We start from the raw sequence: 288,358 nt of genomic DNA, 5'->3' as shown, positions 1-288,358 counted from the left end.
CAGAGCCGTTCATCTGGAAGTTGCTGCCTCATTAGACAATGATGCATGTATAAATGCTATAAGGCGTTTTATCAGCAGAAGAGGACAGGTGACACATTTGACATCCGAAAATGGCACCAACTTTGTTGGTGCACAAAGAGAACTGAAGGAAGCCTTGGCAGCATTGGATCAGGACAAGATTCAAGAAGCCTTGTCACAGGTTGAGGTACATTGGAGTTTTAACCCACCAAAAGGCTCACATCATGGTGGTGTGTGGGAACGCACGATCCGTTCAGTGAGAAAGGTTCTCAGCTCAGTACTACATCAACAACAGTTGGATGATGATGGACTTGGGGAGAAATTATGATCCGTCTCTAACGAAAGTAAAAATTTCTAGTGCACAGTGGAGACAACCCATAGAAGCACTGATTTGATCTCATTTCAGAGAAAAATAGAACAGGTTAGATGCACCTAATGAGTAAAATTACTAACAAACTCAGGAATCTGTTTCTTTGCTTCACTGTTCTGGTGCTGAGAATATCACTAATGCGGATCAAAGGAGATACACAGATGAATGCACCTCATATTTATTATTTGGAGACTACATTTACTGCAGCTGGCAGAGGCAGAGATTTTTTCTATTGATACACGGAATTTACAGAATCACTTTAAATTTTAATAGGGGAAGACTGCAGGAGGGAGTGGTAAAATACTGGAGGTCCCCAGCAAAAACAAGAAACTTTATGAAACCCGCTGGTTTTCCATCAGGCAGTCACGGGGCAGCTCCAACGACCCAGTGGCTGAGCTGAGTCAATGTTATCGAGCTCAGTCCGGCTCGGCAGAGGGTGAACGAGCCGAGGCGGCATCGTGCTCTGCTTAAGAAGAAGTGTTATTTTCCCGCTTCAGAAGAAGCGTCCAACGTGTTTTTACGCTTTCTCCGAGACATGTCACATCTCTAAGTTGTTAGCGCCGCGCACTGACACATCAATAGTGCAGCATAGCCTGCTGGAGGTTTTAAGGGTTCAGATGAAACACCCGACCTCTCAGGCTGCTCACACATCGATCTTAAGTTGTCGCTGTTGCGCTCACGCGGTAATACAGTATTAGATGCGGTTAAAGTCAGACATGAAAAAATAAATAAATTTTACATGAATAAGTGATGCTTAGCCTGGTGGGGGGAGGAAAACCTGTCCTAATAAGCACTGGAGGAAACCCTGTCAAGATCGTCAACACTCGTTTATCTTAATGCTATTGAAACATGTAAACCAAAAAGCATTATATCCACTGCTACCTTTCTGATTTTAAACTCAGTAACTTATGCTGTAACCAAGGGCGGAAATCCCATTTCAATTTTGGGGGGGACAATAAACAGTAAAACTTCAGAGAGTAATTTTTGGGGGGGGGGGCTCATGAAAAAAAAATGCTCTCTACATACAACACTATAGAGCTGAGGAAAATAATCAAATAATCGATGCATCGAGATGCGGACATAAACGATTCTGCATCGTAGAAGAGTATGCCATAATCGATTATAGTGGAATGTAGTTTTGTTTTTTAATGGCGGCACCAGAGCAGCATCCAAATCTGTCAAGAGTGAGTGTCCTCCACATTTACCAGGTGGTTCTGCCTTAATGTGGTACTGCAGGGCTGAGCGCTAGAGTTGTAACCTGAGACCGAACCGGAACCGAATCAGTCCGACCGGTTCTGTTGGATTTGGGCCGTGAATTAAGTTAATTGAGCAGGTTGTTGCGCGGTGAGCTCCGCTCGCTCGCACAGCAACTGAGAGAGAGAGAGAGAGAGAGAGAGAGAGAGAGAGAGAGAGAGAGAGAGAGGAGGACGCTCCTCCAAACCGATGCTCCAAACACAGGTTATTATTTTCAGAATTTCATTATTATTTCTCCTGGAAGCGCTCAGACTGCTTGTTGTAATGTAGGGAGATCCGGTCTTGGGGAGGGGGCGGGGTCAATGACGGTGGCTGCAGCGTAATAATCTGTCTCTTATTTAGGGACACGGAGAAGTTAAAAGTAGAGAGAAATAGAAGATAGAAGTTCTTGTTCCACTTTATTCTTTTGTTTCATGGTGATAAACTGATGTTAAATTCAGCTTGAAGAGAAACTGGGAGGAAGCTTTGGTTCATTTTAAGTTACAGGAGATCTTGTTTGTAGAGCCCTGCACTGAAGCCCTAGGCCCTCGGGTCGGCCCGGCCCGACAGCCCTCGGGCCGGGCTTTGGGCCAACGACTGTGCAATTACCTCGGACACGGGCCGGGCCGGGTGCCTTTATTTTTAATCGAATTCATTTAAAAAAACTGAAAAACAAACGTAGCAGTAGAGCCCTGCGCGGGACTGTTTTCTTCATCCCGCTCCTGCCCGCTCCCGCTGAATTTCTGACCATTACCGCCCGCACCTGCAGCGTGCATGTCTACTCCCGCCCGCAACCGCAAAACTCGGAGAAATTATTACCTCACAATAAAAGAGATGTATTGAGTTTTCGTCCTCTCTGGTCCTGGAGAAAACATGTCACAACCCGCGGCTCTTCCATCCATTCGATGTGGCTCTCTGTGCTTGTAAATTAATGAATGGATATTTAAATAAAATGCTTTATATTTTACTGAATTAATTTTATATCTGTAAGTCAATTCTATGTAAAGATTGTCTGCGTAAACCTGAACAGGTCCAACCCAGTCTTACTGTGAGACCGGGTTGACGGGTCACGCTTGTACGTAATCATAGGCGCTGCCTGAGCTGAAGAGATTCTGGGATTCTCCTCCTGGATGTGTCGCCACATTGGAGACAGTAACAAGCACTATTCAGCCAAAGTTTCATAATCAGGGAACATTTTCTAAGTGACAAGTCTCTCTGAGCGACAGGGTTAGGAAAACACTCGCTTCAGTGGGAGGAATCTTCCTGCATGCACTCTGGTTCTGCGATGCGCTCCAAACCTCTCTCCACAACTTCAGCTCCATGTGCACATATGCGCTGACAGCGAGCTACGCTGAGCAGCTCAGATGTTCAGATGGAAATCTTTTCTTGGGTGATTTAGCTACATCTGCGATGTGTGTAACGAATAAAATGTCAGTTCGTCTGCATGCGTCGGGGTAATTCTTTCTATTCTGGAACTATCCGGTCAACTCAAGCCCTGCTTTTGACTGTTGTTTTCTTGTGAAAATTGTTGGAAAGAGATCAAATTTAACTTGATTAACACCAGAGCCAGTGCGCCGTCATCTCCGTGACAGTAAACGAGGGAAAAACAAATTGATCGGATCCTGCACGTCTTTTAACACATTGGTCGGGATTGACGCACTTTGTTTTCATTTAGCTGGTTAAAAAAAACACGTTCTCAGGCCGGGCCAGAGAATCCTGAAAATCTTTTTGGGCCGGGTCGGGCTGGGGCTCCACCCCCTCGGGCTGGGCCGGACACGGGCTCAGATTTTAGGCCCGTGCACTGCTCTACTTTTTTCCTATCTGCTCCTCCAGAGACAGCATGGACATGAGGGTTACACAGGACATGTTAGTGGAAAGGTTTGTAGTTAGCTGGTTAGCGAAAGAGATCCATCAGCTGGGTAATTTAATCCTAATCCAGCCCAGCCTTCTGCTGGTGTTATTATCAGACAGAATAAAACACACATCTGAAATATTATTGGAAGTGTAGAATTTGTTTTATGTTTTATTATTTTCTGCATCAAACATAACTTGATTCATTCTCCAACATTTCAGAAATGAACCACTGGGTTCAAATAAAATAAACTACGTCAAACATTTCATTTGGTGTTATTTCTGACACCCTTCAACTGTGGCATAAATATTTGACTCTAGAGCTTCTAGGAGACATTAAACACTCATATATGAACCCATTATGTATTTTATTATTACATTATGTGTCCTGTAGCTTTTGAGTACTTTTTCAGATTTTGTGAGCTTTTGAAAAGCTCGTTCTCAGCCTGATTGTTGTGTGACGGGGTGAGTACTCCCTCTTCTCCACAACATCTTTGTAAGACTGTCATTCCAGGAGAGGGCACTCACCAGCTGCGGGGCATTACCGATCAGCGGCAGCTGCAGATCCTCTAATCAACCGCAGCAGAGCTCTATTTAAGAGGAGAGGGAACCACTTCACATCGCTGGATGATTAACTACTCACGGTAGAATCTTGCCACTCAGTTCTAGGTTTTGCTTTGTCTATTCTCAGACATTCGTGTTGTCGCAGTTTTGGATTTTTCTGGTTTTTTGTGCTTGGATTTTGGTGTTTGGACTCAAGTTTGTTTCATCTTCAGGATACTTGGAATCATTGAACCACTGATGGATGTACCTACCTGGAAGTCACCATAACCCGCCTGGATTACACACTCAAGGTTCACCTCTCCTCCTTCTTCACTTGCCCTCTGCCGCCATCATCTGGCTCCCTCTCCTGGACGCACCCCGTCACACCGTCTGCCCTCCCTGCTGGCTTTTGGACTCTTGCCGACTACTTCACACTTGGATATCTCCAGGACACTTTTAGTTAGGGTTAATAAATCATTGTTTGAACTTTCTGCCTTTGTCCTGTGATGGTTCTTCATGTCGTGGGTTAAACACCTTCCCAGGAACATGACAAAATCATCCAGCCAAAACGCTAACCCCACGGAATCATCACTCACTGATTTCAGTTCTAGGTTAACTCAGCAGGAACAGGCCCTGCCGGTCTTATTGGAACACCTCCAGATTGTTAACCAACGATCTCAACAGCTGGAGGCCATGATCCGTCAACTTCAACAGGGCTTGATCCAGCTCCAGGCTCAGGACCCCTCTCAGGAGAGAGCCACCACCTCCCAAGGAAACCTCGCCGTTCCTGAGCTCAATACTGAAGGGGCCGCGGCCGTGGAACCCGCCTCTTACCACACCGCCCCTGCGCCTCCTGCTCAGACGTACAGTGGAGAGTTCGAGGAGTGCCACAGTTTTCTCCTCCAGTGTCGGTTGGCGTTTGCACGGTCTTCTGGAGCCTTCCACACTGATGTAAGTCGCATTTCTTATATTGTTGGACTGCTACGAGGAAAAGCATTAAGGTGGGCAGAAGCTAAAAGCCACAACCCTGCCTTTTTGGCAGGCCCCTTGGACGTTTTCCTGGCCGAATTTAAGTTGACTTTTGGCTCTGACATATCCCCCATGGACATAAGCAGGAGGCTGTGGACACTGTCACAGGGGCAGAGGACGGTGGCAGAGATCCTGGATTTTCGTACCCTGGCGGCTCGATCCGCCTGGAACGAGGAGGCCCTCATCGCCGCCTTTACGGAGGCTCTAAACAGCCGCATCAGGAACCAGCTCGCCATGTGCCCGGAACCTCAGTCCCTGGAGGGGCTGATCAAGCTGGCCATCTCCCTCGACAAGAGGCACCGGGAGCTTCACGTGCCCACACCCACACCGGCAACTGGGTCAGTAAGTCATTCCTCGGAGAGTCTCCCCCCGGAGGAACCCATGCAATTAGGAAAGACCAAACTCAGCAAGGAGGAACGTGAACATCGCATGAGGTCAGGTCTTTGCATGTACTGTGGGGGGTCTGGGCATTTTGCCAAAGCCTGCCCGGTTCTGGTAAAAGGGTGTGCCCACCGGTAATGTTGGGACTACTGGTGGGCAGTCAGAACTCTAAGGGGTCCCGTAGTGTGTTACCTTGTATGTTGTACGCTAATGCTAAACAGTTTCCGGTTGATGCTTTATTGGATTCAGGTTGTGAACAATCTATGATTGACACAGAACGAGTACGTCAGTGGGGAATTCCCACGACCCGGCTCTCCACTCCACTCGCGGTGGCGGCTCTGGATGGACGAAGCTTAACCACCATCACGCATCGGACTGTCCCGGTAAAACTCAGGGTGTCGGGAAATCATGTGGAGGAAATAGAGTTTTTTGTTTTTCCCTCCCTACAGACTACAGTAGTGCTCGGTCAACCTTGGCTCCTCCGCCACAATCCCCAGGTGAACTGGGAGACGGGAAGAGTGGAGGGGTGGAGCCCGAGATGCTCCCAGTCCTGCCTCGGAGCAGCCCCTCCTAACATCAGCGCTTCCAGATCGCCATCAGCCGAGAAGATTGACCTGTCTAATGTACCCCAGGAGTATCACGACCTCGCACAGGTATTTAGTAAGGACAGAGCTACTTCTCTTCCTCCACACAGGCCTTTTGACTGTAGCATAGAGCTGCTGCCTGGGGCTCCTCTTCCCAGCAGTCGTCTGTACCACCTCTCCAGACCTGAGCAGGAGAGCATGGAGACCTACATACAGGAATCCCTGGCCGCTGGACTCATTCGACCCTCTTCCTCTCCCCTGGGCGCGGGGTTTTTCTTCGTCCCAAAGAAGGAAGGTACCCTCAGACCTTGCATAGACTATAGAGGACTAAACCAGATCACTGTAAAGAATAAATACCCGTTTCCTCTACTCAGCTCAACCTTCGAACCTGTGCAGAACGCACGGGTGTTTAGCCGTCTGGATCTTAGAAACGCGTACCACCTGGTGCGCATCAGGCAAGGGGATGAGTGGAAGACGGCTTTTAAGACTCCTATTGGACATTATGAGTATTTGGTTATGCCTTTTGGGTTGACTAACGCCCCTGCTGTATTCCAGGTGCTTGTGAACTCTGTGTTGGGCGATTTCCTGAATAAGTTTGTAACAGTTTATTTAGATGACATTTTGATTTTTTCAGAGGACTCTGCACAGCATGTGGAACATGTTAGAGCGGTTCTCCAGCGGTTGTTGGAGAATCGCTTATATGTCAAAGCAGTGTGTTTCATGTCCCACAGGTCAAGTTCCTCGGGTTCATCGTGGAACACGGGAGGCTCAGAGCGGATCCGGAGAAGGTCCGCGGGGTCACGGAGTGGCCCACCCCCTCATCCAGGAAACAGCTGCGGCGCTTCCTGGGATTTGCGAACTTTTACCGGCGCTTCATTAAGGGATACAGCCAGGTAGCCGCACCGCTAACTAACTTAACGTCTGTGAAACACCCATTTGTCTGGTCCCCAGAAGCCGAGGCTGCTTTCCAGGAACTTAAGAGGTGCTTCACCGCCGCTCCAGTCCTCCACAGACCCGATCCCCAGAGGCAGTTTGTGCTAGAGGTGGATGCATCTGAGACCGGGGTGGGGGCGGTCCTCTCACAGGAAGCGCCCGAGGACAATAAACTGCACCCGTGTGCCTTTTTCTCCAGGCGGCTGTCCCCGACGGAAAGCCGTTACGACGTGGGAGACCTGGAGCTGCTCGCGGTGAAACTCGCCTTCGAGGAATGGAGGCATTGGCTGGAAGGAGCGGAACAGCCGTTCCTAATATGGACAGACCACAAGAACTTAATCTATCTGAAAGAAGCCAAACGTCTTAACCCCCGCCAATACAGGTGGTCGTTGTTTTTCTCACGCTTTAATTTTCAGATTTCTTATAGCCCTGGATCAAAGAACACTAAACCCGATGCCTTATCTGGACTGTATGCACCAGACCAAGAACCCGAGCCCGAACCCATCCTTCCTTCGTCGTGTGTGGTAGGTGGGATCACCTGGGAGATCCGGGACAAGGTTTTGGAGGCACTCAAAACCGAGCCCGGACCAGGGGGACCCCCAGGGAGGCTATTCGTTCCTCAGGCGCTTAGGGGGCAGGTTATACATTGGGCACACACAGGAAGGTTTTCCATTCATCCAGGTGTGGGACGCACTATAGCTCTGATACGACGGACCTTCTGGTGGCCCTCCATGTATATAGACATTAAGAACTATATTTCAGCTTGTCATGTGTGCGCTCAGCAGAAGGGAGACCACCGAGCCCCAGCTGGGCTCCTCTGTCCCCTTCCTAATCCGTCACCTCCCTGGTCGCATATAGCGCTTGATTTTGTTGTAGGTCTTCCAGAATCTCAGGGCTTCACATGTATCATGTCTGTGGTCGACAGGTTTTCTAAAGCATGTCATTTGGTGCCTCTTAAAGGCCTTCCCTCCTCCACTGTTACTGCTAAACTCCTTGTGAAGCATGTTTTTAGGCTGCATGGTATTCCCACGGAGATTCTGTCTGACCGGGGTCCCCAATTCGTGGCTCGGGTCTGGAAGGAGTTCGCAGAAGCTCTGGGCGCCAAGGTCGCCCTCACCTCCGGCCACCATCCTCAGACTAATGGGCAGTGTGAGCGGTTAAACCAAGAGCTGGGCGCCATGCTGCGTTGTGTCTGCTCCTCCCAGCCCAACACCTGGAGCACACATTTAGCATGGATCGAGTATGCTCACAACTGCCATGTATCCACCTCCACCGGTCAGTCACCATTTGAGGCGTCTCTGGGTTACCAACCCTCACTGTTTCCACAGCAGTCCTCGGCTTCAGTCTCCATCCCGCAGTTTCTCAGGGGGGCCAGACGGGCATGGATTTCTACCCGGGCGGCTTTGGAGCGCACTGCCGCCAGGAACAAGCAGCTGGCAGACCAACACCGGCACCCCGCCCCGCTGTACTCTCCTGGTCAGGATGTTTGGCTGTCTTCCCGGGACATCCCGCTAAAGGCCTCCTCTAGGAAGCTCACTCCTAGGTTCATCGGCCCCTTCAGGGTCCTGGACATGCCTACTCCCACCACGGTTCGGCTGGCCCTCCCCAGGAATATGAAGGTACACCCCGTATTTCACATTTCCTTGGTTAAACCCGTTGGTTCCAGTCCTCTTTGCCCTGCTCCTGCGCCTCCGCCACCGGCCCGGCTCTACAAGGGGGGACTGGTCTACTCAGTCCGGCGGATCCTCGACTCCCGACCCCGTGGTCGTGGGGTCCAGTACCTGGTCGACTGGGAGGGGTACGGCCCAGAGGAACGCTCCTGGGTCCCGCGCTCCTTCATCGTGGACCATTCCCTCATTCAGGACTACGAGGAGTCGGTTGCTAGGACGCCAGGTGGCGTCCGTTGAGGAGGGGGCATTGTTGTGTGACGGGGTGAGTACTCCCTCTTCTCCACAACATCTTTGTAAGACTGTCATTCCAGGAGAGGGCACTCACCAGCTGCGGGGCATTACCGATCAGCGGCAGCTGCAGATCCTCTAATCAACCGCAGCAGAGCTCTATTTAAGAGGAGAGGGAACCACTTCACATCGCTGGATGATTAACTACTCACGGTAGAATCTTGCCACTCAGTTCTAGGTTTTGCTTTGTCTATTCTCAGACATTCGTGTTGTCGCAGTTTTGGATTTTTCTGGTTTTTTGTGCTTGGATTTTGGTGTTTGGACTCAAGTTTGTTTCATCTTCAGGATACTTGGAATCATTGAACCACTGATGGATGTACCTACCTGGAAGTCACCATAACCCGCCTGGATTACACACTCAAGGTTCACCTCTCCTCCTTCTTCACTTGCCCTCTGCCGCCATCATCTGGCTCCCTCTCCTGGACGCACCCCGTCACACCGTCTGCCCTCCCTGCTGGCTTTTGGACTCTTGCCGACTACTTCACACTTGGATATCTCCAGGACACTTTTAGTTAGGGTTAATAAATCATTGTTTGAACTTTCTGCCTTTGTCCTGTGATGGTTCTTCATGTCGTGGGTTAAACACCTTCCCAGGAACATGACACTGAGGCGTGGTGTTGAACAAGGAAACAGATTGTTTTACTTTGTTAAATCTTCTTAAATGTAGGGCTGCAACAAACGATTATTTGGATAATCGATTAATCGGATGGGGTCTCGACACGATTAATCGATTAATCGGATTACATGGGGAAATTTTTAAAAACTGCTAGGGAAACGTTATTTCTCTCCTTCCTTCACTTTATTTAACACAACATTATTAGAAAACAGTTCAATAGCAGAAAAACAACATGCCATCACCTAAATTGTCTTATAAGGTGTATAGACAGTAGGGCTGTCGCGGTAACCGCAAAAATGAAATATCGCGATATGAAGAAGCCCACCGCGCTGCATCATGGGCCACCGCGATTACTGAACTTGGTTCAACTCAATGATGCATGTTGAGAAGGATGGCTGCACTGGTATCAAAACGAAACGTTACTTCGCTCCTGTGGGAGCGCTTTGGTTTTCAGTACGTCAGCTGCTGCGCAGCCAGAGTCCTTGGCCGAGACAGAGCTGCCACCAGCGGCAAATAAATAAATAAATAAACGCTCGGAGACCTGCTGAAGTCCCGGACAAGCACTGCTTCTGCAGCCGTCCCAAAGAGAGTTTGAGCCGAGCTGGAGCTCACTCGCTACCTGCAGGAGGAATGCATCCACCCTAAAGAAAACCCCCGTGACATGGTGGAGCAACAAACGGGAGATTCCCTTTACTCGCCAGAGTCGCACGCAAGTACGTGTGTGTTAGTGCAACGAGCGCACCATCCGAGAGGCTTTTCAGTGTTGCTGCAAATGTTGCCGCCCCTCTCAGATCCTCTCTCAAACCGTAGTTAACATGCTGGTTTTCCTTGTAGGTAACAAGGACGTGACCGAGCTATAAATCACCGTCATTCGTGTGTGTGAAAGTGAAATGATAGTGCGCCCGCCCCCCGGCGCGCGCGTGCGCGCCCGGTACATGTAATTTTTTATGCTTGATTTTAAACAACTAAACAAAATGGGGACTTGTTTCTTATTTGTTAGATGCTGCAGCCAAATTTGCATTTAAAAGTTTAACCTCCTGAATTTTGTTGTTTTTAAGTTCAGTCGGACTCCGACTGTCGGAGAAACAAGCGTTACTGCGATCTGCGTTGTTACTGCCCTTTGATCTGCATTCAGTAAAGTGTTATTAAAGAAGGCACGGCAATTTTTTAACCTTTTTTAAATGTGTAAACATTATGTTTAGATAGTACTGCAATAAAAAAGTGCTGCAATAATATCGCACACCGCAATATTAAGCCACCCTGAATCACCGCAGGGGGAATTCCTCAACCGCGACAGCCCTAATAGACAGAGACCCTAAGCTACATCTATCTGTGACCTAAAATGCTTGGTCCAAGTTAAACAGCTTAAGGGCAATTCTCATCTGTTTTGTTTGATCTCATCTGTTGACATTTATTTTAAATGTAATTAAACATTGGCTGTGAATTAATCAAAATTGATCACTATTTCCAAAAATGACTGAAAAAATACCAAATAAAACAAAAGTAAATGAATGCCATCCTCCTTGCGATGATGCCCTGGGCAACTGCCATAAAGTCACATCAAGAAATGCTGCTGATCATTCCAATGATCCCAAATAGACTCACATTAGGCCACATGAAAGCAACTGAACCCAAAAATATATTAACCAGTATATAACTGCACTCTCACACAACACGCCTGCAGCAACAGTTAGGACTCCTCCCTCCCTTTTAAAAGCGTTTTTGCTTCCGAGGACATTGTGGTTGTAAAACCACATGCTTGTAGTCTGGCCCCGGTGTGATCAACCAGTTTCTGCGGGAATGTGACGGCGGAACCAGGGCCAGATTAACACTTTGTTGTACCCTGGGCAACAATATTCAAGGGCTCCATCATCACGACCCAAGGATCACCATAATGTGGTCACATACATAATATTTTACTGTAATATGCAGTAAATATACTCAATACTTGAATGCCTGACAACACGTAACCCGCCCAGAGTAACCTTTGACCCACCTCGTATGGACTGACCAATGAGGAGAGGGTCTTAACTTGAGGCCCTCTCTTCATTGGTCAGTCTGCATGAGACTGACTCTCAACTGACGTTCAAAGTCGTAGGCAGCGAAGCGTCTCTGTGCAGCGCAAAAGCCCGGATGGACAGTTTGTTTAATGTAGGGTGATCATATTTCCATTTCCAAACAAGAGGACAGGGGATCTGTGCCTATGACGTCACACTATGGCAACGCCACACAAACCATGTTGGGACCCATTTTTTGTAAGAACTAAATTAATATCAGATTCTGCCAATAAAAGGGCTCTAAAACAATTCATACCGTAAATCCTCTAATACAGGCCCGGGCCTGTATTTGACCCAAGCTCATCAAGCTCCAGGCCTTTATTGGAAGGAGGGCCAGTATTAGAGGCAGGCCTCTATTTCTATTTGAGCAAAATGAACTAATGGTTCGCTGGAGTTTTTGTCAATTAAAATTGCGCCCACATTTTCAAAGTTAAACACATTTCTTTTAACAACGGTAGTTCCTGCTTCAGCCCTCTCCCCCCTCCCCCTGTGTAGCAGCCGCAAACTCACTGATGCGCCTGCAGCCTCTCGGAGTTCCTGCTGCTCTAAACATTAAAATAATTATTTCATTTTCTGTTCCTCACTTCTGATGACCTTCAATGGTGTCTGTTTGTTGCAACAGCAGGTACAAAAACTAACTTGTTTTTATTTGACTATTTTTCCCTCCTGTCTGTTTATTATCTTCCTGCATCTCCTCTCAATCCTAAAGAAAAACTGCTATCTGGGTTCATATATATTCACCTCATGAGTTACCTTTGAACTGCAGTTCTAAAAGATCTACCGACCGCTAAAACAGCGGAGCGCTTGCTGTTTGGCGGCTGTATCAGTGATCAGTGCGTCGGAGGACAAGGTGATGCGCGCAGCGCCCCGCTCCACAGCATGCAGCGAAACACATCAGGCGCAAATAAAAGACAGAAAACATTAAAGGAAATGAACTGACATGAACGATCGCGTGTTAAATTAGTTTTTGAGGTGGCGACACCTGATTGTTACTGTGGCCGTGCTCAGGAGGCAGATCTACCGACCGCGAAAACAGCTGAGCGCTCCCTGCTGTGATCTGTGCGTCAGAGGACAAGTTGATGCGCCCCGCTCCACAGCAGCGATACACATCAGGCGCAAATAAAAGACAGAAAACATTAAAGGAAATGAACCGACATGAACGATCGCGTGTCAGTACCTACGGTCTGGCACTTTTTACCCCCAAAAAGAGAATGTGATCATACGATAATTCAATAGGGAGCGTGGTTTCACAGACGCGGAAGTGATAGCGTCGGTGCTCTAGGAAACCCCCGAGCGTTCGAGCGTCAACGAAGTGACACGGAAATGCCGGGCTTTCCAGAAGTAAGTAAGATAACTTACTATGAGCTGATAGTTCGTTGGATTGATCGGTAGGTTGGAAACTCTGATCGTGAATCTGAAGAAACGATGACTGAGTGGTGAGCTGGAAAGGCGACTTCCGTTTATAGCCGCGGTTTGTGACGTAGGTGCGACGTGAAGGGAATCCCCGCGAGGTGCATGCTGGGAGTCCCTACTTCGCGGATTTTCACCTATCGCGGCCAGGTCTGGAACGCATCTACCGCGATAAACGAGGGATTACTGTAGTTCATACACCCCCTACTGCTGCTCTCCAGAGTGTTCTGCAGCATAATCAGCACGTTCTCTTTGAACTTGATAGTGTAATGACCTGGCTGGGGTTGTAAGCCAGGTGCATTCTGGGTATTGTGTTATATGTGTTTCCTATCGTTCTGCTAGTTCCTATGTGCTGATTTGCGTGTTGTGTGAGTGTTATGTAAGCCACAGGGAAGGTGATGTGTGTTCTGTGGAGCGGGTTGAATTAGCATGGTTAACTGACACCGTGACTCTGTGTGGTAGGAGCGTGATAGAGGATCGTGTCTGTAGCGTAACAAAGCATTGAAGAAAAAGCCTAAAATAGGTCTGCGTGAACTTCTACTGCCTCCTGCTGGTTGATTTGGGGACTACAACCCTGCCGCTGGGACGCTCGTACTTACTTGTTACCACATTCCATCCGGCCACAATAAGAGACCGGCCATTATTTGCCTCCACTAACTCCGACACCGGCCAGAATTGGAGACCCGGCCTGTAATTGAATACCGGCCTGTATTAGAGGATTTACGGTATGTAAATATTTTGCATATTTAATGCAAAATCTCATTTTTATGCTTTAGTGCTGCAACAAGGTTTTATTAATAATAAATTATTATACCTTTTGTTTTACTACAGCATCGGTAAGCTTCCTGTGCACAGATTATTAAGGATGCTTGTTTCAACTGTGAGATTAGACGATAGGATCAATGAAAAAATAAGTTGTCACACACTCCATGGAAACTTTCAGAGAATCCACAAATAGTGGCTTTCAAATGGTTTTGTTACTTTTTGCAAGTTTAGAAAAGAAGCAGATGAGACAGCGTGTCTGATAATTTAGTTTTTCATCTGATAATATTAGAACATGTCAGTAATGTCTGAGGGGCTTTTATAAACACTGTATAACTAACACTCCTGGAGAGGGTATGAATTACACAGAGGCTTCTGGGGAGCCCAGTTATGATGGGGGGGGGGGGGGGATTTTTGCCTTGGCCCCCAAAATGTATTGAAACTGCCCTGGGTGTGTGACTGAGTTTTGAAGGTGATCTGAATTGTATCAGATGTATAAATATTACATGTGTATAACTTATTGTTTTATACAGGTAGAAACGTGTAGTGGAGATAAATCTACCTACATTTTACTTTTCAACACTTTGTTTTGTTTTCTTGTTTTTATTTAACTATTTTCCTGTCCTGTCTGTCTCTCATCTTCCTGCATCTCCTCATAATTCTCCAGAAAATCTGTTGCCTGGATTCTTACCTTTTCACCACATCAGTTACTTTTGAGCAGATCGGAGGGATCTCCTGACCCTTGAGCGTGTTTTCGATGCTGCGTGAGGTGACATCACCACAGCACAGGTGATGAGCTCCGCAGTAGCGCGCTTCAGGCACAAATAAGACAGAAAATAGAGAACATGTGCAGACAAGAACGATCGTGTGCCAATTAAAGTTTTTTGGTTGCGCCACTTTGAGAATGGACCGTGCGCTGGAAGCAGCTGCCTGGATCGCTGCGCAACAATGCGGAACCGGTTCGCAGCAGCGCAAGTCTGCAGGCTCTCCCTCGCGCTGATCTGCCGGTACCGGCTCTCCCTCGCGCTGATCTGCGGCTCTCCCTCGCGCTGATCTGCCGGCTCTCCCTCGCGCTGATCTGCGGCTCTCCCTCGCGCTGATCTGCCGGCTCTCCCTCGCGCTGATCTGCCGGCTCTCCCTCGCACTGATCTACGGCTCTCCCTCGCGCTGATCTGACTTGCTCTGGTCTGCGCGCAACGGCGGGCGGGAAGGGGCGCTTTTGGAAGAGTTGTGCGACACAACGAATCGATGACGCAGTTCGTTGCCAACGCTTTTAGTAATCGATTTTCATCGAATTTATCGATTCGTTGTTGCAGCCCTACTTAAATGTTTAAAATGTTTTGTCCTAACCTGTTGTGAATGGAGAGCTTTTGGGGGATGGCAAGTTGTGTCAGTTACATTTTTGATAAAAAAAATAAAAATAAAAAGCAATTATCTGACATCTTCTATTTATTGATGAAAATAAATCAATATGAATTAATCGTGATGCATCGGGATAACGAATCGAATTGAACTGTTGACCCAATAATCATAATCGAATCGAATCGGGAGAGAAGTGAAGATTCACACCTCTACAACACTGAATGTCCTCATAAGAGACTGACCTGTGACTCTGTGCCTGTGTCTGACAGGCTCTGGCTGCCTGTGCTCAAGTGACTGGACTTTGCCTAATGAAACCATTTAGAAACAATTTCATAGGCATTTCATTTCTTTCTTATAGATGTCTTTATCAAAATGCAAGTTTCTACTTACTTGACGTTCTGGAGCATTAAAAAATGACCTGATGTCTGCTGTTTTTCATTTCTCTGCCATTTCAACTGACCTGGTCTGCTGACAGTTGGACAGCAACACACACACAGATGAGATATTGTCATTAGAACGGAGCTGGAGGATATTGATCAACAATAATATCTTGCCAATTTTGTACATCTCCATAAGCATCCTTTCTTTTTGTTTTCATTTCAATAACAAGACTGTGGCCTAAAACGGAATAAGCAATTCAGAATAAAGATTTAAAAGTAGATCGTTAATAGCTGAAGCAACATGTCCTGAAATGACACGGCTATTAGCTGACCATCAGCTACACATGTGGATGGATGCAAAGCATTAATTTTAAATACTAAAACATATCTAACTTTTTCACAACAAAGAGAGAGAACATAAAATGTCAAATTAAAATTTTATTAAATCACATAACATGAAAGATACTAAAATCCAAATAGTTCCATATTGATTTTAATATATTTTAAATTTTCCTTCTACATATGGCTAGAAAAAAATAACAAACTTCAAATCAGCTTTCACAAGTATGACTGAAATCTCTTTAATAAATCATAGAAATGTTTGTAGGCTATTAGAGAATAACTGTAATATTTAATAACTTTATGTAAGTCCTACTGAATGAAAAGATACACAAAATCTAAAAATATATTCTTGAAATATTTGTTTCATTTTAATAATAAAAATTAAAAACATTTACTTTACAAATACACTAAACATATACATACTCTAGTTTTAGTTTCAGTTTAATCGATCTGTCACTTTTCTCAGTTTTCATAGCGTTATTGGGTCTGTGTGGCCAACGGGATCTTTTGCTCTGTTTTACACTGAGAGCTTTGAGCAACGTGCCTCCAACACACATTTGCTGCAACCAGTTTACGCACCTGCACTTTGACATATTGTAAACAACTGCAGAGCCTGGGGAAGACGGGATAAGAGCGGTTAAAAGCTGTGGTATTCCATACATCGGACCAGTTAGTTTTGATTCTACCTTATTCATCTGCTAAATAGGATGAAACGCGGACATTTTCATCGATCTATAAATGCTCCGCAGATTCCAGGGGCAGACCGTGAAAGCGTACGTGTCTGGAGAAAGAAAGGAACTTTTGATCACCTTAGTGAATGGAATAATAATAGTGGAATAATCCTGGAATGACCAGAGAACATGAAGTGACAACTTTTTTTTACTGTGGTGGCGGTGGTCTGTCAAAGGGATCTCCGACCGGTGATCAAAATCTAAAGATAATCGGTGTCTATGTTTGACATTTATGACCACATCTGACATACATATTTAAGTTTGTAGAACAAGCGTGTGATAAATGACTTACTGCTGGAAACCGCTGGCTTTTTGATTCCCGCCTCCTGTGAGCCGGCGGGCTGCTGTGAAGCTGTGAGCGGGGCAGAGCCGGCAGCCCCGCCCGTTGGAAACAGCGTGTGTGGACCGACTAGGGTTGTCACGGTTATCGGTGTAGCGGTAAACCCCGGTAAAAAAGTTGACAATAATAATAACCGTTTTGTTTTTAAAAATATATTATCTCGGTGGATTACCATGGCTTCAGTGTAGGCGCGGTGACCCTTACGGTGTAGGCGCGGTGACCCTTCCCACCCACCGTATCATCTGCTGAAGTTGCCGGCGGTACATGCGCACTTTGTTGTTTACAACCAAAACTTTCTTGAAGCTAGGGTTGTCACGGTAACCGGTATAGCGGTAAACCCCGGTAAAAAAGTTGACAATAAAAATAACCGTCCAGTTTTTAAAAAACTTAATTATTTCGGTGGGTTTACCGTGGCCGCGGTTTCGGCGAGGTGACCCTTATCAGCCACCGTCGCTTCAGCTGAAGTTCCCGCGGCGCGCACTTTTTAGTTTGCAACGGCACCAAAACTTTGAAGCTGAAATAATGGCCGAAGGAGGAGACGGCAGCGCCCAGGACATCCATCAGCCCTCAGAGAAGACTAAATCAGAAGTTTGGGCATATTTTGGATTTCTGAAAAATGCTGAGGGACAGTTAATAGAAGACTGCTATCCCGTTTGCAGAACGTGCAGGAAACAAGTGTCTGCAAAAGGCAGCAACACTTCGAATCTAATGGCACATCTGCGTGACCATCACCCACGTCTCTACAGCCAGTGCAAGGTAAGTTAAAATTAGCATTTTAGCTTAAATGCATGACGTGAGGACTTTTGGTTGAGAGAGAATGCAACGAGTCACTTAGGGCTGTAGCGAAGCCTCGACGAAGTCGACGGCTCGATTCTAAAAATTTGTCGACGTCCGATCCGGAAGTCGACGCACCGCTCCCACTTGTTGCATCCCCAGGAGTTTGTAAATAGAGGAGGAATCTGCCTGTTTTTCCTCTAGTTCGCCCTCTTCTCCGCCTTCACTAACATCTCCGCCAAATACCGAAGACCCGGAACAACGTCCGTCCACTACTAGATTATTTTCCTGTTTTGCCCCTTCGTCTCCCAGCAACAGACAACAACTTCCGGGGTCAGATGCGCTGCTTCGTCTCTACCGCAGATGTAGAACATCACCGGGAGCGTTTCTCCCTTCATGAAGGAGCTTCTTTCAGACATGAGGAGAGCTGTTTTGGTGGTAGCAGTCTCTCCTCCATGCTGGTCTGTTTGCTGCTGGGTGTTTTTGGTTTATTTAAACTTGGTAACTTGAACTTAATGTTGGTAAAGCTACTGTTAGCATCTTCGCTAACAGCTTCTTGCGTTGGGATAAGCTGTTACGTTTTGGTTTAGAGTTCATCTTTTTTGTGGTGTAGATCTCCCTTTCATTACGTTTAGAGTGTTGTGGGTTTTCGGTTTAGTGTAAAATATCACCTGAGTTTGGTTTAACCCGTAAGACCACTCGCCTCACGCACATAAGTGACCAAAACAAAGCAGCATGGAGACACTCCATCTTCTACCACCTCTCAGACAGCAGCCTGCACTCCCAAGTTCTACACGTCACCAGAACATAACCAACCAACACAATAAAAGCAGTGTTATACAAAATGGAAGGCCTGTAGTGTTTATTCTCTTACAGTAAGAATTTATCAATTTTTTTGAGGAATTTATTTGAGATTTTCTGGTTTTTGTTAATTGTGCAATAGAAAAATAATCATTAGATTAATTTTCTAAATAGTCATTAGAATAGTCGACTATTCGATAAAATAATCGTCAGAATAATCGTTTTAAAAATAATCGTTTACCCCCAGCCCTAGAGTCACTATATACTGCAGCCGCAGCGTCCTCTGCCAGCATTTAAACCGTGTCACGGACACCCTGTTGCTGCATGAAGCATCTTATTTGTTGATGATGAAGAGAAATATACAATTAGTTCCTTGTCATTGATTTGTTTACTTATTCAATGCCATTTATACTTGAACATTTGGATTTGATTACATAGTGTAGTAGTTATTTTAGTCATTTGTTTAAAGTGGCCATTTATTTTAAATACATATTTTTTAAGGTTGACTTGTACAGTGCTCAAGTCAAGTGTGGACTGGAGTTTTAGATTTTCATTTTGATAATGAAGAAAACAAGTATATGAGAAAACAAGTGGTGTTTCTTTGATTTGTTTACATATTGTTTATGTTTTGAATGTTTGGATTTGTATAATTTAAACCTGCACAGACTATTGTAACATGTTCCAGAAAAAGAAGCTATTTGTTCCTTTACTTGTGAAAAGTTGCACTTTTGCTAAGGCTTTGTGTTATTTTAGGTTTAATAAACACTGTTAAACTATTTCAGTTTGTGTAGAACAGGACTATCAATGCTTTCTGAACATATGCAACACCGTTTAAAAAATACCGCGATAATACCGAAAACCGTGATAATTTTGGTCACAATAACCGCGAGGTTCATACCGTGACAACCCTACTTGAAGCTAAAGCTGAAACAATGGCCAAAGGAGGAGATGGCAGCACTCAGAACATTTATTATCCCTCAAAGAAGACAAAGTGGGAAGTACGGGCGTTTTTTGGATATTTGAAGCATACCGAGGGACAGTTGATAGAAGACGGCTATCCTGTTTGCAGCATGTGCAGAAAAAGTGTCTGTGAAAGGCTGACACATCAGCGTGACCATCACCCACAACTCTACAGTCAACGCAAGGCAAGCTAACTTTAGCGTTTTAGCTAAAATAAGTGATCCGAGGATTTGGGTTGAGGGAGAATGCAACGAGTCGCTATATAAAGCAGCCGCAGCGCCTGCTACCAGCATATAAACCGTGTCGCGGACACCCCCATGTTGAAATGACTCTGCGCATTACGGGGCTCCAAGGGGCAGATAAGAGTTGGTCTCTCTCCGAGAATAATTACGAATTTAACAATGATTACTGCCTGATGACATTTTCCCAAATCTGCAAAGCTCACTAGAAGAACACAAACCGAGGATATTTTCCTGATATAGGGTTTATTACTCACAGAAGGATAAAAAAAAGTATCTGATCAGAAGGCTACTTGAGTACTGAGTATCATCTGGTCAAATATTTTTAAAATGATGACATCAAACAGACAAAAAATAAGAAGTTATGGGCAAATATTGGTATTTTAAAGACTAAAGGGGAAATATATAAACAAATAAACATAATTACAAAATAACACATTTTAGGCTAAATTTAGACACAAACTGAGGACAATATTTTCCTGATATACAGGGTTTATTTAGTTGTCTGAATATGTAACACAGTTAAAAAAAATACCGCGATAATACCGAAAACCGTGACAATTTTGGCCACAATAACCGTGAGGTTAAATTTTCACACTGTGACAACCCTATTCAACACCAAGCCCCCACAATGCGGCTCTAAAATTGGTCCCAACCCGGAAGTACCAAAAATTGCAGTTCCACCCTCATCCGCTGGGGGCTGGTATCAGAAGCGAGCAAATCCAGATTGACTCCCATGTTAAAAATGCCAATTTCACAGCAGAAATAAACATGTTTACAGCCTGGTACCAAAACATATTTTTTGTTTAAATGATCTAGTTAACACTCATGACAACTCTGAGGGGGGTGCATTTTTTTCTCACTCTTCTGTTTAAGCGTATTAAAAGCCTAAAATTCTGTATAATTAATGAGCATCCGACCCACGTGACCACAGAGCTAGCTCCGTGGAAAGGCCTCAGTAGAGCCTCGGCCTGGCTTGGAAACTGCTCCGGGATTTTGAGTCTCTGTGTTTGTGTATTCTTTTTTTTGGATATTATTGTGCAATTGTTGGACAAAATGACTTGCTGTGGAATTAATTGCACTAATTTAGCGTCCAAGGAGTCTCCACTTCATTTTTTTCCGGTAAGTAAAATTATATTCATGTATTTTAGGTCACTGCCGAGCTGAGCTTAGATTTTAACAAGTACTGTTGAACCATGAAATTTAAATATAATAGGGTAAAACCCAGTGCATTTAACATAATGCTGCACTTTAGAAAATGGGTTGAAATATAACATGTTGGTGGAGCTGGGTTCCGACTATCGGCTTGTGGAGCTCTCGGGAGACCGATGTTTTCCACCCGGAATGCCGGCTGTTTCTCCCCGCAGCCCGGTCCATCTCAGTCTGATCGCGACTTCTGTTAGCTGCGCGGGCTGATGGCTGGTTCTCCCAGCAGCTCGGCGCATCGCTGTCTGATCGCGGCTTCTGTGTGCTGCGGCGGGCTGACGGCTGGTTCTCCCAGCAGCTCTGCGCATCTGTCTGATCACGGCTTCTGTGTGCTGCGGCGGGCTGACGGCTTGTGGAGCTCTGGGATGGAAACCTTTCCACCCGGTTCTCTCCAGCGGCAGCTCTGCGCAGCGGCGCTTGTCTGCTGTGCAGCTGCCGGCTTGTGGAGGTCTCCGAGACCTCTGTGTTCCACCCGGTTTTACCCAGCGGTCAGCCCGGCGTATCTCTGACTCAGAAGCTCTGGTGTTGTGCACAGTTAACTCCGGTTGTAGCTAGGTTGCTACCTCCGTTAGCTTAGCTCCCACCTCCGCATTAGCTTTGGGTTAGCTTCAGGTTAGCTTGTAGCTAGTTCGACCGGGTGTCGTCAGTTGATCCCAGCCTTACAGCCCCACCCTCAGCTCCTCCTCTCTTCCCTTTTATGGAATTGTCTGGGCTTGACGGAACCTGTGACACGGTCAAAATGGCGGTGGTGGCCACCTCCCATTTTAGCACAAAAACTTATTATTGGAGTCTATGGAAACCCATTGTCCATATATTAATGTCGATGTTCAACACCCACACTTTTCCAGCTGTTTTGCTCACCTCCACACCAGTCTGGTTTCTCTACGTCGCACTGACTCTGTTTCCCTCAACTCCTTCCCCTCCCTCTTCTGTTTCTCCTTGAAACCCGAGGAGAAACAGGAGAGGAAGGGAGGGAAGAGCTCGACTGAACTGACATTAGCTGTACAAAGTCTGAGTTCGATAAAGTGAAGAACAACAATTTGCAGAGGTTTATAACAGGCGCGGCGCCCGGTTTTCATTTTTGGGTGGGTCACGGTAATTTTGGATGGACCTTAATAAGCAGTGAAGTGAAGCAGGCAGGTCGCGCTAGAAAATTTTGTTTAAAAAGATGTCATAATTTTTTTTCCCCGTCATTTTTATTTCTAAAATATAAAGTAGAAACGCACAATTTAATTTTCATTCATTTTTCATTAATAGGCACCGGTAGTTTTAACGGTTATTCATGGGGTAAAATCTCCGACATTTTTGAAAAAAAAAAATCCATCTTCCAGTAAAAGCAAAGCATGCAGCCCACCTCTCCAAATGCGTACAATGTGCATCACAGCCGCTAGGCGCGCACCGTCAGCTACGTCAGCCCAGACAAGAGAAGAGAAAATAGAGAAAAAATAGAGGATAATTCTGTCTGGATGTGGATGGAGATTACATTTTACAGCAGCCTGATCATCATTTAAATACAAAAACCATCACCTGTCTTCTAGTCCACGCTATCAGCATTATTTTCATTGGTGTGTGAGTTTGCGTGTGTGTGTGTGTGTGTGTGTGTGTGTGTGTGTGTGTGTTTTCCACTTCAAACACTGGTCTAATCAACCAGACCAGCGTGTCCAGTAACATATTAATGTTACAATGAAACAATTTCACTTCAGTAGGAACATTTCACCTGCCGTGGCCCGACCGCTTCTGCTCCACATAAAGTTTGTGCGTGATCAAATGTCTGTACAGGTGCTTTCTGAGCTGAAGAGGCTATTCTGCCTCAGACAGACTGGATGTGTCATGCGTTTCCATATTGGAGACGGGAACAAGCGCAATTCAGCCAAAGTTTCATAATCAGCGAACATTTTTCCAGGGGACACATCCCTCAGAGAGACAGGGTTTCCAGACCGCTTTAGTGGGAGGAAATCTTACCGCATGCGCTGTGGTTCTGCGCTGCGAACCCCTCTACAGATCTTCAGCTCACTGTCCACCGTGTGCTTTGCGAGCTTTTCTGAGCACAGTATCCAGTATAAAGCTCTGATGCTCTGATGGGAATCTTTTCTTGATGGATTTTGTTACCTCCGCGATGTGTGTAACGATTAAAATGTCAGCTCATCTGTGTGCATCGGGGTAATTCTTTCAAAACAACCAACATCCTTGAGTTTATCCATCAAAATAAACAGTCAAATGGAAATATCTATAACCCTGCCATTTAACTGTTTTGCCTTCTTGTGAAGATTGTTGCAAAGAGAAACAATTAAACTTGATTAAACCCAGAGCCGTGAGCACTGCGCTGTACTTCCTGACTGTAAATGAGGGGGAAACGATTTAATCGGATCCTTTTCTTTTCAACATGGTTTAATGTAAAGTTTCATTCAGTACAAACTTTAGTTACACTAATCTAACGAGACAGAGCCTGGATTTGTATTCTGAACAGTTTAAACATGTTTAAAACGGAGACATGCGTGACGCATCTAAAATTCGCACCAGCTCCGCTATTATGGAAATTAAACTAACAAGACGAATAACATGAAATTATTTTAGGCACAGACAACATCCCCCACACTTTTGAAAATCTTGCAACGCGTCTGCACAAGAGGCACCATTTCTGAGCAGCATGGCCACCAAGCTTTTTGCCATCTGCTTTTACCTCACATGGTTTATTGTTGGCATCACTGCCTTTATAGGGGAAATGTGATATTATCCTGTTTATGTGGTTATACGTGAACTGTTTCTCAATCTTTACTAAGAGCTTCATATATACAGCAAGATCAACAGAAACAATCCCTTCAAACAGATCGTGACCCAGACATGGAGGGAGGCCTGGCTGGAAAACATGAAAATACTTCAGCTGATTGAACAAAGAGTCAAACTTTACCTCATATGCCATTTCCCCCTCTGCCACACAGTTTTTGTAGGTCTCTACTAGGGTTGTCACGGTAACCGGTGTAGCGATAACCCCAGGTAAAAAAGTTGACAATAATAATAACCGTCTTGTTTTTAAAAAATATATTATCTCAGTGGATTACCGTGGCTGCGGTGTAGGCGCGGTGACCCTTACTATCCACCGTATCATCTGCTGAAGCTGCCGGCGGCACATGCGCACTTTGTTTACAACCAAAACTTTATTGAAGCTAAAGCTGAAATAATGGTCAAAGGAGGAGATGGCAGCACTCAGGACATTTATTATCCCTCAGAGAAGATAAAGTGGGAAGTAGGGTTGTCACGGTAACCGGTATAGCGGTAAACCCCGGTAAAAAAGTTGACAATAAAAATAACCGCCCAGTTTTTAAAAAACTATATTATCTCGGTGGGTTTACCGTGGCCGCGGTTTCGGCGCGATGACCCTTACCAGCCACCGTCGCTTCAGCTGAAGTTCCCGCGGCGCGCACACGCACTTTTTAGTTTGCAACGGCACCAAAACTTTGAAGCTGAAATAATGGCCGAAGGAGGAGACGGCAGCGCCCAGGACATCCATCCGCCCTCAAAGAAGACTAAATCGGAAGTATGGGCATATTTGGGATTTCTGAAAAATGCTGAGGGACAGTTAATAGAAGACTGCTATCCCGTTTGCAGAACGTGCAGGAAACAAGTGTCTGCAAAAGGTAACACTTCGAATCTAATGGCACATCTGTGTGACGATCACCCACGTCTCTACAGCCAGTGCAAGGTAAGTTAACATTAGCATTTTAGCTGAAATGCATGACGTGAGGACTTTTGGCTGAGGGAGAATGCAACGAGTCACTATATCAGGGTATATACAGCAATCCTTAAGTAAAATTTAGTACTTTTTAATACTTTTTTTACTACCTTCAGAATTTTTTTAAAACCATCACAACACTAAATTGCAAGTGTTAATCAGCGACCTATTTACACATATTTTAACATATATAACATACAAAAAGAATAGACTTAGAGACTCACTGATGTTGACAACGTATTGCACATATTTATTTTACTTAGAAAATAAGCCAGGCACTTCTTTTCAGCGGTTCAGACAGTTGACCACGAGGCCTGTAATGATGCACAACGACCACTGAATATGACGTCATCATTATGTGACCGGATATGCTAAAGTAGGGCTGCTCGAATATGGCAAAAACAATAATCACGATTATTGTGACTGAAATTGAGTTCTCGATTATTTAAGACGATTTTTCAATTTATGTAGATTTTTATTTTTTTATTTTTATTCAGTCATAAAACTGCTCAGGGCACAATCAGGGCAAAAATAAACAAGAAACAAGATGATCACTAAAATAACTCCTGATTCCCAGTATAAAAAGACCAATATACTTATAGCTCATAGTTTATGACCCAGGGGCTATAGACCTTGGTTTAACTCATTTAAGTCTAACCAGTACAGACCCAAATACCAATATCTTGCAAATACTGACAGCAAGAATTATACTGTGGCATTTATAACAAATACATGCAAATTGCTGTTCACTAAATGTTGCATAACATTTATTGAGTCGTGTCAAGGTGCTGTAGGAGAGTGCACTAGCACCATGCCCTCAGAGAGATTAGTTATTATTTATCAGCGTGAGGAACTTATTTCTACCTTATTTATAAACTATTTATTTACAAGTCCATCAGTTAATGTAATAATTGTCCCAACCACAGCTGCACCCCCCACCCCCAACCCGGTCTCATAGCAATCAGGGGCAGCTGCACGTGTGTTTAGCACGCCGCACGCGCACATTTAGCCGTTTTTATCGGCTCAGGAGTCCGCAGGTACGGTGTGTGTCACTCACTCTGGTTAATCCAACAGGGAGCCGGCCCTGAGAGCTGTCTTTAGCGACCGACACATCACTGCATCATTCCCTTTCCTAATGTCCTGAAGAACGGTCCGGAGCGCAGGCGGAGTGTTTAGCTAACCTGCAGGAAATTTCGACGACAGTTATCCAGAAAGTAGCTAAGGGTTACCAGAGATGTTTCTGAGGTGTTCGCTAGGTACTTTTAAGATTTAAAAAGTCAAGAAGGGGGTCTGAGAAGCTGTTAGAAATAGCGTCAAAGTCGCCAAGTTCACTTGGCAACACTGGGAGGAGCGTTTCATTTGCAACTCAAGGCAGCGCAAGTGGGAGGAGCAAATAATCGGCTTGTTTTGTTTTTATAATCGTTCAAAACATTTCATTCGGAATATATTTCTATGTCGATGTTCAGAATACGACATCTGATAGTCTGAAAAAAATAATACCTAATTTGGAAAAAATAATACCTCTGAGACCAAATTTAACACTTTTAATGGCCTTAAATTTGACTATTTTTATTTATCACTTTTTAATACTTTTTAAAACCCCGCGGACACCCTGCTATATACTGTAGCCGCAGCGCCCTCTGCCAGCATTTAAACCGTGTCACGGACACCCTGTTGCTGGATGAAGCATCTTATTTGTTGATGATGAAGAGAAATATACAATTAGTTCCTTGTCATTGATTTGTTTACTTATTCAATGCCATTTATACTTGAACATTTGGATTTGATTACATAGTGTAGTAGTTATTTTAGTAATTTGTTTAAAGTGGCTATTTATTTTAAATACATATTTTTTAAGGTTGACTTGTACAGCGCTCAAGTCAAGTGTGGACTGGAGTTTTAGATTTTCATTTTGATAATGAAGAAAACAAGTATATGAGAAAACAAGTGGTGTTTCTTTGATTTGTTTACATATTGTTTATGTTTTGAATGTTTGGATTTGTATAATTTAAACCTGCACTGACTACTGTAACATGTTCCAGAAAAATAAGCTATTTGTTCCTTTACTTGTGAAAAGTTGCACTTTTGCTAAGGCTTTGTGTTATTTTAGGTTTAATAAACACTGTTAAACATTTTCAAAACTATTTCAGTTTGTGTAGAACAGGACTATCAATGCTTTCTGAACATATGCAACACCGTTTAAAAAATACCGCGATAATACCGAAAACCGTGATAATTTTGGTCACAATAACCGTGAGGTTAAATTTTCATACCGTGACAACCCTAGTGGGAAGTACGGGCATTTTTTGGACATTTGAAGAATGCCGAGGGACAGTTTATAGAAGACGGCTATCCTGTTTGCAGCACGTGCAGAAAAAGTGTCTGTGAAAGGCAGCAACGCATCAAATCTCATGACACATCTACGTGACCATCACCCACAACTCTACAGTCAACGCAAGGCAAGTTAACGTTAGCGTTTTAGCTAAAATGCGTGATCCGAGGATTTGGGTTGAGGGAGAATGCAACGAGTCACTATATGAAGCAGCAGCAGTGCCGCTACCTGCATTTAAAACCGTGTCACGGACACCCCCATGTTGAAATGACGCTATGCATTACGGGGCTCCCAGGGGCTGATAAGAGTTGATCTCTCTCCGAGAATAATTTTGAATTTAACAATGATTACTGCCTGATGACATTTTCCCAAATCACTAAAATTTCTCAACAATTGAAAACACCTTGTTTTGTATTTGCAGACTAACTTTTACGTTGTGGTTTTAATAGACAATACATGTTTACTGATAGCATTCATGTGTTTACAATAACGTTTGTGGGGGGGACAACTTTGTGTCCCCCATGGGATCTCCACCTATGAACTTCACCTTGCCCTGCCCTGCCTATGTGTGTGTTTAACTTTATAAACCATCTTGTATTAGTATGTATGCGTGGATCATGTGTGTTCGTATACTGTAACTGGAATGTGAGGACTGGGTGAGTGTAAACCATAAAAACCTTACATGTCGTGTCGTCCCTCTGCTGCCACTGCCCTGGAGAGGAGTTAGGGCAAACTGTAGGCACCTGGAGAGCCGATTCCTCCCTCATCATCCCACCAGATGAAGAGGGAGTTGGAACTGGAACCCCCTGGGTTCCCTGGTGACCCTGCAGGTCAATGGCCTGCCGCAATGATGTCCACAGGGTCATGACATGCTGGAAGTGTGTGTAGAAGAGGGAGAGGAAGAAGAAGAACAGTTTACAAAATGCAATTATTGACTCAACAGTGACGTAATGGCTCCAGAAGTGTTTTTCTCCATGTAACTGACTCATTAACCTTTGTAAATTTCTTAACGTATGACATTTGAAACACCACACTTACATGATCAGCTACACTCAAACCCATTTGCTATACATGTGTTACTGTGGTATTTGTTGAGATTTCCATTACCTGGTAATTGGTCAGGTCAGGCAGAGGTACAGGTTATTGGGGAGGATGAACCTTCTCCTCACCGGGGGGATGGCTGGGGGTGGGGGAAGCCCTCTTCCAGGGGTCTGGGCTTCATCCTCTGATGAGGCCCGGTCCTGGACATATACTTGGCCTTTGGAAATGAACACACAATACAAATTTTTTTTGGAATTAAACATTTATTTTAAGTTAATATAGAATAGAATAGATTAGAATAGAATACTTTGTCAATTTCTTCGAATGTGCTTGCCATACAGGGAACTGAAATTACGTTTCACACTGTCCCATGCGTAGACATTAGCATAAAGTGCAATAACAATAACAAAAAAAAAACATCCCTAACAATAAGATAATATTAAACAGGTAAATATCGCTAATAATATACAAAACATATAGCAGCAGGTGTGTGCAATTGCAATGCATAAGTACTTGTTTACAATCAGAAATGTTTACCCCGTTCTTGGTTCAACCACTATTTCCTTTTTGTATAATGTGCATGTATGTGTGTGTGTGTGTGTGTGTGTGTGTGTGTTTGTAGGGTCCAGTCTGTCATCCTATACTCCCCATCCTATACTCCTATGACTCTGAAAATGTCCTCATGATCCTGAAACGCTGGTTAAAACAAATTATTTTCAACCTCTTATAAAACAAACGTGTCTGTTGATGATTATGCCCACTACAATACTGAAGCACCTGCATACTTGCTACCGATTTGATAACTTTCTGTAATATTTTGATATTTAAGTTGAAAACATGAACTGCTGTAACACAAATTTCAAATGTTCTAGAGTTATGTCTTGGTGAAGCACCAATGAAAAACGTTTTTCTTGAAATATTTGTGTAAATAAAAACATTCAAGAGCATATTTTAGCCAAGAAAGCTCATTAGCAAATTCTAGTTTAAGGCTTCTATAGGAGAACAACAAGCAGACATGTTTCAAACTTTTATTAAAGTGCTCTGATCCTGGATCTGGGAAGGTTCTGGAGTGGCTGGTCTGAGGATCTGGAGAGTGATGATGGAGAAGCAAGACAGAACATCTTCAGAAGCTCCTGTAAGGCAAGTATAACAGTAGTAAAAAAAACAACAACAAAACAAACAAACTAACAAAAAAAAACAATAGTAAATACTGAAAGTGGATGAACTTAAGAAGAATGGAGTTTTGGACAGAAAGAGCACTGATGTTCCAGCTGGACTCACGAACCACGAAACAAGGACAGACTGACACGTGGCACCATCTAGTGGCCACACTTTTAAGTAATCATCAGGTCTGACAAACAGCGTTTCAGCCTTTTGCAGGTAGACAGAAAAAAATAATAATGTTGACACATTGTTGATAATATTACTATATTTCAAGGCTTTTTCAATACAGTGAAATTAGTTGAAACAGAGCAGAGTTGTATTAGAGAACAGTAGTCTGCACAGCCCGACAAATCTGGGATGAATTAGTGCTGCCTCAACCTCCTCTTCTTTCTTTGGGTCACTGGAGTTTAAATTAAGTGGATGAGAAACCCATGGAGAGGGCTCTGCATAAATGAGAGTAAAGTTGAATTTTAAACTCGTGTAAACTGTCACAAATAAGTGGCGTTCAATGTCCGTACCAAACGCCGTTTTTTACGCCACCCACACAGGGGACGCGTCTGGGATTAGGGTGACGTAAAAAACGGAGTTCAATGTCCGGAGAAAACGTCGTTTTTTACGGGCGTTCTACGAGACCGTTTAGAACGGCGTCAAATACGGCGTTCTGGCAGAGTTTTCGCCGTATTTTACGACGTCTTGACACATCAAACAGGGGTTTTTTCGCCAATTCTTAACTAGACGGGTTGGAAAAGTGGCGTGTTTTGGCGGTTTTGGCTTTCCATATTCTGATAATTTTGGGTCGCAGCTGCTCGCAGCGCTGCTTCAACAGTGCATACCCTCACGAGGGACGAGCAAAATATTAAACACTCCAGAAGTTTGTGCGAGCTCACGATTGCTGATCGGTAGCTGGTCACGTGGTGCCTCGCTAGAGTGGAAAATCGGCTCAAAAAAGTGAAAAAGTCGCACAGTGTACGCCCGGCTTTAGAGAGACCTGAATGAGAAATATTAATACAATCGGAGAAACTCCTCCAAATGTCTGAATTGCCTTGCTTTGGTTTTTGTGTTATAAAGACCTTGTTTCAGCTTCTTTTCAACATCAGTTGCCGACTCCATCATACTCATCCCGATCCAGCCGACCGTTCCCGCCCGCAGCAAAATTCACACCGCCCTCCCCCTCAAGATTTGTGTTTGGTCCCGCGGGACCAAATCCCGATGCCGCCCGGTACCGTTACAGTCTGCTGCAGTAGCAGCGAACCGCGTGACCCTTTGGCGAAGCCACTCGGTGGTATATAGATGCTGGTTCCGTTAGCTGTAGGTTAGCCACAGTTAGCATCTGTACCATCATCTAAACAGCGGCACAGCCACTTTCTACTAGCAGAAACCAAGCCAACCCGGAACATGGCCGAATATTCGGTGCATTCCTGGTATACACATTTTGCTAAAACAAACAATACAGACCTAAAACAAAACTATAGCTAACAAAAAGGTAGGATTCAAGAAGAAATGGTACTCACCTCTGTCGTGATGCTGGAGAAATGAACAAATTAGTCTTGATTCCCGGTCTTCGATCACTATTTTCCCCGGCAGTTGATGAGTTTTATGGCTTGCCAAAAATAACCCCATAGCACACCTGCAGAAGTCACAGACGCTGTCCCGCTCTCGTCTGGCTACCCAGAATATGCCATAATCGCCAGCCATAATTTTCTAATATGGCAAACCATATTTATGCCACGGTTTAAACACTCGCTGACATAATTAAACCAAAACACTTTTTCGAAGATTTTTATACCAGAAGGATGCCAAAATGCCCAATTTTTGCCAAAATAAAAACAAAATGTTTGCTATCTGGGAAGTCAGTAAAAACTTACCACAGTGATGACGAGAACCGTGGCTGGTTAAACCAAGTTGAAGAAGTCAAAATGGCGCCGGGTAACTGAAATTCTGGACCGGACCATTCCACAGTCCCACAGTCTGGCGACTGAGATGTTTGTTTTTCCCTTACTTAGACTTTTTTTCTTACAGTATTTGCACTTAACCAGTTTTACGCTCGAAAGACTAACAAATTATTTTAAAAAATATCACAAAACACTGCTCATTGTTTAATTTATGTATATTAACTCTCTATCAAATGGCCTCACCCGTGGCCATGCCCGCCAAAGTCCCAAGTGAGCAAAAGTCCCCAGGTTTTTCTCAGCCTGGAGCCTGTATATGTACAGTCTATGGCCTGGAGGTGGAATGTGTACGAAAGGAATCCACAGAGCCAGGTCTTACTGCTTCAAGCCATGGAGGAGGCTTGTAGAGATGTGGCCTTTGAGGCCTGTCAGGGCTTCATGAGGCACTCGAGGTGGTACTTCCAGAGCTGTTTGGGGGGGGGGGACTGTAAAAATAAATTGTTTTGTCTCAAAATTTGTGTGATGTCTAGTGTTTGTCTCAGAGAAAAGTGGGCACTGTCATAAAGTGGGCACTGTCATACATTCAGTGTATAATTCAATGTGTTCCATTTAGACAATTGTGTTTTCAGTTTTGCTCTTCAGTGTTCTTTCCATGCTTGGTAGTGTTAACCCAAAGGCTACTTGTGTTTAAGCAATGAATGGTATGTGTGTGTCATGTGAAAATGGGGCTGTGTTTACCTAATGAAAACACGTGTTCCATTTTGGGAACATGTTACGATATGTGATGGCAGAGTTTTGTTGCAAAGGGAAGCCACGGTTTAGGAATTTATGTGTTATGTTTGGGGTTTTGTGTGTGCAGTTTTGAAAGAAACATACAGTTTTTAAAAACGAGTTTTAGCAGCCGAAAAAAAACTGTAACATTGACACATGCTGGATCTCAGGTCTGCTTTATTCAGCTTCTATCAGGAGAAGCTCCTCTCTGCAGCAGCAGCTGTCACTGGCATTGTTGCAGCTATCCTCAGGGCCACCAGCATATCAGGGTAAACTTCCTTCAGTCTGATGTTAGCTGATAGGACTTCTGTGGACTAACTCCACCTTCATCTTCCAGACAGGTAATGAAACACCAGATTCTCAGAAACAGAAAAACATCTAAAAATATTCCAAAATAATGAAACTATCCTAAATGTCATTGAGTCTCATGCGTTAGTGCTGCACAAACAGTACAATATTAAGAAATAAGCTTAGTTTGTAAAGCATCCCTAGGGTGCTAACCAATGATGTCTTGATATCATCATTATTGTAACACTTCTTTACCTCTATCCTTGTGGCGTTTCCCTTTTCTTTTCTTGTTTCCTCCCCTGGGCACATGATAATTTAGGGTTTTTTGACATGTTGAGCAACCTGATTCATCAGAAATGACCCTAACCCAAGTAGCAGGTAAAGGCTAAGTAGATGGAGGAGGGGGTCGCTGTGTGCGCCAGGTTTGCCTCATAGGAAAGTTACCTACAAAACATAAAATACCTCTTTGGTATCGTGGCATGGTACAGATCAAACTACAAACTAATTTTTTTAACAACCCATTAAGAAACTGCCTTAAGCGCTTAGAGACTGTCTGCAAATATAAACTCAACTGCAGGTCATGCAGCCAGATCATTGCAAACAATTTAAATATTACTGTTTGATTTGCATGACTTTCAGAGGTAAATTTTGAGTATGTATAGAATGTGCATTTCATCATTCATACATTTAATTACCGTTAGTTAGGTGGTTAGTTAGTTAGTCAGTTAGTCAGTCAGTCAGTTAGTTGTATATATTTTTTATTCTGAAATCTTTGCACCCTGACCAGCAGATGGCACCCCAGGCTTGTGTCAAAGCCAGCCTCGATATATCTGCCCTATTTTGCCCAGCAGCAGCTGTTTCTCTTCTAGAATAAAGAAAAAAAACAAAAGGGGGGGGGGGGGTCCTGATATGTGCATCATTTAAACAGATGATGAGAGATGTGTTCTAACTTGCAAAAGGGATATTCCACCCAAAATTGAAAATTTGTCTGTTGACACATAATATATGTACAGTATATGGTTATAAGAAGGAGGGAGATTAAACAAGAGGAGTGAGGATTTAACCAAAAAGATAAATTTGACTAATTAAGGAGTAGATAAAGTAATTAAACATAAAACAACAACCAGGGAGGAGTCTCCACTGCACAGGAGAGAGCCGATCCAAGCTGTATAGAGAAGCTACACACCAAGTCCAGGTGCACCTATTTGTTTTTAACAAGATCTGCAACAGAAAATAAAAAACACAGAATGAAACACAAATAAAAACCAAAGTGATGGTGGGGGTGTCACAACAGACACTAAGATGGGGGCAACAAGTGTGCTTACAGCTCTTCTTCGGGCTGTGCCCAGGTGGAGTCCTTGCGTGAAAAACACCAGACGCTCGCCAATGTGACCCACCTCTAGGCCTGGCTTCAGACAGGGGCAGAGGCGATCCCAGTGCAGGCGAGGGAACACTGTTTTTGGGCTGTGCTTTGTCTGATCCCTAACCTAGGACCTGTTTGCCATGGGTGACCAAGCACCTTCCACAACCTGATCAGCAGACCAAGGTTCTGAACACAACCACAAAGAACATGATGAGAACAAGATCTCAAGTGTTTTCCAGGTACTGCAATTACCTGCTATGCTTAGACTGTCGCTCACAACTGCACATGATGTTTTGACCCGATTAACAGTGCTGCAGCAAAATATCAGACAGCACTTAATTTTTAAAAATTTTTTAAATAATTAAGAAAATACTCTTACAATTGTGGTGGACCAGAATAATCTCCGGTGTGTGTTTATCCTCCAAAAATATGTGAATAAAAAATAAATATAAAAATAAACTTTGTTAGAGTTTTTAATGGAGAAAATCGTCCTGGACGACTGGGCCACAGTGGGAACGTTCTGAATCAGCTCCATGGTTCCTTGTACTGGTTTAGGACATCTGTTAAACTGGGTGAAGGTAGAAGGTAGCATGTCAACAGGCAGACGGTAAAGTAACAAGGGTCATAGGGAAATATTTGTTTTTTCGGGTGGCCATGTTGAATGGATAATATGATGATTGCATTTTGAGTCATATTAAAAGGTATCCTGACACACTCAAAAGCAAAAACATAATTACATGCACACACACCTTTTGGTACTATACTGGCTGTACTTTTATTTATTACTAAGGTTAAAGGTTAGTCCTTTTATTATATTTAAATTGTTAGTGTACTGGAGAGAGCTCTAATCTGGGCCCAAATATTCATGAATGCACAACAAGCTGGTTATCTGGTAAACTGTAAAATTCATGGGAGTTAAAACCAGTTCTTTCTAAATGGGACTATTAAATGACAAATGACCTTCACTCACATGGTGCTTTTCTAGTCAGGGTGCTTTATGCTGGTCCTTCTGTTCACACACTGATGGTGATGAGCTACATTGTAGCCACAGCTGCTTTGGGCTCACTGATAGAGGCGAGGCTGCTGTTCACAGGCACCACTGGTCCTAAAGATAACAACTGACATGGATGGAGCCTGGGTTTTAACCAGCAACCCACCAATTACAGGACCAATCCCTGAGCCACCACCACCATGCCGCCCCATGTTCAAGGTCACGTTGGTATGTTTCCTTGGGCTGGGCAGGTTTTCTGTTTTATTAAAATGAGAGAAAAGCAGCAGAATGTGTCCAGAAAAATGCTCTCAAATGCTTTAAAGCTCATTGTTACTCCAAGCAAATTTGACGAATTGTTCTTAAAAAAATACTTCCTTAGATCACATGTCCAACAAGCTCCTAAAGCCTGTCAATTAAAATAAAATGATTGAAAATTAAAGCAGCATCTTGATTACAAAACTACAATTTATAAAAGTATAAATTAAACATCTAAACATTTTAAATCTGAATATTTTTGACTCAGCCAGACAAAGATTGATGCTTCAAATGAAAAAAAGATAATAATAATAAATCAATCAACTAAGCTGAAATTTAAATATTTTGTCCATCTGATCGCAGAGGAAAACATGAGGTTGAAAAAAGAGAAAAGGAATTGTGTTATGTTTATCATGAATCTTTTTTTTATATTCAAAACTGTCTTCTGTAAACCAAATACTGACCAAGCAAGCTCTAAATGTTCTTCAGGGATCACCTGAATCTGAGTTTGTGCTTCTAACTTGACTCTACGTCTCTAATATAAACCAGATTTATTCTAATAAAATGTGATTGTGTGTGTTAATCCAGTAAGAATCTAGTAAAAAAAATTTTTTTTTGAGAAGACAGAGTGATGCTGTTTATGTTTATAGAGAAGATATTGAGTGAAACGTGATGTGGGGAGTGGGAGTGAGAAAGAGAGGGAGAGGAGATGAGATGAGAGGAGAGGAGAAGTCTGCTAAAAACCTGCAGACCTGAGAAAACCTCTCAGTGGGAGAGCTGTGAGTGGAACCAACACACGTGGAGTGTTTGCGCAGGGTTTTTCATAGATCCACATTTTAAACATGGAGCATGAGCAGAGTCAGACTTCCTTTGAGTGATTAGAAGCTGGATGGTTCTGGGAATGTAGGCACTATGGAGAGGCTTTCCTGTCATTCTGTTTGGGTTTTTCTGAGAGGAATCTTCTTACTGGTGAGTCAAACAAATTCAAGTCATTGTAGCGGTTTCTTAAAGGACTTCTCCATTTTTCACTAAAACATTTTATTTTAGTTTTATTTGCAACAAGGTTTCAAAATTCTAACATTTTTAAAGCATTCTGACCAGTTTCAGGACTGAAAAATAGATTTTAAAGCTGATATTTAAGACTGAACTCAAAGTGGTGCTTACCGGTAATTTCTTCTTTCTTTTGTTTGTTTTCTCAGGGAAAAACAATACACAATATATACAAGTAAATGTTAAGAAATATGGTGGACAAAGGGCCAAAACCCCTCAAGGGGCGCATTATGTGGCAAACTACAAATAAGCTTCAATATCTGACAATGTAGAAAGTTCAAATTTTTTAAATTTGAAATATGGGCTTTGCAGTATTAGCTTGTAGGAGACACGGCAACCCCACACTCACTGATAGTAAACAGTAGTTAAAGAGGGACTGCACACCATCAGAAAATGAAACTCCACCCCTAGTCAAGATTTTAAAAATGCCATGAAAGTGGGTGTTGACAGGAGGCAGAGTAGCATGGCCAGGTGTGGGGAATTTCCATTCTGGGAGGGAGGGGGAGTGGGAGGAGACTGTACAGATGACGTGAAATTGTACCAATCACAAGTTTAAAATGCAGTAGGTGCTGTTCTGCCACAGGGGGCAGCACTAAGACGTTTTATACCTAGAGTCTAGATTTAACCAAGTTTACACAAGCATGTCAAAAAATGCACAGAAACAGAAAGATTGTATTTGTAAAGACCCAATTATACAGTTTATTAGCAAAAAAAAGTTATTTTGGGGTTTAGTTACTCTTTTAAGTGCCTTCTTTTATTTTGAAAGGAGAAAAACTGACAATCCCCACAGCCAGCTGGGTATGGAATATGTTTCAGTTCCAAAATGACTGAAACATTAGACTCTTCTGGGATTTTCTCTGTAAAATTCTCTCTATATTCTTACATACTGCACCTTCAAATGCTTACCATACACCTGGGTAGCCTAGTGGAAACTTTTATGCTGCAGTCCCTGATTGCAAATTGCTCGCCAGACCCGAAAGTTTAGAGATTTGAATATTTGTGTGTTGTTGTTTGAAGCTTTGAGAATTTATGTGAGAAGTGCATGTAAACCTGAAAATTGTGTGCTGTGTTTTGACAGCAAGGTAATGTGAAACTGACATCAGAGTGTAAAGGAGGAAAATCAGAGTTCTAATATGATAAGGAAATCTTAAGTAGTGATAAAATGAGTCAAGTGGTTGGGAACAGAAGGTTGTTAAAATTGTGCCTCATTTTTGCATTTTGAGTTTTAGCAGTCGGAAAAAACTGTAACAACGCAACATCATGACAGTTTGGTTTTTCCAAGTATGTTTTCGTTGCCCTATCACCCCCAGTCCTCTCTTTTATAAATAGTAGTCTAACCTGTGGGATTAAATCTCAGAAACACAAATATATTTTGTCATGTTTTGTGACGACTGAAGCTAAGAATGAAATTCACGTAAAAAAGAAACACTTCTGTAAAAATATTCAAATATGAAGGTTGGTTTGATCATGTTTTTGTGCACCAAGATGCAAGGCGACTTTTATCAGAAAATATAACTACACAAGAGATACAGAGTCAACAGAACAATTTTTATGCAGATTTGTGCCGCACCAAGGCTAATTCCCAAAGAACATCCTCTTTGCATAACACACAAAAAAATTTCATTTTTCTGTTTTTTTTTACCATAAACCTGGGATTTAAGGGGTTAAACCTCAGAAACACACTCATATTTTATTTAGTTTTGTGAGAACTGAAGCCAAGGATGAAATTCATGTGAAAAATGTGATTTGTGAAATATTTTATCATTTTAATGGGACTCTAGTCTCTATGCAGCAATCAATTTCCCTCTGGGATTAATAAAGTATTTTTGAATTGAATTGAACTGAATGCACGTTTTGTGCACCATGGAGAAAGGAGTGATTTTTTTTTCTGGAAATCTGACACTATAAAAAAATAAAGAGCAAATAACAACATTTTTATGCACATTTGTGACAATTAAGGCTCTGACAATTCACTCCCAAAACAAGACCTTTGGACATAACACAAGAAATAATTTCCTTTTTTTAGTTTTTCAAAAACTTTTTACATTCCAGGTGCTTAACCTTGTATTAAAGGGGTTATATCACAGAAATACACAAAACTTCATTATGATTTTAAGGACTGAAGCTAAGGATGAAACTTGGTCTCCAGAGCCCGTTTTTGTGCAGTGCACCAAGATAAAAAGGTGTTGCAAAAGTTAAAGGGTGTGACAAGGGTTAAAATGTTGTTTCTTAAACAAAAAATAAAAAAGCAAATGTCATGTAAATATACAGTATATATAAAATATATAAAACAGAGTTAACGCACAAGTTGCTGCTTTAATAGGTTTATTCATTTTTTGTTTATGTATTTTTTCCCTCCTTTTAGGTTACTTTGCATTCTTAATCATGCACAAGTATGCTGGAAACCTGTAATGCTGCAAAGATTTTTGGAATTAGCTTGGGTTTCTATTTGTTGTGCATGTTTTAACTGAATGCTGCAAACAAACGCTTGTATTATTTTTTAATAACAAGGCATTTATAAAACAAACAATTACACACATTTTCAAACATTGAAAGTGCTCATCAAAGCCCCATTCTAAAACCGAAAATTAGAAATAGTGTTTTTGCAAAAATATGAGCAAGAATTAATTTGTCAAGCAAGCACATAAATGCTTTATTCCTTCCCTTTAAACAAACCATAAGACCAACAACCCTTTCATGGATAAACAGCTAAACATATTACATATTTTACAGAATTGTATAAGTATATACAAAACATAGTGGTTATATTTTTTTCCACACACTCCTCTTAAGTTATATCTGCAACTAAATATTAGACACAAATAAAGTAGCAAAAACACAAACACCCAGCCGCGTGGCCGGAAACAGCCAAGATGAGCATCGGTTTACCTCACCGAGATGCTTCCTTTGCATTTTTAAGTTTTTCTTCGTAAATGATCTCCTCTAACATCCTGCGTCTTTTCGCCACGTTTCAGGGCAAAATGCTATATATTCTTTTCAGCCATATAGGTCTCATTTTTGTCAATAAAAAAGATTTTCTGCCAACCTGCATTTTCCATATTTTCACAGTTTCTTATGACTTGCAAATGGCAAAACTGAACTGGAAGAACATGACTTACTGTAGTATGAGTTTGAAGTACTCTTGACACCATGAGCAGCTCGTCCCATAGCTGAATCTTTGCCACCATAGCTGTCAGACCGGTTCCATCAGACCAGCCCTGGACTCTGTCTCTGGGCTGGATAGGGGTGTAAGATCTGGTTGCAGAGGCACAGTTTCCCCTGAGTCTTCCACTTCCCCACCAACACAACCCTGAGACACACCAGCCAGTCTGAAGACATTTGTCCCTGCAGTGAACCCTGACAGCTTCTGCGCCAGGGCTCGAGATGCCTTTCTGAGCCCCCCTGCCCTTTTCCGTCTGGCTGATGCCGAAGCAATATGCTTGGTGCCAGCAAGTTCAGTCAGAAAGCCCAGACTCTGGGATGGAAGACTGTAAACGTGAAGTCCACAAAAAAGACACGGGAGTGGACGGAAACCATCTGGTGGTTCAGGGGGGAGGGATTCAAACTGCACCAGCATGAACCTCTCACCAGCCCGGCCCTGTAAATAGTCTGCAAGAATGCAGCTCAGCGAAGCTCCGAAAACATCCACTCGGCGTGAAGATGGAGGGTAGCTTCTTCCTAACACTTCCCCCGCATCTCTGTTCACCACCCCGTCATTGCTGAGGGCTCCCCACTCTTCAGCCCGGGTCCAGGTGGCCTTGGTTAGGACTAACACCACTTTACCCCCCTGTCTTTGCAGCTGGTCCAGTCGGGAATGGAGCCATGGCACAGGGCCCAAGGCACTTAGCTCAGTCTGGCTCCAGAGGTCCAGCGACACAGTGAAGCCCAGGGCCTGAAGAGATGAGCCCAGGTGACACAGCATGCCTGGAAGACGCCTGTCATCATCAGACGGGTACAGCAGGACCACATGGCCTCCACCCACAGCACCTGCACAAAACAAAATATTCAATTATGGCTTCTGTGATCAAAACATCAGCCACACCACAGCAGGGAATGGGGTTGTGATGACACAAAAGATAAAACAAATACAATTTTAAGAAAGCTTTGTTTCAGCTGTCAACAACAACAAGAAGAACAATATGTTTTTTATGTGTTACACTTTCCACGCCGTCCAGGACTCTGTAAAATGTCAAATATGTCATTTTCAAAACTGATGGATTTTTCTTGAGGCTTTCTGCTGACTCAGTCACATAAATCTGATTAAGTTTTTCAACTTAATGAAAAACGTTTACCTGCATATTGTTGGATCTAAAACTATCTACAAAAAAAAAACTTTAATAAACAAAATAAAATACCTTCATATCTGACTCAAGGGACTGATTCAGAACAAGAACATTTTATTTTACTTTCTTAAGAAAAACCCAAAACAACGCACAGCAAAATGCAAACTTCCACCAACAGAAAAACAAAAATGAGAAACAAGTAGACATTTGTACTTTTCTACTGATGAATGAACTAAATAATGAACTGTGTCCACAGAATTGTACCTTTTACATCATCTTCTTTCAACCACTTCCAAACGTAGCCTGGAGAGAAAGGCAGAATTTGCAATAAGATGCTTTAATAGAGAAAGTTTAGAAAGATCAAAGGAGAGGCTCACCTTTTAGGACACCTTGTACTAAATAGGCTCCAAGTATGGCCAAACATATCAGCATTAATCCGATGAGAAGTGGCAGGATCCATCTCACTCGAGATGCTGGAAAAACTAAATATGAAGCTTTTATTATGTTTCTATGGAAATAACATCATTAAAATATACATATACATTAAAGTATACATCAAATACTTCCATTCTTAAGATAAGAAACATTAAATAGTTTTAGTTGGATTTAGTTTTGCAGAAAACAAGAATAAATCTTACCTGTAAAAGGACACTGTGGCTCTGAGAACGACTCCATCCCATTTATTTTGAACTAAAGGTGTTTACAAGAGTTTGTTAGTTCAGTCTGTGTGGAAAGCAGAATCTCATTATACTTGTTTTAGATAACTAATGAATGTTACCTGCACACAAAGCAGGTGATGCTTCGACACACTGAACTCTCCTGCTTGCTAAAATTTAAATAATTAAATAAAAGAAAAAAGATCCAACGTTAATGATGATCAAATAATGGCACCTAAGGGGTGATCACTATAAATGTGTTCATCATATTTTTACATATTTTAAAAATTATACTGAAAGAAACACACGCTCTTCTGAAACTGGATCAGATCCAAACATATTTAAGCCGCTTTTTTCATCGTCATCATGAGAATAAAGAGCTCAGGTTAACAAAATTAAACCAAAAACATCCCTTAAGGTTTGACTCTTAGCATCAAAGATGCTCCAGTTACCCAGTGTCTGCTGCTTGACTTTGTCCAGCTGTTTTCCAGTTTCTGTGTGGAGCCCATCACCTCCTCACACTGGGCTCCTGTACCGTCCTTCTTGCACAGACGCACCTCTCCCTGCAGCATGCAGACAGAAGTTACATTCCAGGTGAGCACATTCCCGTTCTTCCTCATCCCAGGCTCTGCCAGCGTCACTGACACGTTGTGCTGCATTTTTTCAAAGGCGTCTGCAAAAGAGAAATGATAATAACAGAAAAACAATATGTTCTAATTGTTAAGCAAACAAGCTCAACATACATCTACAATAGCGTCACGGATTTCCTTTTACCTTTGTGATGTTTGAAAGGACAGTATCTTCCTCTCTTGTCTTCTCCATCCCACCAAGCCTGCGCAAAAGCATTTTGTATTAGAAATAAATCTTTTAAAAGTCTTTTTTCTTGTAAGTCGTTTTGTCAGTTACCTGGAAGCATAAGCACGGTGCCACAAAAACTTGTGAAATGTTGATTTCACTTTCTCCTTCGGCCTGCACAAACATTACAAACTGTTGTAAAAAATCTGCAAACAAGATAGCTTTTGCACGCAAACACACACATATCACATCTGGTTCTATTTAAATAAAGAAAACTTTCAAAATGGCCTTCCCAAAGCTCCATCATCAAAATGATAAAATAACAGTTGAGCCCATGCAAAACCAACCAGTTAAGTTCTTGTTTATAACAACAACTGATGTGTAATGTGAACAGAATGTAAAACCAATAATCTGACTGTAACTCCATGCTGTGTGGATGCTTGCCAGGATAGTAAAGCAGTGACTGACCCATGTGTAATGCTCTCCAGATATTCCATCCCAATCCACCAGACAGGAGCCTTTCTGATGTTTGACGTTTTCTATTTTCAGCCAGACTTTGTTCTCATGTTCAATCACAGCACGGAGATAGGGAACTAAAACAGACGAGTTACAATTAATCATTTTAAAAATAATTCCTCATGTGCCAGAGCAGAAAGAAAGGTTAAAGGAGAAAACGAGGAGACTTTTAACATACAGATATTATTGCAGACAGCATTTTAGTTAAACGTAGAAAGTATGATGATAAACAAAAACACACATGCTGCAAAAACTTTAACAACTTACCAACACATTTTGTTATGGTCCCCCCTGATTCTGATTTGCAAACTGAAAAGACGAGAAATGAATTAATGCTTATTGACACAATTCAACTGTCATCTGATTTGCCTCAGATTCAAATCCTTCAACTCACCTTCTTTATAATCTGGTATTGTAATGTTTTGAATGCGATAGCTCTTTAGAATTGTGTGCACAACGAGTGGTGTGCCAAATTCCAATATACTTCCTTTTACTAACAACACTACCTGTGGGGAAAAGGTTAACAGTCAGTGAAATCACATGATCTGGATGAGAAAATCACAAAACATTGATGTTAATAAAAGGCAGCGTTGACATGACGTTTGGTGTTTTTCTGAGTCAAGTCCATGCTTCTAATTAGACCCTGTGACAATTTTCTGTCATCTAGACAGACAGACAGACAGACATCTCTATCTATCATCTATCTATCTATCTATCTATCTATCTATCTATCTATCTATCTATCTATCTATCTATCTATCTATCTATCTATCTATCTATCTATCTATCTATCTATCTATCTATCTATCTATCTATCTATCTATCTATCTATCTATCTATCTATCTATCTATCTATCTATCTATCTATCTATCTATCTATCCATCCATCCATCCATCCATCCATCCATCCATCCATCCATCCATCCAACCATCCATCCATCCATCCAATCATCCATATATATATATAAAATTGACTCTGCATCAAGCTGACCGCCAAGGAGCAAGTCAGAATAAACGGTCAGCTGAGCATGGAAAATGCACAGATTACTCAGATATGAACCCAATTAACCTACCAGGTCTAGACTAGGCCAGCCCAGATGTGAATGCAACAGTCATCTAGTAACACACTACAATGTCATGAATTAATATCCTGCAGCATTGGAAAGGTCTCCATGCTTCAGCCAGCACATGTTCTGCCCTGTTTAGTCTGCCATAGCCATCTGGATGATCCAGAAGATAATAAGGCTTTTGAAAATCTAATCAAGATACAACTCATCAGAACTTTCTGCTGATTAGTTAAAAAATAAACATACCACTTGACATGTTGGTGACATTTAGGGCTGTAGAAAGACATTTAGAATCAAAACACTGGTGGTATATATGCATGCTCTGTATTTCTATTTGATACTGATTGTTTAGTTGCATCAATGTGAAATCCAAACACATCATTGTACAGGAGGTTCCTATAAGTACAGTTTGCATCCACCAGAGGGCAGAATGAAGATGCTACTTTGCTTTTAACATGTCTGGTAAACATGATTTAATGGTTAATACTGTTGGTCTGACTCTGCATGCAGACGCCATGCTCTCGTCTACTGACAAGATTGGACTTGCAACATTCAGTATCAGTTGATCCACATGACTAGGAAAAAGTACAAGGAAACTTCACAGAATGAGGTGGACGTATAATAAAATGACTAAGTCATTGTCATATCTGCTTTCAAAGACAACAAATGAGCTACATCCATTCTGTCGAAGCAGCTAAGTGTGATTAACAGGAGAGAACAAGGAAACTCAGATGTCTCATTCATAGGGCCGTCATTTTCTGAGGTTGTGTGTGTGTGTGTGTGAAAAGCATTAGCCTCTCAGATCAATCAATCAGTCAGTCAATCAAATTTTATTTGTATAGCGCCTTCAACTGCCTTTATAGAAGCCCAAGGCGCTGAACATAACATAAACACAACAAAAGAGCAAAGAGACTGACTAAAATAACAAAACAGATATGATAAAAGACTGAAATTCTAAAAATCCCTATTACATAAAAGCCAAACGACAAAAATAAGTCTTCAAATGACTTAAAGACCTGCAGTGATGGGGACTGTTTGACAACAAGTGGGAGCTCGTGTTGGAGCTAGGACAGAAAATGCCTCTTGTTTTCAGCACGATCATTGTTGATCATTGTTAGGTTATTTCAGCCCAGCTGTTTCACCACATTGCTGAACTTTAAGCTTTGTCAGAAAGAATGTCCTCCGGTTCTGCTACAGTTCTTTCAGTCAGACTGAGATCTGATCTTTACAAGTAAATTTTTTTTGATGTTCTGCTTTATCTCTGCTGCTGTGATTGGTGTCATTGTCCTGATGCATGACCCAATTCCAGCCGGTTAAACAGAGTCTAACATTTAACTCCAGAATACGTTACTAACCACCCATGATCCCATTTATTGCCCAATGGTGTGTTTTAGCTTCATTATAATAATTTAATACCTTACTTTGATCATACCAATCTCAGAGAACAAAGTTCCAGACATTTTGTGGTTTTAATTTGATGTTGACAACCTTAGAATCACTATGTTTTTCTTACCTGACAGAATACTTTCTTCTTTGTAACCGTCATCATCACCCTAACCCTAACTCATTTCATCAATACATTTGTAATAGTCTCTGGTAGGAATAAATGCCTTGTAAGTCGTACTCAGGGTACAAAAAGCCCTGGTGCGCCTGTTTCAGGATCTAGAAGACTACCAGATTAGAGTAGAGCTTCAGATGACAGGATTTGGAGTCTTATTTCCTGATATTTGGGCATCTCACCTCTGATTGGCTAACAGAAATATGGCTCTACTACTGACTGTTTACTTTGCAACATAGATGTTTTATCTCCACAAATTACATAAGCCAGGACGATGCTGTGTGGTGGAGTTGCTAATGCTAACGATTAGCTTCTATCAGCCGAGATGTTTTCTGCTGTTTCATGGACGCTGAACCAAGAAGAGTCTTCGCTTCAATTAGAACTAATACAGGAGACATTTGCAGGAGACTATTTTCATGTTCAGCCGGCACAGTGACAGATTATAATCAGAAAATAATCATTAAAAAAATTTCAGTGTTCCACACCTTTAACTTTGCTTATTGATGCTTTTAGAATCTGATTTAATCTGAACTTGAGGTAAAACTGCTCATCCTTAAATAGTTAAAAAAAAATTCATTAACCCATGTGGCTTCGCATGGGTGACATTTTCACACACACACACACACACACACACACACACACACACACACACACACACACACACACACACACACACACACACACACACACACACACACAAATTATTTAGTGAAAGCATTTTTATGCATTTTGGCTCTGTTTTTGTTAAATAAATATTAACTCTAGATCATTCTTCTATGAGAGATTTTATTTGCCCAACATTCTGCTCTGATAATAATATTTAGTTATTATTTCCTGCTAAACTTCAGAGATCAAGAAGGATGTATTTTTCTCTGACAGTAAATGAGGTCATATCTTTCCATGTAGCCAGGATTACCTCATAATGGGAATGTTTGGAATGTTGCCCTGAACCAGTGTAGCTCCGGTTGAAGGTCAGTGCCTTCCAGATCCCCGTGGAACCCGGAACGAAGAGACCCACTTTTATAAGAGCTGAAATCACAGAGGAAAGTGAAGGTAAACTCAGGCGTGTGGAGCACTTTAATCAATTCATTTGCAGTGGTCTCTTCAGGAATTAATGTCTTGTAATTCATACTCTTGAGGAAAAAACTTCCGGTGCGTCAGTATCAGGAACTAGCAGAATGCCAGATCAGAGGAGAGTTTCAGACGACAGGATTATATTTTTTCCTGATATTTGGGCATCTCACCTCTGATTGGATAACATCAACACAACTCTACCAATCACTTGCAAACATTGATATTTTATCTCCACAAATAACATGAGCGTGGAGTTCTGCAGTGTGGTGGACTTGTTTAGCTTCTACTAGCCGAGACATTCTCTGTTGTTTCCTGAATGTTAAACCAACAACAGTCTTCCTCATCGTGAGCAGAGATGGGCTAAGGCTACGTTCACACTGCACGCCTTGAAGCTCAATTCTGATTTTTTGAGCAAATCAGATCTTTCTTTTGTGTGGCTGTTCACACTATGACTGAAATACAACATCAAACTCTCTCCAGCGTGCACGCTTCACGACCGCATGCGCAGAAGAAAATAAGTCACACTCGAGTTGTGATGTGAATGCCTTCACTGACCGTTTATCCACAGGAAACTGTTTTAAAAACTGTAAACTGTTTAACTCCTTGTTCCCACTGTCTTCCTGAATTATTATTAACCGAAAATGTTCCGGTATTAATTCATTGATGGAGACCCACTCCCTTCATGGAGATGGAGCAACCTCCTGCATGCTCTCCTGTATTTTTAATTCCAAAATACAAAACAGGATGTCCAGACAGAATCCTGAACTCTTCTGTCAGCGCTTCTCCTCAGGAACGTCTACACACAAGGATCACCTCCGCTGACTCAGTGGCGTGGGAGACAAATATAATGCAACATGACCATTCAGACTGCAGTCGCTTTCAAAAACATCAGGGGTCTCATTTATCAAACATTGCGTAGAATCCTTACTAAAACCATTCTTAAGCTCAGCAAAAAAATGTACTTACGCCAAGTGGGTTTGTGATCTATCAAACATGGAGTACGTACAGCTGCACGCAATCTCCGCTTCATAAATCGGAGACTAACGAGAATGGTTCTCAGCTGCTTTTTAGTCACATCCCACCCTCACCATGCCCACTTACTGCCATAAATAGTCAATGCAAAGTGCCTTGTGGATCTCATGCATATACATAAGTCGGCTGTTGCAGCGCTCCGCCAATGACGATGGCGACCGTAGATCAAGGCAGATCAAGGCAGCACAATTTCACAGAATCAGAAATTGAGGTACTTGTGGGTGAGGTGGAGAAATGAAAGGAAGTGCTTTTGCAAAACAAATAAGAGAAAATCCACTGAGTGGCACAGCGTTGCTGAAGCCGTCAATGCTGAGTTCTTCAGAGAGATCTGTGGTGGATATATAAAAAAAAGGTCCAATCGGGATTTGATCCCCAGACTCCTGGGTGAAAGTCACATGCGCTAACCAGTCAACCAAAGAAAGATCTCCATTGACCAAGTAGCCAAGAAGAAGAAGAAGAAGAAGAAGAAGAAGAAGAAGAAGAAAATATCATTTCTATAGCGCCTCTCAAGATAAAAATCACGAGGCGCTTCACAAAAACAAAAAATGTGAAAATATGAAAAAGAATTTAGAAAATGGTTAAAAATATAGTTAAAATGGGACTTCTGGTATGGCGGAGAGGCAAGAGGCTGTGTAATCCTTTGGCTCCGAGCTGGGTTCAACACTCCCCAACAATTACCATTTTGGATGGACAAACCATAGTATGGAAGGGGGAGCTAAAAGAAAGGCAAGAGAAAACACGCAAAACAAGATGCATAAACAAGCCTTTCCATCGGAAAAAGGTGAACCAGACACGGCTAACGACAGTAAGCTAACCGAATCTGAGAGTACGGATGCTATTAGAGCTAGCATTATTGCTGGAGTCAAAGAAATACGGGCAGACATCCAAAAAGAAGTCAGCGCCGCATCAGGGTTACTAAAGAAAGAGCTAACAGAACTTAAGGAAGAAATGAATGGAAAACTAAACATGATGTCAAGCGACTTAAAGGAAATGTCTCAAAGAGTGGAGGTGGCCGAGACGAGAATAACCGAAACAGAGGAATTTTGTGTGGATGTCCACGAAATCCTCACTCAAGCATTAGACACCCAAGAACAACTCCAGATTAAAATCTCAGACCTAGAGGCGAGGTCACGCAGAAACAATATTCGGATATATTGCGTGCCGGAGGGGGCAGAAGGAACAAACATCTCTGCCTTTATCGACTCCTTCATAAAAACAGCGCTGGGACTGTCAGATACACACTTACAGCAATGTCACCGATCCCTGGGACCACAACCTCCCCCCAGAGGCAACCCAAGATCCATTATCGTTTGCTTTCTGGAGTATAAAACAAAACAAAAAAAAGATACTACGCACAGCATGGGGAAAAAAGAGATCGAGCACAACGGGAAAAGAATCTTTTTTGAACAAGACTATACAACAGAGGTGCTGGCGAAGAGGAAGGCATATGCCTCCATTCGGAGAGGGCTGAAGGAAGAAGAAATGCATAACCAGATCCTCTACCCGGCGCATCTGCGGGTCTACTATGCATCAGGCCCAGTAACCTACAAGGACATCCACAATGCTACAGCAGACATGGAAAGAAGAGGGATACTGGAATCCATCCGATCAGCTCCCAAAACACCCCCCCCCCCGTGAGCCTGGAAACAACCCGCGATGGGAAAAGAAGAACACGTCACAACCAGAAAAAATGACAAAAATGGACCATATTAAAGAAAGAGTCAAAGAATTTCGGCGTGACAAGTCCAATCCTTAAACTAACATAAATGCTGCGTCACCAATTAACATAATTGTCAATGTTTCCTCTTGTTATGATGCATAAGACATTTCTAAGTTGAAACCCTCTCTTGGACGTTCCGCTTCATGGATAAGTCACCGTTTTTTCTATCGTTCGGACTTTAGGTTTGCATCCTGAGGGCTCCCTCCCCCAGATCGATTTGGGACTGTTCCCTCACTCATGGAAGTGTTCTTTTCGCTTTTGGAGGCCAGCTTGTCTGTAAAAAGTTCATGTATCCCCCCCTCTCTTTCTTCTCTACGACCCCGCCACACCTGCCTCCCCCCGTCTCTACCTTCACTCTCCCGCTGTGCTGTCCTGGACACCACAGAAGACAAATAATACCATTCCCGGAAGGTAAGCTTAATGCAGATTTATGGATGTATTTCACTCAACATAAATGGACTACACAATCCTACAAAACGTAGTGAGATCATAACTAAAATAAAAAGAGAAAAACAGCAAATAATATTCAGGCAAGAAACTCATTTATCAAATGGAGAACACGAAAAATTAAAAAATAAGGGATTTAGACATACATATTTCTCCTCATGTCAAGGGAAAAAAACCTAGAGGAGTAGCAATCTTACTCTCTAACAGTATTAATTTCCATCTCCACTCTGAACTTAAAGATTCTGAAGGCAGATATATCCTGGTAAAAGTTATTTTAGATCATACAGAAGTTACCTTGTTGAATTTTTACAGACCACCGGGAGCTGACAAGAACTTTATTAAAAATATCTTTAATCTACTGTGCGCTGAGGCTTCAGGGATAGTGATCTGTGGGGGTGATTGGAATGTTCACCACTGCAGGTGCTCTCCATGCCCAAAATGTGTGTAAGCAAGGTCCTTAGTCAACTTAAAGTTGCACACATTTTTCTGCTACGTTTTCTTTCAAAAATCCCAAAGTTTGCATGGAAAGTTACTTACGCAGTTTTCCAGCCCCGTTTTGTGCGTAAGCAAGCTTGATAAATGAGGCCCCAGATATGTGTCGGAATCAGCACCACATACTCAAGGAACACGAATCACATTTGAAAAAATCGGATCTGTGCCATTCAGACTGTCATAAAAAAAATCAGACATGGGTCGCACGTGGGGAAAAAAGTGGATTTGATGCACTTTTGCCTGCAGTGTGAACGTAGCCTATGAATGTTAGGCAACAATGTGATGTCACGCCGTCAGGCCTTTCATAGTCTATTTTCAATCAGAAGCTAATGTAGGAGATTATTTTCATGTTCAGCCTGCATGAAAAACTCAGAGTGACCATTTATAATGAGAAATGATCATTAAAATTTGTTTTGTTTTTTGTGTTTCACACCTTTAAAGCAACCCAGTTTCCATTAGGGGTAAACAAACTGCTGACCATTTGTTCTCATACCTTCTTCCTCATCGTCATCCTCAGCTGACCCTTCAGGAGGAACATCTTCTGCAATAAACATGCACGGTTAAACTGGAGTCAGTAATTATTTAAGCTGAGAAAACAGAGTTGATAAAAGATCTGACAAGATGCAGGAAATAGCTCCTCCTAAAAGTGAACGACTCTAAGAGTACCTTGGAGACTGATGATGACTTGCAGACAGAGTTCATATTCATTTATGGAGGCTGAGAGGCAAAGAGCAGCAGTGAGCTGCACCTGCGTAACGTCCACTGAGCCATACGGTTCAGCGAGATTATTGCTGAACTGATAATCTGTGAAAACAAAGAGTTTCTGGCTTCTATAAAACTGCAGACAGTCAACGTTATTGTGTGTCACACGCATGCATACAACACCGATCATGTTACCTGAGCTCACATTGCAGTTTGTTAAACCCTGAAAGATAAACAACATGCAGGTAAAACACACCTCAAAGGACCACAAATAGGAATATGTTGTTGTTCATCAAACAGTAGCAGGATTTTAAGTCTTTTATTGTTTGATTTTAGAGCCAAAAAACTGGAATCATAAAGAAAAATGATCTGATTTATAATAAGTTCATACAAACAATTCTGGAATCTTTTTTTAAACAAAGTTTCACATCTTATGGTTCCTAACAAAGCTGTTTGGCTCCTTATAGAAAAAAAAACAAGTGTTAATGTGATACTATTGAAGGGTACTCCACTCCTAAACGTGAAATGAGATGTGGTTTCAGTTCACCATGTTGCCTTAAACCATTTCACTACAACAAATTTGATGTAAAAAACATGTATTTGTAGAAAATTGACTTGTTAGAGGAGAAAAATTATGATGTAACATTAATAATGGATTTCCTGTGAAAAAAGACAGCATGGAATATGAAACTGAAGTAGTTCAGGTTTAAATGATTATTTTATATCGATGAATCTCACTCTCCAATAAACTGCTCATGGTATATCGATTTCTTTTTAGGTGAAAATGAATGAAATGAAAAACTGCTTTAAAAATAAACATTGTGCGTTTACATTTTTTAAGAAAGAAATTAAAATCTATGTATTGTTTTAGTTAAATGAGGCACATTTATGTTTCAGTTCAGAACGAAAAATGCAAATCCCAGAAAATCTGTCCTCTGAGGCAGACAAAGTTATTATTGGAAATTAAAAAACTTTTTTTGTAAAAAATAAAATAAAATAAAATGTAGCATGCCAGTAAAATTAGAAAAAGTAAAAATTTAGAGGTATTTCTTTCAAAATATCACAAAATCATATTTTCTTTCATTTATTTTCGATTGTTGTGAACAAGCATTTTTTTATTTGCATGACAACCTGTCCTTATATTAATAATGATAATGATCCATCTTAATAACATCCAAGAAGATGACAAATCCATATTAAATCATCATGCCAACACATGTTTACCCCTCTTTACTAAACACAATTCTGAACTATAAAAATGTTAACTTTATTTGGGCAGAATTTTATAAAACAAATAAAGCTTGTTATTGTTTTGCAGGTTTTATCTTCTCTTGGTTTCTCTTTAAAAAGGCCTGAATGTGAAAATGATTGTCATTAGATTTTTAGCTTTTTTTCCCTCTAAACGTTGAGGTATAACGGACTTTGTTTTATTAAAAGAAACTTCCTGGAACTGGATGAATCATCAGAAAGAGCAGTTATAACTACACTGTTATTTTCTTTGGAAACCGACTTCCTGAGAAGAGGAGCAGCAAGGTAATGTGTCTGGCTCTGGCAAAGACTAAATAAGTAATGAACATTATTAAACTTTGATCTGTGTGTGTGTGTGTGTGTGTGTGTGTGTGTGTGTGTGTGTGTGTGTGTGTGTGTGTGTGTGTGTGTGTGTGTGTGTGTGTGTGTGATAAACTAAATCCCCCAAAGTGAAACTTCAACATATTTTCCCGGATTTCTACTAAAAAACACACAGAGGAGCCACAGTTGAAACCAGTTTTCTGTGTGTTTGTTTAAAGGTGTTCCAATAACGATTCTCTGTCAACATTAGAAGTTGTCTAGGATTACCTGACTGCAGGTGAGCTCAGCTGTGTCCTTCTTGATGGTTTTCAGCACAGCTGCAGACAAAAACAAACAGGACCAAAGCAGCACAGACACAAAAACTGGTCCCAGATCAGACAAAAGCACCATGTTTCAAAATGTTAATCCTCCAGGTTCTCTGCGACTAACCAGGAGCGTTTCAGTGGGAGTCCCCTCAAAGGTAGCAGGGTCCTTGTTCCTGTTGGATCCCCACATGTGGACTGTCAGAGTCCTCTCCTCGCCTCTCTCCTCACCACACCCACATCCAGGTGACTGGCACCTTAGGATACGTGCACGGTCACTGCTGTGTTGCTCAGGTGTGTGAGTAGGAACTATTGAGCAGCAGAACCAGTTTTGTGATAAGTGGGTGGATCAGTTAAAAAAACAGCTTCAGGCCAGATTGTAAACATAAATAACAGCCAAAAATTCTGCCTTTGTTGGTCATGTAGAGGGATCGATCAAACAGAAAGACTAGAAGTTTCTCTGACCGCATTTATAGAAAAAGATATTTTGGATATTTCAAATGAAACTAACACAGTCACCAACATTCAAGTAAAATTTTATTTCAGTAACAGATAAAAAAACAACTTTACAATCAAAATGTTATAACTAATAATGAGAAGGCTAAATAAGCAACAAATATTACCTAGAAACCAAGCTTGTGTTTTGTTTGCAGCAAATGTTCCCACCCCTCCTCCCATGACAACAGCTTGTGCCTTGGGCTTTTTACCCCAACGTCATTATCTGTCTCAATCCAATATTCTGTGTCTACTTCCACCCTCCATCTCCATCGAAGTGAAAAGGAGCAAACCATAGTCCTGGGGTTGTTATTTTTAATACATTTGCAGAGGCCTATAGTAGGAATAAATGCCTCGTAAGTTGTTCTCTGGGGAACAAAAGCTCTGATGCACCTGTTTCATCACAGAGAACTCACCCAGAGGAGAAAGCAGCTTCAGACGACAGGATTTGGAGTCTTATTTCCTGATATTTGGACATCTCTCCTCTGATTGGATAACAGCAACACGACTCTACCACTGACTCTGTTTGCTCTGCAACGTTGATGTTTATGATCTCCACAAATAACACAAGCTTGGAGGAGTTCTGCTGAGTGGTGGAGTTGCAAATGCTAACAGTTAGCTTCTGTTAGCCAAGACGTTCTCTGCTGTTTCCTGGACGCCAATTCAACAACAGCCTTCTTCGTCAAGAGTCCATGAATATGTTGTTAATGTTGTTGCTTGGCTTTCTGGGGCTGGAGGCTAGGAGGGGGAGCTGGCCGTCTGGTTGGGGTCTGGGGTGATGGGCTGCTTTGCTCAGCGTTGGGCGGGGGAGCCTGCTCATCAGCACCCCAGCAGAAAGGGTCGAACTCTGAGAACCGGTGATGGTTGTACCCCATGTGCAGCAGTACCGGGACCAGAGTGAATAGGCTGTGTATGGGGAGCATGATTGGGTGTGTCTGGCAGGCATTTTTGTAAGTCTTTGGTTGTATGTATATGTGTGAGCATGAGGGAGGGAGTGTGTGACTGTGTCTGTGTATGACTGTATATGTCAGGTGGGGCCTTTGACTTGTCCCTTCTCCTGGGACTTCTTTTGATGCTATGCATCTTCGTCTCCCCTCCCCCTGCCACACTTGGTGTGGAGTGCGGTGCCTTGGTCTGCCTGAGTGTTCGTGGCTCCCGGGTCAGGGGGTTTAAGATTTTTGGCGTCTGCCTGATCAATCCCGGTGGCTGTCTGGTCGGATCTGGGTCCCTGGGCTCTGCTGGGCCCCCGGCAGGGGTGGTCACTGCTGGGTCTCGGGTTGCTGGGTCCCGGGCTCGGCCGGCTAGAGGGTGGGAGGCTGCGGGCGGGCCTGTGGGCTTGCCGCCGATATCTCTCGGGACTCTGCCGGCTGCTGGTTGTGGCCCCCCGGGGCGATCCTCTGCACCTCTCGAGGGGGGCTGGGGCTTTTCTGGTTGCGGTCTCCTTGGGGTCCCTGTGCTCTGGGGCAGCTCCTGGATCTCTGAGACTTGGAGCTCCCTCCGTCTCCTGCACATCTTTGGGGGCAGATCAGTGGCCCCTCACACTCTCTATTGGACGCTCCTATAGAGAAACCTTACATATATAAGCACATGTATGCACACAGGTGCTCACATGGTGCTCTCATAAGTATGGACTTGGGCACGCTCAACACATGTCTTAAGGCTGTGGTTGGCACTAAATGCACTGCGATTTATTATCATGTGATTGTTCAGTAAAACAATGCTGATTTTATATTTCTTCATCAAGTTGAAGCAGTGATAGCTTGCTCTTGTTGTATTGTTGTGTGTCCCTTTTCTGCAGGTCTAGAAGCAGACTCTTGTTCATCATTGATTGTTTATTTTTGTGGAAACCCCCCACCACCTTTTGTCTCTTCCTTCCTCTTTCACCTCTGTCTCCGTGTCTGGTCGGAATTACAAAGCATTAAAAAAACAATAACAATAAAGTTTTAAGTATCAGGCGTGACATTAAAGCAGAAGATTTGATGCTCCACCTGAGAGTGAATCTGTAAGGCTTGTTACCAGCATTCAGACATTAATCCTGTTTGCTTTGCAGCGGGGGGTGGGGGGGGGGGGGGATAAACAAAAAATAAAAAAAAAAGAGTCCATGAATATTAAGTGACAGTGTGACATATATACGTCAGGATTTTGGAAGCCTAGAGTTTCATTGTCTGTTTTCTATCAGAAGCTGATGCAGGAGAAAGGTGTCCATTTTCCTGTTCAACCTGCATGTTAAGAGTGACTGATTACTCTCAAAAATAGTAATAAAAGGGTTTCTCAGTGAAGGACCTCTTTAAAGATTCTCTAGCTTTATGCTTACCATATGATAAAGGATGTCAGTTACAGAAGACAGGCGTGTCAAGAAAGGTGGGTTTGGGGTGTCCCTCCTCCTCAAAACAAACCAAACCCTGGTCTTGTAGGTCTGACTGCAGACCCTCTGCTCAAACCTGTTTCCACACAGTCTCATTAGAAAACACATTTCTGAAATTTAAAATACACTCTTAACTCTGTACATGTCTATTCTGAGTCTCCACTTCGAGGCTGTTGTGAAAGATTTCCCTGAATAATCAATAGTTTAAAAAAAGTTACATAGCTGATATATGGCCAGGTCATAAACAATATCAACATCACCTATCATAGTTATGCAGATGACACCCAGATCTACCTAGCTCTATCGCCTAACGAATCTTGAGCAAGTTCATGACTGGATGCAATCAAGTTTCCTTCAGTTAAACAAAGACATGACTGAAGTTATTGTCTTGGGAAATAAGAAGAATAGGATGGAAGCTATCTCTCAACTTAGCTCCAAAGGAATAAGGATAAAGACTCAGGTTAGAAATCTTGGTGTTACCAATGATTCAGACCTGAGATTCACTGGTCACATTAAAGCTATAATTAGATCAGTGTTTAATCATCTCCATCAATTAGCACGACTCAGAGGTCTCATGTCAAAATAAGACCTAGAAAAACTCATTCATGCATTCATCTCCAGCAGGTCTTCTAACTGGTCTTCCCAAAACATCTGTTAAACAAAGTCAGCTTTTTCAGAATGCTGCTGCTAGAGGCTTAACAAGAATCAAAAGAACAGAGCACATCACTTCCTATTCTTAAATCTTTACACTGCTTACCGGTGAACTACTAGTTTATAAATCTCACAGTGGAATGGGCCCAAAGTACATGTTGGATCTCCTTTCGGTACAGACACCCAGCAGGGCTCTCAGATCCTTGGCAAACAGTCAGCTTGTAGAACCTCGGGTCAGAACCAAACAGGGTGAAGCTACTTTTAGCTACTATGCTGCACACAGATGGAATCAGCTTCCTCATGACCTCAAATTTGCCCCAACTTTAGTAACTTTTAAATCAAAATTAAAAACCTTCATGCATTCATCAGCCTTTGAATAAATGTTTAATATGCTGCACATTCTGCACTGTAACTGCCACCTTTCTCACTATGCCTTAGCTGAATAAAGATGTAAACGCCATTCATTTGAACCCACCAAGAAAAACACTGATGTTTTCATGGTGACCAATCTAGTTAGTTCACCTGTCTAATATATTCTAATACTATCTTTGTTTCTTTTCATACTTGATCAAACCACGTTGGAACCTATATAACAAACAGAATTCAACTTCTGACCCTTAGTTAATTGTTTAGAAGATTGTTGAGAACATTTCTCAGACGCCTACATTAAATATGGGTAAAATGGTTAATTAGACTTATGAGCAGCTTGAGCTGCCAGTCTTTCCTTTTCCTCCAGCATTCAAAACGTGGAAACTTTGAGGCCCTGAGGGCCACGGTTGGCAAACACTAGTTCACTAGATACGACTGATTTTTATCCATTGAATTTGTGGTTGATAACTTTGGCTTTGTGCCAACATTTAATTATTACCACGCAACTGAGCAAACGGGCCTGTTAAGGCCTGTGTTGTTTTAGCTTATCTAGACAAGCACACCTGCTCTGGAGCACTCCTAAATACAAATGAAAAAATCATGCAGGGTTTTTTATGTTCCTTTGGCTTGATAAGCATAGATACAACATAGTATTTCCACAATTACAATTGTTTTTCAGTATTGCACGTTTTGTCACTATGTTTCAGATCAGCCAAACAAAATTATTCTGACTAATCACAAAATACAGTTTTCGAAGTATAAATTCTTTTATTTCTGAAAATAAGCCAACAAACCAACCTGGACACACGTGGAAAAAGTAATTGCCTCTGGTATTAAATTATGAATTAACTGTGACTAACCACATAATAAAAAAAGAAAAAGCAGAGTTTAATTTCAATATTATCACCCAGAACTAAGCAAAGCTATGAAATTACGAAATCCCTTCAATAGAACCTGTCTAACAACATGACGTAGATCAAAAGATCTCAAAAAGCAACACATCCGCCCCCGTTCTGAAGGGTTCTGAACGTTCTGCAGCTGAAGGTTAGGTTGGATCTCTTCTACCTTCAGGTTTCAGTCACCAACTGTACAATTTAAATTTCTGGAGTTTGTTTATTTTGCTACGAATTTTTATATTTTGTTGTGAATAATTTAATAAACTGTTGCAAATCTAAATACATTGGCATGTTTTGCACTTTGCACTGTGCTGCTTCTCACAAAGGCCAGGACATTCTTGTCAAAGAAATTTTCTAATCAGAGAATATTCATCACAGATGAATAAAGATTAAAAGGAAAAAGAAAACGGAGGGCAGTCATGAGAAAGCTGTATTTACTCAGGTTATCATTGCCTGATTTTGAAATTTGTTAATGATCTGAAACATTTTAGAAGCAAAAAAGCAAATACAGAAAAATAAATGTGTAGTTTTCTCCAGTTTTTGGTCATTTAACATGAGAATAAAAATATCATTTCAGTTTTTGAATCCAAAGCATTTTATTATCCTGCGTAATCACATCTGCAGTCAGATTCTGACAAGGTCTGCAGTTTAGAGCTGCTTTGCATAAAGATTAACGTTAACCTTGAATGAATCTCTGAAGGGGAAAATAAGGGAGATTTTCTGAGAGGGTTGGAATATCTGAATAAGACTTGTGTCTGTTCCTGGTCTTTTCAGATGACTTTGATTAAAAATGAGAAAATGGTATGCAGTATGTATCTTTTTACTTACAGGAGGTAGTAAATGTGTAAAATACTCAGTAACTAGTCTGCAGCCAACACAGACCTTATATTATAATATGGTAAAACAAATTATTATCACACGATATGAAAACTTTCAACACACAAGCAACTATTCACACGCTACCCTCCTACCGGGGCAACCTTGGCACAAGTCCGACGTGTGTTTAGAGGATCTTATGCAAATAGCTGCATTTCAACGAACAGTGTTGACAGTCATTTGTACTTTCACAGCATTCAACAACATCAAATGAGTACACGAAGAAAGTGAGGTAATAATTTGCAAGTAGATTTTCATAATGGTTAGCATATTTAGAGATAAGACAGGTGTTCGCTTCAATCACGAAACGCTGCATAATGGCTGCAGTTGTTTGAGGTTGTAGCAGGATCCAGGACAGAGTGTTTACCTCTTCTTGAAATGCAAAACATGTGGAGAGAAGGAACGAGTAATTTCAGCAGTCCAGAGGAGCTTGGCATCGTGACACACCAGCTCCTGAGTCTTGAGAGTCACATTTCCACCTGAACAAGAGTCTGGTATGTGAAACGTGAAACCAACGCTTCCCCCGGTTCTCCATGGCAACCCCCTTACAGAAGTTCTCACTCCTGTTTGCTCCTTGGCCCACCAGCCAACTGCAACGTGAGCCAGTTCCGTCTGCAAGTTGATGTCATTTTTATTGACGATGGGACAGTCGCCTTACGAATGAGGAAAAAGTGTCTGCAGCCTCTGAGTTAGCTGGTGCGCCAGCCACATTGACATGACTTTAGAGAGGAGTCTGTGCCAGCAACTCCTCCTAAACTCTCCACCTCTCATCTCTCCTCTCATCTCTGCCAGCTCCTGTATTAGGTCACTGAAGTCTTGTGGTAAGCAGTAGTGAGGAACACCTCTGAAGGCCTTCGGGATGTCCCTACTGTGGCACAAACCCTGGAAGTAGACCAAGGCGACCTCTTTACCTTTGCCGTCTTGCAGCGCCCCTTCGAGAGAGGCCAGGGCAGCCACAAACACAGGCTCTATGACTGCAGACAGCTCCTTCTCTATACTCCTGTCCTCATCTTCAAAACATTCCACATTTGTCAATTTCTCTTTGTAACCTTTTCCAATCAAGTTTAAATCCTCTAGCATCACATCTCGCATTCTTTCATTTGCATTCGTGAGGCCCACTTTTTTCTTGTCATGCTTATCCATGTTGGCCAGTTCCAGTTTTCTCTTCTTATATGTTTTTTTGGCTTCAGGACTCCAAACAATCAGTATTTTCCCACTTGTTTTGCGCACGGCCTCCCACTTCCCATACAGCCACGGAATTGGGCCCAGATCTGCCACGCCAGCTCCATTACCCGCCTGCCTCTGTGAGGTTTTGGCCCACAGAGATGTGTGCACCGTAGCACCAAGCTCACCCTGAAGTACTGACGCCAAAGTGCACACAGCGGAGATGTGGGTGGACTGGCTCGATGAACACACCAGCAACAGCGGCTTCTGGATTATCAGTACACCTGAGTGAAAGGGAAGGACCACAGTGCAAAGAGATGAGACGATGAAGGAATGCATGCTCAATTATTGTCCAGAGTACATGTTTGTCAGAAATGTGTGTGCAGTGAGACAACAGTAATAACCTGCAGCTCCAATTTTAGTGGTGCGATAGATGAAGAATCCAAGTAATGCAGCGAGGACAGCAACTATCAAAAGTGCTGCAAGATAGAGGACCCTTCTCTTATGCATGTCTGCAGAAACACACAGCAGCAGGTTGATTATTTTTAGTGTCACAAGTTCTTTCATGTGGAACCTGACAAACAAGTACAATTTGTCATTTATGCTCTTACAATCCATGCACAGAATTCTTCTTCCCTTCTTTAGAGGATCTGACTGCCACACCTGCAGAAAGGGAAATGAAAATGTAAAAATATGAGACACAGTGAGAGAGAGAGACAAAGAGAGTACAGTATTGGTTTCTTCACCTGCACACATGGCTTATCTGCAACATTTGAAATGGGCAGCTTAATCTTTTTATGTCCTCCGTTCTTTGCCTGTAAAATGCATAAAAGAAGTCACATGTGTGGGGGCAGTTAAAACAAATCAAATGCATACAATACAGAATGGATTCAAACAAAGAAAATGCAAAAAATATTTATATTATAATAAATGTCCAAAGCTTTAATGCAAAATCAGCACAAATATTGACATCCTCCAAGTTAATATTTGTTTAGAGACTCTGGCTTCGGGACACTGCATCTGACTACAGCTCTGACAGTGACAGCGATGAGTTATACACTGTGTAACTGTAAATAATGTAAATATGTAAAAATGTTTTGTGTGAATTTGTAAATATTATTTCTGTAAATTTTTGGGAAATCAGCACAGAACACTGGGGGATGCAGCAAATCATTTATAAAAAAAAACCTTGAGGTGTGCAGATATGTTTTCTGTGCATCTGTGAACCATGTTGAAGGGTTTATTGTAATATTTCTGTGTTATAATGTTTTGCTTTTATTTTGACATTTGTTTTGATTTTAGATGGACTGAGACGTGTGTAAACATTACTTATAAAGGAGGACGTGATCGTTTTCAAAGTGATTTCAGAAAATGTAATAAACTGAACTGATGTATCTGGATATCGTCGTTGTCTTCCTCCGCTTATCCGGGTCCGGGTCGCAGGGGCAGCATCCCAACTAGGGAGCTCCAGACCGTCCTCTCCCCGGCCACCTTCAAGTCTTTTAGGACTTTTTTCATTTGTCCTTATTTAACATTCAAAGTGAATTTTCATTCTGATTTTATTTTAGATTTTCAGTTCACCAGCAGGGTACTGATGTGTTTTTATGGATCGTGCGTTTATCGTTTTTAGGCTTTACTAATTATTAGGATTTCTTTGTTAAAGCAGTTTGGTTTACCCAAATGTGTGAATCTGCACGTGTTTCCATATCAGTACCAACCATTGTAACCGAGAGGATCGGCCCCATGGGAGTACATCTCCGCTCGGTGAGGACACAGAGTTGTGCTGAGAACTTTGCTGGAATGGTGGAAGTAAGGTTCACCACAATGCTCCGCCTGCCTGCTTCAGTAGAAGTCTCCCAGGGTGGCTTTTCTAGCACATCCAATCAAAAACATGTAAAAGTCGTTAGATGAAAACACAAAAATGTAGCTATGGGCTAAAATGCAGCACAAAGTCCTGAGTGATGATGATCCTTTCTTGCATAGTTTGTTGCCTCCTGCTTTTCCACCTGCTTTTAAGACCTCATCCCAGGTTCTACATGGTATTAAGATCTGCAGAGTTCTCTGATGTCGTTCTTCTGATCTTTAAATCCATAATGTTCTTTACAGCCAGCTAAGTCCCAAGGCCATTTTCTGACAGTTGTCACCTCTCGATTATAGAAATGCTCTCAAAGCAGCCTGCTGTGACGCTGAACTCAGAACTGCTGTCAACATGAATCTGTGGTGCCCTCCTCAGGAGGGGACAACCAAAACCTCCTGAAGTTTCTTTCATGGCAGAGTGCTTTCTTCTGCTTCTCACCTCTCTGATAAGTAGAGTGAAAAGGGTTTCATCTGGACTTTCACAAAGCATCACCTCACTTTGGCTCAGGGACAAAAAAAAAGAATAAAAAAAAAAAATATTGAATAAATGAACAAAAACATACGTCAAATGAATTCATGTGCATCTGATTATTGCGTGATTCGATGGATACCAAGGTAATTATCACCACCTAAATGATAAGTTAACTTTTCAGTTATTTTTGAGGACTCTATAAAATTTTGGGAGTCGTAACTTTTGTAGGACACAGTAGCTGTGTCACCGCCAAAGATTAAAGCTGCGTTAGTGAATCTACAGAACCTCCTTGGGTATCTGAGTGGCTTCTGCTGGAACCAGTTACTTGCATTGCCACAGGAAACGAGAGGGCACTAAACACCAGTCGCCATTTTCTAGTTCCAAACATCTTTTGTTTTCTGTGACTTCAAATGTATTTTTTTTTGGGACTCTGGTAGTTTGTCCTAACGCTGAAGTGGTAGCAGCCAGCTGTTTCTCCTTCTCTGATGAACGGAGAACCTCTCACACCAGTGGTGTGCTGTTGCTAAATGGAGGACCCAGGGAAGTGAGGAAGTGCAGCGGTTCAGCCAGACCAACAACCGGACCGTCCAATAGTTGCTTTTGGTCTGAGCCGTGTTACTGGTGGAGGTTTTGAAACAAACGGGAGAGAAACACTTTACTCGTTTTTACTCACGATGTAGTGTGGCATAAATAGGAGGATCTTTGTAGAAATCTTGCTTCATCTTTGTGCGCATGCGCGAGTGGCTGGGTGGCAAAAAGAAACACAATATGGCCTGCTGTCAATACGCGATGTAAACTTTTAAGCGAGCTTGCGGGAGAAATCCCCGAAATATAAACACTTCAACGTCTAAAGACAGGAGGAGGTTTAGAGAGAAGCTTTAAATCTGTATTAAAGACAAAATGAAATTTATTTTAAGCCCGTTTGAGCTCTGGGATTACAGAAAACAAGTGTCCTCCCCCACAAATCTGCAGTGAGACATTTATTCCTATTCAACACCAAGCCCTGCAGCCTTCACTCACAAAAAATTAAAGGCTTTCAAATGTCTGGAGGCCTACGATTATTTTGTTTTGAGGAAAGTTGAGCTGATCTCATCTGAAAACAGAAAGGGGTGGTCATGCTAATAGCAGCTGTTAGCTCCGACGAGCAGAGCCACAGCGTGGTGTACACCACCTGCGGGTGATGTCCAAAGAAAACGGATAAATCCTCACAGCGACTGCAACGCCGGGTAATTCTTTATTAATCAGTGTCCTGATTTATTTCTTTATTATTATTATTACGACAGCGGGTTCAGATGCCTGAATCAGAACAGGGAAACAACATGACTGCATGGATTTAAATGGTATATGGTAAATGTAAATGGCCTGTATTTATATAGCACCTTCTTAGGGTTCTACAACCCCCCAAGGCGCTTCACAACACTATCAGTCATTCACACACTGGTGGGGATGAGCTACGATGTAGCTACAGCTGCCCTGAATGGCCTGCCGAACACAGGCGCCACCGGTCTCTCCGACCACCCCCAGCAGGCATGGTAGGTTAAGCATCTTGCCCAAGAACCTGCAACTTTTTGATTACTGGACAACCTGCCCTACATCCTGAGCTACTGCTGTCCCTGAATGTGAATTTAAAATATAGGAAGATGAATGTTTTTAAAAGCATCTTTTCTAATTAACACAGTCACGAGGACTTACCATGAACTAAAAGAGCCTAACAAACCCTTCATTGCTGCAGGAATGCAGGTTTTCTACAAAGTCCGCGTCACTTCCTATCATCTCTTTTGTTTACGAGGAAATTCCAATAAAACTTTTTATCAAGCCTCCAACGGACCGAACTATCAACCACACGGCAAGAATGATCCATCTGCTTTGCTAAAATGCGTTGTTTTTACCACACACTCTCGTGATGCAATGCGAGAAACATAAACGCTGACGTCACAAAAGATCCTCCAATGAAATGTTTATGACTAACTTGTTTTCCAAATTTGCTGTTGCAGCTTTAAGGCTCTGTTGTGACTCACCATCCTGGAAGCGGCATGAGATGTTATGGTTCCCTTGTATGGAAAACTGTAAAATAAATAAACAGAGTAAACAAATGGTAAACTTCTTGGCAGGATGATTTATTTCTTTGGATGTAGTACATACAGCTGATTCTTACCTGCACACACATCTGAGGATGTTTGTCCACTGCAGACGTGTCAAATGTCTGTTAGAGGAAGACCGAATATGTTCAGGAAAAAAAATATTTAAAATTAAAATCAACCTTTAGCACTTCAGCCTTTACTATAGGGTTATCTTGTTGTTTCTGCAGTGTAGAGTTGAGCACGGGTATGCAGAGATGTTGGTGCAGCTTCCAGCAGAGGGAGGCAGAGATGTTCAGATCTTTGGCGGGACACAAGTAGCTCCACTGTATCTGTGATGGACCATCAACGACTTCAGAAGTTTTCCAAACAGCTCCCACATCTGTTGAATGAATTCAATCAATCAATCAAACAATCAATCAATCAACTTTTATGAACAGACTCAAGGTCCAGAGACAATAAAAACAAACATAAGATAAAAACTACACAATACAAAGATACAAGGAAGTCAATATAAACACCTACACCAATAATGCCATAATTCAGACTGATAGTGTGTGGTACTACAGTCAACATTAACCAAGCACTTAATAATAACATTTTCAAATTGATTAACTCGACAAATAAACTTAAACATCAAGTTCCTCAACATAGCATGGAATGTACTGATCCCAGAAGAGACAAACAAGCAACTCGCACTTTCCCAACGAGGCCTCTTTAGTAATATTCTCAGACAATCATTATATGCTACATTGAGACGCCTAAGACTTGTTTGCTTATAGGAAGACCAAAAATGAGCTGTATATAATTGAGTACAGTGTACTTTAAAGGGTGTCTTTTTAACTGCATTAGTGCACATACTAAACCTACGCACTAACATATTAGCCTGTGCATACATTCTACGACATTGCCGATCAATATCATCATCATCAGCCAATTCATCATTAATAAAGTGCCCCAAATATTTATATTTGTCCGTCACAGGCAAAACATTACCACATAATTCAAATTGGGGAAACTGTAACCCTTTATCTTCTTTTGTTCTACAGGTCATGATGACACTCTTACTAGAATTGTTATTGATGTCAACATCCACCCCATACTTTGCGCAAATATCTAGCAGTTTCTGTAATCCCACACTACTAGGACTCAGGACGACAAGATCGTCAGCATACATAAGATGGTTGACTAGGGTTGACCCTGCCTTGCTTTACTCCATTAGTAGCACCAAAAGGAGCAGAAAATCTACTACCCCATCTCACCTGAGTATCCTGATTAGCATACCAGTAGACTAGGATTCTCAGAATGTACTTAGGAACCTCTCGTTGTCTCATTTCAACAAACAGTTTCAAATGATTTACACGGTCAAAGGCTTTAGACGCATCAATAAAGGATAATAACACAGACGAGTTGCCTCTTTGAAACTTCCTAATGATTTCTTTTAAAGCAAATATGCACAAATCTGTGCTAAACTTAGACTTGAACCCAAACTGATTAACTGTAGAGAAGATAAAATCCTTTAGCCTACTTAGTAGCACTTTTTCCATTACCTTGGATACAATGCTTGCCAATGCAACAGGCCTATAGTTGTCCATGCTACCTGCTCTATCGTTTATGACAGGGACCAGAATAATAGACATAATTGCATCAGGCAGAATGCCGTGTATCAAACAACTAGTAAAACAGATTGCCAGTAGAGGTAATAACCTAAAGCTAGCATATTTCAGATGTTCCGTGTATATTCCATCCAGACCACAACATTTACTGTCTGGAAGCTCAATCACTGCTTGACGCACCTCACAAGCTGTAACACTAATGGACTCTGTGCTGTTTATCACTGTTACATTCATTTGTTCACTACATATGCAGTTAAATAGAGCATCATAATGCTGTTTCCAATGCTCAAAAATATTGTCTGGTCCAGACATACCTTCAACACAGCGAGGCAAAACAGTTTTGTTTTTATTAGGAACTCGTATCTATTTCCAAAAATCCAAGACATTTTTTGATAGTATTTTCCCAGCCAAGGAATCAGACCTCATTGCTTGTTCGTTCTTCTTAATGAACCTAATAGCACACTTAAATTTAGGATGTGTAAGCTTTTTTTTTTCATATAGCAGGCCTTGTCTGGGTCTACCCGCTTGGGCCCATTCCCTTGTTACTTGGGCTTGCTCATGGAATCCAGCTACATGCACATATGTAGCTTCATATACAAACACACATAAAATGTTGGACTGAGGTCGATCTACCAGTTAAAGGGTTACAAAGACATGAGAGAAAAATAAAAAGTATATTCAGTTCTGGTTTAACACCTATGGAAGAAATCTTTTGATTTTTATGGCAGAAAAGAGGATTTAATATGCTCAGCCGTCCGTCCATTTGAGTAGCCAAGGGTTGAGCTACCAACCCCCTGATTCTCCTTCGTACAACCACAGCTGACTGCATTTGCACCCATTTATCTAATCACAGAAACTAAGAAACCAATGTTCTTTTTTTTCCCCTTAAAACAAATTGGTTTATGTTTGAATTGTTATACATTACTGAGAGAAATATGTCACCCTAACCTGTGACCATCAACAACCATTTAAATAACTGAAAGTACTACTAAATCATGTTTGAATCGTCTTTGTTCCACTATCAGATCTTCAATCATATGATGCTCTCATTGGCTTCTAGATTACTAAAATATTTAATTTAGTGAATTAAGACACTGGAATGATCTCTTCTTTCACAGCCAAAGTCTGAACTTAAAAAGAAGAACAATAATTCAGGAGGTAGCCTTGAAAATGTGCAAATCAGAATAAAGGTTCTGTTTGATCAAGTTTATAAAAGCAAAGACGACAGAATATTGACATTTCTTTGGCTGTAATCCAGTGAAAAGGAGTAAAAAGAATTCTGCTCAAATCAAATAAATTAATTAATTATTTCTCTAACTAGACCTTTAGGTTTTAAAGCAGACTTTGGCGCAGACATACACACGTTAGAGCCAAATAAAACAAAGATATATCACCAGGTCTATGTTTCATTCCAGGGTAAATAAACAGAATTATTTGCAAGCTTGGTGTCGTAATTGATTCAGAATTTTGACCACTGTGATTAGCTGTTAGCTCATCATTTCAACCAGAAAAAACCCTTCTTTCTTGAAACTGAGGCTGTTCAACGAGCAATCTACAACAGGCTAAAAATTAAGACTTCACAACCTTTCCACAGAAACCTACTTCTGTGATGTGAATCCCCCTTTTCCCATAAAGCATCATAGCTGGGTCAGATGTAAACCACTTTGTTGATTTAAAGCTTAGACCACTGCAGTCTTGATCGAAACACCTTTCACCACAGAATCAAACATTTTTATGATTGCATTTCCTTTTTAAGTGAACTCAGAAAGAGCTGACAGATGCAGAGGTCTTCAAAGGAAAACAAAACAAAAAAAAACTGAGAAAAAAATCTGCTTGTATGAAAACTCTGACAGGAAAGAAGTGTGCAAATTCAGGTTGAATGATGTGGTTTCCTCTGACATAAAATATCATCTGTCACACTCACCTATGCTGCTGTCATTTTGAAACAGGCACTTTTTATTTCTCAGCGCATCCACGTGTTTGTAATAAACCTGTTGGTGAAAACGGACACATCCATGCATGAAAAACAAGCGTTGGGCAACTTTCTTCAGTCCTGCTGAGCTCACCTCGATGCAGACACAGGGGAGCATGTGAGGGATGTTCAGAACAGCTGACTTGACCTAAAGATTAAAGAGCAAACACCAGACGTTACACCAGATTACATCTCATTTTCACACAGATTACTCAGCTTTGCATACTTACTACTGTTAATTGATTTGACACAGAACAAGAAAAAGCTCTCTTTTGGTAACAAATTCCTGCAAAGACCTCTGTTTCGGGATCCACAGTGATTGTGACGGTTTTCGAGGACTCGTTCACAGAAAAGCTGAAGTCTGGCTTGGGATCTATGTTTAAGACAAAATGAAGAGAAAGCTGATTAAAAAGTTTAAACTGCAGAGCAACTAAAATATGCTGATTTGTCATCTTTTGAAAATGTTGGCCAGCCAAACAAAGAAAGTTGCTACAAGGAAAAGAGGTCACATGACACGAACATGCCACAAGCTTTTAGCTTTGATTACAGCACACATTCGCAGTGGCTTTGTTTGAATACACTTCTGCAGTGTCACAAGGTTTACTTCAATGTAATGTTGCATTAATTTTTCACCACTATATTATATTGTTGAGGAGAGTCTAAGTAAAGCCTCCTCCAGCACATCCTCAAGAGTCTTAAAGGGGTTACGGTCTGGACTCTGTGGTGGCCAATCCATGTGTGAAGATGATGCCTCATTCTCCCTGAACCACTCTTTCACTATTTGAGCCCGATGAATCCTGTCATTGTCATCTTAGAATATGCCCGTGCCATCAGGCAGGATGGAATAACCTGGTTATTCAGGATATTCAGGTAGTTAGCTGACCTCATTCTTGGAGCACATCCTGTTGCTGAACCAAGACCTGACTAACTGCAGCAAGCCCAGATCATAGCACTGCCCCCACAGGTGTGTACAGTAGGAACTGATGCATCTGCCTCTACTTAGGCCCTGTCCCAATACCCACACTGCAGCCTATGGTCATATATGAAGTATTTCTAACATTAAGAAACAGCTATCTTTATCCATGAAGTGCACTTGGAGGAAGAGCATGATGTTAGGCTTCAAGTTTGCAAATAATTGCAGAGTTGGGACAGCGAGCACTGAGTCATCGGCCTGCGCCAGGGTGTCGTATCTCTGCAACTTCCTAAATGGGGATGTTTGTGCTGATTTGTTGCTTGAAATTAGATTTAAACTAAATTATATTAAAACAAATCTTCAAATGGCTGGCACATTGTGACTGAAAGACACAACAATACCATTATCAGTCAACAATTATTTTTTAACAGACCTTTAATGCATCTTTCCTGTAGAGAAACCTTTGACTGTAGTCATATACAGTGGGGCAAAAACGTATTTAGACAGCCTCCAATCGTGCAAGTTCTCACACTTAAAAAGATGAGAGGCCAGTGATTTTCATCATAGGTATACCTCAACTACGAGAGACAAATTGAGAAAAAAAAAATTCAAAAAAATCATAGTCCATCCATCTTCATCCTCTTATCCGGAGTCGGGTCGTGGGGGCAGTAGCCTAAGTCGAGACGCCCAGACTTCCCTCTCCCCATCTACTTGGGCCAGCTCCTCCAGGGAAATCTCAAGACGTTCCCTGGCCAGGTGAGAGACATAGTCCCTCCAACGTGTCCTGGGTCTCCCTTTAGGCCTCCTCCTGGTTGGACGTGCCCGGAAAATCTCACCAAGGAGGGGTCCAGGAGGCATCCTGACCAGTGGCCCGAGCCACCTCAATAGCTCCTCTCGATGTGGAGCAGCAGCGAATCTACTTCGAGCCCCTCCCGGATGACCGAGCTTCTCACCCTATCTCTAAGGAAGAGCCCGGCCACTCTGTGGAGAAAACTCATTTCTGCCACTTGTATCCGCGATCTTGTTCTTTCGGTCACTACCCAAAGCTCGTGACCATAGGTGATGGTAAGAAAGTAGATCGACCGGTAAATCGAGAGCTTCGCCTTCTGACTCAGCTCTCTCTTCACCACGACAGACCGGTACAACGCCCGCATCACTGCAGATGCAGCACCAATCTTCCTATCGATCTCACGCTCCAGTTTTCCCTCACTTGTGAACAAGACCCCGAGATACTTAAACTCCTCCACTTGGGGCAGGACCTCATCCCTGACCCGGAGAAGGCTTTCTACCCTTTTCCAAATCAAAACCATGGTGTCAAATTGTTAGACTTTTAAATAATTTATTTGCAAATTATGGTGGAAAATAAGTATTTGGTCTGTCCAGCACCAACTGTACAGGTCTGTGGGGGAAGTCTGTGATCTGGAGTTGCTGTTGATGGTCAGGTCTACGTTCAGCAACATTAAATAAGCTCATCTGACTACACACTGAATGGCCTCTGTGTATGAAATGTGCTATACAAGTAAAGTTGCCTTGCCCATGTTTTGACATGTTTATACATCAAAATGCCACTGAGTGTTTCTCTCACTGGTGAAAATTTTCTTAAATCTGTTTCTTTTTAAATCTGTGACACAGCTATGTGGTTACCATGGTGATCCAAATGAGCTTGGCAGCAACTTGAACATTTGTTTTGATCTTGGTTCTTTACATTGTTTACAAACATTTACAAAACATGGACATTTTGTTAAGGCTTGGAATATTAAAAAGGTAATTTAAAATTTGTCTGACTTTAAAAAATATATGTTTGAATATTTAGTTTCCACTGAATTAAACTAACAAACACCTGACTCTAAATCTGTCTCTGTGCCATTCATGGTGCCATTGCAAAGTCAGGATGAATGAAATTTTCAAAATTAAGCGAAGAGAGAAAAGAAACACAAAATACTTCACCTGCAACTTTGTGATAGACTGTGCAGCTTGATGATTTTGTGATGTAGGACACAGAAATGTTCCTTCCAGCTTGAGCCATGAGACAACCATTTTCTATCTTTCTCAAAAGATAAAAGCATCTAAATTTTGTGTCATCATATAAGAATCCTCAGGAGCTCATAAATCATCTTACCAGGGCGTATGGGTCTGAACGGCTCCACCCACATGGGATTCCCCAAATATTCTATAATGGAAACAAAAATGACCACATCTGTAATTTTCATGAGCTGAAAGTTCATTTTAACATTCAAATAGTTGCTGCCAAAATGACCGTTATAGACTCTGTTTGACTAAAAGATCTGCAAGGTTGGCTAGCCCAGAACTGTTTACACATAAATGAAAGCAAGTGAAAGACAGACTGAATGTGTGCTGTTTATTTGAAAATCATCAGAAAAAAATCTAGAACTAGAACTGCCTTGAATTTAATGTTTTTAAACATATTTTTATTCCCTGGCTAAAGTGCAACACTGTCCCTGTATTTTTAAATTAACTGTTCATAGATTGTTTATTTGCTGTTTAGTCCTAGCCAGTTTATGTTCTTAACGGCTGTTTTATGGCCTGTTTTATCTGTACAGTGGTCAACATTCTGATGAGCTACTTTGACTTCAGTTGATTGACCTTCTGATTGTGTGGATCTCCTTTCCTGAATGGCTTGTAGATCATCTCATATCCTGTGAGAACCGTAATCTTCGTGAACTCACTGAACTCTGAAAGGAAGAGGGGAAGGTTTCAGCAGTGTTGTCAAATACAAAAAAACGAATGCAAGTGCTTTGTGTAGAAAAACGTGTGGTGAAATATGTGGTTGAGAAACATACCCCCAGTTTTTATCCAGACTTTAAAAGTGATATATTCAGAGTAAGCTTCATCAGTGTGTTGTGGGACCCAAGTCAGACTTATAGGACACTGTCCCTCAGGACCTATGCAAAAAGACAACAGGACTAAGGTCAATGGACTGGACATTTGTTTTAAATATCCTATTAAAAAGGTCAGACTTACCTTTGTTGTTTACTATCTAAAATAAAAACAAGAAAAACATTAAATGTGAATAGTTCCACTGCGTTTTCGCTGTTTGGTTAAAAATAAAAAAACAACAACTGCAGCTTGGTTTTAATTTCTGCATAATAAATAATATGCACGAGACTCACCTTACAGGTTGGTTTACAGTCCGCCTGGAGCGCAAACGCTCCGACTTCACCAAGTAGAAATAACACCGTAATAAAAATCATTTTATCAGCTTTTACCGATCGGAGCTGACGGAGTGGGTCTGTGAGTTAAAGATCCGTCATGACAGGATGAGACTGCGGTGTTTCCGCCTGTCGGTCCCGCTGGATCCTTCTGTCTCACGCGTTCTCTGCCTCCTCCTCCTCCGCGCCACCTACACGCGCTTCCCCAGCTTTCTGCGGAGGGTTGAACCACTCATGAAGACGTCTTTTAACACAGTTTTACCCAAAAATAATAAAACAGTCAGCTTTATCTTATGAAATGAATCCCAGACTAGAAAACGTCAAAGCCAAATTTCTGACCTGGCTTTGCGTGTTTGTAGGAATCAGTGGTGGGCGGCCCTCGGGGAGGGTACGTTCACCTTTCTGTAAATAAAGGTGAAAGCAGATCTGCGCAACGTGACCTTCATACGGGAGCTGAGATCAGATATGGGGCCAAGTCATTGTTTTGCAAGTCTTTCAAATGGATCCTAGGTTAATTAAATTCCACATTACTAACTCAAGTTAAAACAAGCAAAGGTGTTTCAGTCCTGAGGGAATTCCCAAGACATGAAAGACCTGAGTCAAATGTCGTTTCCGAGCCAAGTCCAAAGAAATGCACATCTTGGGTCAAGTCAAGTCCCAATATAAACGTCCTGAGTCAAGTCAAGCCCAAAGGCATACAAGTCTTGAGTCAAGTCCCAATACATGCATGTCCCGAGTCATGTCAAGTCCAAAGAAGCCTTGGGTCAAGTTCCAAGACATGCAATTCTGAATTAAGTCAAGTCACATACAAGTTTTAAGTCAAGTCGAGTCAAAAGCCATGCAAGTATTTAGTTTAGTCAATTCCCAAGTTGTGCATGTCCTGAGTCAAGTCCAAAGAAGTCTTGGGTCAAGTCTCAAGACATGCGAGCCCCGAGTCAAGTTAAGATGTACAGGTGCTGGCCAGTAAATTAGAATATCATCAAAAGGTTGAAAATATTTCAGTAATTCCATTCAAAACGTGAAACTTGTACATTATATTCATGCAATGCACACAGACCAATGTATTTCCGATGTTTATTACGTTTAATTTTGATATTTATAGGTGACAACCAATGAAAACATCAAATCTGGTATCTCAGAAAATTAGAATATTCTAAAGGCCAATGAAAAAATGTTTGTTTCTCTAATGTTGGCCAACTGAAAAGAATGAACATGAAAAGAATGTGCATGTATAGCACTCAATACTTAGTCGGGGCTCCTTTTGCCTCAATAACTGCAGTAATGCGGCGTGGCATGGACTCGATCAGTCTGTGGCACTGCTCAGGTGTTATGAGAGCCCAGGTTGCTCTGATAGTCGTCTTCAGCTCCTCTGCATTGTTTGGTCTAGCGTATTGCATCCTCCGCTTCACAATACCCCATAGATTTTCTATGGGGTTAAGGTCAGGCGAGTTTGCTGGCCAATCAAGGACAGGGATACCATGGTCCTTGAACCAGGTGCTGGTGGTTTTGGCACTGTGTGCAGGTGCCAAGTCCTGTTGAAAGGTGAAGTCTGCATCCCCATAAAGTTGGTCAGCAGCAGGAAGCATGAAGTGCTCTAAAACTTCCTGGTAGACGGCTGCATTGACCCTGGACCTCAGGAAACAGAGTGGGCCAACACCGGCAGATGACATGGCACCCCACACCATCACTGACGGTGGAAACTTTACACTGGACCTCATGCAACGTGGATTCTGTGCTTCTCCGCTCTTCCTCCAGACTCTGGGTCCTTGATTTCCAAAGGAAATGCAGAACTTGCTTTCATCAGAAAACATAACTTTGGACCACTCAGCATCAGTCCAGTCCTTTTTGTCCTTGGCCCAGGCGAGACGCTTCTTGCGCTGTTTCATGTTCAAGAGTGGCTTGACACACGGAATGCGACACCTGAATCCCATGTCTTTCATGAGTCTCCTCGTGGTGGTTCTTGAAGCGCTGACTCCAGCTGCAGTCCACTCTTTGTGGATCTCCCCCACATTTTTGAATGGGTTTGTCGTCACAATTCTCTGCAGGGTGCGGTTATCCCTAGAGCTTGTACACTTTTTTCTACCACATTTTTTCCGTCCCTTCGCCTGTCTGTTAATGTGCTTGGACACAGAGCTCTGCGAACAGCCAGCTTCTTTAGCAATCACCTTTTGTGTCTTGCCCTCCTTGTGCAAGGTGTCAATGATTGTCTTTTGGACAGCTGTTAAGTCAGAAGTCTTCCCCATGATTGTGGTGCCTTCAAAACAAGACTGAGGGACCTTTTAAAGGCCTTTGCAGGTGTTTTGAGTAAATCAGCTGATTAGAGTGGCAGCAGGTGTCTTCTATATTCAGCCTTTTCAGAATATTCTAATTTTTTGAGATACCAAATTTGGAGTTTTCATTAGTTGTCACTTATGAATATCAAATTTAAATGTAATGAACATTGGAAATACATTGGTCTGTGTGCATTGCATGAATATAATGTACAAGTTTCACGTTTTGAATGGAATTACTGAAATATTTTCAACCTTTTGATGATATTCTAATTTACTGGCCAGCACCTGTATACTTACTGAATCAAGTCAAGTCCAATGACATGCAAGTATTGATACGTAAGTCCTGAGTCAAGTCAAAAGACAAACATTTTTTTAATCAAGTCAAATTCTCTGACCTGTATACAGTGGGATGCAAAGGTTTGGGCAGCCTCATTGATCTACATGATTTTCCTTTACAAATCGTTGGTTTTTACAATAAACATTGGTCTCCAGAATCTGCTGATACTGAGTGGAATCCATGCGTCCTTCAACTTTAACATGATTCTGTTCCTGCACTGGCGACACAGCCCCACAGCATGATGGAGCCACCATGTTTTACTGTAGGTAGCAGGTGTTTTTCTTGGAATGCTGTGTTCTTGTTCCTCCATGCATAACTCAGTTTTAGTCTCATTAGTCTACAGCACCTTATTCCAACATGAAGCTGGCTTGTCCAAATGTGCTTTAGCAAACCTCAAGCAGCTCTGTTTGTGCTGTGGGTGGAGAAGAGCCTTCATCTGCATCACTCTCACATACAGCATCTCCTTGTGTAAAGTGCGCTGAATAGCTGAACGATGCACAGAGACTTCATCTGCAGCGAGAAGATGTTGTAGGTCTTTGGTGCTGGTCTGTGGGTTGACTCTGACTGTTCTCACCATTCTTCACTTCTGTTTATCTGAGATTTTTCTTGGTCTGCCACTTGGAGCCTTAATTTGAACCGAGCCTGTGATCTTCCATTTCCTCAAGACAGCTGAAATCTCTGACACAGCTTTCTGGATCCCTCCCCTAAACCATGATAGTGAACAAGCTTTGTTTTCAGGTCATGTGAGAGTTGCTCTGAGACCCCATGTTGCTGCTCTTTGGAGAATATTCAGAGAGGAGGGAAAATTACAATTGGCCACCTTAAATACTCTTTCTCATAACTGGATTCACCTGTGTAAGAAGGTCAAGTGTCACTGAGCTTACCAAACCAATTTTGAGTTCCAATAATTAGTTAGGGTTAGGGTTTTGGAATCAATAAAATAACAACAGTGCACAATTGTATGCACCTGCATAATTTTGTTTATCACTTTCTGTAATACCACTTCTCAAATACCACTATGTGTGTTTCCCATATGACATATTTAACTGAAATGTTTTATCGTAACGACCAACAATTTATACAGGAAAATCATGGAGATTAACAAGACTGTCCATACTTTCACATCCCACTGTATAATCAAAGGTCGCTTTATGGAGAATTTTCATGCTTCTGTTCAACATTTTTGAAAAACGTTGATAAATAAAAATTCACAAAATATTTTATAGGAAGAAACGCTGCCATAAATAAACACTTTAGTAGTTTTTGTTATACTCACCTTCTTATCCAGACCCACATCTAAGTACTGAAACATCTTTGTGTTTTACCACTTTGAACCAAGATCAAAAGTTTCGAGCAAATATTCCTCAACATTTGAGGATGTTGAAGTGATAACAGCAGTAAGAATATGTGATTTTAATAATTTTCCACTAAAGCACCTTGGGACTTTGGATTGGTTTATTATCAAAGTTAACTGATCATGCTAAAATCTTTAGCAAAAATGGAATTAAAGTGAGCAGTTTTCTTGTTAAAACAGAACAGAAGAAATGCTTTATATATTTATACAAACTTTATTCCGTAGAAGAAGCACTAAGAAACACTGACCACAAAGTCTAAATTCTGTGTTCTTCTTTCCATGGAAAACCCATTAAAAGCAGAAGTTCAAAGATTGGAGAAACAGAATATTTGTCGAGTTAGATAGATTTTTGCTCTTTAAATAAACAAACTTGAAGAAAATGTGTTTTGGATGTTAAGGATACTCTCAAAATAACCTTAATAGAGCTGTTTACTTCTCAAAAATACTAGAACGGGAGATAAACGGATACAAGTTAGGGTTTTTCTGATGAACACACTGTTAGAGCTATAATCTTAAACAGGATGTTTGAAAAAATATTAGATTTCCCATAACATTGCAGCTCAAACCACTCACCAGTTGTTTCCACTCAGCCTCTAAGCTTTGCGGTAAAACGACAGGTGGGGGCATCTTGGTTTTTGATCTAAAGCATTTATTTTGTGACGCACCAGTTGGGTGGGGAATGTTTATCTCTTGTGGAAAGAATGAATGAAAAGTCTCGATCTGTTTAAGGTAATTGTCATAATAACCACCAGAGCTAAACCAGAGTTCTGTCAGCAGGTAACTCGTCTTAAAAATGCTGCTTTTAAACAAACAACCAGTCAGCCATGCTGCAGTTTACACATTAACATATTGTTGCATATGGCCTACCTGATGAACTCTACACAGGGTGGTGGATATGCAAACACTACAATGGGACAAGAGCTTTTTGTTAATTGCCGTCTAACAAGTAAAGCCAGATTACAACTAGTTTGTGTCTAAAAATGATAAAAGTCAATGATTATTGTAAACGTTTGTGTCTCTGTGCTGTTTTTACTTTCTAATCAACATTTTTCAACAAAACAAAACTCTTATTTAACTTTTGTGTGTATTTTAGCTTTTTTAATGCTTTTGCTGCTTGTGCTTGTTATCCTGTTGCTTTTTATTATTATTCCTTCTTAACACTGTTTTCATGCAGCTTCTTGCATTAATATGCTGCCTTAGTTACATGGCATTGTTGCATATGTATTCTATAATGTTTCTATGTCCTTTCTAGGTAGCCAAATGTGCAACTGGCACAGGACTACAGGTGAAAACTAGCCCATGGCTAATTCTGGCATGTTTCAGCATGTCTGAAGTAAATATGCACTGTCCTGATTAACAAATAAAATAGTAAATAAATAAATCAACATCTTTGTAAACGTCAGATCAGATGTTTTTCTAGATTTTTATTTTGTTTCATGTCATTTTTAAGAAAGCCTGAGGGTTTAGGATAGGTTTACTTCACAGGTCTCACGTTTCAGGTCACACAGAGTATTTCCCCTTCCAAGTACAGCAGGAAGTTCTCTTAAAAATGCTGTTTTTCTTTTAAATATTCAGGCATGCAGTAATCACTCATCATGGAAGCATATCAAAATAAATGAAAAACCTGTCAGCTTTTGTGCCGGCTGTGTGAATTTCCATCAGGGATGAAAAAGCATAATGGACCTATTGTGTCTCAATCAGGACAGGGGGAAAATACAAAACATTACAAAAAAACTAAAATATTAATGATATGAAAGGATGTAAATTACCTGCTCCTTTTTATGACTTGTATTGAGAAATGATGGAGTTATAGTTATTTGGGGAAAAGTATGCTAAGTCTCATGCATTGTTTTAAGAATATATGTTGTGAATAGCTCCCACAGTGCTTTAGCTCAGGATCTGTAAAACCGAGTTGTAGTCAGATTCGTCTTTGCTGAAGGTTGATTAGCTTGAGTAGTGTTGACTTAAAAAGTTAATCAGTTTTAGATTTATAAACAATCACTTCCTGAAAGCTTCAGTCACATTCCTGCTGTGGTTAAAGAGACTTTCTGAGAGCTCTGGTGTTTGTAGTAGGGGCTTGGTTTCTCTGTATAAGCACAGAGGTGTGGATGTCTTACATGTGTGTGTTGGCTTGCTAAATCCCTTTATAATCCTTTTAATTGTAGGAGGGTTACAGCTCATTCCAAATGACTTAAATCAGACATTGCTTTTTTTCCGGGAGATATATTTGTTCAGTGGATGAATTTAAATAAAAATAAATGTCTGGTCAGGTGTTTTTTTTAGCTCTAAGTCAAGGAGAGTCACTGTCAGAATTGATAATTATGTACAATTTATCATTTCAAGGGAACATAAAGATTCTGCAGGGCGTTATATAATTGTGGTGGGTGATTTGTTCACACTTTGTTTTGGTATAGATATGCGCACCACATTGGTATGAACTATCTTTTTTCACTAGATTGTTTTCTCAGTTGCCTGACCTCTCACGACATTACCTCATGGAGACACTAAATGTGTGTTCTCCTCACTGGATCGGAGCGCAACTGCTGACTCTTGTCAAACTTCAATTAGTCATCTACTGCTTAGTTGCTTCTGCCAACTATGTGGCAAACTGTTATTTCTGTACGTTTGAAAACTGACAAAAAAAAAACCTTATGCTGTGGCGCTTACAAGCCAATATCTTTTGAACCGATGTTAAAATTCTAGCGAAGGTCCCAGCTCAGCATCTTGGAATGGTGCTCACTACAGTTGTCTCACCTGACCAGACAGGGTTGGTGAAATATTAATGTTCTTTTTTTAATGTTAGATGTCTCTTTAATAGGGGTGCACCAATTTATCGGCCCCGATCTCAGGTTTTTTTCAAGATCTGTGATTGGCCAAAAACTGCAACCATTGCACCCCTGGTTGATGTTAAAGCAAATCATTGCTATAGGAAACTTTTTGGACACGTGTGTCAAAACAGGTACAAAGGTTTTGTTTTCAAAATCAGAATCTTACTGCTGCATTCGACACGGTGGATCATGATGTGCTGCTTGACTGCCTTAGGCAATATGTGGGGATTTCTGGTTTGGCTTTGCAATGGTTTAGCTTGTACTCAGCTAATAGAACCATTAGTATTAGGATGGGGGGTTTCCATCTGCTTCCTCCAGTCTTCCCTGGGGTGTCCCACAGGGTTCCTCTGTGCTTGGACCTTTACTGTTTTTGATTTATGTTCTTTCTCTGGGAAACATTTTTCATAGGTTTGGCATCAACTTTTATTTTTTTGCTGATGATCGTCAGCTTTACCTACCCTTGGATTCAGTAAATAATTCTGCTATTAACAATTTGGTAGATTGTTTGTCTGAAGTAAAGAAGTGGATGCTGGGGAATTTTTTGCCTCAATGAGGAAAAGACAGAGGCATTCCTATTTGGGCCAAGTGGCCATATTAACGCCACTTTACTTAACTGTGGATCGATCAGTTCCCAAGTAAAGGCATCAATTGTTAACCTCGGAGTAAAATTATATACTGCGTTGGGTTTTGAAGCACATGTAAATGGAATTGTCTCCTCCTCTTTTTATGAATTATGATGTTTGGCAAAAGTGAAACCATTCCTGACATGACACGATCCGGAAGTAGTAGTTCACGCTTTTATTACAACCCGCATTGATAATTGTAATTTGGTTTTATATGGAGTGAAGCAGGGCACCTTAGTTGGCAAATTTCTAATGGGCAAAAGGAAGTTTGACCATGCTACTCCAGTCCTGGCTGAACTGCATTGGCTGCCTGTTGAGTTTACATTTTATTTCAAGATCCTTTTACTGGTTATCATATCGTTGAATTGTTTAGCTCCATCCTACTTACAGTCTCTATTGCAGCAATATACCCCGGTATGGGCACTTGGTTTAGAGAACCGTCTCCTGCTGTCTGTGCCCAGAACATCTTTAAAGATGCGAAGTGACAGGTCATTTTCTGTGGCAGGCCCTAAGCTTTGGAATGAGCTACTTAGCTCTGTGAGGGCTTCCACTTCAGTGGCAGTTTTTAAAGTTAAAGGGACTTTTCGGACTTTAGAATTTTTATGCTCGCGATTTCCCCCTCAGGCCAAAAGCATAACGGCAGCTTCAATAGTAGGCTCGTGCACGAGGCGCGCATGCTGTACGTGCACACTCCTTAATGAAAATAACAGCTGAGACAGTCCCATGTGTGTGTGTGTGGCCCAGAGGACAGAGGACAGAGGACAGGAGAACACACAGCTAATTAATTAAATAATTTGGTTCTGTACCTTTCTCTTCAGCACAGCCGACAAAGGTTTCTGATGGGTCAGTCCTCCTGCATGCTCAGATCATTCCCTTCCCTTGCTTGAAAAATTGTTCCAAAATGAAAGTTGAACCCACATCTTTTTTATCTGTGAATTCAATGCCGTTCGGCGAGTCTCAAATAAAAATTTGGGCATCTTACTGTAAAAAAATATACCATTAATGTAAAAAAGAAACTAAATAAACTATGTTCACATCCAGAATCAAACCCAGGTCTTCTGCATGAGAGTCAGACATCTTACAAGGTAAGCTACACACCAGTAACAAAGTATCTGTAACTTTTATATCCTTGTTGACAGCTGAAACAACGTCAAACCAAAGAACGGTTCGGAGCGAAAATGGCTATTTTGTTGCGAATTTGCAGGAAATATCTAGAAGAAAGTTCTACAGAAAGTAGCTAAGCGTCCTCAGAAATGTAGCTAGGTTCGTCACTAGGCGTTAGGAACAGCGACAAAGTCGCTGAGTTGGCACTACCTCTCTTTCTGCTGCTAAAGCTACTGCTAGCAAATGCTACGGGCTATGCCTGAGCGTGAACGCACATGAAGCAGCCTGCTCAACCCGAGCAACTTTCTTTTTCTGTGATTTAACAGAAAAACAGTTAATCACAGTAAAAATGCCAGGGCTCATTCTACAGGACCAGGGCATTGCAGGAGAATGTATGAAGAAGAAATTTATTATTTCTATACATGTTTTGGCTGTCACACTTCCTAACCCTTTAAGCTGAAGACATGTTTATATGACTTGGTCTTTCCTTCCCCCCATTAGTATTGTAATATTTAACCTGCTTGTTGTTTTAATGTGTACTAATTTATTCTGTTTTAAACGACTTTTATTGTGTACTAATTTCTTTTAATTCTGTTGTTCAGCCTCTTATTTTCTATACAGCACTTTGGTGTTACTTTGTAAAGTGCTCTATAAACAAAGATTGAGTTGAGTTGATTCGCTGAAGTACAGTCCCTGGGTTGGTGAAGTTATGTCAGACATTTGGATAGGATTGGGCATGGACTGAGGGGATTGTTTGGTGTTGTATGGTGTTCGTTTGATTTTGATCGTGTTAATTGTTTGCGACATTTATTTTTTGTGGATTGATTTTTGTTTTGATTTGGTGTTGCTTTCAAGCCGGCTTTTGTCGTTTTGAGTTTGATCCAGTGTGTTGGGGTGGGGGTTTCTTGTTGCGAGTTGCCTGTTCTGTTTTGAAAATGTTAAAAAAGTTAAATGCTTAATGAAAAGACATTGATTTTGATAAACACACACGTTATTGTCCACCCATTACCTTTGAGCGGCGACAACAGCAACCATAACACACCTTCAAGTAAAAAAAAAAAAAAAAAAAAAAAAACTAATAAAAGAATTATTCTTAAAAATGATTTTATTAAACCTGTAGTTTGTATGCAATCTGTATTTTCATATAAAAGTTCTACAGCGATGAGCCTGAGACTAAAACAGACATAAGGAAAAGGTGTTTCAGTTTAGTTCTCATTATGAATGCACAGTCAGTGTGACACGTTACGTATTAACAAAACTGTTTAAAAAAATAAAAATAAACCTGCACAGTAAATGCTTTGTGCAGCTGGAGTGATCAGAAGTAGTTCATGAAGAAATGAGCTTGTTAATAAAAAGTCTGTGGAATAAGTTACAGTACTCTTGGTTGCCCCAGTCTCTGTTTATGCACTTCTGAAGTAGTGGATGATTAATGTTAATACATGCATGTGTCGTTTACCGTACATGATACACGCTTTTCCCTGTATACATGTACCTGTGAGGCTGTGTGTGTGTGTTAAACAATGGGGGAAGATTTGCATTATACTATAATACCTTTTTGACTTTGTAAACCATAATCTCATTTAGTTTTAAACATATAAAAAACACTTGTGATGATTATTCAATTGACGGCTCTCAACATATTTTCCCACCAATATTAGGACTTTAAAATTTTTCTTAAATACAATATTTTTACATATCTGATGGAATATGGCTTAGTGTGCATGATGGGAACAAAATAGTGGGTGTGTGCTGTCTCCCCACCTTTTGCTGCTGATATTGTTTTATTGTTACTTGTGAAATGAGGTCTGGCTCTCTACAAGGTTAGAGTAACTGAACACTAGGGAGACCCAGAGCAAGATTTCTGTGTTTTAGTATTCAGTCACTGTCACTGGTTTCGCTGCTTGGATCCCCCTGGACTTTGCTGCGGTGCTGCATGGCACGATGATAGGCCACTGACACAGATTTACGAATGTTGGACTTCCTGCCCTCCAGCATCTTCTCCTTGTCCAGCTCCTGGTCCACACCGAGCGGTACCAACTTGGAGCGCGGCAGCCACTGCCTGCACGCACAAAACACACATATTCTTCCAATTAGAGGTACAGGAAAGATAATGTACCTCAAAGCAGGTGTGTCCAAAGTTTGGCCCTGGGGCCATTTGTAGTCCTCCAAGTGATTTTGTGTGGCCCCTAATTGCAGTTCTAGGAAAGTGGAATTGTATATTCCAACTGGATCCTGATGCAGATTAACACATATTACTGTATGTTCAGAGTTTTATTAATACGAGGCCAATTTTGAAAAGTACACACAAAAAAAATCACTTCAAACAACACACACACACACACACACACACACACACACACACACACACACACACACACACACACACACACACACACACACACACACTATCCTGGTTAAATAATAAAACTCGTAGTTTTTGTTGACTCCCTGATTTTTAAAGGGTGTGAACATCTTCTGCTGCTTGAAACTTTTATTTCCATTCTTCAAACTGAACAAATTATATGCAGAGGACATGATGACCTAAAATACTATGTGTTCTTTCCCCCTTTTTGAGTTCTCAAAAACCACGTTTGCCCTATTTTCTGCTGAACGTTCTGTCATCTCGTGCTTCGGTGCAAATGCTGCAGTCTGCTTTGAAGTTTTGCCACAAAGTTGTATATGAGCCTACATCCAGTAAGATCAAAGCCCGTTCTGCTCGTGCATTGTTCTTTACAGTACATCGATTCATGCTTTTGTATGCAGAGAGGGGTAAACAAACTTCAGCCTAAACTCAATGGAAGACATTTTTACCCGTTTCATTACTGATACGGTAATATAATGTGATTCACTAAAAAAACGTTCAAGAGCACTGACCAGGTTCTCTTGTTGTCAAAGAAAAGAACAAGGAACAGGTGCTCCCGGGCCTCTTGGGTCATTTGCTCCCCCAGTTTTAACACATCCAAAGGTGGTACAGGTATCGGGACGCCGCGGTGGAACACCCCCTCTCTGGGCATCTTTGGATCGATGATCTGCAGGCATGAATGTCACAAATGCTATTAAAAACAGGAAATCTTGTGGGTTTTTATTTCAGTACTGGACACAGTTTAGATAAAGTGAGTCTCACCAAGGCAGGATACGAAGGATAACCTCTGCACTTGGCCCACACTAGGTCCAGTGCTTCCAGTGAGGAGTAGTCATCAGACGTCATCCAGCACCCAGACCTGTCCCGACTACGCACCACTGACAACAGGCCAGACAAGTCATTGTTAGAATAACCTGTGATTACCTACAGAACAGCTGCTTATCATCACACTGTTTCAACAACACGGCGCTCTCTCATTTGTAATACGAGTCGTTTTCTGCTTTGTTTAAACAGAACTTATTGTGAAAGACACTGTGTCATCAAGAGTCCTGTCAGACGCAAATCGTCTTTGAGCGACAGCTGTTAGTAGAGAGAAAGCAGAGTAATTAGTCTTCCTGTCTGCATGGAAAAGATGATGCAGATCAAGGAAGGCTTAAAGGTATGGAACGCTCATTTAATCAATACATTTGCAGTGGTCTCTAGTGGGAATGGATGCCATGAGAGTCAGCATTTTCAAGACGTAGAAGTCACAGTTGAGCAGACGACAGGATTTGGAGCCATATTTCCTGATATTTGGACATCTCTCCTCTGATTGGCTAACAGCAACACAACTCTACCACTGACTCGGTTTGCTCTGCAACGCTGATGTTTAATCTCCACAAATAACAAAAGCCTGGAGGAGTTGTGTGTTGTGGAGTTGCTAATGCTAACGTTTAGCTTCTATTAGCAAGACGTTCCCTGCTGTTTCCTGGACATTAACCCAACAACAGCCTTCCCCATCGTGAGTCAAGATGGGTGAATCCATGAATGTTAGTTTTCAGCGTGATGTAGATCTGTCCTTTCTAATCCGAGATACTCCCCATTTATTTTCTATCTGTGGCTAATGCACGAGATAAGGGTAGAGGACTATTTTTGCGTTCAGCCTGCATGTGAAACTGAGAGTGGCTGATTGTATTTCAAAAATAAGAAGAAAATGGCTTCTCAGTGAACTTGGCCTTTAAATTCCTGTTAGTTTGTGAAGAAACCACCTGACGGGTTTAATTTTACTTTATTTATTTAAAATAGCTGCAATGATCATGGCTTTAATAGAGGGCAATGCTCATCGTCAAGCAAGCTAGATTTTTTTTAGGTGCAACAATTTCAAATGTTTACAACAAACGTGATGCGGTTTCCTCCCAGCAAACAGACATAAAAGACAAAGCTGTAATCACCCTCACAATGAAGATGATCAAAAATCAGAATAGCTACAAGCACAGAGACAGCACAACAATCAGAACGTGATCTTCCACCCTCTAAACAGATTAAAACAAGTGTGTTGTAGATGAGTGTGTGTTCTCACAATGTGAGACGCTCCGTGAACCTCCGACTGAGTAGGAGTCATTTTCTGTGCCTGACGTTTCCTCGCTGCTGTCCTCGTGGAAGGTGGAGCGAGAGAACGAAGCCTTTCCTCTCCCTTGCTTTGAAGGTGTTGTGCTGGGGCGGTAGACATTTGCATTTAAAACAGTTAACGTGTTGTCGGTTTAAACGCTGAGGATGAATTTCAGCACAGCATTTCTTCAAAAACCAAACATGTTCTGCAGATAGAACTACAGGTTGATTAATTAGGAAAAATGTTGTCACTGAAAATAAAAAATAAAAATCCACATGGGCCATGCCCGATCCTTCTAAGGCAAAGGAAGCAGACCAGATTCATAAACTGACTCTAAAAGAAAAACATCACATCCACAGTGGTGAATAGGTCCTAATTCTCATCTTTAAGAGCAGACTGGACCACCATTGTGATGTCATCAGTAGCTATTACACAGAACAAAAATATAAACTCAACACTTTTGTTTTTGCTCTCATTTTTCATGAGCTGAACTCAAACATCTGAAACTTTATCTATATGCACAAAAGACCCATGACTCAAATATTGTTTTAAAATCGGTCCACACATGTTAGTGAGCATGTTTCCTTTACCAAGATAATCCATCCCACCTCACAGGTGTGGAATATCAAGGAGCTGATTAGACAGCATGAATAATGTACAGGTGTACCTTAGACTGCCCACAATAAAAGGACACCCTGACATGTGCACAGTTTTGCTTTATGGGGGGTGGTAGGACAGAAAACCAGTCAGCTCATGAAAAATGGGAGCAGAAACAAAAGTGTTTGTATTTTTTTCAGTGTACATACTCCATAAATATAAGTGTTGTCACTGATTGTAATGCTTTTCACTTTCTGCGTAGATTCGGCGGTGACAGGAATCACCTGGTTCTGTCAGACGCCGCGCTGCTGCTGCTGCTGGTTGTGGACTCAGAGTCAGAGCTGGAGCGAGGCAGACGAGGCTCATTTCTGTACACACGGAAGCTTTCGGTTACTGGTTGGTTTCCTGTATCAAAACCATTGCTTGGTAAACCTGAGGAGGGGGAGGGGGGAGCACAGATGGAAAAAGAGTCATTGTGTGATTCAAACTGAAGGTTGTTTTTAGTATTTGTGCATATTAAATCGCCGTCATCTGAACCTGGCAGCAGGTCATCGTTGTCGCTGTCGCTATCAGAGCTGGAGGTGGTGTGGGGGCTGCGGGGCCTCTTCCTCTGCCTGCCTGATAACATGGGTAGCTGTGGGGGGCCGATGGGGCTCTGGCTCACTCCTGCTCCGCCGTAGCTAAGGTCCCGGTTCTTTGGTGGGCGTCCTGGCCTTTTGGGAGGTCCAGACATTTTTGGGTTCTTCTTGGAGAAGAGAACAGATGTCCGACGGCCAACCTCTGGAGCTAGAGCAGACGAGGACTCTTAGATTCTGAGAGGCTCATTATGTTTATGATTGATCCTTCCTGCGCAGCACATAAACAACATTAATAGATGTTCTTAGACACACCCTTCCCACCGATCTCCTGGCTGCTGCTCTCGCCGCCCTCATCGTGATGTCCTGCAGAGGAAGAGTGATGTGGGAGAGATGGACACCGTTCTCCTGCTGAGTCCCGGACTCCCATGAGGGAGCTTCCTTCTCGTTGGTGTGCAATCTTCCTCCTTATCACGCTGATTTCCTTTCTCAGGGCCTTAGCTCTGCGGGACTGACCAATACTGTGCTTCCCTGAGTTCACCTCATCCAGACGCGCCTGCAGGTAATGCAGCTGCTCGTCCAGTGGCAGCCGCCGCCGGTTCTCTGGCAAAAGCAGGTCTGAGCGGCAGAAGGATCAACACTTAAACACACGTTCATTAGAAAAAACAATAAAGGCAAACAAGGTTGCTATTTTCCATTTCATTCTGCAACTGTATAGAACTTTTATTTTACTTGTCGAGGTTAAAATGTTTTTGTCGTTCACACAGAACAGCTGTTCAGAGGGTTTACTGTGTTTCAGGCATGTGAGCTTTTAAAGTGGGTGTGGGCTGAACTAGAAACCTTGTCATTAGTGAGCAACTGGTTCCTTTATGCTTTATCACCCACGGTATCTAGAGCCATATGATCAGGCCATGGGTATTCAGTGACCCAGAAACTGGGTTACGTTCACACTGCAGGTAAAAGAGCATCAAATCAGATTTTCTTTTCCAGACATGTGACCCGTATTAGATTTGTTGTGACAGTCTGAACCATACAGATCTGATTTTTTCAAATACGATCCAGGTCACTTTCATATGTGGTACTAAATCCAATACATATCTGATGTTTTTGAAAACGACTTCAGTCTGAACGGTCATGTTGCATTAAAGCTGCCTCCTGCATCACCAAGTCAGCAGAGGAGACGTTCCTGAGGAGAGGTGATGACAGAAAGATTCAGAGGTCTGTCTGGACATCCTGTCAAGTTTTGGAATTAAAATTAGAGGGGCGTGTGTGATCGGGAGGGGGCTGCTGGTGGAGTGCAGCGTCTCTCCGGTGTCTGTATGAGCGGGAAGGGGGTTCTCCGTGAACAAACTTAGAACAGGAACATTTTCAGGGAATACCAATGTGGGAAGATGGTGGGAATAAGAAGCAAAGTAGTTAACAGCAGTGTTTCCCAACCCTGGTGCTTAGGGCACACTGACCTGCATGTTTCTCACGTCTCTGCTTCAGCACACCTGATTTACATTGCTTCCTCAGGAGGACATCAAGTGCTGCAGATGCCTGTTTATCACTCATTCAAGTCAGGTGTGTGGCAGCAGGGAAACACTGGTGTTTAAAAGGGCAACAAGGAAAACATGCAGGACAGTGTGCCTTGAGGACCAGAGTTAGGAAACACTGCTCAGAGAGATGTACTGAAAGACAGAGGCGCCACCTGCTGGAGGAACTTTATATTTATTCCACTCTGAATCCTACTTTGTGCAAAATAAGTGCTTCGTTTTGTGTTCGACAACACTGCATACAGGCAAAAAAATTAAATAAAAAATTGATTTTAATTTCATGTAAAGTCTGACTAGAAATCCCGGTAAATAAAACCAACAATTCCTAAAACAGCATATTAATCCATTACATTATTCTAGTTGTCTGCGCACAACAAAACCATTCTGATGACAAATATACACAAATATTCAAAATAACACTTACCCTCTTCATTTGAGGACAACTGATGGTCTCTGTCTTGTTCCCTTTCCCTCTCCCTCTCTCGTTCCCTCTCTCTCTCATGTTCTCGCCGACTTTCTGGGCTCGAGTCTCGGTGGAGGTGCAGACCCGTCTCGTAGTCGAAGCCAATCCGTTCGGCCTGGCGCCTGGCTGCTCTGAGGACCAGCGCGCCCATCTCTCTGAGCCGCAGGGCGGCACGGTAGAACACGGTGTCCTTGGCGTTGTACTTGAGACAGTTGTTGACAATGAGGCCGAAGTCGGCCTCGAAGGCCTCAAACGTGAGGTAGCGATGGGACTCCAGCAGGTTCCACATCGTCTGAAAGTCCATGGGAGTGTCGATGTGCTCCAGGTAGTCTGGTACCTGAAGGAGAGAGATCACACTCAGACAAGAGGAATGACCTGAGCCGAGCTTTCACTACCAGCCCTACATCTTCAGCCTGAAGGATTATAATGGATAAAAGGAGACAAATCTTATGGGTTTGTAACCACATTCTTTTACCTCTTCTAGGGGAACGGGCTCAGTGAAAAAGTTGTTTGTGTCTCTATCCTGTAGCTGCACCAGCGTACTCCTCAGAAGCACCAGAAAGGGAGTCAGCTGCATCTCTAGCGCCATCTGCTGTACTTTAATCTAAACAAAAACACATCGTAACATTGAACAACTGATTCGGTTCAACGGACAGAAATGAACTACTCACCGTCTCCCTCTTGAGTTTCTCCCTCTTGCGGATGAGCTCCACCAGCAGCCGCGCTCTCTCCAGGTCATGCCTCAGTCTCTGCCATGCCTTCAGCTGCTCTTTTAAAGCGCTCTGTTTCTCCTTGCTGTCCCTCTGTAACATGCACACAAACACATCAATATATGCAGGCAGAAGGTGCTTAAGTGGTTAGGCTGAATCAAAACTAGGGCAAACGTAAAGATTGAACTAACCGGAGGGAGCTGTGCTGAGGGCTGTGGAGGAAGTGGGTCTGCGTGCCGCTGTGAGGGCAGGTGGGTTTGAAGCCGGCGCAGAAGGGGCACGCCGTTTCGACTTTGCCTCTTCAACGTCCAGTAGCTGTGAAGCCTCTGCATGAACTGACCTTTTCTGGGTACCGTCAAGTTACTAGTGATTTTGCTGAGCCTGGAGAAAAGTAAACACCGCTTTAAAGTGTATCTCACTTGAGAAAGTTATTTTGTTTGTATAATTTATCAACTGCATATACTACAAAAGATGCTTTTATTAAAACACACCTACCTGTGGGGAGGAATACACGGCACTGAGACTACTGGGGCAGCGGCTCTCCTCTCTGCTAAGATCTTCCTTGCTCTTTTCATCTTCAGCCTGGATTTGGCCTTTGCCCTCTTGGCTCGTTCAGAACTCCACCCCTTGGAGTCTTCGTCCTGGCCAAGGCTGGGCTCATCGTCGTCCTCCAGCTCCCCTTCGCTGTTAGACGACCCCATGCTGGCACCGCCCACTCCTCCTAAAGGTCGGGCGGATCCTGGGGGAGTGTGGATGTCACAGTATGCCGTCTTGCGGACGCTAAAGGAGGTCCCATTTGCCCCGGTCTCCCTGACAGGCTCCATCTTCATATAGAGCCCCGCCTGCTGAGCGCAGGTGACGTGGAACGCTGTGTAACAGTTAGCTTTGTGACACTGGATGCAGGCGCCTGAGCCGCGCTGTTTGCAGATGTAGCAGGTGAGCTTCCAGCGTGCAGGAGGGATGTGCTCGATGCTATCAATCGGCTCCAAAAAGACTGTGTTAGCGAAGCAGACCTGAGAAATGGCAGCAAACGTTACTTAAATGACTAAATAAAAAAGAAAGGACAAATTGGATGTAAGTAGTAGTGTATGCTTTTACCTCCGGGATCCAGAGGGCACACACTACATGAGCCCAGCGTCCATCGTCTGTCTGTTTGAAAGCTCCTCCTTTGTTAGGACACAGAGCACAGTCCACAGCTCTGCTGGGTGACTGAAGGCAGCGCCGACACAACCACTGACCCTCTGGGATGTAGGGCACCCCGTAGCACTCTTGGTGCACGGCCAAGTTACACATGTCACAAAACAGAATTACATTGCTATTCTGGCATTCGCCGTCATTACAGATGCAGCAGACGGCGTCCTCGTCAATCAAGGTGCTAGGGTCTGCCTGAGGGGAGGAGTAACAGAATGCATCAGTCAACAGCTACGTTACAGTGAGTGAACTATTCTTGCCCCTACAGATAAGTACAGGTACCTTGTTGTGGCTCTCAAAGTAGGACTCCTTCTCTAAGCGGTCCATGAGGTATTCAAAGACCTCCTGAGGGATGGGCGTCACGCTGTCACGTCGCCGTTTGTCATTCATGATGCCGAGCCAGATGTAGTCCTCCTCATCCATGTCATACTCCACCTCTTCATCCAGCTCCTCCACAGACTTCTCAATATACCTGAAGTCCAAGTTTACATAACAAAAAGACAAAGGAGTCAAATAGAGAAGTGAAGCTTTCTAATAAAACACAGTAGAAAGACAATATTACAGAACTTTTTCATATAAGTAAACAAAACAACAAGTATAAAATGAAATAATCATTTTAGTCCTAAACCTGTAGTAGGATAAAGGCCGGGGTGGGGCATCGGGCCTCTCTTGGTCCAGCTCTCTGAACACGGCTTCTGGGAGCTTGACTGCAAGACCAGATTGAGGGTTGTGATGGTGAGATAAACCATCCTTCTTCTTATCTTTACTCTTGTGCTTCCCAGTCTTTGGGGTGGCCTTTCCACCATTTGAGGACGGAATTTCTGAACGGTCTTTACCGCTTCCTCCTATTTCGCTGCCTCCGGCTCCACTGTCACTACCGTTACACACCCCTCCCCCACAGCTACCAGTTCCCGACGGTGGTGCATCCTCTGCATCACTGTCTTCCTCTGAAACCACATCAATGTCGTCAAAGATGTTAATGCGGTGAATGCGTCCCTGGATTTCTAGTTCCACCATGCGCTGCGTCTGGGCATAGGTCATGGCATCTCTTCCAGGGGACTGGGAGTGCTCTGACCGGTTGGGGCTACCTGGCGTGGTCCCTTCAAGACCAGGTCCTCCATTGCCGCCACCATCATCCGTATCCCCTGAGCCAGCCAGGGAGGCACGAGGAGGCCGTCCTTTTCTCTTCTTCTGGGGCATGGCCTGAGCAGGGGTTGGATTGTCGTGGTCGTAATGGTACAGGTGATACTCAATGCCACTGAAGCTCCTGTAGACTTTCCGGCAAGTCTCCACAGGGCACTCATACGGCGGCTTGGTGGCTCGCAGATTGTGACAGAATGTCTTCACATCAAAATCTAGTCCCATCTCGCCAGCAGCCTCTTCAGGGCCAGGTGTGGTTTAACTTTACATCTGGAATAGAACACAAGTGGGAACAATGAGGAGACAAGAAATTAAAAGCTGTGGGTTTAAACTACAAAATTACTTAAGAGTTCTGAGAGTAGTTATCTGCTTTTACACAATTTAATTACTTGCGTATTAAATACATGCATTTAAACTCTTCATTCTACTAAATCTTTTGGAGAAAAATGTAATATTCACTCTGCCAGGCTGAAGAGACAAATGTGAGTAAAAATCACTTATGGGAAAGGGTTTTACACTAGACAAAATAAAACAAGCACAACAGAAAATATTTTAATCTAAATAGTTCCATGCAATAATGACCCACAGTATTTAACGATAATTTCATGTAAGATCAGTTTTGTTTGAATGGCATTGCTCCACGCATGTAACTTGTAATAACGTGTCCCTACAGTGCTGTTGGGATATTTCTGTAAATGGATAAAATGTGAACACAATTCCCAGAGGGAAATATATGAACCCACTAACAGGTGCACTTTAAGACAACATCCTAACGAATTTCTGTCATGTTTGGAGTAATCGAATAAAACAAATAAGACTGCAAATGTAGAAATAGACAGAGGGAGAGAGAGGGATATATGATAGCTAGCTAGCAGGGAACTCTTCAAACATAATGCTTTTAGTTCAGCTAACGTTAGCATGCTTCCCCCAAACAATGACTGTAGCTGGCGCAATTAGCTAGCATGCTAACAACTGCTAGTAAACAACATTTGGTCCCTTTTCAAACTACACAGCACAAATAACAAGGTTTCCACAAACACGAGGCCACAAAACATTATTTTTCTTATCGAGGATTCTTTTATCCGTAATAATATTAACCCGGTGTACCATTTTGTTGATAATGTTGAACTATAGCTGTGCTCAAATGTTAGCTAAACAAAGGCAGATGTTATGTTAGCGCTACAACGCATTTTGATACAACTGATATGAAAATAAAATGACCCAATTAATGTTTTTAAGTTAGAAAGACTGCAGTTTGATTAATTATTCAGAGCCAGCGTTTCCCTCCATATTGACCTCACCCTGTGGATTCCATACACAAGGTAGCAAAATAAGAGCGTAACATTATTATTTTATAGGCTTTGCCACAGGAAAACGGTATTTTTGACCAAATTTAACTAAGAACCATTTACGTTAGGTCACCACTATACAGCTATTTGTTTTTGTAGCGCTTATTTTGCACCAACGTCACTTTGTTTTCTGGACACATTGGGCTATTATGGTGGATTACAACAACCACAGAATCGTGTCTTCTCACATTTCCCGAATGTCAATATATGCGCAAATGCAACCATTTAGTAAATAGCACTACATATCCCGGCTACTAACGTTATAAACACTTACTACTGCACGTTCCTCAAGCAAACTGCGCGCATCGGACACCTCAGACAGCAGCTCAGACGGCTTGCAGATCGATTTTAATTCATTAGATAGTCCCAGATGAGGCCACGGAAAGCATAGGTACATTGAAACGTTTTCATGGAACAATTTCGCGTCCATATAATTTCATTGTGTGGGGAATAATTTAGTAAATCGGCTGAACAAAAGGGGCAACCATTACTGTAACGCTTAGCCGTGGAGGCGGATTGACACATTCGCCACGCAAAACAGGCTTGCTTGACTGCTTTTAGATTGGATCAGACGGAGGGACGCAGTGGGCTGAACTCTCTGCTCTGATTGGTGCTTGGATTTGAATACGCTACGTGATTGGTTGTTAGAAGTAGAGTGGGCGGCTCCACAAAATCACCATCCAACCTAAGGGCTTCTCTGGTCTGCCTACACTTCATTAGTGATTTGGTGAAAGTAATTCACAGGCTCTAATTTTCAGTTTTAATTTGTCTTTTCTTACACAAGTTGTAGTTAATGTTACAAATTAAACTCCAAATTTGGTCCAGTATCATTCTGTATACGAGTCTGTCCATCAAAGATGATCATCTTCCTTTACTCAGAAATTTATTGTTTAAACTTTACTTAAAATAAAAAGTGTGTAAATCGTTTTATTCAATGAAATCAAAACTGCGAAGAGGTAAATAAGATACGACTTCCTGCTGTCAAATTATAACAGCATTGACTAACAGCTACACTAATGGTGTGCACACAATAATTAATCAAAACCATCAAGCACAAAATATTTATTTCTCTCTCTCAACATACAGTTTGTGATAAGAATGCAGCAGGACAAAGTGGGGTAAGCAGGCAAAAGCAACCCACACAGTTTAAATACCAGCCAAAGATAATCAGAGCATAATCATAAGGACAATGATTTCCAAAAAGGAGTGAGGTGTGCAGAGGAACAGTGTCAGAAATGCTCCTCCTCCGCTCATTACAGCTCTCCGTATGATCACTACATCCAAATGAATATGCCTGTATTCATCATTTCCTCCTCTGCTCTCCAACCAGTTAGCAGCTAGGAAAAGTGGAACATACCAGATACAAGTTACAGAGAACAGAAATCTCTTACAATTGGAAATATTTCACCAAAGCAGAAGACTCTGCATAATATCCTATAAAAGTCCAATTCAAACCGAATTGATGGAATAATATACAATAAAGTGACCTCGGCTCCACAAATGCTATCTTCCAACAGTCAAAATAAAATGTACAAATACTACAAGCTATACAGGTCACAGCTTTGGCAGGACTGGGATGCTGAAATCATTTGTGTGGTGAAGATGTGAGATCTTGAAACTTTTAACACTTTTCCTGTTCCTATGCTTTGCGGATCATGAAAATATTGGCCATGCTTGTCAGTGGTAAAAAGTACAGTTTGGTGAAACCTGTTATATACAGTGAAGGAACTCCCAACAGAATAAATGGAGACAATATGTTGTGCAAATCTCCCACATCAAGTTTCATGTTAATTTCACAATACAATGTTGAAAATAAATGCAAAATAAAACAGGTTAGGCTATCGTCACAAACAGCTCATAAAATAATCAACACATCTTGTAGCAAGGCAATAACACTTCTTTGCTACATTGAAAACTAGTATTTTGTACCATCATATGGGAACAAAATGCACAACTGTAATACCTTGGTAAAGTGCAGCATTAAAACAACAAATCACAAAAGGAAAAAACATCCAATTTAATGGGTGATTGCACAAAACCTTTTACATAAGTGTGCACCGAGTATTAGCCAAGTTGAAAGAACTTTTGAAAGAGTCAGATAGGTGGTTTGTAGTAATTATACTTTGCCTGGTAACTTCTGTCTCTTGCTTGGACTTGGAACTTTAACATTTCAGTGTTCTCCTGTTGCACACATCACAGATAAGGCTTGTGCCAAGGCCACAGTCAAAGCTCTATGAAAAGGGGTTAAATTGCACTTTTAGGCCTCAAGCTTTCACATGGTTTTGCTACATTCTGATCAAAACACAACCAGAGGCATCTACTGTAAAAAATGATTATGTACAGTATATATGGCTCTGAACACTCCCCATCCCCTATAACACTGCCAGCTCATGCGCATCCAATCAAAACGAGGCTCTGTCCCACTGAACCATTTGACCGGAACCAGTTGTTTTTGGCTGCTGGCAAGTATTCATTCCAGTAACCGTTTCAGTCCAAATAATTGTTTATGCAAGGCATCAGAACATCTCATCTAGATGGCATTCCATTGGTCAAAGGGGTGGAAAGTAAACACAAGTTGAAACATATTTCTGTTGTGTAAATAAAAGTATATATACTGTAGTAATAGTGCAGTTTTACAAGGGCATTTACATGTAAACAAAAATGATTAATTGGCATTAAAAACAAAAACCATACTTTCAAAAGAACTTGAATGTAGAAATGTTCTGCTTTAAAGAAGGAAATACACATATTAACCCATGTTCAAGGCACTGCACTCCTGCAAATATTTTAATCATGAATTAATTTCTGTTCCTTAATCTGAAAACACTAGTGTTGGATCCCAAAGTAGTGTAATAGATAAAACCTAAAGTTAAAACAGAAGCAACTGACAACCGTGTGAATTTAGCTGTAGTGACCAGATAGGACACACACTGACAAATTTTATGTAGGAACAAAGCCAAAAAGCACAAGGTATTCAGACATCACACACACACACACACACACACACACACACACACACACACACACACACACACACACACACACACACACACACACACACACACACACACACACACACACACACACACACACACACACACACACACACACACACACACACACACACACACACACACACACACACACACACACACACACACACACACGTTGTGTAAAGAATAACACTTAAGCATGTTCTTTATAAGATCAGACTATGTACATATAGGGCTCTTGCGAAGCCAAGATGGACAAGCCTGAAGACACAAACAGGAATTTGTTATCAGATCATGTAGTCCTCGTGGTGTTTGGACAGGGGCCATTTTTGGAGTTGTTCATGACAAAAGGAAAGGGTTGGATCCCTGGGTTAGCCATCGCTGCATACGACATCACTCTTGGAGCACCAATCATCCCCACAGGACAAGTCACACCAGGCCACCGCTGAGGATAAAGAGTACGGGGAACCATTCCATTATAGGAGCCCGCCGGTACAAGAAAACCAGGAGGCATCCCTGCTGAGGAGGCTGGCACCGGGGCTGCAGGCACACCAAGACCCACAGCTGCAGTTGCTGGGCCCACAGCTGAAGTTGCTGGGCATGAGAGAGGCAGGTGGAACTTGTTGGTAACATGGCATTTCACCTGGAATAGGAATATGAATTTGTAGAAAATCATGCAAAAAGACTGACTTAAATGTACTGAGAACTTCACACAGTTAATGGTAAATGGCCTGTATTTGATATAGTGCCTTCTAGAGTCTTGGGACCCACCAAGGTGCTCATTCACACATTCACACCCTGGTGGAGATGAGCTACAATGTAGCCACAGCTGCCCTGGGGCACACTGACAGAGACGAGTCTGCCGTACACAGGCACCACCGGTTCCTCTGAACACCACCTGCAGGGAAGGTGGGTTAAAAGTCTTGCCCAAGGACACAACAGACTGAGCGGGACTTGAACCTGCAACCTTCAGATTACAGAGCGAACACAACTCCTGTGCCGTCACCCACAGTTTACAACGAAGGACAGTTTTACATCAAGAATCTGTCAATCTGGGGTTAACACGACAAAGACTACTCAACTGCCAGTGACAGACAGCTCATGACAGTGTAAGAGGGTGTAATTTTGAGGAGAATACCCAGTAAAATGAACAATCTTCTCCCATAATGTTAAAAAAGTTAACTAAACTATTTATGTAAATGTTAATGTTGGTTTGCATCTTAGTGTCCAATCAAGTATTTTTATACACTTAAACTAAAAAATAAATATTAGGCAGCAGTCACTGGATAATTTGGTAATTGATTATTGTATTGATCCAGTCACCAAGTACTTGAATATACACGAGCCAGGCCAGTTATCAACCTGAAACCATTTAAAACCATGCTTTACTTTGAAGGCACCTGCAGCTTCACATCATTTAAGCCCTTAAAAACAGAGACGTCCCACAACTCAATACCTTCAAAGGTCTCTTTCACAGAGAAATTCTGAGTTGATAATGCATGCTGAATGTGAAACCTTTCTTCAACCCCCATTGTCTGCATTTGCTGCATAGACAAGAAAATGGCTGGGTCAGAAAATGCCACTCTCTTCTATGTCACAGGGAAAATGAGCATTTATGGACTCATCCTTGCCTTTCAACCACAGGAAGGTTGTGTTGATTTAGCAGCCAGGAGAGAGCAGAGCTCATCTCAGCTAGTAGAAGCTAAGCATTAGCATTAGCAACTCCACAAAATGGCAGAACACATTCAGGCTTATGTTATTTGTGGCGATAACACATCAACGTTGCAGTTTTTACCCAAGAAAGCAAAGAGAACAGAGGCGGCGGAAGAGTGAATTTGCTGTTGGCCAGTCAGAGGAGAGGTGTTCACGTATCATGAAGATTAATGAGTAGAGTGTGTATTGGAGTGGTCTGACTGTTCCTACGTGTAGCTTCCACTGTTGCCAATACTACTCATATTGTACTCTCGTCACTAGTTGTTTGCGTCAATCCCTGGCCGACTGCAGGCGAGTCGTAGGTTTTCAAGCAGTGCTTGAAGACTGTTGAAGGCTGACTTTGGTTGCGAGGTTGCTCAATAAGCTGTTGCAGAGCCGGTCACACTGGATGACCACAAACTTGCAAATCACCCCAAAGTTCACAGTTTGTCACAACTATGTTCACAAAGAATGATCTGTCTAAGTCGGCTGAAAAACACACAGTGTAGTCCGGGCTTAAGACTCACAGTTTGTATTAAGCCACACAAAAGAAATGAAATAAATGTTTGCTCTTAAATTTGTAGAGGCGATGGTGGCAGAGGAGTTAAGAAGAAATTATTTTTTATATAGTGCCTCTCAAAATCACAAGGAGCTTCACAAGAACAAAAATAAATCAAATTTAAACTGAAAAATGAGGACAAAAATGAACAAGAAACAGGTAATACAGGATCCCAAGGAAGGCAGAAATGGTAGAGACAGCAGCATGTAAATGGGTAGCGAGGAAGAATCACCAGAAGTCATAACCAAAGCCAGTCTGAACAGATGAGTCTTCAGCTGCTTTTTAAGGAGACCACTGAGTCCACTAATCTCAGGCTTAGGGGGCGAGAGATGCAGAGTCTGGGGGCCACAGCAGCAAATGATCTGTCACCTTTGGTCTTTAGCCTGGTAGGCTTTGATCACTGGACCTCAGGGACCTGCTGGGGGTGTAGTAACGGAGTAGATCACCAATGTATGATGTGTTTGTTCTTGTAAGGCCCTGGTCAGAAGCCGAGCACAGGCATTCTGAACCACTTGTAGACGGTTCAGGGAGGTTCTGCTCAGACACGTGAAAAGAGAGTTGCAGTAGCCTAAGTGTGAGGAGATGAAGGTGTGGAGAACTGTCTCAGGTTCAGAATGGGACTCAGCTTTGCAATGTTCCTGAGATGGATGAAGGAAGAGTGAATAAGAGAACTGACATGAGAATCCAGGGTGAGGGCTGGGTCAAAGGTCACGCCAAGATTCCTGAAAGAGTTTGGTGTGATAAGAAAGCTGACCAAGAGAGTCTCTGACTTTGGGAACCAGCTTGTCTGGGGCAAAGATGAGGATCTCAGTCTTATCTTCAGAGGATCATCAAGTCATCTCCAGTCATGTTTTTGTTCTGCTCAGCAACTGAACCAGGTTGATTCACTGTGCTGATTGAAATCACCTGGTTTAATTGCTGAGCAGAACAAAAACATGAATGGAGATGACTTGATGATGCCACAATGTCACACCTCTGCTCATCTTCATTCAGCTGTAGAAAGCTCCCACCATCCAGGTTTTGATAGAGTCTAAGCAGATGTGTAACAGCTGCAGCTTAGACATCACATGGGGCTTAAAGGAGATGTACAGTTGGATGTCATCTGCATACAGATGATAGGACGTTCCTTTAAAAAAGCCAGTTCCCTAACCAGAGGGTTGCAGGTTTATACCCTGCTCAGTCTGTTGTAGTCATGTCCTTGGCCTAGACACTTCTTGCCTTCATGAGAGGTCAGAGGGATCAGTGGCACCTGTATATGTCAGCTTGTCCTGGGGCAGCTGTGGCTGCATTGTGGCTCATCACCACCAGTATGTAAATGCATGCATGAATGCCTGAATGACTGATGTGTTGTAAAGCACCTTGGGGGGTTATGGAACTCTAGAAGACACTATACTAATAAGAATTGCTACACTGAGTTAAATATTGATTCACTATATCATAACACAAAATACTGCAATCATTCAGCGTATCGATATTTTCTTACATCCCGATTAATGAGTAAGAATCGTAATCCTGCCGTTTTCCACCTCCCCACTCCGCCAAACTTCTACATCATAAAACAGGAGCACAAAACTTATTTTTCCAATCAAAAATGAATCACAAGGTATTTCATGATACTAGCTATGACAGCTAATTAGAAAAAAACAAGTGAACGAGGCCTCTAATGCAATGTTAGAGTGCAGTAGACACCTAAAAGGAAATAGCAAACACTAAATGTCAGCGTGAAGACTTTACACCCACACACCCCTCCCCACAACACTTTCCCGCATCTCAAATCCAAATACCTCACATGCAACTGCTCCCCTCAGTGGCTGCCTGCTCTCAGTGCCTTGCGGGTGCCTCTGCGGTTTCATCTGGTTCAGGGAGGGTCTTGACTGACTGGCCGCTGCAACAGTCTCCTTTGTCCAGTCGTCCACCAGTTTGTGAAGATCCTCCGTAAACATGCCTCTCTTGTTGTTGCTGTTGTTGGTCTGGACCTGAGCGAGCCGGGTGAATGGCTGGGATGATGCTGCTGCTGCTGCAGTGAGAGGTGGCTGCATCTGACTGGAGGCCGTCTGTGCTGCGGTGGTGTTGAGAGAGGACCCTGAAAAACAAACTGCTCTTACAAATCTTTCTGGATGAAAAAAAAAACCCCTGACATCAACTGTCATCAATTGGCTGCAAAATGATAGAAATTAAGATGGGTAAGACTTAAGTCACGACCACAGAAACTACATAGCATTTGGTGAGGCCAAACCCGAATGCGTATAAAGTCACATCAGACATATTCTGCAAACCCAGCAGCCAAATGATCACAATATAAATAACTACAAAAAAATGAAAACAGTTAAAATAAAATGTCTGATTTGCAAGCAGTGACAAAATCCACAATCAAAAATGAATGCCATGCAAAACAAAGAGTGCAACAATCTGTAGTTTTAGTGCCCATGTCCTAAACAAATATATTTCTAAACTACCAAAACGGTAACAAGGACAAAGGAACAAACAAACATAAGGCCTAAAGTTCTGAGGATGGAGTTAGAAAAACAGAAGTAAATTAGATAGTTACTACTACTGCGCTCTTTGCCTAGACATAGTCGTTTCAGAGTGGACCCTACAAGGAGGTAAAACAGCACAAGACAGAAACAGTTAGGCCAGGACACATTTCACACCACAAGAATGTGGACAAGCTGCTTCAAAAGCACATTCAGCTATTAAAACAATCAGGGAGAGAGAAAGAAGACAAAGGGGTTTTAATAAAAATCTGTAGGACAAAGAGGAGCGAGCCATGGTCTCCTTTTAAAACAGGGTAATTGGGGAAAATAGCAAAGCTTTAAGATTAACGTAAAACTAATTTCTGTGTTTACTGGTTGACAGTCTTTATAATGCGATTTACAAATTGAAAGTGGATAAAAGTGTGAGAAAAAAACTGCTTTAACAATATCACTGTCCTTGTGAGAAAGCCTGTGAAACAAAACAAATACGGCGTTGCAAACTAGAAGGGCTAAACAGACACAGGAACCTTTCAGAGTCAGCACTAAAAACATGCAAATAACTCAGGAGAAGTCAAGAGGAGGAGAAAATAAGCAATATCATGATACAGCCCTTGATGTGGTGAAGCATGTCTCCATCAGCGCCCTGTTTGACGCCTGCGTCATGCACGTCTTCTCCATCCAAACATGAGGGACAGAAAGAGCAAAGGCCCTGCTGAGCAGTGACAGGTTGACGGACTTTCTCAGAATACACGGGGCTGCAGGACTGGGCAAAGTGCCTTCAGTTGGGCAATGTCATACAGCAAAAATAACAGAAGATGGAAATACAAGGGAAATTAATAGGGTATAAAGACTAGCAATTTCTCCCTCGCTAACACAAACACACAGGTACAGACCCGCCTTGTTTTAGTTCTGACCTCAAGCCCATGTTTGGACAGGACTAGCCATTCACAAGCACATTTGGACTTGTGATATGTATATTTTTTGTAAGCCAAAAGCACTGCCTTAAGCAACTGTATGAGAAGGAGGCGGCAATGTACCCACAGATAAATGGATATGATGATTGCCAGAGGAAAACAATGTATACAGCTGCCAAATAACTCATTTCAATTTTCAAAACTACAGCCTGAGTGTTAGAAAGCTAATTTTAAATTAGCAGTGCAGCATAGAAATGTTACCTTGGCTTAATTCTAACCACCTGATATTGAACGTTTGCATCTTGTTCGGTGATACGACTGAAGCTGAACCCTAACCCTAACCCTAACTATAAAATGAGAGTCAACGTGAGCCTGTTTATTTTAAATATTCTAAAACACAACTAACTGTAGTAAATGTAGGATTTAATATCTGATTACTAAGGTTAAATGTTACTTTCTAACCTTTGACAGTTTTTTAAAAGGTTTTCAAACTACATTATAGTGACCAGACATTGCTACCCAAGCTACAAGATCTGGTAGCAGGTGAACTAGAACAGTGGTTCCCAAACAAGGTGAGACTAATGAAAATTGTTTTGCTGTCCAAAATAATAGAACACTAAATTACTACTTCAAAGACAGAAATATTGAGATAGAAATGTACAGACTTCCTTTCACAAGTAAATCTGGGATTACAGAGTTTAAATAGCTGAAAATAATAAAGTAAAAATTTGTATCTTGATAAGAGGAAAAACAAACCTCGGATTTAGGAGGAACAATTTGGATTTTGCCCTGGCCATGGAACACTGGACCAGCTCTATACCCTTGGGGGGGGGGGGGGGGGGGGGGGTGTCCTGGAGGGTGTGTGGGTGTTCGCCCAACCAATCTGCATGCGTTTGGTGGATTTGGTGAAGGAGTTTGACCGTGTCCCTCGGGAGGCTCTGTGGGGGGTACTTTGGGAGTATGGGGTACCAGGCCCTTTGATACGAGATGTTAGGTCCATGTACAACCAGTTTCAGAGCTTGGTCCGCATTGCCGGCAGTAAGTCAGGCTAGTTTCTGATGACTGTTGGACTCCGCCAAGGCTGCCCTTTGTCACCGATTCTGTTCATAATTTTTGTGGACAAGATTTCTAGGCATAGCCGTAGTGTTGAGGGGATCTGTTTTGGAGGCCTAAGGATCAGGTCTCTGCTTTTTGCAGATGATGTGTTCCTGTTGGCTTCATCAGAACGTAATCTTTGGCTTTCGCTGGAGTGGTTCGCAGCTGAGGGTGAAGCAGCTGGGATGAAAATCAGTTCCTCTAAATCAGAAACCATGGTCCTAAGTCAGAAAAGGGTAGAATGCCTTCTCCAGGCCAGGGGTGAGGTCCTACCCCAAGAGGAGGAATTTAAGTATGAGCGAGGGAAAGACGAAGCGATAGGTGGATTAGTCTGCAGTGATGCAAGCCCTGTACCAATCTGTCGTGGTGAAGAGAGAGCTGAACCGGAAGGCAAAGCTCTCGATTTACTGGTCAATCTACATTCCTACCCTCACAAGCTTTGGGTAGTGACAAAAAAGATGAGATTACGGACACAAGCGGCCAAAATTATTTTCTTCGCAGGGTGTCTGAGCTCTCCCTTAGAGATAGGGTTAAAAGCTCGGTCATCCGGGAGGGGCTCAGAGTAGATCCACTGCTCCTCCACATCGAGAGGAGCCAGTTGAGGTAGCTCGGACATCTGTTTACTGGACGCTTCCCTGATGAGGTTTTCCGGGCACATCCAACCAGGAGGAGACCTAAAAGAAGACCCAAGACACGTTGGAGGGATCAAGTCTCTTGGCTAGCCATGGAACGCCTTGGGATACCCCCAGAGGAGCGTTTACATGCATGTAAGGAGGAGGGAGCGATGTTTCTGTGAGGTGCTTAAAGGAAACAAGGTTGGGAACCACTGAACTATGATGACATTTGCTGTCTGATATACAAACATTTCCTGGCTGCACACAGTTTTGGGTTTCCACCTACAGCCAGATTTATGATTTCACAGATATAAACTAACTACACATGCTAAGATAAAATATTTATCGGACCGACTACCTCTGGCTCTCAAAATCAAAATGCAGAACATAATTTTTGAGGTAAAAGGTGACTGGTTGGAGTAAATTAAATTAGGTGATGTAAATCAGGTGAGGAGGGTGAAAAATAATATTCAGTAAAAGAACTTTAAATAAAAGGGGTGAAGATAGAGGCAGAATAACCAAAGTAAATGGAAATGAGCAAAGGGAAATAGAATAGAACAAATACAAACAGATGGACAGAGACACAGGTCCACTGAGGAATCTAGTGCGTGGTTTGCTACTAGATTTATAGGTGACTCTCTCAGACGTTTGGTGGTAAACCGTCCAGCCTGTAAGAACCAATATAAAAGGGAAGAAGAGAAGAAACAAGAGAGACGCTTTGAAAAAGTGCACAGAGAATGGTATGCGAAACCCCCACCATCAAAAGCACCAGAAAAAGACACAGAGGACAAATTGTACTAACTACACATGCCAAAGCAACTATTCTAAGCTATTTTGTGTTACTAAAAACACGAAAGGCCCAATATTAGTATGAATATTACATTTTATTCAGCACGTCTAGCCAGAACTCTATCCTTATGGGGTGGTGGAACAACAACTCACTGAGTGTGGACAGTGAAATTAAATTCAGCTGTTTTGACCCTGGGATGAACAGCAAATGCAAGCGAGCAAATTGTTTAATCTATGGAGGAAAGATCAAAGCCTTGGCCTCACATTACTTAGTGGGAGTGCATCAGGGCATGCACAAATAGTTAAAAGGGAGAAGAGAGGGGGAGAAAACATTATTGATGTTAACCAGGTGGGGAAAGGAGAAAAACCATTTCTAAATAGTTTGAACAGCACCAATCCACAGACAGAAATATCCCAGACAGTGGAAGGGTTTCAAATAACCAAGTGGATCAAACTGTGGATTGGGGGAGTCCAGCCTCTTTAGTGATGGTTTTTTGGGTGAGGGGGTGTCTTATGCCACTTACACACTAGCATCAGCTCCACTCCATGCCGCTCCGCCCCGCCTGCCTCAGCCTGGCTGAGCTCGTTCCACAGTGCCTGAGGAATGCGGATGTGATTGAGCACACGGCCGTTCTGTGATGTCATGAGCGCATCTCCGAGCACGTGGGCGGGGCAAAAGAGTGTGGAGAAGTCAGCACTGTCTCCATTAGTAAACAAAAGCGGGCTGAGGAGTCTTGCTTTTGGAGACTCCGACTGATTTTGCATCCTGCTCTGCTGTGCCTGGCAGCATTGTTTGTGTGTGTGTGTGTGTGTGTGTGTTCCTAACAGTAGTGAGGGACAGAGAAAAACTGCTTCAGTCAGAGGCTTGTTAACTCTACAGCATCCAGAATGATGCCTAATGGTAGGCATGATTTTGAGCCAGCCAATCAGTCAACAGTGGGCGTGTCCACCCTGTTGGGCTCCAGGCAGACCGCCTCGTGAACAGGGCTGAAAAGCCGTCTGGTTGTGCATGGGAAAATTCAAGAAACCCGGTCCAGGCAGAGTGGAGCGGATGCTAGTGTGTAAGGGCCATTATTGAACTTTGCGGCTGATGTGAACATGTGACAATTTTCATGGTAAATGCATGTTCTGTGTATATGTGTGTGTGTTCATGTTAACTTTGTATGGCTGTGGGAGACAGCTGACCAGTTCTAATGCAAAACCGTATGTGTGGCGCTCTTATAGTTCTCCACACACACACACACACACACACACACACACACACACACACACACACACACACACACACACACACACACACACACACACACACACACACACACACACACACACACACACACACACACACACACACACACAATCTATAAGAGTACCTTGGCCAGGACCAGCCTGGTTGGCCGATCCGTCAGCATGTTGTCCAGCGTAGATGTTGTCGGAGGAGAAGGAGCCTTTTAAGGAGCAGGGCTGCTGGGTGTGGACCTGCTCTTGTGCTGCAACAGGCTGACTGCTGGAGCTGCCACTGGAGTGGGCAGAACCATCCGATAGAAGAGAGCTTTTTGCTGGGGAGCTGGATGAACTGGCACCACTCTCACCTTCATTTAAAAACCAAAAAAGGAAAAGCATGAGTTTCTAATCCTGATGCTATCCCAACATTTTCCCAAAAAAATTGTGTGATGGCAAATAAAAATGCTCAAAAATCCCTTCGTCTCAGCCCACATACCTTTTCTTTCAGCAGTGCTGACATTAAGGTTATTTCTGAGCTGCTGCACCATCGGATTGAGCAGTTTTCCAGCTTTCAGCTTGTGTTTGCTGGTCCTGCGCCTTCGACCCGTTGGGGGGACAGCATGCAGCAGGCTAACGCTGGGTGGCAGCGCTTTTCCCAGCTCCTTGTACAGGTGTTCAATCTCACTCCTCTGAAATGCCTGCAACTCAGAGATCTCCTTCATATGTCTAGTAAAGAAAAAAGAAAGACAAAATAAAGACAGTAACAAGTTAAATCAATTGTCTATTCCTCATACTCCAGAGATAAACATGAAAAACTGAAAAGGAATTTTTGGGTGAATACTTTAGTTTTTAATTTTAGGAAAATGGGCCAAATATGCTTTCAAGGGTTTCCCAACAAATAAAATGTCTGCATATTTATGAAGTTCATTACGACTATGACCCATCCGAACCAGATGCCCGAACCACTTCAATTGGCTCCTCTCGAGGAGCAGCAGATCTACTCCAAACCCCTCCCGGATGACCGAGCTTCTCCCCTTATCTCTAAGGGAGAGCCTAGCCACCCTGCGGAGAAAACCAATTTCGTCCGCTTGTATCCACGATCTCATTCTTTCGATCACTACCCAAAGCTTTTGACCATAGCTGAGGGTAGGAGCGTAGACAGACCGATAAACTGAAAGCTTTGCCTTCCGGTTCAGCTCTCTCTTCACGACATATCGGTACAACGGCCGCATCACTGCAGATGCAGCACCAATCCATCTGTCGATCACACGCTCCAGCTTTCCCTCACTCGCGGCAGGACCTCATCCCTGACCCAGAGAAGGCATTCTACCCTGTTCAGACTCATACCTATAATGAGCCTTTTTCTATGAATGAAACGTCTCTCATTACAGTATGTGTATTTGCTAGTGAGTGCAAGCATGAGTTACTTTACTTTTCTCTAAGTTTCTGCAGTTCTTTTTTCATATCTGCATCTTCAAATTCAGAGTCGTTGTCACTGCTGATGTAGGAGGAGTGGACGTCTCCTGCAGACGGGGAAGGAGTGTGACCATTCATCGCCACTGTCAGGCGGCTCGGAGAGTCGGAGCTCTGCTCGCTTTTGCTTCGACCGGAGCGTCTCAAGAAGGCCACTGCCCTCTTGACGAGGTCACTCCCACTGTGCTCGGACGGGGTGTGGGCTGGAGGAACAGGTTTAGCCAGAGGAAGAGCCATGCTGCTGCTGTCTTCATCAGCCGAGTCAGAGTAGAGGTGAGACGAGTGATGAGTAGAAGCATCAATAGTTTGGGCTCGAAGGATGCGATGCGGGCTGGCATCGGGGCTGGAGCCGGGAGTGGCTTGGTAGAAGTTTGGTGGGGCAGAATAACGACTAGGTTTAGATGTTGCTGGCTTTTCACCGTCGGCTGTCCCAGACCTGCTTACGGCCACACAGCTGCTCTCCTTCCTGTTCTGGATGTGGGACCCTCCTGAACCACTAGAGGGAGCAGCGGAACTGCACGTGCTGCAGCTCGTCTTCTCAGAGCAGCAAACGACATCTGGTGGGGCGGGGATGATCTGGAGACAGATAAACACATCAGAAATAATTTAAGTTTCACATCAGTAGTCCAAAATAATATTCCACCTCATATTATTCATGATTAACACAATTTAACTCAGTCAAAGCAGGTTCTCTTGAATGTCTTAGATCATGCAAAATCCACTTATTTGTAGCTTTTGACCATGTTGAGTTGCTCCTTCCTCGTGTAAAACACCAACAACGTGTTTTTTTGGCTTCACACATGCATTTTCTTGTCTCAGGTGCTTCTTTCCTTCAGCTTTGTAAATTTTTGCTAAGCTATTGCATTCAGCTGGATGGGGTTGTTGCTGCATCATCACGGCCGTCTTCCCCATCCAGTCTTGAATCGCTGAGTGGGACATGATGGCGTGAACTTGCGGTGGAGGCGGGATTTCATTGAATCCAAGCGTCTTTCCCGGTAGAAGTAACGGCTCACAAAAATAACTTGTATTTGACATTTATATAGTGCCAATGCTAATATTTTATCTAATATTGTGCCTATTTTTGCTCTGGAAGGTGCAAAATAGCATGATACAGGTCCTTTAACTGGTTCTTACTTGAAAACGACTTTTGGAGCTGCATGAACTGGAGTTGGTTGTCTCATCTTCTATGCTCTGTTTTGTCCTGCTGGAGGCTAAAACATCAATAAAAACTTTCAGATCACACAAAAGCATGTTTCGACTATTATGTGGTCATAAAAATGGACGTAAATAAAGCTACCAACCTGCCACTGCCGAGTCACTTAATGCACCCACACCATCTGTTCGCTCAGGAATCTGGGGCTAACGGAGGAGAAGAGAAGGGTTTGTGTGCATGTGTAGGAGGGTGTATTAATTTAAGTAGTGGCAAGTGATCCAATGCTGAAAACACCAAATCAGTGTGGTGAGGCTAGCTATTATCCTCCCCAGCATGAGTCACAGCTGAGATGATTTGGTTACACACACTTACAACGAGAGGAGATCAAAATGAGTTGTCATGGTGATGGCTGTGATTTTGTTAGCCTCCCATGTTTCTAAACTCTGTATCGACCTTTGCTTATGGAAGCCAAAAGTAAAATCAGTGATACAAAGCATGAAAACGTCTCTAGCATTATTATAGCTCCTTTTGCCAGACTTTAAATCACAATCAGTGAGTTTTACCAGTGGCTCCATCTTTTTCTTCGAGAGTGGTCCCTCTGCACTGTGGCCATCTGAGACTGGAGGAGAGCTCAGTCTTTCAGTGCTGGAGGTTTGAGGTTCAGACGAGGTACCAGAGGGTTGGGAGGGGGGAGGCTCCTGGTACAACAAGTTCCTGAGCTTCTCATCCAAAGTCTTAATGGTACGGTCCACAAACTCCACCTTACGGGGCCCCTCGCTGTCCGACTCGCCTTGCCCTCCACACTGTTGCTGGCTCGACGACTGCGGGTTTTGATGAGCGGGACTCTGAGGCTGGGAGGTCACCGTCCCAGGCTGCATGGGTGTGGCATAGGGCTGCTGCAGGACCACAGACTGTTTGCGGGCCAGCTGAGGAGGTAGATCTTCAGTGGAGCTAGCCTTCTTATTTGGCTGACTGGTTTGGGATGAGGTCACTGCACCAGCCATTGCTCCTTTATCAATGGCATTAACATCCAGAGAAACAGGTGGCACAATGGCACAGCACGGCATATCTGCTACCATAGACACAGCAGTGATGCAGGGTTCGTCAACAGGAAGGGAGTTATATCCGACGTTCCCAGCTGTACGAGTATGTTTAGACACAGCAGGCTGGGTCTGCTGAACGGCAGGTTCCACTGAGACGGAGGGGGGGCTTTGGGAAGGTAAAGATGTGACTGGTGGCATTCCTGCAGCTGTGTTGCTGTTGGACACTGCTGAAAACGAGCCAGACTTTTCACACTCTGCAGAATTAATGAGAACAGCGTTAATCAGAAACAGAACAGTGGGTGTGTTAAACAATCAAGGTCATGAAGAGGAACTAGGTGCTGTGGCTGTTAGCGTTACATCACTGCTCATCTTCCCCTTTCAGTCAGAAGGGATAAAATCCTGCACTTCACTTCTCCACAGAACCACTGCAGAAGCACTCTTATATAACTGACCTGAATGAAAGAGCCACACAGAGGCATGCTCAGATGCACAAAGAATGTTTATGTCAACAGCGGCGAGCTAGTCTCAAATAACCCAGCTAATCTTGACCTTTGTCATTACGAGCACACATTTACAATTCTATGTAGTATAAAATCCTTCTGAAGAAAACAGATACAAACAAAACATACCCTGAGCTGTAGAGGCGTGTGCTGAAGTATTTTTTTTGCTCTGCATGGGTGTTTCATCGACCGGGCAGATGATAAACCAGCGCTTGCCAGTGTGAAGGACTTTCAGAAACATAAGAGAGAAAAACTCCTAAATCCTCTAAAATACTATCAGGAGAGTTTATCACACTGTCGGATGATTTTAAAAACATTTTTAAGTATTTTACTTACTATCACAATAACATAATCAAAGACAAGTAGTTGAGTTAAATCTCAACTACAAAATCTTACCATTTTGTTGATAGACCAGCTGTGGGGTGCTTGGTTCTGAAGTCTTTGAGGAAAAGGGGGGAAAAATAATAGATTCACTGACTGCATGTAGATTAATTTTGTAAGCCTTTTAAAAAGGTTTCCCCTAAACAGCCAACGAGCTAAAAGAGATAAAGTTGGATGAAAATGTCACATCAGCAAGACTGGACATTTTTGGCAGCACAGCAAAGTCATGATGAGAGTGCTGCGAGGATGGAGTGTGTGTCCTACAAGAAGCACTCAGAGACAAATTGCACCCTTGCAGACATTAACTGTCAACAGCTTTTTCCCCACCTCTGCTCCCACTGCACCAGTTCCTTCAGTCGGTTTAAGGTTGCATCCCTGGTCAGAGGTCCTCTCACCCTCTGGGCCCTCACTCAGCATGTCTTCAGCCTTGTCCACAATGTCTTTCAGTTGTTCAATGAAGGCCTCTTTTTCCAGAGGCAGAATGAAATCATTTTCCACCTTAAAGGAAAAAAATAATAATTTGAATGTAAACATCTTAAATAACAGTGGTTATAAATCTGTAAAGGAAAACATGTACAACGAGGACAAGATCATTGTCCTCATGCTGGTTTCTAATATAAAAAACAAAAATAAAAAGACTACTTTTACATCTGTAGCTGAGTAAATTAAACATTCATTCCTTCACCAAAAGTAGTTCTAAAACTGCCACAAAACAAATGTATACAATCAACCAAAATAAGTTGTTGGAGTATTTATCTCATTAAATATTAATATATCTGAATGCGTAAGTTGAGCTTCGGACCAGAGAGAAAGAGCGGAGACAGCCAAGAGATTTTCTGCTGCATTGCAGCTGAAACCAACAGGGACTTTCTGTTCTGAGCAGTAGGACAGCGTCTGAGCCAAGCAGACTTCAAAAGCCTTGGCAACAATTGATGTGGTACCCCTCTGCCTCTCACATACCATGTAAGTTGCAATTTCTTCTGGTGCATCTCCATCCAGGTCAAACTTAAACGTTACCATTTTATGGTTGTGAGTCTCGAGCTGACACTCCACCATCTTGTCCCCTGTGTTACACACCTGCAACAAGGACAAACATAACTCAAACGTCATTAACTTTGTCAAAGACGAGCTATAAAAACACTTGGAAAATATTTAGGTCACTCACATTCAGCATGCTGAGCTTTGGTCTGTTGAGTTTTTCCTGGCGGGAACGGGTGCGTGTGGTTTTGCGGTGTTTGCGGACCTTCCCATCCCCTTTGCTTCCATGTGTCCCTTCACAACCATCACTCATCTCTCTTCCTGACATGGCATCGGAGTTGACACTGACATTGTGAAAGAAAAGGCACAATGCTCATGGAGTACAGGAAGCTTAACACCAAAGACACATGGTGCTGAGCTGTGGTCACACCCGCGCACAATACACATTAACAAACCACAAAAATGTGCTTCAATAAGTTCAAAACATGCCTAAATGTTATTAGTTTTTAAAACATTTGGGGGGGACACCGGGTAAGCTATGCAATTTAAAAAGATGCTTTTCGACATATTTGCTAATGCCAAGCTTTAAAATGTGTAATAAAAAGGGGTATGGCCAGTTTTGACACCAGTTTTATTCATGCAGTGAGAAACAAGTTCCTTGCATGACTTCTACACATTCATCAGCACCTAAAACCCAGGTTACATTAAACGTGTGTATCATAGCCAATAGGTAAAGTTTGCACCTGTCACAGCTCTGTCCTGCGCTGTGCTTTTCTGCAGCTGTATCCTACAAATGAAAAGAAAGAGAATACGTTATATAGAGAAATGGAGAATAGTGTTGCACAAACCGTTTTCCATTTTAGCCAACAATGTCGCAGGAATTTATATGGTATAATAATGCTGCATGTCAGTAGGACAGTATTCTGTGTAGCACGCTGAACAGACAGAAAATGTTGAGCGAGCTAAAAATGAACATATGTTTTCATACCTCCAGGTTGATTTCTGCTGAACCTTGGCCTGTAGCTCCTGCATTGAGCGTTTTCTGAGGAAAACTCGAAGCATCAAACTTAGAAGAAGCTCTCTGTGAGTCAGATGACTGCGGCACAGGAATTTGGCTATGCACCCGACTCTGGCTTTGGTTCTGTGGGGGCAGCTGGCACGGATTTATGTTGTCCAGCTGGGTAGCAGCAGTAGCTGTGTGCAGGTCTGTCTCATTCTGCACAGGTGGAGGGAGAACTGCAGGTTGTGAGAGCTGAGCAGATTGGACAGGATGAGCAGTGAGGACCGGCTCAGGATGGCTGACCGAAGCGGTCTGAGGAACCTGCAGCAAAAACAAACACAATATTATTAAATTATTATTATCTAATTGTATTATGTTGGGACAAATAGCATCCTGTTCAGATATATATCTGGATGTTAAATGTCAAACTTTGTTCAGATTCAGTTACAACAAAAACGCAACATGCATTTAAAAATAATCAACCCACTTAAGCAGACCCAACTCTAAACACAAATCATTCAAATTCCAGTCCACACCTTTTCAGCAAACACACTATATCTGCCTCACTGCAGCTGCCATAATTACCTGTATGAGAGGCTGAGAGCTGCCATTTGCAAGAAGGTGTGTGTTCTGGCACGAAGTAACATTTGTGTGTGTGGGGTGGGTAGTTAGCGCTGAGAGAAGTGAAGATTGTGTATGAGAGGCTTCAGATCTAGAAGCAATGTGTTGTGGGGATGTGGGTCCCACCATCCCCAGCATGGAGGAAGGGGAAGGAATGAGGGACACTGGGATGGGTGAAACTAATGTGTTCTCAATGTGCAGAGGAGACACAGGAGAGACAGAGGGGGTTACAGAAATGGTGTATCCAGGAGAAAGGTAGGTATGAGAAAAGGAGGAGGGTACAGATAGGTGAGGAGCAGTGCAGAAGGGAGGACAGGAGGATTCACAGCCAGTCACAGCTGTCATCACCTGGACTGTTGGATACTGTGAGGAAAACTGAAGGAGAAAGGAAGAAACAGGAAAATCACATCATCTAAAAGGTCCTAATAAAGAAGTCAGGTGCTGCTTCAGGGTAAGCTGCATCTCAAGTATAAAAATAAATAAAAACAACCTGTCGAAGTCCACAAAATATCAGACATGAAAAACTTTAATGATGAATACCAAAAATTACCAGGGATGGCTGTGGGGGTGGAAGTGAGGCTGAAACCTGCAGAGGCTGGAGTTCTTGGTGGACAGTAGTCTGAAGTGCCTGATTTGATGCACTAAAAGCAGACTGGCACGCGATCAGTCCATGGCCTTGTCCATCTTGTCCGATTTGTGAGATGCTCTGACCAGTAGAAACAATCTACAAAAAAAGAGAGATGGACTTCAGCGCTGACTCGGAGCAACACTTTCATCCTTCATTTCTGCAGTCGATTCAGATTCTAAAGGTTTGCATCTTTCTTCATATGCCTCTAACTGGAACTAGTCTACATCTTCTGCACTAAATAAAATAAGCTGACACTTTTTCTCTGGTGTTTGACTAAACTTACATTGTCTTTGTGGTACAAAGTAAATGTTGTAGAGAAACTGTACGTATTAAACATTTTTAAAATTAGGAGCCGTGTTGAAACTCACCTGTTGGCTGACATTAGCAGTGTGGCTTTGCTGAGAAGACACTGGAAGGTTCTGAGGAGTTACAACTTGGTTAGCTCCTCCATAGCCAAGTGAAGCACTGAAACATTGTGTTGATGGGTACTGGCTTAGACATGGTGCAGTCTGCTGAATGGCTGAATGTGCATAGCTCTGAGAGGCAGCATCAGATAAACCTGGTGCAAAGTAACCCAGATGCTCTGAAGCAACCTGCACAGCCGGGACTCCTGCGGGATGGGATGCATTCTGGTTTTGTTCGGGAAGTGTAGCCGTCACGATCTTGTGATTGTGCTGAGGAGACGCAGAATCCAAGAAGCTCTGAGCTGACAGGACATGCGGTTGTGCCGTTTTATAGTCGATGGTGTGCACAGATTCTTGGTTATGCTGATTATAAACCTGCCCACAATTCAGTGCCTGTTGAATGCTTGATTCAGTACTTTGATGAATGGATGCCTGCTGACTGTAAAGTGCTGGTGTGGAGGAACTGTGACCAGGCTGCTGACTGGACTGTAGAGTTGAAACGTGGGCCTGCTGACCAGTGCTGGGACCATGCGCAGGCTGACACTGAACTGTTGCTGCCGTGGCTGAAGGAGCTGATTCAGCAGGACAGTTAAGTACTGGCTGCTGTTTTGGCAGGGTGGTTGGGACAGTCTGATGCTGAACTGATGCAGGATAACCCGTTGCAGCCTGAGCTTGTTGTTGAACTGAGGCTACAGCATTATGGGAAACCTGCTGTTCTGGTAAAGGAAAAGTCACAGAGCCGGCTACAGTTGCCTGCTGCTGTTGGTGCACTGCTGCTTGGTAGCTTTGTGCAGCAAGTGGCACAGCCGACGCTGTGAAGCTCACTGCAGCTGGGTTTTGTTGCTGACTGTTTACTGAGCATAGGCTGGCTGAAGCTGGTGTTGAAACACTTGGCTGACCGGCGTATAGAGCAGCTGGGTAGCTTTGCCCGGGCTGAAGATACTGCTGTGGTGTGTGAACAGCTACGCCGGATGAGGGCAGGCCCTGGACACACGGCTGATTCTGCTGACCAGCAGAACTGGCCTAAAGACAAAAAAGACTCAACATAATCAGGAGAGGGTTTTCTCAACAAGTGACTGCTAGTACATGGTCAGACCAAATTTGAATATAATAAGATGAGTCAGAAAAATGTTAATGAAGCATCTCTTTAAACAATAAGCAGGCACTGGCAGGTTTGAGCTAAGTTGAGGGAACAAGGGAGAAATAAAAGAGGCTAAGAGGACGGCAACTGGATTACCACCCAGTCTTCATGAATCAGAGCTCATATATCCATAGCAGGCTAAGGAGGAAGACAGATGTCACATTGCTCCAGTAAAGCAGGAGAAATTTTAAAATCTAGGTCACTTAGTGAAGGGTTTTTGTTGAAGTTAATCAGAAGGAAAATGTAGACTGTTAGTTGTTGCACCACTCTCCCTTGACAGTAGCAAGCTTGTAAGACGGTGAGAGCTGGTAGTCTAAAAGGCAGCAACACTAGAAGTAGAAAGGAGATCAGACCAGCTTCATGCAGGATAAAAATGCACTTCCTATAGGCTGGGAGAAATCTACATAGCAGGTCTTTGCTTCATTGCAAGAAACTAAAGCAACATGTTGGCTGCTGGAACCTACCACTCCTGTAGCTGTGGTAGCTTGCTGATCTCTGGAACAGAGTCTGTCCCCACCCCCATGGAGGGACTCGGGAGACTTTACATTGCTCTTTTGGCTACAGTCCCCATCGCAGCTCAGTGGTCTTGAAGTAGCTGAGGAGTGAAGCGGCAAGGCTGTGGTGTGACAGGAAGCTGATCTGCGGCCAGTTATATTAAACAGGGACTGCTGTAGCATTGACAAATTTGAATAATCGCTTGGACTTCTTGGTTGACCATGACCACTGGTGGTCATTTTTCCACCCAACAATGGATGGAGGCGAGAGGCACACGGACAGAGATATGTTGGTGAGACAGCAGAAGAGCGATGGATGCAATCATGTGACCTTAACAGAAGCAAAGAGAGGCAGGCCTGGCATGTGGGGCTTCTGTGTAATCCATAAAGATGTTTTTGATTAGATGTTAGACTCAAAAGACTGCTAAGGTCAGAGTGTCTGCGAGCATTTGGCACAGAAATGCTTAAGTTCTCACTGGTGGCCTCTGTTAGTGATCTAAGACCAGTATCGCTAAGACGACGTAACTCAGAAGGTGAAGAAACGGGAGAGACTTGCGGCACTGGCAGAACACCCGGAGAAAGAAGACCATCCTCAGTGTGTGAGATGGGCTGAAGCTGCGTTTGTCTGTGGCTGTAGTCCAAACGGTTCTCTGGTACCATGACGGTGGGACTGATTGATCTCTGAGACTGAATGAAAGCATGGAGTTCACTGATTTGGTTTGCCCTTTGAGTGTCAATAACAGGAGCACTTCCCCTTCGTCCTGCAGTCCCCAATCGAGACCTGAGCTCAGGACTCAGCGGTGCCTGCCACACTTCGCCATTCTCAAAGGAGTGAGGTCGATCTGTCAGAAAAGGGCTACCGCTCTGGCACTGATGAACAACCCAAAAGCAAAATATGTTACTCAAAATGAACAGAAAAAATATATATGTTTGCTTTTCTTGAACATGTTAGGACTAAGTACGTCCAGAAATCTGCATCAAGTGTAGAAACATCGTCTGAGTGGAGGTCAGAAGTCAGATGGCTGTTGTGAAAATTCTATTTAATCTGAATATACGTTGTCCACATGGGTGTGTAAGCTCCTGGTACCGACCTGCTGTGTTGCCATAGTAATAGGCTCCAACAGGGACTGGTAGAGGACACTCTGCTGACTGCTGTGGGAGTCTGAGTACACAGTCGATCCCAAACCACTGTCGAGTGTGCGGTCTGCTGCAAAGACACATAAATCAAGTGCTCATAAAGAAGTCAAGGATTTAGATTTAGTCTCTGGGTGGCTGAGAACAAAACCTCTTACATGTAACTGAGGTGGTGCTTGTTGGCAGGTTATGCAGTCGGCAGTGTTGATCTGCGTCTGGCTCCTGTGGTTCAAGCATAAGAGGCTGTCCCACATGTGGCCCCCCGGCACTGACTACCTCAGGGGGAGCTACACTGGCCCTGTGTCCTGCATCACTTTGTTCTGCTGGAACTGCAACAGATGCCATTCTCCCTCGTCTCCATTTGATCAGTGCCACACGGTCTTTGATGGATTTCCCAACAGTCTTAGCGTCACTCTCATGGAAGAAGCCAGACTCCACCTGACAAAGGAAAGGGAACAGCGTGAAGATTTCCAGGGTATTTTTAGCAGTGAGCATGTGAGATAACAGAGGGTGCAATAAAAACAGGTGTGGGAGGAAGAGATGAGGAACAAGTAAGATGGAAAAGGAAATCATCATTGGGAGTCATTGATGAAAAAATGTCTTGGAAACTGCATATAAACAGTGTCAAAACTAAAATATCTAAAACTATTGCACTGTTACATAGAGCTAAATGGTTACTTGATAATAATTCACTATATTTGTTATATAACTCACTGATCATACCATACCTGAACTACTGCATTGAAATCTGGGGAACAACTTATAAAACTTACTCAAATTCTATTTACATCTTACAGAAAAAAGCAATAAGAATAATCACAAGGAGCAACTACAGAGATCTGTCCAACCCATTATTTATAAAATTAAAAACACTAAAATTCTATGATCTGGTGGACTACAATATTTTAAAATGTATGTACAATGCAAACAAAAGGAACGTACCTGCAGGTTTAATCAAAAGATTTACAAAAAGACATAGCAAATATGATTTAAAAGGACATGAATTATTTAATATACCTAGACATAGGATACTCATAAAGGAACATTTTGTGTCCATATATGGAGTTAAACTGTGGAATAAATTAAATACTGAAATCAAGAATGCAAAAACAACATTGACTTTCAAAAAAAGAGATAAAAAAATGAAATGTTTAACTTATATAATAGATCTGTAACATAAATGCGTGAGGGGAGGGGGGTTGGGGGATGAAAGAAAAAAAAAGGGAAAAGGAAACAAGTCTATGTATGCATATGTGTGTATATGTATGTATATAGGTCTATAACTTTATGCTTCTTTCTGTGTCACTTGTTTTCTCTCTTTTTTTCAATTCATGGGTTGAGGTTGTGTCGGCCAACCAGTCCAGAAACTATATTGTTCAAATTTTTTAAGAATCATACGATTGTTTCATTTGTTTTAATGTTATTTTAGTTAAAAGGGGCAGATAACATAAGTTTATCTTCTTTCCGTCCCCTTTTTCATTTTGGCTTGTAGCAATTTAGTTCTGTATTTTTATTTTAATGTCAATAATTGAAAAAAAAAATCTATTTAAAGGGGGTTAACGCTGTGGGCATGATTCTCTAGAAATTCTGCAAACTGCAGATTTGTTGATTGGAAAAGATTTGAGAATTCTAACAGTAACAATGAAAAAATTGCAGGATTTTGTTGTGCAACTGAAATTACATTTTGCTTACTAATTACATATAAATTGCACGAATAGCCTGAATTTTAACAAAAGCTGACAGGCAATGAGAAGGAGGTCCAACTTCCTGTCATGCAGCCTTTGGTTGAGGTTGTGTTGTGACATGGAAGCATGCAAAACCTGTAATCTTCACATTGTCTGACATCATTCATATGTGATCAAGGCAAAAACAGCTGAGAGGATTCAAGGGAAGAGAGCAGACAAAAGAGGAGGATGTGTGGGAGAGAACAACAATAAAAAGGAAGACTCAGGTTAAAATAGAAACATGAGGAAATACAGATCGTCAGTGTTAACTTTCATCACATGAAAAACATGATGTGGCAAAGCCTTACAGTGTTCACATCCTCCATCTCACCTTTCCTCTAGAGGTTAATACAGCAGCTCTTAGTAAAACATATTTATTGTCTCAATGAAATTGTCTCTTATCACCAATTTTTGAGCCTTAGATGAAACAGAGTTGGAAGATCATTTCAACTAAATCAGAATTAAAATTAATCTCCGATCTGTCTCATCGTGTATTTTGAGCACATTCCACAATAAATAAAAATATATTTTCAAACGTTCCTCAAACAGCTGGGTGACATCTTATCACGCACACAGAAAAAGTACTAGTTTCTGAATCCACGTGTCTCTTCTGTTTCTCTGACTAAGCACTTCAAGGCCAGTGGAACTTAAATTATTCACTCACCATTTCTTGTGCTACAACCTCAGGGACCTCCTTCTCCAAATCAAACGTGAACTCAATGGCTCCACTTTCCTTGTACTTCCCTTTTAACTTCTTGTGGTCCTCCACCCACAGTTTGAGTGCTATGGAGGTCTTTTTCCCATCATCATCCTCTGCTAGCTCCACCCTCACACCTGTGTCTTCAGCAAAGAAAGCATGGTTCAATAGGTCTTTGATGGTGTACCTGGAAGGAGGCACAGAAAAGTTCATGGCGTAAATAAACACTGCTGTCAGCAGCACAGTAATGAGGCAGAGGAGGTCAGATTAGTCACAAAAGATGAGAGAGCACCTTGTGGCTCCAATCAGACAATAGGTGATCAGTCACTCACCGGTCCTCTTTCTTTTGGCATATACACTCTCCAATTATCTCCTTGATTTCAGGATCCATGACCTTGTTGTAGCTGGCTGGCTTCACTCCCTGAGGAGAGCGGTGTAAACAAGCATTATGAACACATGATGAAATTACACCGTTTTGATGGCTAGTACAGAAAGAAGGGCAAAGGAAAAATTAGCTTTCTTTTTATTCAGCCCTCTTTTTATGACCCAGTCAGAAGAACGTATTCACATCCCCAGAGGTATGCAGCTGAATGCTGCCTCCATCTAGATGTATGTAGCAACATGATATCATATGCATTTTTGATTGATCTTCTATTAATATCCTGAAGCATTATGCAGAAAACAGTATCTAGAGACAGCCATGCTCTTGCTTTTCAATCATCACAATAGGAGCTGATAGCTGCTCTGCATTAATATCACATGAAATGGTCATATCATAGCATCTAACCCTGATAGGAATCAAGATGGGAAAATCAATACTCTTCATTAAATAAACACTTTCATCATGACTTCAGACACCTCTTGTTTCATCACACTTCACATGAAGAGGGAGGCACACTGAAAACAAAAAGGCTTTCTATAAACACAAGATTTCTGCAACCCTCTGTGAATTCATGTGGCTCACCAGTCTTCATTGAAATATTCGAGACAGAGAATTTATCCCAACAAAAACAGTTGTGATATGAAAATCTTCCTGCAACAATTACTCAAACACTTAACTAAAATCACAAAGTAGACTTGGCAAGAATAGAAATAAAATAATAAATAGTAGGGCTGCTCAGGAGGAACGTAGCATCAGTTAGAGATTTATTTTTGTCAAATGTTCTTTAAAGGGACTTTACGGACTTTTGAATTTTTATGCTCACGATTGCCCCCTCAGGCCAAAAGCGTAACAGCATCTTCAATAGTAGGCTCGTGCACGAGGAGCGCATGCTGTACATGCACACTCCTTAACAACAATAACAGCTGAGACAGTCCCGTGTGTGTGTGTGTGTGTGTGTGTGTGTGTGTGTGTGTGTGTGTGTGTGTGTGTGTGTGTGTGTGTGTGTGTGTGGCCCGGAGGACAGAGGACAGGAGAACGTGCAGCTAATTAATTAAATAATTTGGTTCTGTACCTTTCTCTTCAGCACAGCCGACAAAGGTTTATGATGGGTCAGACTTCCTGCATGCTCAGATCATTCCCTTCCCTTGCTTGAAAAATTGTTCCAAAATGAAAGTTGAACCCACATCTTTTTTATCTGTGAATTCAATGCTGTTTGGCGAGTCGCAAATAAAAATTTGGGCATCTTACTGTAAAAAAAAATATACAATTAATGTATAAAATAAACTCTAAATAAATTATGTTCACATTCAGAATCAAACCCGGGTCTTCCGCACGGGAGTCCGCCATCTTACCAGATGAGCTATAGCACCAGTGACATCTTTTGTATCTGAAATATTTATATTCCTGATGACAGCTGAAACAACGTTCAAAGAATAGTTTGGAGCGAAAATGGCTATTTTGTTGCTAATTTGCAGGAAATATCTAGAAGAAAGCAGCTAAGGTCCTCAGAAATGTAGCTAGGTTCATGACTAGGCATTAGGAACAGCGACAAAGTGGCACTACCTCTCTCTCTGCTGCTAAAGCTACTGATAGCAAATGCTACGGGCTATGCCTGAGCATGAACGCGCATGAAGCAGCCTGCTCGACCCGAGCAGCTCTCTTTTTCTGTGATTTTACAAAAAAACAGGCAATCACAGTAAAAATGCCAGGGCTCATTCTACAGGACCAGGGCATTGCAGGAGAATGTATGAAGAAGAAATTTATTATTTCTATACATGTTTTGGCTGTCAAACTTCCATAATGCCCCTTTAACCAAATTTACTAATTAAGCATACCAGTGAAGGAATTTCATTACATTATAAAAAAACAATCAATCATACAAACTGTTTTTTAAAGTAAACTATTCTACAGATTTTTTTTGCATAGTGTATTCCAGCAAGGCAGAAGATGAGGCCACATAATGTCACTGGGTAGTTTTTTTTTTTTACCACCTCAGTGACGTCAGCACCAGAGATTGGTAAATCCAACCCAAATCCCAGACTCCGCTTCCTCACTAGAAGATGTTCCAGTGGGATTGAAGAAGTCTACCGAGTAAGGTGGCCGCCCAGGCATTCTGGGGAAATGACACCAGATTCCACTGAACTCCAGTTTATTTCAAATATGATGACCTGGAGAACTTTGTCTAGCTGCTACCAATTTACACTTCACCTAGTTTAAACTCTGAATGCACACATGAAAACACAGAGGAATCCCTGGAATGACTCCTGAGCATAACATGTGATCAAAACATCTCTCCTCTGAGACAGAGGCTTTGATTATTGTTTTGTTTTGTTTCCTATGTGCCGCTTCCTTGGAAATGTATTTAAATTTAACAGGAACTGAACTCACACTTGTGACTTTGCGGTAAATCTGAGCTGCATTTTGACACTCAGAGTAGGGGTACTCTGATGTGGCCATCTCTAGCATGCACATGCCAAAGGCATAGACATCCACGGCTTCATCGTAGTGTTCCTCATACATCTCTGGAGCCATGAACTCTGGAGTACCTACAGAGACAAAGAGACACACACAGAGACAGAGTGACAGAAAACTCATAATCTGAATGAATCATCCAGGCTCAAAGCCACATGGTTAAGTCTCCTACCCAGGTCTCTTACCGATGACACTCTTTGCAAAAGAGGCAGCCTTAAGCGTTGCCAGTCCTAAATCACCAATCTTAACCGACCCTGTGGGTCCAGTAATAAAAATGTTGTCACATTTGAGGTCTCTGTGGATGATGGGAGGCGTTCTGGTGTGAAGAAAGTGGAGGCCTTTCAGGATCTGTCGGCACCAGCTCCTCAGCACCTTGGGTTTCATCACCTTGAAACGCTTCAGGTAGCTGAACAAAAAGAAACAAAAAATGTTGAGAACAGTTGGATTTTATCTATACGTCTATCTTTGAGAATACATACGTTTTTAGCGTTCCTGATGTCATGAGCTCGGTTACTAAAACAATGCACTTCTTTCCTTTTAGAGGAGACTCCCAGAAGTCGTAAAAACGAACAATGTTGGGATGCTGAAGGCCCTTTAACATCTCCGCTTCCTCCTTAAAACGCTGACGTTCCACTTTTGATAGCTTACGGTCCTGAAAAATATCACAAATATGAAGGAATATAAATAAACTCATAAATTATAATCAATAGGGAGATATGCTTGAGCATGATGCTTAATCACATGCAAGCACTCTAACCACTCTTGTTCGGTTTAAATCGATGTAACAAGTACCTTATTGCAAATTAAATGAGGCAAACTGACTTTAGACCGTATGTGCATAAAAATTGGTTACTAATTGTGAAGAAAAACATTCTAACAAGTAGGTATTTCCAAATAAACAAAAATAAACCCTGTTTTTTAGGGGTCTGTCTGCACACTCAAGCTACAGGTGATTTTTTGTGAAACACTCATATTAAACCTGTACTTTAATTTTGAACTGCAGCTGATTAAAGTCAGGCGTAAGGACCCGTTCTACTGTGCTGTGGTCTATCGTCCACCTGGTCCAAACAGTTCTTTCCTTCAGGAGTTTAGTGACTTTCTATCCTCCACTGTGAAGCTGTCCAGACTGGTGATTGTTGGTGATTTTAACATCCACCTTGATAATCACTTTGCCATGAATTTCTCCAGCCTTATGGACTCCTTCAGCTTTACCCAGCATGTTTCTGGCCCTACACACACCAGGGGGAACACTCTGGACCTTGTTTTTAGCCTGAGTCTAAATGCTGACAGTGTTTGTACTGAGGACGTCTATATTTCAGATCACCACTGCATATTCTTTTACTTGTCAGTTTCTGCATCCCCACCTCCTGCTCGCTGTCTGGTTAGTTCTTGTTTTCTCAATGAGAGCACAGCTAGCAATTTTTCTTCTGCTTTTGATCCACCCTGTTCTTCTGATAACGACCCAGACTCCTTAACTTCTCAGTTTAACGAACATTGCCTCTCCATTCTTGATAACATCTGTCCTGTCAGAACCAGATCAGTTCCTGTAGTGAACCCTACTCCCTGGTTTAATGACGGCCTTCGGAGCCTGAAGCGCCAATGCAGAAAAATCGAGCGCTTGTGGAAGAAAACCCATCTCCACGTCCATCTGCTGCACCTAAAGGATCTTCTGACATCCTTAAACTCTGCAGTCAGAGGGTTTCCTATTTTTCCAACCTGGTGTCCCAGAGCAAAGGGAACCCCAAAGTGCTGTTTAACACCATCAGCAGTATCGTGTCTCCTGCCTCTCCTACAGCCTCCATCCACTCTGTTGCAGACTGTGAGACTTTTCTGTCTTTCTTTGTGGACAAAGTCAATAAGGTTAGATCTAGCATCTCTCCTTCAGCCTTATCGCTGCCTCTCCCGACTCCAACCAGACCCATCATCCTAGATAGCTTTGCTCCTGTTTCTTTGCCTGAGTTAACCAAACTAGTTAACTCTATGAAGACCTCTGCATGCCCCCTCCACATCTTACCCTCATCTTTGTTTAAAAGTGCTTTTTAGTCCATCGGTCCCAGCGTGCTCTCTATAATTAATGCTTTTCTGGTTTCTGGTCAGGTCCCTGCTTACTTTAAGAATGATGTTATCCACCCGCTTCTTAAAAAAATTAGTCTTGACCCCTCTCTCCATAGCAGCTTCAGACCCATCTCTAAACTTCCGTTCATCTCCAAGATCTTGGAAAAGTTTGTAGCTAAACAACTTACAGCTGCTGTTGATGAACATAACATCTATGATAGCTTCCAGTCAGGTTTTCGTAGAGCTCATTCTACTGAAACAGCTCTTCTTAGGGTCTCTAATGACCTTCTGACTCACAGTGATGCAGGGGACAGTTTTGTTCTGGTCCTGCTGAACCTGACTGCAGCCTTTGACACCGTTGACCTAGCCTGGCCTGCCAGACTCCTCCTCTGTTTAACTCTGCACAAAGAAAGGGTCTGGAAACTCTCCTATTGAAATAACCCCACCCACTGAGAATTCTAACAGAGCTCATCAGCGCTGAGTTTGTCATAAACATGGTGACTTAAGTGGAGTTTGCTGCGGCTCTTTCCTTTGTTCTAAATTATTTGAACATGTCTTTAAAACCACAACAAGTAGAAGCGCTAAAAGCCTTTCTTCTAAACAAAGATTTTTGCGCTGTCGTCAGAGTCCAATTTTACTACAGCTAAAAAAACTTACAGTGTCGCGGACGTCACACACAGTGACGCTCAGTTTCTCATAAACAACGAAGACAGCGGGGGAGTTCGCTGTGACTCTTTCCTCTGTTCTAAATGACTTGAATGTCTTTAAAACCACAAGTAGAATTGCTAAAAAAAATAAAAAGATGTTTGCGCCGTTGCCAGAGACTATTTTTTTACTACAACTAGAAAACTACAGAGTCGTGCGGTACAGTAGGAATTCCCGTCTTTTTTCTGATTGGTCATTTTTGAGCTGCCTAGTCCTGCCCCTCAAGTGCCTCTCTGCTGTGAGTTACCGGACTCATTCTATGTACAAAATTAAACAGAGGATGAGTCTGACAGGCCAGGCTACTGTTGACCATCACCTGCTACTGGAGAGGCTGAGAGACTGGGTAGGCCTATCAGGAACTACTCTGAAGTGGTTCTCCTCTCATCTTTCTGAGCGCTCCTTTTCTGTGGCCGTCTCCAAGTTTAGGTCCTCCACCACCTCTCATACCCATGGTGTCCCACAAGGTTCTGTACTGGGGCCTCTGCTCTTCCTCCTCCATCTGCTTCCTCTTCAGCACATCCTGAGCTCCTTCAAAAGAATCTCCTACCATCTTTACGCAGATGACATCCAACTGTACATCTCCTTTAAGCCCCATGAGATGTCTAAGCTGCAGCTGTTACACATCTGCTTAGACTATCAAAACCTGGATGGTGGGAGCTTTCTACAGCGGAATGAAGACTGAGATCCTCATCTGTGCACCAGACAAGCTGGTTCCCAATGTCAGAGACTCATGGTCAGCTTGCTTCTCACACCAAGCCCTCTGTCAGGAATCTTGGCGTGACCTTTGACCCAGCTCTCACCCTGGATTCTCTTGTCAGTTCTCTTGTTCGCTCTTCCTTCTTCCATCTCAGGAACATTGCAAAGCTGAGTCCCATTCTGTGCCGCTCTGAACTTAAGACTGTTATTCACACCTTCATCTCCTACTGTAAACTCTCTTTTCACATGTCTGAGCAGAACCTCCCTGAACCGTCTACAAGTGGTTCAGAATGCCTGTGCTCGGCTTCTGACCAAATCCTCCAAACACACCCACATCACCCCTCTTCTCCTCCAGCTTCACTGGCTGCCAGTCAACTTCAGGGTTCATTTCAAGATCCTGGTTCTGGTCTATAGGGCCTTACACGGACAAGCAACATCTTACATTGGTGATCTTCTTCGTCCCTACACCCCCATCAGGTCCCTGAGGTCCAGTGATCAAAGCCTACTGGTTGTGCAGCACCAGGCTGAAGACCAAAGGTGACAGATCATTTGCTGCTGTGGCCCCCCAGACTCTGGACCTCTCTCCCCCTGAGGCTGAAATCAGTGGACTCAGTGGTCTCCTTTAAAAAGCAGCTGAAAACTCACTTGTTCAAAGTAACTTTTGTATGACCTTCTTCACCACTCTCTCTTTATTCTGCTCTCCCCACCTATTCCACCTTTCTCAGGAGCCACCGATTTCCCTCTTATCTATTCACTCCCTCTCTTTCTTTACAATTTTGAATCACAATTGTCTATTTTTTGCTCATTTTAAATATATTTTAACCATTTTCTAATTTTATTTTATATTTTAAATTTTTTGTTTTTGTGAAGTGCCTCGTGATTTTTATCTTGAGAGGCGCTATAGAAAATATCTCCTTGTAACGAATAAGAATTAAAAGTCTCATTCATGCAAATATTAGAACATGGCCGACTGGATGGGACAAATATATTGCATCTGAGCAGGCTGTGACAAACCACAGCACTTCCAGGGAACACAAACTACGGTCACACCCACAGCACGCAGCAGTCGTATGGCTATGTCATCGATCTCTCCCATCGGCCCAGTCTCTTTCACATGTGTGCTCACTTTCTAAACCACTAGCCCCCACAAACGTCTGCAACCCATCCCTTTTCTCTGCACCCCTCACACCTACCACTCCCTTTTTCCAACACTAAACATTCCCCACATAAGCTGAAACATCAATAGTCACACCTCTCTTTCAATAATGTCTCTCTGCAGCTCTTTAAAAGACCCCCACTCTGCATATGTAGTGTGAAGCTTCATTTTTATTTTTTGTTGGGAAAAAAAGTTGACATAGTCTAAGATCCCATCCATCACACAGACTGTTGACACCATCGCCTGACTGCAATGAAAGCATGCTAGTGAGATCTAATTATTCAGCCAGACTCAACTCCTTCTCAGATTAATCTGCAGGACTAAAATCTGCCAGAATAACAATGAAGCTGTGCTTTGATACAGCGCGTATAAACATTTGGAGTTACAGGATAAAGAAGCACGGTCTGTCCGTGTCCGTGTGTGTGTGTGAGAGAGAATGTGGCATATCACGTTTTGTGTGCAAGTGTGTGGGGGGTGGGGATTTTCACTGCACTGTTCTGAAGTTCCATGAATAATTCAGTTCTGCAGAGAACTCTTTCTACCGAGGCGAGCTGAGCGGTGGAGGGCTGGGTTATCCCCAAGCGCTCTTCTCTCGCACAGGAGCATCATATGATCAGAGGTTTACCTGAGACAAATGGGGCAACACAAAGGCACATAAAAAGAATAGCAGAAATAATTTTTACCAATGAGGGCTGCAGCCCAATCCTTCCAGAAAAAACAATTGCTCTCATGCCTCCCCCACCATCTCTCAGGAATCTTGCAGCTTTAAACATCCCTCAGCTCACTGTGGCTCCCAAGTCTCAGTCACTCTTTCCTCACACCCTTCCATTTGTTTGCTTGCTTTATGTCCCCCTCCTAGCAGACACTGAGGACTTATTATTCAGAAGCCACAGGTACTATAGGCTTGAAGGTGTTTCTTACTGCATGAATAAATACAAAAAAATACATTTGCAGAATGCAAAACATGAAGAGCGTTTCTCCCATCAACGGACCTCAGCAGAGAAATCTTTTATAGAATTTCAGCAACAAGAAGATATAGGTTTATAGATGACTTTTAAAATAACCTCCAGGTATACCTCATAGTATTAGCGTGTAACTATTTAAAAATATATTTGCTGGTGTAGATTCACCAAGAGCATGCCAACCCTGAGACTTTTAATTCTTATTCGTTACAAATTTTGACTTCTATTCTTGTTTTTAACACTTTTGAGGAGCTTCCACAATTCAACTTGAAAAGAATGGAGCTCCAAGTTTTCATGCTAAAGAAAAGGCTTGCCCAATCATGTGTAGCTGCATGAGAAAAGTTAAACATACACAAACGCAGAAAAAATAAACTAAGATATAAAACATCATCCGAAAGCTCCCACTAGATCTGTGTTAAGCTCTATTAGTACCACACAAGCACGCATGTACGCACACACACACACGCACACACGTTCATGTGAACAAAGAAATCCTAGTAAAAAGAACCATCAGTCCAGTTTACAAGTTTGAATTCATGCAAATATTAGAACATGGCCGACTGGATGGGAAAACAAGCTCATCAGAGAGGAAAATGGGCAAACATTCTTTTACCAAGAGGTTTTTAACAGGTTGAAGGCTCTAGTGAGCATTACTGACCTCAACAATAAACGTCAATGCAACCTAGGAATTTCTCTTTTGAATGTACAATAAAGAGCTAGTGGCTGGAGGCTAGAGGTTAGAAAACAGCTGGATGCAGCATGCAGGATACATTTATGCATGCTTGCACACATGATGACAAATCCACAGAACACATATGACTAGAAGACATCATCAAGCCTATAACCTGTTTTGTTTAGTGTCTCTTCAGGATTGTTTGATATACATTTATACCTTCAGCTGAATCAAGGGTCCATTGATCATAAAACTGAACACACTGAACTGCTCCTTCCACTTCCACGATCCCAGACAGAAAAAGTCCCAGTAGTTCTAGTAAATCATTACATATCTCAGATAAGCTAACTCAAGGGATTCACAGCCGCAGACATGAATGTGTTAGAAGCACGACATGTTTTTGAAACAATGCGGCCCTTCTTTACAGCTACATGTTCCCAATCACAATTTCATCCATTCATCATCTCATTCTTCAGTAGGGTCATGGGAAGCTTTAGCTCAACTCAAGCAGTCATTGGTCGAGAGGCAGGGGACTCACTGGACAGGTCCATCACAGGGACATGCAGAGACCAAAAACAATTCACACCTAAGCAAAATTTACAGGCTCCAATTAACCTGACATTTTTGGTCTGCGGGAGGAAACCACAGGACCAGAACACCCACTCATGCATGAGGAGAACACGCCAACTCTGAGCAGACAGGGGGCAGTCATGATTCAAACCGGTGACACTCTTGCTGATATGCAACAACGCACCACCACGCAACCTATCACAACACACCATGCCTTCTCCAACCTTCATCTTCATTTAAACACAAGTAAAACAAAGTTCATGATTTTCAACCGTAACTTATCACAATCAACTTTCCACCCTAGTATTGTTTCCCTGGATGGCACAGAACTACAACTCGTCAGTTCCTATAAGCTTTTGGGTATCTGGCTTGACAGCACAATTTCATTTGGCATTCACATTAATTAATTACTTTCTAAATTAAAGCCAAGAATTCAAGTGTGGTGCTCGCTGCAGAACCACAAAGGCGGAGCTGCACCAGAAGGTGGAGCTGCACCAGAGTCAGCCCCGCCCATTCCATCTGTGTCAGTCAGTCAAATTCCTTCCAGTTGTCAGACTTGTTAGCATTCTGGAACCAAAGAGGGTGTTATAGCTAATATCATCTAAAATGCAAGATTGAGGACGGAGTTGAGAGGTTAACTGAACAGTTTTTGTAAAGGTTCCATATAATTAAAAATCTAAATTTTGGAACTTTTTACCGTGTTATATTGTCATTTCCTCATAAGAAACACGCCAAAGCCATTTTTGGCCTCATTCATGCATTTTCCTCCCATCTCAGCTTCAATTTGGTCTCCTCCCCTGAAGCGGGTCTGGTCTTGGTTCTCAAATCTGGATATTCTGTGAATTTTCTGACAAATTATTTCTGAAATGACTTCTACTGAGACACCGGCAGAAAAACCATACATCCCATCTACAAAGACACACTGGATGGCACAATTACATGTGACGCCACTTGCCTATTATCAGATGTAGTGGTGAAGTGGTTGTGGAGTCAGATTGACATGCAGTTTTGCGCAGGTTCGCCTCCCGGTAGTGGAAGTATTAGGTAGTTTATAACCCTTTTTCTTCTTTTCTAGCTACACTTGCCAGTACTATGATTACAACAATTCATTGGTATACCGTTTAAAATATAATGACTAATGTGTTTGTTTTTTATTTATTAGTTTATTTAGCCAGTGTGAGTCCATTTGTGAGCAGAGTTTCAACTAAAATGCTGTTTAGGAACGACCAAATTCAAAGAACTTTTAGAGACATAAATATTTTGCAGAAAATAAACATTACAACTAAAATATGAACAAATTAAATGGTTCAACTGGCTAAATAGATTGCTGCCGAGCCCACAGAGAGTCGAACCAGCATCAGCAGAGGGGAAAGCAAAACTTAAGACAGATGATTTTGCCACTGGACTACCAGAGCCTACACAATAATAAGCCTTAAATGCTGTATAGGACACTATTGTTAGAGCGGCTGTGGGCAGATATTTGCTAAAAGAAACCTTTTCATTTTGGGATACAGTATATTCAGGCTTTGTCATGTAGCAAGTTATATTTATCTTGTTTAATTGGAGCATAGAACATAGCATTAACAGTTGTAAACTAGTAACAGCTGTAATTCATGTGGGTCAGGTTAGTTTGCGATAAAGTTGAAAAACAAAAACAGAAGAAGTCAGAGGGCTAGGCTGAGTTTGCGTGAATGGGCGGGGCTGACTCTGGTGCAGCTCCACCTTATGGTGCAGCTCCGCCTTTGTAGTTCTGCAGCGAGCACCCTCTCCAAGAATTGGGTTTCTATACCGCAACAGGTCATCCTGTACTCATTCTGCAAAGCAAACCTTGGTCAAAATAACAATCCTTCCCATCTTAGACTACGGTGACATCATTTATAGGACTGCTTCCAAAAAACTTCTTCATAAACTCAATTTAATTTATCACTCAGCAATCCTTTTCTTCCAATAACCAGCGCAATTTACGCTTTTAACTTAATCTCTATGGTTATTCCCAAAGCTTGCCCCTCTTTTGGCCACTCTTCATTCCAGTTTGCTGCTTCCAACGACTGGAATGAGCTGCAAAAACCACTAAAGCTCACTACCTACATTACATAATCCTGCCCTCCTAGCCTCCAGCCCCAGGAAGCCAAGCGACAACAGAGGTCAGAAGTCACACACATCCTGAAAACAAAAACCACTAAACAAATGAGTCTAAAACATTCTCAACCCTGATATGAAAAGGTTCATTTTCATTCACGATAATGCGATGCTTTATCGATACTTAATGTAACCAGTTTTTTTGCTAGAGGTTGCAGATGACCAGACTTGGAGCCAAATCTTCACTCTTTATTTTCAAACAATGAAAATAATCAGAATCATAGGAAATAATCTAGTTTCTCAAGCTGAAAGACTGATGATATATTGTTTTGGCCACAACCACCACTCATCTTTAACAGATGCTTAGTGCACTGGTTTATACTGTGTGTTTGCACTACCAGAACTGTCCAGCATGCGTGTGCCTCCTCATCACCGGGTTGGCCGACCAGGCCATTTTTAGAAACCTTCGGAGTACCTGGACAGGGTAGGTACACGGAATGGCCTGGTAGAGTCGCTGAGCGGAACCCTGATGTTGTAACAAAACTTGATGCAGGCAGTCATGAGCCAGCAGATGAAGCGAGCCCCATCGATCATGTGTGCAGCATGTTTGGATCAGCAGCTATTAGACCTGTTTGAGATATACAGCCATGCAGCCACTGCATACAAAACAGGATAAAAGGACACAGCTGCATTCAAAGTCCGACAAGGGAAAATTATAAATAAAAATGAGAAGTGACATCTGTGTCTTAAAGCCCAAATTAAATATCTGCACCATCTAGCTTCAATGAGAAGCCCTAAATGAGCCTTCAACAGCTAAAATAACTACTTCTCTTTTCATGCATGAATAACTTGAGCTGACCTAAACAATACATAAAGGAAATAAGTAACAAATGGATGTTGAACAACATTTGCTAAGGATAGAAACTGAATTGGAATGCAGTCATACTGATACCAATTTCCCACTCATGTCAAGCCTGACTTGCCAATAACCATTTTGGCTGACTCACATTAATTAAAAATAACACTATTAAGATAATACATATTTTTTTATCAGCGTGAAGATGATAAATTCTAAAAACTAGAAAAGTTTTCTCAGTTTCAGGTTGGCCGATGTTTTGGTGTTTATTTTGGCAAATTAAGGACAAACAATTTGCAGAAAATAATTTAATTGAAATCCTAAATTGATTAAGTAGAGTCAGAACCAAGTCATTCAACAAAAACAAAGGAAATGTACTCATTTCTAGAATGGCTGATAATGTTAGAGTAAAAACCATCTTTGCAAAAGAATTTATAGATTTTTTTGAGAACAAATACTATTTCAGTTTTTTTCTCATTACAGTCTAGAGAATAGTAGAGAATAAGACGTATATCTTTCAGACAGTTTTCTTGAGAATTATCTAATATCTGCAAACACTCCTGAAAACATTGAAAAAGTCTAAAACAAAAATATGCTATTTATAACTCTTTAAACTCAGTTTTAAATTTTAAATGAAACAGGAAATAAGCAGTGTTAGCAGCTATGTTTTTTCGTGTTGTGCTTTAGTTTGTCTAGAATGACAGCTGGCAGTGACATCTTCAAAACACACTGCAGCGTAAACTCCAAACATCCAGGCTTAATGGCGCCACAGCCACGCTGACCTATTGTAAAAATAATTGGGTAACTAATAATACTAGCTACAGATGGCTATGGTGCTACGATACACAGGATAGCAGATTTACTCATCTCCTCTTAAGTTGAAGGAAATAAATATCTGGGCTGAACTTGGTGGCCTGGCCACCCTTCTCTCTGAACATTGTACCAAGTGCTGCAGTGTGGGAGAAAGGAGGCTGAGAAGCCATCATTCAGCAGGATTCCTACATCCAAACTAAACACCACATAGGGAGAGGACCAGCAGGGATCATCTAATTCAAATGCATCATTGTGACTTAAATCCTGTGATGCATTTAAAAAAATCTGTCAAAAACTGCCTCATAAGCATGCTGAATGCTTCTGCAGACTTAAATTCTCTTTATTTCGACAGGTTGACTGAGTCCTTATTCATGAAGCAGGTCAGCTGTGACCTCAACACAGCATAGCTGTAGCTCACACTCTAGGTCAACTAAAAGCAGGATTAACACCAGAAGTCCTCAATCCCTCATTAGAAATAAGGCGCATGAGGTTTATAGTTTCAATAATTGGATTCAAAGGAAAACTGTTGCTATTGTTGTATACTAAAGATTATGCTACTACCTTTTTAATGCCCAACCCTGTTCCAGAACACGAATAACACATTCCTCAGCATAGATCTGCAGGAGGAAGTCAAAAAGTAGATTTGTGTTTGTTGTTCTTCCTTTTGAATGTGACTGAAAATGTTCGTCAGACCAACCTGCAGCAGGAAGCAGGATTATTTTTGTCATCAACCTTGCAGAAACATTGGACCAGAATGGAAAAGGCAATAAATGAGAACATTATAAAGGAATACTAACGTTCAGGAATTTTCTCTGGAACCAAAAGCTCAGGTGCTTTCTGGTGTGTAACACCAGTGTTTCCTTGTTCAGGGGCATTAACGAGTTTTTAGAGAAGTTTTTTTTTACTTTACATCACAATACAAATGAATAACATCAATAACAAAATAGTTCCTTGTTTCTTTTTGTTTTGAAAAGCTTTGTTAAAGCATCTGTAATGTCTACGAGGTTTAAAAACTGCAGGACAGAAACACTAAATACTGAATCAAAGAAAGACTTAATTCTTGATTTATTTTGCTAATAAGTGTCAAACATAATCTTGAGGATGTGTTTGCAAACAAAAAATAAGTCAGATTTATCATTTTAATAATTAATCAATTAATTAATTAAATGACATAGAAAATGTAAATTCTGCATCATCCCATTTCGACTGTAGAATGTTTGTTTTAAATGTATTAAACAGCATTAAATTCAACAAGCTTTTCTCAAAACGAAACTCCAGTTATTGCTAAATAAATATATCAGCATTATTACACTCTATTTTTTTAATGTCTGATAAAATACATAAAAGGGGTACATATAATGTTTGAATAAAACACATTGTGCAACTCCTCATGTCTATTTTTAACCACTTTTGTTGCAACTCAGTTGAAAGAAAATGGCCACATTTCTTGTTTTAAAAAGGTTCTGTCTGTAAAGCTTTTGCTGCATTCACATAAAAAACACAATAATATACAATCTGTGCAAGAAGGTAAGCACCCTAAACAACAGAATTTTCAGCTATATCATTATCTAATATGGAAAAACCATTTGAAGAAAAAATATTCTAAATACAATAAATGAGCAGATTTCTGCAACGCGAACAAGTAGCAATGTGTGGCCTTTTGTTTGTTTTACTCATTATTTAAGCAACTTAGCAAAGCACAGGTCAAGAAGACTGTGTAGTAAAAGTAATCTTTGTTTGTGCCCCAAGAACCTAAGCAGGAGGCCTGAACAGGATGCAACCTTATGCAGGTATTCATGCTAAACCCCCTCCAATGGGATTATTATTCCTAATGAGCTGTGGTGACACCCCCTAATGTAGGGATACGGAACAGCAGGATCAAAGGCCATTTGGGTTCAACTCCAAATGTGAAGTGCATTGCTGCAGGGTTCTCACTAAATCCTGATATGATCACTGGAGACAGAGCTGTAGCCATTAGTGAAGAGTGTTTACACTTTATGTAACACTAGAAGGGAGTGTGACTTGAGAAAAATGTCTGGCCACTGTAACATCTGATCTTAAATTAATCTGGGATCAAGAGGTCTACAGTGGCTAATCCCAACATGCTGGAATTTTGAAGCAGTTTTAATAAGGCTAAATTGAACCAAAGAGCATAATAATTATCATTAACCTAAAAAGATGTTGCAAGGAATTCCAAACAGAGGACTTTAGTGGGATTTCACAAATCTACCAACAGCTTATACAGCAAGTTCTCTGATTATAACTGTACTGCTTTGTGTTTATAATTTATACTTTTAGAACACCATCTAGTCATTACAGGACAAGTATTGTTGCAACAGTGCATTTAAAAGTTATGCTTTTATACTTTTAGTGGTTTGGTTCATGCATGCATGCTATAGCACAATTCTCTGGAATCGTTATTTCTCAGAATCTTTTTGCCTTTCAGAGAAAGTGGGACAGTGATCAGACTTTCTTTTTTTTAGATAAACTACATTTCAGTACATGGATCCCAATCCTCAGTTTGTTGTACAGGATTTCATTTGAACAACTGACAAAAACACAACATACAAGTGAAATGTTTGACACCAACAAACAGTTTCTGACTATGCTCTTGGCCTTCATTTAAAAAACTGGCAACTTTTCCGTCATTCCTGTTGGAGTTTTACCTTAGGCAACATTGTGATGGCTCCAACAGGTTTGCCTTTCCCTGGAGCCCTCCAGTTAAATGAGTGACTCTGGAATTCAAGCATGTGTGAAGATGGGACCGCTGCTATGACATTAGCTACACTCGCTGAGTCTGACTGCCCTCAGTGTCCTGAGCCACTGGACGAAAAATGAGTTGGAACCAATGAACAACTTGGGTATCTTGGACTATTTACTCTTTTTTCCAAATGAGAAACGAAGTAGAAGCTCTGATTGCTTGATATACACATGTTCACTTTAAATAGAAAGCCATATGCTACACTTCAGAAATTGTCTGTCTTACAACAAGAGCTAATCAAATCCAAGAGTAAAGTAAATCCTTGTGCTGTAACTAAAACAACTGTCCTAGTTACTGTTAGACTTCTCAGCTAGATTTGTTTGTTTGCCTCAGACTTTTGGTGACGCTGAGCTGCTGTGACTTTGAATTTATGAATAAACTAAGAAAGCTAAAAACTGCCTTGTTTATCCACCATAAAAGCACCACACTACATTAGCTAGCATACTAAACTGTTATACAGTAGTATATATGCACTACATTAGGAAATATGGCTGAAAAGGTGTCAACAATGGCTTGAAAACTGAACCCTTGGGAGCAAGCACTACACATTCCTGTATTCTGGTTATAGGTTAGGGGAGGGGCGCCTGAAGGAAAGGGGGTTGGACTTTAGAATTGTGTATATTCAAAAAGTAACCTGTTCTATCTTTAACAAGCATTAAACAATAATCTGCTGAAAATCCAGCTACTGACAACGGAAACAAGAAAAGCATGCAAACACTCAAGAAGTAACTTGTTTGCAAGAGTGTGCATAGCACCAAGCATTGAGATCTAAATCTTCATGCAGAGTCCCAACTGGCAGAAACAAGAAGTTTAAAAGTCAAATTCCTGTCAGAAACGACAGAAAAAAGAAAAAGATGAAATGTTTAACAGCGACAGCAAACTCTGGCATCCTCTCAGATCAACATCATTGCTTGAGCCAGGGCCATCTGTGTTGTGCTAGAAGTCTGGCACAGAAACAGAGATGTGAGGGAGATAGGCACGGAAGGAAGCGAAGGGTTCGAGGGAGGGAAAGAAAAGACTATACAAAAGTAGATATACATTTCTAGGCCAGGAAGTGACCATTAGAAGAAACTAAATTAGTAAATGTAATCTGGCCTTCTTTCAACTTCTATAGAAAACTAATATCTACCACAATTTAAGTCATCTACTCAGGGCAAAGACACAAGCCAGGAATGAAATCTTCATCGGGACAGTCTTAAGACATGCTGGTACCTGTGCCTGACAGTGTTGTTGAATTTGTCCAAGATCTGATGCGATTGTGGGCAGTATGGGTTTTTCTTGGCTTAGAGAACAGCTTTTGGTGTGATAAGTAATTCTCATATGACAGCAGGAAAGTAGACATAACGCTAACATGGATTCTGTATCTGCACCATCAATCCGAGTCTGAATTTCCTGATTGTGAGGCATACTTACAAAACAGCTAAGTGGCGAGTCTTTAGAAAAGTACTTTTTATTTATTTCAGTCAGTTTTACATCATTAGGGCCAGCATTCCTGGGCAGCATTGAAGAGATGCATAAGATCACCTGCCATATTTCATGGCAGAGCTTAGATCATCAAGTGTTTAGAAACCATCATGTTATTGTTTGAATGCTGGTAAGCATTCAAACTATTGTTTTCCTGTTTCTCTTTATTGTTTGAATGCTGTTAAGCATTCAAACAATTGTTTTCCTGTTTCTCTTTATTCTTCTGCTTCTTCTTCTTATTCTGCTTCCGTACACTTTTTGAACCTCTTCTTCTCCTTCAAATTTTGAGCTATTGCAACAATTTTATACCAAAACGTTCAGCTCGTTAAGCTCTTTCCGGCTATTACTTTTGGCATATATAACTTTAAAATTTTTCGAGTTATTAGGCTTTTTCTGCGAAAATTTTCCCATTGAAATGAATGGGATTGGTCAATTTTCAGCAAATTCCTATCACTTTTTTGACCTCAAACTCTATAGGGTTCCTTTTAACTTAGAGACTTCATTCAAAGTTTAACAAACTCACAAGACTTTCCTGTTTAACATATTATAGAGGCTTTTTGATATCTTTTACGGTTTTTCTAAAATCGCAGGTAGAAGTTGAGGTACGACTTGAAATTTTCAGAAAAAAATCACAAAAGTTATAATGGGGAAAGATAGGAGCAGTGACCCTCCCTTTCTCCATTTCTGGCGTTGTACCGAGAGAACCGTAGGTCCGATTGAAATGAGACACACACTGGCTTACAGCTAACAAAAATACCTTCGTTTTGAGCTACAAGTCATGACTGTACTCCAAACATTGTGGTTGTACGGTTCATTTGTTTGAGAAAATTCAAATTTAAAAAAATGTCTCTGCCCACTCTAAACTGAAAATTCCGCACTCTAACTTTTGAACTTCACATTTTCTGTGAACAACTCTTTACTACCCCCAGACCGTTTGGACTACCAAAACAAATTATAACTCAAAAGTAGGAATTTTTGTCAGCTTTTCAGAATGGGTTTCATTTTATCTGTAAGTGTTACCGTTCTTTCGCTACAAGCCTCAGAAAAAGGAGAGACCCAGCTTTTCTCTCATTGAAACCCATGTTAAAGGAGCAGAGATGTTCTCCTCTGATCGGCTTCAGACAGCTAAAATTTTCTTGTCATAGCTTCTAGACAATTCATGGTAGGCACATAAAAATACACACCGATGACCATCAAAGCCTTCTGCCGCTCACGCTTTTTGAATTTTTCAAATCGGTGCAGTACTTTTCAAATGGTGATGAGAAGTTTGACAGGTCCAATTTCACTTCTGAAGGACAGATTTAAAGGCTTCTCTCATTAACAGTACAGCTGCAGGCCTCCAACAGCCAGGGGGAAAAGGAGGGAAAACAGTGCTGCTCTCTGATTGGTTGAGAGTGTTCAACCATTTTCTGTCCAATCAGAATCCAGCACCCACACAAATGACACATCAAATCGACCAGTTTGGTCTCAGGAATCTTGTATTCAATTTTAAATGCATTATCTGTTACCATGGCAACACAAGGAACTACATATCACTTTAACCAAGGAATTAATATTAAAAAGCTGAATATTGAGCCAATAACAGACTCCTTTTTTTAATCTTTTTGAACTATCTGTACTTCAAACTAGAAACAAGTTCAATCTGATTGACCGTCAGAAGGTGGGAAAGTGCCCCGCTCCCACCCAGCCCCCTGATTGGTTGAGAGAGGTCAATCGTCTTCTGGCTTAATGGAATTACACACCCACACTTGTGAGACATCAAATCGATCGGCTAGGCCTAAGGAATCCATCCATCCAACCAACCATCCATCCATCCATTCATCCATCCATCTATCCATCCAACCAACCCACCAACCAACCAACCATCAATCCATCCATCCAACCAACCATCAATCCATCCATCCATCCAACCAACCATCAATCCGACCGACCGACCGACCCCCCCACACCCCCACCCTCCCTCCCTCCCACCCACCCACCCTTAATCAATTTCCCTCTGGGATTAATAAAGTATTTTTGAATTGAATTGAATTGAAAACTAAACTAGCAGCATAGCTGACATTTTAACACTAGTCAGAAGGCAGGAAACGCCCCCTCCTCCTTCGCTGCTCTCTCATTGGTTGAGAGTTTTCAATTGTCTTCTGCCTAAAAGGAAATTTGCACCCACAGATGGTACATCAATTCAACCTGCTTGGTCCCAGGAGTCTTGTATTAACTTGATATTGTGTTCTGCGTTACCATGGCAACGTGCTTAACAACAACATTTAACAACATTTTAGACACAAATGTATCAACATACTTTAATATAGAAATGTTATTCAAAGTTTAAAAAAGTCATGTGACATTGTACATTGTTTTGAAAATGCAGACTCCTGTCATCTGTTACCATGGCAACTTAAGGAACTACAAAACACTTTAACCAACTCTCATAGGAATGAATGTAAAAAGCAGAATATTGAAGCATTAACAGACTCCTGTTTTTGATCTTGTTGAACTGTTTGTACTTAAAACTAGAAATAAGTTCAATTTGATTGACTGTCAGAAGGTGGGAAAGTGCCCCGCTCCCTCCCAGCTCCCTGATTGGTTGAGAGAGGTCAATCATCTTCTGGCTAAATGGAATTACATACCTACGCATGTGAGACATCAAATCGATCGGCTTGGGCTAAGGAATCCATCCATCCATCCATCCATCCATCCATCCAATAAACCATCTAACATCCATCCAACAATCCATCTGTTATTTCATTAATCCAACCATTCATCCATCTCATATCAAATATAAACATATGTTAATCTATCAGTTTCAGATATCAGCAAATATTTCTAAATTCACATTTCAGCCAATTGTAAAAATGTACCCGTTAAACTATTCTCATTCAAATGCCAGCTGTTTAACATTTCAAATTTCGAGTTTTTATAAATGTTCAAAGATTAAAGTTTTCTGCTGTTTAGCATTTTTTTTATCCATTCTTCACCTATATTCTGAGCTTTATTACACTTGTTGGTGATTTTTGCTTCTAAATCTTTAAATTCATTCAGCTCATTTTGACAGTTTAGCTTAGTTTCAGCTTCACGCCAGCTATTCAGCAGCTTCAGCAATCCGTTTCTGAATTTGGCTTATGCTACTCATTTCACAGTTCAACTAAATATAAAAATGAAACTGTTAAACTAGTCCTACTCAAACAACAAGTGTTTAGACATTTTTGCTGTCCAGATTTTTAAATAATGTTCAGATTTCAGTTTTCTGCTGTTTAGGATTGTTTTGTCAGTTCTTCACTTTTTGTGCTTTATTTACATTTTGGTGCTTTTTGTTTCTAAATCTTTCAAAACATTCCGCTCATTTTAACAGTTTAGCTTAGTTTCAGCTTGAGCAATTAGTTTCTGAATTCAGCGTATGATGCTAATTAGACAGTTCAGCTAAATGTTAATTAAACTGTTAAACTAGTTAAACTAGTCCTACTGAAATAACAGGTGTTTAGACATTTTAGCTGTCCAATTTTTTTAAACAGTGTTCACAGATTTGAGTTTTCTGCTATTTAGGATTAGTTTTCTTGATTCTTCACTTACTTTTTGTGCTTTTTCTGCTTCTTTGTGCTTTTTGCTTTCACATCTTTCACTACATTCAGCTCATTTGACATTTAAGCTTAGTTTCAGCTTACTTCAGCTATTCAACAACTTCAGCAATCAGTTACCAAATTTAGCATATACTGCTAATTTCACAGTTCAGCTAAATGTAAAGATTAAACTGTTAAACTTGTCCAACTGAAATAACAGGTGTTTAGACATTTAAGCTGTCCAGATTTTTAAATAATGTTCACAGATTTAAGTTTTATTTTTTATTTTTTTGCTATTTAGCATTATTTTTCTCTATTCTTCACTTACTTTTTGTGCTTTATTTGCTTGTTGGTGCTTTTTGCTTCTACATCTTTCAAGACATTTAGCTCATTTTGACAGCTTTGCTTTGTTTCAGCTTCAGTTAAGCTGTTCAGCAGCTTCAGTACAGTTGTTCAGCAGCTTCAGCTTACAGTTTCAGCTATCCAGCATTCAAACAGCATTTGTGCAATAAATGCAATTTTTCTAGTTCTTCCATATTCTGCTTACATACACTTTTTGAACCTCTTCTTCTCCTTCAAATTTTGAGCTATTTCAACCATTTTATATCAAAACGTTCAGCTCGTTAAGCTCTTTCCGGCTATTACTTTTGGCATTGATATCTTTCAAATTGTTCGAGTCATTAAGCTTTGACTGCGAAAAATTTCCCATTGAAATGAATGGGATTGGTCAATTTTCAGCAAATTCCTATCACTTTTTTGACCTCAAACTCTCTAGGGTTCCTTTTAACTTAGAGACTTCATTCAAAGTTTAACAAACTCACAAGACTTTCCCGTTTAACATATTAAAGAGGCTTTTTGATATCTTTTACGGTTTTTCTAAAATCGTAGTATAGAAGTTGAGGTACGACTTGAAATTTTCAGAAAAAATTCACCAAGTTATAATGGGGAAAGATAGGACCAGTGACCCTCCCTTGCTCCATTTCCGGCGTTGTCCCGAGAGAACCGTAGGTCCGATTGAAATGCGACACACGCTGGCTTACAGCTAACGAATATACCTTCGTTTTGAGCTATAACTCATGACTGTAATCCAAACATTGTGGCCGTACGGTTAATTTGTTTGGGAAAATTCAAATTTAAAAAACTGTCACTCCCACTCTAACTAAAGAATTCAGCACTGTGCCATTTGAACTTCTAATCTTCTGTGAACAACTCCTTTCTACCCCCAGAACGTGTGGACTACCGAAACAAATTATAACTCAAAAAGTAGGAATTTTTGTCAGCTTTTCAGAATGGGTTTCATTTTATCTTGAAGTGTTACCGTTCTTTCGCTACAAGCCTCAGAAGGAGGAGAGAGCCAGTTTCTCGCTCATTGAAACCCATGTTAAAGGAAGAGAGATTTTCTCCTCAGTTCGGCTTCACACAGCTAAGAGTTTATCGTCATAGCTTCTAAACAATTCATGGTAGGCACATAAAAATCGGCACAGATGATCATCAAAGTCTTCTGCCACTCACGCTTTTTGAATTTTTCAAATCGGCGCAGTACTTTTCGAATGGTGATGAGAAGTTTGACAGGTCCAATTCCACTTCTGAAGGACAGATTTCAAGGGTTCTCTCGTTAACAGGAGCATAGGCGGAGATCCCAGGGGGGACGGGGGGTAAGCGTCCCCCCCTCACACAAAGTTGTCCCCCCCACAAAAGTTATTGTACATGTATAAATGCTATCAGTAAACCTGTATTGTCTTCTAAAACCACAACGTAAAAGTTAGTCTGCAAATACAAAACAATGTGTTTTTAATTGTTGAGAAATTATAGTCCCCCCCCCCCCCAAATTCCTCAAGTTGGTACGGTCGGTCCACACGCGCTGTTTCCAACGGGCGGGGCTGCCGGCTTTGCCTCGCTCACAGCTTCACAGCAGCCTGCAGGCTCACAGGAAGCGGGAATCAAAAAGCCAGCGGTTTCCAGCAGTAAGTCAATTATCTCACGCTTGTTCTACAAACTTAAATATGTATGTCACATGTGGTCATAAATGATGCAGGAAGATGAGAGACACAGGACAGGAAAATAGTTCAATAAAAACAAGAAAACAAAACAAAGTGTTGAAAAGTAAAATGTAGGTGGATTTATCTCCACTACACACATGTAATATTTATACATTTGATACAATTCAGATCACCTTCAAAACTCAGTCACACACCCAGGGCCGTTTCAAGACATTTTGGGGGCCAAGGCAAAATGACCCCCCCCCCCCCCCCACCACCACCACCACCAACCCCCCACACACACAAAATAACATACAAGAGAATTTAAGAGAATTTAAGGTGAAGCGCTTGCACATACTGTGTTATTGTGTGGTTTGTTCTGTGTGTAGAAACGCGTTCAATTTGATTGACCGTCAGAAGGTGGGAAAGTGCCCCGCTCCCACCCAGCCTCCTGATTGGTTGAGAGAGGTCAATCATCTTCTGGCTAAATGGAATTACACACCCACACATGTTAGACATCAAATCGATCGGCTAGGCCTAAGGAATCCATCCATCCAACCAACACACCAAACAACCATCCATCCATCCATCCATCCATCCATCCAACCAACCAACCAACACACGAACCAACCAACCAACCAACCAGCTCTATACACTTAAAACTCTGTACACTTAAAACTAGCAGCATATCTGACATTTTAATACTAGTCAGAAGGCAGGAACCACCCCCTCCTCCTTCATTGCTCTCTCATTGGCTGAGAGTTTTCAATCATCTTCTGCCTAAAAGGAAATGTGCACCTACATGTATGGTACATCAATTCAACCTGCTTGGTCCCAGGAGTCTTGTATTAACTTGATATTGTGCTCTGTGTTACCATGGCAACGTGCTTAGCAACAACATTTAACAACATTTTACACACAACTGTATCAACATACTTTAATATAGAAATGTTATTCAAAGTTTAAATGAGTCATGTGTTATTGTACATAGCTTTATTAATGCAGACTTCTGTCATCTGTTACCATGGCAACACAAGGAACTACAAATCACTTTAACCAAGTCTCATAGGAATGAATATAAAAAGCAGAATATTGAGCCATTAACAGACTCCTGTTTTTGAACTGTTTGTACTTAAAACTAGAAATAAGTTCAATTTGATTGACCGTCAGAAGGTGGGAAAGTGCCACGCTCTCTCCCAGCTCCCTGATTGGTTGAGAGAGGTCAATCATCTTCTGGCTAGATGGAACTACACACCCACGCATGTGAGACATCAAATTGATCGGCTTGGCCTAAGGAAGCCATCCATCTACATATAAATCCATACATGCTTCTATCTATCCATCCATCCATCCATCCATCCATCCAATAAACCATCTAACATCCATCCAACAATCCATCTGTTATTTCATTCATCCAACCCTTCATCCATCCCATATCAAATCTGAACATATGTTAATCTATCAGTTTCAGATATCAGCAAATATTTCTAAATCCACAGTCCAGCCAATTATAAAAATGTACCCGTTAAACTATTCTCATTCAAATGCCAGCTGCTTAACGGTTCAAATTTCGAGTTTTTAATAAATGTTCTAAGATTAAAATTGTCTGCTGTTTAGCATTTTTATCCATTCTTCGCCTATATTCTGAGCTTCATTACGCTTGTTGGTGATTTTTGCTTCTAAATCTTTAAATACCGGTACATTCAGCTTATTTCGACAGTTCTGCTTTGTTTCAGCTTCAGGTCAGCTGTTTGGCGGCTTCAGCTTACAGTTTCAGCTGTCCAGCATTCAAACAGCATTTGTGCAACAAATGCAATTTTTCTAGTTGCCATTGTGGTCAAATCTCTTTATCACAACACAGCTGCACAAGATCATGCACAACCTGAAGGCACACAAAGTGTGGGGCGTTACGGACTTCCCGATATGACCACAATACATTTGAGGTTAATTTCTGTAAAACTGACTGAAGTATCACCCTTTAGGTGATTGCCAATGTTCATTAACTGTGGAGCCCACCTTGACTCACCTTCAAAACTAGTCAGTGGCAGAAACACACCCAGTTATGTCTTATTGAGTTTCAGTCAAATCTGCCCAGTGGGTAATGGGGTAATAAGCTAATATTACAAATATGTCAATACACACACACACACACACACACACACACACACACACACACACACACACACACACACACACACACACACACACACACACACACACACACACACACACACACACACACGTTACATTTTACTTGTCCAATCTGTCAACTTAAATAATTAATTAGGGGTGGGCAATATAAACAATATACGGTAGAAACAATATAAAATTGGATAATGATACGTTTTTGGCTCTACCGCGATATTGCGATAACACATGATGCCACTAAGATGTGCACCCGTGCCGACATTGGAACAACAGAATGGCAGTGACTGCAAGCATGTAGCGGGAGGAGGAGCATTCTACACTTTTTGGACGTCTTTATTCTGCTCAGTGTTTCCCTTACATAGGCGTAGCCATGGCGGGCCGCCACGGCTGAAATCCCAGCGCCACGCCTACAAGATACCAAGTTTTATTGATTTTTTTTTTGCGCCATTTCCCGAAGAAGCAGCGGGAACTACTGTTGTTGCTTGTGATCACAGCCGGCAGGCAGCAAGGAGGAGGCAGGGCAGGGTGGTTACAGCTAGGGATGAGCCGGATACTCATTTCAGACTAGTATCCGGTACGGATAAAGCATTTTTGATGAATACGAGCATGAAACAAGTAAAACTCGTAAATATCTGTAATCGTGCTGACGGAAAACCCTCATTGGGTAATTGACTGTCTTCACGCTCTGTGACTGGCCAGTCACATAGAGCACCCGCCCCTCCCTACACACAAAACTGCAGCCGGGAGCTCAGTCCGTCCGGCCCATCCACGCACACACACATACAGTAACGGATCTCTCTGTGCTTGCTTCACTGTTGCTCATGTTTCTTCAGTATTCCCTAGGTTTTCTTCAGCTCGCCTCTTTTTCGGTTGAATATTTAAAGTTACTTTTCTCGTAACGTACGTGGTGCATTTGACAAGACAGAGCTGAAAACGACTAGTGCATGCGTCAGTCACTGCCTCCACTCCGGTCGAGTTTTTATTTTTATTTGTTTATTATTTTAACTCTCTCCCTCGCTCTCTCAATCAACATTGTTTGGTTTAACTGTGTGTGGGGAAAAATGCCAACAACGTTAGGAAAAAATCAGTTTAATCAAATTTAAATAAAATGGTTCTAGTATTTCATATTTCCTAGTTCCTACTGCATGAGTTCAGATGCAATAATTCATGCACTTAAATATTAATGTTCTGATTGTATTGAAAAACTCGTTCTGTAATAGCTCCTTTACTATTGTGATTAAAAATATTTAATCTCAATTCTGAGGCTGCTCTGTAAATAGTTTTCAAATAAACACTACAATAGCAACTTCTGATCAATCCATATCGATTGAAGATCATCTATTATTTAACATTTAAACTTATTTTCTGATTTTGTTATTTATCAAGAAACCCTGGTAAGGGATGTTTTTCTGTATTTGGAGCATCAGAAAAAGTTTTATGGTGGTGGTGACATTTTAAAGTCACTGAGAAACTGCATGCATGGAATTAGCTGTTGCGCTGCTAATACAGGTGCAGCTGCATATTTTTGCAATAAAAATGTTATGTTGTAATAGAGTTCATGCATTAGTTTTTGTTTGCTTTGAACCCAGAGCAGACATCACACACCAGATGACATCAACACTGCATACTTTAGTATTTGTTCATTTATCGTGAGTAATATCGATATCGCAAAATTAAGCACTGTTATCGATTATCGCAGGTTTTCCTAATATCGTGCAGCCCTAGTTTTCAGTGAACCACACCTTTAAACAAAATAACCAAACTGATGAACTACAGAGCAATAAAAGAGATGAGCACCACAAAATAATTAAATGTTTAAATAACACAACATGGCGGGGTGATATGGCCTAAATCAATATTGCGATATATTGAGGATTTCACCTTGATAACGATAAATTGATCGATAACTACAGGTATGCGCAGAAACAAAAGTTGCCCACTAGATGGGCCTGTCATGTGTATTACGTTGACTCACATTTTGACGTGATTCAAGGTGGTACAGCTTTTTAAAGGGACATGAACGTTGCCAACCTTCACACGTCTTTTCATTTTTTTATTATGAAATTTATTGACATGGGAAAAATTATCAATAAGTCAGAAATTTTGATAACGATAAATTTTAGACTTATTGCCCAGCCCTATAACACAACTATCAAATGAAACTATTATCATAAAATTGTTTTAGTAATTTAATTTACAGCAGCTCAAACTACAATCCATTAGATCAGGGGTGTCAAACATACGGCCCGCGGGCCGGATCCGGCCCGCAAACGGGTTAAATCTGGCCCGCGAGATGGTTGTGTAAACTTTATTTTCATACTTTAAAATGTAGAGTGAAAATAAACATATCTTTGTGAGCAAGTTTTCTCTGTAATGAGTATAAATAAAACAAAGCTGCGCTCAAGGCTCACACAAGAACTTGACTCACATCCTGAAGATGGCCGCCACTCAGGATGGGACTTCTGATATTGATGTGCTGGTGAAAGCTAAAAGATGTTAAGTAAAATGAGTCAAATATACTTTAAGTGCTGCATGAAACTGATCTTGCCTTGTGATCTGTAAGCTCTTTGAATCACTAAGGAATGTTTTTTTATTTATTGATTTTTAAATTTTTTTTCCAAATTTTCAAGTACACTTCAGGTGTACTATTTTGGATACACTGTCCTCATGCTCAAGCTTTGTTTTATATTGATTGTATTAAAACAAAGAAAACAATCTGAAGTTGTTTTTACCGGTCCGGCCCACTTGGGACTAGATTTCCCTCAATGTGGCCCCTGAGCTAAAATGAGTTTGACAACCCTGCATTAGATGCACTGATTTGTAGAGAGTCCCCAACCCTACCACCCCACCTAGTGGACACTTATGTTGTGTAATGTCTGAAGTCTGTCGCATTTCTGTCTGAGGTGTTTTTTGCATAGCAAAGCTGCCCTCCCTGTGGAGGGTAACTCTGAAGTGCCTTTTTTTTCCACCACCTGACTCAATCCTCATATAAACCCTCTGATTACTATTAAGGTAGCGCGACTCGGGTTGCGAATGACCGCAGTCACCAATTCTTGTCATGTGTCTATGTCTATGTATGTCTGATCTCAGAATTGGGTGTACTGAAACTCTAATTTCCCTCTGGGATTTATAAAAAATCTTTGAATTGAATTGAATTGTTATAGGTGATTACACAGCTGGTGCCATCAACCCACATAGAAGGAAAGCCAAAGTATGAAACAAATTAACAAGTAAGAGTAACATTTAGTTTCTTTGTTGAAACAAGATAAAAAAACGGGTGGAAATGTTAAATGATTGAGTGGCTAAAATCCTATTAGTCAGGCAGTTGTGTGAACGTTGTGGCTGGTCGAATGACTGTGGCTACTTCAAAAGATGACATCTTCTATGGAGTGTCCATTAGTGGATATTTTCATGTGTCAATGAGGAAAAAGAAAAGAGCTGTAATTGCTTCCTGTTCTAAGATCACCTGCAGCAGTAAGTCAAGCTGATGAAAGCATGGAAATGCTCACAACCAGTCTGGATGACATCATCCAGACTAAGCCTTAAATTAGCTCACACTAAAGCTTTTTCTGAGTGATCAGATGATTTTCTCTCTTGTGATAACACAGTCATTTTGTTATTTTAGATGCATCAGCAGTTTACGTTCTGTTATCTTGAGGACTATTGACGTTGCGTATTTTTAGTCCCCCTGCATTGAGCCCATTGACCGTTGTTCAGTTCCCAGCAGGCCAAGCTGCACCTCAGCTGCTTCCTGTCTCTACCTCCTGTTGCACAGAGGGAGGGATGTTTGGAGTGGAACCAGTTAGGACTGCTGGGGGAGAGCACCCACATGCAGCCACTCTGATATCTGCTCAGTGGCCGGACGTGTCACCAGGCCAAACTGTTACAACTTATATCAAGCTTGATGGAATTCATGTCATACAATTTTTCTAAACTGTGAAGACAAACAAACAGGAGAGGTTTACTTTCTTTCTGTGGGGGTCAGTCATGCCTACTACAGTCACTGTTAAGCTGCCTAGGAGACAGAGGAAGAGCAAAATAATCCCTCCAGCAGTCGCCACAGGACAGAAATAATTAGTTAATGCCTTAGCACTGCCTTATGTTTGTGATTTTCTGTCTGTAAAATGCAAGAAATTAGAATTTTAATGTAAAGTTTAAAAACTTGTGACATTAGGACAGTAGCATTTGTCTCCATTAACTTTTGTTGTAGCTTTTTCTTGCAGACTAAATAATGCAGTTAGAAGAGATACAGAATGAATGCACAAAAGACAGCTATATTACTATAAGAAGAACCCTGTCTGAGCTGGACATTCTTGCATCATTATTAAATACATGCATTTATGCAAAAGATTATACCAATACCAAAAAATGACATTTTAAATTAGGCAATGTCTTTACTGTCTCACTAGAATTTAAATTTAGAAAAAATAACTATTTGCTCGATAGATTTTTTTTGTTGACTTTCCAACAACTGATACTCAGTTTGTGAATGAGATTTAAAAACAAAAAATAAATGATTAGTACTTCACCTGCAGTTCGCACCAGGCCACTTCCACCCAGGTCTCCGTGTCCAGGCCTTTGTAGACCGTTTTGAAAGATCCTCTCCCGAGTTCGATGTCAAATTTAAGGAACCTTCCTCCTGGAGACGTGGAAACAGCTTTCATCTCCGCTTCCTCTTCGTTCTCCTCACTGGCTGCCTTGATGGCGACTTTACCAACATCGCTGCAGGTAACATTCAAAGCTTGTCCACCTCTGTCCTTGTCCTCGTCAGCACTGGTGCTCTCTGTTGCACTGTCTTTCTGCCCGCACTGACTTTCAGTACTGGAACACTCCTGTACTCCACAGCTAGTGCCCAGAGTCCTGTCCACGATGCTTCTCAAGTTTATGTTTAGGATTTTACTCCCGTTGTCACTTTCTGGAGCTTCAAAAGTCTGCTCATCTGTGTCTGAAAACCACAGACTTTTCCTGATAAATCTGTGATGCACAGTCTTCAGATTAATGGAAGTGCTGGGATCACTCCCACCTCTAACTACTGAGTCCACAAGATGGGCATTTCCATCAGCCATGGCCTCATACGTATTTACAGCCAAAGAACTGGGTACAGAGGAATACTTGGGCTCTTGGAGGACCTCGGAGTTGGGATTTGCGCCTGGCTCCATGGAGATTTAAGTTCAGTCACTTGGGTTTCCAGGTGCTTCGTGCCATGGCTTCAATTTGCAAACGCAGATTTACAGATGAATACCTGCAGCGCCCACCCGGTGACGCAGTTTGTCAGCAGAGGCCCTAAACAGCACCGGGGTGGGTGAGATGGGCAAGATTTCATCAGATTTTAAAGCTGCATATCAAGTCACGTCAATTCATTTGAAACACACAACATTTTACTATATGCACGCCAACAATAGATGCATGCAAAGGCGTTTACTAGCAAGCCTATTAATTAGTGCAGAATAATTACAACCACACTAAAAAAAGACTCCACTTACCTTGCTCCAACAGCGGCGGCTCAACCACCCAGACTCACCGACACACAGCGAGGAGGCGAAGCTGTCAGGTTAGCAAACACTCCATGACTAAACGTGGACTTTAAAAACGTCATATCTGAATATTCTACCCATTTTCATACACATGAGTTAGCCAAACACCGCCCCAGCTCAGGCTTGGCTAATGAACACATACCCCATGCTGACAAGGAGGGGGAAATGACTGATATGCTATAATTATCTCAAGGTAAATCCTCGCATCCCTGTTTTCGCAGACCTATGTCTCTCTGGTCCTTCTCCTTCGTAGATGCTGTAGGCACAGCGCGTCAAATACATAAAAGACAGGAATTTTTAGCTTCTCCGTAGTCACCTCCTGAAATACGAGTTGCATGGACGACCAATATGGTTTGTCATCGTCTCCTCTCAACATTAGGTTGGTAAGGTGGTGGTGTGGCACGCAAATGTGTTTCCCATTCAGTCCGCTTGGCTCCACGCCCCTGGTAACGGCCAAATGCACCGTCCAATCAGGCGGCACGCCGGGACAGCATCAGAGTCGTTTACGGAAAGCCCTCGTAACATATAATCATTCCTAATAGACATCCAAGAATCTTTAGTCAAAAAGACATTGGAATTATTTAAAGATAAATACAGAAGCCATTATTAAATAATTTTTACAGTCAAAAGACTGTTTGATATGGTTAACTGGAATATAATAATAATAATAATAATAATAATAGATAGATAGATAGATGATAGATAGATAGATAGATAGATAGATAGATAGATAGATAGATAGATAGATAGATAGATAGATAGATAGATAGATAGATAGATAGATAGATAGATGATAGATAGATAGATAGATAGATAGATAGATAGATAGATAGATAGATAGATAGATAGATAGATAGATAGAGGTGGCATAGTTCTTCCAAAAATAATGACATTAAGGATTTTGTAACTAAAGAAAATCTTCCAAACTATCAGAAATGTTATTTTGGGATTTGGATGCATTAAATAGCTGACATTTGTGTTGAAAAATCTGTTCAACCATTAAATGATCATTTGCCTTCCGACGATAGATAGTGATATTGTTATATGCACCATTCAATAAATCTATGAATGAAAAAAGTTATCTACAAAATTTCCTGTTACTGTTATTAAGGAAATAAAGATAAAACATCCATGCAGTGTAACCATAACAGCTATGCAGCTGTTGCTCTGTTAGATTTATGCATGCAAGTACTGTCCTCCATTTCTTTTCAACAGGGCAGTTTGCTGCTCAGCTTCTCAGAGTAGCAGCACCAGCAGCGGCTTACTCATGGAAAAATGATGAACGGCAACAGCAGTAGCAGAGGAAGTGGGGCTGAGGTAAGATATTTGAAGTAATTTTTCATGACAGAAACAGATAAAATCAGCGATGTGCTGTGTGTTTTTAAATGTTTATTTCCAAGAAAGCACATGCTCACTTATCTCTGCTGCACAGCTCACTATGCAGTATAGCTTTATTTTATTTTTATTTTTGACACATCATGAATTAAATTATATAATATTGCTAGTTTGTTTTCTATTTTTAAAACATCTTGCAGATATGGTAATGGAATTATGATTAAAAAATTTTGTATGTGTTTATTTACTTGGGAAAATTTAGCTCAATTCATTGGAATAGTCATCAACCTTGTAAAACTGTTGAATTTATTTTGAGAAATTTACAAGCTTACTTTCTGCAACCAATATTTATTAGGTCACTAAAGTATCCATTGTCTGTGTTCTCTGCACTTTTGTTATTGTTTTGCCTTTTCTCACTTCTTACATCATCTGCATGAAACTATACAAATGTTGCAGCACAGAAATGATGCTGAGTGATTGCAACTCGATCCTTGGGAACATTTAATCAGGGATCTTCATGTCTGCTGCAGGGCTTGCTGGGTTGGATGACATTTGGATCCGTCTGGCCTGCAGCAAAGTGTTGTGGCATCTAAGTGACCTTATAAATAATGAGTGCCTTTCTTTGTTATCACTTCCCTGGTTTAAATGCTCAGGCCAAACAGACACAAACACAGTCTTACTTCTGTTTAATGTCATCATGCTTCATTTAACTAAGTTTTAGGTTAACTGAATGGCTCACTGAGTCTTTATTAGGCACACATAGTTAATGTGACAATTGAAATTTGTTATATACAGAAGTTAATAGCCACAGTCAAGTGTGCATGTTTTACTGGGCAAGAAAATAGACGTCAGTAACAGCTCAGTTTGATTTTAAATGGATGTGCGTGCACCCATGTGTGCATGCATGTGTGTGTGGGTGTGTGTGACTGCAGAAGTAGGGAAGTGGAAGAAGGGAGATAGTTCCTTATGACTACCCAGTGGCCGGCGCTTACCCACTAGATTGAAAATGCAAACCCCGTATGCTCAATAAAACCAACAATTGTTCTCATTTACAGTGTGCCTCCTACCAGCGTTGATCAATAAAAGAGTCATCAATTCATGGTTGTGCTGTAGAGTGAAGACGTTACATGCAGACTTTCCACATGCTTTTAATATCGAGTCTGTTTCACCCTGAAATCCAACACTAATCAGATTTTAGCCCAGAGCAAACAGATTCTTGTCCTTTTATCTTTAAGGTTATTGTCCTTTTATCTTTAAGGTTATTTTCTTTCTCAGATGATTACAGAGCAGCTTTCTCTGGAACAAAAGGAGAGAAAGAAGTGTTTCACTTTCCAGCTGCTGTAAATGTAAAGGCTATGTTTTGAAACAGCCGTGCTTGCTCTGCTCTGTGTGAGGCCATAAAACTAAAAGCTCTATAGAGAATCGTGGAAATTAGATTTACGGTTGGATCGATGCTGCTCTGGAGAAGGGCCAGAGCTTGAGGTGAGTGAGAAGAGAAGGCTGCTGACGCAACATGACGGATGAAAAACAAAGAAGTGCTCATGTATGCAGGGAGAGAGAGGTAAGGGAAAGCCGCGTCAATGCAGTTACGTAAATTTGGTCTTTCAACAGCTAGTTCAATTAACTAAATAATAAATGCAGGGTCTCAGAGTGTCTTAAGTGTATTGTTGCTGTAAAAAGCCTTCTACATTTCAAGTCCGGAGCTTAGCTGGACAAAGCAACAGCTGAGGTGCTGTCTCTCAGTAAGTGACATGCAGGAATTTGCGCTGCATTAATCTGTGTGTGACCATGTGGGAAAAGAGAAAACATTCAGGATTAGGTGTGCGGGTTGAACGAGTTCAATTCTTCTGCCGAAAAGTCAGTCTGAGCTTTACATGGCCTCTCAGTAAAGTGAAAGCTGTTTTTTTTTATTAGATTTGAGGTTTGGGTTTAATTTCATGAATTTGGAAACTCAAACATACCCACTGTTCTGCATTGCAACAAGCTTTTTGGCAGGAATGTAGTTATTAAAATCTGACCAAGTGTAACTTTATTATCACCCACTGCAGAAGGGCAAACGGTGGGCAACCGTGTTTTGGCCTCATTCTGTGTGCATATGTGTTTGTTAGCACACAATCTCATGAACTAGTGGACTCATTTTTAAAGGTGTGGAAAAAACTTTTTTTTAATGATTTTTTCTGATGATAGTTGATCCATGCAGGCTGAACTTAGCTTCTGACAGTAAATAAATGGTGAAACACTAGGGGTGCCCAATCCTGGTCCTGGAGGACCGGTGTCCAGAACGTTTTAGTTTTAACCCTGTTTCAACACACCTGATTTCAACCAGCGAGCTTCTGCAGAGCGTGACGAGTTGCTGCACAGGCGATTTAACAACTGAATCAAGCATGATGGAGCAGAGAAACAACAAAATCTTGTTGGATACTGGTGTCGGTACAAGATCTGCTCGGGTGCAGGATCGGCTCGGGGTTCTTCGACTTCCGATGACGTCAAAGTAGTTGATTGGCTGAACATGAAGCTTACGGAAGTTACGTTATCACGTTATGACTTTGATTGGTCAGAACAGACTTGTGGTCGTAGTCTTAGCGGTTGTAGTCCTTTAGTCCAAAAATCAACACTTTTAGGAGATAATATGCTTGAATTTCTAAAGGAAATGTAAAATATAAGCAAATGATAAACAGTGACCCTCAAAAGCTCTTGATGTTGACGAAATGGGGCAAAATGAAATATAAGAACTTTATTGAAAGACACCAAGCAATATTTTGAGTCAAAGAATGTATTTAGATAACAACTAAGGAAATATACAGACGAAATCCACATTAATACAAACAGATATGGCTTCACATATAAGAACTGTTCTATTTTTTGTCAGTCCGATGTTGGTTTTATGCAGTTTCACATTCTTTACAAAACAAAGATGGTGTTTTATTAATAAATTACAACTATAAAGAAAACATTTAGGTGTTAACAAACAAGAATTTATTAACAAAACTGCTGATGTCTTTCCAAAACGTATGTGTGGAAGCCGAGTAGATTTGCAGTAATGTGACGTCATCAGCAGTCGAAGGACCCCGAGCCGATCCTGCACCCGAGCAGATCTTGTACCGACACCGGCCCTCCAGGACCAGGATTGGGCACCCCTACGGATTTGAAAAGCCTGACAGCTCTACATCACACTGTCATTTAGCATTCATGGATTCACCAATCTTGACTAACAACAGGGAAGGCTGTTGTTGGTTTAGTATCCAGGAAACAGCAGAGAACGTCTACACTAGTAGAAGCTAACTGTTAGCATTAGCAACTCCAACACACAGCAGAACTCCTCCAGGCTTGTGTTATTTGTGGAGATAAAACATCAGTGTTGCAAGTCAGTGGTAGAAGTGGTAGAGTTGTCTTGCTGTTATCCACTCTGGGGGAAAATATCCAAATAAGACTCAAAAAGCTGCCATCTGAAGCTCAGCTCTGATGGCTCATTTCTAAGTCCTGGAAATGATGTCCCAGTGATGTACCTATTCCTTGATGACCACTGGGGATTGGCACCAGTTCTCTGTGACCTTCGTGAGGAACAAGCAGTTAGATGGATATTTGCAATAACTGAAGTCAACCTTGACCGTCCGTTAGAAAAAAATCTCACAAATCAAATGATAGATTTGATGAATCTCTGTGGATCTAATGTAAATCTGTGACTGACTGGGAGTTACAGCTGTAGTATTAGCCCCTAAGTGCAATTAGCAAAAGCTAAAACTGGCAAATTTAACCAACAATGAGCTACAATGTCTTGTGGCGGCAGCTGTATTTTTCTAAACAAATAGTCTGAGTGCTAGTTGTGTGATGTTGTGTCAGGTAAGGCATAATATCATTTTTTAAGATTTGACCTAAGTAACTGTCAATCCATCCGTTCTCAAAATAAGATGATCTTAGTTAAAAAAAAAAAAAGCTCAGGCACGGGTGTGTGACAAGCTGTCCTTTAATGGCACACCTTTAATGAACTCTAATCAGCTTTTTCTTTTCTATGCCTGGCTCGGTGTCATCCAAATGAAAACTTAAACAAATATGTCTTTTTTCTGTTGTGTTTTATAGTTTTCTCCCAGCATTTAGTTTTAAATTGTGTTTTTAACCTATACCATTTTTTAAGTTGGAGTGAAAGGGCCCCACTTAACTGGTTCAGGTCCTACTTGTCAGACAGGCAATTTAGTGTCCGCATTATCAAGTTTTCCTCTCCACCTATGCCACTTCGCCAGGGTGTGCCTCAGGGTTTGATTCTGGAGCCACTCCTCTTCTCAATTTACCTGCTGCCATTGAAATGATTTTAGCAAATCTTGGAATGTGTTACCACCTTTACGCAGACGACTGCCAGATTTATTTGGCTTTAAATAAACCGGATTCAACTTGTCTTCTCGTTGACTGCATTTTGCAGTCAAATGCTTGATGTCAGAGAATTTCCTTTGCCTCAATGTAAACAAGAACGACGCCATTCCTTTCCACTAAATCCGTAGCATGCACCTGGTGACTTCTCTCTACCATTTCTAAATTTGAAGTCGTGTGTAACCAGTCTGGGAGTGAAACTAGACTCTGATTTGTCCATGACTTCACAAATTAGTACTACAGTCAAGTCTTGTTTCTGTCAACTGCATAGCATCACTTGTTTAAAGTCAATAGTCAAAAGACCACATGTGGAGTCTGTTATTCACGCCTTTATAACCTCACGTTTGGACTACACCAACTCAGTCCTTGTTGGTGTCAATGTCTCCTCAATTGAGCGTCTCCAGAGAGTTGAAAATACAGCAACTAGATTCCTGACAAACCCCTCTAGACGCTGTCACATTTCACCCATCCTTGCCCATTAGCACTGGCCGCCTGTTGAATACCACATCCAGTTTAAGGTTTTAACTTTTGTTTTCAATGCCCTGAATGGTCCAGCCCCTGCTCATCTGTCAGAACTGCTCAAACCTTATGTACCTCCCAGAACCCTGAGATCAGCAGATCACCTGCTTCTGTGCATCCCAAAAATGAAATATAAATCCTGTGAGGGGCGGGCCTTCGCTGCCCCCAAACTTTGGAATGCAGCTCCCCCTCGGTGTTCGACAGGCCCAGTCACTGTGTCGGTTAAAGTTGGTGCTGAAGGCCTATTTTTATCCTTTAACTTTTGATCAATAATCAGGCTTTTGGTGTTTTACTCTGTGGTGTCTTCCCTGCTGACATGGACTAACCTTTTAGTATATTTTTTATGTTTTTAGTCATGGCCTTAATTTTACTCTCGTATGTTTAAGTCTTTTAATTATTTGAACTTTCATCTTAGAAATAAACCTGGTATGGTAACTTGATACTATTTCTCACATTGATTGGTCAGCACCTTGAATCAGCAGCCATACAATTTAGTTGTGCTAATGACATGATCTGTTATTGTGCAATGACAAATAAAGCACTCTATTCTTTTCTTTTCTATTGAGAAAACAATATTCCAATCATTGGCATTTACTCTGATTTCTTGTTTGTTTTACATGTTTCATTCACTGTAGCCAACAGCCAAATGATCTTATCACTTTACCTTTATTGCACATGATGTAAAACTACAAGTATTTGTTAGGAATGTTGCTTTTTTTATTGGGGATATGGGGTAAAAAGTCAGCTGCTGTGTTTCTAGACACAGTGACTCCAACCTACGGTCTCACAACACGCATTATCTCAATGTGGTGTGTTGACGCAGGGATAAAGGCCTGCCTTTGAAAAGCATGTGTCAGTGTTTGAGAGGAGAATGGCTGACCCTGACACGTCACGTCAGAAGGCCGTGGCCCAATTCTCAGTCACAAGAACGCTGCACCACAACGCACCTACTCAAGTTGAATGTAAAGACCCATGAGAGCAGGAGAATGTAATGAGTCGCAGAGTGAGCCATGACAGCGTAAAGTAAAAACTATTTGAGTATTCAGAGGGTTTTAAAAGTAAGTTTCAGGATTTTATATTAAGCTGTGGCAAAATATACAAGTGAATTAAAAGAGAATTCATCAGTCTTGACTGGTTTATTTTCCTCTGAGATTGTATCAGGCCAATACCAGCCAATTTGTGTAAATGTTTTGGAGACATTAATTCAAATTAAAGGGCACAGCTCTTTTATTTTTATTTTTTATGTTATTTAACTTGGACTAAACAGCTCTCACCCGTGCAATGTATTGGTTCATCACTGCTTGCCGCAGGTGCATGAAAAAACTTTGGAGGCTGCGAACAATGAAATGCGTGCAAAAGAATTGTGATGGTTTTAGGCTGACTCTTTTAAAATCTCCACTTGTGGTGTTAAGGTAAATTAGGACATTTTTAACCAAGGTATTAACTAGTTCAGCTGCTGAACTTCAAACAAAAGTGCATTATTATTGTTTTTCCATGTTTTTGCTTGTTAGCAAGTCAACTATTTATTCAACATCTGCTGACCCAGTATGATTTACTCTTTTCAGTACAGAGTCCACTAAGATGCTGCAAACCCAGACACAAAACCAAGCTAATCACCTGTTACATAACCGTCGCCCACACAGGAATCAATTCAGTGGAAACCTAATACTATTAGGTCTACTTGCTGATCATTCAGAGAGGGGATATGGCAGGTTAGCTTGGAGTGTGTAGTAAATAAGCTGTGGTTAAAGCATGCTCACTCTACAGTGGCTAAAATGTTGAAAAGTTGTCATTAAGTTGGATCTGCTGCTCACTCAGTAATCATGTGGAGTGGTTTCCCACTGAAGGGTTACTCTTCGTCATAATTTCAAGCATAAAACAACCAATCATCGCTGCTTTGATTTATAAAGACGACAAACTGCAGAGCAGAAGAGCGGCTCAGGGACACAGAAATGGAGGTCTGACTCTAGACAAGGTGCACGGATGATTTGAAACCGGCTAGAAACTGTGCGTTTATACTGACTTGATCCTGTTTACCACTTTGCCAGGTTCTTTTTTCTACACTATTGCTTCAGTTTTCAAGAGTCAGTCCACATTAATGGCTGCATGTTGTCCTAATTAGCTCAGAATGGCAACCAGATCCTCACCATCACTGCTCAAGAAGCAGATTTACTGCTGGCCCCACACACACGCTGCCTTTTCTTTTAGTTGAAGAGAATAACATGGTGTGCTTTTCTTTTTACTTCCATGCATTCTTCTCAGGCATTATCTCCAAATCATAAACACTTTTTTCTTCCTGTTCCAGTCACATTCTTCTTTCGAGGCCACCCATTCAGATGGTTGGCCTGTCCGCCCGGCCCTTCTGAACAAGAACCACTACACCAATAAAAAGAGTGCAGCTGAGAGCATGCTGGATGTGGCTCTGCTGATGGCCAATGCCTCCCAGCTCAAAGCCGTGCTGGAGCAGGGGCCTGACCCCACTGTCACCCTGATCAGCCTCTCGCTCTGTCTGCAGGTCACAGTCAGGGTCCTGCTCATCTTCATAGGTGAGAAACTGAACACACTCATAACTCTTTCCTGTTTCCATTTTCATCCTTTTACATCTAATCCTCTTCACCCCCCCCCCCCCCCCACCCTCCAGCTCTTGAAAAACAACCCATTGGCTTCCAATCTCTCGCATGTAACCATGACAACCAGGTCAGAGTTCACCAGGTTTTAGCCCTTCAGTGTGTATGAGTGTCAAAGGAGGGAGGTCACTTCAATTTTCTGCTGCATACATGTGGATCTGTGTCGCCGGTAAATGTCTGTGAATGTGATGGAATCAACAGAAAACACCAAAAAGACTCACAGAATCAGAAATATCTGTTCACACGCTCAGATGCTGTAGATATCGCCTTGTGCTCAAACACCGGGGGAACTGGGGGTAAACGCTATTGCACAGGTTAGATTTGATGCCCTTCAACAGGGTCAGAACTTTGGTGAACTTTGCTCCAGTCACAACGAATCAGCTCAGCTCCACCGGCATGAGTAAATAAAGGGAGGCATGTAGTTATTTTCCACATCTGCAAAAAAAAAAGGTTACAGCTTCCTCCTTCTGAATTTGTTATCTAAAAACTTAAATAGATTTCTGAGCAAGTGACATGTTCATTATCTATAAATCTCTGCAGGAGTGAGACGATTTATTAATGTCTGTTGAAAAAGGAGGTGCTGTTAATCATCACTAACGACTTGGATATCTTGTTGGACATCATGTGAGTCCGCATACATTTGTTGACCCTCTAATTCCCAGACCCTGCCATCCAGAGCCCAGTCTGCATCCACTTCTTCCCTCACTTTTCATCCTTTGGCTTCTTTAATTGTCCAGACCCCCCCCCCCCCCCCCTCCCAATCCCAGTCTGATAGACCCAGCGATGCGTGATGTGAGTGGCCTACATACTGCTCCCACAGCCCCACCCTGACAGATCACACACACACATATACACACACACACACACACACACACACACACACACACACACAGTCCATGCACTTCTTGACCTATAATAGTTGGCGGTGAAAGAATGTACACTCACACACAAAGTGTCTGTATAAGGACAGCTACTCCAGAGATCACACACACTGCGCTACACACCAGTTTGTCCGTTGCACTTGTTTTTATTGATAATCACAGCTGTGTCTTACAGCTCCCCAGTGTCTCCCTCTCTGTCGCTGCTTTGGTCCGCTCTCACAGGTTAACTCCTTCTTCTTCATCGAGTTTAATGGCGGGTGGCATCTAACTGCTAGGTGCATTTCCGCCACCTACTGTGCAGGAGTGTGTCGGAGTAAGAGCGAGAAAAAAAAACAACTAAATTCTATTCAACAGACCACAGTGCTTTAGATACCCAACAACCAACTTATAATTCCTTTCTTCACCATTTAACAAATTCCTTACAGTCATCACTCCACCTCCTATGTCTCTTATGGGCCATTCCCATCTGTACCGGGTCGGCCCGGGCCGGGTAGCCCCAGTCGGCCCCAGTCTGGCCCGGTTGATTCCACACATCCTTGTCTTGAGCCCATGTGGGCTGATTCTACCCACCAATCAGAGGCTTGCTCTAACCCCGGCTTTCCACAGGAGCCGTCAGCAGCACGTTACTGCAGCAGCACGTCATAGCTGCTGATAGGAACCGCTGTGGTCAACAGAACCTTTTCCACCGGAGCCGTCAGCAGCGCGAGTCGGCCGCGTCTCAGGAGCAGCATGTCGCGGCCTTTACGCGCCGGTTCTATTTTCTACGCGCGACGCCTCTGAAACGGGTCAAGTTCGACATTTTTGGGGAAGGAAAGACAGGAAATCGGATGGGGAAATGGAGAGAAGCTCCCGAGATTTTCAGAATAAAGAACGTACTGCTTTCCGGTTGCTTTACTTTTAAAAAACGTTACTAACTGTGCGGCCCCGTGAGAAGTTATCACCTAGCTAGCGGTCTCCTTTTTTCTTCAGGTCCGTATTGGCGATTATAAAACGGACAGAACATAAAACACAAACCATGTTGTAATTTTCTCCTGCTTGTTGTTGTGTTTACTGACGAAGTCACTCGTGTGATTTCGTGCTCTGTCGGTGACGGCTGCTCCCCTGCTGCTTCGCGTCTCGTGGGAAGGGCCAAGCAGCAGCTCACGCGAGCAAGACGTGCTGCTGCAGTAACGTGCTGCTGACAGCTCCCGTGGAAACCCGGGGTTATGGAAGGTGTGAATTTGCGGTCAGCAGTGGGTGTGTTGGCCCTGGTCGGCCTGAAGCAGACCCCCTCGAGAAGAGGGCTGAGAATGAGCCTTGGTTGGCCTGGAAAAATACCAGGCCACCCAGATATGTAAACAACCTACGCTACCCGGCCCGACCCGGTACAGATGGGAATGGCCCATTAATTTCTCCCTGAGTTGCCCTCTACTTCCCTCATATTTTATGCAGTCACACAAAACATGTTCCACTGTTTCTCCAGGTGAACTCCTGTCTCCTCCTCCAGTCTTTTATACAGAGGAGCACTGATTACTGATGCGCTCCAGCTGTGCAGCGGTGCCCTCTCATTGACACACCCACTCCTCTCTACCCGGCAGATATGTTTGCACTGCCACAGTGTTCTTACACTTATTCCTACCGACCATCATTCATCAGCTGATGATGTGACAGTAAAGATGACAACTCTGTTGAGTCATCAAAAATTAATTTAGTTATATTTTGTTCCACACATAAAAACTGCCACACAGGAAATAAAAGCTTCCCTCGGACCGTTTTATTCTTCCTCTGTATTGTTCTATGTGCACTTTTAAAAAGAGACACTTGCTTTCTTTGCTACTGTAACTCTATTGGATCCACAATGCTGACTTTGCTGTTTGAACCTTAATTTCCAGACAAACACTTTTTTATTTCAGGGGTGTTACATTTTGATTTGCAAACCCATTTAAATGAAATAGGCCCTCAACCAAAGCAGGAACAAAACATTTTAATTCCCTATGTTATGGCTGGTGCCGTTTGTTTTTTTATTTCATTTCTCACTCCTCTGTTTTTTACCCCTCCTGTGTGAGAGGAGCTGCTTTGCATCTCCTGGCTTCTCCCACACTGAGGTCCCAGCTGGTGGCAACGACAATCAGCAGCTGAATGAGGGTCTCACTGCATTAAAGCCAACCAGCCCTCCTCATCAGGGAGCAACAGGCTGGACATGTGTTTTCTGTCCTGTTGGCTCTTTGGCATGCGTTTGTTTAAATCTCTTTTAGCCAATTTGTGTCGTTTGTGTGCAGGGGGTTCCACGATATGAACATTAATTCGGTTTGCAGAGGTTTCCCTGATTTGTAGCGATACTGGCTAAGTAGTTTATTTAATTTTACCATTTTAGTTGCTGCCGATTACTCCAGTTGTTTTAGTTAAGTCTGATTAGCTTTCCTTTTTGTAAATACTTTTAAGTAATGTGTCGTCCTTGTTACCCCAGCCCCCCCAGACAGCCTGGATCGTAGCAAATGGTGATCCTGATGTAACCCTCTATTCGATTGGCCTGGCTGTGTGCAGTCCTTGACTGCACTGAGTGGCTGCACCTATGGGTGCAGAATAAAAGCCTGCTTGGTGCAGCTTCTGAGGAGATGAGACTGATCATGGATCACCTTTGGGAGCTCTTGCCTGTGTGGCATTTTAGGTGAGGCCAAATTTTAATAAAGACACTCTTTAATTCACACCATGTGTCCAGACCTCATCCTTATGTTGTGACTAGGGATGGACAACATATCGGCCTTAATATCGGTATCGACCGATGCTAGTCATTTTTAACATATCGGTATCGGTTCGATAAATAAAACCGGGTCGATATTAACAACCGATATTTTTTCTATCTTGTCTCCATTTGTTTGGCTGTTTCAGTGTGTGTGTGTGTGTGTGTGTGTGTGTGTGTGTGTGTGTGTGTGTGTGTGTGTGTGTGTGTGTGTGTGTGTAATTGTTTAGTCATGAGAACAGTGAACGAAATAATCTCAAAACCGTAAATGTGTGTTGTGTTTACATAATAAAGTAATTTCAGCTTCAATAATTTTCAGTCTATACAAAATCTGCAGATTTTAGAAGCATTAATGTCAGTATATTTATATCGGCAAATATCGGTTATCGGCCATAACAGTGATCTTAACATTGGATATCAATATCGGCCCAAAAATTTCATATCAGTGCATCATAAGTTGTGGCCCCATGCATTATCTTGTAAAACATACAAATCTGTCAAATTAAGTGTTGTTTTAAAATAATTTAATAAAAAAGATTCCTTCTTCAAATTCAGCAAAAAGCTCAATTATTTACTGTTATTTCAAGGGTGTCAGTTAAAAATAAATTGGAATATCCTGCAGTAAAAAAAACCACAAATTAAAGATATGCAAACCTCACGTCGAAAATGTGTTTTATTTGGTAATGGTGTGATCTGAACAGTCAATTGAATTGACATGAAAACATAAAATCTTTGTTTTAGAAAGAAAATGGGAAATTTATCAAAACATCTGTGAAAACACAGATTTCTGCCCCTTTCTAGATTTTCTTATTCATACACATGAACTCATTGAACCCAGAATGCATTATGCGTTGGAATCAATAGTGTTTGTTCACCGAGCGTGTTTGTGTTGTGAAACGGTGTTTCCTGGTTTTGTTGACAGTACGCTGGAACCTGAATGATGAGCATAAACACTGGAAGCTGAACTCCATGGAGAACCTGGCTACTGCCCTGGTTTTCATCATCATGGTTGTCAACATCTTCATCACTGCACTTGGAGTCCATCAGCCAAACGACAGAAACTGATCAGGAGCACACACAGGCTCTGAGTTGCATCTTTACTCTTTGCTTCCTGACATCACCAGTGCATGTTTGGCCTTTTCCTCTTCTGACCTCTCTATCCCAGTCCCAAATCTGACCCAGATACACGCCGACCCCTCCAGACAGCCACAGAAGTGTCCCAACAGCAAACAATTTAAACAAAATCCAGCCATTTACCAGAAAAAAGAGACTTTGTTCTTCAAACAGAGCCAGAGCAACATGTGTGTTGCTCAAAACAACAATGGTGACCCAAGCATCGACCAGCCAAACTGAACACACTTCTGTTTGTACCTGCACCTATGATGCCTGATTGAGACTTTTTAGTGGGTCTCCTGACCCTAATCACCCAATCATCTCTGTCCCGTAGGTCTACCTAAATCCCTCTGCTGTGAGCAGACAGGACTGGGTCTGTGCCTTGCTGGACTAGCAGCAGCTGGTGAATCAGAGTCAACACAGCACGGCCCCTACAGAACTGCTTGTTATAATGGAAGCTCTAATTAACCCGCGTTTCCGCTGTCACCAAAACCTCAATTAGTATTCAAGCCAGTGCCTGTTTTATACACTTCACTGGCTGAAATACACAACTACAAAAATGAAAAGTAGAAAGAGTTTGACCTGATTTTGATACATTATCAGGTTAAAATCTACGTGACAGATAATGGATGTTGGTGCAACTGCCACAATCTGACGTTATTGGATGACAAACCTACATCCAGTCTTAACCTTTTCCTCCTCCTCCACTATGACTGGTAACCGTGGAAACAGCAAGGGGCAGGTTGATGATGCAAACTGATAGATCAACATTAGGCATATCTGAGGTGCCTGCTGCTTTAATAAAGTGACTCTGTGATGGTTTGAAGTCCAGAATATGGTGATCAACAACAAGTATTCTGAAACAAGTTCATCACTGGCCCTCTCTCACAATAATGTGGATGCCAGTGCTAACGGTAGTGCCTCTTCCCCTTTTGCGCCATCCTCCTTTTCTTTGTCAGTTTTGCAGGATTCAAATCATTTAACAAGTGATCAGTGTGTAATACAGCATTTTAACTCATTCACTAAGTTTATTTCTTAATATAAGATCTCTGCTGCTGCTGAGTATCACTGATACCAACACCAAAACATTTTCAACCATCCTCAAGCCCCATTGATAGGCAGCATGAGAAAGCAGTGCCCTCTAGTGTATTTACTGATGTTGTTCAGTCTGTTATGAATGTGTTAAAGTTCCATGTTGACAGAGCAGATTAAACATTTGGTCAGATAGAATTCAGTTCAGATATCCTGTTTTACCCTGGAATTATTATTCTATAATATTCAGATATCTGTAAATAATTAGGCCAGTGTTCACCTGTGTGTCTCCTAATATGCAAACCCTGAAAACATTTGTTTGTTCTTTATTTATGCAACAACAAAAAAAAGTTTGCATTGAGAAAATTAGTAAAAGACACTAATAAAAACAGTGTAATTTTTGCAACAAACCTGTGCTGTATGTGGTATTACATGCATTAATATGTGGAAATTCAAATACTTTTTTCCAGCTTTAATATGCCAACACAATCTGAGGACTCTGGTCAGATCTGCAATAGCTTACATAAGAGCATGAAAGCCAATCTCCTAAAACAACCTTGATTAATCTCAGACTTTAAAGTGTGAGGATCTGAAAGCAGCTCTGCACACATTCAGGTAACTTTGCAAACAAAGGCAGGAGTGTCAGTTTTCAATTAATATTTGCTTCTGGTGAGAATGTCAGTATGTCAGCAGAGCAGCAGCAGCAGAGCAGCAGGCTCTCATTCAGCTGAGCTGGCTCAATTATCTACCTGAAATAGTAGTTTTACCAGCCACCAGGCCCAGCTGACACACCACACTCAGGCTTTAGCCTCTACTCCGGCCAATAGGCCCGGCCCGGGACAGGCATCTCGGTGCCAGCCACCAGGCCTGGCCTCAAGGCTCCAGACTCGGTACCAGCAATCACGCCTGGCACAGGATCAAGTTTCTAAACTACATCACCAAGACAGGCCCAGGCTATAGCCTCAATACCTGATCCTGGTTCCAGGTTCAGCTGCCACGCCCGGCCCAGGCTCCAGCCTCAGCAGCAGCGGCGGCAGCAGCAGCAGAGCAGCAGGCTCCATCCCTGGCTTTTGGGTCAAGATGCCCTGGCTAAGGTTCCACTATCATCTGTTGAATGTGTGGAAAAGAGGGAAGCAGGAAGAAGAAGAGATCAAAAGAGTTGAAGCAATAAGCTCCACTATTGGTTTGGGTCCAGGCCTCAAGCAAGGCCTGAGTTTCACCACTGGGCCAAGACTCCACCATCGGCAGCAAGCAACTCCCTAGATCTCTAGGACCAGGATCAACCATCAGCCTCTAACGTCCGCTGCACCTCCAGCCACGGGAAAAAAGCTTGTTAACCAAGCCCTGGCCTCTTCATAAGCCACTGGCAAACCCAGGCTGAAGCTTCACTACCAGGCCCAGGCTCCATGACCAGCTAGCAAGGTAGGCCTTGATGTACCACTGTTCATCAGTTCTGAAACTGCCATCTGCAAGGCTCTGAAGCTCTTCTATAATCATGGTTACCAAGGAAGTAAAAAAAGACATTGAAGAACTGAAGGCTGCCATGAACATGATGGATGTTTAAGCGCCTCTTGATTTTTATCTTGAGAGGCGCTATAGAAATCATATTTTCTTCTTCTTCTTTTTCTTACACTGCATATGTACTATTGTAAATGTTTTTTAATGATGTGGACCCCAGGAAGAATAGACTTCACTATGGTGAAGACTAATGTGGATCCTTAAATAAACAAATAAATCTGACATTTGTCTCACAAACAGCCTCCTTTTCAAAATCACAGATAATGTGTGATATAAAAAACAGCAAAACAACCCTAGCTCAAGAGTATTACCCAAAAATATATTTCATTCTAAATAAGTTGTGTTGTGGTTTAAATTATAAACACAGCCACAAAAGGAAGAGGAAAAAAGTCACACATATGAGAGTTTGGAACTCTGTTTCTGGAGTCTCTGGTGCAAAGGTCAGTGCACCTGTTCTGTCCAACCTGAACCCATGATCGCATGCAGACAGAGATAATCCTGAACCAACTGACTCAGACAGCAAACACTGAAATTAGGAGGCATCAAACTTTGATTTAAGTCAACTTTATTCACCAGAGCCTTCCCACTATTGTGCATACTTCATATTAGCACAAAAACTGTTCAATGTGAAAGCACAATGACTCATCGTTCCCACTAGATGGTGGTGTTGTGTTTCTAGGGAGAGAAACAAGTCTCAAAAGATCTCGAAGTGCATACAGTTTTTTCTTTTACACGCAGTTTTGAAAATTGGTTTCATGTTTTCAATATGTTATCACAGGTGTCCAAACACCACACTCAATTTGCATAATTCATAGATTGTTTGCAAGCCAGTTAAAACGTACACACTTCTGTCAAAAATATTTACACACATTTGTGATATTGCTATTACTTTTGATTAAACCAACACAGTTCTCAATAATCAGACACCATTGCATCCAGTTCTACACTGCCACGATAAATAAAATACACATTTGGAAACAGACTAATTTTGGGAAATAACATTTGCTAGATATTTGTCCAGACATTGTTATGTAAGGGATCATTTAGATGAAAAAGGTAAAATAGTGACAAACCCACATTCTTCATGATTATAGAGCCAATGTACGCAGACATGCTTGCTATGAACTACCAAGCACAGCACAACACTGATGTTGCAGATTGAATATTTCATGTATTTACTATATTTCAACACTCACAGTATTTACCATAATGAGTTAAAGTAATCAGCCAACAAATCAATGAAAGAAAAAAATCTGTTGACAAATAAAAATCACTGCATGTAGACAAAGTACTGTAAAAGCAACAAGAGAACTGTAACTATACATCATCTCTCTGTCTGGCTGGATCAGGTCATAAGATTTCATCCACATCACACACCATGTCTTCATTGGCAAGGCACCATTGGAAGAATTACCTCGTGTGAAAAATCAACCCCTGCACAGAAACAGCTTCAATCTGATCACAGGCCTGCTCACTGGCCTGAATGAGGGGCATACAGAACATAACATATTGTCACTTCCAGTAATTAATTCAAAGAAGGCAGGAGCTCGTAATGTGAAAACAAATCATTTATTACCATCCAAATGATCCCGGATGGAATGAGAAAAGGATGCTATTTTGGAAGCAGACTTCATCTGGATCGAGGGGTTCAATTGTGCAGCCATCCTTCAATTTCTGCTGAGAATGCTAACATTGGACAGCTAGAGGCTCCAAGCTGAAGTCCTCAAGATGGACCAAGGTGATCACGTCTGCAAAAATACTCATCACGTGTGTTTTGAGTGCAGCAATTCAGATTTAACAAGGGATGGCTTGATCAAAATTTGTGATTGGAATACAGCATGTGTCAAACTCAGGCCCTTGGGCCTGCAGTCTATTCATATTTGGCCCACAGATCATATCGACTATGTATTAGAACTGGTTCACTGGCTCATTTGCTGCAAAGACTACAAATCCCACAATGCTTTGCAGTGTTAGTGCATCAACCAAAGTGCCCCCTCCTTTCCTGTTCACAGTCATTGGCATCATGCCAGTGATGTTGTCTGCAGCTCCTCAGTCTGAAACAAACTGCAAATACTAATTTTACTCAATGCTGAGTTTACTCAGTGATTTGCAGACTTTAAAGTCCAGAAATTGAGGTTTCTGCAGCTCAGCAATCAGTTTGCAGCTGACATGGAAAGATCCCCAACCAACCTCCAGATGGAGATAATTGAACTCCAGTTTAGGGACACACTCAGGGTGTTTCTCAAAGCCAAAGAACCTTGCCTTGATGTCTTGGCCCCGCCCCGGTTGCCTAGGAGATATGTCATCAGGAACCGCCAAGGCGTATTCCAATGTTCATGTTCTACCGAGGCGTATTCTTTGTTTGTTAGCCGTTTAGCTAGCTGAGCAAGGATACACGTTGGTCAAAATTTTCCCTTATTCACAGGTTATATCACATCAGCAGAAGCTTCTCAAATGTTCTATCAGATAGTCAGTGCCTTTTCGGGCAAAAAACCAACCCACCTAAGCTAAACAGCCTTTCCACTGGTGCACTGGATGGAGTTGGAGTGTTGTACTTCATGTAAATCTTTTTGACAGTTGGAAACTGATTCAGAATCTCAAGCTCATGCCCTGACCTTGTATAGTCAGTTACTTCATTTTCTGTGGAGAAGGATTCTCTGGGTTGGATCTCAAAGTCAAAAAAGTCCATCTCATCTGAACTGGCTGGAGGTCTTGGGGCACGTCTGCAGTTGCAGCAGCAGTTGTATGACACTGTGATAAGAAGCTCCTTCACCTGCACTCGGCTACACTCATCTCTCAGCCAACGCAAGCTGGAAGACGTCCTTCCTGGCTCTCCATAACAGCATTAAAGTGAGTCTTGATGGCCTGTAACATACAATAAGATGTATCTAAGAATTTATGTATTTTATTATGTTATATTTATAATAATTTTCTCTTAAAGATATTTGTGATAATAATTTGAATGAGATTCATTTATTTTTATTTAATCTGACCACTTAATTTTAATCTTTTGTTGATATTATGATTAATGTTCATCACTGGTAATTGTTTTTAGGTTAGGTTTTGTATTCTATCATTTTAAAATTTGTAAACACAATTTAACACACAGTAAAACATTCATATTCCATGTTGGGTGTTGAAATATATATATAAATAAATAATAGATTACTAAATCCATCCAATGCAAATATTAATTTATAATCTTACCTTGACAATGACGTCTGGAAGGGTGGCTGCCATTTTAGAGAGGTCGTCTTTCAGGGCAAGTGTCTTTGACATCAGACTTGTGAGTGTTGGTAGTAGAGCTCCATAAGTGCACTCATCTCCTTACAAGATGTCCAGAGCTACCGTCAGGGGCTTCATCACATGCATGCATTCGTTCAAGAACTGGTACTCCTATTCAGTAAAGCACCTGATTCGCATTTTTACACACAATGGATTAAGTTCATTTGAGGGTATAATGAGGATTCTTGAAATTGCTTCATACAGGGAATTCTACCTTGTGGATGTAGGAACCATTGGCTTCCTGCGGATGATTTCCTCTACCTGTTCAGCAGCTAATGTCAATCGACTTGCTTTAGTCCAAAGAGCTGTAGGATTAATCTACATACTAGAATCAAAACTGTTCCTATTCAGTTTTAGATTCTGAGAAGGACCAGGCAGATTAATCTATGAAGCTTAGATCATATATAAATATCCCGGATACTTATATAATCAATCTAAGTTTATGCACCAACCTGTTTGGTCTATTTTTAATCCAAAGATTAATGTTTAATTTAAGATAATTAAATTGAATTATAAAAGTTTATTTTTGAATCAGAAGCTAGGAATCTTTGCTTTTCAATAACCAGAAATAATTTTACCTTTCTGTGTTTCATTTCAATAATGAGGCAAGTTTAAAAAATGAAGAATTTTATTACTAACAATTCTTAAACTTTAAGATTTGAACGACACTTATAAATGACAATTCATGGATGACAATTTAATGACAAATTTTAACAGCTTTGATATTAAACTTGTTTTAAAAAGGCAAACCTGTGGCTGGATGAAAGCTAAATTGGAAATACGAGTTTGGATGAATGAATGGATTTCTCAGAAGGTTTCTTTCAGAGAGATGAAAGCGTTCTGGCTGGAAAAGATGTTTTGCAGCTACCTGAGTTGTTGACTTAGAGAAACACATCAAACACAATCTGTCGAAGTCTACCTCACCCAATCAGAAGACCCCCTTTTGGATCCAAAGTGTACAGGTGGAGATGTTTCCTCCAGACACGAGGTTGGTAGAAAAACCTCTGGCATGACCAAATCGGTCCTGAGATGTCTCCTTGGGTCACTCGACTGGTGGAACTATTGGCGTCTCAAAGTCCATAACTCTGAAGAAGTTTCTCGTCTTAACTTAACTCAGAAATCAATAACTTCTGGAAGGAGTTTTTCGTCAGCTGGTTACAGTTTACGTTTATTCTTAGCTATTCTGATCAGCGTGACAGAACAGCTTGGCAGAGGATCAGGGCGGCCGTTCCCGTCTCCTCAGGATGGTGTTGGTTCAATTACTGACTCGAAAGCTGGTGGAGGTTAGTTTACAAAGACCTCAGAACACTCCCACTCTCAGCAAGAAAGCTTTGGTCATGCGTCAAAAACATGTGTTGGCAGTTATTGTTTACTCTGGATAAACTCTGTGTTAGATGGATAAGGTGTAGGGATGGGTACCGAATTCGGTACTTTTTAAGGTACCGACCGAATTCCATTGTACCGACCGAGCACCGATTCACTTTGTTTCAAACGGTGCCTCGTTTCGGTACCCGTCCTTCATAACGAGAACTTGCCAAGACAGCTGCGCATGCGCAAGAGCGTTATGTCGTCGGTCCCTGCGAGCGAGTTGTAAACAGAGCAGCATGGTAGAAGGAACGCACGCTAATGCTTGGGTCCACTTCACTAAATGTGATGGGTAACTGGGTCATGATAAAACCAGCGACAACGATCTAATTGAGACATCCTCATCTTAATCTGCTCCGGTAGGTAAATAAAATGTTTAAGATAACGTTACCTTGATATGTTAGCTTCTGTTTCGCTAATGGTGTGTTCGCTTTCTCCTCAGAACTCAGAATTTCCGACTAGAACATGAACGCGCTCTAAAGTTTGGCTTCACTTTACTAAATGCGACGGGTGATTGGGTGAAGATAAAACCAGCGACAATGATCTAAGTGTGAGGCATCATCGTTTTAATCTGCTCCAGCAGTTAAATAAACTGTTAAAGAAAACGTTAGCTTGATATGTTAGCTTCCATTGCCACCGTTGTTATCAGCTAATGGTGCGCTTGCTTTCTCCTCGGAAATTCTAACTTCCCAATAGGAAAAATCAAATGAAAAAAGACGGCACAAGGAATGAAGATACACAGTAAATTTAGTTCACAGTAAAGATGTTTGCTTCAGTATAATTATCAGCTTATAAAACTACAAGGACGATGTTAATACGAACAGTTGAATATTATTTATCGTGATATTTATCAAATATTGTTATATATTGAGAAAAATATATATTTAATTATAAAAGAGAATTAATATAATAAACACTCAAAAGTATCGAAAATTGGTACAGTTAAGTACTGGTATCGATTCGTAGGTACCGGGAATTAGTACCGGATCGATTCAAATGTCATAGGTACCCATCCCTAATAAGGTGGAAGCTGACCTTCTGATTTGCTGAACACATTCCTGTCATCAACCATAACCATAATTAATCATTATTATACCCAAAGCATAATCATTCATTTCATGTAATTAAAATACATTTATACTGAATCAAGTGATTATTTATGATGATTATAATAAATAGTAATAAAGTCAAAGAGTTTTATTAATATTATTGTTTAATTGTTATCGTGAACTTGAAGTGTCCTTCTTCTGGGACGGAACAGCAGCCGATAAAATGGTGATGTTCTTCCAGACATCATGACTCCTTGGTTAATCTGTGGCCTTGAAAGTTACTGTTTGACCCAGCTTGACCCAGCTGGGTAAATGTGACCTTTGCCACAAATTAGAGAACCTTGATGACGCTACAGAGCAGAGCACTTCGCCATGCTGCTCCTTTACACACTCTTGGTTTCTGGACTGGAGTTTAGATGTTTCTCAACATCACTTGTTTATATCAGGTTAATGGTGTGTGATGCACATCTGTAATGTGGAGGTAGGCTAAACTGACCTTAAGTAGATGGGGCTGACAGAACTTTTTTCACATCTGTAAAATTTGGTTCCTCCTCATCATCCTCTTTTTCAAATTCAGACTCCAAATCACAGGACTGATACACTCTGAATGCTTTGGCAAAGTTGGATGCGTTATCTGTTACTGTGGCAACAACTTTGCCATGCAACCCGTATGTGGAATGAATTTCTTCAATCTCTGCTCCAATCACATCAAATGTGTGACTGCCTTTGATCCTCTAACATGCAAAGGCTGCCTTGTTGCGATGTAAAGAGGAATTAATCCAGTAAACTGTTACACCCAAGAAACTTTTGTTATTCACCATCCAAATGTCAGCAGTAGTGGAAACAAAATCTACCTCTTCAAGTGTTGCCTTCAAATTGGAGTTCATTATGTCATATTCTCGCTCAAGGTATTCTGAGAATGACTTTCTCTGGGGTAGTTTGACACCACTTTTAGTCGGAATTTTGTCTATGATGCGTCGGAATGATTCAGAATCCACAGTGGAAATCGGTAACATCTCCTCCACTACATAGCCAGCAACAAGCTTTTTCAGTTCGGCGGCACCAAGTCCGGCAGATTTTACATCTATTTTCATCTGTTTACTAGCAGTAGGGCCGTCTGATGTAGAATCCACGTTAGCCTAACCCTAACCTTAATTAAAACTTAATTCACTCCATACATATAAGACTGACCAGTAGAGCTCTGTAACATTGTCCTAAAATGAGGACCAGCTAAATGTCTTTACCATTTAAATGTCCTGACTGCAAACTGAGGACATTGGTCGCAAAACTTATTTAGGTCCTCACTTTGATGTATAGAGCAACACACACACACACACACACACACACACACACACACACACACACACACACACACACACACACACACACACACACACACACACACACACACACACACACACACCCATCTGTCTTTCTATCATAGTGAGGACCCTCCAATGACTTCCATTCATTTTTGTGATTCCACTATGCCTAACCCATACCCTAACCCTAACTAACACATAATTCACACCATATCTCTAACTGTATAGTAAGCTTCCGGTATGCTTCTAAAAAAAGGTGAGGACCAAAAATGTCCTCACTTTAAAAAATGTCCTCACATTGTAGGGAAAATGGTCAGAATGGTCCTCAGTATGTAATAAGTACAAGAACACACACACACACACACACACACACACACACACACACACACACACACACACACACACACACACACACACACACACACACACACACACACACACACACCTCCCCTAGATCAGTTTTTAATAATTTGTTGTCTAATTTCAAAATTGTCATCTTTAACGGAGTGACTGAGAACTTAATCGGCAAACCAGAGCAAAGTCATCAGACGTTAAAATTCAGCATCCTGTTAGAATTCCTGGTGAATGAAACATTATTTCACAGAAACGTGTACAATCATTACTGGAAGATTAAAGACGTCAATTTTAAAAGAAAGAACTGATAAAAAGTGACATCCAATCTGGTTTCCTGTTGTATTTTTCATTTGTTTATTCTCAGTAATGAACTTGTCATTTTTCATCTATTTTTGGTCCAAAAACAAACATCCATCTCTACAGCTTTCTACAGGTTTGGGGCTAAAAGAAAAAAAGCCCATCTACTTTGCAACAATAGAATTTTTACATCATTTTGCATAAAAATCGAGATTATAATTTGAGGACCTTGGTGCTGCGAGGTGACTACCAAATATTCATGCATATTAACGCACTGCACTGAACAATTGTCCATCCATTCTTGTAGAAAAGCTGCTCTCACTGGGACAGACAGCTCATATAGCTTAACCAAAATGAACTTTATGAATGCAGAAATGCCAACAAAGTCCTTTCAGATCAAATATTATTAGCGAATAAAAACAATCCTAAATTTGGAAAAGCAAATAAAATGTTCTACTGATGAAGACAGGATAAAAAGTCATGAAAAAGTTAGAAGAGAAAAGAGAGCAGCTCGAGTTTAAAACAAGAGAGCTCCTTAAACTAAACGCTAAGTAACAACAGACTCATTTTACTTAAGAAAACACTAAAATGTTTGCAACAGATGAAAATAAACTTCTTCAACGACACTTGAGAACAGAGCAGAATATTCCTGTGACAAAACCCTCTTCTGACAAACCAGATTACCAACCTGAATGCTAGTCTCTCTTCAGGAATCGCGTTGTCTTGCCCTCATTAGATAGCTAGATTATGTTAGAACATATCAATACTTAGACAGACAGACAAATCATGTGTTGAAACCGTAGGGATGTCATAAAGAAAAGGGGAAGCAGCCACAGTGCTTCACAGAGGAGCAGATCAGGATGTAAGTTGATATAAAATCTCCTGCTTTTGTCAGTCTTGAAGAGAGATGGCTGTAGGGTGGTGGTGGCAGCAGCTGGTAGGTCAGCAAAACTGGAAGTCACCTGAGAAGGCTGCGGTGGCTGCGGGAGGAAAGGGTTTTCTTGGAAGGGGGCTCAGAGTTCTAGAGAAGCTGATGAAATACTCTCAGGAGTAGATGGTGATGACTTCTCGTCCTCCTCCACGCACCAGGAGAACCCTGTTCAGACCTTCAGTGAGCACCTCAAGGAACTCCATATCTGAGGTGAGTAAATAGTGAAGGATTGTTTTTTTAAGGTTACAGATCTTGCTACTTTAAACCTTTGAGAGCAAAGGCACAGTACACGATAACGTATTAGCGTTGGCACTATTAGGATGTAATTTATCTTAAATACGACTTATTTTCATCAGCCTGAAGTTAAACCCTGCACTCACAGAGTACAGACGCTTCTCTTTTTGCTCCCTTATCTTTTTTTCCCAAGGCTTTTTGTCCTGTCTGCCCACAGAGCGTTTCTCTGCATTTCTTCTGAAAAACCCTATTTTTAACTATGAATTTCAGGAATTGGTCATTCAACGCGATTGATAAGACTTTTTCAATAATGAGAATGGAGCAGGGGGCTCCCACATGCCCACAGTGGACACACCCGGCGGGGTATATGCTGGATTCCTGGAGGGAGTGGAAGATCGTATGCCTCTCCCAGCTGTCCATTGAGGACGTCAAAGACGTGTGGATGTTTGGCCTGATGATCACTGGATTTCTTCTGATTGGAGTGGGAGGATATCTGGTTTTCCGAAAAATTGGGAAGACGGGAGCGATTGGAGGGCAACCCGCACCCAAGGAAAGCACCGTCCGTGTGGAGACTTCTCAGACTGGGACGTTACTCGAGGTGAATCGTAAGCTGGACAATGTTCTAGCTGCGATACCGGTATTAGTGCGCAAAATGGATGTCATCTCGGAGAGGGTCACCGGACGGTATGGAAAAGTTTTAAAAACCTAAATTGGCTTCACTGAAGGACTGGAATGATCAGTAAAGACTGAAGGCAGAGAGGAAAATTATCTCAGCCTGACCCAAACAAAGTCTTGTTATCCAAATCTGACGCCAGAGCAGCCTCGAGATGTTGACAACAAACCCCCACGAAGGAATGCAGACGGATGCTGTGACAACCCCCCTCCCCCAACCCCCACCCCTGCGCCTTCAGATTGGTGGACTTCAGCCAGGCGAGGTCATCAACCTGCAGGAGTCAATGTGCTCTGCGCTTCTCCCGAGAACTCCCTCCCACCTGTGGCTACAGTGGCTGAGCGCCGTACATGGCTGCTCTCGCTGGGGAAAGAGGATCCCAGCCCCCCCCCCCCCCCCCCCCCGCCTTCCTATCGGAGTATCTATGTTGTGTCGTCTGAAGTCTGTTGCTTATCTGTCTGAGGTTTTTTTTTTTTTTTGCAGAGCAAAGCTGCCCTCCTGTTGGGAGAGTAGCTATGAAGTGCCTTTTTTTCCCTCCTCCCAAATCAATTCCTCATGTTACCCTCTTATTTCTATTAAGGTAGCGCAACTCAGGGTTGCGAATGACCACAGTCACCAATTCTTGTCATGTGTCTTGCCCATGTATGTCTGATCTCTGAATAGTGTACTGAAACTCTAATTTCCCTCTGGGATTAATAAAGTATCTTTGAATTGAATTGAATTGAAAACGCTTAGTTTCAGTGAAACTCCACCCATGCCTGCAATGACAAAACGTAACAGCATCTTGCACGTCATATGACATATTGGCTATGGTAGTCCAGTGGTTAAGGCATCTGTCTGAGCACTCTAAGCACTAGACGACCAAGTCTGCTGCATGACAGCAGTCGCCTAAGCCACATATCCTCTGCTGGCCAGGGGAGACAGGTTTCAGACCAGAGACGCTTCCTGGAGAGGAGCAGGGCCTGATGACTATTTTCCATTGACATTTTACAGGATTTTCAAAATAAAACTCACAATGTGCAGCTGAAACAGGAAAATGCAAGAATTGCTTTATTTTTTTTAAATAAGGAAATAATTTCACATGGTAAAAAGCTCCTAAAGTGGATTTTGCCCCAGTAACTAAACACCCTGGGGAGTCATGATATCAAAACACATTTTATCTTTTGCACCTCTTAATTTCACAATAAATTCTGCCTGAAACAATTAAACATCCTAATTTTCATTTCTCTCCATTCTCCGGCCAGAGCAGTGAAGGATACAGTTTTCATCTCCCACCCTGTTCTTTGGTGGTCCAGGCATGTTGAGCAGGACAAGTTTAGCCTCTTTGGACTTCTTTGTGATCACCTCATTGAGTCGCATAGCAGTGTGCATCCGTCTCACATCGATTTGGTTCCTGGATGATTAGGAAAATAATAATAATATAGCAGTTTTCCTCATTAATCAGCTTTAGTCCAGCTTTTAAATCTGTGCAGCTTTACTTACAAGTTCTCCCATTCTCTGCAGCATGATGAAAGAAAACAGCATGTGGATACATTCAGGGTCTTATCACACACAAAGAAGCATCGTTCTTTGTTTTTGCTTTCAGTAACGTCACATTTATTAAATAAGATTCAATTAGTGCAAAAGATCCAATCTTAGTTATCAAAACAAATTTATTGAGTGTTTATCGTAAAAATGCATTCAAATATTTTTAGATTTAATTCTGAGATTTTTATTTACAGTCAACACATTTTTAAAGCATGGGCACTCTAAAGAGAAGGATTTCTGCACAAGAGCCGTGTATTGGATTTGGTGTTGTTTGGTGCATTTAGATGTGACTTACGGCTTCATATTGAGAAAGTCTCTTCCTGCCTCTGGTGTCGATGCTGATTGGGTCCTCCCTTTTCCTGCATCTTTTTTCTCTGTCCAGGTTGCTGCAGGGGTGTGGCTTGATGGAGTGGTGGTCTTCTTACTGTAGATCAGCTGTGCCTGTTTTGGGTGGGAGACAGCCTCAGACTGAGAGACAAAACATGCAGCATGATGTGTGATGGGGTGAAAGAGTGAGAAGAGACACCTGTCAGTAAAAGGGAATGTCTACATGAGAGAAATCACTATGTAACCACCAGCAGAGGGTCAAACAGTTCTGTTTCATCTATGACAGAGCAGGGGAGGACAAAATACTTTCTTGTCTACAAAGAGTTCACAGCAGATTTACCTTGTCATCTGGTTTATCTGCTGGGCTGCCCCCCTCTTCTTTGCTGTGCTGGGGTTGCAAAGTGGGTTTGTTTTTACGCCGGATGGATCCACGGGATGAATCTGTTATACTTTGGATCTGCAGAAACAAAAAGCATGAATCTATTTCTAATTTCTCTCTGGAGGTTTTAGTTTTATGTCAGATCAAAAACCCCAGACAGGACAAAGCCTGGGAGTTTCATGCCCGTGACGAGCTTCCATCATCTGTACGTTTTTCACTGTAGGTTAAAGTTGGACAGACTACAATCAGTTGAAAAACTAAAACAACACATGAATTTATACATGTAGTGCCTCAGTAGTGCATGAAAGGTAGGGACGCTACTCGTCACAAACATCTGACTTGCAGAAGTCCATCGTGGGAGCCTCAGGAATGTCCTGATAAACCACTTTTAGTTCCTTTATTACAGCCTTACTAACTATAACACCACAAGTGGGCCTTATAGAAGGGAATAGAGAAGGAAACGAAAAGGGCCACTTTAACGTGGTCGGAGCACATGCCAGAATGTTAGCCTGCATGTGCGGCTTACAGCACTTACTCACTGTGCAAAGACCTAGCTTGGACGTCCTACAGACATGGTCTGGACCGACAGACTCAATATAGACATGGTCTGCATGTCCATGTAACGTTGACTGTTTGCAGGGTATTCTCATCATCACACCGATCTCTTCTTAGAATGTGCTGCAAATATTTTACTTTCCTCAGCACAACTTGATTTGTTAAATAAAAATATGGAAAGTTCAGCTTCTGGTCCTTTTTAGCTGCAGCAATGATGAAAACAATCTTTATGTAGTTTTAACATGATGTCCCGCTTGTTATCATACACAGACCCTGAGTTGTTGATGAATGCCAGCACTGTATGATTTACAAGGAGGTCGCCCACCATCCAGTCTTGCAATTATTCAGTGCAACAGATGAATCATCAAGGTACAAATGACAGATAACAAGCAATTCAATTAAGTTTATTTAGATAATTTATCAAAGTATTTAATACATTAAAATGTGAAACCCTTGAAAACCTTTTATCAATCTCTCTCTCTCTCTCTCTCTCTCTCTCTCTCTCTCTCTCTCTCTCTCTCTCTCTCTCTCTCTCTCTCTGTGTGTGTGTTTATACTGGCTAGTTTAATTGCATTTGGTTTTATTTTATTCATTGGAGTAGTTAATACATCAACTATGAAATCTAAACACATAAACTATGTTGTAAACACTAACACAAAAGCCATAGTAGACTCTAAAATGTCATGTTTTATTTTTGAAGGATTTTATAGAAGTAGGTGTACAGACTTTTTTTAGTAGAGGGTGTGAAAAAATTATGTATACTGAAATGCCACACACTAAAGGACAACCATTAGACTTAATTAATGAAGATAAATCCATTATAGAGGGAATGTAGCCATCAATCAAATCAAATAACAGATTACAAGTAATTAAATAAAATGTATTTAGACAAAAATTAGTTATTAAAAACTCTTTCTATTCTAATACTGGTTAATTTAATTTAATTTAATTTTATTTTATTGGAGCAAATGCAATTATTATAAAATCCAAATGCATTGTTTTTCTTGTTTAAAACAAAAATGTAAAACTTTAAAAAACATTTATTTGTGTGTTAATTAGATGTAGTTGGGTATTTATTTGTCCTGAACTAATAACCAATTATTTTATGTTGGCAAAAGGAGATCTGAGGCACTCAGGAGGTACAAAAATAAAAAGCCTTTATTAGTACATGGCTTAAATTGTTAAAAACATCAATGCCAACGCGTTTCAGCCCACAGGGCCTTCGTCAGGGCTCAAAATGTTTGTATACTCACTCACCCCCATGTTAAAAAGGCCAATCAATGACACCTGCCAAAGCTGGGCAGGTAGACTGCATTCTGATTGGATGGCCAGTACAACACAAAAACTTTTTACATCTAAACAATCCTATTGTAAGGATGAATACTTACAAATATGAAATTTCACTTCTAGAATTTGAGAAAAAATTATAAATATGGTACACAAATTGTAAGAAAACATGAGATTATAAATAAGGAGCTAAATCTAATTCTCCATTAAGACCTGGGAAATTAGTAGCTTTTAGTGTGTAAATCCAAAATGATTCTCTTTGCAAGAGTTTTTTAAGCCTATCTCCTCCTCTAATTGAATTTTTTAAATGTTCAATCCCTGTGATTTTAAGAGAGTTACAGCTTCCATGATTTGTGTCTTTATAATGCACTGCCATAGGATATAGAGGATTACCAGATCTGATTGCTTGTTTGTGCTCTGCAAGTCTTGCTTTTAACTTGCGTTTAGTTCTTCCAATATAGAAGCAACCACACGGGCACTCTAGTCTGTAGACCACGAACGAAGTATTACAGTTGATGAATGTATTAATGTAAAAAGTACGTCCTGTGAAAACATCAGCAAAACAGTTAGTGTTAGTCATGTTGTCACAGTGAACACAATTTCCACATTTATAGTTGCCTTTTCGAGTTGATAACCAGGTTTTTGTTGCTGTGGAGGAAGGTGACTTTGAACAAGTTGATCATTTAATGTTGGGGCTCGTCTGAAGCTGATAGTAGGAGTATCTGGGAGAGCTTCCCTAAGAACACTGTCACTTTTCAGTATGTCCCAGTTTTTTGTAATTATTTTTTTGATCTTGTGGGCTTGATCACTGAATTGGGTCACAAAATAAACACCATCTGATCTTTGTTGGTTTTTCTCTTTAGGTACCAATAGCTGTTCTCTTGGCAGGCTTTTAGTCTTATTATACGCTTTGAGTATCGTTCTTTGCTGGTATCCTCTTGTTGTAAAGCTCTGGCCCATAACTGTAGCATTTCTTTCAAATTCTTCTTCTGTGTCACAAATACGTCTAAGTCTTTGAAACTGACCAGTGGGAATGTTGTTTATTAACCATGATGGATGGAAACTGTCTGCTCTGAGGATTGTATTACGGTCAGTAGGTTTTCTAAAAATAGAAGTGTGTAAATCTCCATTATCAGATTTTGAGATTTTTATATCTAGGAAATTAATTTCTGATGAGGAGAAGTCTAGGCTGAGTTTCAAACTTTTGTTAGTTTTGTTAAGATATGAATGGAATTGAAGTAGTTCTGATTCTGAACCAGACCACAGCAGAATAATGTCGTCAATGTATCTTCCCCACCACATCATCTTATCAGCATAGACATTACGATCAGAGTATACATATGTTTCTTCCCAAAGTCCCATAAAAAGATTAGAGTAATTGGGTGCAAAGCATGCTCCCATTGCTGTACCTTTTTTCTGTCTAAAAAATTGGTTCTGAAACAGAAACGCATTGTTACATAGAGTCCACTTCGCCAGCTGAAGGATGAAAGAAGAAGGAGGCATATCTTCTGAATGTCTTTGGTCCAGGTAATAGGTTAGTGCTTCTAGTCCTTCTGTGTGGTCAATGTTAGTGTATAGCGCCTCCACATCCATAGTAACAAGAAGTCCAGGTCCTATGTTCCTTATATCATTCAGTTTGTTCAGTACTTGAGTAGTGTCTTGAACAAAAGAAGGCAGTTCAGAAACAAATGGTTTAATGAAAAAATCTACAAACTGTGAGGCTGGTTCTGTGATTGATTCATTGCCACTAATTATTGGTCTGCCTGGTGGATTCTCCAAGTTCTTATGGATTTTAGGGAGCATGTAGAAGGAAGGAATTCTTGGGTGCTCATTCAGTAGAAAGTCATGTTGTTTTTGTGAGATCCATTGTTCATTTTTAGCGTGTAAAAGCATCTCCTTAAGTTCAGTCTTTATTTGCTCTGTTGGATTCATTTGAATGTGTTCATAGTATTCACTGTTATCCAACTGTCTCTTAGCTTCTGTGACATATTGGTCTCTGCCCCACACAACTACCGCTCCTCCTTTATCAGCTCTCTTGATGATGATGTCTTCATTAGCTGATAACCTCTTAATTGCATCTCTTTCTTTGTTTGTGAGATTATGCTTCGTTTTATTTTTAGATGCAAAGAGTTGATCAACTTCTTGTGTAACTTTTTTGTAGAAGACATTCAGAATCTGATTACATATGTTGGGTATAAAGGTAACATATGTAATCAGACTCTGAATGTCTTCTACAAAAAAGTTACACAAGAAGTTGATCAACTCTTTGCATCTAAAAATAAAACGAAGCATAATCTCACAAACAAAGAAAGAGATGCAATTAAGAGGTTATCAGCTAATGAAGACATCATCATCAAGAGAGCTGATAAAGGAGGAGCGGTAGTTGTGTGGGGCAGAGACCAATATGTCACAGAAGCTAAGAGACAGTTGGATAACAGTGAATACTATGAACACATTCAAATGAATCCAACAGAGCAAATAAAGACTGAACTTAAGGAGATGCTTTTACACGCTAAAAATGAACAATGGATCTCACAAAAACAACATGACTTTCTACTGAATGAGCACCCAAGAATTCCTTCCTTCTACATGCTCCCTAAAATCCATAAGAACTTGGAGAATCCACCAGACAGACCAATAATTAGTGGCAATGAATCAATCACAGAACCAGCCTCACAGTTTGTAGATTTTTTCATTAAACCATTTGTTTCTGAACTGCCTTCTTTTGTTCAAGACACTACTCAAGTACTGAACAAACTGAATGATATAAGGAACATAGGACCTGGACTTCTTGTTACTATGGATGTGGAGGCGCTATACACTAACATTGACCACACAGAAGGACTAGAAGCACTAACCTATTACCTGGACCAAAGACATTCAGAAGATATGCCTCCTTCTTCTTTCATCCTTCAGCTGGCGAAGTGGACTCTATGTAACAATGTGTTTCTGTTTCAGAACCAATTTTTTAGACAGAAAAAAGGTACAGCAATGGGAGCATGCTTTGCACCCAATTACTCTAATCTTTTTATGGGACTTTGGGAAGAAACATATGTATACTCTGATCGTAATGTCTATGCTGATAAGATGATGTGGTGGGGAAGATACATTGACGACATTATTCTGCTGTGGTCTGGTTCAGAATCAGAACTACTTCAATTCCATTCATATCTTAACAAAACTAACAAAAGTTTGAAACTCAGCCTAGACTTCTCCTCATCAGAAATTAATTTCCTAGATATAAAAATCTCAAAATCTGATAATGGAGATTTACACACTTCTATTTTTAGAAAACCTACTGACCGTAATACAATCCTCAGAGCAGACAGTTTCCATCCATCATGGTTAATAAACAACATTCCCACTGGTCAGTTTCAAAGACTTAGACGTATTTGTGACACAGAAGAAGAATTTGAAAGAAATGCTACAGTTATGGGCCAGAGCTTTACAACAAGAGGATACCAGCAAAGAACGATACTCAAAGCGTATAATAAGACTAAAAGCCTGCCAAGAGAACAGCTGTTGGTACCTAAAGAGAAAAACCAACAAAGATCAGATGGTGTTTATTTTGTGACCCAATTCAGTGATCAAGCCCACAAGATCAAAAAAATAATTACAAAAAACTGGGACATACTGAAAAGTGACAGTGTTCTTAGGGAAGCTCTCCCAGATACTCCTACTATCAGCTTCAGACGAGCCCCAACATTAAATGATCAACTTGTTCAAAGTCACCTTCCTCCACAGCAACAAAAAACCTGGTTATCAACTCGAAAAGGCAACTATAAATGTGGAAATTGTGTTCACTGTGACAACATGACTAACACTAACTGTTTTGCTGATGTTTTCACAGGACGTACTTTTTACATTAATACATTCATCAACTGTAATACTTCGTTCGTGGTCTACAGACTAGAATGCCCGTGTGGTTGCTTCTATATTGGAAGAACTAAACGCAAGTTAAAAGTAAGACTTGCAGAGCACAAACAAGCAATCAGATCTGGTAATCCTCTATATCCTATGGCAGTGCATTATAAAGACACAAATCATGGAAGCTGTAACTCTCTTAAAATCACAGGGATTGAACATATAAAAAATTCAATTAGAGGAGGAGATAGGCTTAAAAAACTCTTGCAAAGAGAATCATTTTGGATTTACACACTAAAAGCTACTAATTTCCCAGGTCTTAATGGAGAATTAGATTTAGCTCCTTATTTATAATCTCATGTTTTCTTACAATTTGTGTACCATATTTATAATTTTTTCTCAAATTCTAGAAGTGAAATTTCATATTTGTAAGTATTCATCCTTACAATAGGATTGTTTAGATGTAAAAAGTTTTTGTGTTGTACTGGCCATCCAATCAGAATGCAGTCTACCTGCCCAGCTTTGGCAGGTGTCATTGATTGGCCTTTTTAACATGGGGGTGAGTGAGTATACAAACATTTTGAGCCCTGACGAAGGCCCTGTGGGCTGAAACGCGTTGGCATTGATGTTTTTAACAATTTAAGCCATGTACTAATAAAGGCTTTTTATTTTTGTACCTCCTGAGTGCCTCAGATCTCCTTTTGCCAACATTTATGTGGATCCCTTGGCTGAAGAGCACCAGTGAGAGCACCAGATAAGATTTCTCACACCCCTGCAGCACTTCCAGCATTTTTTCTATTTCCAATATTTTTATGTTTGTCAATTTTGAGTAGAAATGACCAACAATGGTGAAATATTGTAAATAAATATTTCTATTGTATATGCAAATCTCTTCAGACATGCTCTTCTTGGCCAGTCTTCTTGGATTCCAGACATAAAACACTTTCTGCTTAAACATTACCATGATAATAATAAAAAACATTGAGTTTTTCTTCTAACCTCTCTCTCCATCTCATTCTTGGTCAGATGCATCTGTTTGAGGATCTGCGATCGCTGTTCCATTATCAGCGTCTTCTCATAGGTGTAGGCTGAGATGTCATTGTCAAGCTTTAAGAAGAAGTACTTTAGTTTGTGACATAGACGTCATTTCTTAAATCAGACAATTCACAACACGAGACTCCAGTGGGTAGGCGGGGTGGTGGTGGTGGTGGTGTGTGTGTGTGTGTGTGTGTGTGTGTGTGTGTGGGGGGGGGGGGGGGTGCTGAGACCCTGTTTTCCCCCAGAGAGAGCAGCAGCCATTTGGGCATGCACTCTGTGAGAGGGAGATCGAGGGAGCGAAGAGCACATTGACTCCTTCAGTTGTAGATCTCGCCAGGCTAAAGCCTAATTTATACTCTCCGTCAGCTCCACGAGGGAGAGACATGCACGCACAGACAGAGACAATTTGCCCTCATACTTCTCCGACTCCTGGAGAGTGTTGCAAAGCAATTCCCTGCCGGGACAACAGAGGATATAGCGCTGTTCTGTCATGTATCCGGTCCAAGATAATATGTTTATATTGTGTTTTTCTGTATTTAAGAGACTTTTTCCACACAGACAAACTAGTCCCTTATTTTCCTCCACCTCTTTATGCGCTCGCCACCTCTAAACCCACATTTTCCGTCATTTCAACCTATGAATAAAACGCTTGCTGCATATCTTTTCACTCCTCCAATCACGGTGAAATAAAACGATGATATTTTAGAGTTTTTCCACTAAGTATTCTACAAGCTTCTCCATGTCTACCGCTAGATATCCTTGCCTCTATTTATGTTTTTGAGGGTGCAATGGCGGCTTCCTGACCAATCACAAGCTTGCGCTCTCAGTTTCAATGGACGCATGTTTAGAAAAGAGAGCTCAACTCCGTCCGTCCTTGCAAGAGCTCTCCAGCAGGCTCGCAAAGATGTATTATGACTTTGCATGCGTCTGTCCCGACGCAGAAGGAGAAATATAAATCAGGCATTAGACCACCAATCCGAAGGCAGGGGGTAGGTCGGGTTTTCACAGCATCAATCCAGACAGATGTCCTACCATCTCCACCACCTCCACAGCAGCATCGATGCGCAGGTGATAGAGGAATATGAGAAGGTCTTTCTTCATCTGGATGCTGTTGTCATCCATTTGTGCTACGGTGAAAATGCGCATCTTGCACTTCCTCCAGACCTTTGACATAAAACAATAATTTACACTTGGACGAAACTTTGTAGACTGCCTTGAAGAGCTGTATTTCACCATCACGCCCTGATCTGTACTGATTGCTTTTCTCTACAGAATACACACATTCTAGTTCCCCACCTTGTGCTGGCGCAGTAGGAAGGGTAGGAGCATCAGCATGCCTCCGTCATGAACAATCCACCACACATCTATGTAGCCCTCTGTGAAGCGCTCTCCGTTGGACGGGTAACTGGAGATATTTTTAGGGACCAGTAAAGCCAAACTGGCTATAGTGGTCTCTCTAACAACCTCTGAAAAGGAGAGGAAAATAAGACATAATGACAAGAAACTACTAAAAAAATCATTAGCAGTGCCAAGAAGCTGAATTAGACTAATCAAATGTCAGAAATCACATTGTGCAGCTACATCACAGATAGCAGCACAGACATGAACATAAGTGTTTTGTCACAGGTCAGTTCAGCTTTAGAACTTATCCTAACTTGGTTCCGTTTGGTTTAATAATCACAACAAATCATCTTTCTTACCAATGAAGTTTCTAAACTGCTGGTGGAACTCTGGCTGTTTCCAGTTGTGAGGCCAACTGACCATCACAGTGTTGTGCTTCAGACCTCCAAGTCCTCCACTCTGGACCAAATGGGACGTCCCATCTCTCAGGTTGGAGGAGATGACTACCTGAGAAAAGCCCTTCACCTTTTCTGTTTCCATCAGCTTACGCAAAGACTTGAAACACAAAAAAGATCAGTGGGAATTATAATTTAAACCTGATTCTATGTGATGGCGCCATATGAGATGATGTGTGTCCATTAGAGCAGTTACATACCTGATCTGCCTTCTGGGTTTCAGTGTAATTGTTGAGGAAGGTTCCTTGAACAGAGGTACCAACGATGGTGAGACCTCTTCCTGCCTTCAGCTGACTGGTCAGAGAGAGCAGACGGGGCTGCTCTACGTTCTGCTCAGCATCCACGCTCACCAGAACCAGAATCTGAGGCCTTATGAATAAAACTGTTTACTGAAGTACAAGAACAAGGCAGTGGAGACTCTACAAGCAAAATGAAAACAGTTATTTTAATACATCCAAACACAGATAGAATCTACCTCCAGTTCTTTGTGTGTGGAGGTCCCTCCTCCAGCCTCATCAGGGCGAATCGGGCAGCGCTCAACGAAATCCCTCGTATACCATCACCCCATTCTTTCTCAGCTCTGTCTCACATCAGACTAAAATTGATCCCACAATGCGTCTTTAAGAATTTGTGTATAATGACATCACCTACCCACAGAACTCTATGTATTTGTAGATGCAGGTGGCGATGCCCATAGCGACTATTGCGTAATACCAGGAACAGATGAACATGAGGGACAGACACAGGCTCATACCCAGGAAAGACAGAGCCCTGCAGATGAGAGGACATCAGTTTGGTCTAACTGGACTTAATCAGCATCACACCACAGAACAAATACAAATGAGCATAATCTGTGAGGACAAATGAGATTCAGGTTGCTATAGAGATTAAGGAGTCCTGACTGCCTGCATGTTGCATCTTGAAAACTAGCTTCCAAAATTACCAGTGATAGAACTTAAAGCGCGGCCTCCAGTTTGGTGTCCTCAGCAGAGTCTGCAGGGCACAGGCCAGATTGACGAACATGTAGCACATCAAGAAAAACCTAAATGAAGAACATCAAGGAAGAGAACTAATACAGTTGTCTGGATGTTGGCTGCAGCGTCTTCACTCGGCTGTTCTTACATGGAGAGGATGGGAGCGACTGAATCCAGGGAGGCAATGATGATGCCGATCTCACAGATGCTGGCTGTAAGGAGGAGAGCCCAGGTGGGCTCCCCGTTGGCTTTGCCATGTCCAAAAACCTGCAGCAACACAAAAGTACCAAACAAACAGGGCTTATAGAGATAGATTTGATTTGTTTCTGCAGCACATTACTATTAATGTGGGGGCTCATCTGGGATAATCCATCTCGTGAAGGACTTTTAATGGCACATGATTTTCAAACTGTTTTTATCTGTAGGATTTTAAAGTGTACCTGGGTGTTAAGCTGTGTCTTCTTCCTTGTGAGTGTGCCCTTTTATTTTTCTGTGTAGTTTTAGATTTGGTGAACTTTGTGAAATGAATTCCCTTGCAGGCTTTGTTAGTTGTGTTTTTAGTGTTGTGGTGATGGGGTTTGTGTTGGCCGTCCACCCAGAGGCCATCTCGAGAACACTCCGGGGTGCTGGGGGGTGTGCTTCAGCCAAGGGCAACCTCTCAACTCCACTTTTGTCATGTTTAATCTGCCCGCCTTAAATAATCCACATGAAGACTATGTTGGAGCTTAGTTAGATCTCCTGTAAATAGCTAGCGGGAACTCTTGTATAATTAAAGGATTCAGAGAAAAAAATCATGACAAACTTGGTAAAAGAGCGTGGAAGTTTGAAAGAAAAAAAAATGTGTGATAGAACTTGTTTTAATTGTTTTTTATCTTTTAAGGGAGGGGGTGTTATGGCTGGTGCCTTTTTGTTCAGGGAGCTGGACTAGCTGCACTCTGACCAGTGTCTTCTCCTGTTTCCTTAAGTCAAAGATAAGCAATAAGTTTGAGCACACACTCTGAGAAAAGGGATGATCCCATCTCTTGCAATGGCTTGGAGCAGACGTGGAGCTCCTGTCAGACTCTGAAGTCCTGCGCCGCAGGTGGAGAAGAAGGAACCAAACACGATCACCCACGGAGACGGCCATGCCAAAGTACCAATCACCAGGTTACCATTAACCCCTTCACCAAACCTGAAGGAAAAGGTCATAATGCGAGGATGTGACACACTGAACTCTAACTAAAATTTCTCAGGAAAATATGCCTAAATTAGATTAAAAAAGTAAAAATAAAAATACATCTGACAGCTTGGTCTTCTAAATCACAGTGACTGATTTTTAACGCTATCTGAGCTGAACTTGATTAGAAATATGAAACAAACACTAACTTTGACTTCAAGAAGTCATTCACTACACGCTAAGATGTGCTATAGAATTCAGCAAAGTAGTCCAGGGGAAAAATATCCTAAATATGAACAGAAACTTGTACAATCAGACTTACTTGTCTCGTAGTACCACTCCTTCTATACAAGCACCAAACAGCACCACACACGACATGTCTACAAAAAACCGTTAGGACACATGCCTGAGAACATCTGGTGCCAAGATAATGAGTGGATGGTTGACTTTGCCCTGTTTTTCTTTAATTTGCTGAGAGACACAGAAGGATACACACAGTAGATGTAGTGGTGATGGCTGCAATGGTCCCAATCGGAATCGACTTCTGAGCATCACGCAGGTCACCGGAACGGTTGGATCCGGCCATGATACCTGTCAGTATCATATGTGGAGAAGAATTTAAAAGCACTCCACTGAGAAGTCTTTAGTAAAGATTTACTGCAGCAGATGCAGCATCTAGCAAATGAATGGAGGGTTTATTGTACACTGTAGAACAAATGTGTTCAAAGTGTGGTCTGGGGGCCAATTGTGGCCTTCAGAACAAACGTCAAGCAGACAGGCAACATCTGGGTTTTGAACCTGCAAACCTTTTGCTGCAAGGCAGTACTGCTACCAACTGTGCATTCATGTAGTCAGTAAATAATCTGTAGTTAAATTAACCCATACAGCATCCCAAATAGGAACATTTTCATTACATAACTGAGATAACCTATCATAACTTTATTTATCAGACAAAAATTACTACACAAAGTGCACATAACATTTCTTATATTTCATCATAATTTAGAGACAATTTTTGTTAAATGATTACCAATAAACACTTTAAAGGGATATTTTAGATATTTAGAAGCGAGTTTCAGTGGAAATATTAGAAACAGTCATTGCCATATCCATCATAGACCTTTGAACAACCTCAGTTTGGAGAACAGCTATCGGATCATTGAGGGGCCAATTATAAAAATGATTTCTGCTGTCTTAAAAATCCTCAACCCTTAATGTTTAATAGAATTTCACTCATAAACTATTTTATTTACTTTTGCCTTGTTGTTGTATGCCACACTTTATTTACACAAATGCTAAAACTTTTCATGCACCATGTGGCACTTTCAGCAGGAATATGAAATTACTTTTAAAAACCATGTAATGCAAAACAAAAAATAGCATTTGTTTAATCCCTTTGATTCCTGAACTCACTCAGATCAGCTGTTAGTTTTTTTTTGTTTTGATCAGCTGAACTCTATTGCTTCAAAAGGAGATTGTTCAACGAACCATCTACAACAAATTAATAATTTATAAATGTTCCAAAGAATCCAGTTTCAAAACATCTGGACTATTTCTTTAGTTGTTACCAGGGAGTCTTTAGCTACCTTCTTAATGCTCACCTGTGACGGATGGGAAGTATATCCCCACCAGCAGGGTGAAGAAGCTGGTGATGTCAGCCAGGACATAGCGGTTGGTGTTGGAGACGGGACTGTCAGGATCTACATTGGATGCAAGACCTCGCTTCTCTAGGAACATCCCTTTTTCCAAATAGTTACCAAACAGATTTTCTAGGGAAGACAGAAAAGATCACCAATAAATAAAACCTGCACTAAATCAGGCATGAAAATAACATTTAAACAGTAAACCAACCTGCCAGGATCCCACTAGTAACTCCTGGGATGCCCTGTATCTCTGTTACATCGTTGTTGTTGAAATATTCGTCACACGTGGCGTTTAGGGATTCAGAATCACAAAATGACCTCCAGAGTTTGGTAGTGACAGTCTCATTGTCCAGTTCAACAATTTTTGCACAGACATCGTATGATTTAGAAAGGAGTGTTCGATTCCCAAGAATACAGACGCTGCAATGAAAACCAACAAAAATCCTCATTATCACACAGCCTCAGCTGACCGGCTGAAAAAACGTAAAGCTGGATTGAAAGAGTTGTGTACGGGAAGACGGGGGGCTCAATGGCTGTTTTGATGATTCCGGCATAAACAGCCAGGATGGAGAGGATGACGCAGGCCAGGAAGACCAGCGCTAACTTGTTGACATATTTGACTCCCACAAACACAACCAGGGCCATGAAGCTCAGCACGATGGTGCCGTAAACTCGCATGTTGTTGAGCAGTGCGATCTCTGCCTCTGGTCCCTCCAGGCCTTCGATCTTGAAAATGGCCGCTTGTGGAATGATGTAAATCTAAAAAAGAAGATGGAGAAGGTAACGCGGAAGTGATAAAGCAAATTGTAGTGACATTTGAAGGAAAAAATATTTAAACTCACTGCCTGCTTTATTAAATGAGCCTGCTTGTTCAGACAAAAATTATATTTAAAGTGGCAGCATTTAGTTTTCTAGATGTGGTGAAGATGACTTGCTGAATTCCAAACTGGTTATCTTAACAGGGGAAAATGGCTGTTGGTACTAGACTGATTGGGTCCAATAATTTCAGAAACTGACCAAACCAGACCAAATGATAAACAAAACAAACAAACAAATGGACGGACGAATGAACGAACATGCATGAAAGTGTTACCAAATGTTCAAACCCACTCACCAGGAGAATTTCAATACAGCCAAGAATGTACATGGCTCCAGCAAAAGTGGTTCCCAGGTAAAAGCAGATGCCCACCGCTCCACCAAACTCAGGCCCCAGAGAGCGAGAGATCATGTAATACGAACCTCCAGCTATTAATCACAAACACACACAGCATTCAGCCCACTGATCTGTCACACACAAACACAATAACACAAGCCCTCAGTTGTCCTCTAACCTGGAACGACTCCATTTGTTGCAATGGCGCTCATGGAGATGGCTGTGAGCATGGTCTGGAAGCAGCAGCAGACAACAGAGGGGAATTACTGAGCAGCGGCAGTTTGGAGAGACAAATCTAAAAAGGCTGAAAGCAAGTAAATCTAAAACACACAAGTCAAGAAAAGCATCCACCATCAAGTGAGACTGGCTTTGGGTTTTGTTTGTGTTGGAGGGGAATGCTGGTCTCACTTTGTTTGTCAGATATACTTTAGTTATTTTGGGATTTATACAACTGTACATTCTTCATTGACTAAAATGAGGTGCTGGTTAATTTTGAAAGTGTACATCTGCATCCTGAATCAGAGTTCACAGCTGAATTTCATGGAAAGTTCATTTTAAATGAACAACAAAAGAGAAGTAATCCAGTATAACAAAGCAGTAACATTTTCAGTTTAGCATACCGTCGAGCAGCACATGAAGACGATTATAAAAGAGCCAAAGACGCCGCCAATCCCGACCATCCACGTCATCCGCAGGAAGAGGATCACCCCAAAAATATTCTGGATGCATGGCAAGTAGACTCCCATCAGAGTACCCAACTGAGGTGCCTGAAAACACAAAACTTCTACGGTGAAAAACAGGAAAAGCCAATGATCTGCAAGCTTGCAAAAGATGTTTGCACCACTGGGTTTAATTTGCAATGATTTAAAAGCATTCTCTTCTCAGAGCATCAGGCACAAAAAGGTTTGTTTTACAGTAAAATAAACACATCTACAGATTTGTGTCTGACGTTTTGTGAACGTGTGATGTCATTCAGCTGTTCACTTCCAATGCAGAGCTCTACCTTGACAGGCTTTTTAGATGGGCGTGCCCCTTCCTCATTATTTTCAGCCTCTTCGTGCTCTTTGCTGCCAGTCGGTAGGTTGGAGTAGTTGGCCAGAGTGCTGAGTAGAGAGGAAACCATTGGGCTGGTATCCATCTCTTCCTGCAGCACAAACAGATGGGGATAAATTAATCAAACCTATGCATTCACATTCACACCAATTCTGATCTTATACCACCAACTCTGTTCATGCAAGTTCATCATTGAGGATCATTGTTACCTCAAACAGAGCCATGCTCTTGCTGTCATATTGCTGACTCTTTTCCACATCAGTGGCTGCACTGTTGATAAAAGGGCAGCTTTCTTTGGGGATTCCGTCACCTGGAACACACAATCGCCAGTCAACAAATGTGAAAACCCCTGGATGAAGCATGTACTCTTGTCTAGACCAGGAGATGAACTCACTTTGTATCAAATTGAGTACATCATCCTACTGTGACCGATCCATGAGCTGGAAACGTTCAATATTTTTGTGTGAGCACTGAGCAGACATTTTACTGGACACTAATAAATTCACAGTAGGGTTGAACCATGTAGTGTTCTATTATTGTTAAAATTATTTAGTTTCACCCACTCAATATAGCTTCATGAACAGCCTCATTTAGGACAAATAGCTTTTATACCTTTAGAATGATGAGCTGTAAGAAGAGTTCTGCTGTCATGAAACAACACTCTCCAAGATGTCTCGGCAGTTTGTGATGATGTGATTTTAGGTTGATTTTACATTATATAGTTATTTACATAAAGTCCTCATTATTTACAGGCACACATATAAAATGTAGCACTTCAGTCTCAATATGGGTTTGTGTCCAGCAAGAAGCAAAAAAGCTGTCACAATCTTTTAATCAGTCAGTGATTCAGATCTCAATGAGGACAGCATTCCCCTCCTGCTATATTTTCTTTACAAAATGCTCATAAAAGCAGAAATTCTTCCAAATGGAATGCAGCCCTCATGCAGGAGAAAGAGGGAGTATGGTAAGAAAATACACACTTCTAATTCTTTATCTTTTTATCCAGAGATATCTTTTTAATTATTTTTGTTTTTGTTATGGTCTGCGTCTGCATCTCCCCTCATGTGTCTCCTTGTGTTCCCCATCCCTCTCTAGGTTCTCCTTTTGAGTCTCCTAGCGCCCTCATGTGTCCTTGTCTGCGTCTTCCTCATGTGTCTCCTGGTGTTCTCCATTTTTCTCCGGATCTTCAGCCTCTAGGTTTCCCTCCTCAGGTATCCCCCTCCCAGGTCCTGTGCTCCCGTGGCCCCCCTTTAGTCACGCCCCTGTAGTTTTTCTTTCTGTAGTGTTTTTCCTTTAGTTTCAGCTCCCCCCTTAGAATATTAGTTATGGTTGCTGCCCTTCTGGTCTTTAGGTTTTTCTCTTAGGTCATTTTCCTTTAGCTACAGCTGTTCATGTTATCAGTCCCTCTAGTGTGTTTTTCCCATCAGTGTTGAGGTTTTTCTCCCCCCCTTAGATTATTAGTTATGTTCCTGTTCTTCTTGTCTTTAGGTTTTATTCTTAGGTCATGTTAGTTTCCTTCCTGATTAGTAATTGAGTTAACCTGGTCTCTCTCTCCCCACACACCTGTAGTTCATCTCCCTCTCATCCTCCCCAGTGTATATATCCCTGTCTGTGTCTCAGTGTATGGTTGGTCCATTGTTCTTGTCAGTCTCGTCTCGTTCCTGTTCCTAGCTTCTAGTGTTTCCAGAGTTTCTAGTGATTTCAGTGTTTCCAGTGTTTCTAGTTCTCTAGTGGTTTTTTTCATTACTCAGTTTAGAATTTTGGATTTTTGGTTTAGGCTCCCTGCCTCTTGGACTACTCCTAAATAAAGGATTTTATTTTCATCATCCACCTCCTGCCTCGCTCATCTGGTTATCTGCATCTTGGGTCCTAAACATCCTCCTACACCAACTTGTGACAGTTTTGTTTGGTACTTAAGTTGTGTTAAAAATCCTGTTTGTCTGATCTCATCAAATGTTATCAGTAATTATCACTAATAGCCATGATTACCTGATTTATATTCATTTGAATGAGTCACCTAACTGAGACTCAGAAATCAAACCAATGGAAATTGATCCAATATTCCCCCCATTTCCCATCTTTACTTAGTAACATTTTATATTTCTATAAAAATAATCAAGGGAATATTTTTGTACAACTAGTTTAACTTGTACTGTAGTGTTTTTTTTCCTCAAAAGCTGAGTGAAGCCTAAAGTCCACAGCCTTAGGATGTACACGCTACACAAATGGATCCACATTCACAATGTAAATCCTGACAATATATTAGGATTAAGGACTTTGGGAGGTTTAGTAGTCTGTCTGGACAGTAATCCTGCACAGGTAGGATGCTGGTTCTGGTTCTCGGCCCTGACTTTAGAAATAACAATCAGCTCTGCATGTAAGGGCTTAGCTGTGCTGAATTTGTCCCACTGATTTAAAACAGCAGATGCTAAACTTTTCAGCTTCAGACCCACTAAATTTAACAACAGCTAAAAATGGCAACAATGTAGACTATGGACTTTGCAAAGGTTAAAGCGGTAAATAATGAAAACCCAGACAGCTTCAAGTAGTGTTAAACTATGACTAATGTTTTTTGACTTTTGCAACATTTATGCTCAAAATAAGGAGTCAGAAGTTTATTTTTCATTTGGTGCAAAGATCATCAACAACCCCAACTTTGGGAAACACTTAAATTTAAAATACAACTTGAACACTACCCTGGGGCAGCAACATTTTTTTTGTGAGGCAGAAGTAATTTCTTAACAATAGTTTATATTATAATTATTTGTCATTAAATTCTAGACAAGTGACAGCAGAGCAAAACCAACAGAGATAATTCATTCTTATTCTTGTTTTGAAAGGATTTTAGCAAGTCATGTACCTGGGAGCTGCTTTTGTTCCGCCTCAGGATTTTAGTTTAATTACTCAAAAACATTTCAGAGCCACAAACGTAATAAACAGAAAATGGTAAGGAAATAGTCAAAGGCAGGCCATTTTCAAGACTAGCTTGAGAAATCCAGCTCCATTGCACTCCAAGTCCATTATTGTTTTATCTCTATGATAATTGTTCTTGTAACCAGTGGTTCATCAGGTCTTTTTACTGATTCAATTACAAAAATAGGAAACATATAGAATAGAATAGAATAGAATTTTCTGAAACCCCCTCATTGGTGAAATATCTTCATTAAGGCAGCACATAGAGAATATGAACACAAATGCAGGTAAATACACAAAGGCAGTAGACTATTATTGTACACTTCAGCAATAAAAAAAGAAAAAAGAAAAGAAAACTGAGTTTCCAAGAAGAAACAGCATAGACACAGACTGCAAATGTGAATCTGGGTATTTCACACCTAGCGAATAGCACTGATGTTAGTGTGAAAAGGTATAATTCCAGTACCAGTTAAACAGAGGAGTTATCTCTTATTGCAGTGGAAATGAATGACATACAGTAGTGTTCTGTTTTACATCTTGGATGTCTCAATCTACTGCCAAAGGAGCTGTCCATGGCCTCCACAGTGGATTGCAGTGGGTGAGAGGGGTTTCCAGTGGAGGTCAGATTAACCAACATCCTCCTTTCACACACTTCCTCAACAGAATCCAGTGGACAGCCCAGAACCGAGCTAGCTTCCTAACTAGTTCAGCCTCTTCATGTCTCAGTCAGACCTGCCTGCACCTCAACAGATCACAGCAGAGTGGGTAACAGAGCCAACAACAGAATGGTAAAAAGAGCTTAGCAGATGTGAGTTACGAAGGATCTCGGCCTCCTCAGGAGGTGGAGGTGGCATTGGCCCTTCTTGTACAGAGCATCTGCATTGTTGGGCCAGTTCAGCTTACTGTTGAGGTGAACACCCAGGTACTCAAAGGTATCCACCACCTCAATGCCTGCACACTGGATGTTTGTTTACTGGCGAGTGAGGAGGAGAGTTTTTCTGGAATCCAATCACCATTTCCTTTGTCTTACTGGTATTCTAGCAAAGGTGGTTATGCTCACGTCAGTCCACAAAGTCCATGATGACTGATCTGTACTCCAGATCGGTCCCCTCAGACACACAGCTGACAATTGCATTCTGGAGGTGACAGCTGCTGGTGTTGTAGGTGAAGTGTGAGGTGAAGAAGGTGAATAGAAATGGTGAGAGCACCGTGCCCTGTGGAGCTCCTACTTCACACACCACCTCAGATGTGCAGTTATGCAGCCTCACTGGCCTATTGTGGCCTGTTGTTGAGGTGGTTGATGATCCATGCAGTCAGACGTTTGTCCACTCCTGTACTCCCCATCTTCTGCTGCAGTAGACATGGCTGGATGGTGTTGAAGGCATTTGAGAAGTCCAAAAACATGATTCTCCACAGCTCATTTTTACATTTCGAGGTGAACTGGTGCCTGAACACTGAGTGCAGGCGTTGGCTTCTTCTGCATCATCATCCACAGCAGAACCCAAATAACTTCCTTCAGTCCTTCAGATTAAGAGTCTCAAACATACACACATATCTCAAAAACCTGAAGCTTATAAAATGGTCTTTTATTATTATTCTCATGTAAAACTTCGGCTGCAGCCTGAAGGAAATCTGGGAAGTTATTTGCAAAGTCGTGATCAGATTCATACAGTGTATGAATAGTTGAATAACTGTTAAGTTGTAAAGCACCTCGGGGGGTTGTAGGACTCTAAATGCTTTATAAATACAGGGCTTTCATCCTTTCATATACCATGAATTTAACTTTTACTCAAAGCATTGTGGGTATAATAGGTCAATGCTCCAGTGCAGGCTTAACAGACTCATTTTTTGTCTGTGTAAAGATTTTAAAGTTCTTGATCCAATTTCTATGAACTGTATTATTCATTTCCCTCATTTTTGCCCCTGAAGGACTGACAGAATAAATAGGCAAAAAGAGTCAGAGAGAGGATGAAATTAAATTAAACAAATTACTTCATGGAATTAACCTTAATTCCTGCAGCGGGCGAGGTGAAGTGAATGATAGTGAGGCTGTCATGCAGCTGATTGGTGCATTTCTGTCACTAGCTGAGGTTAATTTCTATACTCCTCTGAAGCCTCCAGCAGCTGCTGGATAATCCTCTTGAGCCTGTGTCCTGTTAAGCTTTAAAAAGCTTGTATGAACTGTCCATTTTTTAATAACCGTGTCAGATCAAGGGTACAAATCTCCACTGAGCATCGCCTCTCATCTGCATGCTGTGGGGAAGCTGCAAAGATGGCATCAATGCAAACGCATCTTCCACTGGAGCAAAATCCTGTTTCTGAGCTGTTCTGTTCTTGTAAAGCAGTCAACATCCCCTCACCCATGCTTTCATTGAAATGGTTTTAGTTTGGGCTTTTGGAAAACCTACACAAATGAACAAAACGGTCATGTGCCATTTCCCCCTCACACACTCCGTTATGCCTATCTTTCTAATAACACACAAAAATTGTGTTTCAGCATCCTAACCATTAAGCTAGGCCTCTCAACCTAATTTATTGGACATTTGTGATAATTCTGATAATTTTTTTTATAAATAATCTAACTGACTGTATTCAGAACATAGTTACTGTAACATATTACATGTTTAGATTAAAGAGACTGAGAGGTGAACAGTTTAATATTTAATATTTAAAGTGGCTTATCTGATTTCCTTTAAATGAGCTGTTGCTTATTGGGTGTTGGTTCTGGCCATTCACTTTGTTCTGTTTATTTAGACAGAACATAACAAAGCCTCCTCCATGCTTCACACTAGGGACAGTGTTCTTTTCTAGATATGCTTCATTTTTCTGTCTGTGAACATGGAGCTGATGTCCTTGGCAAAAAGTTTCATCTGTCCATAGGACATTCTCCCAGAAGCTCTGTGGCTTTCCAACATGTAGTTTGACCAAGCCCCCACAATGCTGCTCTAAAATTGAGGAAAACCCGGAAATGAAATAAATTGCAGTTCCACCCTCATCCGCTGGGGGCTGGTGTCAGAAGTGAGCAAATCCTCATTGACTCCCATGTTAAAAATACCAATTTCACAGCAGAAATAAACATGTTTACAGCCTGGTACCAAAACATGTTTTTTGTTTAAACGATCTAGTTTACACTCATGACAACTCTGAGGGGGGTGAATTTTTTTCTCACTCTTCTGTTTAAGTGTATTAAAAGCCTAAAATTCTGTATAATTAATGAGCATCAGACCCACGTGACCGCCGCCTCAGGCCCACGTGACCACAGAGCTCTATGGAAAGGCCTCAGTAGAGCCTCGGTCTGGCCTGGAAACTGTTCCGGGATTTTGAGTCTCTGTGTGTGTGTTTTTTTTTTTTTTGGATATTTTTTGTGCAATTGTTGGACAAAATGACTTGCTGTGGCGTTAATTGCACTAATAGAGCATCCAAGGAGTCTCCACTTCATTTTTTTCTGTAAGTAAAATTATATTTATGTATTTTAGGTCACTGCAGAGCTGAGCCTAGATTTTAACATGTACTGTTTAACCATGAAATTTAAATGTAACAGGGAAAAACCTAGTGCATTTAACACAATGCTGCATTTTAGAAAATGGGTTGAAATATAACAAGTTGGTGGAGCTGGGTTCCAACTATCGGCTTGTGGAGCTCTCGGGAGACCTCTGTTTTCCACCTGGTTCTCCCCTTCCCGCAGCCCGGCGCATCTCTGTCTGATCGCGGCTTCTGTTTGATGCGCGGGCTGACGGCTTGTGGAGCTCTGGGATGGAAACCTTTCCACCCGGTTCTCCCCAGATCGCAGCGGCACTTGTCTGTTGTCAATCAATCAATCAAACTTTATTTCAGACAAGGGATATGTCCATAACAAGAATAAAAAAATAAAAAAATAAAAAAAATAAAATACAAACACATTCTAATTACAAACCGTATAGGCAGTTGCTCCAATGTTTAAAAAGGACTGAGGAGTACCTCGTGTCACTGTAAGATAAAGATGACAGAGCTCTAACAACCGCGTTAGCTGACAAACTCAGTCGGCAGATGAATTTGTACATGAAGAGCCTCAGAAGCGCATGAAAAGTTGGGATGTTACTCGTAACAAACATGTGACTTGCCGAAGTCCATCTAGGGAGCTTCATGAGGATTCTAAAAGCATCCTGATAAGCCACTTGAAGCTTCTTCATTACTACCTTACTATAGTTGCACCACAAGTGGGCTGTATAGAGAGGAGTACAAAAGGAACGAAAGAGGGACACTTTAACAGGATCTGAGCACATGCCAAAGTTACGTGCCAGTGTGTTAGCCTGCATGTACAGCTTACCACACTGCCTCTTAATGTCCTCGTCATCACAGAGGTCACTTCTTAAAATGTGCCCCAAATATTTTACTTTGCTTACCACTTCCAGGACCTGATTTGTTAAGTTAAAAGATGGAAAATTAAGCTTCAGGTCCCCTTTAGTAGCAGCAATCATAACCACACTCTTTTTAGGGTTAAACAGGATGTCAAATTGCTCACCATACTTAGCACATGCCCTGAGCAGCTGCTGCAGGCCTGCGCTGTAGGGAGACATGAGGACTAGGTCATCTGCATATATTAAATGATTTACCAGTCGGTCACCCACCAAGCATCCAGTCTTACTATCATTCAGAGTAACAGACAACTCGTCAAGGTACAGGTTAAAAAGGACAGGTGACAGAATCCCGCCTTGTCTGACTCCATTTGATACGGAGAAAGGTTCAGACACTTCTGTCCCCCACTTTACCTGCATTAGTTGATGAGAGTACCAGAAGTGCAAAATCCTAACTAGGTAAGAAGGGACCCCTCTGTTTTGTAGCTTGATGAATAATTTCTGATGATTGACTCTGTCAAAGGCCTTAGAGGCATCTAAAAAACACATAAAAACAGAAGTATTATGCCTCATGTATTTGCTTACAGTTTCTTTTAAAGCATAGATACACAAGTCAGTACTAAGTTTACCTTTAAAACCAAACTGATTCTCTGTCGTAGTTATAAAATTTTGCAGTCTTTCCAGCAAAATATGCTCAAACACCTTGGACAACACACTAGCCATAGCAATAGGCCTGTAGTTATCAATACAGGAGATTTTTCCAGTTTTCTCTTTGACTATAGGGACTAAGAGAACAGATAACATATGGTCAGGCAAGATTCCATGCTTCAAAAAGCCGGTAAAGCACAATGAAAGTAACACCTGAGCTCTACAGCTAGCATACTTCATGTGCTCTGCTGATAGTTGATCCGGGCCGCAAGCTTTGTTTAAAGACATTTTCTCTATAGCGAGACGGACTTCATCAGCTCTGACAATCATACCATGATTGTAGTTAATGTTGCCAAGATTGAACCTTTCACTATTTACACAGTTAAAAATTCTGCTAAAGTGATTCCTCCAGGCTTCAACAATGTTCTTGTTTCCTGATACCCCATTTATAGATGCAGGTAGCAGCTGCTTACTGATACAGGAGCGTTTTAACTCCTTCCAGAACTCTGAAACATCATTATTCTTTAGTTTGTTCGCTAAGGAGTTTGCCCGCATTGTTTGCTCATTTCTTTTAATATAGCGAACAGCATTCTTGAACTTAACGTTCGTGGCTTTCTTAGACTCCAATATTGAACCGGATTTTGGTTTACCAGCAGCTGCCCAGGCTTTATAGGCTGCTCTGGACTCAGCATGTAACGCATAAGCATGCTCACTCCATCCTGGAAGCGGTTTAAATTTTGTTGCTCCTTTTTGGCAGAGGAACTCGCTGGCAATAATCAAGCTGTCCACAATATTTTGATACAAAGTGCATAAGTGCAGCCTGTGCTCCATATGTTCACAGTTAACATCTCTACACTGTAACGTTTCTTTGTGGACACTAACAGATCTCAGACTACAATCTGACAGTAATGAATATTTCCTAATATCCTCGACTGACACTTTAGCCCAAGTAAGCTTCTCTGTGTGTGAGGGGCTCTGGTGTTGGAGCAGCACAGGCAAAGATTCACAGTTTACCACTAAGGAAACAGGGATGTGATCAGTTGTTGCCAGGGAGTATAAGATTTCCACCCTGGATATGCATTCATGTGCATCCTCAGTGCATATACAGTGATCAAGCCAGGAAGTTGAGTGCCATGCCTCACTGACATACGTGTGGCTGTCTGCTGGCAGTCTCTCTTTGCTAGTTAAAACCAAGTTATTATTTACACAAAACTGAATCAGATGTTGCCCAAAGGTGGAGCGAGTGTCTGAAATATCAGCATTCATATCACCAACAATAAAAACACAATTAAACTCACACTGACTGATAAATGAGCTTAAAAAACCAAGTTTCGCCAGATATTCATCTTCATTCTGCTGACTCTCATATGGCATATAAATATTTAAGATCATGAATACCTTCTCATCCATAACAATCTTTACTGCTATGCACCAGTCCACATTTAGCCTGACAACAGAAATAAAAGGATCATAATCCTTGTGCCATAGGATGGCCACGCCTCCAGGTATCCTTCCTTGAATAATTCCAGATGACAGATCAGTAGTGGACTCCCCAGCACCAAAAAAATTGCAGTGAAAGGAGTTTAACCGATCCAGGTTCTGTTTGGGCAGCATTGTCTCTTGCAGACATAAAATGTCAACATCTTCCAAAAGTTTATCGACAACAATACGACGTGCCCTATCCCCAGCCCCGTTACCAAGGCGCAGGCCACGGGAGTTATATGACACAATTCTCATGCTTTACTGGATGCTCCCTGAGTAAGTGGCTCCCCACTGGGCCCACCCGCAGCTCCATCTGCAGCCACAGCTCTGCGCTTCTCATAGAAACGCCTCACGAAGGTTCCTTCAGGCCACAGTTGAGGATCATACAGTTCAGATACCTCCTCACATTCTGCCGAAACTTTAAAGGAACTACATCGGCTCTGGTTGTTATTAATCTTTTCACACCGCACCTCACGATGTAGTTTTTCTTTAAGATAGTCAGCCAGCACACTCGGCATAAGATCAGGGCAGAACTTCGTTGCGAAGACACTCACCAGTTTCGTTTTTAAAACTTTGATCCTTCCTCCGGCACAGGATCCCACGACAACATGCCTCTTAGCGAAATTCCGTTTAGGCCTTAGTTGCGCAGGGCCGTCGTCATCTGGAGCCCGCTTTGGACGGCGTCCTTCTTTAACAACTTGACTCCAGGCAGGTGAAGCGTTACTCGGATCCAAACCCCCCACATTATTTGAAACCACCGGATCCCTCCTCACCGTTCGGGCACCAGCCCCACCGCCCGAAGCAGGTGATGAAGCCGTTTGCACCTCAGCAGTAGCTCCGATCTGCCGCGCCGTCTTCTCCATCCTTTGACACGTCACCAGCTGATCGGAACAAGGCGGGTTGCCTCCGCCGTTCACGCCAAGTTGCTCTACCGCGCCCAGGCGATCACTCATGTTAGCTGTCACCACACGGAGATTTTCGCAGACACTCGTCTGGGTAGACATCGCTTGCGTCAACAGAGAAACATCAGTGCTTAGCTTCTCAATTTTACCAAGCAGGCAGGAGACATCCATACTGCTAAAAGTAATTGTGGGAAGCTCGTCCAGATGATGCGACACAAAGCGGGGGATGTTTTCGCCGGCCTCATTAAGAAGCTTCAAGCAGCTCTTCACGTTGTTAACGTCCTTTTGAGGGCCTTTGTGCGTTACTAGACGCAGCGTTGGGCTCGGGCATAAATCATGGAGGACCTTCTTTGAGGCCTCAATCCACTCCGAACCAAAGTGTTTCACAGCAAGCAAAATGATGTCATCATGGCATAACGTTTTCATCTTAACAACAAGAAAATTTAAAAACTCGTCTTCAACAAGAGTCTTGCCGTCAGAAGTGATTGTGCGGCTGCCAGCTTGTGGAGCTCTCGGAGACCTCTGTGTTCCACCCGGTTTTACCCAGTGGTCAGCCCGGCGTATCTCTGACTCAGAAGCTCTGGTGTTGTGCACAGTTAACTCCAGTTGTAGCTAGGTTGCTACCTCCATTAGCTTAGCTCCCACCTCCACGTTAGCTTTGGGTTTGCTTCAGGTTAGCTTGTAGCTAGTTCGACCGGGTGTCGTCAGTTGATCCCAGCCTTACAGCCCCACCCTCAGCTCCTCCTCTCTTCCCTTTTTTGGAATTGTCTGGGCTTGACGGAACCTGTGACACAGTCAAAATGGTAGTGGTGGCCATCTCCCATTTGGCCTCAAAAATGTGATATTGGAGCCTATGGAAAGGAGATGCCCAGTATATTTATGTCGATGAGTTTGACATGTTCCAGTATGGCTTTTTTATGATTTGTTTCCAACAATGGTGTCCTCCTTGGTCGTCTCCTATGTAGTCCACTTTGGCTCTAACAAGGACGGATGGTGTGATCTGACACTGATGTTCCTAAAGCTTGGAGTTCATCTTGGATCTCTTTAGAAGTTTTTCTGAGCTCTTACCATTCAGATTATTTGTCTCTTTGATTTGTCATTAATTTTCCTCCTGCGGCCACGTCTAGGGAGGTTGGCTACAGTCACATGGATCTTGGATTTCTGAATATGCAACTGTAGTCAGAGGAACATCTAGCTGCTTGGAGATTATCTTATAGCCTTTACCTTTCCTCTGGTCTATGCTGAGTGTGGTACACACCATGTCACCAAACAACAGTGACTATCTGGAGCCCTAACAAGACTGTAGACACATGTGATGCTGATTAGTGGACACACCTTTAATGAACATGTTCCTTTAAGTCACATTATTTTCAGTCTTTTCTGGAGGTACCATAGTTTTTGTTCGGACCAGTTTAAAGGGACTTTACAGAGTTTTGAATTTTCATGCTCACGATTGCCCCCTCAGGCCAATAGCGTAACGGCAGCTTCAATAGTAGGCTCATGCACGAGGCGTGCATGCTGTACGTGCACACTCCATAACGAAAATAACAGCTGAGACAGTCAGCTCCGTGTGTGTGTGTGTGTGTGTGTGTGTGTGTGTGTGTGTGTGTGTGTGTGTGTGTGTGTGTGTGGCCCAAAGGACAGAGGACAGGAGAACGCGCAGCTAATTAATAAAATAATTTGGTTCTGTACCTTTCTCTTCAGCACAGCCGACAAAGGTTTAAGATGGGTCAGTCCTCCTGCATGCTCTTGAAAAATTGTTCCAAAATGAAAGTTGAACCCACATTTTTTAAATCTGTGAATTCAATGCCGTCCGGCGGGTCTCAAATAAAAATTTGGGCATCTTACTGTAAAAAAATAAACCATTAATGTAAAAAAGAAACTCTACAACAACTATGTTCACATCCAGAATCAAACCTGGGTCTTCTAATCTACACGATAGCCCGAAGTCTTACTAGGCGAGCTAAAGCGCCAGTGACGTCACTTGTGTCTGTACCATTTAAGAACGGTTTGGAGGGCTATGCCTGAGCATGAACGTGCATGAAGTAGCCTGCTCGACCCAAGCATCTCTCTTTTTCTGTGATTTTACAGAAAAATAGGCAATCACAGTAAAAATGCCAGGGCTCATTCTACAGGACCAGGGCATTGCAGAAGAATGTATTAAGAAGAAATTTATTATTTCTATACATGTTTTGGCTGTCAAACTTCCATAATGCCCCTTTATGTTTTATGTTTTTATTCATTTCGCAGACGCTTTTATCCAAAGCGACGTACAATTTTTATAACCTATAGGGCATGTTGTGATCTGTGGGGGAAACTGGAGTACCCGGAGGAAACCCACGCATGCATGGGGAGAACACGCAACTCCACGCAGAAAGGCGAGTTTTGAACCTGCGACCTTCGTGCTGTGAGGCAACAGTGCTAACCACTGCGCCACCATGCAGCCCTTTAATTAGTTAATTTAAAAATATTTAATTGAAGCATGGTTGAAAAGCAGTGTCTGACTTTCAATGGTTACATTTTATTGAATATTTATTTATTATAACTTTTGTGATCAGTTTGTTTCTGTGACCGTTGTGGAATTTTCCTTTCATTGAGTGAAGGGTACCAACAATTTTGTCCTCATTTGTAGGTGGAGGAGAATATTCTCATGTTCAGCCTGCACAAAAAACTCAGAGCGACCAATTATAATCAGAAATAATGATTAAAAGATGTTATTTTCAAAGAATAACACCTTCAAACTAAACCAAAGATTTAAATCTGACTTTTTAGAAGAATGCTACATCCATGTTTGGAGGGTGTGACAAAAATGCAGATTTTGCTTTGGAGCTTAATTCTTTTTTATTTGTTCATCATTTAAACTAAGCGCCAGGTATTGATGAGCCTGTTTTAGGTAACACAGACAAATCTCACAAAGCAAAAGTATAATAATGATTTAACCCTACATGACCCCAGGCAACGTGTGTATTTTCCCTCAGATCTCGATCAAAGCTAAACTTTGTGAAGCATGAAATACATCAACAGATAATTTAGAGATGTTTCCTCAGGGCTTTTGTTGTTGAAGGCCTGGATGTCTGTGTGGCTTTAGATCATTTCACTAAAAGGCTTAACCTGTTCCAAAAGCTGAAGAAAACATTATGCACACACGCATTCCTTAAACGAAATTACGGAGAAAATTACCAGAAATGCAACACATCTGAAAATTCAAACCAGCTTTCACACAAGCTTTGCCAATCAAATTGATTACAGCTCTGCTACTCCCAGGGTATCGTTGGCCAGTTGGAACAGCAATTTGTTGAGAAAAATTACCTAATCTGTTGAGCTCGGCTTCTAATGAGACCAAACTGTTCTTGTGTTTGTTAGAGCTTGTTAGCTAACATGTGCACACAGAGAAGATGTCAGCTTCTGTCAAAACATTATTTACAAGTCACACCATGTAACTTTTGTAAAGTGTGGTGTTCATTTAAGTGATTTTGATCCTGTTGTGTGCTGGCTAACAGTCAAAAATAAAGATCAAATCTTGTTCTGAAGGCTTCAGCTAGGACTCTGTTTCTGGAAAACAACAGTTTATCAAATGCTTCACAACAAGATGTAAAACATTCAGCTTGTGATGCAAATTTTCCTTTCAGACAAACAGAAAATATCCTGGTAAATTATGTCTCGTTCACAAACAAACTCAAAGTTCAAAGGAACAGTTGTGATATGGGTGCAGGAAGAAGCTTAAATGAAACAGAGTTCGAAGGTAAGCAACTGAATGACAAGATGAACATTAGAGCAGTCGAGGAAAAACAAAAGCTTTTCCAGTGATTGAAGGATTGTTGCAGAAAATATAAACGAAGAAGACAAAAAGAAGCAGCAGCAGCAGCGGTGAAATGGTTTGAAACAAGAGTGCATAAAGGGAGGCAGATTGGGACAAAAAACTGACATTATAGAAGAAACCCATTGGGCTGCAACTGTCTGTGACAGGTTGTAAATGGTGTTCACGAGGTACACTTACTGTAAAACGCATCTAAAACCTTCAGGAGAATTCACAATTTCCTTGAGTGAATCAAAATACTTGGGCCTCGCTAGACTTTTGAGCACATTCAAAAAATAATGCAAACATTTTATCCTGAAACAAATAGTGCCGATCGTGGCTAAAGAAACCAGTCTGGAACCATTCTCAACTTAGTTTTTATGCAATGTGAGACAGTGCAAGGTGAGGTTGTTGGACATCCATCCATCCTCTTCCGCTTATCCAGGTTGGGTCGCGGGGCAGCAGCCTAAGCAGAGAGGCCCAAACTTTCCACTCCCCAGTCACTGCGGCCAGCTCCTCTGTGGGGATTCTGAGGCGTTCCCTGCCCAGCTGAGAGACACAGTCCCTTCAGTGTGTCCTGAGTCTTCCTTTAGGTCTCCTCCTGGTTGGAGGTGTCACTTCAACTGGCTCCTCTTGTAGTGGAGGAGCAGCAGATCTATTCTGAGCCTCTCCTGGACGACCAAGCTTCTCAACCAATCTCTAAAGCCAGGTGGACACTGCAACCTTTTCACTCGAAGTGTTTAACTTCAGCTCAAACTGTACGACCATCTCGCAGAGCTCTCACGAGTCACGTGCTCAGTTCTCGGTTGCAATCTGACTGCTCACACTACGTCTGGAAGCACCACGTTGGACCTTCAAATATGCTAAAAATAGCCGTTTTTACACAAAACATCTGACTTTTTATTGTGTTGTCATTGATGTATGTTGCCCTTTGGGAGTGCCGTAGGAGGAGGACACACAGGGATTTATGGAGTTGGAGGAGGAAAACGAAAGAAGGAAAATAAATCAATGTCTTATCAGTTTAATTTGTTATAAACATGACAAACACGCTTTCTTGACAATCATTGTCATTGTGTGTGAAAAAAAGTGTATAAATAGAAATGAACGACATGTGTTAATAGGAAAATAGCTGGCGCATCATGCTGACGCGTGTTTGTGCATGCGCCGTGAGCGGATCGGGTACTTTTTGGGTCGTGGCCGCACGCAGCGCCGCATCAACAGTGCGATGCACTCACGAGGGTCAAGCACAAAATCAAACGCATGATAAATCCACGTGAGCTCACGATTGCTGATCGGGAGCTGGTCACGTGGTGTTAATTGCATCTCATTGCCCACTGTATACTACAGTGCATATAGTGCAACATTCACCCCGATCTCGTAGAATATTGCACGAGGGGAAAATCGGCTTGAAAAGTCGTACAGTGTAGGCTATGCCCGGTTTAAGGGAGAGCCCAGACACCCTGCAGAGAAAACTCATTTCATCTGTGATCTCGTTCTTTCAGTCACTACCCAGAGCTCATGACTGTAGGTGGCGTTGGTGGCCAATGCCAAGAAACTGAAACATAGTAGCAATAGTAATACTGTTTCTTCCTAAAATGCAAATCCATTTCTTAGTATTTTAAACAAAAACATTTATAATGATGCAATTATTGCAGAAAAAAATTACTCTGATATTGTACTGCTTATTCCCTCCCCCCACCCCCCCACCCCCCACCCACACACACACACAAATTTAGGATGGGATTTTTTGCCCCTGACTGGGAGAGGTGATTACAGAACGAGAACTAGGAGAGAAAATGTGGAGAACCATGCACAGACCATTCCCATGTCATGTGGGCCTGTTGATATTTTGGAGAATTTCGGACTGATGTCCACGGAATACTACTAGATATCTTTAAATGTGTAATTTCTTTTGAAATGAAAACTATACTTTGGATGTCTTCCACATGAATAGAGAAAAACTGGTAAATATTTATGCAGCATTATATTAGTGTGGTGGGTTTCTTTAAATGGAAGAGGTGACGGCATTACTAAATCAGAAACGGGATTCATAGCTTATTGGAAAAATGGGCCTCATAACGATCAAAAACCTAGAATATTTAAGGAAAAATTCAATATTTTTTTCTAATGAATGAATGAATGAATTTTCTGTTTTTGCATGTGTTTTTCAATTTAATTTAGCAAAAAACGTTATAGCATGTTTAAGTTGCCTGTGTATATTGTACATTCCAAATAATGAAACTGATAAAATACAAAAAGAACCAGGAGAGCTAATGAGTTGATGGGATGCAGGTGTGAGGAAGTTAAACAGTCCAGGAACACAAAAGGAGAAAGCCATCATAAATAATGCTAATCAGATAACTGCTGTCATGAATCAACTCGTGAGGCCTGTGGGATGTGAAATCCGCACCAGTCTGGTTCATCTGCACACCAGGAATTAACCGCAACAACAATGAGAACCCACTTTGAGGACACCCAGATATTTCTCTCATTACAAACATGTCACCAATTATTAGAAACTAATATAAATGTGACCACATGGATGTCAGCAGGACCGCACGTGGTGGGAATAATTTAAAAGTTCTCCTCACATCAGTTTACATTAAGTGTCACAAGAAGGAGCGGGCAGTGCCTGACCGTCCTAATCCAATGCTTGAAGAGCACAACAGAACATTTGAGCAGAATGACAATAACTCACATATACATTAGTATCTGCCCCCTCACAGATTTCTTCTGATTTAGCTTTTTTTGGCCACACATTTAAATTGTTCAGTTCAATAAATAAATGAACAGTTTGGTTTTGACATATATCAAATCACTTCAGAATAACCTGTCTAACATGAAGCAGGCTAAATGATCTCAAAAAGTAAAACATGTTCCAAAGCAATCTAAAAACAAAAGAACCAAGAACGTTGGTTATGTATTGTAACCCCAGATTCTATGAGTCTAGTCGCAGCCCTTAAGCGAGCTGCTATTGGAAGGGTGATCTCAGCATCAGCCAATCATGAAGAGCTTAAATGTACGCCTACCACGTGGGCACCCCTTGTGGGTTATATAAGTGGAGCGACTCCATTGCTCGCCTCCGATGGCTCTTAGTCCTAACAGAACCAGTGGGGCCAAGTGGCTTAAGGGCTGCGACTAGACTCATAGAATCTGGGGTTACAATACGTAACCAACGTTCTATTTCGTCTAGTCTTAGCCCTTAAGCGAGCTGCTATTGGAATAAAGCGCAGCTGGATGGGTTTACGCCACACTGGTTAGCTCAACCAATGGACACACCCAACATGTCTCCTTTTAGTGGGGGTAGCTCAGCCTCAGCCCAGGGCTTAAAAGGCTGAGGCAGCCAGAGAGAAGAGTGGGGCCACCACTAAAAAATATCATCCACAAGAGGATGAAATTCATTCAAGCAGGGCTAATGAGGTGCCATAATGCGTTCACTCAGCCTGCTGAGGTCCAAGCACTGAACGAGTGATGGATCCTGAAGACACATCTCGTAAATAATAACGAGTAAAGGAACAGGGTGAAGCCCATGAAGCAGCCTGACAAATGTCTTCCATCGACACACCACTGTGGGGCGCCACAGAAGAGGAAATCCCTCTGGCTGAGTGAGCCCTGAGTGTCTCAGGAGGATGCAGCCCCGATGATGTGTAAGCGAGTGAAATGGCGTCACATAGCCAGAGTCAAAGGCGCTGGGCCAACAGCGCGTGCCCAAGGGAAGACTCCCTGTAGTGCACAAACAGGCTTTGTGAGCGGCGAATCCCTGAAGTGCGTGACACATATCGTGCGAGCGCGCGCACCGGGCAGAGAAGAGGGGAAGCCATGGACGTAATTTTGGGTGGGGGGGGGGGGGGGGGGACAGGGGGGACATGTCCCCCCCACTTTTTCCAAAGTCAAGCGTTGACCCCTGCATTTTTCACCATCCAAAAACAATATTACGCTATATTAAATTGACACTGGTTGAGCTCTAGGACCAAGCAGAAAACAACTGTTTGTGTTGAAGCCGGTTTCCCATTAGAACATACTGTAAAGATACACCCTCCCACCCCCGTGTCCCCCCCACTTCTAAAGTGAAAATTACGTCCATGGGGGAAGCCGCCTCCTCCTCTGAATTATGGGGAGGAGGAAAAAGTCCAGCCAATGAAATTGACCTGGATTTGAAGGAAGCATTAATGTTTTTCGGGCACAAAGGCTGGGTTGGGGCAGAAAACAGCAGACCCGCCATCTGCCCGGATCCTGAGGCATGCGGGAGCCACTGAGAGGGCGGTTTGGTCGCTCACTCTCGTGACTGATGCCAATGCCAGCAGCAAGGCAGTTGTAAGTGACAGGAACTTGAGTGAGACCTGGTCCAAGGGCTCAAATGGGGCTTCAGATAAGCCACGCAGAACCACCGTTAGATCCCACTGGGGAATTAGCGGACGGGACACAGGTCTGTTCCTTCTGACACCTTTTAGAAAACGTTTTGTGAGGGGATGATCGAAAACAAACCTATCACCAAAACCCTGATGACAGCATGAGATAGCTGCAGCATATGTCTTAACAGTGCTGAATGCGAGCCCCCTGTCCGTCCGTAGCTGCAGAAACGATAGGACATCCGCCAGCTGGCAGGAGAGCGCTTGAACATTCCGCTCTGTGCCCCAGTTCTGGAAAGCTGCCCATTTAGCAGCGTAAGATGCAATGGTAGAGGGCGCCCGCGCACTCTGAATCGTGATGACCACATCATGCGGCAGCCCAGAAACCCCTAATCGAAACCGCTCATCGGCCAGACCCACAGCCGATGGCTTATTTCCGGAGGATGTCTGATTATCCCATCCGCCCGGGGAGGGGTGTCCTCCCTTCGCGGGAGTCTCCACGGGGAGCCGGACAGTAGCGCTTTCTGGTCCGGAAGCCATGACGCGGACAAGTGTCTGGGAGCCACCAGAATTACCGAGAGCTGTTCTGACCGAACTCGGTCCAGGAGAAGGGGAATCAGAGGGACTGGTGGAAACGCATAAAGGAGCGTTCGAAGCCCGGGCTGGTGTGAGAAGGCGTCCGCTCCAGCGAGGTTTGGTCCCGGAGACTCAGGGAAAACCACAGGCGACACTGAGCGTTTTCGCGAGCCGTGAACAGATCCACACGGTTCCCCGAACTTTATCCAAATCTGTGATATCAGCGCGGGATGCAGACGCCAGTCGGAGTCGCGGGGACCCCCTCTCGACAGGATGTCTGCCGCTACATTCAGGATCCCCGGAATGTAGGTGGCACAGCAGGTGGACATGTGCCCAACACAGTAAATCTGTGGCTATGCGCAATAGAGGGGGGGATCGAACTCCCCCTTGGCGATTTATGCAGGCTGCCGCCACCTGGTTGTCTGTGTGAACTTCGACATGACGGCCATCGAGAAGGGCAGCGAAGTGCATGAACACATTCCTCATTGTCATAAGCTCCAACACATTTATGTGCTCGTGCGTGTGGGAGGGCCAGCGATCTGCCGCGTAACAAGCACGTGCCCTCCACCCCAGACAGTGACGCATCCGTAAACACAGATACGTGTGACGCAGGACGTCCGATGGGAATCCCGTGTGAGGGGATGCAGGGATTCCCCCAGTGAGCGAGGTCCCCGCCCACTGAGGGGGGAACCCTCAACATACGTCTCTTCTGACGTATCGGGTGTACCCGGAGGCAGATGAACCAACTTTGCAAGGGCGCCTCGAGTGCAACAACCCCAGCAGCACCACCGAGTGGGCTGCAGCAATCATGCCCAGAAGTCTCATGACTAACAGGGCTCTCACGATCTCGCGGGGTTGCACACGGGAGATCACCGTGGTGAGATCTGCCGCTCTCACCGGCGACGAACGTGCTCTCATTAGAGAGGCGTTCAGCTCCCCCCCCCCCCCCCCCCCCCCCCGAGAAACATAATCGACTGGGATGGAAGAACAGAGTTCTTCCCCCAGTTTATTGAAAACCCCAGGGTTGACAGATGCTCTGTTAACCTCCTGGTTTGCACTGACGCCCCGTCCTCGGACCGGGCGCATCGGAGCAGATCGTCCCGGTAAAATAAAACCCTCGTTTCCGCCGTGCGCAGTGGCTGCAGCGCGGTCTCCGGACATTTGTAGAAAGTGCGCTGGGCTAGCGAGTAGCCGAAAGGGAGGCATTCGTGCGCGCGTTCCGACAGCGGACGTGTGCTCGAGGTCACGTGAGCAACGTCTGAGGATTGGTTTCGCGCCCTTACCGCCATCGCTCGTACCAGAGAACTGGGAGCGACCCATGGAGGGCTGTGCTCGAAAGAGCAAGTGTGAAACAGCTGGAAGAGGCTGATCCGCACCGCAGAGCGTGGAGTCCATGAAGGACGAGTGGGAGCCGGGCCCGTGCACAGGAACGTCAAAGTGCCAGCGGATGGAGCCGCGCAATGTGCGCGCTTTGCGCGTGGTCGCGACAGCGCCATGACATCCCGTCCCACCCAAAGTTGTGGGGGAAGCGGGATGAGTCGGGCCTGGCCGTAGGCTGGGGGCGGTGCGCAAATGGAGCGCACCCTTACAGCTACCCGTGTAACATGACCGAGTCCGACTGTGTGAACATGCAGATGTGCTGCAGTGCTTGGTGCGGGGAACATCATGTGTGAGGATTCGGCAGAAGGTTCTGCAGAGGACTGTAGGATTGTGCTCTCGATGTGACGTTTTTTGGGTTTTTATTTCAAAACCAAAATAATTCACAGAGTTAACATTGCAGCCATAAGCACACATATTCCCCCCAACGAGTCGTTTTCGTGGTTGTTTTTGGCGAGGTTCCTGTGACTGCCAAGGCTGTGTCTGCTGGCTCGTTCGGAACCGTTGGCCGCCAACTCCCTGGTCCCGCCTCAGCGGGAGGCCGGCTCCGCGGGGCGGGCCGTGCAGCTGGGCGCATGGAGTTTCCGCGCCGTTCGTCCCATCCTCTGGGGGAACGGCCGGAGTGCAGGCTGACCGAGAGTGGACCAGGTCTCGCACCGTGGCTGAAAGTTCAGCTGCTGAGCCCTCTAGATGATGCTCGTAAGATGGGGACCAAACAGAACGTCAGAGGTGATGTGGCCTTCCAGCATCTCTCTGTGCAGGTGTTCAGGAATGGAGGGCAGGGCCATGAGCCACAAGGCCGCTGGATAAGGGTCTGCCAGGCAGCAATGCGAGCAGAACCGGTGAGTACAGCAGCGCACAGATTGAGGATGGCATCAGCAGTTTTAGTAATGATGGTTTTTGACTCGACAGGAGAGTCAAGCTCCTCCACCATTTTGGAAACGCCAAAGGCGAGAAGGCGATGTTATTTCCTGCAGCGCCGGTCTGGAAGGCGCACTGGTGTGCGCGATCGGCGAGCTGCCTCAGCAGCTGGTCATGCTTAGTGGGAACTGCTCGCGGTCCAGTGAGGTGGTTCTTGACGCCACACAGCGAGGCCAAGTCCGGCTCCAGTGGAGGAACGGATGGCCAGCCCTGGTCGGAGAAGCCCTCGACCTTGGTAATGGGCGCATATGTGGAAATTGGCGCCTCGAGCCTGGCAGGCTCGGAGAAGGCGGCGGACCAGCAGCTCATGGCAGCGGGGAAGTGCGGCCAGACGGGGTCTGGACAGCGCGTCTGTGTTGCCCCAAAAATTCCCACCAATTCATCCGCCTCAGGGGAGCCGGTTCTGGAACGGCTAGCCACCTGCGGGTCGCAGCCGCGGAGATGATGGCGGGCAGCTCCTGGAGCAGTGCTCTAACTGCTGGCAGGGAGGAGCGAGAAACCACTGGGGCAGAAGGACCCGCTGAGCGAGGCTCGTCGACCTCCGTGTTGTACAGGAGGGAATAATGGCTGCGGCAGCCAGCCTCGTCGTGCTCCTCACGAGGCTCGTCGACCTCCGTGTTGTACAGGAGGGAATAATGGCTGCGGCAGCCAGCCTCGTCGTGCTCCTCACGAGGCTCGTCGACCTCCGTGCTGTACAGGAGGGAATAATGGCTGCAGCAGCCAGCCTCGTCGTGCTCCTCACGAGGCTCGTCGACCTCCGTGTTGTACTGGAGGGAAAAAGGGCTATGGCAGCCAGCCTCGTAGTCGACCTCCGTGTTGTACAGGAGGGAAGGGCTATGGAAGCCAGCTTCGTCGTACTCCTCGCTGTCGATGACATCGTCCAATCGGTAGGAGCCAGCCGGCTCCTGGCCGACGTTGAAGAACCGTAACGCCTTGTCCAGCGAGTACGTGCCAGCCACCGGAATTTCCTCGTCGGTGGAGGGGGTGAAGTACTCGACCCGGCGGACCTTTTCAGCCACGGGCAGAGCGGTACAAAACGGGCACGAGGCCTGGGGGTCAAGGCCAGGCCAGCGTGGTGAGCCCCGAGACAGACCTCACACTTGGCGTGCAGGTCGCCGCTGGAGATGGAGCCCGTCTGGCAGGCCGGGCAGGTCCTGGCGTCGCTGGACATGGTCGGTGAGTAGATTTTTCTTGTATAATTGCTCTTAAAAGAAGCTCTTAAGCTTGGCGTGAAGAGAAAACGGAGGCGAGCAGTGGAGTCGCTCCACTTATATAACCCACAAGGGGTGCCCACGTGGTGGGCGTACATTTAAGCTCTTCATGATTGGCTGATGCTGAGATCACCCTTCCAATAGCAGCTCGCTTAAGGGCTAAGACTAGACGAAATAGAACATTTGAAGCACCTAAAGGGTCTCACTTGGTTAAGGTTGAGGTTATAATTCAACAATAATAAAGTGTCTGGGGTAGAAGTGGTATCTGGGAGATTTCCAAGGCCAGAATCTGTGCTGAATAAGGAATGACACAAAGGTTTTTCTCACATTTGTGATCAAAAGCATCGGGATTTTCTCCAAGACCTTTAGGAAATTATTCTCCTGTGTTTACTCAGATCACACTTGCCTGAGGTTGACAAGGAAAAATGCCCTGTTTATTCCAACAATGCATTGTTCCTGAATGACAGCAGCAGTTTTATCTGCATGCGTCAACCCTGCAGCTGCCCGTCCCGGATACAAGGGGGAAAACAAGCGACTCATGGTCCAAAGAACAGGCAGGGGAACCACTGAACACTAAAATAGATCATTTATTTGAAGGAGCAAAGACAACGCTAAAAGTTCAAGTCTTCAGAGGCTGAAGGAGTAAAAAAACAACAACATTAAAGCAGTCATAAAAACTGTCTAACACCCTGTGCATCACCAGGGGCGGGACGGAGTTCAGTACAAGGAGCCACCTCTTGGCTCCAGCGGGCAATGTTGACCCACGTAGCTGGGACCAAGTCTGCTCCACCTTGTCCTTTGGGTGTCAGGCACAAAGTCGACCTCCTGCAGCAACCTGTCTGTGCTGCCGCCATGGCTCCAGCATCGTCCCCTCGCCCACTGGCTGCTGCGCACACTGCCAGTCTCTCCGCAGCCCCCTGGCACAGCTCCGCTCCTTGGACACGTCATGCCCTCTCGGCCCAAGACCCTAACAAGACGCAGAGGAACCAGCACCAAAATTGCGCCACTCACATTGGGGAGGAGAGGGCAACCCACAATCCTCCACACTTGGCCACTTGTCCACATCCCGGGACAGTGCTCCAGGTGCCGATCTGCATTCCAGGGTGGTCGGTCATTCGTGTCCTTGCCAGAGACGTCACCGTCCAGTGTCCGTCTCTTGCTCTCAGACCTCATGCACATCTCTGGTGTCTGCTGCTCTCCTGGACTCTTTCCTCAGTTCCTCTTTTACCTAGTTTTGAGTCCATTGCACCTGTGGGGATTCCACATCTGTTCCCATTTGTTCCAATTAGTGTCTCTGGGAGGTACCACAAAGGGAAAAACCATTCAAAACACAAAATAAGCATGTCAACAATAACACAAATCATGCAACTTCAAATACCAAAATGGCAAATACAAACATATCATGCAACTTAAACTAAATCCAAACTTTTCCACTTTGTGACACATGCACTAGCTATGCATGCTAATGACTGGAGCGACACTCTCAGAGAAATCACCACAGTGGACAATCTGCATTAATGTATGTGTAATCAGTCAAATTGATTCAGACTGAAACACATGTGGATGAGCCTGCAACATCTGGCAAACAGATTAAATCCAGTGGTCTGTGGTTATGATGGAGGGCAGATGTATGAAGCTAACTTCATGGGATAGGCCCCTTTCCCCTTCATATTTAACACAATCAGCCCTAATTACCAGCAGTGTTGGGAGTAACGCGGTACAAAAGTAATTAATTACTGTAATGCATTGCTTTTTGCTGTAATGTGGAAATGTAAGGCATTACAGGGAAAGATAATGGTAATATTTACTCGGTACAATTGTCAGTAACGCGGTAATTAAGATGCATTTTTAAACCCAGAATCAAGCTGCGTTTCTTAAAAATTCAAATTGCGGGAAACCCGAAAAAAGTTCCAGTATCTGTATATATGACGTCATTTATGGACTCAGCTTTGCAGGCAGAGAGGACGCAGCGGTAACGGCTCAAATGCTGCAGCTGCGTCCTGCACGCGGCCGCAGTAACATTCACAAAATCGCTCCACTAAAACAAAATAATTCACCTGCGATCGTTCATATCAGCGCATGTTCTCTGGTATTCTGTACTTTTCTGATGTGCTTTGCCTCAGCTGAGTTTATCTGGGCTCCGGTGATTTCAACTCATTGCTGCTGGAGCGCCGCACATGTGAAGATCCCTTTGGCTGATTAGTTAGAAAGTAGGAAATCTAGGAAACAGTTTTTCTGGAAGAAGGAGAAAACATGCAGCATGCAGGAAGGTCAGAGAGAGAAAGGGCAGGAAATTATTCAAATAAAATCAAGAAAACAAACTAAGTGCTTGAAAAGAAAAAAAAGTAGGTAGATTTATCCCCAATTCACATTTTTACCAGTGAAAAGCAATAATATACATAAGCATTTAATATTTATACATGTGATAGAATCAGATCACCCCAGAAGTCAGTCCCACATCCAGGGCCGTATCAAGGCATTTGGGGGCCAAGGCAAATATAGGCTCGGAGCCCCCACCACCTCACTCGCTGCTCAGTTAATCTAAGATGGCAGCGTGCTGAGAGTACAGATTGTTGTTGCTTTTATTTAATAAACAATCCTTCTCAAGAACTGTTTTTAACAGCAATCCTAGCTCAGACACCACATCACCTTCCACTGGATGTGTCATGAGTTCACCATGCATCAGATTGCCAAACTTATACTGAAGTTTTGTTGAAAGTAACTTAGAGTAATGCAAAAGTAGTGTAATGCCTTACATTTTAAAATCAGTAATATTGTAATGTAATGAATTACTTTAAAATGAGGGTAACAAGTAATAAATAATGCATTACAGTTTTGAAGTAACTTGCCCAACACTGATTACCAGAGTGTATATTTAGTCCATAAAAACAGAAAATAATCCTGCTTTTAGCCTTTAATATAACGTAACTTTGACCGTTTGGTGAATTAAGCTAATGAGATGTAATATGCTTCTTAATAAGATCCAGAATTTTTTGACAGAACCAGAATATTTTTCTTATTTGAATTAAATAAAAATCTTCTTTTGGTATAAAAATATAAAATCTATAGTAAAGATTTTTTTCCCTCTCTTACTTTTTCCGCAAGCTAATGCCTCATATTTGATTCAGGTATTAAGTAACGTAGGGCTTTAATTTTATTTATTTGTGTGATTTATTTCAATATTTGGCTTAAATGCTAAAGGGACAAAATAACTTACCTATTCAGTCTGAGAGATTATGTTTGTGGTCTCTGAAAGCACTTAGTGCATTAAGAAACACAACTCTAGCCTGATGGAGCATCCCAATCTTTTCACTAAGCCTTTCAGGTTTTTAGGTGTTTTTTATGTCACTGATTCAGCTCAGATTAAACTAGCCAGAATCCCACTCTTTATGTCTGACGTGATTTAAAAACTTTAAATCTTACTGCAGTTTGTCTTGCTCTTTGTTTTGCAATAAAAATATTCTCTCTTCTGCAGCGATAGACAGGTGGAAATTGGAAAAGAAACTCACTGGAAAGGTTGAGTGAAGTGGTTTGTTTTTAACACCTGCAGCAATAAAGAGGTTGGAAAACTGAGCAGAATTCTTACAGTTTTCACTCCTTTTCACACACAAGGCTGTTTCGTTTCATTTCATTTTATTGAGATCCTCATTAGCTTCTGACTAAGTGCAGATGCTAGTCTTCCTGGGGTCTCATACATTTTCATACACTTGTTTACATAAGACAATACCCTATACACACACACACACACACACACACACACACACACACACACACACACACACACACACACACACACACACACACACACACACACACACACACACACACACACACACACACACAATGGCTGTCATGTTGGTTTTGAGGTTTAGGCTTGTTGTAACTGCTTTAGGGAAAATAAAAACAAATGAAGTCACTAGTTTTACTGAGGATATTGTGTGAGTGTCACCTTGTGAAAAAAAAAACTTTTTAAATAATCACTCTTCTCTGACCTGCATCACTCACAGACCACATCATTATTTAATAATACCAATGAACGTTTTTCTGAACTTCTCTCAGAGATAGAGCTGAAAAAATCCCAGGGATGTGAAGATTGTTTCAATAACACAAAATGAGCATTTCAATAACAAACCACCAATGATAAACGCATTAGCCTTACAGACTCTGACATCTGCATTGTGTGATCTTGGATCCAACTATCATTACCCACTGTCTGCCCCCCTAAAAGTCATCAGCTGGATTTAACTAAGCAGGTAGGAGCCTCCTATTGGATGATTACAACATGGGCGATTATCTTTCAGCTGGCATCAAGTTATTTAACCCCAACTGGTTACTTCTCATTTCTTAAACAACCTTATGGAAAGACATCTGGTGGTCCAGATGGACCCTGTTCCAGAGTGATGGAAGGATCAGGGTAAGAAAAGAGGCAGATGAAGTGATGCACCCATCATGCCTAGTGCCTACTGTACAAGCCTGTGGGGGCAGTGTTATGATCTGGGGTTTCTGCAATGGGTCAGGTCTAGGTTCAGCGACAGGATGTGCTCCAAGAATGAGGTCAGCTGACTACCTGAATATCCTGAATGACCAGGTTATTCCATCTTCCCTGATGACACGGGCATATTCCAAGATGACAATGCCAGGATTCACTCAAATAGTGAAAGATTGGTTCAGGGAGCATGAGACATTGTCTTCACTCATGGATTGGCCACCACAGAGTCCAGACCTTAAACCCATTGAGAATCTTTGGGATGTGCTGGAGAAGGCTTTGTGCAGTGATCAGACTCTACCATCATCAATGCAACATCTTGGTGAAACCTTAATGCAACACTGGATGAAAATGAATCTGGTGAAATTGCAGAAGCTTATTGAAACACCGCCACAGACAATGTATGCTGTAATCAAAGCTAAAGGGGGTTCAACCAAATATTTGAGCGTCTTACTATCTTTTTTTGGTGGTGACAGTTTTTTTTTGGCCGGGCGGTGTGTGTTTGTGTTTTCTGTGTTATGTTTATAGTGAGTTCACTCATGGGCCTGCCAGCCTTTTCACTAACTCAGTGAGCTTTGTGGTGTGATGGTGTGAGCTCATTATTAATTTAAAGAGGTTCAATATGTTTGAAATACTCATGACTAATTTTAGGAAAATCTACATGACACTGAACTTAAATAAAAAGTTGTGTGTTTGTCTGATAAAACAAATCCACAGACTAAAATGCTTTTTGAATAACATACTTCAGAACAGCTGTTGTTATGTTGTTATGTTTTCAGAAATTGATTTGTAGCCTAATTGTGTAGCAAACAACAACCTAATCAACAGATAACTTCGCTCTCTGACAAACAAAAGGATCATGAAGTTCCTGCAAAAAATGAAGGCAAATCTGACGATTTTAAACAATGTTCCCTGCTTCCTCTTAGCCGCCATAAATACGGAGCATTCCCCAACAATAGAACAGCCTTTATTGGAAGTGGCATTTAAACATTTGAGAGGACCTCGGATTATCTACGCAGAAATCGCAAAACAACGAGCCTCGAAAATATAACAGCCACAGAAGAATAATAGAGAAAAACAGAACAAATGTTCAGAAACAATACGACCCATCGATACGAGAACTCACAGAAACCAAATGAAAAGACAAAGAGTTGAATGCGAACCATCATGAACCCCAAAAGACAGCAAGGGTCTAATGACAAAGAATCAGAGACGGATGATTGGATAAAGGTTTGAAACATTGAGTCATAATGTAACTCCGAAATGACCACACTGGCTCGGCTTCCTGACGACAGGCGCTTCTCTTGTTTATTAAACGCCGTGAAAACTACACACAGAAAAACAGTAGCTTCAAAACTTCATTCTTTGAAGATAAATATATGCTTTAGCAAGAAAAAGAAATACCTCGTGGCCGCGTGCCACTTCGGAGGTCCAAATTCAGTACAATCAGTCTTCCTGTTTCTAATTAACACACAAAATAAGTACAATACTACACATAGCAAATATTTACAATATTACACACAAACACAACAAGTTACCTGAGTAATTGGCAGCGCAGGTGCTGCAGATGGCTCAGACAAAGCGGTTTCCCTGTTTCTCGAGTAATTGGCAGCGCAGGTGCTGCGGATGGCTCAGACAAAGCGGTTCTCGTGCTTCCTCATACACATACAAGTCACATCTCACATCTCACATCACTTCTCGCGGTAACTCGGTGAGGAAGATACCACTTGTTCCAAAATAAAAGACACAGATTTACGATACAAACAAATATTATATATTCTAACTTCTGGAACCAAATTTGAGTAATTTTATGACACTTACACTCCCACCAAATCACCCCTTACTTTCTTAAGGTGATTTTCTAAGTAGTGTCATTGTTAGAGTCTGTTTTAGTATACTCGTCAGTCTCAAGTAAGGTCACGACTTTGTGAATAGGTCTTTCTAGATAGATTATCCTTGTCAGTGGTTTTCCTTTGTCAAAAGTAGTTTCACTAGTCTTTAGTTTCACCTTTCGAACCTTGTCATCTGGGCTCTTCAGAGCTTCTACTACTAGGGCAAGCTTCCATTTACATCTTGGAGCGTTGTCATCCTGTAGTATCACAATGTCATTCATTTGTAGGTTTCGTGTAACTTTATGCCACTTCTGCCGCTGTTGAAGATTTAATAGATATTCTTTCCTCCATCTCTGCCAAATTTCATTTGCCAGATATTGTACTCTTCTCCATCTTTTCTTCAAGTACAAAGCCTCTCTGCAAAATGTTCCTGGAGGGGGGGAGAATAACTGAAGACTTCATTGTTAATATGTGATTGGGAGTTAACGGCTCTGGACCTGAGGGATCATTGAGATGTTCCACACTTAAGAGTCGGCTGTTAATGATGGCCATTGTTTCATAAAAGAGTGTTCTTAGACTAGTTGTATCAAGCCTGCTGGAGGGCTTGTCCAACATTGCTGTTAGTATGCTCCGTACTGTGCGAATTTGACGCTCCCAGATGCCTCCCATGTGACTGGCTGATGGGACATTCATCACAAATTCGCATCCAATGGCTCTTTGGGGTTCTTGGTCCATATGTTTCATGAGTTTCAGAAACTCATTTTTGGCGCCAACAAAATTTGTGCCTTGGTCACATCTTATTTGGCGGACAGGACCTCTTATGGCTATTAGAACCCGAAGAGCATTCATAAAAGCATCAGTTGATAGATCCTCGAGTGTTTCGATGTGCACAGCTCGTGAACATAAGCATGTGAACAATAATCCATATCTTTTGACTTCCTTCCTTCCTTCCTTTACTATGAATGGACCGAAACAATCAACACCGCAGTACGTAAAAGGAGGAGCTGTTTGTGTTCTTACTTCTGGCAAATCTGCCATCTGTTGAACGTTTGTTGCCTTTCGGTATCTTCTACACTTAACACAATGGTAAATGTGTGAAGAGACTAAACTTCCAGATCCTAAGATCCAGATCCCATTTGCACGCAGTTCATTGATAGTCATGCCTCTTCCTTGATGATGTACACGTTCATGATAGTGTTTGACGAGTAGAACTGACAAATGGGACTCCTTTGGAAGAATTGCAGGGTGTTTTACATCAGGATGCAAGGACGATTGGGATAATCTACCCCCTACCCTGAGAACTTCTGATTTATCAAGAAAAGCGTTCAACTGCTTTAGTTTACTTTGCTTGTGCAAAGAATTTCCATGTTGAGATTTGATTTTCTTTATTTCCTCAGAAAAAACATCGTTTTGCACTAGCTTGATCATGAATAGCTCAGTGTCTTTTCTCTCTTCAAGATCAGTCTCTTTGTTTGTCTTTTGTTGAATACCTCTGTACTCTTTGATGAATCGTTTTAGTCTGGCTATAGCTCTTACAGCTTTCATCCAACTGGAGAACTTCTTTAGACGCTCTAGCAGTGGGTTTGCTTCCTTTGAACACACTGAATGTGTATGACCTCTACCGAGTTCTGGATCTGTTTCCTCAACTTCTCCCACCATTTCCTCTTTGACTGGAAGATCTTGTCTCAAAATGTCTTCCTGAGAGACTGGATTGTCGTCCGTTGCATGCTCGGAGAAATCAGATTCCAAAGCCCTTATTACATCAGCTGGACTAACTTCCTTTACTTGAGTTTTGCATACAAAACACACTTGTTGCTGGAGGTTCACTGTGGGTTGTGGCGCAGGAGTTACTTCACAAACAATGATCCTGTGACTTGTGCCAATGACATCACTGTCATTTTCAATCTGAGACGAGCAGCCAACTATGCTCCAGCCGAGATCAGTTAACTGTGCGTATGGTTGGTTGTCCTTGCCCGCAATAACCTTTCGTGGTAGGAGGGCTTGTTGACAATTGTATCCAATAAGTAGACCAACTTTACATTCAAGCAAAGGAGGTAGTTTATCTACTAGGCTTTCTAGATGAGCCCACTTTAAGGCAGTTTTAGATGTTGGGATATGTGATCTGTTCACAGGAATAAACTCCCTTGTATAAACTGGTGGTAAGGTGATTCTCTTTTCATGTGTATACCCCCTCACTTGAAGGTTTACCAGCTTCTCACATGGTATAACTGTTGATTTTGCAGACATGGTGAATAGTTGCAGATTGGTTTTACTTTTATCTGTGTCAAGATCTTGAGCTATTTCATCTAAAATAAAGGATGTATCACTCTGAGAATCGAGCAGTGCATACACCAACACTTCCCTGTCAGGGTCGTTTCTAGATGAAACCCAGACAGGTAGTATAGAGGATGTTAACGTATTTGAGGTGGCTTGAGTTGCTCTGTTAGAGATTGCCGTGGCTGGTTCATCTCCTTCTTTGGCGTTTTCTTCGTGTTTGTCTTGAGGGTTATCATCAGTTGCAGGTATTACTCTTTTACATTCAACAAACTTGTCGTCGTGAAGACACGTTGGATGCCTCCTTTGACATTTTTCACATGTGCTTCTTTTATCACACCTTTTCGAAAGATGTCCACCTTTCAAACATCCAAAACACAGCCTTTCCGCTTGTACAAATTTGACGCGTTCTTGGACAGTTTTTTCTCTGAACTTGAAACATTTATCAAGTGAGTGACCCCTTTTCTTACAGAAAAAGCAAATTACAGCATTCACGTGACCTGAGGGGGTTGAATGGTTCGAATTTACTGTTAATGTTTTTGCTTGAATAACTTGGTTACGTAACTGTTTTGGTTTACTTGTTTCCAAAACCTTCAGGGCTTGCATTGAAGCTATGGGATCGCATGCTAAGTCAGCTTCAGTGGATACAAAATCCACAAATGAGTAAAATGGTGGATACTGTCCACTAATATTTTTTCTCATTTCCATGGCTGCACGATTCCATCTTGTCGTCAACCAGTCTGGAAGTTTCAGCAAGAGTTTCTGAATTTCCATACAGTCATTGAGAACATGTAAGGACTGTATCTGTGACATTGCAGCTTCACAACTTTTAAGGAAATCTGCAAAATCTCTAAGCTCATTTCCATCCTTTGAGCTTATTTTAGGCCAACTGTGAAGCTTGTCTCTAAAACATTTTCCCATGATGAACAGGTCTCCAAAGCGCTTTTCCAACACTTCCCAAGCTGCATCGTATGCTGCATCTGTGCCCACTAGGAGAAAGCCTTCAACTGCTCTCTTTGCGGGTCCACCAAGGTACTTCCTGAGATAGTAGAGTCTTTCATTCTTTGGAATGTTTTTCCTGTCAATCAAGGTTTCAAATGACAACTGCCAGTCTTTGAATTTTAGAGGATCACCAGTAAATAGTGTAGGTTCTGGAGTTGGCAGACGGTTAGCGCTTATTGCTTCAGCTAGAACGCCAACTAGATCCAGATTAGACTGTGGCTGATTTGCAGCAGCAGAAACTTGTATGGCTTGAGGGATAAATGGTGGACTTGATGCTTTGAGTGGTTGGCTAATGGTCACCTGAGGTGGTACACCAGGATTTCGTTGAGATTGTTTATGACTGTAGGAACGTTTGGAACAAATGCAGGGCTTGTGGCATCTTGGAGATGAGCTGTAGTTGTAACTTGAGGGGGGACGTTTAATGGGATTCATATAGCTTGGGTTACACTCTCTGCTTTAATGCTCTGTGATGAGCTCTGACTTCCAGAAACACTCTCAGCTTCATCATAAACCTTTACTCGAGCCTTTGCAGCATTTAACCTTTTAACTTCATCCAAACGTTTAATCTTTCTACGCTGCTCTTCTATTTCTTGCAGCCTTTCAAAGTGCTCACGTTCCAATTTCTGTAGCTTGGCTGCTTCCCTCTCCTGTTCTTCCATTACAGCTTGATTCTGGTCCAATGAGGACTCTGTTAAAAGATCTGACTCAACTATACTTGTAGCCTACTGGCTGTAACAAAAAACACAAATTCTTCCCGCTTCTGCTGAATACTAAAGGCCATTATAACTAGAATGATATGAGCTGATTAAGCATCTCTATAAAAACAATGGCAGCTGGATGAGAGGACAGGAAGAGACACGAACGAGTCAAACGTAACCAATTCATGAGCTAAAGATGTTTGTCCTGTGTTGACCTCAGAAGGACTTGTGCTCCAAATTGCCAAATTCAACAAGAGAGTTTTTAATTGTAAATTTGCAAAGAATAAAAAAAAATGAGCAGATGGAACTTTTATCATCATTTTAGATATAACGAACATACACATTTACACCCATCAGAGGAAATATAAAAACCAGAGTGATGGTGTTAGATTTGTTATTTATTTAAACACACACAAGTTCAATGAAAGTAGAACGTTCAGCTTCCCTTGAACTGAGGTAATCGCAGTGGGCACATGTGTGACCTGCCTTGGAAACACAAACTGACGCAGCATTGACACACTCCACTCATCACTCGGTGCAGCTTTTGTCACTCACCCTGGCTGTTGGGTCCCCCTTCTCCCTCTTCACAGTCCGTCATGTTGTTCAGCCTCCCCTCGCCTCTTCAACAGGCTGTGAGTGCTGAGTGAAACTCGCTCAGAAAATTTGCTCTACTTCTGCAGCTTACTAGGTATTTCTTGTGGGTACTCGGATAAATTAAAAAAGCAGTTGGAGTTGGAAAGCTGCGTGTGTCGTATGTTCCTCAACCTGTCGGATGCCCTTCATCTCCCATCAGTAGGAGAGGCTGAGAGCTGCTGCAGGGGGAAGAGTGATGCTGGTGCTCCGTGTCATTCACATGCACGCTCTCTGTCTCTGCACGCCACACAACCCCCCAGTCAGTTTAAGCCCAGTGACTACAGTCATCATGTATTCTGAAGGCATTATCCCTCCCTCTTTCCCTCCATCATGCACGGTGACTATCATCCATTTCATCATGATGGGAGGATGGAGACAGAGGAGGTGCATGTCAGATGTCAAAGTTCTGCTTCCTGAGATCAAAAATCTCCTTTGATGTGCTTTACAGACAGAAGACCAGATTCCACTTCATTACTGTGCATTCATCCTTCCCCACAGCACCCCGCTTCTCCTCCAGCTTCACTGGCTGCCAGTCAACTTCAGGGTTCATTTCAAGATCCTGGTTCTGGTCTATAGGGCCTTACATGGACAAGCACCATCTTAAATTGGTGATCTTCTTAGTCCCTACACCCCCAGCAGGTCGCTGAGGTCCAGTGATCAAAGTCTACTGGTTGTGCAGCACCAGGCTAAAGACCAAAGGTGACAGATCATTTGCTGCTGGGGCCCCCAGACTCTGGAACTCTCTCCCCCTGACCCTGAGATCAGTGGACTCAGTGGTCTCCTTTAAAAAGCAGCTGAAGACTCACTTGTTCAAGCTGGCTTTTGTATGACCTTCTTCACCACTCTCTCTTTATTCTGCTCTCCCCACCTATTCCACCTTCCTCAGGATCCACTGATTTCCCTCTTTCCTATTCACTCGCTCTCTTTCTTAACATTTTTTTTAATCACAACTGTCTATTTTTGCTCATTTTAAATATATTTTTAAACATTTTCTAAGTGCTTTTTTATATTTTTACATTTTTTGTTTTTGTGAAGCGCCTCGTGATTTTTATCTTGAGAGGCACTATAGAAATGATATTTTCTTCTTCTTCTTTTGTCAGATTTCCCCCTTTGCTGCATTTTTCTTTTAAACTTCTTTGTGCCGCAGTGGGCCTTTGTTCAGGAAAGAGCTGGAGGCTGCACTTTATCACTCTGTGAACTTAACTCTCACTAACTCAGCCGTCTGGATCTCCAGGAGGACTTTTGGACTCCTGGACAGCGTGGGAGCCAACCTTTTCAGTTTGGGGCATTTTTTTTTTCAAAACTAACGCAAAGACGTTAAAATCAAAACAAGACGTGAGGAACCTGTGATTGTAAAAGTCTAAATGTGTATTCAATTTTGATTATCAATTTGTAAACAGGCCATCATTCATGTTTTATACGTACGTTTAAGTAATCCACACACCTGTCAAGCTAAAATTATCATGGCCAAAACACAACTGGTGTTTGAACTTAAAAAAAGAAAGAAGAAGCTTCATCTTTTTTTAATGCATTCATATGTACTCTTTGATAAACTCATTCCTGAGTGGGCAGTCTCAGAGTTCTGACAGATGTTTAAGGAGATTTGATTAATCATACCAACAGAAACTAGTTCTCCATGATGCTTAAGGGCCGACCGAGGGTCGACGCTCAGCAGAGGTTAATACCATCTCTAATACATCTTAAAGACACAAGCCTGAGGTTAATGACATCCAGTGACTCAAACAAAACCCAAAGTCTGATCCTGTGGGGTCCTGAAGAAAACTGCACACCTTCAACACCAAACCGCAGACCAGAGAAAGGCTTTTCTAAAAATTCCCACAGAAATGAAATCAATTAACCAGACAGGAGCATGTATATATGCATTTATTTGATGAATTTTTGTTGCACCGCTTTTTAAATGATCTCAACAGAGATTTATTTTATAACGTCACCTGCTCACACATCTGTGACAAAAGCAAATGACACTTGATGTTTGTAATGCTTTTAGAAGATTCTTTTAAAATAGATAAATTCTTCTGCAAACAGGAAAATGTACAACCTCTGCCGACAACAAAAGGTTTTATGGGACTTTAATTGTACCCGTAGACGTGGGTACAAAATGGCGGTTCCCACCACCTCCATCTTGGCCATGCCACACGTCTTGTCACCACCAGACAATCCAAAAATGGAAAAAGAGGTTTTCCACGACCACCAGACGTGCCTTTCCACATGGTTGTTTAAGAAATGAGAAGTAACCAGTTGGAGTGAGAGTGGGAGCAAATAATTGACACCCAGAAACTCTGAACCAATGTAGCTAAAAGCTAACTGAGCTAACCCCTGAAGCTACTGGGTGTTTGGAGCCATTGGGGTTAGCTACTAATTACCTGTGCAAACCCGGAGCTAACCCAAAGCTAATAGAGGTAGTCGGGTGTTTTTAGCTAGAAAAACGTGGACTCAGAAGTGAAACATTAACTGAAAGAGTCGGTGTTTCTGTGGCTTCCCTCAGAGCTCTGGAGGCAATCAGCATCACAGCCACACAGTTCAGCTGCCCCGGTAGATGGGAGCAGCATGAATAATGAAAAGCACTTTGAGTGTCTTTATTTTATAAATCAAATCCACTATTGTTTTAATTAAATGGTGGGAAGCCCACATGTGCGGACCAGGGTACCACTGTGAAATGCGGGACACATGAGGACTCCACAGTGAGGGGCCCAGGAGGGGCCACAGGGGACAGTCCATATATATGGGCCAAGCCCTGTTGGGCCCCTACATGACCCCACATGATGAGACTCGTATGTGCCCTACATTTAAGACAGCTGTGGACAGGGGCATCGGACTGGGGGGGGGGGGGGGGGGGGGGGGGGTACCGTTTACCCAGGGCCCACTGCAGGGAGGGGCCCTGAGACAGCTTTGAATAAAAATGTTTTATTGTTGTTGTTTTTTCCCCCCAACTTACTTAATGTCTTAATAAACTTCCCTTTACCTGGATAAAGAGGTTAAGAAACTGAATTTCGCCTTAAAAATAATAACTGAATAATCTCTGAGACATCTATCACCCCTTAAAAATGTGCAAAGTGGTTTAGTCCACACCAGCGGCCAGGGGCTGCACGGCTGCATGTACAGCTAATGAGACATCGCAGATGCCGACAGCCAGAGCTGGAGGCAGGAGAGTCAGTCATGTCTTTTCCCAAGAAAGGGAAATCTGGCTTCCAGAAAAGAAAAGAAAAGAAAAGAAGGAGAAGGAGAAAAAGTTAATTGAACAGAAGCAAGTATTGACTAGGTTTTTTGTCACCAGTTTCAGTTTGCTAAAAGCCCGTTCACCCCCAGCAACAGTCACAGGTATGTGCAAAATATCCTCAGTCCAATACAAACTTCTCCAAAAATGCTCTGTAATTGCATCCTGTAGATGGCATTAAGCAGCTCAAGAGGAGACCGAATGTGGCACCATATATTGTTCTCAGGTGTAGCATCTCATTCTCAAATTCAGCTGTGAGATCCTTGTAATATTTTCTCATCAGTGCCTGGCATGATATCTTCATCTGCTCTTCAGTCATGTCTGTCATGGTTCATGACGTTAAGCTTTGCTGATATATATTGATATATTAAATACATATGACATGAATTAAACCAGGTTCTCTCTGTGAATGTAATGTACTCTAAATTTTATAATCCCTGCATTATCAGCCAAATTATAAGGTTGTCCGTTTTCAAGATCAAATATAAAGAAATTTAAAATAGGCTTAAAATATCTAACCAAGTCAATAACAATCCTCTAACACCAGTGTCATCATGCTATACGAAAAACAGTGGCAGCTTCTCATTCCTGAGATTACCACGAATCCATCGATACCAAGTTTGTCCTGGTCCATGACTGGGAAGGAGCTGAAATATCCACACAGAATGAACCTGTTTTTACTGCGAGGTCTGCGAATTAATTGGTGGCGGCCGCCCGCGATAATAATTCTGATTAATATATATATATTAATTAGTGTTTTCACTGATAACACCTAATTAATTTATATTTGATCTTGATGGTGAAAGGAAAGGCGTTTAACACTGAACACCTAACATGAATGCAGCTTCTGAGAGCTAGCTAATATCAGCTAAAACTGTGTTCTGCTGCTGCTGCTCACCGTCCTTCTACTTGCTTCTGTTCAATTAACTTTTTCTCCTTCTCCATCTTTTCTTTTCTTTTCTGGAAGCCAGATTTCCCTTTCTTGGGAAAAGACATGACTGACTCTCCTGCCTCCAGCTCTGGCTGTCGGCATCTGCAATGTCTCATAGCTGTACATGCGGCCATGCAGCCCCTGGCCGCTGGTGTGGACTAAACCACTTTGCACATTTTAAGGGGTGATAGATGCCTCAGAGATTATTCAGTTATTATTTTTAAGGCGAAATTCTGTTTCTTAACCTCTTTATCCAGGTAAAGGGAAGTTTATTAAGACATTAAGTAAGTTGGGGGGAAAAAAACAACAACAACAAAACTGTCATGCTGGGCTGCAGCTTTTTGACCCACGACATGCAGAATCATGCACGGAGACAAAGGTAAGTAAAAAAGGTTTATTATAATGTACGAAGGAGATGATGGTCTGAGATCCGATGGTTCCGGTGGGGTTCTAGAACAGAGACTGGAGTGAGTATATGCAGGTTTGACCATGAAAGAAATGAGTTTGTAGCTTACAGTTTCCTGGTTGTTGGTAAGGCTGAGAGGGGTGGGCAAGTCACGGCTGGCTGAGCTGGTAGAGCGAGAGTCAGGTGAGGCTGGGAGCTGAGTACCAGAGTTGGAGGTGTCCGAGATGGCAGGTGGGGATTGGAGAGCAGGCGGTCAGGGGTGAGCGACGGGACTGGCAGACAGGGTTGGAATCCGGTGAGTCTTCTTGCAGCCGATGGAGGCTTGGTTGGTGGAGGAGAAGTTTCCTGAGGAGGTCGGAGGAGAACAGGACAGATAATCTCAGGATGGCAAGATACACAAAATAACAAGTTTTTAGACATGAGCTAGGTGCTGGCAAAGTTCTACCCAATGCTGAGTATCTTCCGGTACTGATGAGTTGTCCCAACGCTCCTTAAATCCCCTGACCACTGATGAACAGATAGGTAGCAGCTGCTCTCCAGCTGCTCTCCAGACACACCCACCTGCACACAGAAGACTCAGCACAACACAGTTAGATTCAGCAGAAACCATGACAAAAACATTTTTATTCAAAGCTGTCTCAGGGCCCCTCCCTGCAGTGGGCCCTGGGTAAACGGTACCCTTTCCCCCCCCAGTCCGACGCCCCTGCACTCTGTGTGGATATTTCAGCTCCTTCCCAGTCATGGACCAGGACAAACTTGGTATCGATGGATTAGTGGGAATCTCAGGAATGTGAAGCTGCCACTGTTTTTCGTATTGCATGATGACACTGGTGTTAGAGGATTGTTATTGACTTGGTTAGATATTTTAAGCCTATTTTAAATTTCTTTATATTTGATCTTGAAAACGGACAATCTTATAATTTGGCTGATAATGCAGGGATTATAAAATTTAGAGTACATTTGATTCACAGAGAGAACCTGGTTTATTTCATGTCATATGTATTTAATATATCAATACATATCAGCAAAGCTTAACATCATGAACATGACAGACATGACTGAAGAGCAGATGAATATATCATGCCAGGCACTGATGAGAAAATATTACAAGGATCTCACAGCTGAATTTGAGAATGAGATGCTACACCTGAGAACAATATATGGTGCCACATTTCCACACATTCGGTCTCCTCTGCTTAATGCGCAGGATGCAATTACAGAGCATTTTTGGAGAAGTTTGTATTGGACTGACGATATTTTGCACACTACCTGTGACTGTTGCTGGGGGTGAACGGGCTTTTAGCAAACTGAAACTGGTGAAAAATTATTTGAGATCAACCCAGGATCCCAGGATAGACTGAACAGCCTAGCTCTTCTTTCTATTGAAAGCCAATAAGCCAAAGGATTGGACTTTAAAGATCTCATAAGTGATTTTGCTAACATGAAGACCCGTCAGTGGGCATTTACTGGAAAATAAATTCCAGGATTTTTGTTTGAACACATTGTTGGCAAATAAAAATAATTATATGTGAAGTCTGGGCATTTCACTTTTATTATGCTGGCATTTGTATTTGCTCAATATAGAGGTTAAACTAAGATCATATTTATTATCTTGTCTTATAGCATGACAAAAAATGTGTAAGAGAGGTATTAAGTAATTGAGCATGGGGGCCCACCTAGAAGACTTGTACCTAGGGCCCAGAATTTGGTGCTACGCCCCTGGCTGTGGATCCCACTGTGGCAACCCTTTGCCAAGTTTTTGCCCAGGAAGATCCCACATGCGGCCTGTACGGGCATGTTTGTTGGGATGGAGCTTAAGCCTGATTTATACCTCTCCATCTGCGTCGGTGCGGAGACATGCAACTCTATTATGCGTTATCACAAGGGCTCTTCGGCGGGCTCACAGAGGGTGATGGAGACATGCCCAAAATTTTAAACATTCGCTGAAATTTACGGAGATAGCTTGTGATTAGTCAGGACGTCGATTCCTGTACATTCATCACCAGCACTGCCGTTGCCTCGTTAAAAATTAAAAAAATGTTTAACGGCAGACCCAGAACAGAATAAAGAACGCATTGTGGAAAAAGTCCAAAAATTTGAAAGTTTATTCATCCGTAACTTAAGGAGTATAAATTACAGAGCAAACGTGGATGGAAATGATGGGAAACGTGGGTTTAGAGGTGGCAACCGCATGAAGAGGTGGAGGTGAATGAAGGACAAATTTGTCTGTATTAAAAATCTCTGAAATATATAAACACATTTGGTAAATAAGTACTGGAGTTCCAACCACACCCGCTTCCCTGCTGTTTCCTGTGTAGCACGCAAGTACTTAACTGCACCATGCACCAGTTTTGACAGCGAACGGCTCTTCAGTGCTGTCACCCAAGTTATTGATGAGAGGCGGAACCGTGTTTGTAGCGATAATGCTGAAATTCTGATTTTCATTCAGAAAAACCTACCTCTCACACACAAGGATGAGTGAAAACTAGTGCAGGAACCCTGTCACATAGCCCAGTCAACCTTCGTGTTTCCTTTCACTTAAAGTTTTTGCACTTCATGAGAAGACACTTTTTTGTTTACTGGACATTTGTTTTAATTTGCACATTTGGTTACTTGAATGAGTAGGGCTGATTGAGCTTAGTTTGTTACTTTATGGACTGTAATAATCAAGTTATGGCTACTAGCCAGTTTCGTGTAGAGCTCAATTAGAGCAGGGCTTGAGCCCAGTTTATTTTTAAAATTTTACTACAAGTAGGCTAATTACTGGCCCTGCTTAAATGTATGTTGGAGTGTTTTGTTTTAACTTTTGCAGCTGTTTGCACTTTACCTTACAGTTGTAGTGTTATGTTTACATTTTATGATTCAGCTGCTATTGGAGAAAAAATAAATATGGCAATTTTTTTTCATTGCCTAACTTGAAAATGAAGCAGTTGCCATATTTTTCATAGATAAGTGTGCATGAAAGGAGGTTTGTGATGTTGGTTACATAAACTATTTCTTTTTTTATTAGGGGGACCTCACATATATCGGTATCGGTTTATATCGGTATTGGAAATGAAGAGTTAGATAATATCGGATATCTGTAAAAAAGCCAATGTTGACCATCCCTAAATGTGCTATTGTGGACCAGATACATGAGTGTTATGGTGGCAGGACACCACAGAAAAGTGCTATGCCCTCTGTTGTCCCGGTGGGGAATAGCTTTGCAACGCTCCGCTGCCTGCGTTGAAGTTTCCGACACTCCATGTGCGTCTCTCCGTTGCGGAGCTCACAGAGAAGTATAAATCAGGCTTCATAATAGCGCTGCATTCCTCCACCTACTCCTGGTTGCTTTCTGAGTACTTTCCTCTGAGAGGAGACCAGACCCAGAACTTGCTAGAGGGTCTGTTCTGGAAAAACATTCAGGATCCAGGAGAAGCTGGAGAGTGTCCTCAGGAAGAGGGATGTCTGAGTTTTAATTCTGGATCTGTTACCTCCACAACCTGATCTTGGTTAAGTCAAAGGAAATGGATAGATAGAGATTAAATGAAGTTGATTTCAATGTGACTTTTGTAATTTTGTGCAACATTGTGAGAATAGTGAACTTTTTTATTTCCTAATATATCCCTGGATGTGTTTCTGAGATGTTCTCTAAATTACAAAACTTTTTTTTGGAGAACTCTAGAAGTGACTGGATACTCATGATTTCATGCATCGTGGACATTAAATGTTCTAGCTTTGCTTTGGTCTCCAACATCTCACATGTATCTGCCTCATTAGCTGCTTAATACTCTACTTTGCTCTTTTTATTTTAGTTGATTGATCATACGAAGCAGGCAGTAAACAGCACATGGCGGTTTCATTTATTAAAAACGGTTGTCTGCTCTTCGTTGGAAGAAATCTCAAGTTCTTAGAAATTTGTGACTGAAGATTAAAGTGATGAACAAACAAAATAAAAATCAATTAATTCTAGAGATTAGAGGTTGTAGAATTTCTTTGATTCCAGTAATTCTGTTAAACAGTAAATAAAACAGAACTCCGTGGTTTCTCTGCTGCTTTGCAAAAAGGAGGCTGCATGTCCTAGGTGTTGCTCATCACTTACCCACTGAAATGAATGAATGAATGAATGAATCCACCGGAAAAGGGTGGCTTGCCAACTCTGGGTTGGGAGGGAGGTCCTACCTCAAGTGGAGGAGTTTAAGTATCTCTGGGTCTCGTTCACGAGTGAGGGTAGGAGGGATCGGGAGATCGACAGGCGGATTGGTTTAGTGTCTGCAGTGATGCGGACGCTGAGCCGATCTGTTGTGGTGAAGAGGGAGCTGAGCCAGAAAGCCAGGCTCTCGATTTACCGGTCAATCTACGTCCCAATCCTCACCTATGGTCATGAGCTTTGGGTGATGACCGAAAGAACGAGATTGAGGATACAAGCAGCCGAAATGAGTTTCCTCCATAGGGTGGCCGGGCTCAGCCTTAGAGATAGGGTGAGGAGCTTGAACATTTGGGAGGGACTCGGAGTAGAACCGCTGCTCCTCCGGATCGAAAGGAGTCAGCTGAGGTGGTTTGGACATCTGGTCAGGATGCCTCCTGGACGCCTCCCTGGGGAGGTGTTTCGGGCATGTCCTGCCGGCAGGAGGCCCCCGGGTCGACCCAGGACACGTTGGAGAGGTCACATCTCCAGTCTGGTCCAGGGACGCCTTGGGGTCCTGCCGGAGGAGCTGGTGGAGAAGGCCGGGGAGAGGACGGTCTGGAGCTCCCTAGTTGGGATGCTGCCCCCACGACCTGGACCCGGATAAGCAGAGGAAGACGACAATGACAAATAATGAATGAATGAATGAATGAATGAATGAATTTAAGGTAAAGCAGCAATCACTTGGTACTTTACTTTGACTTCTTCTTCGCTTGTGTCACTGCTTGTTGGTGTGGACGGTATGAATCATTACCTAACTCACCGTGATCAGGCCCTGTCAGTGAGAGTAGCTTGTTGGCTGGGCTATGATTGGCAGAGAGCCTGAGAGCCATCTTCATCTGGCCCAAGCGGCTTTAGCTCTTAACACATGAGCACCTCCCACCCACCTCGCTTGCAGAACATGTGACCCTGAATGCCAGAGCCGTCAAACTCAGTCACCCCTTTGTTGTCATGCAAAAACACACCACTGAATGCAGAATTCACATCAAAAGAAAACAAAAAGCAAGAAAAGAAAGCACGCATGCACTCACAAAGATGTGCATGGCACAGACACAAATACCCTGCAGTGAACGTCCTGACGGCCTAATCCTACAGATTAAGGTCATGTAGGGCTGGAATGAAATCCCCTTTTTTCTTTTCTCAATCAAGCACAAGGGTCTGCTTTCAACTCTAATGGCTTTATTCCACGGCACAGCTGCAATTAAAACACATCTGAAGTCTGTCACACCTCAGAGTAAATACAGACAGAGATATCTGATGTGAACCCACCTTCACCGTGCGTGCAGACCAAATGCAGCCTGTTCTGAGGAAGGGCAGCACTCTGAAACATCTCAGTGAAAATATTAAGACTCATTAGCATACATACACATTAGTTCACACACTCGTGCACCTAATCAGGTCAAGCTGAACTATTAACCATTTAAAGACTCAAATATAAAATAACACTGATCATAATCCAAAGGGTTCTGTCATGCTGAGGGTTGGAGGAGTAGGACCCAATGTGCAGATACCCAGAACGACAAGAAGCAGGAAAGGATGTAAAATTAAACATCTTTATTAAGATGGTGAGTCCAAAGAAAACCTAGTGGGCCACGAAGCCAAAACCTAGAGACCTAAGATGGGGGAGGACAAACCAATGCTGACACGAACAATGGGCCAACCACCACACTGTGACACAGACAGGGTTATATACACAAGGGAGATAATCAGGGAAACAGGTGACAGGTGTGTGGGGAGTGAGAGCAGAAGAGATCAGGTGAGACTAATTAACTGATGGGGGAAAAGACTAGGTAAAAATCTATTTGTAGAGAACTAAAGATAAGTGAACTAATAAACCTGAAAACTAGACAGAAGAAAACACTAACAAGGATGGGATAACAAAACCTGAAATCACAAAGGGGAAACCTGAGGGAAACCAGGAGGGAGCTGAAGTCCTAAAGGGGCACAGAAACCTAAGGGTAGAACCTGGAGAGAGATGGAGAACACAAGGAGACACATGAGGGAGACGCAGAACGCAGACCATGACAGGTTCAAATGAAAACAACTGGGCTTCTTTGGTTTCTTGAAGATGTTTGACAAAGCTCCTCGGATGAGAAGCAAGGAGAAACCAAAGAGGTCCAGTTGCCTTCATTTCAACTCTTTGGATTACCATGACCTGGATGACTGAGAACCTTCACCAGCACACTGATAATAATGTTGAAATATATTAAAAAAATTGAACTATTTATTCATATTGATTACTACAACTATAATATAATCTTTATTACAATCTGTTTTATTTTATTATGTAAGTATGCACAAAAGCAATAAACAAAGCTGTGTCTACTGCAGCAGAAGATGAGGGGAGCAGGAGTGGACAGATATTTGACTGCATGGACTAAACTCTAGTCCAACTACCTCACCAACAGGCCACAGTGCGTGAGGCTGCAAAACTGTACCTCTGAGGTGGTTGTGTGCAGTAGGGAGCTCCACAGGGTATGGTGCTCTCACCCTTTTCATTCACTTTCTACACCTTGGACTTCACCTACAACACCGGCAGCAGTCACCTTCAAAAGTTATCTGATGACTTTGCCATTGTCAGCTGTAGGTCTGGGGTGAATGAGATAGGTCAGTCGTCATAGACTTTGTGGACTGGTGTGAGCGTAACCACCTTTGCTTGAACACCAGTAAGACAAAGTAAATGGTGATTGAATAAAAAAAAAAACACTCCTCCTCACTCACCACTAAACATCCAGGGTGCAGACACTGAGGTGGTGGATACCTTTGAGTACCTGGGTGTTCACCTCTACAGTAAACTGAACTGGTCCAACTGCACAGATGCTCTGTGTGAGAAATCAACATTTCACAAGTCTTTGTGGCACCATGCTTGTGCTTCCAGGTAACTGACAAATCGACTGACAAGAAACAAGATTTTTAAAGATTTATTTCTAATACAAAATGCTTTGTGCTGTTTTGGTGGGATGGAGAAGACAAGAGAGGAAGATACTGTCCTTTCAAACATCACAAAGGTAAAAGGAAATCCGCGAGGCTATTGTTGATGCATGTTGAGCTTGTTTGCTTCACAATTAGAACATATTGTTTTTCTGTTATTATCGTTTCTCTTTTGCAGACGCCTTAGAAAAAATGCAGCACAACGTGTCAGTGTCCTTTTACAGGTAAGATTTATTCTTGTTTTCTGCAAAACTAAATCCAACTAAAACAATTTAATGTTTATCTTAAGAACCGTGAGTATTTGATGTATACTTTAATGTCTATGCATATTTTAATGATGTTATTTCCATACATAATAAAAGCTTCATATTTAGTTTTTCCAGCATCTCGAGTGAGATGGATCCTGCCACTTCTCATCGGATTAATGCTGATATGTTTGGCCATACTTGGAGCCTATTTAGTACAAGGTGTCCTAAAAGGTGAGCCTCTCCTTTGATCTTTCTAAACTTTCTCTATTAAAGCATCTTATTGCAAATTCTGCTTTTCTCTCCGGGCTACGTTTGGAAGTGGTTGAAAGAAGATGATGTAAAAGGTACAATTCTGTGGACACAGTTCATTATTTAGTTCATTCATCAGTAGAAAAGTACAAATGTCTACTTGTTTCTCATTTTTGTTTTTCTGTTGGTGGAAGTTTGCATTTTGCTGTGCGTTGTTTTGGGTTTTTCTTAAGAAAGTAAAATAAAATGTTCTTGTTTTGAATCAGTCCCTTGAGTCAGATATGAAGGTATTTTATTTTGTTTATTAAAGTATTTTTCGTAGATAGTTTTAGATCCAACAATATGCAGGTAAACGTTTTTCATTAAGTTGAAAAACTTCATCAGATTTATGTGACTGAGTCAGCAGAAAGCCTCAAGAAAAATCCATCAGTTTTGAAAATGACATATTTGACATTTTACAGAGTCCTGGACGGCGTGGAAAGTGTAACACATAAAAAGAAATATTGTTCTTCTTGTTGTTGTTGACAGCTGAAATAAAGCTTTCTTAAAATTGTATTTGTTTTATCTTTTGTGTCATCACAACCCCGTTCCCTGCTGTGGTGTGACTGATGTTTTGATCACAGAAGCCATAATTGAATATTTTGTTGTGTGCAGGTGCTGTGGGTGGAGGCCATGTGGTCCTGCTGTACCCGTCTGATGATGACAGGCATCTTCCAGGCATGCTGTGTCACCTGGGCTCATCTCTTCAGGCCCTGGGCTTCACTGTGTCGCTGGACCTCTGGAGCCAGGCTGAGCTAAGTGCCTTGGGCCCTGTGCCATGGCTCCATTCCCGACTGGACCAGCTGCAAAGACAGGGGGGTAAAGTGGTGTTAGTCCTAACCAAGGCCACCTGGACCCGGGCTGAAGAGTGGGGAGCCCTCAGCAATGACGGGGTGGTGAACAGAGATGCGGGGGAAGTGTTAGGAAGAAGCTACCCTCCGTCTTCACGCCGAGTGGATGTTTTCGGAGCTTCGCTGAGCTGCATTCTTGCAGACTATTTACAGGGCCGGGCTGGTGAGAGGCTCATGCTGGTGCAGTTTGAATCCCTCCCACCCGAAGGTTTCCGTCCATTTCCGTGTCTTTTTTGTGGACTTCACGTTTACAGTCTTCCATCCCAGAGTCTGGGCTTTCTGACTGAACTTGCTGGCACCAAGCATATTGCTTCAGCATCAGCCAGACGGAAAAGGGCGGGTAGGCTCAGAAAGGCATCTTGAGCCCTGGCACAGAAGCTGTCAGGGTTCACTGCAGGGACAAATGTCTTCAGACTGGCTGGTGTGTCTCAGGGTTGTGTTGGTGGGGAAGTGGAAGACTCAGGGGAAACTGTGCCTCTACAACCAGATCTTACACCCCTATCCAGCCGAGAGACAGAGCCCAGGGCTGGTCTGATGGAACAGGTCTGACAGCTATGATTCAGCTATGGGACGAGCTGCTCATGGTGTCAAAAGTACTTCAAACTCAAACTACAGTGAGTCATGTTCTTCCAGTTCAGTTTTGCCATTTGCAAGTCATAAGAACCTGTTGTAGCGTGATGAATTGTCCTGTTTTTTGTCACACAACCTCCCTCTCAGCCGTCAACCTCCTCTAGGGAGGCACCGCAGAGCCGCTCAGACTCCATTACCCAACATCCCTAGCGCCAGGCTTCCGTTTCACGTCACCCGCCAAACCTATATAAGGAAGTGCCGCACAACGCCGGCTCACTCAGTCATCGTTCTCACCAAACTTACTAGAGTCTTAACCAGATCAGCTCTGATCACGAAGCCTGTTCAGATCAGACCAACCAGATCAGACCAGCCAGATCTCAGAATCCTGCCTGCTCGTACAGATCAGCTTCAGACCAGGAGTCGCCGTGTTCAGCTGTGTCACCATACAGCTGAACACCCGGCTCCCAGATTAAACAGCGTGTCCATTAAACCTGGCGTCAGTCACTCCGCGCTTGGGTTAAAAGCCACGCCACATCCAAACTCTTGCCCCGCTCGAGTCACCTCGTTACAGGATGACTGAGTCCACAGTTAACCCAGCGGAGTTTGATAACCTGCGTGCTCAGGTCAACCGGATGGAAGTCACGGTGGAACGCCTGGCCGCCAAGGTGGATTCCATCGCCACGGTGGTTCTCCAGCTCTCTGCTGCGCAGCAGCAGCAGACCTCCAGAGACCGAGACCAACCTGTATTCAGCCTCCCGGAGAAATGGGATGGAACGCATGGCTCACCTGAAGGACTGTTAGCCACGTTAGCCATGACGTTCGAATGTCAGCCACACCGATATGCCACACCCCGCTCCCGGGTGGCAATGCTGGTCTCCCTCCTCACTGGCCGAGCTCAGGAGTGGGCAGCCGCCATGTACAATAAGAAATCGGAAGTCTGCAATGACTATGATATGTTCGTGAACGAACTCAGGAGGGTTTTCGTTCCCCCCAGTGGCGAGACGTCAACGGAGACGCAACTCCTCCAGCTCCGGCAAGGAAACCAGACGGTAGCGCAGTACACGTCTCGGTTCCGGACCAAGGCGGCCAAGCTGAGATGGGGAGACGACGCGCTAAAGGCGATCTACCTGGAGGGGCTCTCCTCCCACATCAGAGACGGGATGATCGGACAGGAGACCCCCGGGACCCTGGACGAGGCAGCCGACCTCGCTCTCCAAATGGATTTGCGCCTCTTTACGCGCCGACCTGCTGAGCCCGCGGCAGCGGCAACCAACGATCAGTCCCGCTCAGTCAGCCCACTCACTGATGAGCCCATGCAGCTGGGACACTTAAACCCAGAGGAGAGGGAGAGGCGCTATAAGGAGGGGCTATGCGCCTATTGCGGCGCACCGGGCCATCGGCGCTTCTCTTGTCCTTCCCGGCCGGGAAATGCCGTCTCCAAGTAGGCAGCAGCAGAGGGGTCCTACTTGGGTCGGCCGGAACCCCCTCGACCCGCACCATGCTCCCAGTAACACTTCATCTCGCCCAGGGGCCCGTTGAGCTGGAGGCGCTTTTGGATTCTGGAGCAGCGGACTGTTTCATGGATAAGGATCTGGCGGCCCGCCATCACGCCCAATCTGCACCCGTCAAGGACCCACCGCCTATTTTACCTGCCCAGAGGTTCGTTGCAGCCCTTCACTGGCCAGTGGAGGACGCCATCCGAGCTGCTCTACCCACCGAGCCCGCACCGGCTGACACACCCTCCAACCGACTGTATGTGCCATCCACCTGCCGGTCTGAGGCCCTAGCATGGGGACATGCTTCCCGTTTGGCTGGCCACCAGGGGGAGACCCGCACCCTCCAGTTCCTACGTCGGGCCCTGTGGTGGCCCTCCATGGCTAAGGATGTCCATGAATACGTGGCTGCATGTTCCACCTGCGCCCGTTCCAAGACTCTGAACCAACCCCCGGCTGGCGACCTCCATCCTCTTCCTGTTCCCCACAGACCCTGGTCCCACATAGGCCTGGACTTCGTCACGGGGTTGCCTCCCGTCAACCAGCTCGACACCGTCCTGACCATCGTGGACAGGTTTTCCAAGGCGGTCCACCTGGTGGCTCTTTCCGGCCTGCCCACCGCTAAGCAGACGGCCGAAGTCCTTCTGGAGCAGGTGGTCCGTCTCCATGGGTTCCCTCAGGACATTGTCTCGGATAGAGGGCCCCAATTCATGTCCAGGTTCTGGAAAGCCTTCTGCCGGCTGGTTGGTGCCAGTAGCAGCCTCTCGTCTGGCTACCATCCCCAGACCAATGGACAGACTGAACGCGCCAACCAGCAGCTCGGGCGGTACCTGCGCTGCTTCGCCTCTTCCCAACCGACCACATGGCCAAAGCATCTCTTGTGGGCGGAGATGTCCCATAACCTCCACGTCTCCTCGGCTACTGGTCTTTCCCCATTCGAGCTGTGTAATGGTTACCAGCCCCCTCTGTTCCCTCACCAGGAACCGGAGACGGAGGTTCCTGCGGCCCAGCTCCTAGTTCGACGTTGCCGTCTCGCTTGGATCCGTGCTCGGGCTGCCATCACACGAGCTAACACGGAGTACTCACGCCAGCATAAGCGCCGCCACCGGCCTGGTCCGACCTTTCAGCTGGGCGATAACGTGTGGGTGTCTACTCGTAACATGCGTCTGCCCGCCGGCTCCAAGAAACTCAGCCCACGGTTTCTGGGTCCTTACCCCGTGGAAAGGGTCATTAACCCCGTGGCTTACCGCATCCGCCTGCCCAGGTCTCTCAAGGTTCACCCCGTCTTCCACGTTTCCCAGCTGAGACCGGTCAGGACCTCTCCTCTCGCTCCCCCCCCTGTGCCCGCTTCACCGCCTCGTGGGGTGTGCGGTGATGGTGTTTATGGTGTGCGCCGCCTGCTGGATGCCCGTCGCCGTGGCAGGGGATGGCAATACCTGGTGGACTGGGCGGATTACGGACCGGAGGAGCGCTCATGGGAACCGTCGAGGGTCATCTTGGACCCCTCTCTCATAACGGACTTCTGGGCTCGCCGCTCTGGGACTTCTGGGGCCGTCCCTCGGGTGGGGGGTCCTGTCACACAACCTCCCTCTCAGCCGTCAACCTCCTCTAGGGAGGCACCGCAGAGCCGCTCAGACTCCATTACCCAACATCCCTAGCGCCAGGCTTCCGTTTCACGTCACCCGCCAAACCTATATAAGGAAGTGCCGCACAACGCCGGCTCACTCAGTCATCATTCTCACCGAACTTACTAGAGTCTTAACCAGATCAGCTCTGATCACGAAGCCTGTTCAGATCAGACCAACCAGATCAGACCAGCCAGATCTGAGAATCCTGCCTGCTCGTACAGATCAGCTTCAGACCAGGAGTCGCCATGTTCAGCTGTGTCACCATACAGCTGCGCACCCGGCTCCCAGATTAAACAGCGTGTCCATTCAACCCGGCGTCAGTCACTCCGCGCTTGGGTTAAAAGCCACGCCACATCCAAACTCTCGCCCCGCTCGAGTCACCCCGTTACATTTTTGACCTAAAGGTCTTGCTCTATTTGCTCTGCTCGAGCAGAGACATAAAGTTTCTGACACAAGCCTGATGTACAAGATATGGGCCAAGGTCTTTCATGCACTCTGCTCATCTAAACCGCTTGCCTCCCTCTACAGCTCAAGAGAAGAAAGAGAACTCTTTTAAAATAATAATCAAATAACATTTGTTGTTACCAATAATAATGTAAGCCCAACGTTCGATCAATCTGTGAAATGACAATGTTAATTACTTGATATTATAATTCTGTGATCAGTAGTATTTTACAAGTAATATAATCTTAAACATTTGCACTAGTCACTGATGACACGTAATGTTAGTCACACAACACATTTCCTTTGTCTGATCCAATCAGAACCTTCGTTTCTGAAGCGAGGCGTGGTTTTCTGTGGTGTTTGTATAATCCCTCCTTTGCTTGTCAAATTCTGATTCGCCAGTAAACCAAAATATGACAGTTATAAAAACTATCCCACGCCACCTTTTCTTTAGTTCAACGCATTCTAGAGAAGTCCTGGACAGGCCTTCCGGACTTCCTCTTAAGCAAAAGAACCTCGACAAGCTGGATAAAATCTGTTGCACGTTACACCTGACTGCAAAGGTTCCTTCAGAATAAAAGCTGAACCTCACGGCCCCTTCAGGGTCTCGCTGATGCCAATGATAACTGTCGTGACCTGGAAGCATTCCAAGACTGGCTTGGTCAGCAACCACTGCTTTTCTACCGGCTTTGGTTCCAAAGAGGGTCCAAGAGTACCTCAACATTCTGGATCTACACGGAGGCTTCCCCTGGGGTACGTAGACAGACAGATGGCGTCTCATGTGGTTATGAATGTCCAACCGTAGTTTAGAGCAAACCATCTCACTCCCACTCAGAACTAATTGCTTCTCCGGATCCGCTGGTTCTGATAACACATTCCACACATACACCATTATCAGTCTTATTCCACCTTAGTTCCATCAGTACACATAGTGTTTGAAGTTAGTCTTGTTTAAATTGTTTAGAAATAAATCTCTTGACTATTATAAACCTGACTCTCTCTCTTTCTTTGAGTTAATACGAAGTGTTGTTCAATCCCTGCAATAAAAAGTTCCGATCTTCTGGTTAAAACATTCAAAGAGCCATCAGATTGATATTTCATTTTTTTATGGGATTTCACATTCTATGGTTCATAAGTAAGATGTAAACAACTCATTCTTTACACTGTGAAAACAGGGAAAATGCAGGTTTGCAGAAAATCTTTTTTATTGACAAATTGAGAGCTATATGGCTGAAAATAATTTATAGCATTTAGCCCTGAAACGTGGCGAAAAGACGTAAGATGTTAGAGGAGATTGTTTACGACGAAAAACTAAAAAATGCAAAGGAAGCATCTCGGTGAGGTAAACCGATGCTCATCTTGGCTGTTTCCAGCCACGCGGCTGGGTGTTTGTGTTTTTGCTACTTTATTTGTGTATAATATTTAGTTGCAGATATAACTTAAGAGGAGTGTGTGGAAAAAAATATAACCACTATGTTTTGTATATACTTATACAATTCTGTAAAATATGTAATATGTTTAGCTGTTTATCCATGAAAGGGTTGTTGGTCTTAAAGTTTGTTTAAAGGAAATGAATAAAGCATTTATGTTCTTGCTTGACAAATGAATTCTTGCTCATATTTTTGCAAAAACACTATTTCTAATTTTTGGTTTTAGAATGGGGCTTTGATGAGCACTTTCAATGTTTGAACATGTGTGTAATTGTTTGTTTTATAAATGCCTTATTATTAAAAATAATACAAGCATTTGTTTGCAGCATTCAGTTAAAACATGCACAACAAATAGAAACCCCAGCTAATTCCAAAAATCTTTGCAGCATTACAGGTTTCCAGCATACTTGTGCATAATCAAGAATGCAAAGTAACCATAAAGGAGGGAAAAATACATAAACAAAAAATGAATAAACCTATTAAAGCAGCAACTTGTGCGTTAACTCTGTTTTATATATTTCATATAAACTGTATATTTACATGACATTTGCTTTTTTATTTTTGTTTAAGAAATAACATTTTTAACCCTTGTCACACCGTTTAACTTTTGTAACAACTTTGATCTTGGTGCACTGCACAAAAACGGGCTCTGGAGACCAAAGTCTTTAAAATTGCACAAAATGTTGTAAGTTACAATTTTGTTTACATGAGTTTCACCCTTAGCTTCAATCCTTAAAATCATAATGAAAGTTTTGTGTGTTTCTGTGATATAACCCCTTTAATACAAGGTTAAGCACCTGGAATGTAAAAAAAAATTGAAAAACTAAAAAAAGGAAATTATTTCTTGTGATGTGTCCAAAGGTCTTGTTTTGGGAGTGAATTGTCAGAGCCTTAAGTGTCACAAATATGCATAAAAATGTTGTTATTTGCTCTTAATTTTTTTTATGGTGTCAGATTTCCTGAAAAAAAAATCACTCCTTTCTCCCTTGTGCACAAAAAGTGCATTCAATTCAATTCAATTCAATTCAATTCAGAAATACTTTATTAATCTCAGAGGGAAACTGATTGCTGCATAGAATGCAGTTTTAAAATGATAAAATATGTCACAAATCCCATTATTCACATGAATTTCATCCTTGGCTTCAGTTCTCACAAAACTAAATTAAAAAAATGAGTGTGTTTCTGAGGTTTAACCCCTTCAATCCCAGGTTTATGGTAAAAAAAACTGAAAAATGTAATAATTTGTCATGGTCTGTGGCCCTCTGTCCCCAGCCTCCTCCTGTTCTCATCCAGGTTCTCCTGCTTATTTCTTTCCCCATTTAGTTTATTGAATGCACCTGCCTTCCCTCCAGATCTCACTCACACCTGTTCCTCGGATCACCTCCCTCTGTGTTTAAAAGCCCTGTCTTGTCCCTCAGTGTTTGTCGGTCGATTGTTGTGAGTCAGCGTTGTTTTGTTCCCTCGTCAGGTTCTAGTCTTTGTGCTCATTATTGAGCTTTTTTTTTTTTGGCTTCCTGATTTTCAGTTTTCTGGATTTGATTCCTGCATCTAAGTTATTTTTGTTGCCACCTTAATAAAAGGATTTGGCCTTTTTTCAACTGCTCTTGCCTCAAGTCATTCTGGGCTTCTGCGTTTTGGGTCCTAACTTCTCCTGCTCAGCGTGACAGAATTTTTGTGTGTTATGCACAGAGGATGTTCTTTGTGAATGAGCCTTGGTGTGGCACAAATATGCATAGAAATTGTTCTGTTGACTCTGTATCTCTTGTGTAGTTATATTTTCTGATAAAAGTCGCCTTTCATCTTGGTGCACAAAAACATGATCAAACCAACCTTCATATTTGAATATTATTACAGAAGTGTTTCTTTTTTACATGAATTTCATTCTTAGCTTCAGTCGTCACAAAACATGACAAAATATATTTGTGTTTCTGAGATTTAATCCCACAGGTTAGACTACTATTTATAAAAGAGAGGACTCGAGGTGATTGGGCGACGAAAACATACTTGAAAAACCAGACTGGCATGATGTTGCGTTGTTAACCAGCAGGTTTGAGTGTTGGAATCAATATCAGCAGACCTGGGATAGTTTCCTCTGAGAAAGAGTCTAGCGACTCGGTTACAACAGGTGGGGCTGGAGGCGCACACAAAGTGCCTTAATCTAAGGATGATCTCAAAGCCAGTTTTTTCCTGGAAGATTTACAATTTTCAACTGATTCCTCCAGTGAGTTGGCCATGCCAGCCGGTTCCAGTACTGGGCCCAGTCTTGAACAGAACTAGTTGATCACCTGCAGCAGCAGCTGATGCCAGCAAAGAAGTCTTTCCTTCTGTTCCTGACCACCTTGTTGTTCTCCTCTAGCTTCTCCCTGTCCTGTGAAACCATGAGCCTATTTTTCTTCCATTTTCTTTCCGCTTCCTGCAGTCACACCTAATATCTCTGATTTATTTTGCCATCCATGCTCTGACCTGGCCCTATGTTTCTAGTAGAAAGAGAAGCAATCTGGTTCAGAACAGATTCACACAATAAGTACAATTAATACAATACAAATGTACAAATAATGTAGAAGAAGGCTTTTGGGGTTGATGGATGCTGAGTATAACTTTGGCCATTTAGTAGAAAAACTTCCTTTTAATGGCCTGTAACTAGACATATAACTGCAAATTATGTAACTGCTGCTTAGAGTTAACAGGGATTTTAGTCATTTTTACCAGATTTTTGAAAAAAAAAATCAAATAAATAAACAATAGAACTTATACAGGTTTTTTTGTATCAAATTCAAATAACACAAAAACCAATCATTTTTATTGTTTATTTTCAAACATATGTAGAAATGTTGATTGTTGCACAGATTCCACAGAAACCGGTGATTCCAACAGACTGATTGGATCGTTCAAGACGTGTTTTTTCGAGGAGGATTTTGTTTGCAGGTAGGATTTTTGAGAAATAAATTATTTAAATGCTTCAGTGACACAATCTGAATATGCTAGGATGACTTTAATTCAAAATGTTATCATTTTAATTGAAGAAGAACTCTGAAGAAGACATATTCTGTCAAAATGTTAGTTATGTTTGTTTTGCACCTGTTAAAGTACTAAGGACCAGTGTGTGTGAGTGTTTTGTAGAGCCATACCCTTAAAGTAACCCAATGATTTTGTCTTTCAGTCATGGACAGGGTGAACTTTAAAAAAGCGGACCCAGTTAAAAAGTAAGCACCAAAGCTTCACACACACCGTCACTACATTCAGACAAACTGCTTTAGCTATTTCGTCACCACACAGCACCTTTCAGATGTTTGTGGTTCTTTGAGGTTGCCTTGTGCTTCTCTGCCATCTTTGCAGATACCACGATTACAAAGAGACATGGGACGAGCTCCGCCTGTGCGACAAAAAGGACGACCGGATCCAAATTCGAAAAGAGGTTGAGGTGTGAAATAGAAATAGCCTACAGTTATTTCCATAGGGCTAATCTTTAAGAGCCTCTCTCATGTAAATGGAGGTTACGGGCCATCAGAACAAGTACCTCACATCAGCTGTTTGATTAGTTAACACCCACTAGGAGACGTATCTCCTCCCCATCCAAAGTTCCAGAACGGGCTTATTTGTTGTTTTTAGTTTTGGGGGTTTCAGTCTGAGATGACTTTATTTTAAACATGACATTTAGTTTTTCTTTTCTTTTGTTCTCAGAAAAAGTTGGCCTACCAACCGCCAGGGGCAGGCCAAAAGGCCCCAAAACAGCCCAGTCTACGCCCCCAACACCAGCTGGCCGGCGGTGGCTGCTCACCTCCAGGGGGAGTTGCACCAGCCCCAGAACAAAAGTGATGCTTCAGTGTTCTTCACTAATTTAAACACAGATAACTTCAGACTAATATTATGGGATAACTGAACAACATTCTGTGATTGTGTTTGAAGCATTTGATCCCTTTAAAGAAAACCATGAAAATTCAGATGTTTAGTGTGTATGTGTTTTATTTAATAAAATAACTTTGCCGAACCAACAGAATAAACTAACACAGAGACTGACAGATTTAAAAAACCTTTATTTTCTGTTTTTTTAGTTTTTTTCTTGTCGGGGTCATGCACATTTTAAAATTCAAGTGATGCTTATTTAAAACTTGTGAATTTGGTTGTGTTGAATGAAGGAAGGTGCTGTCTCAAGGCATGCAAAGGATGTTTGGACCAGATTTTGCAGTGCCCCTGATCGCTTGGCTCCAGGGCCTCTTTCAAGGTAGCTGACCCTAGAGTTTTCCTGTAGCAAAGCAGGAAAAGATAATGGATCTCAGGTCCTTGTATTAAACAGCGGCATCAGCTTCAAACCACATGACATTGTCCAGCTGTGCGGTGCATACTCATTTTGTATGTATTTTTACTCACATCTGTCAGTGCTGCCTTAAAATGTCCAACACCAGGAAAGCAAACAGCGCGGCTTTCGTGTTCATGTCTTGCACTGTGGCCATTGTGGGCACTGGCTCAGCTCGGGGTGTAGTGGGCCCACACGCATTTGGAGTGAACTATCTGAAATGTGCAGCTCTGGTGGATTTTTAATGTTTTGTTGCCTTTTCTCCACCGTAAATATATTTGGGCTGCAGTGTTTTCTGTTTGTGTGTGTCTAATTTTAGCAGTTCTCCTAAGCTGTTTAACTCCATTTCTTATGTTTATTTGATGACAATATGACGCCAGGAAGAATAGCAACTGTTATAACAGTGGCTAATAGAGATCTTAATAAAAACAAACAAACTCCACACTTTACTTGTCTAGTGGGTTGTGTGCACAGGACCACATTCAACACATTTGCACATGTAGAGCCTGTGAACTGTAAAAACAATGATTTTGATTCAAATCAGATGTCAAATCAACATTCAGAAATCATTGTCTAGAATATGCATGTGCATAGTTTAATGCAACCTGTTGAAAATAAATGTCTATGCTTTAGTGTATATGTGACTGTAGCAGGGTTCTGGTGAAGTAAAAACTGTGCATTGTTGCACAAATGTTGAAAGACGGCAACATAATCCCCACCCTGCAGACCAACGCAAGCTTCTTTTTTTCAGCGGGGAAAGCAAGTTAAAATTTCGTTTTACGATTGAGTCAAGAGAAGCGAAAGAGAGAGAATGAGGAGCCTGGGTCATCGGTTTCACTCTGCCCTCTGTCAACTTCTTCAACATGGAGATGCTTACAAATCCTCCCTCACTTGGACACAGGAATAAGATGGAAAAAAAATAGAAAGTTACTCTCCTCCTTCTCCTTACAGATAATCTGTTTCAATTAATAAAATACCATCACTGCAATTTGAGGAACTATAGTTGAAACTTTTGTGGATTGGAGCTTATGGTCATGATTTCTTTAACCAAACTTTTTTCCTGTTAATTGCAGGTCAAATATTGCGATTATGATGAGAAATCATGATTTTTTAAACAGGCTTATACCCTACAGTCCTACAACTATGGAAAGCAGAGTATAAGCCATCTAAAATATGCTGTTTTAACGCTAATTATTTACCAAACAATTTGGGTGGTTTATTGTGAAGAGTTGAAATACAGTGATCCCTCGCTACTTCGCGGTTCGTTTATCGCGGATTCACAACTTCGCAAATTTTTTCTCTGGAGCCTTATTCAAGGGAAATTTGCCGATTCGCAGTATTTTTCTATGCGAAATATCAAGAAATTCCTGTTTTTTTCCATCAATTTCATCATAAAATGCACTTTTTGTAATAAAGCTATAAAAAAAACCAAGTAAAAATACAGTACTATGTAAAGGGAGGGTTTTAAAAGTCTGAATACTGAATACGTACCTGTTAAATAAATACTGTAAATATGGTGTCCCTACTTCGCGGATCTTCACCTATCGCGGCCAGGTCTGGAAGGCATCTACTGCGATAAACGAGGGATCACTGTATATTTATTTTATTGTTTAAAATCATATATGCTATTACATTTCCGTATGTTTGTGTCCTGTTTATTCGCGCTGGTTCACTTTTGTTTATTTTCTAACGATTTACAAACAACGAGCCCCCATTTGTAGGCGAAGCGCTGGAATGTGTTTTGTGCAGCGCGTGCAGAGTAGGGAGGAATGCCTAAACCACGCCCCTCTCCTCCATATGCTCCAATCAGAGCGAAGAGACAGTTTCAAGGCGCCCGCAGGGCCCCATCCGCGCAAAAACAAAACTGTGAATAACTGTAAAACCCTCATATTACAGCCAACTACGGCTTACAGTCGGTTTTCTTTAGTTTAAGTGAAAGAGTGTTACCGTTTACCGGAGGTTCTGCTGGCTCGTTATGGTCTTCCGGGCAATGTTGTTTATCTGTAGTAAGGGGGGCCTTCTTATTAAGAAGGAAGCTGCCTCCACCTCTTGAGGAGGTTGAGGTCCTTCTGAGTTTATTACCATCTGCTAAACTATTTTTTAAGACTCTGTTGTTGGCTCTGTTACCCCCTCTGCTGTGGACTGTTGGGGTGCAAGCAACTCTGACTGAGCCAGAAAGAGACTGAACAAGCTAGTTAACAAAGATAGCTCAGGCCTTGCGCTGCTAACAAGATTCAGTGGAGGAGACGTGTGAAAATAGGATACTGGTGAAGATGACCTCCATCTTGGAAATCTCCTCCCACCTATTGCATTCCACTGTAGAGATCATGGACAGCTGCTTCAGAGGCAGACTGAGACATCACAGATGTAAAACAGAGCACCACCATAGGTCATTCATCCCCTCTGCAGTAAAAGTGTATAACTCCTCATTTTAACTGGTACTGGCATTATCCTGGTACACAATAACATCAATGCGATATTTAGAATGTGTTTAATACTTGTGCAATACCAGATTTACATTAGTGTGTCTGTGTCCCTCATGATCCATAGTACAGTGGCTGCATGGTGGTGCAGTGGTTAGCACTGTTGCCTCACAACACGAAGGTTGCAGGTTCAAAACTCGGCTGCGGCCTTTCTGCGTGGAGTTGCGTGTTCTCCCCATGCATGCGTGGGTTTCCTCCGGGTACTCCGGTTTCCCCCACAGATCACAACATGCCCTATAGGTAAAAAAAAAAAAATTGTAAGTCGCTTTTGGTAAAAGCGTCTGCTAAGCACATAAACATAAACATACTTCTTCCTTTTCTCGAAGCGTATGTGTTGCTGTATTTAATGAATATCCCCAGTGATGGCTTAACAAATTCTATTCTATTCTATTCTATTCTATTCTATTCTATTCTATTCTATTCTATTCTATTCTAAATACATAACATTAGAAATGGTTTCTATAAGCTGACGTGGTTTAGGTGAATCTGTGACTATAGTACAAAGGGTGAAGAAGCACATGGCTTTAGTATTGTAGCGGATGTTGGATAATTATAAATAATTTAGAACACAAGTTCCATGAAATATATTTTTACTCTGTTAGCACTTAAAATTTTTTATTTTTATTTTTCCTGTTAGCACTTTTAAGAATTTTGGTTCTTTCTTCTACTAATTCTCTTTAATTGAAAAACAATAAAAATAAAATAAAAACAATTACAATGTCATTATGTTACTTACATAATTATGGTATGTCTATTTGCATTAAATGGCTGTCTCATCTTTTTATTTCCATCTTTAAACTCAAAACCCCAAACGACTTCTGCACATTTTGTGAGAAATGCACTGTGAAATCAGGACCCACAAGTTGAGTGCAGAGTGTAAAATTCACTTAGTACTTGTGACTGACATTAGGATGTGTTGGCAAGGAAGAATAATGAACATTTAAATGCAGAAATAAACATGCATGATAACCTTTACCACCATTTGTCAACTAAAGTTAAGGTTTTTACCAGAATGCCAGCAGTAATTGCTTTAGGAGTGTGCCCGTCTGGTGTGTCTCTGTCTTTAAATGAGCCCCTTTTATCCATCAAAACAAGTCCACCCTCAAAGATTGAGCTGCCTCTGTGACATGAACTTTTTTCCCCTCTCTCCAATCAAATTGGTTAAGCAGTTTAGTAGAAAAATGTCAAACGGTGTAATCCTTTTTAGCAGAGCAATCCTCTCAGAATGATGACATGCTGCTTGTGTGAGGAGGAGTCAGCTGCCTGAGGCTGAAAACGCTGCTGGCAGTGTGAGATAGGTGAACAGGAAGGGATTCATACCGGCAGCTACAAAATATTCACTATGAAGGGGTCTTTTTTCAAGAATATAAACCACATCCATTTTTTCTTAGAGCTGAGACATTTGTTCTCATGGTGCGGGGCCTCGTTCCGATGCCCACACAGTAAAAAGATGCAAATGTTTATGTTTATGTTCTTAGCAGACGCTTTTACCCAAAGCGACTTACAAATTTATTTATTTTTTTACCTATAGGGCTTGTTGTGATCTGTGGGGGAAACCGGAGTACCCGGAGGAAACCCACGCATGCATGGGGAGAACACGCAACTCCACGCAGAAAGGCCGCAGCCGAGTTTCGAACCTGCGACCTTCGTGCTGCGAGGCAACAGTGCTAACCACTGCGCCACCATGCAGCCTTTATGACGACTTTAACCCTTTGATGCATGGATTATGAAATCTTCAACCATGATTTTTTAAACAATTTTTTTAAATTCATCTTTAGGTGTGAATGAAACAAATTTCAACAAACATTTTTTGTAACATTTTGTTAATTTACAAATAATTTATTACATGTCCACCTCAGTGGAAAGCGTGCATTCTGAACATTAAATATGATGGCTTGACTCACTGAAGTCCAAATGGAGGGGCTCAAATGCAACAAAGTCTTCAACAGCTGTGCTTAATAGCAAAATAAATAAATAACCATTTTGAGTGCCTGTCCACTGTAGTGACCATTATGCATCAAAGGGTTAATCGTTTTTGGCAGTGAATGAGTTAATGCCTCCCAATATAGATCATTACATTATTTAGAAATATTTTCAGATGTTTACAGTTTTTTGTTGTAATTCATAATAATTATATGATCAACTCTAATAATTTCTGACTCTGTTGGTTTATTTTTCTGAGCAGATTTACTGTCTAAACCTCCTTTCAACCCTCTTATTTCAACAGAGTATTGTAGCAATAAAAATGTGAATTATGTAAATATCACTGATGCAGTGCATTTGTTTCCATGCTGAATTTATGGATCAATCAAAAACAATAGAGGATCACATACATCCTTCACAGAGGAGAGAGAAAAACATTGTGATGATGAAGGCTTCTAAATGTAATTTCCTGTTAAAGAGTTTCAAATCGCATGAATTGTATCAAGTCAAAAATCCTTTTCAAATCATTAATGAATTGTCAGCAGGGATGAATTGTATCAACAGAGGGTTTCACCGTATTGTTAATGTATTGTATCGTATAGCTGGCAGCGTGTCGAGATATGAATCAAATCTGCATCAGTGGTGGAGATTCACACCCCGGTGCACACAGGGTTTAAGTTTACTTTACACAGGGATGAATAAAAAATTCCAGCTGTCTTGACCGCTGGTGAGTTTATCGATCTTCGTTCAGCTGCAACTGGAAAGAATAATAGTTGAAAAAATAACAATGTAAACTTTTAACTTCAATACAGAACTGATTTTGGTGTGAAGATTTTAAAACACTGCACAAACCACCAGAAAACAATACAAAAGGTGTTGGCAGCACTCACCATTAGTTCAGTATTGCTGCTGAGCAGAAGCCCATCAGGGTGCTACCGATACCTGGTTTTCATTTATAAATTAATCAGACTGCCCTAGCAATACTGTAATCCAATAATACTTTCAGGTGATTCATATTTTTTGTCAACCAGTAAACTAAAACTCTATAAAGTGTAAAAAAGTAATTGTACTTTTAATAAATATTTACACCCTTAAGTTGCAGAAATCACGCAATAATATGCCTGCTTATGTACATAACATTTCAAAACTAAAATGACTTGATGGATTTCAATGTTTTCACAATAATTTCTTTCAATATTTTATAATTGTAGGAGGTGTTTTTGCTGCAGGCCTTCAAGAAGGGATTCGGTTACTGCACAGCCTTCCTGCTGTGCAGGCTAACACCCAACAGATGGCGACACAGACTGTTCTGCCCCTTCCTAAATGTCTCCTTTTATTTACACTCTGCTTTATTTAATTACTGACAGTACTTACATTTTCATTGCAACGAGTCCTCTGTGTTTGCATTTTGAACTCCATTCATCAATTATTTTTGTGATTTCCCCTCAGTCTTCTTGCACATCTGCTTCCTTGCGGCTCTGCTCCCAACTTTTTTATTGTTTTGCAATAACGACAACCCTCTGGAATTTAAATTTGGACATTTATCTGGTGGTGTCAGTGGTGGTGCTGCTGGTGGGGGAGCACTTTGTAATCTGAGTAAGTGTGAGAAACCGAGAAAGAAGCCTTCTCATCTCTGTTTCCTGCTGTGCCTTGACAAGTCCCAAAGATATGGTATGTGCTTTATGCCAGGAGGGTATAATTTTATTAGAGAGCAGAGACAATAGAGATGTTATGAGGCAGAATGATTCATGCTTCTTTTCTGAAGTGTTCATGGGCCACATTAGAAGCACATTACGCTGCGGATCATCAAAGTGCGTTTCTTTTTCTTGCATGCATTTCTCTAAATCTCTAATCAATACCAAAATTAGAATATTTAAAAAAATGTATTTAGTCCTTTGTTTGTATACAACAAATACAAGTTTTTAAAATAGTTCTGGGTTGCAATCGAAGCAAAATGAAGCAACAGAAAGACAAATATGTGGTAATCTGAGTTTTAACCCATTTAAAGATTACTGATATTAACATACATCAAAAGGCTGCATGGAGTAAGAATGATTTTATAAACACTATTTTAAACAACAGTCAATGTTTTCAAACATTTTGGTTAATCTTAAATAAGTTATTGTGAAACTCCCTCGTAGCATGCATAACCAGGAGGATCTATGGTTATGGCTCTAACTATCAGGTCCACCAAGCTTTATAATGGAGGTGTTTATAGAATCAACTTTATGTGAAATTAAAACAACAAATACTCACCTACAAACTGTCAGAAGACAAGAGGCAATAATCTCATGTTATTCCTAATAAATTAGCTTTTAATTTACATTAAAATAACATATTTACCCTTAAATTAAGCTGAGTAAAAGTGAAACCACCTAAGAGATTTTCCACAAAACAAGTTCCAGGGTCGATTGCTCCTTGAGCCCACCTCTGGCTCGATCAGGATTTTGTGCAGCAGATGTGAAACCATAAACAGCAGATTGGCAGTTTTTGAGTGGAGGCTTCATTGACCTAATGCTTAAAGAAGAAAAATTATTTGGTTTGGACCTGATCACCTACAGGACATCACCTCTATAAACATCTAACAAAAGACAGTAAATATTTAAATGTAGATCTCAGAAAAAAACAACAAAATAATCCTACCCTGTGACTGGATTACAAAATTGTGTAACTTGTGGACCACACATTGCAATCCGTCATTTATTTATGAGTAGCGCTGCTGGCAAAGCCTCAGTAAACTCATTTATCTTTTAATAAGTTGCTGCTTAGAACAGCAGTGGACCCCTGCTGTTCTCTCCCTCTGCAGTTTGTTTCAATAGCAACAAGCATGTGTTTAAAAATAAACTTATCTCTCTGTATAAAAATCATCTTAAGATCAATTGTTAGAGAAGTATTACCAGTGTTTTTATTATTTTTTTTTATTTGAGAGTCAAAATTCCTACAGCGTGAATGTGGCTTTCATTTAGTCCTTTTGGGACCAGTCCAGTGATCATAGGTCAAAAACGGTTATAGTGGAAACACCTCTGAGTTAATGCACACTCACTGTGAACACTAATATCCCAGTTACTCCACATGACGACCACTTTTGTTTGAAGTGATAGGAAGCTCACTGAAGGCAGATGACTCCATAATGCCTCAAGGTTTCTTTGGACCCTATATCTTTCTTATGTTGACTAAAGGAACAGTTTATTAAGACATGACAAGTAAAGAAATTATGTTTAGTTAAAATTTCCAGTAAAATGGCTAAATTCATTACAGGTCACTGAAAGTAAGCAGTGGCATTTCTTTCAGTTGTAAGTTAACCGAAAAGAAGTGATTTGCTTGTTGCTCACTTTTCCAGACCTTTGATCTGATCTAGAAATCAGATGTGATCTTTTGGGTGACCTATGATGCAGTTAGGGTGAAATTTGATAAAACGCCACACAGGCATGATTGACACAGAAGCATTACAACAAAAAAGAAAGCTTTTATTTGCAATCCTCTGGTAGGAAAACCGAATAACCTTTTTGCCCAGTCAGATTAAAGTCATGGAACTTTTAACCCATTTTATCAAGATCCTTCTGTGAAGACCTACTCTGTTGGCTCCTTTTATTAAAGTAATGCCAACCAGTTTTTAAACTTTAAGCTAGAGCTTTAACATTGAGCTCAGTGACTGTTTGGCCAGAAACTTGACCAGTTCATATCTGACACCACTCTGCAGCCTTCTACTGGCCAGAAACTGCACTTAACAGTTTTGTGGAGCGAGTAGGTGTCCTAGGGAGCGCTCTTACCTGCATTATAGCTGTTAGCTGTTTTCTGTGAAGTTAGCTTTTTCAGTTTTCTAATCGTCAATAAAAAGCACAAGAAGAAAAGAAAAAGTTTGCTTTTCTGTTGGCATCATGGCAGAACCTGGATGTAAAAGCAAGATAGTAATGCCTTTGGAGGTGCAAAGAGTCAAAACCAGAGTAAATATCGACGTGGCCTACACTAGTTTGAGGAAGCTAAAGGAGGCTATGAAATCATGGGCTGATGGTGACCTGGCTTTGTCGCTACGCACTTGTAAGTAATTATTACGTCCCTCAGCTCATTTAGGAGTGATATGGTGGAGGGAGTAATAAAAATAGAGTGCGTGGTTAATAATAACAAAGTAAAGTGTCGCTGAACAAAGGATTTTATAACAAAATAATGGACTAAAAGATATTTACAGTAAAACGAAAGATTAAATATATACAGACGAAAACAAAAGAAGCTATATAGAGCTCCGGGAGTTGACGTCACTTCTCCCGGCATACAACAGTTCAAATCGAAACGGCGCCATATTGGCAGGAGGAAGCCGGCAGCTGGACTATTTGTTATTGTCAGAAAACTCAATCAGACAGGAAATGTGGTAGATTCCTGTTGTGCCCCAGGATGCAGAACAGACACGGACGACATAAGGAATGAGCCATCAACAGGATTCCCCAAGATCTGGAGCGCCGCAAACGTTGGATCATTGTAATAAAACGCGCTAGTGACCGGGCTAAAATCAAGCTGTGGGATCCAGAGAGTAAAGGTTTTCGCTTATGCAGCGACCGCTTCATATCAGGTACTTAAACCAACGTTTCTTCAACTGTGTATGGTATTTATTTTAAATGCTTTTATTACAATTCCTAGTGGGCTTCCTAAACTTATTTTGGCGTGGCTTTTTCTGTCTTATTACTCATAGCAACAAGTAAACAACACGTAAAACGTTGCCTCGTGATTTCTGCGTGCTGCCGTTTACGTGTTTTATGATCGCAGCAATTAACCGGCTAAGCTGTATTTAATTTTTAAGCAGTGGTTGATCAATTGTCAGACCACACATAAAAATCACTTTGGATTGCTATTATCTGTCTCACCGAGACAGATCTCAGACAGATCCTGAGATGCTCCTGCCTGACATATTTATTTTATTCACGGAAAAAAATCAAACTAGTGATTTCTCTTGGCGTTCAGTTTATACATTCAAACAGCACAGCACTCTATTTAAACTACTTACGTGTAAATCTGTTTTTTGTCCATCCATCCATTTTCATCCGCGTATCTGGAGTCGGGTTGCGGGGGCAGTAGCGTCGAGAGGCCCAGACTTCCCTCTCCCCAGCCACCTGAGCCAGCTCCTCCGGGTAAATCCCAAGGGGTTCCCCGGCCAGGTCCGGTAAGAAGTCCGCTCCGACAGCTTCTGGTGTTTTTAAAAAGTATCCCAGGGGCACGGTAAGGGTCGGAGATGTTTAGTCTATTTAACTTCTGACTATATAAAATGATTTCTTCGGTTTTAAAGTGTGAAGTAAACTCAGACGAAGTAAAATCCAAGCCGATCCCGTTCACGTTCATGTTTACGATCCGTGTTTGTTTCGCTTCTTTTACCTGCCAATATGGCGTCTACTAACTGAGAGTCACGTGGGGTCCGGAGCTCTATACAAACGAAACCGGTTTAACAGAAAGCGCCAGCCCATAAGGGGCTGGGAATATTAATCGAAATACTCTAATATCCTTAACAAAAACGGGAGCAGGCCTGATAAGCAGGGTCGCTCAGAGCAATACCAAGTCCAACGTCCAAAATACAATCCAAGGTCGAGTTTACCACAAAGCTAACAATCATCGAGCGCAGGAGGAGAAGAGAGCCGAGCGAACACTTCCGTGCCCACTCTTGCCTGGACTTTCTCCCCGTTTCGGGCAGGGTGACAGGCTTTTATCAGCTGGTGAGTGATTGGGAATCACCCACAACTGGTCATCTGGTGGAAGGGACTGGCGAGGCAGGAGCCACTGAGGCCATCTAGTGGCCCAAAAGGGGACCGTACGTAACAGTAATAATATTGTGTAACGTCACCAAATGGCCTGATTTTCAGATTCCACGTGTCATATGCACAGCCAGAGCAAATAGCCCTGGCCACGGCACGTTCTGCTGTATTTTCCCTTGGCAGGAGTCTTGTGTCTGTCTTGTGTCAGATGACTTCATCAGCTGCACGCAGCTTCACAGATAGAAGATGAACAGTAGCATTCTTTTCCCCAAGGTTCTTCACAAGAGAACTTTGTTAGATAAACTTTTATTCTCCAGAAGACAAGAAGATTTCATAATCACAAAGTAATCATTGAATCAACTTTTGGTTATGTAAAATTATAAGCCATGAAATGTTCATGAATCTGTTTAAGCTGTTTAAGTATGTTTACTGGATTAGAGTCACCACACACCAGACAGAGTAAGGTTAAGATAAGAAATGCATGACACATGGTTAACCTTGTTCCACATTTAGGGTCAGACTCAGAGACTGGGTTCTGAGATGCTTGGCAAACATTCACGAAGAGATAACGCCAGTCCATGTAAGCAGCCAGCTCTGCTTTCTCGTCAGTGGGAGAGCAAGCGGAGACTGGCCTTCTCTTAGCTCTCTCTAACTCAAAGGATTTTTACACGTCGTCAGAACCTTAAAAGCTTTCCGAAGCTGAGAACAAGATATTTTTTCCTGCAGAACCAAGCTGACTCAAAACTCCAGAGTTATTTTAAGACGCTGGTTTTCATCTATCGTTGTGACCCGGAGGCATCTGAGGACTGATTTGGTCGCACCGAGGTTTCTCTGCGAACCAGGTGCAGTGGGGTCGTCGGCTCCTGGACATCTCAGATCCAATTGGGGTCTCCAGTTGGGTGAGGTAGACACAGCAAGATAGCGTCTGAATGTGGTTCTGATAAATAACTTTGTAGTTTACTTGCAAACCAAATTTTCTCCATCCAGGATTCAGCTTCCTCATGATCCTGACTCTAAAACTATATTCACACACAGTCTGCAGGCACCCATCTTTTAGTTCCATCCACTCACAGAATAATAAGTTTAAACAATCCGTCAAGTCTTAATTGTTTGTAAATAAATTCTTATTTTTGCTTGCAAACACTGACTGAATCATAAACAAAGTGTTTACAGTCCCTGAATGAACAAAGAATCTTAGAATCTTCTGCTTAATCATCTTAAAGACCAAGCAAGGTGAGATTCTATATTTATATAGAGTATTGCAGCTGTTGGTCACAAGTAATGATAATAAAAATAAATTGCTCTTAAAGCAATTTATTAATCCAAATTACCCTCTACTAAATGCATTACCATTGTTTGTCCAACAGTGTGGATCTTTTTGACTTTTGGCTTATTCAGTAAGACTTGGCTCATCTTAGCATTAGCTCATTGGTAGCGCTAGCTACGGTAGTTGTAATTCCACTTTCAACCAGTAGGGCGAAGGAGCAGGAAACTGCTCTGAGTTACTTTAAATACAACACTCAGATGTGTTTTTCACCTAAGAGCTGTGGAAACTCAATGAAGTGTTGAGTAGATTCAGAAAAACGTCAAGTAAAAATTCTACCAATTAGGTTCCAGTTTGTCCTACTAAGATTTTTCAACGTTTTAAAAGTCAGACCTTGCAGTCTGTAACCGGAGTCCTATATAGAAACATAAAACAACAGAACATTTTTTTCTTCTTCTCTTCTCATAACAATGTAATACTACACACATCAAAGAGCCAGAATAACATGCAGCTGTTGACACATTGCTATGAGCTACACAAGGAGACGAGGTGGGAGTGACCATATGGCGATGAGCGTGTTGATATTGAGCGTGGCACCTTCTGTGATCTGAGATGGATTCTCACAATAAACACTGGATGGTGACTCTGCAAGAAGTCTTCTATCCTATCCTAGCAGCTGTGGGTATCCCATGTAAGTATATATAAAAGAGCTGGAGTTGTACACATTTTATTTTTTCATTTATTTGTTTGGCATTGAGGCGTAGGATTGTTGGTGATCTTATTAGTTTTTTTAGATTGTTTTTTGCTGACCAAAATCTGTTCTTCAGCCAACACCATCACCTCTTTGATCATCTGGAGGAGGAAATGCATGATCTCCGTGTCCAGTTCCTTCTACCTGATGGCGATCTCTGTGGCTGACAACCTTACCCTGATCTCCATTGTGGTTCTTGAACTTTCATTGAAGTACCATCAGCAAGAGCCATTTTGGAGTCATGAGCCCTGGTGCAACCTTAGAGAGGTTTTTAACTATGGAGCCTACAATGCCTCGACGTGGCTGGTGGTTCTCTTCACAGTGGAACGTTACATCAGCATACAAACGTGGAAAATTAGGAGAACAATCTGCTCTCCCAGATGTGTTGTTTGGACAATAGTCATTGTTTTTATCTTTAGCCATCTTTCTGCCATTCCTTTCTATAGGTCCAACGCTTCAGTCCAAGAGAACAACCATACCCTGTGCATATATAAACCAGAGGCCCCGACTCAGTTCATTCACACACTGGTTTGGTTTCAAACGCTGCAAGCATACGTTCTCCCCTTTGTTGTCATTCTCACTCTTAATGGGCTGACCCTGCGCCTCATTTCTCTCACCAACAGGGTTCAGATCTCTGCCGATCCTTCTAATACTCACAAAATCAGACCCCTCCTTCGCCCCAGGACAAGAAAATCTGTGCTTCTTTTGGTGACTGTGTCCATGACTTTTGTGATTCTGTCCATCACTCGAGCCATAACTCAGATCATCCTCCGCACCACCAAGATGTACACTTTGGATCGTAATGACTACAACAGTGAGATAAACATAGTGGCTGACATTGGCACCATGCTGTGCCTCAGCAATGCTGCCATTAACATGTACCTGTATGTGTGCACCCAGTCCAGGTTTCGTCAGGAATTCTTAGCTTGTCTTAAACAGGTGACGTTTTACTGCAAAAACACCTGCAGAGAGTAACATCAATCCCTGAGCCTTTAGCAAAAATAACCTCAGAAATATGGGAGTTTTAATGCACTTTTCAGGGGGTTTGTTTTGAAGACACAAAGCCTTCATCTGGACAAACACTCCATAAAACACAGATTAATTTCCTTTATTATATTTTCATTTAATTCTGCACCCTCATTAAGGAAGACAGATGGCTTTTCCTCTTAAACATCCTGACACGAGACATTAATGTTTGATTTTAGACACTAAAATTCTCCTTTAATTTCCTGCTATTTGTCTTTGGCCTAAGTGCAAATACAAAAGGAGGTCTGACTTGGTAAATGTTTTGCATTTTCCAAACCTAAGTTTGAAATAATGTCCAAAATCCCAAAAGAAATCAATTAAAACCTGTTGTCAGAGTCTAATAATTCTTAAAATTAATCTCATTCGAATGTTTAATGTACTTGTTTAATATTAACAATTAAAAATGAATCTAACACACCACAACAATGCAATGCTTTTAGGCCTCGCTTTGATTTGGATGCCTTTTGTTGATCGCATCTTCATAAATTATAAATACATGTTTTCAATATATACATTTCAAGACATAAAGTAGCAGTAAAATACTTTAGAGAAAAACTGCCATCTCCTGCAGTACAGCTTTAGATCATAATTGCCTTGAAAGTAAAACATCTGTTGCTGTGATTAAAATGCAAGTGTTATCCGTTGCTAGGTCTTCTCGTCTCAACAGGGAGGACAAACGACCTTCCTCAGACCACGCTGGTCTGCCTTATCAGTGATCATCCCATGAGAAATAGCATGTTGACTGAGTGCACCTGGTTTTGTAAGCAGCTTTTCACCTGATTCTCTACGTAGCAGTTTAGGAATGTGATGTGATGTGTGCATTGTTAATAAAAACCCTCAGAGAACGAATGTTCGCCGAGAGATCCTGTGAAAGCTTTGGTCAGTATCACCCTTGCTCCTTCACATTGTTTCTCCACTTTGCAAAGTACAACTGAATAATAATATTGCTCTAATCCTCTGTGCATTTGACTTCTTTTAATGTGACCTGGTTTTATTAAAAAATAACCCAACAACTTTAATGATCTATTTTGAATGTCTAAATTGGCTGTTTCAGTCATACAACTCTATTAGTCTCAGTGCTTAACTCAACTCTATTTTTTGTTCAACTTTAACATTTTTTTCCTGCAATAGAACAAACAAATTGAGAATATTGTTTTCACAGGGAGCCAACTTATTGCTCAGCTATAACTGTTTTACTGAAGAACAGCAAGAATTGTGTTTTAGAACGTTAGAATTGTCTGACAATGATCCATTTACATCTATAATGAAGATGTAAATGGATCATTGTCAGACAATATTCATTTCAACTTCACTGAATTAGGCACAGATTATTCAAACATTTCATTTAACATCTGGTTCATTCAACCATATGAGTATAAATGATTAATTCACTTATGAGTTGTAAAAGTTCACTTTTCATTCAGAATGTGGAGTCCAGCAGTCTGAGATAAGTTTGACAATCTTGTCTTCATGGACTGTCAAGAAGCACTGCAGAATCTTCTGGGTGTAAGAAGATTGAGTAGAAAATCCACCAAGATAGTGGAATTATGTCGGTCTGTAGGTGATGTATGTCAATATATAGGTGAAAATCGACCCTTTATGGACGTTACAGTTACAAGTCACAAATTCATATTGGTTTACAGCTGCACGTCTCGGTTGATGATTCAGAGTTCTGAACTACTAACAGGCTAGAAGATAACTTTGTTATTTAAACTCTGAGTAGACTGAATCTCTAATTGTTGCCCCTGCAGAGACATCAAAATAAGAGTGGTGTGAGCTCTTCTGTTTACTCCAGTCAGGAGCCTCGCTGCAGAGATCTGGACCAATTAAAGGCGTTCAGGGGACTTTTTGTTAAAACATTCAAATATATCTTTGGTGTGTTCTTACTGTGTTTAGTTACAAATTCCATTTTTGGTTCTTTTTAAAACACAGGAAAGTTTTTTTTTTTTACCTTGCTGACGTACGTTTCGTTTGCCGACTGCAAAACCTCCTCAGAGCTGACGCTGATGGTGGCGTCACTTCCTACTCCGTTTATCCGCGGGCAGCAGAGGACGTTGTCGCCCTCTGCTGCCTGCTCTCCCCTCTCCGATGATGCAGTCCCATGCACAATCCAATGAGTAAACTCCCATTGTCTCTATTCATGGTCCCACATCCAGGTCTCCTTATCTCTCTAGCTTCTTTTATCCATCTTTTGTATTTCTGTTGTTTGGTGTTTATGATCCCTGTGTTGTCCCAGTACATTATATGCTTTTCCCTTGTGCAGTGATCTGTTACGGCTGACTTCTTTATTGTGCTTTCTGCTTCTTGTTGTGCTGCTCTTGTGTGTTTTCGACTTGTTTCTTTCTCGCACTCCTTTCTATGTTCTATTGTTCGTGTGTTGAGTTGGCGTCCGGTTTCTCCTATGTATGTTTTATCGGAGAGGGGAGAGTGGGCAGCAGAGGGCGACAACGCTGATCTTTCTGAATTGTTTCATTCTTTAAAATTATAATGTTTATTTCAGCACCATAAAAACTTATTTTCCAAATCCTAGAGTTTCACCATCTGTTTTTTATCAGAAGCTAATTCAAGATAAGAGACAGGGTTATAGGACTATTTTCATGTTCAGCCTGCATGAAAAACTCAAAGTGACCGATTATAATCATAAATAATCATCAAAAGTGTTTTTCAGTGATGCACACCTTTAAAAAGGTCGAAGAGGGATGTAGTCTTTGTTTACAATCAATGTCAGCCCATGGGGTTGACAAGTCTGCAGCAGGATTTGTAATTCAACTTTGAAATGCCAGAATTGTAGACAGTATTTTAACCGGTAAGAAGAAACAGCATCTTTTGTTTTACTCTATTACTGGGTAAAGAAGACTAGAGGCTAACGTTGTGCTAACAATGCGGTGAATTTGAAACAAATAGTTAGCTCTATAAATATCTCAAGCTACATCTTCAATTACCAACAACTCAATATTACAGTCAAATATATGTATCCACTTATCAACTTATTGTGTATGACTTGTGTTCGCTCGTCACCTAGAATCTTCTGGCACTGAGCCAATAGTAACTGCCAGCAAACTCACAAAAGGGAGCGGGAGAGTCACTTGTTTGTTTAAAAAATAGAGTGCAGTACCCAAATCTGACCACATGGTGTCATTCTTACTTCATGCATGCATTCTGAAACCCAACTTAGACAAAACAACAAACTACAAGACTTTTTCAACAACCTACAGAATTTATTAAATGATTCCTCAACAAGGTTTTTTGTTTCCACGCACTAAAGCTGCAGTGAAGACAAATAAAAACCAAGTACAGATTAATGAAAAGTTACTTCTTCTTGCCACATTTAGGAGTCTTGTCTAGTCCTTGGATGTACTTGCGAGGAATCTGATAATGATCTAAAATTGAATCAAAGAAAGACAAAATGATTTTGTGCACAATAACTTAAGTATATAATAAATTAATTTATGATATTTCTTACCGAGCAGCAAACTTCCAACCTGATGAACCTGGTTTCCTTGGATCTGGACCAGGACTCTGTCTTTGGCTCCAGGTATTGGCTGTAGCACGGTGCTGGCCTGGACTCGGTGCTGAAGAGCTGTGGCAACGATATCTGGATCCAAACCATACACTTCCAAATGCTTTATTAGAGTCACCTGCAGACAGTTAGGATACATTTACCAATAACCAACAATTATTTAAGCTGTAAAGTTAAAAGTGATCTAAGTGCAGGAATACAATTTAAAATATTGTGTAAAACTGAACAAAAATACCAGCCGTGCATTAGAATAAGACGCCATTCTGCATGATTAGCCTAATTGTTCATCAGTTCGTATGACACTCAAAAATCCTATTATCTTGTTATGGTCTTTGAATGCAACATTTCCAAGCAGTAATAAGAAAACAACTGCTATATGTTTCCAAATCCATGGACTCGCCTTTGCTAAAAGCTAATTAACACTGGCAACATCAGGTCTTCGACGTGGATGTTTCGATTTCCATAATTAGAATTTTCGTCTTAGTCAAGACGTTTTTAAAAAGCAATTTGTTAATTATATTTGAAATCTTTGTCAACACATCAGAGCTGTACAAAAAGGTCGACGGTTGCAGAAGAGTTAAGCAGGAAGCAGGAAGCCCCGCTCAGTCTGTCACTGTCCTTGGGCAGGACAGTTAACCCACACTGACTGCTGGTGGTGGTGGTGTAAGTGTACAGCAGCCTGGCCTCCTGTCAGCGTGTCCCTGGGCAGCAGTGGCTACATTATAGCTCATCACCACTACCTGCATGTGAATGTGTGTGTGCGTGGGTGAATGACTGATTGTATTGTAAAGTGCCTTGGGGGTTCTAGGACTCTAGAAGGTGCTATATCAAATACAGATGTAGCGTGATGAATTGTCCATTTCTGACCTAAAAGGCCCTGCTCTGTTTTGCTCTGCTCAAAGCAAAACTAGAAGTTTCTGACACAAACTTAATCTGCATGAGATATTGCTCAAGCTCTCATGCTCTGCTCCTAAACCGTTTCTTCCTTTCCAGCTCAAGAGAAGAATGAAGACAAAGGACTCTTTCTTTTAATAAATCAGAAGAACTCTATTTTTAATAAGCTAATCAAACAAAGTGTTAGTCCAATAATAAAATGTGAACCAATCTGTGAAAATGACAATGTTATGATCAGTAGTATTTTAATAAGAAATACAACTTTAAACTAGCTGCACTGGACATTCTCATCCACGTAATGTTAAGTCACATGACACATTTCCTTTTTCTGACCCAATCAGAATCTTCCAGATCTGACGTGAGGCGTGGTTTTGGTGGTGCTTGGTAAATCTGTCCTTTTTTGATTCAACCATAAATCAAAACATCCAAATTATAAAACTATGCCCACGTCACCTTAACTTCAGTTCAAAGCGTTCTAGAAGTTGTCGGAGTGGCCAATCCATAACTTTCCTCTTCAGCTGAAAGAACCTAACGACTAGCTGGATTAAATCTGTTGCATGTTCCACCTGCTGCAACGGTTCCTTTCAGAATAAAAGCTGAACCATCACGACCCCCTTTTTGGGTCTTGCTAGATGCTAATAAAACTGTCGTGACCTGGAAGTGTCTCAAGACTGGTCTGGTCGGCAGCCGCTGCCTTTCCACCGGCTTCGGTGCCAGAGGAGGTCAAGCTGGACCTCGACATTCCTGATCTAAAAGCTCTTGTGCTCCCGTTTCAGGAGCTAGATGTCAGCCACAGCAGATTTAAGCTTCAGACGGTAGGATTTGTGAATCCTATGCAAGGGCGTCAGTTTGTTGTCAGAATTGCTGGGGACAATAACCATACACTTGAGTGGGGTTTAAAAATTGCTGGGGACAATAAAGTAGGCTAGCACAGGGGTCGGCGGATCTGTAGCCGCAAGCGGCTCTTCCATCCATCTGATGCGGCTCTCTGTGCTTGTAAAATAATGAAAGGATATTTAAATAAAATGCTTTATATTTTACTGCATTAATATTACATCTGTATGCCAATTCTAAATGTAAAGATTGTCTGCGTAAACCTGAACAGGTCCAACCCAGTCTTACTGTGAGACCGGGTTGACGCGTCACGCTTGTGCGTAATCATATGCGCTTCCTGAGCTGGAGGATGTCAGATTCTGGGATTCTCCTCAGACAGGTTCCTGGATGCGTCGCCACATTGGAGACAGGAACAAGCGCTATTCAGCCAAAGTTTCATAATCAGGTGTGGCAGTGTGAGTGTCCTGTCACAGTGTCCCGATAGATAATGCACCCTGGCTACTTGGCCAAGGGGTTGTTCCTTTGGCTGACTGGTTAGAGCGTATGACTCTCACCCAGGAGTCTGGGGATCGAATCCCGCCCGGGCCCTCGTTTATCCACCTCGCCACATATTGACGGATAAACTCAAGGATGTTGGTTGTTTTGAAAGAATTACCCCGACGCACACTGATGCGCATGGATGAGCTGACATTTTAATCGTTACGCACATCGCAGAGGTAACTTGATTCCCATCAGAACATCAGAGCTTTATACTGGACAAGAGTTCAGCGCGGCTCGGAGTGCCCACAGTGGACAGTGGGCTGAAGATCTGTAGAGGGGTTCGCAGCGCAGAACCACGGTGCATGCGATGATTTCCTCCCACTGAAGCGGTCTTGAAACCCGGTCTCTCTGAGGGATGTCACTTGGAAAAATTTTCTTTTAATGAAATTATGAAACTTTGGCTGAACAGCGCTTGTTCCCGTCTCTATGGAGACGCATGACGCATCCAGTCTGAGGCAGAATAGCTCTTCAGCTCAGAGAGCACCTGTAGAGACATTTGATCACGCACAAAGTTTATGTGGAGCAGAAGAGGTCGGGCCATGGCAGGTGAAATGTTCCTAGCCTACATGAAGTGTAACGGTTTAATTGTAACATTAATATGTTACTGGACACGCTGGTCTGGTTGGTTAGACCAGTGTTTGAAGTGGAACACACACACACACACACACACACACACACACACACACACACACACACACACACACACACACACACACACACACACACACACACACACACACACACACACACACACACACACACACACACACACACACACACACACACACACACACACACACACACACACACACACACACACACACAAATTAAAATAATGCTGATAGCGTGGACTAGAAGACAGGTGATGGTTTACGTATTTAAATGATGATCAGGCTGCTGTAAAATGTAATCTCCATCCACATCCAGACAGAATTATCCTCTATTCTGTCTCTATTTGCTCTGCTCTTGTCTGGGCTGACGTAGCTGATGGTGCGCGCGGCGCGCCTAACTAGCGGCTGATGCACTTTTTACGCATTTGGAGAGGTGGGCTGGATGCTTTGCTTTTACTGGAAGATGGTCCACTTAACGCACGGGTGTAGACTACATATTAATGACAAATGAATGAAAATTAAATTGGGAGTTTTTACTTCATATTTTTAGAAATAAAAATGACAGGGGAACACATTTATAACGTCTTTTGAAAGGAAATTTTCTAGCGCGACCTGCCTGCTTCACTAAGTCACTGCTTATTAAGGTCCGTCCAGAATTACCGTGGCCCACCCAAAAATGAAAACCTGGCGCCGCGCCAGTTATAAACCTCTGCAAATTGTTGTTCTTCACTTCATCAAACTCAGACTTTGTACAGCTAATGTCAAGATGTAAAATTATTCAGTCGAGCTCTTCCGTCCCTCCCTCTCCTGGAAACCCGACATCGGCTGTCAGAAGCGGAGGTGAAGAAGGAGATGAGGCAAACAGAGTGAGTGCGACATAAAGAAACCAGACTGGTGTGGAGGTGAGCAAAACAGCTGGAAAAGTGTGGGTGTTGAATCCCCCACGGGTGCGACGCCCATGTGAGCGACCAGAACCGGCTGCTGTCACCTGGTTGTGAGCAGCTCTCTGCTGTCTGAGGGTAGGCCCCGCCCACAACGCTGCGGTCGCTGTGGCTCCCAGTGTTTTCTTTACTGTGGGAAATGGGTAATAATGGCTCTTTGATGGGAACAGGTTGCCGACCCCTGGTATAAGATCTGAGCTGGTAAAACAGAAATCCTCATCAGCAGGCATTTTTTAAAGTGGGGGGGACACAGCTGCCAATCACAAATTTTGCCAGGGACATGTCCCCGGCGTCCCCGGTTAAAATGACGCCTATGATCCTATGCCACTAAAACACTAGCGTCGGCTCCACTGCACTCCGCATGCCCCAGCCTGGCCGCGTTTGGTCCACACAGCCTTAGGAACGGGGAATTTGATTGAGCACATGGGCGGTCTTCCTATAGGGAAGAGGGCTGAAAAGTCGTCTAGTTGGGAGTGGGAAAATCCAAGGCTGCCTAAATGAGAACACTCCCAACACGGTCCAGGTGGAGCAGAGCCGATGCTAATGTGTAAGTGCCATTACTTCCTGATATTCAGACATTTTGCCTCTGATTGGCAAACAGCAACGTGACTCTGTTTACTTTGCAACGCCGATATTTTACCTCCACAAATAACACAGACCTGAAGGAGTTATGCTGTGTGGTGGAGTTGAGAATGCTAACTTTTAGCCACAACTAGCCGAGATGCGCTGTGCTCTCTCCTGGATGCTAAATCAACAGCTTTCCCTGTCGCAAGCCAAGATGAGTGACCCAGTGAATGCTAATTTGACAATATAGTGCACACCTCACTTTTTTTTCTAATCAGAGCGTTTCTCCATTTATTTTCCATCTGCGGCTAAAGCAGGAAACAGGGGTAGAAGACTGATCATATTTCAAAAATGGACAAGTTCAAGAGTGGTTTCTAAGTGAATTTGCCCTTTAAAATATCTGGAATATCAAAGTTACTGAAGCCAGCATGGGTTTGGTGTTTTTGAAACTCTCAAAAACACAGATAAGGAAAGACTTATTATTCACAGCTTAGACTTTATAGTGCTAGCCCCGTCATCAGAAGGTTGCAGGTTCGAGCCCCGTTCTGTCGCTGTCGTTGTGTCCTTGCCTGCTGGTGGTATTCAGAGGGACCGGTGGCACCTGTGTACAGCAGTCTCACCTGTCAGTGAGCGCCAGGGAAGCTGTGGCTACAGTGTAGCTTATTACCACAAGGATGTGAATGGGTGAATGACTGATTGTGTTGTAAAGCACCTTGGGTGGTTCCAGGACTCTAGAAGGTGTTATATACAATACAGGCCATTTACCATTTATAAAACAGCTGTAAAAGTCACCTTTTTATTGGAGCCCCGAGAAGCCACAGAGATGTCTATGGGCTCAATGTGACCCTTCTTTATTATCGGTGCCTTTCCGGGAAACACGACCTGGTAGCAATCCTGCATTCGCCCTAAAGTCCTGTGAAGAGCAACATGGCGACGGTGGTAAAGTGGAAGTACAAATATGAAGAAAGTCTGGGTTTACACCTTCTCATCATTAGGTAGCACAGATGTTACACGTTTCTTTTGGAAAAACAAATCCATGCAGATAAATGTGAAGCCATTCCCTCTACCTGCTAAAAAGGTCGTCCCATTTAAGATACTCCACCTCCTGGTATTCCGACTTCTCCAGTAAACAGTCACACAGAGCAGGATCAATCCTCACAAAGCTGATGAAATAAGGGGAAAATAACCTGGATAAACAGTTTGAAATAAACAAAGACCACGTTCTTGGTAAAAAATGTAACCTTAACTGATTCTATTGAATTTCTCTCATCAACAATTATCTGCTTGTTCCACATCAGGAGACACCTTTGTTTTTCATGCCGTGCATTAGAAACCTTGGACAGCTCTTCTGTGTCAGAGTCACATTTAATCATTTCAGTGGACTAATGACATTACACAGCTTTGGCTCAGGGTTAAATTTATTTATCAGGATATATTTTATTGCTGAACTCAGTTCCAAGAAGCCAAACATGGCGACCTCAGTTACTCTCTACTTCCGTCTGAGGGATAATTTTACCCCCAAAAAATAATGATTTATTGAAAGAACATCCAGAAATGTTCTGGCAGACATAACAACAGAAAAACTAAAGCATGACTTTTAGTAAAGTCGGCTGTAACATTATTGTTATTTGTCGTTTTCAAAAAATTAGAAAGTCTGAACAGACTGTAACAATCCACTTACTTCTTGTTCTTTTCGTCCACTAAATCATTCTTCCTCACATATTCGGTGATTATATGCCTTACTTCAGCAGCATGCAGCATAACTCCTTTTCTGAGGAGGGAACAAAAGGAAACCGGTGTTAAAATGAAATCTTCCCTCAGTTAAAGCAGCTTGGCTACGATGCTTCGGAGGTGTGTTGCTGCCGAGCTCTAACGGTTGATATTTCCTGCTGAAAAGGGGAAATTACAAAGCGTGTGCTGAAGGACTGTTTTCAGAGGACTAATATTTGTGTGGCTTTTATCATGTGAATGTTGACTCAGCCATTCACAGAGGATGAGAAGTAACTGTCAGTTCAAGCAAACGCCTAATGCCTTCCTGCAGAGGTGCTGGAGCGTCTCTCCTAAGCAAACACAAGCTCCGCCCTCTCAATGGCCACCTGCTGACTGAACCGGTGCTGTATGAAGAGGTGCAATAAAGTTGGAGACGTTCAAACCTCTTGTTTGCGTCTGAAAACAGAGGCTCCACCCGAGCGGACACAGAGTACAGAGCTGTGATCTCTGGCGGGTGGTAGGGAACGTCTCCCTCTCCTCCATCCTGCACCGAAGTCGATTCAACACAGGTTTCCTCTGGAACGCTGAAGGAGCGCAGTCTGGAACACGTAATTCAAAGAGTGTTAAAAAAAGAAGGAAAAAGTGACTTTTTAAATTTAAAATGAAGAGTTTGACTCACTGTGGATTCTTCCAGTCCACCTCCACAATGCTCTCCACACCTTTGGTGAGTTCTTTCACCTGAACAACATTATGCTGCTGCTGCATAACCTGGAGAAACTTGGACAACTGTGAAAGAAAAAAAAATACTTAGAAAACTACATCTGTAGTAAATTTGATTGTGAGAAACTGGTTTACCTTTTTGTAGCTGGATTTTTTAATATCGAGTTGCTTTCCGCTTGGGCTGGTGGACAAAAAAGAGGTTTTCAGCAACTATCTGACCTCCACCTCAGAAAGATCAAGACAGGAGTCTATACCAGCAGGAGAACATGTGGTTGCGTAGAAATGTACTCGTCAGCAGAGGGAGCTCTGATTTTTTCACTTTGCTTTTGAGAGCGTGGAGAAAGCACTGCAACAGCAGGGCGTCCATTTCCTCTGGAAATTCAGAAAAAGGGCATCCTTTATAGTCTAGATGTTGTAATTTTGTCTCATAAGAAGTCTTATTCTTCAGCTGAAGCGGCATCTAAAATTAGCATGCAGCCAGCAATTATTTGATTTAATTTAATTTTAATTTAAGACATCTTTTATTTTGAAGAATTTTTTTTTAAAACTTTGCAGCATTCATTAGACCAATGTGACCATTTCTGTTACCTTGTGGTGTTTTCTGGTCATCCTGGTTGTCGTCTTCCATCTTATTGCTGCTGCTTCCCTCTTTAACTTCCTCTTGCTCAGTTAAACTCAGCTCAACACCACGACTCGCTTCATCTGAAGCTGCGACACCACAATCTTCCTGCTCCTCCACACTCTCCCCAATTTCTTCTTCATGTTCGCTCTCACATTCCTCTCCGTTCACCTCTTCATCTGCTAAAGAGGGGGGGCCTGACTTGTCTCCAAAAGCCCTGAACAGAAAATACATTTTTGGCTACATGTTTGATTATTTACAGCAGAATAAAGCAACACTGGGGTGACCTACTCATCCAGTTTAGGACATATTTTTCAAATGTTGGACAAAATAACCACACAGTTGTGTACTTACATGTTCTTATGGCTGACACTCACTCTTTACTCGTTATTTACAGAATTTTAGTCTCTTTTGAAGCTGAAAGCCACTAACCAGAGATAATCTTTGTATGTGTGAAGAACACAAACTCCTCTTCCTTTCATACCAGAACTCTGCATCTCTGATCTGGACACTGCAGCTTTGCCGACAGCAACAGGAGCTCTGCAGTCAGCCAGGAGAGAACACTTACACTTGCTTTTATTTTCAGGAAAAAGGAGAACTCTATTTGAAATTTACCTGTTGTTCACAATGGCAACAGAGCAGCAGTCTCCTTGATTCACATCTGGGAGACCACATGAAGGCACCACCACACCAGGCAACATGAGATCTTTGGAGAAACAGAACATTTTGTCTTTAATGCAGATGAACAGACTAAATCCTTTAGTAGTCTCACAGATGAAACTTACCGGCTCCTCCAATCAGCTTTTGGAGCACAGGAGGCCATGTTCTGAATGCTGGAAGGAGATCAGGAAGACGCCACAGCACATAGACTAACAGAAGAGACAACACCTATAATATTGTAGAACATTTGTCTTTTAACTGCCTCTGTGACTGATTTATTACCTGTGGGGTAAATCTGTTTTTCCAGTTCAAAGAAGAGAGGGTTTTTGTGAAGAACATAAAGTGTCACAGCTTCTCCCTTATGCCCATAAATCTTCACAATGTTGAACTCTTCTTTATTGGGAACGAGCTCAGACAGAGCATCAGCAGACAGTGACGGAAATGCAGCTAAAATGTCAGCTTTCAGCTTTCTCCTGCAAGACACAGAAGGACATATCCATCAAATGCTGTTGTCTTCGTCTGAGGAAAAAGTTGTGTTCTCATTTAAAGTTTAAATTAGCTGAGCCCCTGGCTCGATATCTCAAAATCAGGCTGTGTTCACACACACACACACAAATAACACACACACACACACACACACACACACACACACACACACACACACACACACACACACACACACACACACACACACACACACACACACACACACAAACACATATAACAAATTCCCGATCTGAAGATTGATTACAGGAAAAACATTAGGATTTAAATAAAACGCCCAAAACAGCTGTTAGCTGTTGTCTGATTTATCACATGAACTAGCGGACTATCAGGGTGTCGCAGGTCTGACTCACCTGTCCGACCCTTTGATTGCGGTGTTAGATTTGACACGAAACGGTTTGGCAAACATCTTTTATAAAAGAAACTACCGTCTCGCGAACCGATTCAGCATTTTAACCACTAAAAGTTCTGACGTTCACTAACGATGGTAAAGTATTTCAATAACCACTCATCTTCCTATAGAAACAGCGTTTTTCTACATTGTTTTTATAAAGCTATCACATATCGCTCGTTGAACCAGACGGTCCGTCGCGTACTTATTTCCGACTTGAAACTGCAGCACTACTTGGCTACGTAACATTGGTTCCGCATACCAAGGAATTCATTAGTTCCGTGTTTAAATGGCCTTTCCGGTTATGTAACGTGTGTTTGTACTTGTGGTTTAAGTAAGCGTTTTTAAAGCTCCAAGTAGAATCAAAACTGAACTGTTATATAGAAATTGTTTAAAAATGCCCAATTGGTTGACTCTATCATTCATCCTACCTGGAAACTAATTGGAATTGCTAAAGTCACAGAGTAATAAGCAAAACACCATAAATAAATAAATAAATAAATAAATAAATAAACGAATGAATGAATGAATGAATGAATGAATGAATAAATAGAAGAGGAGGAATAATAAATACTAAAAAATAAGAAGAAATAAAATTCATCCATTCTTTTCTGCTTATCCGGAGTTGGCCCAGTCTTCTTCTTCTTCTTCTTCTTCTTCTTCTTCTTCTTCTTCTTCTTCTTCTTCTTCTTCTTCTTCTTCTTCTTCTTCTTCTTCTTCTTCAATGGATCAGGCAGGCTAGACACCCACAAGGTGTATTGCTGCCACACAGTCCTGTGTGGCCATACAGCCCACAGTGCAGAAGAAGGTGACACACAATGCGAGGCAAGGCATGCGCAAGGATGGATAATAGCGTTGCATGTGTCCGTCCCGATGCAGACAGAGAAGTATAATTTAGGCTTAAGCAGGGAGGCCCAGACTTTCCTCTCCTGAGCCACTTGGGCCAGCTCCTCCGGGGGGAATCCCAAGGAGGAGCTGGCCAGCCGAGTGACATGGTCCTTCCAGAGTGTCCTGGGTCTTCCTTTAGGTCTTCTCCCTGTTGGATGTGGTTAGAAAACCTCACCAAAGAGGTTTCCACATGGAAACCTAACTTGATTCCCGAGCCACTTAAACTGGCTCCTCTCAAGGTGGAGGAGCAATGGGTCTTCTCCGAGCCCCTCCCGGATTACCAAGCTCACCCTATCTCTATGGGAGAGCACAGCCACCCTGTGGAGAAAACTCATTTTGGCCACTTGTGTCTATGATCTCATTCTTTTGGTCACTACCCAAAGCTCGTGACCATAAATGAGGGCACAAACGTAGATCACCTGGTAAAGCTGAGACGGAAGACAAAGCTTTCTCTTCACCACAACAGACAACACTCGCATTACTGCAGACGTAGCACCAATCCGCTTGTCGATCTTGCACTCCATCTTTTCCTCACTCATGAGACCCCGAGATACTTGAACTCTTCCACTTGAGGCAAGACCTCATGCCTGACCTGGAGAAGGCATTTAACCCTTTTTCCAACTTAAGACCGTGGTCTCGGACTTAGAGGAGCTGATTCTCATCCCAGCTGCTTCACACTCGGTTGCGAACCGATCCAGCCACAGCTGGAGATCACCGTCTGATAAAGCCAACAGGACCACATCATTTGCAAAACACAAAGACCTGATCCTTAGGACACCAAAACGGATCCCTTCAACACCTTGGCTGCGCCTGTGTATATCCTATATCCTGAACAGAACCGGTGACAAAAGGCAGCCTTGACAGAGTCCAACTCTCACTGGAAACGAGCCCCCCCCCCTCCCCCCGGACATTACGCTCCCGTTCCCGATCTCCCCTGCTTTTCCAGTGCACCTTCAGTTCCTGTTTTAAGATAAAGATTCTTTTTTTTTTTACCATAAGATCTGTGAGTGTGTGATTCTGCATGTCTTGGGTTAAACACATTCCCCAAACCATGTCAGAAACAGATGATGACTGTTATATTATTTTAATGCACAAAATTAAGTTTGACTCATTTGCTCCAGTTGTGTCTCAGCATTGGCAGAATTAGGGAACACGACTTTACCACAAACCTGATATTCCACCTGGAAACAGGATGAAAGCATGGCCTAACATCAATGCTCCGAGCTTTCTCTGCCTTTTGTCTTATGCTTGAAACAATTCACATAAAGGGCCGTTGACAACATGGCCATGATGTCATGCTAAGCTCTGTATACAGAGTTAACAGATGTGTGTCCAACTCTTGACGAGGTAAGGACACAGGAAGATGTTTCCATTTAGACCTTAAATTTCCTCCATTTTAAATCCTCACACTGAATATTTAGCAGAGTTCAATTCCTGACAAAGAGCTGCTGATTGGATCCTGGCAGGCCTCTGTCTTATCCAGGTTTGGTTTTCAGACAGCTGCAAGCAGGCAGTAGCCTTTTTCACATGGCCACAAATTAATGAGACATCTAAAGCAGCTAAGGTGTTATGTTCGTATCTCAGTCAACAAGTTAAACATATTTTTGATAATCAAAGAAACCAGAACAAACAGCAGATGATCAGGCTGTCTATGGCCACGAAGAGTTTCTTTAATGGTTTTAAATTGTAGTTGTCTGGAACGATGCATAGAAAGGAAAAGTTTAGAAGCTTCAAAAAGGCATGTGGCTTTAATGTTTGTTAGGTGCACAACAGAACATCTCCTCAGGCCCATTTCCACTATGACTTCACATAAACATCCAGTGAAATATTATGACTTTAATGCATGCTGCTGTCACACACCATCGTTCTCTTGATGCTGGTTTCATTTTTAGAACATTGTTCTGGAGATTTGTGGTGTGTTTTAGATAGCACAAAAGAGAAAATATTTTATAATTAAATTGGTGTGAGACAGACACACTGATCTATTACTTTAAAGCATCAACTTATTTTTTGGAATAAACCAGTTTCCCGATATGTGGAATTGTTTATTAGACTGTATCAGATGCTGCTGCAGTAGTAACATAAGCTAAATCATTATCTGCTGTGCAGCTTTTACAAATATGTATAAATCAATTATCAACAGGAGAATGTCTAATGTTGATGGTAATTTGATGAGATCACTCGTCTGGCAAACAATACTGACAGCAGATGGATGCATGTAATATTTACCAACTGAATATAGTTTCTCTTTCTTTTTTTACTTTAATTGTTGTCTTGGATATAATCTGGTTTGCGTTTCTTGGGATATTTAATCATTCCTGATTTTCAGATTTCACAATTTTATAAGTTAAACACATATGAATTTGCTTCCGGCCAACCCCGCTGGAAATTTTGAAGAAAACATTTATTTTTGCTTCTTTCATAAATGGACACAACAGTTAGATCCCTAGTAAGTGTTCTATAACTTTTACTGTCTTAAAATACACTTGAATATTGACATAAGGAAAGAAACAAGTGTTTTCTTGTTAGGTTCATTTAATTATGAAATGAAGAAGCTATAAATAAATATTTTTTCTTAGTTTGATCCGCTTTGATTAAATTTAACTCAGTGTTTGTCATTTGCACTAAGGAGTCATGATGGAAATAAAGAAGTTCAGATATAAAAATTTCTTTGCAATCAACTTTTTTGAGGTCTTTAAAAGTGTCTGTGTGTGCAAACTGAACAGTCATCCATCCATTTTTGTTGCCTGCTGGATGGTGGGGGGCTGGTGTCTATCTCCAGCAGTCTTTGGACAAACAGGTGGGGTTTACCCTGGACAGGTTGCCCGTCCATTGCAGGACAACACAGAGGCACACAGGACAAACAACCATACACAGACCAATCAACCTGACAGTCATGTTTTTGGACTGTGAGAAAGCCGGATACCCAGAGAGAACTCACGTATGCACAGAGAGAACATGCAAACTTCATGCAGAGAGACCCCAGGCTGGCATGTGAACCCAGGATGGCAACAGCGTTAACCACTGCATCACTGTGCAGCCTGGAACATTAACTCTACTTTAAAATAATAAAAAAATAAAAAACTTGTACACCAATAAATTTGCCGAAAGAACAAAAACATTTCGTCCTGTTTGTTGGATGTTCCATAAAGGAACTTATGTGTATTCTTTTCTATAAACAAAAGCAGAGACAGTTTTATTCTTCAGCTTCACTTTAGTTCTTATCAGAATAATTGTCAGATTTGTATAAAAAGCCTTATTTTTTGTCAAATTTGTGCAAAACTGCTCTTTACTTCCCTTCAACATTTGACCAAAGTTTGTATTAAAACATTTCATTTTGTGGTGGATTCCAGAAATAAATTTGACTAGAAGTTGGATTAGTGAAGTGACAAACTATTAGAGAAAACTGTTTGATTCAAACCTCACATTTGCACAGAACTGAGCACACAAAGCTTAGTAGAAACAACGATTTTTATACCACATTTGGTCAAAGGTGGAAGGAACAACTGCAGAGGGACCAGAGTTTTGCATGTGGCCCCGACTGCTGCAGGTGGCAGATCCCTGTCCTGAGGCGATGCCTGTAACATGCCTGTTTATATGACTAAAGCACCATTTTACAGCCTGCCTTTGCAGCTGATTAAAGAAGTGTTTTAACTTCATCTACAACAACTTCTGTCCATCACAACAGCACAAAAAATCTCTAACGAGGCTTAATCCTAAAATGTGCCCTGAAGATTTTAGGGATGAATGAAATAACTACGACCTGAGCAAAATATACGAGCTTATCTAAAATGCATCACTGATTAGTTTCACAATTTAATCTCAGTCTGATTTGGATAATTCAGTTGTTTCTCATCACAAAAAAATCTAATGTGAATCAAATATTTTCCTTTACATGTTGGTGATGCTGCCATGGGACGTTTTGGCAAAAAGGAATCATGAATTTCTCAAACTTGATTTAGTGTCACGTGAGAAAAACTCACCATGACTGTGAGAACTGTGATTTTTCGTCGGTTACTGATGAGAGGGCATGAGGGTCTTTCATTTTTATATTTCAATTCAATTCAGTTTATTTATATAGTGCCAAAATCACAACACAAGTTGTCTCAAGGCACTTCACAATGTAAACATTCCCATAGAGTTCAGTTCATTAACCCACTCATTTAAAAGCTTTCTATATGAGGAACACATCATGTTGCATCAAGTCACTGACTAGTGTCAGAGTCTATTGTACGATTAATTGATTTATAGATTATCGTCCCATCTCTACTTTTGACTTACCTGGCGAGCTCAGTAAACACAAAACGAATAACGTTAATGACTACTCCCTCTGATTGCCGAACACATTTTGTGTAATTATATCAAAATAAACAAATTTAACCTGGTTAGAAAGGCATACGTGTCATTAGATGGCTACAACTCTATATACTACTCCCCCCTCAGTAGCGGTGAGAGGGGGAATGTTTAAGTGGTTAGCAGCAGTGTTCAAGCCGATGGCCCCCTCCATGAGGCTACCACAGCTCAGCAGAACATCATTGTAGCTTCTTCTGGGGAGGAAAACACTTAGGGAAAAATAAAGTTAACAGCTGAAATATTAGGAAATAATACAGTTAAAGAGCAAGTTGTAGAAGAAAGAAGTAGAGTAAGGAAAGTGGTCAGTATGTCCTTCAGCAGTCCTAGCAGCATAACTACAGAGATAACTCTGGATAACCTAGCCTTTTAAATGGAGGCATGTTGGAGGCAGGGCAAGGGAGAGTTGTCTTTACCGACTGTACACTTCACCTCTCTCTACTCCCCCACTTGTCCAGATCTGGAGTATCGTCAGATTTTAACCATAGGCCGTATCAAATAAAATGTTTTAAGCCTATTCTTGAAAGTAGACAAGGTGTCTGCCTCATGGACTAAAGCTGGAAACTGGTTCCACAACTGGTGCCTAATAGCTAAAAGATCTGCCTCCCATCCTATTTTTAGATATTCTGGGAACCGCCAGTAAATCTGCAGTCTGAGAGCAAAGTGCTCGGTTAGGAACATATGGAACAATCAGGTCACGGATGTATGATGGAGCTTGATTATTAAGAGACATGATCTCTCTTTTTAATTCTCATCAGAACTCTGGCTGCAGCATTTTGGGCCAGCTGAAGAATTTTAACTACATTCTGTAGACTTCCTGATAGTAATGCATTACAGTAATCCAATCTTAAGGTAATAAATGCACTAGTTTTATGTTTATGTTTATTTATTTGGCATACGCTTTTATCCAAAGCGACGTACAAATGTTAACCTATAGGGCATGTTGTGAGCTATGAGGGAAACCAGAGTACCTGGAGGAAACCCACACATGCATGCGGAGAACATTCAACTCCACAGAGTCGTCGTGTTGAAGGTGTGACCTAGCTTAAAAATAAGATTCAAAGCTGCATTATAGGTACTGGAAAGGTGAAATCTAAGCCCCCACCCCTATTTAAAGTGGGGTTTTCCCACGTTTGACATAGCTTATTTTACTCCTCTCTCAAACCATCTATCTTCTCTGTCCAGAATGTGTAATTTGTCATCTTCAAAGGTGTGTCCCTTGTCCTTGGTGTTGGTAAACTGCAGAGTCTTGACCTGAAGAGGCGGTTTTCCCGTATTGTGCCATGCACTTGTGTAATTGTTGTTTAGTTTCCCAAATATAACTAAAAAACAATACACAGCTACAGTTTATAAGCTTGACTCTCCCATATTCCAGTTAGAATTGACAAAGCTCCTAGGAATTAGAAGCGAAACGTCTTCAAGAAACCAAAGAAGTCCGGTTGCTTTCATTTGAACCCTTTGGATTACCATGACCTGGATGACTGAGAACCTTCACCAGCATATGTCTCTCTTGAGGTTGCCTTAAAATATTAACAATATAGGTTTAGCTCCTCTGGAAAAATATAAATTTAAAGCACATTTAAATTCCTGAGTCAGTAAAAGTGAATCAGTAGTTTTAGAGCCTTTCATCACACTTAATGCATTCCATCAACATTGTTCACACAGACATCAAAGTAAAGCCCCCAGTGTGCTTCATAGATGTTTGAGGCACACTACTTAGAAGAAATATACACATTTTCCAGCTATAAACCTTTAATGGTAAACCTCTGTAGAAAAAAAGGTCAGATCATTGTAAATAACTGAGGTGAGTAAATATGCTTTCTAAGAGTTTATATTTACTATAAATGTTTAATAGCTAATAAAAAAGCTCCAGATCAGAGGTATAATTATCTTTCTGGCTTCTGTACGTAAAGAAAACCAAAACTGCTTACATATGTGGAGTCGGTGGACAATGAGCGATTGTTGAGTAAGGCAAATTAGTCAGCTCAAAATGGCTTTTTAATGTGTTCAATGTTGGTAAGCCGGGTGGGGGTGGGAGGGTGGGGTTGGCTGGTGCCTATCTCCAGCGGTCAATGGGCAATCAGGCGGGGTACACCCTGGACAGAGAGCCAGTCCATCACAGGGCAACACAGAGACACACAGGACAAACAAACATGCACACACACACTCACACCTAAGGACTATTTAGACAGACCAATTAACCTAACAGTCATGTTTTTGGACTGTGGGAGGAAGCCGGAGTACCTGGAGAGAACCCACGCATGCACAGGGAGAACATGCAAACTCCATGCAGAAAGATCCCAGGCCGGGAAGCGAACACAGGACCTTCTTGCTGCAAGGCAACAGCTCTAACCACTGCGCCACTGCGCAGCCCACACCTAAATATATTTTAAAAAATGATCATCTTGAATCTTTCACATATTTATTAAGGTATTAACAACTTTTTTCGTGCCCAGCAGCTGTTTGAGGCTCCCTACATTCTTCCCAACACAGTGTTCACACTATATCTTCTTTAAATGCATAAGATATTTATAAAAGCTTTATTTTACCTATGGTTGGAAGGCAGACGTCCATACAAACAATTTCTTCTTCCTAAACAAAGTTTGGCTGTGAAGGTAATAGATTAAGGAGCAAGATCTTTCTTCCTCTGCGTCATCTATTTATGTTATGGGCTTGTTTATTAAATGGCATGTATTTGATATAGTCCTGGAACCCCCAAGGCACTTTACAACACAATCAGTCATTCACCCTGTAATGAATCAAAAGGGTCAATTTTCACCATTGAATTGACACAGTTACGTTTCCCGCTCTTCTGGGAGGGTATGCCAGGCCTGGCTGAACAGGGAGACCGAGGAGCTGCAGGTGGGCCGGTGAGTGGTGGAGAGCAGACGATCAGGGGCAAACGGCAGGACTGGAATGTTGATGATGGTTCAGTGATATTGCGGAAAGCGAATATGAATAGATGACTGGAACCTGGAGGGATCAGGAGGGCAGAGCAAGTTAACTGCCTGAAGGGCAGGAACGGGCAGACAAACAAATTCTAAAAAAATTTCAGAAAGATCAGGAGGAGGGCTAGAAACTACCCAAGACTGAGTATCATCTGGCACTGGTGAGTTGTCCTGCTGCTCCTTAAATCCCCTGACCGCTGATGAGCTGATTTGATACAGCTGAGCTCTCCAGACACACCCACCTGTAAACAAAGCTCAGGCAGAGATGGTTAGTTCAGCAAAGATCATGACAGTACCCCCCCCCCCCCCCAAAAGGCCGACACCCGGCGGCCGAGCAGAGGAGGAGGAGGTGGAGGAGGAGGCAGAAGAAGCCCGAGCGGCGTCAAAATCCCTGATGAGGGAGGAATCATCAATCCAGGAACTGGGAACCCACTGGCGATGTTCTGGACCGTAGCCCTCCCAGTCCACCAAGAACTGACGACCTCGGCCCCTGGACCTGACGTCCAGAAGGCGCCGAACACGATAGCCCAGTCCACCATCGGTGAGGTGAACTGGCGAAGGAGGAGCAGGGACAGGACACAACGGGCTGGACGAGACAGGTTTCAGGAGGGAAACATGAAAAACAGGGTGGATCTTCAGAGACGGGGGCAGGACAAGACGGACTGAACAGGGACTGAGGACCTCCTGAATGGGGTATGGATCGATGAACCGAGGGGAAAGTTTCCTACTGGTGCCTTTGAGACCGATATCCTTGGTAGAGAGCCAGACTTGTTGCCCTGGGCTGTATACGGGCGCGGGTCGGCGGGGACGATCTGCCAGCCGTTGGTTGCGTTCCATGGTGCGCTGAAGAGCAGCCCGGGTTTGGATCCAGGTTCTCCTAGCCCAGCGGATAAACTGAGGAATAGTGACAGAGGCGGAGAGATCCGAAGGGAACAGGGGAGGTTGATAACCAAGGGAGCATTCGAACGGGGACTGACCGGTTGCAGTAGAAACATGGGTGTTGTGCTCGTACTCAATCCAGGGTAGTTGGGCACTCCAGCTGGTGGGGTTAGAGGAGCACACACAATGGAGCACTGCCTCCAACTCTTGATTGAGCCGTTTGCACTGGCCAACCAGAACTCAGGGAAACACGGGCCCCCAATAAGGTGGCAAACTCCTTCCAGACCCTGGAGAGGAATTGGGGACCGCGGTCTGAGAGGATCTCCAACGAGATGCCATGCAGTCTGAAGACATGTTTTATTATGAGATTAGCAGTCTCAGTGGAGGATGGAAGGGACTTTACGGGACGAAGTGGCAGGCCTTTGAAAATCTGTCGATGATGGTGAAGATGGCAGAAAAACCCTTGGAGAGGGGCAGGCCAGTGACGAAGTCCACCGCTATGTGAGACCATGGACGAGAGGGAATGGGGGGAGGTCTTAAAAGTCCCGCCGGGGGTTGGTTGGTGGTCTTATTCCGGGCACAGAAATGGCAGGCGTTGATGTACTCCTTCGTGTCCTTAAACAAGGAGGGCCACCAGAATGACCTGCGGATCAGGGCGAGAGTGCAACCAATTCCAGGGTGAATTGAAAACTTGGCGGTGTGTGCCCAGTGAATCATGGCTCCTCGTACTTGTTGAGGCGCAAACAGTTTATGGGAATGTCCATTACCTGGGTCAGGGTCTGTGCGTTGGGCGTCCAGCACCTTGTTAGTAATGTCCCAGGAAACAGCTCCTGCAACACAGGATGGAGGAAGAATAGTGGCAGGTTCGAGATCTCTGTCTGAGGCGTACTGGTGGGACAGAGCATCTGAATTGACGTTCTTGGTTCCAGGGGTGTAAGAGATGATAAAATTGAAGCGAGTAAAGAACAGGGACCACCGGGACTGTCTGGGATTTAGCCTTTTGGCCTCCTTCAGGTAGGCAAGATTTTTATGGTCCGTCCAGATTATGATGGGATGTTCGGAACCTTCTAGCCAATGGTGCCACTACTCCAGAGCCAATTTGATGGCTAGCAGCTCTCGGTCTCCCATGTCATAGTTCTGCTCTGCCTGAGAGAGTTTCTTAGAGAAGAAAGCCAGGGGTGAAGTAGGTTATCCGAGGGCAATGTTTGGGATAAGACAGCACCAACACCAGAATCTGAAGCATCAACTTCCATGGTAAACTGAATGGACGGATCAGGGCGAACCAAAACAGGGGCTTGAGTGAAAAGAGTCTTTAACTCCTGAAAAGCCTTCTCAGCATTAGCTGACCACACTAAAGCTCTTTTAACAGAGGTTAACTGTGTCAAGGGGGAAGCCACCTGGCTGTAGCCACGAATAAACCACCGATAAAAATTTGCAAACTCGAGGAAACGTTGTAGCTGTTTGTGGGTTGTGGGGGTTGTCCCTTCTCCAGCACAAATCCAAGAAATTTTACAGAAGAAACGTGGAATTCACACTTTTCAGCTTTGACGAAAAGGCGGTTCTCCCGGAGGCGTTGCAGGACAGCACGGATGTGTTGATGGTGTTCTGAGAGGTTACTGGAAAAGATCAAAATGTCGTCGAGGCATACAGTGACAATCTTGTTGATATAATCTGTTAGAACAGAGTTTACCAGGGACTGGAAAACTACGGGGGCATTGGTCAGGCCAAAAGGCATGACGAGGTACTCGCAGTGGCCCAGAGGTGTCTTGAAGGCCGTTTTCCACTCGTCACCCTCCCTGATCCTGACGAGATGGTAAGCATTGCAGAGATCTAGTTTGGTGAAGACGATTGCGTTCTGTACGGGGTCAAAGGTAGAGGATAGCAAAGGCAAACGGTATTTATTCTTGACATTTATTTGATTTAAACGTCGATAGTCGATGCAAGGATGCAGGGAACCATCTTTCTTTGAAACAAAGAAGAACCCTGCGCCCAAGGGAGAAGTGGAGGGACGAACCAGGCCTGATGCTAATGACTCAGAGATGTAAGTGGTCATGCATTCGTGTTCAGCTTTGGTTAGACTGTACAACCTGCTGGACGGGCGTGTGGCACCTGGGAGCAGATCGATGCAGCAGTCGTATGGACGATGAGGAGGCAAGGATGCAGCTCGATCCTTGCTGAAAACTGTTTGCAGGTTGTGGTATTCAAGTGGCACCGAAGACAGGTCCGGAATGGGTGGAGGACTGGTGGCAGGAACCGGGACAGGAAGGCTAGTAGACAACAAGCAGTGGGACAAGCAGTACGGACTCCAAACAGCTACTTGACCCATCCTCCAATCGATGTGGAGGTTTATGCGTGATAAGCCATTGTGCGTGATAAGCCATTCATGGCTGGAGGCGGAGTGGAACGGGCGGTTTGGTAGGACTGATAACAGGGCGGAGCGGGCCTGGGACGGGTCTTGAGTCTCTTCTCTATGCGAATGGCTAGTGTTATAAGATCCTCCAGAGTCCCAGGTTCAGGACACAGAGCTAGTTGGTCCTGGATCTTATTGTTGAGGGCCTGAGCAAAAGCTCCCTTTAACGACTCCTCGTCCATACTTGATGTTATTGCCAATGTTCTAAAATCGACTGAAAAGTCTGAAACTGTTTGTGTCACACCCTGTCCTGTCTCCCCTTAGGTTTTAGTCTGTCTCCGTTAATTGCTCCCACCTGCCTCTTGTTTCCCAATCACCCTAGCTCCCACTCCTCGTGTATTTAAACCCCTTCTGTTCTGTGTTTCATGTCGAGTCATTGTTTCCCATGTCCAGCGTGTTCATTATTAAAACCTTTAAACGTCCTACCTGTCTGCCTGTCTTCCTGTCCTGCGTTTGGATCCTCAACTGATCACCGCTCCGCTCATCGGGACGCTCATGACAGAATGACTCGACCCCCAGAAGGATCCAGCGGGAAGGTTATTCCCTGGGGGTACCTGTTCCAGTTTTTCTCTGCGGACCATCGGCCGGCATCCTCTCCTCCTCAGGCTTCGCCTTGCCGCAGACGGCGTCCCCGACCTTCTGCCTCGGCGTTCCTCTCCACCCTCCCGGAGCCAGGTGAGAGAGTGGACGGGGAGACGCTTACTGATTGCTCCAATTACGTGGGCACCCGCCTGGCTGTGTGCTCTCCCGGAGTTGGCCCACGGCGTGGGGAGAGATGCCGGGCTCCACCGCGGCCCTGTGTCCCAGGACGGAGCTGCGACCTCGCCGCTGCCCCTGCTCGGCACAGTTCCTTGGACACGCCCCTGGTCAGACCAGCAGTTCCGTCTTCGGCCGAATCGGCGCCTTCAGGTGGGGGAGCTGCGCCCGCAGCCCAGCTGACTGGGCTCGCCAGTCTCCGAGCTGAGTTGGTCCAGATTCATCAGACCCTCAATCTCGGTAAGCTCCAGCTGGACAATCTGCTCGCCGCTGCCCCGGCTGGACGCAGCAGCTTGGACCCGCCCCCGGTCGGACCAGCTGTCCCGCCACCGGTCCAATCGGCTCCTCCGTCATCTGCAGGAGGAGGAGCAATGCCCGCAACCCAGCTGACTGAACTTGCCAGTCTCCGGGCTGAGCTGGCCCAGCTTCATCAGATCCTCAGGTCTAATCAGCTCCAACTGGACACTCTGCGCTCCCAGTCTCCAACACCACCAGTTCAATCACAGCTTGTTCCAGCGGTGGTCCCGGTGAACACACCGCAGCCGATCCCGCCTGTCCAGACAGCCCCTCCTGCAGCGGCTTCACCTCCGCTCCAGACGTCAATGGTTCTGGCCCAGAAGCAGATGGTGCGGGCCCAGAAGCAGACGGTGCGGGCCCAGAAGCAGACGTTACCAGCCCAGAAGCCAGTGGCTCAGAGACCGGCGGTCCAGAAGCCGGAGGACCAGAAGCCGATGGAAGTCGACATCTCTTCCAGTCCAAGGGTCGATGCCTCCAGTCCAAGGGTCGATGCCTCCAAGCCAAGGGTCGACGCCTCCAAGCCAAGGGTCGACGCCTCCAAGCCAAGGGTCGACGCCTCCAGTCCAAGGGTCGACGCCTCACCCTGTTCTGAAGTCGACGTCTCGTCTGAAGTCGACGTCTCATCTGAACTCGTCTCCTCTGAAGTCGACGTCTCGTCTGAAGTCGACGTCTCGTCTGAAGTTGTCTCTGAAGTCGTCGTCTCTGAAGTCGTCTCGTCTGTAGTCGTCTCTGAAGTCGTCTCGTCTGAAGTCGCCTCGTCTGAAGTCGTCTCGTCTGAAGTCACCTCGTCTGAAGTCATCTCCTCTGAAGTCGACGTGTCCGAAGTCGTCTCCTCTGAGGTCGACGTGTCTGAAGTCATCTCCTCTGAGGTCGACGTGTCCGAAGTCGTCTCCTCTGAAGTAGACGCGTCCGAAGTCGACGTGTCTGAAGTCGCCTCGGCTGAAGTCGCCTTATCCACTCTGGAGGTCGACGCTCTCTCCACTCTGGAGGTCGACGCTCCCTCTGATCTGGCATCTCCACCGTCTCCAGTTCCAATGGTGGTTCTGAAGGTCGCTCCGGTCCAGCCCGCAGAGACTATGTCCCCGGCCCAGCCTGCAGAGACTATGTCCCCGGCCCAGCCTGCAGAGCTCCTCATCTGCCGCAGGCGCCGGCCTCCAAGGGCCCGTTGCCTCCTCATCTGCTGCAGGTGCAGGCCCCCGGATTCTGTTGGTCCCTGCCGCCTCTCCATCGGTCCCTCGGTTCCTCTGGGCCCTCCCTCCAGGTCCCCCTCCTCCCGCCCTGCTCCTTGTTCCTGTGGGCGTCTGGGATCCGCCCTTTGAGGGGGGGGGGGGGGGGGTGTCCTGTCACACCCTGTCCTGTCTCCCCTTAGGTTTTAGTCTGTCTCCGTTATTTGCTCCCACCTGCCTCTTGTTTCCCAATCACCCTAGCTCCCGCTCCTCGTGTATTTAAACCCCTTCTGTTCTGTGTTTCATGTCGAGTCATTGTTTCCCATGCCCAGCATGTTCATTATTAAAACCTTTAAACATCCTACCTGTCTGCCTGTCTTCCTTTCCCGCGTTTGGATCCTCACCTGATCACCGCTCCGCTCACCGGCACGCTTGTGACAGTTTGTTTGTCTTGCTTCAGGTTCCAAATGGTCCTGGCTATTTCTGAGGGTGTTTCTGATCGGCCAAAAGTCCTATTAAAATCTGCTAGGAAATCGTCTAGGGTACCTGAGGAAATGAGCTTCCCGACTCTTAGCCTCTGCCCATTGTAAGGCACGACCTCGGAGCAAACCAACAATGTGAGAGATTTTAGCAGGATCACTGATAAATGTTTCTGGGGATCTTTCAAAAGTTACCATGCATTGAAGGAGAAAGCATCGTAATTTACCGGACTCACCAGAGAAGGTATCTGGAGGAGGCGAGTCTGCGACCCGGAAGTGCCACTGTGTTGACGGACCAGGCTGAACCGGAGGTAATTAAGATGGTGGTGGAGAAACCGGGGCAGCCGGAGCAGACAGTTTATTATTCAGCTCCCTTAACATGGCATCTAACTGTAACAGACGTTGGTTAGTGCTTGCTTGATGTTCGAGGAGAGTTTGTATGGAGTGTTCATGTTGGGCGAAAGCTGTGGACATGGCGGACGGAAGTGATTCGACAGTGGGGTCAGGAGTTTGGCCAGATGATTCTGTCATGTGTGAAGGCAATTTCTTAACCCACGACATGAAGACTCACCACCAGGAGTCGGAAGGTAAGTAAAAATGATTTATTTTGTATGGTGCAGTAGAGGTAGCTTCCGATGGGCAGGAAATGGATCCGTGGGGGTCTGAGAGAGGAAGAGAGGTCAGAGTCTGGAACAACGTGAGAGGTTGATGAGGAATGCAAAGGGCTTAGGTTTCCTGGATGATCTGGGCTCTTCTGGGAGGGTATGCCAGGCCTGGCTGAACAGGGAGACCGAGGAGCTGCACGTGGGCCGGTGAGTGGCAGAGAGCAGGCGATCAGGGGCAAACGGCAGGACTGGAATGTTGATGATGGTTCCGATGATATTGCGGAAAGCGAATATGAATAGATGACTGGAACCTGGAGGGATCAGGAGGGCAGAGCAAGTTAACTGCCTGAAGGGCAGGAACGGGCAGACAAACAAATTCTAAAATCTTTCAGAAAGATCAGGAGGAGGGCTAGAATCTACCCAAGACTGAGTATCATCTGGCACTGGTGAGTTGTCCTGCTGCACCTTAAATCCCCTGACTGCTGATGAGCTGATTTGATACAGCTGAGCTCTCCAGACACACCCACCTGTAAACAAAGCTCAGACAGAGATGGTTAGTTCAGCACAGATCATGACACCTAGAGACAGTTGTGCATGACAATCCCAGAAGATCAGCAGTTCCTCAAATACTCAGACCAGCCCGTCTGGCACCAACAACCATGCCATGTTCAAAGTCACATAAATCACCTTTCTTCCCCAATCTGAAGCTCAGTTGGAACTACATCAGATTGTCTTGACCACGTCAACACGTCTAAATGCATTGAGTTTCCACCATATGATTGGCTGATTAGTAATTTGTGTCAAAGAGCAAATGGACAGATGTACCCATGTTCAATCCACCCGTCTTACTTTCCCCCACTTTGTAAAACATATTCCTGGATGCTCCAAAACACCAAAATATCCAAACTACTTCTTTTACAGATGCACGTTCACTTGCAGATATCCAGTTTGAGCAGCTGTATTTGTTATGTTACCCCTAGCTGATTTTCTCTTCAATGACGTCAATGTCTGAGCTCATTTAGTTATTTCCACTTTGTTTTGGCTTAGTTTTTTGTTCAATACATAATATTTTAAAACTTGGGCTGACTCCAACTTCCTCAGAAGGGAAGGAAAAATTACCTAAATCTTTTACAACCCGCATCTAATTTTCCTGCAACAAAGGAGGATGTAAGTGATGAGGCCAGTGTGGTGAAGGCTGTTTA

At 42.4% G+C, this 288,358-nt stretch overlaps 8 protein-coding genes and 1 pseudogene across 22 annotated transcripts; 3 read left to right on the top strand and 6 right to left on the bottom strand.

Moving 5' to 3' along the window:
* Positions 1–37,398: 37,398 nt before the first annotated feature.
* On the bottom strand, positions 37,399–52,247 carry LOC107391127 (interleukin-17 receptor C). Its single transcript, XM_015968212.3, has 16 exons — positions 51,933–52,247; positions 50,292–50,319; positions 50,061–50,198; positions 49,888–49,935; positions 45,546–45,658; positions 42,399–42,510; positions 42,272–42,313; positions 41,957–42,081; positions 41,600–41,662; positions 41,468–41,525; positions 41,146–41,366; positions 40,816–40,863; positions 40,676–40,727; positions 40,415–40,519; positions 40,302–40,340; positions 37,399–39,741 (listed from the first exon to the last, which is right to left on the bottom strand). The coding sequence occupies exons 1-16, from the start codon at positions 52,053–52,055 to the stop codon at positions 38,948–38,950; spliced, it is 2,109 nt and encodes a 702-aa protein (XP_015823698.3). The 5' UTR covers positions 52,056–52,247; the 3' UTR covers positions 37,399–38,947.
* A 4,910-nt stretch (positions 52,248–57,157) lies between these two features.
* LOC107391128 (interleukin-17 receptor E) lies at positions 57,158–71,242 on the bottom strand. 2 transcript variants are annotated; one of them, XM_015968214.3, is made up of 18 exons: positions 71,201–71,242; positions 70,823–71,074; positions 70,674–70,689; positions 70,493–70,594; positions 70,296–70,384; positions 69,811–69,861; positions 69,639–69,735; positions 67,009–67,151; positions 66,873–66,926; positions 66,731–66,797; positions 63,394–63,572; positions 63,268–63,315; positions 63,131–63,176; positions 60,502–60,653; positions 59,530–59,598; positions 59,395–59,446; positions 59,188–59,295; positions 57,158–59,067 (listed from the first exon to the last, which is right to left on the bottom strand). In XM_015968214.3, the coding sequence occupies exons 2-18, from the start codon at positions 70,901–70,903 to the stop codon at positions 58,274–58,276; spliced, it is 2,148 nt and encodes a 715-aa protein (XP_015823700.3). In that variant the 5' UTR covers positions 70,904–71,074; positions 71,201–71,242; the 3' UTR covers positions 57,158–58,273. The 2 variants fall into 2 exon arrangements, with proteins under 2 accessions (XP_015823700.3, XP_054602013.2); XM_054746038.2 differs by lacking the exon at positions 71,201–71,242 and having other exon boundaries at positions 70,823–71,191.
* A 9,225-nt stretch (positions 71,243–80,467) lies between these two features.
* Positions 80,468–91,840, bottom strand: brpf1 (bromodomain and PHD finger containing, 1). 2 transcript variants are annotated; one of them, XM_015968215.3, is made up of 16 exons: positions 91,666–91,840; positions 89,531–90,312; positions 89,185–89,374; positions 88,810–89,097; positions 88,207–88,724; positions 87,903–88,092; positions 87,673–87,804; positions 87,477–87,605; positions 86,963–87,338; positions 85,319–85,621; positions 84,966–85,214; positions 84,713–84,860; positions 83,802–83,935; positions 82,505–82,620; positions 82,255–82,409; positions 80,468–81,439 (listed from the first exon to the last, which is right to left on the bottom strand). In XM_015968215.3, the coding sequence occupies exons 2-16, from the start codon at positions 90,265–90,267 to the stop codon at positions 81,256–81,258; spliced, it is 3,849 nt and encodes a 1,282-aa protein (XP_015823701.1). In that variant the 5' UTR covers positions 90,268–90,312; positions 91,666–91,840; the 3' UTR covers positions 80,468–81,255. The 2 variants fall into 2 exon arrangements, 1 of the variants encoding a protein (XP_015823701.1); XR_011516767.1 differs by lacking the exon at positions 80,468–81,439 and having other exon boundaries at positions 84,713–84,796.
* A 598-nt stretch (positions 91,841–92,438) lies between these two features.
* Positions 92,439–148,424, bottom strand: LOC107391130 (serine/threonine-protein kinase WNK2). Of its 9 annotated transcripts, none has more exons than XM_015968216.3 (30): positions 147,925–148,423; positions 146,971–147,724; positions 120,450–120,622; positions 120,156–120,376; positions 119,887–120,044; positions 117,449–117,537; positions 117,084–117,303; positions 114,854–115,133; positions 114,653–114,768; positions 113,532–114,431; positions 111,891–112,949; positions 111,445–111,618; positions 110,859–111,269; positions 110,262–110,594; positions 110,017–110,060; positions 109,461–109,617; positions 109,256–109,372; positions 108,623–108,793; positions 108,311–108,353; positions 108,044–108,142; positions 106,935–107,668; positions 106,520–106,577; positions 106,353–106,429; positions 105,178–105,794; positions 104,242–104,471; positions 103,895–104,113; positions 102,302–102,400; positions 99,184–99,228; positions 98,420–98,718; positions 92,439–95,027 (listed from the first exon to the last, which is right to left on the bottom strand). In XM_015968216.3, exons 2-30 carry the CDS (start codon positions 147,598–147,600, stop codon positions 94,677–94,679), a joined length of 8,124 nt encoding a protein of 2,707 aa, XP_015823702.3. In that variant the 5' UTR covers positions 147,601–147,724; positions 147,925–148,423; the 3' UTR covers positions 92,439–94,676. The 9 variants fall into 9 exon arrangements, with proteins under 9 accessions (XP_015823702.3, XP_015823703.3, XP_015823704.3 ...); XM_015968217.3 differs by having other exon boundaries at positions 114,653–114,765; XM_015968220.3 differs by having other exon boundaries at positions 94,728–95,027; positions 98,425–98,718; positions 147,925–148,424.
* Positions 148,425–149,098: 674 nt separating this feature from the next.
* Positions 149,099–164,234, top strand: LOC129164779 (ninjurin-1). Its single transcript, XM_054746042.2, has 4 exons — positions 149,099–149,292; positions 156,497–156,737; positions 160,146–160,346; positions 161,341–164,234. Exons 1-3 carry the CDS (start codon positions 149,251–149,253, stop codon positions 160,178–160,180), a joined length of 318 nt encoding a protein of 105 aa, XP_054602017.1. The 5' UTR covers positions 149,099–149,250; the 3' UTR covers positions 160,181–160,346; positions 161,341–164,234.
* A 7,547-nt stretch (positions 164,235–171,781) lies between these two features.
* slc12a5b (solute carrier family 12 member 5b) lies at positions 171,782–224,027 on the bottom strand. Of its 5 annotated transcripts, none has more exons than XM_054746043.2 (26): positions 223,697–224,027; positions 190,550–190,650; positions 190,291–190,431; positions 189,908–190,054; positions 189,466–189,520; positions 189,249–189,379; positions 188,646–188,893; positions 188,343–188,554; positions 188,093–188,260; positions 186,984–187,082; positions 186,814–186,871; positions 186,332–186,506; positions 185,484–185,602; positions 185,305–185,403; positions 185,013–185,132; positions 184,837–184,941; positions 184,562–184,730; positions 184,266–184,461; positions 183,862–184,031; positions 183,598–183,729; positions 182,527–182,634; positions 175,783–175,899; positions 175,411–175,583; positions 175,071–175,085; positions 174,848–174,981; positions 171,782–172,889 (listed from the first exon to the last, which is right to left on the bottom strand). In XM_054746043.2, the coding sequence occupies exons 1-26, from the start codon at positions 223,737–223,739 to the stop codon at positions 172,798–172,800; spliced, it is 3,327 nt and encodes a 1,108-aa protein (XP_054602018.2). In that variant the 5' UTR covers positions 223,740–224,027; the 3' UTR covers positions 171,782–172,797. The 5 variants fall into 5 exon arrangements, 4 of the variants coding, with proteins under 4 accessions (XP_054602018.2, XP_054602020.2, XP_070401144.1 ...); XM_054746045.2 differs by having other exon boundaries at positions 175,411–175,556; XM_070545043.1 differs by lacking the exon at positions 223,697–224,027 and adding an exon at positions 200,272–200,406.
* Positions 224,028–234,129: 10,102 nt separating this feature from the next.
* LOC107390995 (uncharacterized) lies at positions 234,130–237,378 on the top strand (annotated as a pseudogene).
* A 21,217-nt stretch (positions 237,379–258,595) lies between these two features.
* LOC129164780 (probable G-protein coupled receptor 139) lies at positions 258,596–259,972 on the top strand. The gene is made up of 2 exons (XM_054746047.2): positions 258,596–258,784; positions 258,921–259,972. Exons 1-2 carry the CDS (start codon positions 258,706–258,708, stop codon positions 259,817–259,819), a joined length of 978 nt encoding a protein of 325 aa, XP_054602022.2. The 5' UTR covers positions 258,596–258,705; the 3' UTR covers positions 259,820–259,972.
* A 3,095-nt stretch (positions 259,973–263,067) lies between these two features.
* Positions 263,068–272,602, bottom strand: eif2d (eukaryotic translation initiation factor 2D). Its single transcript, XM_015968225.3, has 15 exons — positions 272,341–272,602; positions 271,766–271,956; positions 271,609–271,692; positions 271,439–271,529; positions 271,256–271,363; positions 270,793–271,040; positions 270,459–270,576; positions 270,340–270,385; positions 270,164–270,270; positions 269,928–270,083; positions 269,456–269,545; positions 268,842–268,937; positions 268,567–268,687; positions 263,334–263,508; positions 263,068–263,250 (listed from the first exon to the last, which is right to left on the bottom strand). Exons 1-15 carry the CDS (start codon positions 272,394–272,396, stop codon positions 263,180–263,182), a joined length of 1,758 nt encoding a protein of 585 aa, XP_015823711.3. The 5' UTR covers positions 272,397–272,602; the 3' UTR covers positions 263,068–263,179.
* Between the last annotated feature and the right edge of the window lie 15,756 nt (positions 272,603–288,358).

This window comes from Nothobranchius furzeri, chromosome 15 (assembly GCF_043380555.1).
Source record: "Nothobranchius furzeri strain GRZ-AD chromosome 15, NfurGRZ-RIMD1, whole genome shotgun sequence".
Lineage (NCBI taxonomy): Eukaryota > Metazoa > Chordata > Actinopteri > Cyprinodontiformes > Nothobranchiidae > Nothobranchius > Nothobranchius furzeri.
Note: the sequence above shows the minus strand (reverse complement) of the source record. Positions and strands in the feature narration are given on the sequence as shown.

Bases quoted from the DNA above. Each gene is read 5' to 3' on its own strand.
- LOC107391130 (XM_015968216.3), bottom strand. From the start codon at position 147,600: ATGGAGCCAGGCGCAAATCCCAACTCCGAGGTCCTCCAAGAGCCCAAG. The intron at 114,769-114,853 runs GTAAGAGGTTTT...GTGTCTTTGCAG, and splicing joins AAGCACCACCTCAGTTACAT to CAGACCGCACACTCGACAGT. The intron at 114,432-114,652 runs GTCGGTACCAGG...GTTGTTCATCAG, and splicing joins TTACTATGGCAACACAGCAG to TGCCAGAGCGGTAGCCCTTT.
- LOC107391128 (XM_015968214.3), bottom strand. From the start codon at position 70,903: ATGATTTTTATTACGGTGTTATTTCTACTTGGTGAAGTCGGAGCGTTT. The intron at 70,385-70,492 runs GTATGTTTCTCA...TCTTCCTTTCAG, and splicing joins AGTCTGGATAAAAACTGGGG to AGTTCAGTGAGTTCACGAAG. The intron at 69,736-69,810 runs GTAAGATGATTT...CTTTTGAGAAAG, and splicing joins GTTCAGACCCATACGCCCTG to ATAGAAAATGGTTGTCTCAT.
- LOC129164780 (XM_054746047.2), top strand. From the start codon at position 258,706: ATGGATTCTCACAATAAACACTGGATGGTGACTCTGCAAGAAGTCTTC. The intron at 258,785-258,920 runs GTAAGTATATAT...TCTGTTCTTCAG, and splicing joins AGCAGCTGTGGGTATCCCAT to CCAACACCATCACCTCTTTG.
- eif2d (XM_015968225.3), bottom strand. From the start codon at position 272,396: ATGTTTGCCAAACCGTTTCGTGTCAAATCTAACACCGCAATCAAAGGG. The intron at 268,938-269,455 runs GTAAGTGGATTG...TTATTTCATCAG, and splicing joins GTGGACGAAAAGAACAAGAA to CTTTGTGAGGATTGATCCTG. The intron at 268,688-268,841 runs GTAGAGGGAATG...TGCTCTTCACAG, and splicing joins TGGGACGACCTTTTTAGCAG to GACTTTAGGGCGAATGCAGG.
- slc12a5b (XM_054746043.2), bottom strand. From the start codon at position 223,739: ATGACGGACTGTGAAGAGGGAGAAGGGGGACCCAACAGCCAGG. The intron at 185,603-186,331 runs GTGTGTGCTCAA...GTGTTGCTGCAG, and splicing joins GGATCATCCCTTTTCTCAGA to GTTTTTGGACATGGCAAAGC. The intron at 183,730-183,861 runs GTGGGGAACTAG...TTTATGTCAAAG, and splicing joins TCCTACTGCGCCAGCACAAG to GTCTGGAGGAAGTGCAAGAT.
- LOC107391127 (XM_015968212.3), bottom strand. From the start codon at position 52,055: ATGGTGCTTTTGTCTGATCTGGGACCAGTTTTTGTGTCTGTGCTGCTT. The intron at 50,199-50,291 runs GTAACATGATCG...TTGTTTTCACAG, and splicing joins AAACTGCAATGTGAGCTCAG to ATTATCAGTTCAGCAATAAT. The intron at 40,520-40,675 runs GTAAGATTTATT...CTTCATATTTAG, and splicing joins GCCACAGTGTCCTTTTACAG to TTTTTCCAGCATCTCGAGTG.
- LOC129164779 (XM_054746042.2), top strand. From the start codon at position 149,251: ATGATGAACGGCAACAGCAGTAGCAGAGGAAGTGGGGCTGAG. The intron at 149,293-156,496 runs GTAAGATATTTG...TTCCTGTTCCAG, and splicing joins GCAGAGGAAGTGGGGCTGAG to TCACATTCTTCTTTCGAGGC. The intron at 156,738-160,145 runs GTGAGAAACTGA...TTGTTACCCCAG, and splicing joins GGTCCTGCTCATCTTCATAG to CCCCCCCAGACAGCCTGGAT.
- brpf1 (XM_015968215.3), bottom strand. From the start codon at position 90,267: ATGGGACTAGATTTTGATGTGAAGACATTCTGTCACAATCTGCGAGCC. The intron at 89,375-89,530 runs GTTTAGGACTAA...CTTGGACTTCAG, and splicing joins CGGCCTTTATCCTACTACAG to GTATATTGAGAAGTCTGTGG. The intron at 85,622-86,962 runs GTAAGTGTTATT...TCTGCCGCTCAG, and splicing joins GTTGTCCTCAAATGAAGAGG to ACCTGCTTTTGCCAGAGAAC.